Below are 288,358 nucleotides of genomic sequence, written 5' to 3' on the forward strand. Positions count from 1 at the left end.
GTTTCATAAATGCATTTCTTGTGTACTTGACACGTTCCACATCATAACGGCTACAGTACCGTGCGATTGATCAGTGGAACACGCAGCCAAGTAACTAACTAACTTGGTAGTGCTGATACACTTGTCCACCAGTTGGGGCAATCAAAGATCTGTGTCTACTGGGTTTCTTGCCGCCGAACTGATGACCATAAAGATCTTCCATCTCTAAGGTCCAATGATGGATGCTTGCAACAGGAAGCAGTACATGGATGATGTGGTGGTTATTGATGAAGCAAGACGTTGACTCTAACACTACCAGTAGAGTGGTAACATGTGGTCATACAGGCCCTCCCACTAATGTGGCGTAAGGGCGTCGAAACGGACGGAGATTATGTTGAAAAACAGGGTTTTGTAGCCAACTGACTGGGGAATAATATGGTATCTGGTAGCCTGAATAAAACATACCTGCATTCAAAAAACAGTAAACAGTTTTTGATGTTGAAGAGCAACAGTCGTAGAATAATTTTTCAATGAACACACCGCCATTTGACTGTATTGTTGCTTTGGGCTTTTGTGCCATTTTCAACTGATGGCATTTATGTCATTAACATACTCGTATATTGCAGGACATCAAGCTCAAAATTGACAAGAAATTAAGAAAAACATCCACTCCCCAGGAAAGATAAAAGATTAATAAATAGTAGAAGGAGAACGTCATATCTAATAAAATGAGGTTTACCTTCGCATATAAAATATGAACACATTCCCTTGAGTCATAATGATAGGGAAATCCATTACGACTCAAGGACATGTGTTCATCTTTTACATACCAAAGTAAACCTGCTTTTATTAAATATGACGTGCTCCCACTATTATGTAATGATCTTTTTGCAAGATGATCATTTTACATCTAGCATTTCGTGGAGTGCGAATATTTTTCTTAATTTATGGCCAATTTTGGTCTTGATGTCCTGCAGTACATTTTAATGACATAAACTCAATCACTGCAATATGGCACGAAAGGCCGAAATCTGGATCGTAATTAATTAAACAACTACACAGCCAAAAGGCGGTGTGTTAGTTTAAAAACAGTGTTCCACTACTCACTGAACGCCCCTTTTATGATTAGACGATTGTACAACCGTCGTTGGAGACATTAACATCTACAGTACCCACGAGTATGTGTAATGTGGATATTAATGTGAACATGATGTAAAACTAATCGCAGGTAAGGCAGTTGCCAGATTGTGATTATTGGACGATTCCTCAGGAAGTGAAGTCCAACCACGAAGGAGATAGCTTACAAAATCTTCATTTGACCAATATTAAATATTGTCCATCAGCGTGGGATTCGTGCCAGACAGTATTGATAGAAGAAATGGAGAAGTTGCAAAGTAGAGCTGCGGTTTGCGTCACAGGCTCACCGAGTGAAAGCATAACGTACACTGTGTGATCAAAAGTATCCGGACACCCCTAAAAACAAACTTTTTTATGTTAGGTGCATTGTACTGCCACCTACTGCCAGGTACTCCATATCAGCAACCTCAGTAGTCATTAGACGTCGTGAGAGAGCAGAATGGGGCGCTCCGCGGAACTCACGGACTTCGTAAGTGGTCGGGTGATTGGGTGTCACTTCTGTCATACGTCCGTACGCGAGATTTCCACACTCCTAAAAATCCCTGTGTCCACTGTTTACGACAGTGAAGTGGAAACGTGTCGGGACACGTACAGCACAAAAGCGTATAGGCCGATCTCGCCTGACAGGCCGACCACGACTGACAGAGACCGCCGACAGCTGAAGAAGGTTGTAATGTGTAATAGGCAGACATCTATCCAGAACATCACACAGGAATTCCTAAATTCATCAGGATTTCATGGTCGAGCGGCTGCTCACAAGCCACACATCACGCCGGTAAATGCCAAACGACGCCTCGCTTGGTGTAAGGAGCATGAACAGTCGAGAAACGTTGTGAGGAGTGACGGATCACAGTACAAAATATAGCGATCCGATGCCTCGGTGTGGGTATGGCGAATGCCAGGTGAGCGTCACCTGCCAGCGTGTGTAGTGCTAACAGTAAAATTCGGAGGCGGTGGTGTTATGGTGTGGTCGTGTTTTTCATGGAGGGGGCTTGCACCCTTGATGTTTTGCGTGGCACTATCACAGCACAGGCATACATTGATGTTATAAGCACATTTTTTGCTTCCCACTGTTGAAAAGCAGTTCGGGGATGGCGATTGTATGTTTCGACACAATCGAGCACTTGTTCATAATGCACGGCCCGTGGCGGAGTGGTTACACGACAGTAACATCTCTATAATGGACTGGCCTGCACAGAGTCTTGACCTGAATCCTAGAGAACACCCTTGGGATATTCTGAACGCCGACTTCGTGTCAGACCTCACCGACTGACATCGATACCTCTCCTCAGTGCAGCACTCCGTGAAGAATGGGCTGCCATTCCCCAAGAAACGTTCCAGCACCTGATTGAATGTATGCCTGCGAGAGTGGATGCTGCTAGCAAGGCTAAGCGTGGGCCAACACCATACTGAATTCGAGCATTACCGATGGAGACTTCTATGAACTTGCAAGTCATTTTCAGCCAGGTGTCTTGATACTTTTGACCACACAGTGAAGATGCTCATTCAAGTTTAAAGGTCTTCTCAGTCACGGTGTGGTTTGTTATTAAAATCCCAAGAGCATTCATCCTAGCAGTGCAACCAGATACGAAGGGCGCTCGGTAAGTAAGGCCACACATAATTTTTCCCAAAGCAGGTTGCTTTTATTCAAGATTGCAATACACCCTATATTCCTCACGCTTCTGGGCTGCAAAGCCCTGTTTTCCAACACAACCTCCGCGCAATGCGATGGTCTTACGCAGTCTTACGAGATAAATTTTAGCTACAGTGCGGCGAGAGGAAATTATGCCTCTAACAGTTATAAACATTATCTATCGGACATATAGAAAACAATGAAATAAAACAAAACGATGATAAATATTAATTATGCATATAATATTTTATGATGTAATTGGACATATCGATATGTATCATACAAAGACAATGATAATTGTAAATTCCTTTTATGATCTGCGTTTGTCTTCCTTTGTTTTTACCTTTTTTTGGTTAGCTTTTGTAGGTTGCGGATCCAAGACGCATATCAAACTGAGGTCTGTTAAGAAATTGTAATTATTTGTTAATTGTTACTTGAGAATAGAGTTCATTATTATTGTAAATACGGGTGAATAATAATTTGTAACTTTAATTCCTCTCTCAATAAGCATTATCTGTGTTAAATATTTCTTTCCGCTGCAAGGAGCGCAGCCATCGATGATAGCGATTTGTATCGCATTTTTATCTGTGTTTCTTACGAAAGTATCAAAGGTTTGTTTGATGAAAATTAGTCTAAATAGTGCACAATATAAAAGTAAAGTTTAATGGGCATTAATTCAAATATTTATCCTGTTAAAAGGAAATTTGCTCTAACAACAGAAAGTCTCTGTCAATTGTCTGCCACCATCTTAACAATTATCTCAGCGGCAAATTCAAATTACGCAACTCTGCAGACATAAATGCCAAAGGTAACAAAAATGAGTAAAAATAAATGTGCACCGGTGGTCCCGAACTCATTTTAATGAAAATAATTCGGATCAGATTTGTTCTTTAAAAACAGTGCTCATAGCACAATCCATATAACAAACTTTTTCTTGCTGATGTATGGAGCAGAAATTAATTACGCACAAACTGCGAAGAATATTGTTTCAGGCAACATACGTCAGTGTTGTGCGTTGCTGATATTCGGTGGTTTTAATGATCGTTTTGCTGAAGATAACTGCTTCCATCATAATCAATAGTTGTATAGAATCTGTCGTATGAACTGTGATTTAGTGACACAAAGCTTACAGACAACGCTTTAACACAAGGTTAACTCGGATTTCTTTAGCAACTTGACCAAATCTTTAAAATAACGTTATCATTTCCATTTACAAATTAGTTAAATCCCAAACCACTGAATAACACAGCGATCGCCACACAGGGCCAATATGCCCGCATGATACCACATGTAGTGTCCCTTTTGCAATATTCACCATTATCGAGGTGAAACATAAATAAAAATGACTGTATGTGACTCAAAATGAATTGCAAACATCGATTTATCTGCGAAAGGTAATAACACTAACTGTAAAAACATACAACATAGATCGATAGATGCAGAAAAAACATTATTTTTAGTGTATGAGATTATAATGTGTAAGTAATTAAAAGAAGTATTATTATCTTTGTAAGAGTATAAAATACAATGCAATGCTCATTCTTCTGTCTAGTCTGTTTTATTCTGTTCATTCTGGTGTTAGCTGGGATAAGGTACGCAAGCTATTGTGCTGCGCTAGCATTTGTTTCTGTCGTAACGTAATTGCAAATATTTAATGGTGTAAACTGTGTCCTAGTAAGAATATATTAGTATAAAGTGATCTCCATGTGTTATTTCATGAACCTACGCCACATTTATCTTATGAAAAGAATATTTAATGAAAATTATTTAGCATGTTTCCAGCTGCTGCGGAGCGAGTAACAGTGATCTCTGACTGTTAACAATTAGCCGCCATTGCGCGGTACATTTAAAAATATATTTTCACAGCACAATATCTGATAGCCGGAGCGGAAGAAATTATGTAAAAATATTCAGTGAGATTAATTGAAGGAATCCAGTGAAAAACTTTTATTAAAACTTGTCTATTTTCTATGATAGTGAACTGGAGCTGAGTAATACTACGCTATTGCATTTACAGTAATTTGTAGGGAGCCTGGCGCTCGATAAAACCAGATATAATACGTAATTGGCAACCTACGAAATTCATTATTTTGCTTATTATATCTCTTTTGTATTTTTTTGAAAGCTAAACGTAAAAACTAACTTCACTAAAAATCAGTAACATATCACGATAAAACAAAGGACAAACAAATTTACTAGGAGAGTGTTTCCTCTAAATAAATAGTTACATTATTTTTTAAAAAGATATAATAAATAGCGCCCTGTTACGTGGGGCCCGAAGATATAAAATATTTTTTTAGGATTTGTATGTATGTAATTGTTAACATTTATTGTATGTATTCTAATATCTATATTCTATATATTCTAATATCTATAAACTTGAACGAGGAAAGCGGAGAAGAACTGTATCGACCCTGAGAGGACGAGATAGCAAAAAGAAAAGAAAAGAAAAGAAAAAAGAAATCAAGGTAAGGACCACTATGCATAAAAGCTTGCTGCATAGGCCCATATCATCAAAGTATAGTATCATAGATGGTACATGGTGTACAGTGGTGTAGATATTAATATTTTGTGATTTTGGAAATAATAAGCAGTTTGACTTGTGAACTTAGTCCACATTTGTAGTTTGGAACAATTTTTGTAGTTAGCCCAGTGAAAGTTATCGTCATTATGGGAAAAGTAGGACGTGTGTTAGATTTGCTACCAGATAATGTGTCCAATGTTACAAATAATGTGCAATTATTGAGCGATATGGATAGTGACACTGACTTACTAAATATTAATAGTGATCGGGGTGGGGGGGTGGGGGAGAAAATGTAAACAATGTAGTTTCCGGTGATATGCCAGGAAGTAGCCAGCAGACGAAAACAGAAAAACCGATAGGTGCTACTAGTAGGGCTAGTGATAATTAGAACAACTACCACACCGGTATGCTCGCCAATACCGGATCCATTTGCTGAATTTTTACGGAAATTAGAGAAAAAGAACGAACAGCTAGTCAATCAGATAAGGGAACAAAACGAAGAAAGAGAGAGATTGAGGGAAGAGAGGAATCAACAGCTAGTCAATCAGATAAGGAACAAAACGAAGAAAGAGAAAAGGTCTTAATAGAAAGTATGGGTACAATGTTCGAAAAGATACATTCAGAAATGACAGAAATAAAGAAAGCCCATGCCGAACTGCCGAACATTGTAAGCAATATAGTACAAGACGTGCAAACGCTTCAGACGGCACACACAGTCATCCGGGACGAAGTAGAAGAGCTTGCGAACCGAATGGACAATTTAGAAATGACGCAAAAAGAAACCATAGAAACGCATTTAAATGATCAAGCCCAGAAAGAAGAAAAAGAGTTCCATGACTGGCTCACTGAAAAAGAAAGCCAGATCACAGAACGTGTAGAAAGCAAAATACAGTCTGCTCTGCAAAAAGTACCTAACGGAGCAGCTGTATGTAAACAACCCACAGTAGACACGCTACCAATCGCAGGTGAAAAAAGCGAAGCGAGATACAAATTACCAGTACCGCCGTGGCAGGAAGAAATAACACACAGAACTGCTGGATTCAAGCGTGCACATTTGCAAATGCTGAACAACAACAGTGGCACGCCTGTTAGGAACGTGTACGGTAATGAGAACATTACATACAGTTCATACCAACAACTAGGCGATTCGGAAAGAGAAAACATACGTGTACGGTAATAAGAACATTACATACAGTTCATACCAACAACTAAGCGATTCGGAAAGAGAAAACATACAATTTACAAGAAGCATTCCTATTCATAACACCGTGGGGGCAGCTTCTACTTCCACAAGCAATAACATTGATGAAAGCTTAATAAAACACAGACAATTCCAAGTATTCAACGCGGAAAAGAAGACAGTGCATCCGGTAATCTTCATAAAAGGATTCCGAAATGTATTACCGAGTGCCTGGAATGAACGCCAAAAAATTTAGTTCATAATCGTATACATACAAGGCGACGCTGCCTTATGGACAAATGAAGTCATAGAAAATTTCCATAGCCTGGCACAATTTGAAAAATCTTTTCTAGACAGATACTGGTCTAAGGCTATTCAAGAACGCCTGAGGACTGAAGTATACAGCCCGCAAATGTACAATCACAAACAGGGTACACTCCGTAAATATTTTGAAAAATATATCAACAAAACTTGGTATTGGGATGACCCTATATCAGCCCGTGATGTGATCAGAATCTTAAAATTACGATTGCCCGGTTATATACGAGGCATATTAATAAATGTACCCAAAATGACGTTGGAACGGTACTTGTCTGTGCTGGACGAAATCGATCTCTCCCAGGAAGAAAATGGGATAAATAAAGACCGAGAGAACAATAATGGTTCACCACGCAAGTTTAAAAATTGCAACAACAATTCCAATTTTGGAAGTCACGGAAATGCAAAGGAAGATCAATCCGCAGAACAAAACAGGAAGAACGGAAACGGTCAACCATCTTACAATCAAAAACGTAGGTGGGAAGATAGAGGACATCCCGGCTACAGTAACAGTAATAATAATTACAATAACAAACGTCGAAATGAAGGTCAATGGCCGCAACAAAGCAATAGTGCCAACAACCGCACTTACCCGGTGCAGTGGATGCAAACTTCTATGCCACCACCACCGCCTCCCAACGGTAGCCAGTACCAGTGTGACAATAGGAATTCTATACAGAATACTCATGCAATACCACAAACATGGACAGACTCGAATAGCAGCGTAAGGATAGTAGAAATGCCCACTGACGGAAACCACCATAGTGCAAGACCGTCAAAGAACAACGGCCACAATAAGCTCCCAATTGATGGTCGGCGAATAAACAGGGTGCACACCTATAAACAATACACAAGATAATATATTATTACTGAGGTAGCAAGATGGAAACAGTACACAACATGATTTACTTATGGAATCAGATCAATGTAACAAAAATGAAATAACTGAAGTACAAACCATCATAAAAGCTAGAATTAATGAATTGCCAGTAGAAATATACATAGATACAGGTGCCACTACTAATGTTATGAGCTATGATCTATTCATAACCTTGAGCCAAAACCGCAACTTACCGACAATTCCTGTACAAAACTGCTGTGTCATTGGAGCCATGGGAGCACAAGCACAAAACATTCAGAATCAGGTGCTGGTAGATTTATGCCTAGGGGAAGATAACGTAAAATGTATCTTTCTTGTAGTCAAAGCATTGAGTGTAACTTGCATCCTGGGGGGAGGTTTCCTGAGCGAGAAGAAAGCAAAAATTGATTTCTCCAGCGGGAAGATCTCCCTACTGAATGAAAATAAGCAGATTGTACTGGATTTAACACGAACAGTAAGTACACCCGGTAAAGATTACCCGAGCGTACGAGTAAAATGCGAAGAGATGCCCATATTTCAATTAAGCAGCAATTTAAGGGGCCAGGGAGAATATTATTCGGACGTAGCTCACAACGAAACCCTTAACAACAAAGTACAAGAATCATGTTATCGTTCTGAATCCCAACGAAAGCAGCTCGCACAGTTATTGAATAACTACAGTGATGTTTTCTCTGAAAAACCTGGAATCATCGAAGGGTATATGTATAATATAGACGTGTTTCCCCATGCGATATTCTGCCAAGCATTATATTCAGTACCGTGGACGAAAAGGGAGGCAGTTAACAAAGAAATTTGTGGTACCTGACTATAAGACATGAATGGTTTACCGTATTTTTGTGTAATATGTAGATTTTGCACAGACTTCAATATATATTTTTGTGTAGTTGTAAGAATTTGATGTTTTTTTGTGCTTAGTATGTAAGATGTTTTGTCTTTATGTCCAGGAATGATTTTTACAGATCAGCCTTCAAAAATGAGTAAAAAGAAGCTAAAGGACCATCAGCCCAATGATAGAATTTGTTTAGAAACCTAATCAGTAAGTGTAAGATGTTTTTCAGTGGTTATTAGATTTAGTAACTATAAGTTTTGTTATGCTGTGTGATAAATGTTTATTTAAAGAATTCACTAAATATTCTAATCTGTCACATGAAAAATGAATAGAAATGGTGTATGCAAAAGACTGTGCACATACCATGTGACATCTGTGATGTTGTGCTTTGACCTTAAAAGATAAAGTATAAGCATCTAGCCACACTATTTGAGATTGAATGAGAGCTGCACTTTAAAGCCTGTTTTGACAGTTGCAAACCTTTTATAGGATACGCGATTACGCTAACAGCTTATGGAGCAAGCACATGTGCAGCGGTCCTAATCCCCGAATGATAATACCCTATGACAAATTTATTAATGCTCAAATATAAAAGTATTGCAAGTCAGGCCAGAATCCGTTACATGTATGATGTAACACTTAATTGTATGCAATAACAGAACAAAAGTGCTTTTGATCTGTGAAATTTCATTGTAACATTTTGAGTAAATGAACAGACAACTGTGTCACTATGTGATATAAAAAAACCAGAAATCATGTAATACAATTGTATCAAAGTCATGCTGTAAGCAATACTAAAAGGGACTATAATAGTGTGTTGGTATTCGAGGAGGAAGTGTGAACTTTGAGAACTGTATTAGTGATCACCTTGGACAGTGAACACTTATGTGCTGTACAACTGAAAAAACGCGAGGTACGAACATTAACAAAACGTATCTGTGTGCAGACATTTTTAGTTTGGACGCTACCTCCTGTGCGCCAACAATTAATATGACGTCACGGACCACGTAGTAGGACGTTACTGCAATGGCAACCACAGTGGAACGCCGTCAAACAAAAATAGTGAAACATAAATATTCCATACGAAGTGATGACAACAAGGATGTGCAGTGCTTACTTCAGTATCATATCTCCTGCATCATTCAGCAGTACATGCAAACGAACACGAAAATACCAAGTAACTGAGCCTGTGCCTCGATGATGCAATAATGTTCACTAATCAATTCTTCCCACAGCTATAACATCTTGCAGTATCCGTTCTATAACATATGTGCATTTGTTTCATGATTTGCACGAGTCAACATCCTCTCCCGTGCTGAAAACTTTAACGAGCGGTGCGCAACAGTGCAGACGCACCACGCAGACAAAATAACGTCGATCCGTACTCCACATACTGACCGCCGGCCACGGACAAGAAAGAAGACAACAGCTTCCAGCCGACGCTCCATGGCAACGGGCAGGAGGCATCGCGGTAGCGACATACAGCGTCCTCCGCACCACACGACGAGAAATTCGCCGACAAAAATAAAAGAAAAAACTCAAAATATTACCAACACAATATAAAAAATTTGATGAACACTTTGATATAAAAACTATATGTTTGTTTCTTTTTCAGAAAATTTTATATTTGATGTAAATAATTGTAATACCAACACATGTAGAACCAACTTATGTAAGTGACACAAAGGCTTAGGGTCTAGTGAAGCAGGGGATACAACCCGTCGGCTTTGACCAATGACGTCAGAATTGGCCAGAGAGCATTTATTACACAGATGAAAGAGCTGACAAAAGTGTTCAGAAACAAAGGAATACGAGAGACGAAAAATATAGTTGACATATATAAAGGCCAATAGTATTTTTACGTTAAGGATATCGCTTGTTTGTATCGTATTATTTCTCTGGAAAATGAAAGGGAAAAAATGGATGGTAAATATTGGTAGCATAGAATGCATCACTCACATTTATTTGAGTTGTATCTCGAACCTCATTCGAACTCTATTGCTAAAGTGTAGTACAGGATACAAGTTTGGCATACGTTGATTTCTTCGTTTTCACTAGCATTAGTGTCCTGTTGTTCAGTTGAACTATATATCCCCTGCTTCACTAAACCCTAAATGAAGCATGGGATACAAATTTTACATGTGTTGTTTATTTCGAATCCGCTATCACTAATAGTCTGTTCTTACGCAGATATTAGTACTAGCGATAGCAGAACGAGCTTCGTACATAATATTTGTATCCCATACTTCCGTTGACCTCTGTATTTGTACACTGCTAACGCAAAAGTGGAAATGAACGTATGTTACATTTGCAAACTGTATCTCAGTTGAACTACGCGAAGAGGCAATAGGACGACACATATACTGTTTGTATCCCGTACATCACTATGGGGTATAGTTTTTTTTTCGCCTTCGATGCTAATAGTATCCCATTCTGTACTTGAGCTATATAGCTATACACAACATTTGTATCCTGCTCTCCAGTTGACATATGTTGGTAAATCTCATCAATGTCACATATGTCGTTCTTTCCGAATATGTAGTGTCAGTGTAAAGGTCAACTGAAGGATGGGATACAAATTTCAGTTGTGTCGGCCGTTTCGCCTTCAATATTGCTAGTACAGATCCGAAAAAATCTTACTGATAGTAATGATGGGAAACGAAAGAAGAACGACAGCTGCGAAATTTCTATTACGTACTGGACTACACGAAAACATACGTTTTGGTGTAATATAACAACGAAATATGTCAAAACAGTCAAATGCAGTAAAAGAAGAAAATGGAAAAGTGAACTTACCAGACGGGAACTTCCTAAAAGAACAGAAGCTCGCCTAGAAAGACATCAACAAAAGTCACATACGGCGACGAGATACACTTGCGAGGCGCATATCTTCGCAGCACTCACGACATCGAACATACTCAGCAATGAGACCACACATTTGCAAAAAACAAATCGTGGCCAACATGTCTTCGCTCATAGCCTATCGTAAATCATCAAGGTTCATCGGAACAGATAAATCCATAAATACAAATGAAACTGAGATACTAAAAATTGTTCTAAAATAAGAAACTAACAGTCCAGATTATCTCAATATCATTAAGAATGTTATAAAGTGCCGAATGATTAAAGAAACAACCAATTAATTTAATAAATGCACACGAAGAATATTTTCAGGAATATCTCTTTTAAAATCACATTCAATTATTTTAATACACAATTATAGCGCTTATCCAGAACACAGAACTGTATTATTATCTATGGCTCGAAGTGAAGACATTACTATCTATGAGTAAAGTATACGTCATTGGTCAAAGCCGACGGGTTGTATGCCCTGTTTCACTAGACCCAAGGGTTAAATCTATCAGCTCTGCTGAGGTTTTTCTGGGGTTTCCCTGCGGCCCTCGTCCAAATGGAAGAGCTTGTTATATTGCAACTGTCCCCAGCCATGTTATGTAAAAAGACTCAAAATGAATGTGTACCCATGACCTAATACACGGTAAAGTGACCTGAAAGTGACCAACGAACGAAAGAAAAGTGACACTCGTGGTCTACAAGGACCAAATATTAAGTAGTGTGTTCCTTGTAGCCCAGGGGACCGTATAGTGTCCCTTTTGCAATATTCACCATTATCGAGGTGAAACATAAATAAAAATGACTGTATGTGACTCAAAATGAATTGCAAACATCGATTTATCTGCGAAAGGTAATAACACTAACTGTAAAAATATACAACATAGATCGATAGATGCAGAAAACACATTATTTTTAGTGTATGAGATTATAATGTGTAAGTAATTAAAAGAAGTATTATTATCTTTGTAAGAGTGTAAAATACAATGCAGTGCTCATTCTTCTGTCTAGTCTGTTTTATTCTGTTCGTTCTGGTGTCAGCTGGAATAAGGTATTCAAGCTATTGTGCTGCGCTAGCATTTGTTTCTGTCGTAACGTAATTGCAAATATTTAATGGTGTAAACTGTGTCCTAGTAAGAATATATTAGTATAAAGTGATCTCCGTGTGTTATTTCATGAACCTACGCCACATTTATCTTATGAAAAGAATATTTAATGAAAATTATTTAGCATGTTTCCAGCTGCTGCGGAGCGAGTAACAGTGATCTCTGTCTGTTAACAATTAGCCGCCATTACGCGGTACATTTAAAAATATTTTTTCACAGCACAATATCTGATAGCCGGAGCGGAAGAAATTATGTAAAAATATTCAGTGAGATTAACTGAAGGAATCCAGTGAAATAATTTTATTAAAACTTGTCTATTTCCTGTAATAGTGAATTGGAGCTGAGTAATACTGAAATAAAAAAATGAAGTCCCATGCTTCTTTACAGAGCGTAGGGGAACGATGCGGGAGACCCGCACCGCCTTACTAGGCAAGGTCCTAATGGAGGTGGTTTGCCGTTGCCTTCCTCCGACCGTAATGGGGATGAATGATGATGATAAAGACGACACAACAACACCCAGTCATTTCCAGGCAGGAAAAATCCCTGCTCCCGCCGGGAATCGAACACGGGACCCCGTGCTCGGGAAGCGAGAATGCTACCGCGAGACCACGAGGGGCAGACCCGAGTAATTTTACGCTATTGCATTTACAGTAATTTGTAGGGAGCCGGGTAGTCGATAAAACCAGATATAATACGTAACTGGCAACCTACGAAATTCATTATTTTGCTTATTATATCTCTTTTGTATTTTTTTGAAAGCTAAACGTAAAATCTAACTTCACTAAAAATCAGTAACATATCACGATAAAACAAAGGACAAACAAATTTACTAGGAGAGTGTTTCCTCTAAATAAATAGTCACATTTTTTTAAGAGATATAATACACACTACTGGTCGATGTCATCGTCAACGTGTTGCTGCATCAATACATCCCCATCATAAACGTCTGCTTCCCGCGGAAAGCATTATTCCTTGGGGCAAACAGATGGAAGGCAGAAGGTGCAAGATCCGGGCTGTACGGTGGATGAGGAAGAGCAGTTCCATGAAATTTTGTGAGCTCTTTGTGGGTGCGCAGACTTGTCTTAGACCTTGCGTTGTCATGGAGAAAAATAAGTTCGTTTGCATTTTTGTGACCACACTAAAGTCGTTTCTTCAGTTTCCTGAAGGTGGCACAGTACACTGAGGAGTTGATCATTGTACCATGGAGGAGGACTTCAAACAGAGTAACCCATTCAGAGCCACAGAAGACAGTCGCCATGACTTCACTGTCTGAGGGTGCGGCTTTGAACTTTTTCTGTGGAAGAGAGGTAGTTTGGCGCCACCCCATGGATTGCTGTTGTTTTAGGTTCTAAGTGATGAACCGAATGTTTGATTGCCTCTGCTGATATCTGACTAACAATTGTTACCATCAGCCTCGGAACGCGCAAACAAATCTGCACAGATGGTCCTTCATTGTTCTTTATGGTCTTCTGCTGGGCTGTGAGCAACCCAGTAGGCACACTGCTTTGAGTACCACAACTGGTGGAGAGTGAGTCAGCACTATAAACAGAGGGGTGCAGCTGTGCAGCTAGGCGTTTGGTTGTGATCCATCGATCGCCTCGAATGAGAGTGTCCGCACGTTACAACATTGCAGGAAACACTGCCTTGTCAGCTGGCTGGCAGGCGGAACAGGTTTGTGCGACTTTGTTGCGGCTATAACAGGCACATAGCCCAACGAGTCAGCATGTTTCTGTTTTCCTCTAGCTATCTGTAGACACTCCGCAAACGATGTGAATATCAACGATGCTCTGGTTTTCGGCAAAAAGAAAATCAGTGACAGCCCTCTGCTTGGAACGCACCTCTGTTACAGACGCCATTTTGGAGGTAACGTATAGCACCGCCATCTACCGGAATTTAATGAAAATACAGGGCCAGAAGCAGGAATATTCCACGATGTCCCACAGCAAATTCCGCATTTTCTTTTTCAACCGGAACTGGTTGAGGGAAAAGTGTGTTGCCTTAGTTACTGATCACCCCTCGTATTTCATCCATTAACATTACATCCATATTCGTTGGTTATCTGTAAAGCGCCAATTACAAAACTACTGTGAATAGTTTGAGTAAGATAGGTACTCGAAAAATTACGTGTAATGATTACAAAAGGTTCTCTTCTACATCTACATCTACATTCATACTCCGCAAGCCACCTGACGTTGTGTGGCTGAGGGTACCTTGAGTACCCCTATCGGTTCTCCCTTCCATTCCAGTCTCGTATTGTTCGTGGAAAGAAGGATTTTCGGTATGCCTCTGTGTGGGCTCTAATCTCACTGATTTTATCCTCATGATCTCGTCGCGAGTTATACGTAGGAGGGAGCAATATACTGCTTGACTCCTCGGTGAAGGTATGTTCTCGAAACTTCAACAAAAGCCTGTACCGTTTAAATCACTCCTAATGCGTACTCCCAGATAATTTATGGATTTAACTGCTTCCAGTTGCTGACGTGCTATATTGTAGCTAAATCATAAGAGATCTTTCTTTCTATATGTTCGCAGCACATTACATTTGTCTACATTGAGATTCAATTGCCATTCCCTGCAACATGCGTCAATTCGCTGCAGATTCTCCTGCATTTCAGTACAATTTTCCATTGTTACAACCTCTCGATATTACACAGCATCATCCGCAAAAAGCCTCAGTGAACTTCCGATGTCATCCACAAGGTCATTTATGTATATTGTGAATAGCAACGGTCCTACGACACTCCCCTGCGGCACACCTGAAATCACTCTTACTTCGGAAGACTTCTCTCCATTGAGAATGACATGCTGCGTTCTGTTATCTAGGAACTCTTCAATCCAATCACACAATTGGTCTGATAGTCCATATGCTCTTACTTTGTTCATTAAACGACTGTGGGGAACTGTATCGAACGCCTTGCAGAAGTCAAGAAACACGGCATCTACCTGTGAACCCATGTCTATGGCCGTCTGAGTCTCATGGGCTACTAGCGCGAGCTGGGTTTCACACGATCGTCTTTTTCGAAACCCATGCTGATTCCTACAGAGTAGATTTCTAGTCTCCAGAAAAGTCATTATACTCGAACATAATATGTGATCCAAAATTTTACCACTGATAGACGTTAGAGATATAGGTCTATAGTTCTACACATCTGTTCGACGTCCCTTCTTGAAAACGGGGATGACCTGTGCCCTTTCCCAATCCTTTGGAACGCTACGCTCTTCTAGAGACCTACGGTAGACAGCTGCAAGAAAGGGGCAAGTTCCTTCGCGTACTCTGTGTAAAATCGAACTGGTATCCCATCAGGTCCAGCGGCCTTTCCTCTTTTGAGCGATTTTAATTGTTTCTCTATCCCTCTGTCGTCTATTTCGATATCTACCATTTTGTCATCTGTGCGACAATCTAGAGAAGGAACTACAGTGCAGTCTTCCTCTGTGAAACAGCTTTGGAAAAAGACATTTAATAATTCGGCCTTTAGTCTGTCATCCTCTGTTTCAGTACCATTTTGGTCACAGAGTGTCTGGACATCTTGTTTTGATCCACCTACCTCTTTGATATAAGACCAAAATTTCTTATTATTTTCTGCCAAGTCAGTACATAGAACTTTACTTTCGAATTCATTGAACGCCTCTCGCATAGCCCTCCTCACACTACATTTCGCTTCGCGTAATTTTTGTTTGTTTGCAAGGCTTTGGCTATGTTTATGTTTGCTGTGAATTTCCCTTTGCTTCCATAGCAGTTTTCTAACTCGGTTGTTGTACCACGGTGGCTCTTTTCCATCTCTTACGATCTTGCTGGGCACGTACTCATCTAACGCATATTGTACGATGGTTTTGTACTTTGTCCACTGATCCTCAACACTATCTGTATTTGAGACAAAACTTTTGTGTTGAGCCATCAACATAAAAAATGGTGTTGCGGGGATTCTGTCTGCAAATGTGTGTGGCCTTCGATTTGAAAATACATATTTCTCAGGGGAACATAAATCATTGGAAGCAGAAGTGGTAGGTTGTTATAGAAACATACGATTTATTGCGTAAAGAAGGCAGAGACTACAGGAGTAACACACTTTCGGTGGCGGCTCCGCCGAGGCCACCACTTGCTTCAACCAAGGCAGATGCGTGTCGATGCGCGAGTAGATGCACGGCTTCAATCTCGTGCAGTTCAGGCACGATGAGAGCACGCCCACCTGTCAGGGCAAAGAGGCCACAGTCAGAGCTTTCTGGTACCAGCCACCTGCCCTCGTTACCGCAGCGTGTCGTTGACAGACTTGCACATGTAACATCCAAGAAAAAATTAACAATCACTTGAATGCTTGTATATCGGGTCAGCACCAATTTACGATTACTAAATCAGAAAATTGGGTTCGGCGGATGATATAATTCCATTGCAGGATGAAGATTCACTACGAGCAGACTGTGTGCTGATCTGGAACTTCTTGGCAAATAAAAACTGTGTGCCGGACGTGGAATCGAACTCGGAATCTTTACCTTTCAGGGCCAACGTTCATCCAGCTGACTTCGCCATGCATGACACACCATTGTCACTGAAAGTCGTAGTTCCGCTCGTACTTCCCTTCCTATTTTCCAGCTGTAGAGCACCTGCCCACGAAAGGCAAAAGTTCCAGATTGCAGTCCCGTTCCAACAGGCAGTTTCAATTTGTCAACGATTTTCAAGTCAGCGCATTCTCCGTTTCAAAGTGAATGTTCATCCTCGAAATGTGCCTTACGTTGTGGTTAAGCCATTCCTCCTCAATATCGTCTCTTCCATGCGTGCCAGTCAAACAAGGTATGCGGGAAAGCTGTGGAAAGTAGGAAGGAGGTAATGGCAAATTAATGCTCACATGGCCAGCCGTGAGTTGTGCTGCAGAGCTAAATTGGTGCAGCACCTGCGACGAAAGGGAAGGTGTTGGTTTCGAGTCCCGGCCCAACACAGAGTCTGAATCTACCAGGAAGTTTTATGTGGTTTCATATTATCTTCCTGTAACTAGTAACAACGTCAATACATTACTTATAATTTTAATTAGCTATATGAATATACAGTTATATGAATATACAGCTAATTTAAAATATCTAAGAACTATATTTAAACAGCGACAGATGCGCACAATAACACTTTTGAGGTAAATTCCGGGTTCTCGTGACTTCCCGTGCATCGCCTTCTGACTATTTTCAGGTGTAAACTACACGCCAGTAGCAGGCGGGAGGGCTCTGTGTGCCCTACCGATTCTGTGGCTCCATGTCACATAAAAACGGTAATGTGATGAAACTATACATAACGTAAACATCTCGTAGACGAAAACGGTGTTCAATAAGTTGCTGGGAAAAGGAAAGGTGAAGTTCGCAACAGCGCTAAAAAAACCAGAAGAAATTTTGAGCCTCCATCAGCTATTGCAAAGTAGAGTGGCAATAACCATGAGATATTCCGAAATATGAAAAGTAGGTACAGGACATTTGGAGGAAACTTCATTGTCTCGAAGTCAAAAATAGCAGTTTACCCCTAAAGAAGAGTTTTAGAGATGTGTGTTTCTTCCATTAAAACTTGTTGTAGTTTTTGCCGATGTTGCCATTTTTCTTAGTCTGAAGACTAGTGCCTCGTAAGTCTGCACGGAAACCCCACTCCATAACTGCATAATTAATGCAACGTCCGTTCATTCGAGCCTGTATCCTGTTATCAATATTAGGCCTCTTACTGCTACTCTTTTCTTCCTAATTCTTGAATTTTTATGTGATGATACCGAACCAGTTTCTTTCATAGAATTTATCTTACCATTTTAGACTCCTTCTTATGTCCTATTTATGCCATCCATCGTCTGTTTTCTGTTTCACATATGAACAATCCAGTCCACTACTTTTAGTGAGCCATTGCCTAATATATTTCTCTCAGCATTACCTTGCCCTTGATTTACTTTTGTTGATAGCCATCTTACAACATATTTTCAAAACCAATCCATTCCTACAGTTGTTGTCAGATGAGAACCAAAAATCGTAAAGTACTTTATAAAATGCCTTTTAACGATCAGACCTATGTATCAACTACCGGTTTCGGTCATAGACCACGATCACTGGGTGTCAACATCGAAACTGGAAACATTTGAGAAAACACATTGTGCTCGAAAATGATATAACTCAAAAAAGCTTGGGTGCAAAATCAAATATGTATTCTTACAAGGTAAAATAGTTCAGTTAAAAGCAAATCTCATTTTCCTTTAAGTTGATACAGCATCAAGTTTGTCAAGATGAAAGCATCCAAACAACGATCGTAATCCGTCCTTCAAATACTAACGAAGGTATCTCACAATGCTTGAAGTGAAATATACAGTTTACCACAGGAGAAAGAAACGAACGTAAAACTGGGAACGTTCCACATTTTCAGGGTAACATCAATGACAGTGCATTTGTAAGACATAGCCAACATAACAAGCAAATTTATATCATTAACAAAGCAAAGGACAGAATATGTTTACCAAACATCCTTGACAGACGGAAGACGTGCAAAATAGGGATAGTGAAAGTTACAGTACACAAAATAAAAGAGAAGTCCACACAACATAACAAATACATAAATCATACTTATCGTGCAATAATATTCCAGTAATATAAACAACAGTCCCATAATTAAAGTGAAACATCGTATATCAGGCGATACCTAAACTACTGCAACAAACTTTATGCAGTAATACTTAAGTGGATCATACAGGGTACAGATGCAGAAATACATAGTTTTTTTGTACAACGAATGGTCATTTTACAAAACGTTCGTCTGATCTATAAATGTCACAATGTAGATTTGCCTTTCTTCAACCTATCTTTTAAGATAAGTCATAGAATCTGTATTGCCACAAATTTTTCCAGAAGCCAGTGTTATCTTCCATCAGTCCAGCTTCTATCAATCATTCCATTCTTCTATAGATAATTTTTGCTACTAATGTCCATCCACGACTTACTCGAGAAATACATAAATGACGTGATCTGTCGCAAGTGTACTGTTTCACTTGGAGATTATACATCTCCATAGAGATTGAAAACAGGTAAGTAGCCCGACAAACTGCGAGGGATTGTAGAGGGTATCAGACTTTTAAGTCTTTATCTGATGTCCTGAACACTGCTAGGTTCATTGGGAGATTTTAGGTCTGGTGTCCGTCATCTAACTTCGACGGTGTGTGTGTGTGTGTGTGTGTGTCTGTGTGTGTGTGTGTGTGTGTGTGTGTATGTGTCTGATGAAACAAAAAATCACCTATTCAAACTTGGCTACTAGCAACACAAAAATGTCTCTGACAAAATTTTGGCCTCTTCATATTTTCGGGAGAAAATGGACATCTGAATGTTGTGGCTACTTAGGATCCCGTCAATAGAAGTGGGACCAGTGGTACAATTCTTGAAAAGCCCGCACCACATGTTGACAGATGAAGTGTGTTTACCCAGTTCTGTCGCTTAGCGTGGGTTTTCAAGTGTCCCATACTGCATACAACGAATGTTCTACAAACGATGCTTCACCCGTTAACAAAATCTTGGCTGTAAGAACAATAGAACATTCTAATTTTCGTAAACACCGTTCTGAGAACTATAACCGAATTAAAAAGTCTTATCATGAAGCAGTTGCAGAGATGTAGAAGGTATTGCCTTTGCTGGAATGCAGCATCTCTGCAGAACAGTCGTTTAGTTCATTCCACTCCACATTCAACCTTCCTCGTCGTGCCACGTGGAGTGTTCCCATAAGTACTCAAATTGTCATGTAGGCTGAGAGTGGACACACCCCATATTAATGTCAACTAACAGTTCTCTGGATATTTCTGATAAGACAGTGTATATGATCAAGTCCCACACAAGTTATGTTACTGAAGTCCTATTTGAAGTTTCTTCCCTGTGCCACGGTACAAATTATAACGTACAGTTTAAACGAAAACATAACCAAAATTCTGTACCTATAAACGTTAAAAACTATGAGGACCTCGATATGTGAGAAAATGTGCCGCATCCATCAGTAATAACCCAGCAATAGCCGCACCAGGATTATTTCGTCGTTCTGGATACATTTTGTGTGGCCCGTCCAAGCTGCATTACCCCTATATATACAGGGTGAGTCACCTACCCCTACCGATGTAGTTTTATGCAACCCTCAAGGTCCAGACTTCTTCAAAAATCATGCAAGAGATTTTCTCATTCTTTCACTCACCTTGTGCAGAGCTCTAGCTCCACAGAAAATGTGAACGGGAACTTTTTGTAGGAAATTTAATGTGGTTAAATATTTGCTGGGATACGTTTTAGCTGGAGGCCACAGATTTCGAGTTATTCAAGAAAAACGTAAAAAGTTATCTGTAAACGCACCTCTATACAAACGCTTTACCTACCGCACTTGGTTCCTTCAAGCTGCGTATATACTCAGTCTTTCCAAGTGGAGTTCTGTGTACAGATGAATGCAAGTTCACTAGCGACTGTGTTCTGAATTGATGGAAGAGCCATGTCTGGGCAGACAAAAACCTTCGTGTCATGCATGTTCAAAGATTTCAGCACCAGTTTGATATTGATGTGTGGGCAGGTATTCTTTACGGTCACGTGAAGCGGCCATACCTTGTCCCCCTCAAGCTAACTGGTCCTGCGTGCTTGAGCTTCCTACAAAATGTCGTGGACCCGTTCTTGGAAGCTGTGCCACTGAATGTCAGTCAGAAAATGTGGTTTCCATGATAGTGCATCACCTTACTTTTCACGTGCGGTTCGGAAACATCGCAACGGACACTATGGTGAAAGACTGATAGACCGAAGCGGTCCAACTGCGTGACCGCCGAGATCGCTGGATTTAACTCCGATGGTCTACTTGTTGTGGGACCGTATGCAGGTAATTTACGAGACTCCTGTAGAGGCAGAAGGAAGATCTGGTGCCACGATTTCTGGCCGCTGTACTAGAAACTGAAGAGTCAACAGATGGAACTGAGAGATTGCTTCGTAAGTACAATGTATGTAACAACGTTCATGGTCACCACATCGAGCTGCAGATGCAGTGCATCAGTACTCTTTTGTACATAGAGTACGCTGGTTTTTCCTTTGTCTTGGAAAAATGTAAACACGTAATGTTTAAGTGTTAATACAAAAAGGTGAGCTTCAATGATAAATGGATGTTTCGTTATGTTTCCTTTCGAATTGTTACCTAGTAACTGCACTGCGTCACGCCTAATTCAATTCATCAAGGAGAAGTGGATGACTTAAGCATCTGAAATGAAACCGTCGTAAAACGGAAGAGGTACTTTTCCGGACATGGGTTCCTATTCAAAATATTATCTACTCACTCCCCTCTACAAATGACAGAAATTTGTAATTGGAATTTCCGAATACCTTGTATACCCCACCAGGCGTGGTAACAAGGCTGAACACGAACAGTAATGCACTCAAATGCCCGTTTTACCTCGTCTTAGGCATTTTCACGTACAAGAATTTGTTTGCCCGCCGCTGATGAGTACGTCTATGGAGATACGCCGACATACGGCCATGTTGAGGCGGTTCGCCGTATACCGATCCTGCCTTGGAGGCGGTTAAGTGGGAGATGTGTCTCAGAGCTGGATAGTGACAGATGGTGACGCGAGACTGGACGCGCGCGTAGTTTATGTATCAGTCGATAGAGGACAATATTGGATAGGAGGACTGTGATTTTAGTTTCGATTGTGCCCACTAGAGTGCACTAAAGTAATAGAATGTTTTTCACAAACTGTTCTAGTATTTTCATAAAATATTATTATGTTTTTTTGTATGTAGAATGTTATAAATGTGTTTTAGCAGTATGAATGATGCGTGAGTGTGGTTTAAGGTTAATATGAAGATAATTGTTTAACGATTTATGTAGTAGGATGTAGTGTGGGAACATTTCGAAGAAGTATGGATACGGACAAATGGGATTTTTGTAGAACAGTTTTGCAAAGTAAGTTTATAGTAAAGGGAAAGTTAATTCAGGTATAAATAACAATAGTAAATAACTTTATGCATTAGCAAAACTTCAGCATATTAGATAATTACGTCGATGGCCGGTGTGGCCAAGCGGTTAAAGGTGCTACAGTCTAGAACCGCGTGACCGCTACGGTCGCAGGTTCGAATCCTGCCTCGGGCATGGGTGTTTGTGATGTCCTTAGGTTAGTTAGGTTTAAGTAGTTCTAAGTTCTAGGGGACTGATGACCTTAGAAGTTAAGTGCCATAGTGCTCAGAGCCATCTGAACCATTTTTTTTTATAATTACGTCGGTAAAAAGTGCAGTCATTAGATTTACTATTTTGCCATTGGTTATTTATGAAAGGCGCGGACTGACGCGGGAGAATGTTGTTTAGCTATTGACTGTTGAGTAAACTGACCAATGGTAAAGCAATGTTCTTCGCGTGCTTTTCTCGGCTGGTAGAGAAGACTTAGAGTATTCTAGAGAGGAGTCGAAGCCTAGCCATGAAAGAGATCGGACGTGTGCAGTAGTAGTTCCGATGGAAATAATAAGTTGCCGGATCTAGCAGTGTTTTATACATCAAAAGTGTTGGAAAGTGACGGCATAACTATGCCGATGTGTGTGTAGAAATCTCGGAATTTTTAACTGAATTTTGTGACGAGATACGACATATATTCCGCGTGGCGTATTGAGCAGGTCGGTGGCTAAAAACTGTGACTGCATTTGGTACCGACAGACTTAATATTTGGCGACCATTATCAATAAAAAACAATCAGTATTTTTGTAGCTATTACGTTTTCGGGAAATGAAACACCATAAACTTGCTAACGTGAGTGAAAGGGATTGTCAGTGACTGTGTTAAGACTAGCACGGGCTTGGCAGTGATAGTTGCTAATGTACGTTTCAGAATATATTAATTGAGGACATAATTTCCAACCTTTCATTTCATATGAAAACTTTCTCCCGAAACGTAGATTAGTGACTTTAATTGCAGCCTGGTTCACGTCGAAGTACAGTAAGTTTCACTCGGCTTCCCTACTGATGATCTGCTGAGACAATGTTCACAGGTAGGTGCAGGTCCGTCGTAAAGGGACGGAAAGAACCGCGCCGCCTCAATGTCTTCTAGGTGCTTCACTTTCTTTAGCCAGTCAGTGTATATGCATACCCACTAGCGAGCGAAACCATTAGATTTCCGTAACAGCTTCCCGATCTCGAACGTGCGTCACAGTGTTTCACTAATGGCTCACCTGAAAGCCGCGGCACACGAGAGGCGAACCAGAGTCGCCCATGCAGCCGACCACATTCTCCGTGTACGTGCAGAGAAACGCAGTAGCGTCCAGATCTCTCTCCGTCTTATCAGAGCAATCTTCGATGTCCAACAGAGACACTCTCATCTCAAACAGCAGCTTCGGCCCCCTGAGAACAATCGAAAGCCTAGTCCAGTCGTCCGCTGGCCAAAGTGTTAAGAATCTACTGCCAATCTACATTTACGTCGTGTTGCAACATACAGTGTCGGAAAAAAAGCTGTAAAATCAAAATTTAAAAAAAGAAGTGAACTAATGAAACTTCTGGAATACATTTGTTTAGGTAACACATTTAATTGATTAACATTGCAAGATCACAAGTTAACGTAAGCCCCAGATAAGCTCTTAAAACTAAAGTCCGTCCGAACAGGCCAGGCTCAACGGTACCGACCGGTCGCCGTGTCATCTTCAGCCTACAGCATCACTGGATGCGGATATGGAGGAGCATGTGATCAGCAAATAGGTATTCTGGCAGTATGTCAGTTTACAAGACCGGAGCCGCAACTTCTCAATCAAGAAGGTCCTCAGTTTGCCTCACAAGTGCTTGCCAACAGCGCTCGGCAGACCGGATGGTCACCCATCCAAGTGCTAGCCCAGTCCGACAGCGCCTAACTTCGGTGATCTGACGGGAACCGGTGTTACCATTGGGGCAAGGAGTTGGAGATAAGACCCTGCAAAAGTGAAATGCAGGTACATTAATAACCCGTGTAACAGACAGAACGTTGAATGCAAGCATGCGAACGTGCATGCATTGTGTTGTGGACGAGTCGGATCCGAGTTCGTGGGATGGAGTTACATACCTGTTGCACCTGGTCGGTCAATATAGGGACGTTTAATACTGTTTGCAAACGACGCTGGAGTTGTCGTCCGATGATGTCCGATATGTGCTCGACTGGAGACAGATCTGATCGAGCAGGCCAAGGCAACATGGCGACACTCTGTAGAGCATGTTGGGTTACAACAGCTGTATGTGGATGACAATTATCCAGTTGGAAAACTCCTCCTGGAATGCTGTTCACGAATGGTAGCATAGGATATCGAATCACCAGACTGACGTATGAATCTGCAGTTGTGTAGCGCTGAATAACCACGAGAGTACTCCATCTGTCATACGAAATCACACCCCAGACCATAGCTCCATGTGTAGATCTAGTGTGTCTAGCATGCAGGTAGGTTGGTTGCAGGCCCTCAACGGGCTCCCTTGTACCCACCAAACGGCCATACCTTTCATCAGAAAACGCAATAGATTTCCGCTTTGCCTTCCTATGAGCTCTTGCTTCACATCACTGAAGTCTCATATGGCGGTGGTTTGGGATCAGTGCAACGTAAACTACACAGCGTCTGGTTTGGGGCTGTCCGTGAACTAACCTATTTGTAACAGTTCGTTGTCTCACTATGGTGCCACTGCTGCTCAGATAGCCACTGCAGATGAAGTGCGATGTGCCACAGCCATACGCTGACCACAATGCTCTTCGCTCTCTGTAACACCAAGTGGCTGTTCAGAGCCCGGTCTTCTTGTGATAGTAGATTCCCATGACCACCACTGCCAGAAATCATGTACAGTGGCTAGATTCCTGCCTAGTGTTTTTGCAGTATCGCAGAAGGAGCGGTCAGTTTCTCGTACCCAATTACGTGACCTCGTTCAAGCTCAGAGAATTGTTGATAATGGCATCTTTATCACCTTAAAGGAATTTTTGAGTAAATCAACTCAACATGTGCAATCCAAAGCGTAACTAACACTCACGACCGTTACAGCGTGTATTTAAAGCAAACCTGATTTGTATCCACATAGTCTCGCTACTACTACTTTTGTGACTGGTGCGAAATTTGAATCAAGCATCTTTCAGGGGTAGAAACGCGCCTACCAAATTTAGTTTGTATTCACAAAACTTCTTCTTGGTGTTGTGATCCCTTTCGTGTCAGTGTATAACTACAAGGAGTTTGCTTTTAGTAGGCTGTAACATGACAGGCAGGATCACCTGAATGTCTGTGCAGGACATAACACTACCACTGCTCTTTATTTAAGTTCTGAAACTATATTGGTGACCAATTATGGTATATAGCAACAGTGCAGTGTTATCCTCTGAAAGGAATTTTGTTGTGTTGACTGTGATGTACCTAACGTAGGTGGTTTATCGGAAGTGAAAGTCAGAATTACGTAAATATTTAAACAGTAACAAACAATATTTTACTTGTCCACACTGTTCAAAGAATGAAGAAAAACGCTCGCCAGCCTAATTAGGTATGAGAATGATTAACATCTCTTTTCAAAGATTAAGATATACGCAACTTTAATGGAGAGACTCAGCCTATACTTTTCTGTTACGAAAATGCAATGAACTCAGATACAAGCACCAACAAACGTTAAAGTGGTAAAGTGAGTATCAACAGTCTTAGTAAATAACAAACCTATTCTCACCAACAGAACAAACACTGATGCACTTTTCTATATTAATACTTTGTCAAACTGAGTAACTTCACTTATACTATTACTGCAAGTCGATACTGAATTAGGAATTGGGTATGAACTGTTTCAAATTGGCAAAAACCTTTCTACATAGCATGAATTTAAATATAGTTCACTTGCAAGCATATTCTCACTGTTCTTTAAAGAAAAGATGTAACTGTTCTAATGGATAATGACATTCCTAGCCACTTCACCTTCAGTGAGTATAAAACGGTGAATGGGTACACATAAACCGATATTACATTTATTATAACACAATGAGCACACAACATAAATATCAAGTGTAGTTAGAACTTTTTATAATAAAGTAACTTTGTGCATTTCGGAATTTTTCAATGGGGAGGGCCATTAATCTTGACCACTGTAGTAAAGCAAGCTAAACACACTTTCATAAACAATTTAAAGAATGCCAAGTTAAGAAAACTGTTTCATAGTTCTTTACCTTTTTGAACCAGAAGTGAGAAATTTTGAATGGTCAGAAAACGAAAATAATTAAGAAGTTCAGATACCGGGAGGCTCTCACAAAAGCTACACTTACTTCCTCCCTCGACTTCACCAAAATCCTCAATAATTTTAGACAAGTTATTTCACTCAATTTTGAACAAATTTAATTAGGTAATAGTGTTTCCTTTTGAATATCATTTTTCAAAATTGTGACATTCAGAAGTTATAGTTCAAGCGGAGAAGAACCTGAAAGGTGTTGTGATAAGGAAAAAATCAAGGTAGGTACATAAATTAAGTTATAAGTTACCTTATATTTTAGCACACTAAAACATCCAATGTGCTGATCCTTCACTTTACATATCTGTAATTCCTCCATTGCGTTACAGTCATTGCGCAGTGTGGTGGCGAGTGCATTTTGGTAGGTGGATTTGCAGGTAGAAATGCGGGACTCTTGTCATTTCTTGGTAGCGACGATCCACAGATTAATAAGTATCATTTCCGGAATAGAGCCAGCTATTTATACGTCCATCCGAGGCCTTGGCACATTGGGAAACGTCACAAAAAGCCACTCCCGGCGCCAGCACAATACACGACTTTTACATAAGCTGTTGACAGTTTGGTAACTCGTCCCTGACTAACTCTTGGTTCCACCTTTCTATCCATGCCAACCACATCTTGCACGCGCTGCACGATTCCGTTCAAAATGGTTCAAATGGCTCTGAGCAGTATGGGACTTAACATCTGTGGTCATCAGTCCCCTAGAACTTAGAACTACTTAAACCTAACTAACCTAAGGACATCACACACATCCATGCCCGAGGCAGGATTCGAACCTGCGACCGTAGCAGTTGCGCGGCTCCGGACTGAGCGCCTAGAACCGCGAGACCACCGCGGCCGGCACACGATTCCGTTCCCGAGGGGGACCACAACACCTTTTATAAATGTAAAGAACTAACAACCCTAATTGAGGATCAGCAATTACATAACAGCAACGAAACATATTAAATAAAACGGAACATTTGCACATATTGACATTTCTACAAAATAGTATTCACCCAAATTCCGGTTATATAGAAGTTTTGTGTCCCTCAAAGTGAGGCAAAGTGTTTAGCTAATAAAGACAATACATTGCATATGTTTTTACCAGGACACCAAACTTTTTACAAAGAAAATAGTAAACACTCTTATGGTATCGATACAGTCAAATAATATTTACAACAGTTTAACTACAGAATGTTAAATAAAACAAAAAGGCAAAATAAATCAGTAGAGCTTTACGGCTATGGTGTTACAAGGGGGGGGGGGGTGGGGGGGGCAAACATGGCGTCGAGGAGTGGAAGCATTCCTTTAACTAGAGAGGCATACACCAAGGGGTCACTGATTCCGCCGCTGTTCCGCACGGTCGAAAACGCAACAAATCCACTGAAAAGACTGCCTGCACCGCGTTTGTCAGTTTTCTATTCGAGTTTTGCTCTATGTTAAGGGATCCTTTTCAGACAGCATTGATGGAGTTGTCTAAAAAACTCCATAAAGGACAGCTCGTTTTCTACTATTGAAAAATAGGATGGAAGGGGGGGGGGGGGGGGATTCCACCGTCTACAAACTCTAGGGATCGATCGAAGAGAGGATTCGGAACAAAACAGGTTTAATGAACTTATGGCCGGAAATGCATGGTTTCCGTGCTAGATTCAGTCATATATTGTTACAGAGACTGCACCCTAATAGGTGTTGCGCCATGCAGCCACAGTTAAAGAATGCGCAGAAAATTGATTCCATGTGCCTCAACGGATACGTGTACGCGCTGTAGAATGTTCCGTCTTACACTCTGGCCGCTATGGCCGAGCGGTTCTAGGCACTTCAGTCCGGAACCACGCTGCTGCTACGGTCGCATGTTCGATGATGATGATGATGATGATGCTTGGTTTGTGGGGCGCTCAACGGCGTGGTTATCAGCGCCCGTACAATTACCCAATCTGTGCTCAGTACAAGTTCGCCACTTTCCTGGATGATGATGACGCATGTTCGAATCCTTCTTGGGGCATGCGTGTGTGTGATATCCTTAGGTTGGTTAGGTTTAAGTAGTTCTAAGTCTAGGGGACTGATGACCACAGATGTTAATTCCCATAGTGCTTAGAGCCATTTGAACCATTTGAACCGTCTTACACGTTCACATAGGCCAGGCATAATCCGATCCGTGTCAAAGAAAGCATGAATACGCTGCTACAGTGTCTCCGCATCTGGAATGGGCTCTGCATACACGACAGTTTAGAGATGGTCCTATAATCAGGATTCGTACGGGTCGAGATCCCGTAAATGAGCAGGCCGTGCAACTGGACCCTCTCGTCCGATCCATTGACGTTAGTGGCGGAGTGGGCTGGAGCAGCATCATGTAGCAGCCACATAACCCTTCGAATCATCAATGGCACCTCTTCCAGCAAGGAAGGCAAAGTCATCCGTAAGAAACACCGATAGTTCCGGCCTTTTAGGCGACGTAGGAGGAAGACTCGTCCCAAAATACGGTCGCCAATTATCCCGGGCCACACATTGCGGCAGCACCGATGCTGGTGACTGGCTGTCACCATATGGTAGGGGTTTTGCGTACTACCCCACATATGAATGTTATGAAAGTTGAAGATATCATTCCGCGTAAAGGTGGCCTCATCCGTGAATAGGATGGGTGATACAAATCCCGGATTCGTGGCTGCCTGATGAAGGAAGCAGTGACAAAAGTGCTCCCTGATATGGAAAGTCTGTCGCTAGTACGCCCTGCACACACGCTCTAAGTGATAAGGGTAGTAACAATTGTCATGCGAGGAACACCGGCTTTGGAGTGGCCAACATCGTTGTAGCTTCCGTTCAGGCGGCAGCAGTGAGGAGGGCACCAACAGCGTTGTGCCCTTAGGGACCACCGCACAAAGAAATTATTTTCCAGACAAAAAAATGGTTCAAATGGCTCTGAGTACTATGGGACTTAACATCAGAGGTCATCAGTCCCCTAGAACTTAGAGCTACTTAAACCTAACTAACCTAAGGACATCACACACATCCATGCCCGAAGCAGGATTCGAACCTGCCACCGTAGCGGTAGCGCGGTTCCAGTCTGAAGCGCCTAGAACCACTCGGCCACTCCGACCGGCTTTTACAGACAAATTCCAATTCTGCATACAAAGTCATGATGGGTGTACTCTTGTATGAAGGCTCCGAGGGGAACAAGCGCTGTCAGATAGAATCTGTCATGACCATATTGGTGCAGCACCTCGCATTACGTAGTGGGGTGCCTTTCGGTGCACAATACGACAACCTGTGGTTGGCAACGAAGGTAAGCCGCACAGTTGTCATTATATCTTCTGCGGTTTAGGGCCAATAGCTGTACCCCTTCTATGAGGCCTCCGTGACGTCTTTTAACAAGACAGCTCAAAGCAGCCAAATGTTCTTCAAAACTCGCAGCATTTAAAATTTCTAAATCTGGGGTTGCTGAGAAACTGACGCGTCCTCATATGCATGCCACTACGATTGATGAACTCAGGAATTTTGCTGAAGCAGCGTGGACCGATGTACCTGTCAGCAAAACACAAGCTAAGTTCGATACGGTTCCCAGCTGTTTTATAGCCAGTATTGCCGTCAGAGATGCCAGATCCGATTACAAATTTCGCATGTTGTACACACAAAAATCATGTTCTTATTTAATGATGGTTTCATCCTAAACATATGCTGTTTTCTCACAGTAAGTAAAATTTTCTCGTTTACTGCCCGACCTGGAGTTTCCACTTCAACGGTCACCGTTATATTTGAATTTGTTGAACAGAACAAAGCATTCTTGGAATGTTCTCATATCCGACTCTATTGCAGCTATGACGGGGGCTGCTAATTTAGGATTCGAACTGTATGTGTTTGTGTGCACCGATTCGGAGCTGCTACTGAATTTCTCATTTAATGTTGTGTAAGCGAGAAAAATGTTTTAAAAATCCACATTTGGTGAAGGTTTTGAGCCGAACTTGGTTGTAAGTGTCTTACAGATGTTCCCCTTGAAGGATTCCGGAAACAGCGATCGTGTGAGACCCAACTCGCTTTATTTGTTCATGAGATCCAGAAAACATTAGATACAGGCTCCCAGGTAGATGCCATTTTCTTTGACTTCCAGAAGGCGTTCGATACAGTTCCGCACTGTCGCCTGATAAGCAAAGTAACAAGCTACGGAATAGCAGACCAGCTGTGTGGCTGGATTGAAGAGTTTTTAGCAAACAGAACACAGCATGTTGTTCTCAATGGAGAGACATCTACAGACGTTAAAGTAACCTCTGGCATGCCACAGGGGAGTGTTATGGGACCACTGCTTTTCACAATATATATAAATGACCTAGTAGACAGTGTCGGAAGTTCCAAGCGGCTTTTCGCGGATGATGCTGCAGTATACAGAGAAGTTGCAGTATTAGAAAATTGCAGCGAAATGCAGGAAGATCTACAGCGGATAGGCACTTGGTGCAGGGAGTGGCAACTGACCCTTAACATAGACAAATGTAATGTATTGCGAATACATAGAAAGAAGGATCCTTTATTGTATGACTAATAGCAGAACAAACACTGGTAGCAGTTACTTCTGTAAAATATCTGGGAGTATGCGGACGGAACGATTTGAAGTGGAATAATCGTATAAGGCGGGTGCCAGTTTGAGATTCATTGGGAGACTCCTTAGAAAATGTAGTCCATCAATAAAGGAAGTGGCTTAAAAAACAGTTGTTAAACCTATACTTGAATGTTGCTCATCAGTGTGGAATCCGTACCAAGTCGGGTTGACAGAAGAGATAGAGAAGATCCAAAGAACAGCGGCGCGTTTCGTCACGGTGTTGTTTGGTAGGCGTGACAGCGTTGCGGAGATGTTTAGCAGACTCAATTGGCGGACCCTGCAAGAGAGGCGCTCTGCATCGCGGTGTAGCTTGCTCGCCAGGTTTCGAAAGGGTGCGTTTCTGGATGAGGTATCGAATATATTGCTTCCTCCTACTTATACCTCCCGAGGAAATCACGAATGTAAAATTAGAGAAATTCGAGCGCGCACAGAGGCTTTCCGGCAGTCGTTCTTCCCGCGAACCATACGCGACTGGATCAGAAAAGGGAGGTAATGACAGTGGCACGTAAAGTGCCCTCGGCCACACACCGTTGGGTGGCTTGCGGAGTGTAAATGTAGATGAATGTAGATGTAGATGAAGTCTCAGAACTGCAAAACTAATGGGACCATCGAGAAGATGCACGTAATGGTGTTGGATGGAAGACATTTAAATTGCAAAAAGGAAAGATGCCGTAGAAAAATCAGAAAGTAACGTCGTTGTTCACATGCAGACAGTAGTATGAGAACACTTTGTGGAAAATGAGAGTAGGATTTGCTGAAAGCTGGGCACATAAATTTCCTTGCACCATGACTGAGGAAAATTTCACTGCACCATCTCAGACCGGAAGACTCACGTGCTTAGAAAAGTCGCGAGGCGGAAGGTTCCTGTCATATTTTAGTAAATGACTAATTCGAAAATTAACTTGAGCAATTCAGTAGTTAACTGATGCACGATGGTAACGCCTTAGAAATTCCGGTGACAGTCGGACAAAATCTTTTGGATCACTGATCTGAAGCGACTTCCAATAACCTGTCAATCAGTAGTCAGACGGCTTGAGATCTTGCTACCTGGGAGGCCAATCGTGATGGCAGTGGCTGCTCAGAAGGTGATCCTCATGAGCGATGAGCACAAATACCATAACAATATGGAGTGGATCGCCTTCCTGCATAAAAGTCGTAACTTGTTGCAGATGTTTATCAGCCAAGCTAGATATGATGCGATTGTAACATACCGGCGTACCTCTGGTAGCCCCAGAACCAGTAGTCTTCGGATTGAGGTCTGGGGACCTGGAAGACCACACATGACAGAAGTGGCGGCTCTGCACGCGATCCTCATCGAACGATGTTCGCAAGAGATCGTGGCAATACGGGGTGGAGCGCCATCCTACGTAAACGTCGTATTTTCCAGCAGGTGTCCATCAGCTAGGCTGGGGACGATACTATTGTGCAACATATCGGCGTTCCTCACACTCATCTAAAATGGTTCAAATGGCTCTAAGCGCTATGGGACTCAACACCTGAGGTCATCAGTCCCCTAGACTTACAACTGCTTAAACTTAACCAACCTAAGGACATCACACACATCAATGCCCGCGGCAGGATTCGAACCTGCGACCGTAGCAGTCGCGCGGTTCCGGGCTGAAGCGCCTAGAACTGCTCGGCTACTGAGGCTGGCCTCACGCTCATCACGCTGACAGTTTGAAAAGCAGCACTCCGCATTTCCTCGAAGAAAAAAGGTCCAGTCACAGTTAATGTGGGATATTCGAACCGAACCATGACTTTCTCATCATGCAATGGAGTTTTCACGACACTTCTTGGATTTCCGGTAACCAGAATTCTGCAGCTGTGTGTGTTGCCTTCGGAGTGTGAAATGGGCTTGGTCGTTCCAGAACACGTTATGGAACCAACGATCATCTTCCCCTATCTTTTGATGTACCCACACCGCAAATGCTCGCTATGTCACAAAATCGGTGGCTAGTAGTTCATGACGACGCTGGATTTTGTACGGATAGCGTTGGAGGGTCACTTTAGTGTTCGCCAGACAGTAGTGTGTAGAATACCGGTGCGATGTCCGACTACACGAGCGTTGGTATTGCCATGCGGACCAAACAGCGAGTTCATCGGTCCCAAAGGGTTAGGGAAGGACGGCGAAGGAAATCGGTCGTACCCTTTCAATGGAAACACCCCGGCATTTGCCTGAAGCAATTTAGGAAAATCACGGAAAACCAAAATCAAAAGGGTCGGACGCAGGTTTCAACGGTCGTCCTTCCGAATGCAAGTACAGTGTTGCCCGGCAACATGGTTTTTTGGAACCAATCGTAATTCTATAATATCTGTCTTTAGTGATATTTTGAAGAATCCTGAAGCGATACATATTGCAAAACACTGATTTTTTACCGACCTTTCCTGATGAATGTGATCCGTGATTAGACATTTGTAATCATATGTGTATAAACGACAGTCAGTTTGCATCTGTTTTGTATGCACACTACTACTTTACATCTCCAAAATAAATGTACATAGTGATGGCATTTCGCAATGCACATTTATTAAAAATTAGCTTCGGCGTCTTTTTTAAAGTGATATATCACTCCCTAACGGCGATGATGTGTTTCGTCAACAAGTTACTCCGTTTATAAAATTCCCCTTAGCCTGGCATCGACATTTCCTAGTTATTTCTTACTCACGCATTATCCTCTAGGTCGGTCCAGACACCTATCCCTAGGTATTTTACCCTGCCTTCAGCTCCATTTTTGAAACTGACCTAGTTGCATACTGTGTGATTATGGACTAATTACATAACATAGCATAAAACTTGCTTGTTAGTACGAAAAACGCATAGAACCACCAACACAGATTTGTAAATCAAGAGAGAAACTGTAGTATATCCGCTTTATACAACTCTAGTAGTCATAATCGATAAAGTAACGCGTTTTGTCAGTAGCAGTGTTTGAGAACCATACATTTAGTCTGTCTGCCAGGTATGTGCCCTTTCTGCATTAGGTAGGTTATTTCTAGATATTTTACGGTAATTACGGTTTCTAACATCTGCGTAGTAGAACAGTACTGGATTTTCTCCCCTACGAATGACACACCCACTGTCAACTCCAAGTCTCTCTGAAGCCTAACAGTACTGCTGTTCTTCTTATAGACAGCTGCAACCGACATTTGTGTGTATTACAATAAAACCATTATGTCCTTTCCTCACAAAAATGAAGTAAAAGAAGTCCACACCCACATTATGATCTAGGTATATAGCATTTCCTCCGTTCAATTCCCTCTCCTGTTTATGCAAGCAGTTCAGTTCTTTATTCGCCTGTGATAAGTTCTATTAGTAAAAAATAAAAAAGTAGTACCAATCCATCCTAACTTGCGCACCCTGGAATGACAGATTTCAACTTGATACCTCTCCCCTCACCACTCATGACAAATGGTACAAACACGAATGTTTCACCAATAGCAGTCTGTGAGGGACAAAACGCTCTTTTTTTAACCCTGTGGGAAGCCATTCCCTTTGACGAACGGTGGTATTTGACACTCGCTTTATGTTTTTGCAGTAAGATTACAATTCCTTAATGGTGACCAAAGTTACCGAAGAAAATGTCAAGATCATGATGTACTCATATTAAGAACTGACCTAGCTCGACTTATCTGGCTCAGTACAGAATGTCAGTAAGTGGTATCTCAATATATTAAAAAAAAACTGGCACATCCCTGGGGTGTATATAGAAGCATACATATTTTTTGCTACCTGTAGTATAGGATCACTAACGCAAAGTAAACTATACCGAGCATCCAAAAGACATACTTATCTTCTAAGCATCTTCTGTAAAGAGTTGGATCAAAAATGAACAATCGACCCCGTGGGGAGAGGGGGGGGGGGCAACTTTGAAATCTTCAATGAGAACATCAGTTTTTAATTGGAAGATAAAGATTCTATGTCAAACTCTGCATACGCTTTGTCTGAAACATTTTCTTCGTTTTGCCAGGGATGAAACTGTAATCGGAGGAACAGAAATGGGTACACAATCATAATGTACGACATGTTACTTAATGGCTCCTGAATATACAATAGCATGTGGAACCCCACCTCCATGCTGCAAGGGTAGGACAGGTCAGTAATCCGTAATTTTTAATTGAAAACCCCATCCGCATGGTTGTATTCCTCCGACATATCGAGCAGGGGATTACTCGACGCGCCCTTGTAGCCACGTAACAAACTACGACGTATCGTTACAGGCAGTACACTGCGATCGGAGCTCACGTCTGGTGCAGACGTAAAACAGATAATGGCTCTAAACGTTACAATACTTGCGCAGTGTTTATTGCCTGCATACCTACCTGTCATTTGGAGAACAGACGTGGACGATGAATGTTGCACCTCCTGAAGAAAAATTTAAATGATCCTGATTTACGGGGAATGCAAAATAAATGTTTCTTTGAATGCCGATGGTTTTCCAGAGAAAGCTCGCGCTCGTTCGTTCTTTTATAAGGTTTTGAACGACTTTATGTCTGTTTATAGCCTACTGTCCGGCAAAAGGAAACGAAGCAAGAAGCTAATGAAATAGCTGTACTAACAGCAGTGCACCACAATTGACGTGCACCGTAATTTCGGTATGTCCGTAGGTGGTATGGTAACTATACAGCATCGTCAGAGGTATCGTCTATACCACGTGTTACTGCATCAATAACTTCATGACACCGATTTCCATAACGGGCTAGTGTTTTGTGAAAGGGCATTTCAACAAATGCAAACGAACCCCCACGTTCTTTGTCGAGGTACAAGTATTATTTTCGAATGAGTCTACATTCACAAACCGCGGTAGCGTTAACGGGACTAATACGCATTACTGGAGTGTAGACAACCCCTGCAGATTTTGGCAAGTTGACCATCAATGTCATTGGTCGGCTAACATATGATGTGGCATCATGGGGAAAAACTCAGTGTTTCATATTTTATCGACAGCACGTTGAATGGACGCAAATATCGAACGTTTTTGAAACAGGAATTACCGGTACTATTACAGGATGTTTCCCTGGATGTTCGACGATGTTGTGGTTTCAGCATGACGGTTACCCACCGCATCACGCAACTGAAGCACGGGAGGTATTACACCATAATTACACTAGTCGGTGGATCGGCAGAGGTGGCCATATTAACCAGTCTGCTACGTCGTCAGATTTAACGTCCCCAGATTTCTTTCTGTGGGGGTATTTAAGAGGTAAAGCGTACCACAAAGTGCCAACAGGCAGTGGAAACGTGGTCCACCGCCCCTGAAACGCCTTTGCTGACATTCCCGCTGATATGCTTCTTTCCTGTGTACGGTCATTTGAAAAGCCGACCACTAAGTGTACTGATGTTAGGAATACTTCGCTTGAACACTTATTCTAAGAGAGTAGAGCAGCGTTCACCTCGAGTCACGGCCACAGTGGGGCGTCGAGTTGTTCACTGTTCAATATGTCGAAGGACAACAACGTTGCGGTTAGGGTTTCCAATTAGAACGTATGAAATACTAGCCTGTCCTAACCTCGCAGCACTCGGGTGTGGCTCTACGTGTCATTGGATTTTCAAAAGCCATTAAGTAACATGTCGTAAATTGCGATTGTGTACCGATTGTATACCTCCAGTTACATCGCTCTTCTGTGGCGAAGCTGAGAAAATACAGACACGTGTGTGTGTGTGTGTGTGTGTGTGTGTGTGTGTGTGTGTGTGTGTGTGTGTGTGTGCCTATGTGAGAGAGATGAAACTAAATTAAAAAAAAACCTGTAAAAACTGATACTTGTACAAGTTGCAGTGTGAATTCAATTCCTTATTCATTTTAACGTTACGTTTCCAAGGGAATACAAACAGAAATAGAGAACTTCGCAAAGCTTTTCGTCACGCTCTTTAATCAGGAAATCAGAGCTTTTTGTCGTGCTCTTTAATCAGGAAAACATATTCCAGGGTATTTTTTATGACATGTCTACTTAGTTCCAAATCTCTGTTCAAATCTCTTATGTCCTAAGTATCGTGTAAAGTAGTGTGTGCTCCTGTGCTACAGTAGTAGTACTATGCTTTGTTACCAGAACGCTTAGAATAAGATGTCAGAAATCTGCTAAACAGACGGCATGCATTACGTTTAAATTGTATGGGTACTGACAACAACTACTCTAAAAGTGTTACACCTATATATGAGTTACTTTGTTCTTGAAATTCATAGTAAGAACTGATTTAAATTGGCTTGATACATGGGCTCTATTTCTTAAGTCGAGTGGAATAACATTGCTTATTGGCACCAGTCCTTATCTGGTATATTTATTTTTGTCTATATCTTAGCGAACAACGTTGTGGATTGAGGAAAAGTATGTTTCTAATACTTTATATAACTCCTCAATAGTAAATGTTTAAACTGAGCCCAACTTGCATGTTTTTATTGCTCACACTTTTTTGACAAATGACTTAATTTTAATATGAATAAATTAAATTAATTTAATTTAATCTTTAATTAACTTTCCATGCGAATATTTTCATAAACAAAATTAACTAAAATATTGGAAAATTAGTTTAATTAATTTACATTAAAACAAAATTAATGTAATTAATTCATCAAAAAAGTGTATTCAATGAAAACATGCCAATTGTACTCAATGTATCCACTTACTACTCACATATCAGAATCCCACATTGATTTTAAGCATACTAGAATTAATTTTTCGAAATAAAATGAAACCCAAGGAAAAAAGCACTTTACTCTTTGAAAACAATTAATTTTATCATCTCTAATTCTGCCTGCTAAGATCAGAGTTGCTAAAATTCTTCTCAAGCTCCCACAAACTGAAGGAAAAAATGTATAGATAAAAATCTGGAAAATCAAAAACTGTAGATCATGAAATTCATTATCATCGTTTTTAAGTTTCTTCATTCTGTTATATATCAGTTCAATATTCAATCCTTCAAAAAATTGAAAAATCCAACAATTAATTAATTTTAAAAGTATGTCAAGCAAAATAATCTTAAATTAATTACTCAGTTCCAAATACAGTCTGTACATAAAGTCTACGAACACTTTCAATTATTTGTTGCACACGAAGCAAAGATTGTACCAATGTCATCCCACACTCCACAGCAATACTCCAGAATAGGGCGGACAATCATGGTGTAAACAGTCTTTTCAGTAGACCTGTTGCATCTTCTACGTGTTCTGTGAATGCATCACAGTATTTGGTTTGCTCTACCACAACATTATCAATGTGATCATTCCAGTCTAGGTTATTTGTATTTGTAATCCCTAAGTATTTATTTGAATTTTCAGCCTTTAGATGTGTGACTTATCACATAATCGAAATATAGTGGATTAATTGTTTTGCGCCTTACAGATATCTTATGTAAATCATTTTGCAGTTCGTTTTGGTCTTCTGATGACTTTACAAGACAAATGACAGCTAATCTGCAAACAATCTAAGACGGCTACTCAGATTGTCTCCTATGTCGTTAATATAGATCAGGAACAATAGAGGGCCTATAACACTTCCTTGGAGAACGCCAGATAATACTTTTGTTTTACCCGATGACTTTCCAACTATTACTATGAACTGTGAGCTTTATGACAGGAAATCACGAAACAAGTCGCACAACTGATGCGATATTTCATAGGCAAACAGTCTGGTTAGAAGGCGCTTGCGAGGAATGGTGTCGAAAGCCTTCTGGAAATCTAAAAATATGGAATCAATCTGACACCCCTTATCGATAGCACTCATTATTTCATGAGTATAAAGAGCTGGTTGTGTTTTGCAAGAACGATATCTTCTGCATCCCTGCTGACTATGTGTCCGTAAATCGTTTTCTTTGAGGTACTTCATAATGTTCAAATACAGTATATTTTCCAAAACACTACTACAAATTAATGTTAGTGATAAGGCTCTGTAATTCAGCGTGTGTTATTCCTAAAATTCCACACTTCGTAGATATCTGACATGTTTTTACTTAGCTTTATTTAGTTCATCAGTTTCCAAATTCCAACAGAACCTCTTTCTTCGTCATTGTAATTGCATTTATTTGTTCTTTCTTTTACACGTTTTATTCATAAGGGAAACAACTGTCATTCATTTTCATCAATCTTCAAATACATGCAAAAATCACAGAGCTGTGCTATCAGCTACCCAGTTTTAGGTTTTTTGAAAATAATTAAATTTTATGATTGATTTATGTCTTTTAATAGTGCAAATATTTTGCCCCTCTAATTCTATCTGCTGTTATACAAATGTTATAAGTTTTCTGTATAAACAGATGGTGAAAATGAAATGTGATGTAAACAAAATGTATCCTACAAATAAAAAAATTATTTGTGTCTGAACTTCTTGGGAATAAAACAAAATCGCCAAACGAAATATTTGTCTTATGTTTACCTACAGAAAATTTAGACAATAATAATCTTATTAAAATATTGGAATCATTGTCTACACAAAAGGAGAAAAAATTAGGTGAACCTATACCAGTTACATACTCATCTTGTAATAACAATATGATCTTTAAAAATTCTGTTTACGTACACTGTTTAATGCATTTTTCTAAGTCTATCCATTGATCAGTGTAGGTGGCCGATTATTGTTGGTATGTGTGGAGATGTATATGTGTATGTATTTTTCTTCAATCTAATGCACGTTTATAAAACTTACCGGAGTGGGATGCTATTGCCACATCACAAAGCACCTATTAATAGATGTTGCAGCTAATCTCAACAATGGTATTCTCCAGGAAACAATAAAAATTCTATTTTGAACCCTATGGAAGACTGCCTTCATGAACAATTAGATGTACTGTCTACCAACTCTGCCATTTTGTCAAGAAACTCTCAATTTTTAATGCTGCTCAATGTAAGCAGAGAATTATAGTTAGCATGTTACAGATGCTTTGTGTGGTAACAGAATCAAATATTTTCCCCTGCAGTACACCCCTGATATACCATCACATAACTACTACAATAGGTGGCCTTCACGAACCTGGGTTCAATTAATCGACATAACATGCGTAATTGAAATGTGGAAAACCAACACTGGTTACTCCAAGTTGAACATTAGTGTCTGTAGAATGTGAATATCTAGTGTGGAATAATTGGTGGCAAATTCATTAGTCCATTCTCAGTCGTTGGTACCCATAGACGGAGATCAGTATCAAATACACTTGGAAACAAGCTTCCAGTATTGTTTGGAGAACTTCCATTATACTTGCGACACATAACGTGGTTTCAGTGTGATGGTTGTCCAGCTGCATATCCTGTCGCAGTACAGCAGCACTAGATTGCGTGTACAATCGTCGGTGGATGGATACAGGCAGTCCAGTGTTATGGGCTGCAAGATCACTAGATCTTACTCCATCTGACTTTTGTTTGTGGGTTTAGTTTAATACAGTTTATCATGTGACCGCATTTTGCAATAACATGTTTCATCCTATCAGTAAAGCATGTAAAAAGATTACATTAGAAACACCTCTGAGCTGAGTCGAATGATTCAACTTGCGAGTAAATAAGTGCGGATTTTTTAAGGACTTTTTGTGAAATAATTGTTATGAACAAGCACCCCCTTGACGATAGGTGAGAGGACTCACCTCACACGAACACCCCATTGGTGAGAGGTCACAATACAAACTTCCAAAAAGCTTTTTTCCCTTTTATTAAACACGACTGGTCCTTTTTTATTTTCTATCCAATGCATTTCTCTCAAGATAATACTGTCTTTGAACTCAATCAGTTTTTTTGCCGATTGCAGTGCCATCTACCACGCGAAGACAAACGTGTTGTATACAAATGTTACTTTCTTTCCCCAAGGAATCCGTATCTATACACACACACAGGGTGGTTCAGAGGTCCCTACCGCTGTCTTTTTATGCAACCTGCAATGTTACACCTGACCTTCATACACCACGAGCAGGATTTTCTCTCGCTCTCTAAAAGCAAAGTATTAGTTCTACAGGAAAAAATGAACATGGGATTTTTGTGAGAAATTCCGAGTTATTCAAGGAAAACGTACAAAAGTTACCTTCGAACGCACCTCCAGTCACACACCCATCCCTCATCAGTCAGGATTCCTAGCAGATAGTTGGCGTCACTCTCTCCTACAACTATACAAAAATTTCCGACTACGTGCACTGTTCCTGATATTCGACCTCCTTTGGTATCTACTGATTGGACTATTGAGCCAACAGCATAATCGGCTACTTCGTTAACGTTATTTACTTGAAGGTGCCCCGAAGGTAAGCAAAGAAAAAAATACTTTTGTAAACGTTCACTAAAAATAATTACTTTTACAATTCTATCCAAACTTAACAGTTACATGCACAGTAGTTTCGTAGTCAAAGTCCTGATGAGTACAACGATGTTAATGTTTATTTTATGCTATTAACATTCTTAAAATTACTATGCAAGACTTACACAAGCGTCAATTTTAGAATCTGTAAGTGCTCGACTAGACAGGTGGTGTAACAAGGCCCAATCAATGAGGACCAAAGAAGTTCAAATGTGGGAAATATTTCGTAGAGTCGAAAACTTTTGCACTAGAAATCCAAACCGGTTGGGGTTGAGCGTTGGGGTAGGGTGCATTTTAAGATCACTTTTGTATGTTTCTCTTAAATATCACGACAACTACGGTCTCCAGCGAAAACGTATCCCTGTACAAAATGTAGCTATATTAAATTTTCTGCATAAGCGCCATGTTCATTTTTTCCTATAGGACTAACAGTTTGCGACAGTGACCACGAGAATATGAAAATCTCGCACATGGTTTTTGAAGGCCAGATATAACACTGCCAGTAGCAAGATACGACGTCGGCAGAGGCGGCTGGAACGCCTTATGTATATAATGATACATATTGACTCACCTACAACTTGCACAGTGCTTTTTGTGTGCGGTTTTCACAGAATGGATTGGTAGTCAGGCGCTTGTATTGTTAACCAATAAACGGATTGTAGTCATACTTTGTGTATTTTTGTGTAAACGCACACAGCCGACCGGAGTGGCCGAGCGGTTCTAGGGGCTTCAGACTGGAACCGCGCTACCGCTACGGTGGCAGGTTCGAATCCTGCCTCGGGCATGGATGTGTGTGATGTCCTTAGGTTAGCTAGGTTTCAGTAGTTATAAGTTCTCGGGGACTGATGACCTTTAGGTGTTAAGTCCCATAGCGCTCAGAGCCATTTGAACCATTTTTGTAATTGTGTATGAAGAATACCTACTAAAATTAAAAACCAGAAAGTAGGGCAAATTAGAATGTCAGTGGTGTTTGTTTGAGGTTTCTAGTGCGAATCGTTTGCAAGGTATCGTATTTTTAAAAGTTCACACACCGACACTTGTTTGTGCCATTCAGCCTGCATAGTTGCTAGGAAAGATTTCTTTATGTTTGCTTACAGTGTGCTTGTGTGTTCCTTGAGTGCACTGCGAGTTGCTAGCCACCTGGTGCGTGGCAGTGCAAGCAGTAGGTTGCGAGCGGACGATAGGATTTACCAGTGCAGAAAAAGCCGACAGGCTCATGGTATATGAACGATGTTGGCAGAATGCAGCTCGTTCTTGTAGACGTATGCGGCAAGATATCCCAATATACATCGATCACCTTGGCAGTTATTTATCAACACCTTCAACTAGTTACTTGAAAGTGGTAGTGTAATACATAGAAAACGCAACAGAAGGAAGCAAGTGAGGACAGATGAGGCGGAAATTAATGCTCTTGCTGCTGTTGCAATTGATCCGCACATAAGACTCGCGCAACCACACGAGGAAGTGGCATGGGTCAGGCAGTCGCCCTGCTCTTTCCCCATCGATGTAAGTCCCCTTCCTGTCACATATCTCTCCATCAAGAGCTGCACGGAAATGCATAGGAGAATCGTGTTAACTTGTGTACATGGGCAGGATACTACAGATGTGTCATGTAGCTTGTTTAGTGATGAAGCCACATTTACCAATCTTGGACAGGTAAACCACCGAAACATGCACTATTGGCCTGTTAACAATCCCTGTTGGCTTCATCAGGTGGAACGTCAGCGTCCATGGAGTGTAAAAGTGTTATGCGAAAGATAGTGAACCATTGGCTCATAGGCATGTTCTTTTATAGAGGGAACGTGAACGCGCGCAAGTATCGTAGACACGCAGACAATCTTCCATGGATGCTAGAGGATGTTCCCCTGCAGACTGGGAGGAACCAATGGTACCAACATGATGGCTGCCCAGCACATAGTGCACAAAGTACTACGGCATGTCTTCAATAATTGTTTCCAAATCATTGGACTGGCCGCAGTGGACTTGTACCTTGGCCAGCTCGTCCACATGTTTTTCTGTGAGGAAAGCTTAAAGACGCTAACTACAAGGACATACCAACTGCATCCAGTGATGTACAACGACGTATTACTGCATCGTGCTCGGACATCTACTTTGGAATGCTAGCACGGTTGCAGCACATGTTTCGTACCCGACTGGACGTGTGTACTGCCCCTGCTGGTGGTCATGTTGAATACAATGTGTGATTATATATGAAGGCAGTATGTGTTCACGAGAGAACAGATACCATTGATGACCGTGCAGCTTCTCTAGAATGAAATGATAATTAAATCGACACCCTAGCTACAAACAGGCGTTGATATACATCATTGGGGACGTGTTGAAAATGTGTGCCCCGAGCGGGACTCGAACCCGGGATCTCCGGCTTACGTGGCAGACGCTCTATCCATCTGAGCCACCGGGGGCACAGAGGAGAGGGCGCCTGCAGGAACTTATCCCTTGCACGCTCCCCGTGAGACCCACATTCCCAACATGTCCACACCACTGCATTCGTAATGCGTCTAATAGATGTTTGCACATCACACTCATTACTCCTCGCAGATTAATCTACCAAGTCCTGTACGAGTTGGGGCATAGAGTGTGCGATCGCACAAGAAGGTCAAAGGCCTGGTAGCCATATATTTTAACTATATGTGAAGGTAGTATCTGTTTGGGGCACACATTTTCAACATGTCCCCAATGATGTACATCAACGGCTGTTTGCAGCTAGGGTGTCGATTAAATTATCATTTCAGCAATGTGTAATGGTCAGTTGTTTCGTTACTGATCAGAATCTACGTAACTAATATATGCAGTTGTGTTGTTCTTTATCGTGTGTTACCACAGGTAACCAATCCATTTTGTGAAAACCATACAAGAATAGCACTTACCATTTCCGTAATACTTGCTGCGCAACTTTTAAGTTATTCACCCTGTACAATCACACAACCTCCGACATAATGAAAACATTGACCATGTTTATTACAGCTTTTTAAACACAGTCCTTCTTTTCCGTTCCATATCAACATTAATCACTTAGCAGTAAGGTTTCGTAATTAGTAGTTTTCTGCCATCTTTGAATCCTGCAAAAATGGCAAATGTGCAAAATGAAAAAAATTATGGAAATGTGGAAACATATGTAAAATACGTAGAAATCTGGATACCAAATGGGAGTAGAAGATGTCTGTGTATATAGGAGAGTGGTCATATGTTGATATTCTTTCGGGAAAAAAGATAGTTACAGAGGTGTTTACTACACGCACATTTCTTAACACGATACTTCAGGAGTTTAAGGTAAGTATGTGTTTTAGATATTCTGTGTAGCTTACGCTGTGTTAGAGGTCCTGTCGTGTAGTTAGCAAAAAATGCTGCTCAATTACATACACACCTGAAGGAGGTGTCAGTTGTTTTTGTTAAAGTGAGGCACCGAATATTTACATTCTGTATAGATACAGATAGGTCAGTTTTTAATATGATTACATCGTGATATTAACACTTCCTTCAATAAAGCTAGTCACCATTAAGGAATCATTATTTTAGTGCAAAAATGGAATAAACAGACAATACCATTGTTTATCAATGTGGAAAGCCTTCGGCAGGATTAAAATGATGTCACTTTATCCCTCATAGAGTGTTCTTGGTGAAACATTTTCGCCGGCCGAAATGGCCGTGCGGTTAAAGGCGCTGCAGTCTGGAACCGCGCGACCGCTACGGTCGTAGGTTCGAATCCTGCCTCGGGCATGGATGTTTGTGATGTCCTTAGGTTAGTTAGGTTTAACTAGTTCTAAGTTCTCGGGGACTAATGACCTCAGCAGTTGAGTCCCATAGTGCTCAGAGCCATTTGAACCATTTTTTGAAACATTTAGGTGTGTAACATTTGCCTTGAGTGGTGAGCAAGCTGAAACCTCCCAGGCGGGTGTGGGCAAGTTAACGTGGAGTCGTACTAATTCGCGGGTGCGTAAGTTCTTAGCGTTATTCCATAAGTATAACAAACACGAAAGATACACGTAACAGAATCTTTAGTGGTTTTGAGGAGAAAAACTCGTCGAGATACGTTCGAAGCGCATTTTCATCCCGGAAAGAAAGTTCCTTGATGGCTGTTCGATAGAGAGCAGAAAAGGTAGGAATCTGAGGACGCAAGATCAGGTGAGTAAGTGTATTGCAGCGTTTTCTGTCCGTCTAACAGAGTGCAGGCGGGTGTTATCGTAGAGCAGCAGTTTTCGAGTACACTGCCGTTGATCACTGTAAATTAATGCGTTTGATTGACCTTCATCAAACCCCGCAGGTCTTCCTTAACGTGGACACTCTCAATTCTCTAATGTCAAAACGATCCTCCTTAAAACGATAAAACCATTTTCTTGCCGTGCTCTGTCCAGCGACACTACCCTCACATAGGCGAAAACGTCTCTGGCTTTCTCCGCTGTTGTCATCCCTCTACTGAACCCAAACAGAAGAATATGTCGGAACTGTTCCGGTTTCTACACTTGGCACTTTTCTAGCTTCCATAGCTTCACTCACTACCTCCAAATGAAAAAACCACAACATGTAAATTCAAATAACAACAGCGAACTACAAATGAAAAATGACAATCAATAAGTAACCAACAACCAAGACGAAAACACTACAAACTGACGCACAAACTAATATTTTTGAATTTTGTTGGCGTAGATTCTATTCCAGGAGGAGAAACATGTGAACTGCTTTTACAAACAAGGGAGGAATGGGGATTGTGGCAATGTAATGTAAACAATAAGTGAATTTGGATTTTTGTTACTTCGGTTCTTGCTAGTAGAGAACATATTTTTTTTCTTTTTTTATATTTTTTCGTAATACAAACGAAGGTCAGTTGCAGTTGTGGCGAACAGTGCACAGAACATGTGGTTGACACTGGATACAGGAAGTAAACCCACTAATGTTCTACTTCATTATTGCCAGGAGAAGTAGTTACCGTAAAATACTTAGAAATAATGCGCCTGAAGCTGAAAGGAGGTATATCCTTGCCTGGGAGAAATGTAACTCAACCACGAAAGACGTGGTTTCCCAAGACTGTTCGTGATAAAATCGCGTTATGTGCTTGGGTTTGGCTACGAGGGTTGTATCAGGAAGATATACTACAGTCTCTCCCTTCATTTATAGCTCTAATGGCCTTTTTCGTACTAACAAGAAGTATTTTGAGCCACGTTCCGCAATGCACCCAGAAAAGCATAGCACGTATACAGAGGCTCGGATACTGTTTCATAAATGCACCTCGACGCTAATCGATGTAACTACTACACATAAATATGCAAAGTGACCCTCCTCTGTTCTCTTACATTTTTGGTGATAACTCACTAGCGGCAGGACAATACCTAGGGGATGGCATGGCGATCGACCTATAGTGCAGTGATGTGTAACACACAAAATAGAAAGATCAGGTGCAATGCCGATGGGAATATCATCTACAGAAGAGTGTGTTTATGAAACACTTATTCGGGGGAAATGACTACTCAAATTAAAAAGACGCCGAGGCTGATACTTTACTAAATACACGCTCCTACATGTGATTCCAAAGTAGGTGCTTTGGAAGTGTGGAAGAGTAGCGTGCTCACAAAACAGACGCAAGTTGATTGTCATATTATACATACGTGATGGAAGATCTCTAATTGTGAATCACAGTTATCAGGTAACGTCATAGACAGGTTGGTAATTTGCAATACACGTCGCTTTTGGACATTATTCTTCACAACACCATTAAATAAAGATATTATGGAATTGTGATTGGTTACCACAAACAAAGGCATTGCACAGGTCCTAATAAAGAACCAGTGTATCTGATGGACCTAACCCGTTCCCTATTGAATAAATTGTTTCTTTTAAGTGCAGTTAATGTGTTATGCATATGCAAAAGAAATGTGGGAATGGTGGAACGAATTAAAACAGAAACATATGGCGAAAACAAATACCAAAACAAACGAATACAAAATGCTACCGGAAAATTGCATATCAGCTGGACTAATCGGTGTGCAATTGGAGATGTAGCGGCAACGCCTATTTTGATCGTTGCTCCAAGGAGCTAATAATCCATCTTCCCTTATATTCTCGCCATTGACATACGTTCCATTAAAACTACAGTCATCGTGGATTTTTTTTATAACACCAGTTAAATAACAGTTATGGGAGGACTTTAAGCTGCAGTTCACATCAGCATCTTCTAGAAAGGTAGAGCTTTTTGAGATGTGTGTACAATGTCATCCGCAGTATACAGAGTGCAGAGGTGTGCTTCCAAAGAGCCATCAGAACACTTCGCCTAGAGGTCAGATTAACAGAAGATTCGACGAAGGGTGACAAAAACGCACTCGTTTAGTCTGTGAGACTTCTGTGATATGAGCTGAAAGGGAGACATTATGCATCACGGAGAGGTCGCACTGTTTAAAAAATCTTAAGACATACATTGCTGGCAATATATATATATATATATATATATATATATATATATATATATATATATATATATATAGTATTACACCACACATCATAAAGTGATTTGTAGGTACTACGTATCTCATTTTCGATATAAACAATGGCACTTTTTAGGAGTAGCTTTATGGAAAATGGAATGATATGAAATCTGTGTTATGCATACTCAATGATAGTTTTATTAAAGCTTGGCTGCATGCTAGGGGCTCTGACCTAAAATAGGATTTTGGAGTAGGACAGACGTAAGCAGACGCCAGTTAATACATCCAAACTAAGCGAATATCTAATAACCAGGCAGAATCAGTTAGTCGTTGCACGAAACAAACCGACACATCCAGTCGCATTAAAGACGTGATTTGCCCCATTTCTCTATGGTGACTGCAGCTATACATTGCACGTATGCGCCGAAACGCCTGATAAAATGCACCTCACAATTATTCCGAGAATATTGTACTTCCAGTTACCACTATAGTGACAGCATTTCTACCAGGTGTTCGGATACTTTTGGTCGCTTGAGAGCCTGGTGAATTCGCTTAGACGATAACGTTTCTGGCCAGCAATAATAGGGAGTTGTTTGTACCGCTCCCTCGCTATGGTCGAGCTTATGGAAGGAAGCCGTGGCCCCTCGTGATACCGGTGTGAGGCTGCTTGTAGTTTGTCGGGGACCACAGGAGGCTGCTGCAGGTGGCGTTACTTTAGTCCCCTCTCCAACACGCCGTGCATCAGTGACTGCGGCACTGTTGAGGTATAGCAGCCCCTGTTTCTCACCTATATGGTGCCACTGTTTTTATGTCACCTAAACACCAAGTTAGTACACATCTAAACGATGTTAAGCACTAATTTACAAGATCATGTTAAGCTGTAACTGCTTACATGTGTGAACTGTGTAAATAATGTACTGTGTTCCTTGTTAAACATTTTTTTTTATTTAAAGTGCAGGTCTTCGGGATAATGAGTAAAACTGTAAGAAAACTGTGAACATCAGGCTAAATAATTTCATTGATCCAGCACCCAGCCTCAACAAGAGGACCCAGCCTCAACAATCTCATGCCCACTGTAATTGTAGTTTAAGATGTTGTTGGGTCAATTTGGAAACGCTTTGGAGCTGTCTTAAGAGGAGACCCATATTCAATAATGTGTGCTGAGCGGTATGGTCTGAAACTCTTGTGACTGTACCAATATCGCATTCTGCTGTCATGTTTCCCATTGATAGCCACCTATTCTGCTATATGTGGAGGGTTCAAATGGTTCAGAGCACTATGGGACTTATCATCGGAGGTCATCAGTCACCTAGAACTTAGAACAACTTAAACCTAACTAAAGGACATCACACACATCCATCACCGAGGCAGGATTCGAACCTGCGACCGTAGCGGTTGCGCGGTTCCAGACTGATGCGCCTAGAACCGCACGGCGACACCGGCCGGCTATATGTGGAGGGCAAACGTCCGACCTCCATGTTTTACGACGTAGCGTGGACGCCCAACACGTCGTTGTCTGCTCGCAATTTAAATACATCCTCCAAACACTACCTGTAGATGTTTAATTCAGTAGCAAACAAATACCCAACCAGCTTCGCCATTTACGAAATGCCCGTTCACAGACACCGTGAATAATATGCCCTTTGTCAGTGTCGGTTACGCCAGTGGCAGTCCTTACCATCGATGAAATTATTTCCCATTCCTCTTTACTCTGCTTATTATCTTTCCCTGACGAGTCACGTGTGTGCACGTCACCAGGCCTCATTCAGTATTGTGGTAGGCAGTGCTCATAACGCGTCGGCTCCTCGGTGTGTTTTGTTTCAACGGGAGATCGAACATGACATTGTACAATTACACGTAGCAATCACGGTACGTCGATAATATGACCTTGGAGTGCTTCGGCACTCTAGTACTCACCGGTATCCTTTCGTTATCAGCTTTCTGCTCCACCCAACAATGGTGCAGAGAGTTCCATTGCGCAGATCTTCTTCGGGGTCCAGCACGTTCGCGGGCAGGTCGACTTCGTTGACCCGAACGCCCAAGTTCAGTCTTCTCCGCAGTCGAACCAGTGCCAAATCGTTGAGCGTCCTGTTGCCGTCGTAGTTGGGATGCACCACGAAGCGACTCGGTTGACCAACTTGCGCACCCTGCATCCAGTAAAGGCATGTGGGCCATGAGAGTGCTCCTCACTCATTTCTGGACGAAGTATATGTATGTACCTTGTGCGTAATAGCGAAACGCAGGAAAAAAGTGACTAATTAAGATGTAGCAACGGTAGCTCTCGTTCGACTCTGCCAAGAAGACATCCAGGTCTTCTTCACTGGGTTTCACACGATCGTCTTTAGCGAAACCCATGCAGATTCCTACAGTGTAGATTTCTAGTCTCCATAAAAGGCATTATACTCGAACATAATACGTGTTCCAAAATTCTACAACTGATCGACGTTTGACATATAGGTCTATCGTTCTGCACATCTGTTCGAAGCCCCTTCTTGAAAACGGGGATGAGCAGTGCCCTTTTCCAATCCTTTGCAACGCTACGCTCTTCTAGAGACCTTCGTTACACCGCTGCAAGAAGGGGGAGGGGGGGGGGGCAAGATCCTCCGCGTACTCTGTGTAAAATCGAACTGGTATCCCGTCAGGTCCAGCGGCCTTTCCTCTTCTGAGCGATTTTAGTTGTTCTTCTATCCCTCTGTCATCTGTTTCGATAACTACCATTTTGTCATCTGTGCGACAATCTAGAGGAGGAACTACAGTGCAGTCTTCCTCTGTGAAACAGCTTTGGAAAAAGACATTTAGTATTTCGGCCTTTAGTCTGTCATCCTCCGTTTCAGTACCATTTTGGTCACAGAGTGTCTTGACATTTTGTTTTGATCCACCTACCGCTTTGACATAAGACCAAAATTTCTTACGATTTTCTGCCAAGTCAGTACATTGAACTTTACTTTCGAATTCACTGAACGACTCTCGCATAGCCCTCCTCACACTATATTTCGCTTCGTGTAATTTTTGTTTGTCTGCAAGGCTTTTGGCTATGTTTATGTTTACTGTGAAGTTCCCTTTGATTACGTAGCAGTTTTCTAACTTGGTTGTTGTACCACGGTGGCTCTTTTCGATCTCTTAACGATCTTGCTTGGCACATACTCATCTAATGCATATTGTACGATTGTTTTGAACTTTGTCCACTGATCCCCAGCACTATCTCTGCTTGAGATAAAAATTTTGTGTTGAGCCGTCAAGTACTCTGGCAAATTAAAGTCTCCACCCAGAACTATAACATTAACGGGAAATCTACTCGAAATATTTTCCAAATTTTTCCTCAGGTGCTCTGCCACAACAGTTGCTGAGCCAGGAGGCCTACAGAGACATCCATTTACCATGTTTGAGCCGGCTTTAACCCTGACCTTCACCCAAATTATTTCACATTTCGGATCTCCGTCAATTTCGTTCGATACTATTGCACTTTTTATCTCTATAAAAACGCTTCCCCCTTCACTGTCCAGCCTGTCTCTGCGGTATACATTCCAATCTGAGTTTAGAATTTCATTACTGTTTACATCTGGTTTCAGTCAACTTTCCGTCCATAGTATTATGTGGGCGTTGTGACCGTTTATTAATAAGAGCAGTTCTGGGACCTTTCTATAGACGCTCCAGCAGTTTACTATTACCACATTAATATTGTTATTTCCTGTTGAGTTTTGCTTACTACTACCTTGTCGTGTCTCAGGAGGCGTCTTGTCTGGCCTACGGAGGGAATTCTCTAACCTATGCATGTTGGTATTCCAGTTGCTATGGGTTTGTTAATAGATTGTCATTTTCTACTTATAGCTCACCGTTGGCATTTCAGTTTACATACTGTCAGTTACACATTTGGAGATAGTGAGTGGAGCTGTGGATTTCAGTTTGCATACTGTCATTTGCTCATTTGGAGATAGTGAGTGTGTCCGCAGCTCGTGGTCGTGCGGTAGCGTTCTCGCTTCCCGCGCCCGGGTTCCCAGGTTCGATTCCTGGTGGGGTCAGGGATTTTCTCTGCCTCGTGATGACTGGGTGTTGTGTGATGTCCTTAGGTTAGTTAGGTTTAAGTAGTCCTAAGTCCTAGGGGACTGATGACCATAGATGTCAAGTCCCATAGTGCTCAGAGCCAGATAGTGAGTGGAGCTGCGGACGCTAGAAATGGAGTGCTAAGTGGAGATATCGGAACAGTTCTGATATATTCTTCAGTTTCAGTTTAGTAGAACAGTGAAAGCAGCGGAGATTTCCAGGAGCGTTAGGGCCTGTATGGGGATAGTGTCACTGGATTGAGCAGCGCTCGTGGTGGGATGCAATTGCCTATCTAGAACGAACGCTGCAGTTACCGCACAGGATGACTAGGAATCAGCGCCTCCTCTAGCAGTACAGAAAAGTGTGCAGGGATTTTTGTAGATTCTAGCCATAAGTATTTCTTGTGTAAGTTTCATTGCTAACTCATATTTGTATTCCACGTAGTGTCAACTCTTTTTGTGGGAAACTAATGTCCCTTGGGCATGTCTTCATAGTGTGCGGCCAGTGATTCGCAAGCTGCACCGTGAAGGGTTGGTATTACTTTTTGACACAATCTCTAGTTGCTTCTTGCAACGTAGTGAACCACCTGTTAGACCTTTGATTTGCAGACCGATGAAGTAGGGAATTTCATGAACACAGTCCGGCGTCTTATCTTACTTCGCGCTTCTTCCCTACGCATCCCCCCTTCATCTTCTTAAACCCTCCGGAACACAATTTGTCCCTTGATACGGCTCGACTGCACTTAGACGTGGTGCACACATTTAATATTTGTATATAATCCAACTCATTTGAAGTTAAACATTAATTTCCTACTATTAAATGAATATTTTTAAGAAATATGCGATTATTTCATTCCTTGCAACGCGGGAACTGTTAGTCTCACAGAAAAAATTAACAAGACCTTTTCTTCTAGTTTAACTTTGTATCGCGAAAAATTTGCGATAGAAGGTGCGGTTTTGGAGAAAAACATAAAGAAGTGACCTCTAAACGTCCGCCATCCCAACGTTCACATCACACTGATCAGCACTTGTATTACGTTGTCAGACTTCAAACTCCTAGCACTGTGCAAAAATTGCCGACTACAGCATTTTTCCTCTAATTGATCTTTTTTCGTCTCCGTTGACTGTGCTATTTCAGAAGGTTATAAACTTGGCGAGTGATGCATGGTTGAGAACAACCTCCTAGTATTGTAAATACTGCACTACAAATGCAATTTCGCCCACAGATATGTTGTTCAAAGTGAATATGATACTGTTTGTTGTGGCGACTAAATCCATGGCAAAAGACAAATGTTTAAATGTTTACTAATTATGATTAATTACGAAGGGAACTAGTAATTTCAGTCACTTTACTCGTCAGCCGCGCCTTCTTCATGCGCTCTCCCGCAGGTTGTATGCGCCACCGGAAGCAACCCTTGTTTCTTGTAGCCCAGATAACCTCTAGATATGCCTCTCAGGAATACTGGTAGGGCCTCAGGAGCTTGAATTATCACCGCATGGTGTGGACGTAGCAGTACGGGAATGCGTGGAGTTCGTCCCTGTCTCCAGGTCGGCCCTGTCTTTTGATCGACGATTTCACAAATGTTCACAGCTCTGTATATTGCTGTTTTGAGACATTTGGGTCGTCCGAAGATACAAATTCCACAAAATGATTTACATATTCGGGTTTGAATCCTTCTTCTTTTAAGGTGTTCTAGGACTTAAAGCTTCAAGTTATAACTATGGACCCTGTCAATATCAAGAGCTTTCTAATAGTCGCAAAAATTTCTTGGCACTGGAGAATATTCGAACTATGAAGTACCTTGGTGCTCCAAAAATGGATTCATATGGCTCTGAGCACTATGGGACTTAACTTCTGAGGTCATCAGTCCCCTAGAACTTAGAACTATTTAAACCTAACTAACCTAAGGACATCACACACATGCATGCCCGAGGCAGGATTCGAACCTGCGACCGTAGCGGTCTCGCGGTTCCAGACTGTAGCACCTAGAACCTCTCGGCCACTATGGCCGGCCTTTGGGGGTTCCCTTTCAATTGTTTCGTTTATTTCAACTATCTTGTTTTGTCCACAGATAGGAACACTTTCATTCGTGATATAACGTAGCATACTTCTCAACAGAACCCGTAGTGGTCACAAACGGTGTTTGTCGATAACTCAGTTCTGGAAGCAGCCGCTTGTAGGGTACAGTGTCTTGCGCAACTCGAGACCAAAATAATGCTCCTTTCGATGGCCACCTGACAATTGTCGAACCATGTGTTTTTCCATATCGATGACGTTTTCTGACGCTGCATGCAATACAATTCAAATGAGAAATCAACAATGGCGCCTTCCTTACGAAATTTCGCTCACCTACGTCCTTCATTTGGCAGCAATCTATATTCCCAACAGAAACACAAACAAGATTGCACACTACACAATCGAGGAATTAAGTTTCGGCCGGTAAGACATTACAACGAGACTATAACGCCTTCTCTCGTTCCTCCTCACAACGCTAAGCGTTACACGCTGTTACCTTGGCAACGCAGTTAACACTTTCCATATCTTCCTTCTCGACAGCTGTATGTTCGATGTATTTCGTTCGATACTCATTGAAGAACGATGTAGAGGCATATCTCCCTGGGGGTAAGATAGATACTGCCTACAGGAAAATTAAAGAGACTTTTGGAGAAAAGAGAACCACTTATAGGAATATCAAGATCTCAGATGGAAACCCAGTTCTAAGCAAAGAAGGGAAAGCAGAAAGGAGGAAGGAGTATATAGGGGGCCTGTACAAGGGTGATGTACTTGAGTAAAATATTATGGAAATGGAAGAGCATGTAGATGAAGGTGAAATTAGTATTGCATGGTCACAGGTTAATATGAGCTCGAGATAAGGCACTGAAAAGTGAAGTACTGGTATATTAATAACCGGTGTAGCTGTCAGAATGTTGACCGCAAGCAAGCCCAGGAAGGTTAATGTTCTTTGTTGCAACGAACAGGGAATTGCTGGTAGAAGATGACGCTGTAGTTGTTGTCCGATAATGTCCTGTATCTGTTCGATTGGAGACAGATCTGGTGAACGAACAGGCCAGAGCAACATGTCGACGTTCTATAGAGCATCTTGGGTTACAACAGCGGTACGTAACGAGCGTTATCCTGTTGTAAAACACCCCCTGGAATGCTTTTCATAAACGGCAGGACGAAAGGTAAAATCATCAGACTGACGTTCAAATTTGTATTCAGGGTGAGGGGGATAGCCACCAGAGTATTCTTGCTGTCATACGCAATAGTACCCCAAAAAATAACTCCAGATGAAGGTATAGCGTGCCTAGCACGCACGAAGGTAGGTTGCAAGCCCTCATCTACATCTACATCTACATCTACATCCATACTCAGCAAGCCACCTGACGGTGTGTGGCGGAGGGTACCTTGAGTACCTCTATCGGTTCTCCCTTCTATTCCAGTCTCGTATTGTTCGTGGAAAGGATTGTCGGTATGCTTCTGTGTGGGCTCTAATCTATCTGATTTTGCCCCATGGTCTCTTCGCGAGTTATACGTAGGAGGGAGCAATATACTGCTTGACTCTTCGGTGAAGGTACGTTCTCGAAACTTCAACAAAAGCCCGTACCGAGCTACTGAGCGTCTCTCCAGCAGAGTCTTCCACTGGAGTTTATCTCTCATCTCCGTAACGCTTTCTCGATTACTCAATGATCCTGTAACGAAGCGAACTGCTCTCCGTTGGATCTTCTCTATCTCTTCTATCAACCCTATCTGGTACGGATCCCACACTGCTGAGCAGTATTCAAGCAGTGGGCGAACAAGCGTACTGTAACCTACTTCCTTTGTTTTCGGATTGCATTTCCTTAGGATTCTTCCAATGAATCTCAGTCTGGCATCTGCTTTACCGACGATCAATTTTATATGATCATTCCATTTTAAATCACTCCTAATGCGAACTCTCAGATAATTTATGGAATTAACTGCTACCAGTTGCTGACCTGCTATTTTGTAGCTAAATTATAAGGGATCCATCTTTCCATGTATTCACAGCACATTACACTTGTCTACATTGAGATTCAATTGCCATTCCCTGCACCACGCGTCAATTCGCTGCAGATCCTCCTGCATTTCAGTACAATTTTTCATTGTTACAACCTCTCGATATACCACAGCATCATCCGCAAAAAGCCTCAGTGATCTTCCGATGTCATCAACAAGGTCATTTATGTATATTGTGAATAGCAACGGTCCTACGACACCCCGCTGCGGCACACCTGAAATCAGTCTTACTTCGGAAGACTTCTCTCCATTGAGAATGACATGCTCCGTTCTGTTATCTAGGAACTGTTCAATCCAATCACACCATTGGTCTGATAGTCCATATGCTCTTACTTTGTTCATTAGACGACTGTGGGAAACAGTATCTAACGCCTTGCGGAAGTCAAGAAACACGGCATCTACCTGGGAACCCGTGTCTATGGCTCTCTGACTCTCGTGGACGAATAGCGCGAGCTGGGTTTCACACGATCGTCTTTAGCGAAACCCATGCTGATTCCTACATTGTAGATCTCTAGTCTCCATAAAAGTCATTGTACTCGAACATAATACGTGTTCCAAAATTCTACAGCTGATCGACGTTAGAGATATAGGTCTATAGTTTTGCACATCTGTTCGACGTCCCTTCTTGAAAATGGGGATGACCTGTGCCCTTCTCCAATCTTTTGGAGCGCTACGGTCTTCTAGGGACCTACGGTACACCACTGCAAGAAGGGGGGCAAGTTCCTCGGCGTACTCTGTATAAAATCGAATTGGTATCCCATCAGGTCCAGTGGCCTTTGCTCTTTTCAGCGATTTTAATTGTTTTTCTATCCCTCTGTCATCTATTTGGATATCTACCATTTTGTTATTTGTGCGACAATCTAGAGGAGGAACTACAGTGCAGTCTTCCTCTGTGAAACAGCTTTGGAAAAAGACATTTAGTATTTCGGCCTTTAGTCTGTCATCCTCTGGTTCAGTACCATTTTGGTCACAGAGTGTTCGGACATTTTGTTTTGATCCACCGACCGCTTTCACATAAGACCAAAATTTCTTAGGAGTTTCTGCCAAGTCAGTACTAAGAACTTTACTTTCGAATTCACTGAACGCTTCTGGCATAGCCCTCCTCACACTACATTTAGCTTTGTGTAATTTTCGTTTGTCTGCAAGGCTTTGGCTATGTTTATGTTTGCTGTGAAGTTCCATTTGCTTCCGTAGAAGTTTTATAACTCGGTTGTTGTACCTCGGTGGCTCTTTTCCTTCTTTTACTATCTTGCTTGCCACATATTTATGTAATGCATATTGTACGATGGTTTTGAACTTTGTTCACTGTTCCTCAACACTATCTGTACTTGAGATAAAGCTTTTGTTTTTAGCCCTCAAGTACTCTGAAATCTGCTTCATGTCACTTTTGCTAAACCTTTTTTAATATTTCTATTTACGGCTGAAGTCATCGATGCTGTAACGGCTTTAAGATCGCTGATTCCCTGTTATGCGCTAACTGTTTCAAATAGTTCGAGTCTGTTTGTCACCAGAAGGTCGTACTATACAGGGACGGTTAATACTGTTTGCTGATTGAAGATGACGCGGGAGTTGTCGTCCGATGATATCCTATATGTGTTCGATTGGAGGCAGATCTGGTGAACGAACAGGCCAAAGCAACATGTCGACATTCTGTAGAGCATCATGGGTTACAACAGCGGTACGTAACGAGCGTTATACTGTTGTAAAACACCTCCTGCAATGCTTTTCATGAATGGCAGTATATCGCCGGACTGAGTGGCCGAGCGGTTCTAGGCGCTTCAGTCTGGAACCTCGCGACCACTACGGTCGCACGTTCGAATCCTGCCTCGGGCATGGATGTGTGTGCTGTACTTAGGTTAGTTAGGTTTAATTAGTTCTACGTTCTAGGGGACTGATGACCGCAGATGTTAAGTCTCATAGCGCTCAGAGCCATTTGAACCATTTTTTTGGAGTGCACACTACACAGCGTCTGATGTAACCGTTTTGTAAAAGTTCGCTGTGTCACTCTGGTTCCAACTGCAGCTCAGATTGCTACTGCAAATGAAGTACGAGGCGCGAAAGCCATACGCTGATCACGATGCTCTTCCCTTTCGCAAATGCCATGTGGCTGTTCCGTGCCCGGCCTTCTTGCAACCGTACGTTCCCGTAAACCCCGGTGCCAGCAACCATGTACGGCGGCTACATTCCAGCACAGTCTTTCTGCAGTACAGCAGGAGGAGCATTCCGCTTCACGTAGTAGAATTACACGACCTCGTTCAAACTCACTGTGCTGTTGATAATGGCGTCTTTGTCGCCTTGGAGGCATTCTTGGCTAACATCACGTCCAGTCTCACAGGCAACTGACGCTTACGCCCGTTACAGTGTGTATTTAATCTAAATGTGGTTTGCATTCACACAGCAGTGCTACTACCGCCAGTCGTATGCGACTGGCGCGAAATTTGAACAGGCATAATCCTTCAGATGTACAAAAACACATACTAACTTTCGTTTATGTCGCACAACTCTTTACTGGTGCTGCGATTTTGGGTCAATTCTAGTGTCCGATAACCAATGACCAATGACGTAATGTGTGATGTTATTTTGTTTATGCCTCAGATTGCTGTCGATGAACGTTAAATGATTTCTCTGGATTTCCTCGTTACGCGCGTATATTAAAAATTCGATGTAGATTGTTTTGGTTTCATCTCGTAATTTGTTTCCGGCATCCGGCATCTTTTGTTAATGAACATATTCGTGATTTATAAGTAGTCGCGATTTATGAGGTCCTGATTTCTCACACTGTCCGTTCTGGATGAGTCAGTTGTTTTTACTGCGACAATTCTGCTTCAGAAAATGAGTGACAGTAAATCAACTATAAAATTTTTGCAATCATTGGGCGTCATTGCTGAATTTTGCAAGTGCAGTGTCTGTGGAAATAACATGGTTTTGACTAAGGTTGCGTTATCACAAACCTACGCCGAATACATGAATGGAGGTGCAGAAAAAATAACACATGGAGATCCATACGCAGTGGGACGTGGTTCGAAAGATCGAGGCTGAATTTAGAAGTAATTGTCATGCTAATCTACTATTTTTGTTATGAATATTCTTGCAAATCTGTCATGCACGAAGCAGGGGTTTCGTGTGGCACTGTAGTCGACTGTTTCTCTTTTTGTAGAGAAGTCTGCGGGGAATTTATAAAGTATACAGGGTCATTGGGGGGGGGGGGGGAAGAGGTGGCAGGGTGTATAGTTGAAGTAGATTAGTCACATTTTGGAAATAAAAGTACGAAAGGGGGCACGAAGTTGTTGGGCTTTGGTTTTTTGGAGTAGTAGTTTCTGGAGGAGATTGTGCTGATGTTGTATTTAGGGTTGTACCAAATCAGACGAAGGAAGTCTTGACGTCTTTAATTGAAGAATATGTGGAAGAAGGTTCTGTAGTCATGTCAGATGGGTTTGCTTCGTACAAGGGGTCGGGTGAAAGGGGTTATCATCATTTTGTCCTGAATCACAGTACCCAGTTTAAAGATTATAAGTCGAAGGCATGTACTAATACTATCGAGGGGTATTGGGAGACTGTAAAATCTGTTGTCGGTCGGGGAAAGAGAAGGATTGTTTACTTCTTGCATTTATGAAAGTAGTCAGCAAAAGTACAGGCCTCGTTTTGTTAGATGTTGGTGGGTTTGCTACATTTTTCTTGTTTTACGTTGTGTTTTTTCTTTGCTGTTTTGTGCGAGTGCTACTTTTTTGGTTTCTGTGGAGGGAGGTTTTTCTGTCGCTTTAATACTTTCTGGTTACAATGGTGGGCCGAGGGGTATTTCTGTGTCTTTGCCGGAGGGCTTATGCAATTGACTCGTGGTTTCATTTTTTTTTTTTTTTTTTTACAATTTTAAAATTTTGTGTCTGATTGAGGGCGGGTGGTAGGGAAGAACGGATTTGGGTGGTACCTGATTCGTACCTAGTAGTTTGTGTTTCTTATTGTTTTTTCCATTACTTATTCTGAATTTTGCTTCTTTAGATACAGTTTGAGCTTCAGACGTTATTATTTCTTTTTATGTCCTTAATCGTTCTTGTCTGCCTCGATCTTTGACCCCTTTGGAAGTTCATATGCGGTAAGTTTCTTTCTTTTTATGTAGCCACTTTTATGTTTTCACTTTCGATGTTTCTGCTACACTTCTCTTATGTTTACAGTCACTCCTGGTGTATCGATTTTACTGAGTGTTATTTGGAGCTACTGTAGCTGGTGTGACTTTCGTGCAGTATAGTTATCGGTTGCAAGGTTTGGTAATTTTTGCGTTTTATTTCTTTGCGTGTGCAGTAAAGTGTGTAAAGATTTTCATTTTTTGAAAGTCTAGTCGTATTCTGTAGTTCACTGACAAGATCGTTTTTAAAGCACGTTTTCGATATGTTATAAGATTTTTACGCAACAAACGGTAATATTGGAATCGGTAACTAGAAATGAGAAATGACGTCCTACATAGGTTGCTTCCAGTTACAGATTCCAACTATTCGACGGTTCATTATTTAGATCGTTTCAGCAGTACGTGTGGAAAATATAATATAATATATGCAGTCTTAATTGCTCTCGTGTTCTTATTTATTTCAGTCATCTTCAACTCGTTTAAATGAAATTCGGGCGTAAATAATAGTCGCATTAAATGTATTATTTTACAGCATGCTACATTCGTTTGTTTACGAGCATGATCGGTTCCATTCATAGATTAGCCATTGCAGCACCGAGCGGGGTGGCGCAGTGGTTAGACACTGGACTCGCATTCGGGACGACGACGGTTCAATCCCGCGTCCGGCCATCCTGATTTAGGTTTTCCGTGATTTCCCTAAATCACTCCAGGCAAATGCCGGGATGGTTCCTCTGAAAGGGCACGGCCGACTTCCTTCCCAATCCTTCCCTAAGCCGATGAGACCGATGACCACGCTGTCTGGTCTCCTTCCCCAAACCAACCAACCAAACAACCAACCATTGCAGCATATTTTCCTTACGTATGACGTCATTGGTGAAAGCCGACGGGGGGTATCGGACACTGCTGGCACGGTGGCTCAGCGTGTTCGGTCAGAGAGCCGGTTGGCCTCTGTAATAAAATAAAAAAAAATAAAAAAACCTGAGTGGAAGGGTCAACCACCTAACTTGAACAGGATGTCTTGCGACGTCCGCAACGAGGCAACACAACGATCAATAACGAAAAAAAAGACACTAGAATTGGTAATTTCCAGGAATGATTGCCTATCGAAGTTGCGGTGTCCAAACGATTCATATCGCACGTGCGATCATAAATCGATCATGCGACTCTGGTGGCGGGCGTTGTGATCAATTATTTGTGATCGTCATTTTTATCTGTTTTCCGTCGTTCCCTTACTTTCTCTAAATTACATACGTCCGCGAATTATCTGTGAGTTGGTAGAGAATCCCAGACGATTTATGTCGTTAGTGAGTGGGATGTCTGTTGTCCTTGAGGATTCTTCGACGGATTCTCTCACATGGAAAAATCTAATTCCATATTTATCCAGCGTAGAAAATTGTTCGACTTTTTGTCGCAAATATGGGTTACTACCGGATGACGAAAGAAGGGACTGTGTAGACTGTGGTGGTGCGAAATGTGTATAACTCCGTAAGAACAGTTTCGATACTGAAATACCGTTTGCAATTTCATTGCGGACAGTGTGGGAAACGAAGGAGTAGCAGAAAGAATACATGGTTCTTCCAGACTATTTATCCAACCACTGTAATGGACCCTCACACGATGACAACACCGATGACGAGTAAGGTAATTCGTCTCCTTTTCAATTACAAGTATTTTTTTAACGCTCTTCTTTTGTCGTTGCTGTAGCGACCACCCTAAACTAACTCATGACGCCTGCGACCAGAGTCGCATGATCGATTTATGAACGCACGTTCGATATGTATCGTTTGGACACCGCAACTTCGATAGGCAATCATTCTTGGAAATTACCCTAGAACTTATCTGCGATTTTTTTCCTTCAGGTTATACCGTTCCGAGCCCTCGTGTTCGATAGGCAACACTTCAGGGAAATTACTCAATTGCAGCCAGTATTTCCGGTTACCTTGATCGGGTGATTTCGTTAAATGTACGAACAGAAAGTGAGAGACGTACCTCTGTCTTCACGCATTCCTCGAGGTTGTTGTAGCAGGCCGTGAGGTCGGTGATTCCGGCGACCACGATGTACTCGGCGGGCCCCGAGACTCTGTAGCCGTCGTGCAGGCAGTACGCCGCGGTCAGCAGCCACGTGGTGGAGACGAGTGACGCGGCGCACACGTGTCCCCGCAGCTTCTTGTGCAGGGACACCAGGTACGGCCGGTCCTCGATGGAGATCTCCTGAGGCGCGTTCGCGTGCCGTTCATCTTCGCCGTCCCCAGCCACACGCACCACCAGCGCCAGCGAGATCGCCGCCGCCAGCCTTCGCAGCCACATCGCTGGTCGCCTGCGTGGTTGCGGTTGTCGTTTCCACGGTAACGGAGACGGAGGTTCCCTCTCCAAAAGGCACGGGTTGCTGTACACCTACATCTACATCTACATTCTTTCTCTGGAAACCACAATCAAATGCATGGCAGAGCGTCCTTTCCGTTGCACCAGTTCTTCGGGCTTTGTCCCGTTCCGTTCACGTGTAGAGTATGGGAGGAAAGGTTGCTGAAATATCTACACGATCCCAAAGGGAATGATACGTAGGGTCTTGTATTACATTCCTAGTTTCTTCACTTGTAGTTGGTTCTACAAAGCTTATTAATTATGATTTTGAAGCCGTTACCAGTTCAGTTCTTTCTGTACCTGTGATACGCCCTCTCATAGAGTCCAACAAACCAGATACCGTTCGTGCTGCCTTTCTCTTAATACGCTAAGGTAAAAAAAATGTCACGGAAATAGCAACATGCACATATATAGATGGCGGTGGAATCAGTATACAAAGTATAAAAGGGCATTGCATTGGCGGAGCTGTTAATTGTACTCGTGTGATTCATGTGAAAAGGTTGTTGTTGTTGTGGTCTTCAGTCCTGAGACTGGTTTGATGCAGCCCTCCATACCACTCTATCCTGTGCAAGCTTCTTCATCTCCCAGTACCTAATACAACCTACATCCTTCTCAATCTGCTTAGTGTATTCATCTCTTGGTCTCCCACTACGATTCTTACCATCCACGGTGCACTCCAATACTAATTTGGTGATCCCTTGATGCCTCAGAATATGTCCTACCAACCGACCCCTTCTTCTAGTCAAGTTGTGCCACAAATTTTTCTTCTCCCCAATTCTATTCAATACCTCCTCATTAGTTATGTGATCTACCCATCTAATCTTCAGCACTTTTCTGTAGCACCACATTTCGAATCCTTCTATTCTTTTCTTGTCCAAACTATTTATCGTCCATTTTTCACTTCCATACATGGCTACACTCCATACAAATACTTTCACAAAACGACTTCCTGACACATAAACAAATTTCTCTTCTTCAGAAACGCTTTCCTTGCCATTGCCAGTCCACATTTTATATCCTCTCTACTTCGACCATCATGACTTATTTTGCTCCCCAAATAGCAAAACTCCTATGCTACTTTAAGTGTCTCATTTGCTAATCTAATTCCCTCAGCATCACCCGACTTAATTCGACTACATCCCATGATCCTCGTTTTGCTTCTGTTGATGTTCATCTTATATCCTCGTTTCAAGACACTTTCTATTCCGTTCAACTGCTCTTCCAAGTTCTTTGCTGTCTCAGACAGAATTACAATGTCATCGGCGAACCTCAAAGTGTTTGTTTATTTTTCATGGATTTTAATACCTACTCCGAATTTTTCTTTTGTTTCCTTTACTGCTTGCTCAATATACAGATTGAATAACATCGGGGAGAGGCTACAACCCTGTCACCTTCCTTTCCCAACCACTGCTTCCCTTTCATGTCCCTTGACTCTTATAACTGCCATCCGGGTTCTGTGCAAGTTGGAAATAGCCCTTCGCTCCCTGTATTTTACCCCTGCCACCTTTAGAATTTGAAAGAGAGTATTCCAGTCAAAAGGTTGCCGACGTAAATGCGGACGTACGACGGGAATAAGCAGGCTTTGAACGCGGGTGAGCTAGGCAAATGAGACATGCCATTTCGGAAATCGTTACAGAATTCAATATTCCGAGATCCACAGTGTCAAGAATATGCCGAAAATTCCACATTTCAGGCATAACCTCTCACTACAGACTGCAAAATGGCCGACGGCCTTCACTTAACTGCCAAGAGGAGGGGCGTTTACGTAGAATTGTCAGTGTTAACAGACAAGCAGCACAGTGCGAACCGTAGAAATCAATGTGGGACGTTCGAGGAAAGTATCCCTTAAGACTGTGCAGTGAAATTTGGCGTTAATGGGCTATGGCAGCAGACGAGAGACGCTAGTGCCTTTCCTAACAGCTCGACATCTCACTACAGACAGCAAAATGGCCGACGGCCTTCACTTAACTGCCAAGAGGAGGGGCGTTTACGTAGAATTGTCAGTGTTAACAGACAAGCAGCACAGTGCGAACCGTAGAAATCAATTTGGGACGTTCGAGGAAAGTATCCCTTAAGACAGTGCAGTGAAATTTGGCGTTAGTGGGCTATGGCAGCAGACGAGAGACGGTAGTGCCTTTCCTAACAGCTCGACATCGCCTCTCCTGGGCTCGTGACGATATCGGTTGAATCCTCGACAACTACAAAACAGTGGCCTGGTCAGATGAGTCCCGATTTCCTTTGATAAGAGCTTATGGCATGGTTCGAGTGTGGCGCAGGCCTTGCGATGTCACGGACCCAAATTGTCAACAGCTGTACAAGCCTGTGGTTGCTTCATAATGATGTGAGCTGTGTGGTGTGATCTGGGTCCTCTTGTCCAAACGAACAGAGCATTGGCTGAAAATGGTTATGTTCGGCTACATGGAGACCATTTTCAGTCATTCATCGACTCCGTGTTCCCAAACAATGATGGAACTTTTATGGATGACAATGCGCCCTGTCACCTGGCCACAATAGTTCGCGATTGGTTTGAATAGCATTCTGGACAATTCGAGCGAATGATTTGACCACCCAAATCGCCCAACATCAATCCCATCGAACATTTATGGGGAATAGTCGAGAGGTCGGCTATGCCCAATATGCTGCGCTGCTAACACTTGGGCAGCTATGGACGGCTGTAGACGCAGCATGGCTCGATATTTCTACAAGGGACTTCCAACGACTTGTTGAGTCCATGCGGAGGTCCGACACGATGTTAGGAGGTTTCTCATGACTTTTGCCCCTCAGTGTATATTTTCCTACTGTTGCAGAGAGTGTTTATTGAGCAGTCGTCTTTGTCTTTGTAGACTGATTGCTTTCCTTAGCATTCTTAAAATGAACCGAAATCTACCATTTGCGTAATCTGCAGCCGAGCCTATGAGTTCGTCCAGTTTCATATATCTCCCAACTGGTACACACAGGTTTTTGTATGAGTTGACAGATTCCAAATGTGACTCACCGATACAATAGTCATAGGACACTATGTTTCTTCATTTACAGAAGTGCACAATTTTACAATTCTGAACACTTAAAGCAAGTTGCCAGTCTTTGCATCGATTTCAGATCTTATCAAGTTCCAACTGAACGTCTGTGCAACGTTCTTCAAACAATATCCACCTCCATAACTAAGTCGTCAGGGCGGCTGATTACCAGGCTGGGTCTTGGGTACGTTTCCCGGTACTACCAGGGAATTGTTGCTGGTAGGAGAAGAGGCTCGTGATCGCAACTGCGGAACTACTCGACCGATCGGTAGCGGTTACAGAGTCAAGAAACCCTGTAACGACCCCGACCGCTGTTGTCGCGAGGTTCTAGGCGCTTCAGTCTGGAACCGCGCGACAGCTGCGGTCGCAGGTTCGAATCCTGCCTTGGGCATGGATGTGTGTGATGTCCCTACGTTAGTTAGCTTTAAGTAGTTCTACGTTCTAGGGGACTTATGAACTCAGATGTTGAGTCCCATAGTGCTCAGGGCCATTTGAACCATTTTGACCATGAAAGCGGTGTGTTCGCCACATGCCCTCCATGCTGCATCCAATTACGCGATCGGCAGTTGATGACACGATGATCGGTCGTGCTTGATCAGCCGATGACGCCCTGAACGTGGAAATTCAGACACTACATCATTATAGATAACTTCACTATGCGTTAAAATTCTGATGTCACTATTATCATTGTCTACATAATACAATACTTTCTGCAGTTGATGTTACAATTAATATTTTTACAAAATACGAGCTGCAAAGTTCCCAGAACACTTTCCTGTGACACACTTTAATTTACTTCCACATCTGACGATGACTCTCTATCCAAGGCAACATGCTGCATCCTCCCCACCAAAAAATCATCACTCCAGTCAAAAACTACACTTGATATCTCTTATGATCCTGCTTTCCATAATATGTATATATGTTGAACTGAGTCCATTGTTTTTAGGTTCTCGAGAAATGCCTTAATAGATTGTAGGCTCTTGTAAGTAATCTGGCAATAAAGCGCAATTTTTGGTTCGCTTTTCCTACAACATATTGTGCGTGAAGGTTCCATTTTAATTTCTTCATAATTGTAATCCCTAGATATTTAGTTTCATTGACAACTTTGAGCTTAGTGTAACTTATCGTATAAATGAAATTTAGGGGATGGTTTTAGTACCCATTTTGAGGAATCCACGTCGTTCAGGATCGAATGGCACCTTTCTAACTATGCCGATATCTTACCTGAATCATTTTGTCTTTACTAGACAATAAAAAGAGCTTCATCTGCGAACAGTGTAAGGTGCCTGTTCATATTGTACCCTAATCTGTTTATATAGATTAAGAACAGCGCTTCCTTGGACAACACATTATTATATTTCTCTTAACCAATGACATCCCATTAATGGCTGCTAACTGTGAACTGTATGACATGAAATCATCAACCCAGCCACACATCTGAGACGATATTTCATAAGAATGTTTTGGGTATTCAGTGTCAATTTTGGGGACAAAGTCTGCCTTTCGGCGGTCATTGACCTTGAATGCATGACATCATAAAGCCTTCCTCTCTTCCCTCCCTTCTCCTGTACCCAAACCTGTGAGAGATTGCAGGGCACTCACTTCTGATTTGGTGTAGGGAATACAATCTACTGCGATTTGACTTTATACATTATGATGAAATGGTGGGCAGTAGTTTATGGTCTTCTCTGCATGCTCTAGGGAAGGAAATACGGTAAGCTTTACCTGAGTTCAAAGGAACAGGGTGTCGACTTAAAAGACTGTGGTAAAAGCACGGCGTTGGTGGGCCGACAAAGCGCGTTTTTTCTGGGGAACGATGAGGAGACATTTCCAAACGGCAGCGTGCAGCGGTCACTTTGTGCAGAACACAGCTTGGTGCTGGACTGGGGGCAGACGTCCAGGTATAAGGCCTAGCGCCGAAAAGTCGCCGACAGTGCATTGTAGGCCGAGAATAAATCAGAGGATGGGCCCTTGTTAGCGAGCAAGCCGCCAAAAGAAATGAAAACGTTCTGCAAATGTACGTGGGACAGGGAATCTGGCGTCCATACATCCAGATTCTGTTTCAAAAGATGTTTGTGAGGACATGAAGCTTTTACGAGCTTATGGCCATTATTTGCAAACTTTGAAATGGACACAACAGGGGAGATAACAAGCTGTGTATGGAGGGCTGTGCTTTCACCCTGTATTGTCTTAGCAAAAGACATGGCAAACATATGGGAAAGAGGCCGTGAAGCTGAATTATTTTCAATTTTCTGCCATTTAACTTTCAGTGCAAAGACCGTTCTCCGAGCTTAGAGTGCCGGGTTCCAATTCGTGATTGGCTTGTGTGAAAGTGGGGGAAGTCAAAAACAGAAACGTGCTTTTGGAACCGAGCTGAGGAGGAAATGGGGAGAAAGGAAGAAAGATCACTCTGGTACGAGTCTCTTGTACTAGCGCTTCGCAGGTCTCTACCTAAATGGTGAGACTTGTGTCCTTTCCTAGTGCGTGACTTAGAGCCTATGTCAGCCACCTTGTGAACCGTCAAAGGTACTGCTTATGTCATCATGGTCACAACAAGTGATGCTTGCGTGTACTTATTTGTCTTGAGTCGGCCGTCTAAAACATCTGACGTATTCCGACACGCACAGGCGTGGCATGGAGTCAAATTGGTTTGGCAGACCAGAAAATGGGTCCAACTGCACACTGGAATCCATCGGGGTTTCAGAGGCTCGTAGGGAAGTACCTGCGTTCTGAATTAACCTAACGTGAGACACAGTACTTGCATTTTTCGGCAACGCGCATTTAACAACAGATTGCCGTCGTCCATGACTTCAGTCGCCGAACGCATCGTGGTGTGCCGCCTTGACCAGTAGGATGGTAAAGTATTCGCTGCTGAGATGTAGGGCTATAATATATACTTCTCAGCACCCTGTTCTTTCGAACCATATTTTTCCTTTTTTTTATATGGTAGAATATAGATGCTTGGTGGTGGCGTAGTTTGATGCCATGACCTGGATTCACGAGTATGGAGTGAGATAGAGCGAGTAGTATTCTGGTTAGTGTCATGTGGTGATCCCCAGCAGATCACTTTGTCCACCATAGATCCCATTTCAGTAAGGCTTTTGTTAAATAAATATTTTTTTTGTATTATGTTTCTTTAATAATTTTGTTGTCTTGTCATGTTTATGTCAATAAATCGATTGTGGATTAGCCTACAACCTCTCCCTGAGTTCTGATTAACAGTTCCTTCGCATTTTTATGGCAGTCTAGATCAGAAACATAAGGAGTAGCTTTTTCACTTGGTGTCCACTGCGTGGATCTTTTACTTCATTTACATTAATAATCATCTCCTTTATCCTATCCTCCAATGACGTCCCAGTATTTTAACATCCATTGAACTGAAATGGGCAATTACAGCCAAGTATTTTACTAGGCAGTGAAACGAAACATGCGAATCAGTAAGTATCCGCCATGATGGCCAACTTAAAATGTATCTGACACGTGTGTAAAGTTTGTAACATACATATTTCTATCTTTGTATTATTTACCAAAAATATGGAAGCACCTAATACACACACACACACACACACACACACACACACACACACACACACACACAGACACACATGCACAAGCACATATCTGAAAACCATATTTTTCAGACAATATCCCCTATACTTCAGTGCAGGAAGTGACTGAATGAATCATCTCGAACAAAGAGAATCTTTGTAGGCCTTGCTATCCCACTGTTACATACCACAATTTCTATGAACATCACTGTAACTTAACAGCAACCGCAGTGAGATGATGAGCTGGACAAGATAATGCTTGGAGGAGACTGCTAACTACAGTCAACGGCCTGTAGAACAGCCAGCAGCCTATTGTTCAAATTGTCTACTATGATGACCTATAACTGTGACTATAGATTTGTGTTTGGGATGTACATATACTCTATGAGCTGAAGTTTTGTAGAGTTTTGAGCAATAGTCCAGGAGTTATTAACATTTTATAGATATTTAATTGAAACTGAGATCCGATATACGATTAAAGCTACAAACATCAAATAAGGTATGAGGGTTTAATTATATATTATACTCAAGTGTTTAGTGTCATATTGTGTAGCTTTTGAATTAATCTTATTCAACAATAAAGCTAAAACGACAGCCTTGTGTATTCCGTATCTTGAAATTGTGTTGTAGGGTTATTTATCATCTAGATTACAATTTTGTGTTCTGGATGTACAAATAAACCTAGACCTGAAGTTTTACAACATTGAGAGCATTAGCTCAGATCATATTAGCTTTTTAATGGATATTGAGACGATTAAAGATACGAAAACCAAGGGTTTAACTATAAATTATATTCATTGGTTTTTGTCATGATCTGTAGTTTCTGACTGTCTATGCTAATAAATTTTCACTTGGAATTACTTCGAGTTGACATTTTAAATAATTTTCCTCTGAACGTTTTCGTATGCATTCTGTGCTATTAAACACGTAAGGCATTTCGGAAAGTTACAATCGTTGTTGTTGGATGTTTCAAAAATGTTGTTCAAATGTATGTGAGATCTTATGGGACTGACCTTCTAAGGTCATCAGTCCCTAAGTTTACACACTACTTAACCTAAATTATCCTAAGGACAAACACACACACCCATGCCCGAGGGAGGACTCGAAACTCCGCCGGGACCAGCCGCACAGTCCGTGACTGCAGCGCCTGAGACCGCTCGGCTAATCCCGCGCGGCTGTTGGATGTTTAAATAATGCGCCAATGAAGGATCCTGACGAAACAAACTAAGACATTACTATAACAACACGGAATTTCATTACAACATATTTATTTACAAGCTCTTTCCTATCCCCTATTTCAGATTTCATTAGGAAAACTGAAACAAAACAATATGCTCAGAAGGCAAAATAGTGATAGTTGTCACAAGGAAATAGGCAGTCAGAACTCTAATCATATTCAGATACTAGAAGCTGGCGGGATATATGGCCGTTACTTGACGGTGAGTGTCCGCGACTTTATGTTAAAACTGTTAAGCATACCAGAAGCTGACATTATATATACCATAACCTGGCTGAAAGAAACAAAAAAAAAATAGTCTGAATTATTTATAACATGTAACCGTAACGAAACTGTGACCAACTGCACCTCACAGATCGCCATCTGCGAAGGAACTCTAGCGATTTGCCATACATATCGTCATGTTAGAGATAACCGTCAAGCAAATTGCTCTATTTCTTCTTCTTCTTCCTCTTCTTCTTCTTCTTTCGAGTGGGTCAGCTAAGGACCACGATGTTCACCTTTTCAGCCTGGAGAGGAACTTGATGTTTGCCCAGTAATCCCGCATTCTCTGGATATGTTTCTTCTTTCTCTCCTTTGTCCGAAGGGTGCCAGTCTTTTCACGGTGCGATCTGTCCTGAAACCGCTTTCCTTTTGGTATCCTTCTGAGAAGTGCTCGGTTACTAATGTCACTGTCGGTTCCGTCCAGTCCCTGGATGTCTTCAGTAGTTGAGAAGTCGGTTGGTCAGTCTTGTTTGGTCCATCCTTGTGATACGCCCGTAGAAAGCGAGACGTCTCTTCCTGGCTCATATGTGATTTTCTCAGTATGAGTCTGTAGCTCCTAGTTTGATTGTCTTCTGTACTCACCATCTGTTTTGATAGGTCCCAGAATTTTTCTCAGAACCGTCCTCTTCTGAATCTCTAGTTTATCTTCAGGATTCTCCTGTTCAGATTCAAGCATTCTGAGACATATAGGGCTCTAGGGCAGATAACTGTTTGGTAGTGTTTTAGTTTGGAATTGCGAGATAGGCATTTCTTATAATAGATATTCTTGCTTAATCTATATGCTAATTGTAACGTATTAATCCGAGTTGTTAGTGCTGTTCCTTCTGATAGATTAGGTTCCAACGATTCTCCCAGATACTCGAATCTGTCAATTTTCTCAATTTAACCTTGTTCCAGCTGTATTCACTGGGAGTGTCGCTGATGTTGGTGAGGTATTTTGTCTTTTCTAGTGACAATTGAAGTCCGGCCTTGGCAGCCTGGAGTTTGAGTATGTTGAGCTGCTTTACTGCTACTTCCACTGAGCTCGCTGTAAGTGCCAGATCATCTGCGAAAGTCGAATAGGCTGCTACAGGTCCCGTCCGTTTGTGCCCCATGTGAATACCGCTCGGTATATTTTGTACTCTCATTTCTTTTCGCCACTCTCTGATCACCTTGTTCAGTGCACAGCTAAAGAGAAGAGATGAAAGTCCATCTCCCTGTCTAACTCCTGTCTTTATCTCAAAACTTTCTGCGAACTTTACTCGCGTTCTAGTGTTACTCAGGGTGTATTGGATAAGGCTGGGGGTTTTCTGGTCCAGGACGATTTCCTGCAAAATTCTCATAAGAGTATGTCCGTCGACTGAATCGTGTGCTTTCTTGAAGTCAACGAAAGTAACTTCAGCACAAGAACGTCCTTTTCTAAAACCACCCTGATAATCTCTGCAAACTAATTGTCGCTCCTGGTATTCTATCAGAATTTATGTAATGAAACTAAAAACTGTAAACGAATAAGTGACAGACTTAAACTCTGAAAAATGATTACATACTTAATGTCGAGTTCATTACATTTAGACACGTATCTGACCTTTCAGGCGTGACAAAAAAATGGTGATTCGTATGTTAACGTCTTGATTTGGTGATGCAACCGTTATCACATCAAAATCAGTAACCTGTTGACAATATTTGAAAGTACAAGCAAAAGTAATGATTTATGTAATCTGAATCTATTTGACAGGTTCCTCTGAGACAATGAGTAGGTGATTCACAATAAAGAATGCCTTCTCACTTTTTAATGACAGACACAATGTTGTTGCACATAAATATGCGATTTAAGTAGCAACAAAGAAAGCTGTAAATATAATAGTAACACATAAATAGGAATAACATGCATATCAAGTTGCCTTTCTTAAGCTGCACAGCACATTCTAATATTCGTAACGCTACTGCCATATATCACGTACAATGGGAAACTCAGACTGAATTACTTAGGTTTGCTGTTAATAACTGTGAAGTCATGTAACGAAATTACATGTATAAAAACATCCCTTCGGTATTAGTAATGAGAAAGTTAAATCGATTAAATTTCCAGACATAGTGCTGCAAATCGAGCACATGAGACAAGCAAGTGGTCGACTTCGAAGAATTCTTGGAAACTGTAGTAGACCTTGAGTATTTGGGAGCACTTTAAGAGCCTGCAACGTATATCAGCATATACAGGATGTTTCAGCAGTACGTCCTCCGGTAACGTAAGTCTGACTTCGACCCTTCTATACTAACACACAGCGCTCGACGGCAGCGGACATTCCGGGAGTGTCGGACAGCGGGCGATATGGATTTTGTTGACAATTGAGCTGTAGCTTGCGTGTCAGCAGTGTTTTCATATACGATCAATTGCAAAATTTGTACAACAGTAATTGCTATGAAGCTAGTCGATATTTTTATAAACAGCTTTTGGGATTTCACTTGTTATGCAGCTTAAAGGTGATGAGACAAACGGAAAAGAAAGAAAAGAGAGAGAACATGTTTCCAGTATACACACATAAAAAAAAGTTTTGAATCGCCCTGGTTCCCAGAACTCCTGAAGATAGAGAGTGATTGTGGATACTGTATCACAGACACTGTCCATTTGACTGCTCAGAGATGTCACTAAACCCGACCAAAGGTGTAAACTATCATGCATGAGCAGCGCCTATTAGACGGTGGGGGTCCGACAGCCGATCTGTTCCAGTCATTCCACCAGGAAGGAGGTACACGGCTCGTGTTATCTGTAGTTCAACCATGCCTACACGGTCAATACCACCGTTCGATCGCGTCCGCATTGTTACATTCTGCTACGAAGGGCTCTCAACAAAGGAAGTGTCCAGGTATTTCGGACTGAACCAAAGCGATGTTGTTCGGACATGGAGGAGATACAGAGAAACAGGAACTGTCGATGACATGCCTCGCTCAGGCCGACAAGGGCTACTACTGCAGTGGATGACTGCTACCGACGGATTATGACTCGGAGGAACCCTGGCAGCAACGCCACCATGTTTAATAAAGCTTTTCGTGCAGCCACAGGATGTCGTGTTACGACTCAAACTGTACTCAATAGGCTGCATGATGCTCCACTTCACTCCCGACGTCCATGGTGAGGTCCATCTTTGCAGCCACGACACCATGCAGCGCAGTACAGATGGGCCCAACAACATGCCGAATGGACCGCTCAAGATTGGCATCATGTTCTCTTCACCGATGAGTGTTGCATATGGTTTCAACCAGACAATCGTCAGAGACTTGTTTGGAGGCAACCCGGTCAGGCTGAACGCCTTAGACACACAATGTGCGGCGATTGCAGCAAGATGAAGGTTCCGTGCTTTTTGCTACACCTTGGAAGAACGGCATGTCATATCTAAGTAGACACCCTTAGCAATGTGTGACACATCAGCAAAACAAAATGATAAGAATAATGATAGTTGATATAGTAATGAACACATGGAATTCAGAGAATGCCAGTATATTACTACTGTGTGGAGCAGTTTTCATATTACGTTGTTGTCGAATATGAGTAATAAAGTACAACGAAAATATATCGCAACGGTGTAGAAGAAATTAAATATGAAAACCTACTGACAGAGCTGAGAAAAGTGATGGGCAGATCGAGAGAATATTTTAAACAAACGCTGTAGGGGGATCACTCTGATGGGGAGTAACGGATATACCACATCTACATCAAGCTCATACTCCGCAATCCACCTAATGGTATGTGGCGGAGGGTACTTTCGGTACCTCTATCTGATCACTCCAACCCTGTTCCACTCGCGAATAGTACGTGGGAAGGATGATTGTCGGTAAGCCTCTGTATTGGCTTTAATTTCTCGAATTTTCTCCTCGTGGTAAATAAACGAGATGTATGTGGGGGGAAAGTAACGTGTTGTAGGACTCCTCCTGAAAAGCGCTGTCCCGAAATTTGAATAGTATGTCTCTCCGTGATGCACAGTGCCTCTCTTGTAACGTCTGCCAGTGGAGTTTGTTTAGGATCTCCGTACCACTCTCTCGCCAGCTAAATGATCCTGTGACGAAACGCGCCGCTCTTCGTTGGATCTAGTCTATCTCTTCTATCAGTCCCACCTGATAGCGATCACAGATAGATGAACAATCCTTAAGAATCGGGCGGACAAGCGCATTATAAGCCACTTCTTTCCTGGATGAGTTACATTTGCTTAAGATTCTTCCGAAGAATCTGAGTCTGGTGTCTGCTTTTCCCACTATCTGTTTTATACTGCCATTCCACGTAAGGTCGCCCTGGATAGTTACGCCTAGATATTTTACGGCAGACGCTGTCTCCAGCTGTTCGTCGTCAGTAGTGTACCTGTACAGCAGTGGATTTCTTTTCCTGTGTATGCGCAATATGTTACATTTATTTACGTTCAGGGCTAACTGCGAGAGTCTGCACCATTCATCAGTTCTCTGCAGGTCGTTCTGCAAATGTTTAATATCGTCTGGCGTTGCTACTTTGGTATAAACAACTGCATCGTCAGAGAATAACCTTGAAGATTCATCAGACGGCCGGCCGGGGTAGCCGAGCGGTTCTAGGTGCTACAGTCTGAAACCGCGCGACCGCTACGGTCGCAGGTTCGAAGCCTGCCTCGTGCATGGATGTGTGTGATGTCCTTAGGTTGGTTAGGTTTAAGTAGTTGTAAGTTCTAGAGGACTGATGACCTCAGAGGTTAAGTCCCGTAGTGTTCAGTGTCATTTGAACCAAGCATCCGACGCTGTCTACTAGATCATTTATATCCTTCACACTTCCCTGCAGTACTCTGGATATTACCTTTACATCTGTCGATTTAGTTCTGTTAAGAGCGAAGCGCTGAGTTCTATCTGCAAGAAAGTCTTGAATCCAACCGCAGGTCTGCTCCGATATTCTGTATGCTAGTACAATGAGAAATAGAGGAGCCCACTCTTGCAGAAGTATTGAAGGTGATGTACTGATAAAATTCACATATCTCCAGGAAATGATGACACAATTGCCGAGCTGGTAAAGAGAGGAGACATTACTTTATACAAACTGATATATACATTTTCTATTTATTTATTTAACCTGATCAGACCCATCAAGCCCTCTCATACATTGGATCAAGGTTTCACACATATAGTATATTTTAAATGATAGTTTCCTACGAAAAAAATTTTAATATGACAAATTGTCGTGGGTGTGAAGTGACAATGTCAGTAAATAATGCAGACTGCGAAACAACAAAGTCAACACTCGCAGTACTTGTCCTACTGCAGCTGATGCCACTAATAGTGATAACAGCAATAATAAAAAAATAATAATATTAATAACAATAACAATCATAATAATAACGATTATAACAATGATGATAGTGACAATTATAAAATGATTTTGTAGGTGTAGAAGATAGATGTTTTCTGATATAGGGAGTTCTGGGGAAGGAAAATTTAAGGAGACTGCACCAGTTAAGAACGCCAGGAAAAGTAAAAGATCAGGTTGGAAAAAAGATGCACAAAGTTAACGAATGCATTAGTAGGTGTGTCATGAACTGTCTTCTGAAGCTGGAGATGTTATCCAGTTCTCTAATACAATGTTGGAGGTTATACAAGAGACAGATTCCTAACATTGAGAAGGACTTCGAGAAAACAGGTCAACGATGAAGTGGGACTTGCTCTTTTGGGAACAGGTGCTTCTACCATGTTCAGATAAGAGCATTAAGGTCGAGGAGGTTTAGAGGCAAGAAAGAGTTCCTGAAGAATATGCAGTAGGTGTAATCTAGTTCATACATAAGAAATGCGACAATGCATGTTGCTGTAACTGCAGAGGGATCATTATGTCGAATGTGGTGTATAAGTTTTTGTCCGGAATCTTGTAATTACAGTAGGCTAGTCCTATAGGTGGAAGATATGTTGGTTAGGTATAAGTGAGGCTTTTGGCCTAGGTCAGCTACAGATCAGATATTCGTGCTGATACAAACACAGCAAAAAGCGTATGAATGTAATACGGAACCCAACAATATCTACGTGTACTTCTGACCCTCTATAGTCTAAATAGGGAAGGGGTTTAGAGGATATAGAACTGATTGCCATAGCATCCAAATATATTTCCGATATTAAGGCAACACTGGCAGTGTCTAAGGCAGTGGTGAGAGTGGCTGTGTCTAAGGGTATGGAGAAATTCAATGGGGAACAATGGTGATTGTTTCAGTATCCATAAAGGAGTCAGACAAAGTGGTGCTCTTTCCACATTACCTTTCAATTGCACCTTGGAAGCAATTATATGAAAACTGCAAATATTTGGGCACTTAGATACAGTATAAGGACCAAGCCGTTGGCTGAATATGCTGATTCAGTCATGGCGGCTCGATTCGATCGATCTTTGACCGCAAATTTTGATCCGTGCCCACTTTCAGCGACCGATGGACAGGTGGCGCTTGCGGCGAGAGAGTGCTCCTGTGGCATTCACAGATCGACGTTGGGCTGAGTCGACGGCGAGCTCTTGTGTGCGAAGTTGCTCGAAAAGTGATGGGTCGCTTGGGAGAAGTGGTAGCATGTGTTGCTGTTGTTGTTGTCTCTCTGGACCAAGGAGGATTGAAGAACTGGTGGTCCGCGCCCTCCCTGACGGCGGAAAGTTCATCTTCTTGTTGTTTTGGCGGTGAAGATGAGGCTTAAAGCCGCGCGGGATTAGCCGAGCGGTCTAAGGCGCTGCAGTCATGGACTGTGCGGCTGGTCCCAGCGGAGGTTCGAGTCCCCCCTCAGGCATAGGTGTGTGTGTGTGTTTGTCCTTAGGATAATTTAGGTTAAATAATGTGTAAGCTTAGGGACTGATGTCCTTAGCAGTTAAGTCCCATAAGATTTCACACAAATTTAAACAGCTTTTTTTTTAAGGCTTAAAGCTTCAGTTTTCCTTTCATAACCTTTAATGACCGTCAAAGTTTGCCGTCTGCTAAGTTGCAATGGGCTTCTTGTGAATGGTCTGTAGATGTGAGATATAACAAAATTAACACTGTTCTGACTGATTAGTCATTCTTTGAAATTTCTAAAAACTGAATTTAATGAATCCTGAATTACGAAAATTTAACCTGAACTCTCTTTTCACGGATTCCTTGGTTTTATATTAAAAGGGCTTATTGCATGTTTTGTTTGTTGTAAAATATTAAGATTGTTTGAATAAATTGTATATATCTCCAGAAAATGAAAACTGTGAATGTGGTTGAAAATAAATCTGAACTTAGGCTGCAGTCCTTCCACCTTGGTTTTCCTTAAATTTCTTTAGTAGGCTGGAGAGCCGTTTCATTGACGACGTTGCGGTTAAGTAGACGAGGGATGTCACTGGAGACAGCAATGGTGGAACTGAAAGAAGCAGCACAGCCCTGGAGACTGGAAATTAGCGAATCAAAAACTAAACATATGAAATTCCATAGAAACGGCAAAATAACCCAGATAACTAATCAGCAGCAGGTTTCAATTTTGAGCATGTAGAGAATTTGGAATACCTAGGAGCTAACATTAATAAAGCAAATTACATGTCCAATGAAGTAAGAGCCTGAGTTTTAAGTGATAAGAGGTGTTGTTATACACTTACATAACTAATTACGTCTATGATAGTGAAAGCACGTAGACAGGTGAAAACGCCTGTGTATAAAGTAATGATTAGGTCAGTGGTTAAGAACGGATGTGAAACATATACACCAATGATGAAAACCACTTAGAATATTTTAACGTAGAATACCACAAAAACTTTTGGAGGGAACCGAAATGATGATACTTGGAGAGAAAGGACTAGTTATGAGTTGGCGCAAGGAGACGATATTGTAAGACTAGTTAAAAGTAAAAGAACAGCTTGACTGGCGCATGTCCTAAGCATGGAGGACACAAGGACTGCAATTAAGGTCTTCCAAAGGAAACATACAAGTAGAAGATTAAGACGAAGACCAAATAAACAATGGCTGGATGACGTGGAAGAAATATCAGAGCCCTAGGAATCAGAGCATGGAGGAGGGAAGTAAACGAGAGGGTACAATGGGAGGAAAGTGTTAATCAGGCAAAGACCCACGCAGGGTTATCATACCACAAGAAGAAAAAGTTTTGATATTACGTTCTGGTAAAACATGAGTAGTGAAATCTAACGGAAATACATCGAGACAGTGTAGAAATAATTAAATGTGGAAAATAATTTGAGACGCCAGAGGAAGAGCGAGATACAGCAGATCAAGACTGGCAGGTGAGATGGAAAAAACAGGACACACACTGAAAAAAAAACATTTATTGGGTAAACATTGTGACAGATACTGACTCAGTGTTGGATGCAAGGAAATCATCTCGAATATGCTGAGAGGCAAGTTACAACCATGGTAACACCCTTAGCTTCAATATTCTCTGGAAAGCAGGGTAGTAAGAGATGCCGGTCAAAGGACCGTTTGTCACAGAAACGTATAACTGAAGTGGAGCTAGAGAAAGATTTGTTATTACGCGGAAGTACAGCCAAGAGGATGTGTAGGATCTGGTAGTGCCGTTATGGTATGATGATAGGTATTTGAGAGGCGGTATGAGATACCAGTGACAAAAGAAACTCATGAAGCGAACAGAACGTATGAAAATCACGTCGTCTATCCCTTCACATCCATCCTAACTGAGCATCGTAAGTACCGACGTAATTAAACAACCGACTGTCAGACACATGTCTTACGTAAGCATTCATGGCTGCCTCGAGTCGTCTCGAGATCTCTTTATTCGTGCCGTATCGAAACTGGCATTAGAAAGTGTTGTGTACTGACATACCCCACAAGAAGAGTGAGCGACAGTTGGTATTAGACGTACAGTGGACATTCGTCCGCAGCGAGAATCACGCTCCCTGGATAGGCAGCGCCGACAGGAAGAGACGCGCCCTTAAATGACCGTGCATGAGCAGAAGCTGTCTGTTGCAAGTTGTGAGTCAGTATGAGTCTTCCTAGGGAGTTCCTGTGGAACGTTAAACGTGTTTTAAAGTCTGCAAATCGTCCAGTGAGACACAAACAATGGCCGATAGACAGACAGTGAGTAGAATTATCGTTTATGGACAGAAACCACCGGTCTAGAGATTTAACTGAGTCGTGTTAGATTGAAACTGTTTTTCGAATAGTACATCGAGACAGAAAATTAGTTTTATTCCGATTCTAGTTCAGAGAACATTGTTTAGTTTGTGTTCACGGAACTATAGTCAACGCAGTTGACATAGGACAAAACTGCATTCCACAATTTCTGTAACTAGCGTTACCAAATCTGAGTACTATATTTTACTATTCACTAAACTGTGTTACTTTCGTTGTGTGTGTACTGCCCTAGTACCCATGCATCAGTCGTACCAGGAGACCTTTAGTAGTCTTTTTCAGCGGCGGCGAGATATTCATCAAAATGGACGCCACCAGTCCCGAAAATAAAGTTTCTAATCAGCCTACTCCCCGCAGAGCTGTCCCCGAAGAAGACATCAATTAGTCATGCAGGCGACAACACAGCACCTGCGTGAAAACAAACACCATATGGCTGACTGAAGTGTTCGATTAAAACGAGGCATACGTCACAGATTTGAGAGAAGCATCCTACGCGAACCTGTTCAGGTACGCAAGCGCTGGATTAAGCAGGACAATCACTGGCTACAAACGGAGTTGCCAAAAGTAGCTCAGAGGACGTCCAGAACGGTGTCAGCGATGGCCTGATCTTCGAGCGTCACTGTCCAGTCTTGAGGCTTCCCTTTATTAGTCCGTCCGCTTCTCCCACGCACCGACGCACCCGGCGTGACGTCATCGCCGCCTTCAGAAGCCGGCCAGCAGAGTGTGGGGCGCGTCTCGATCGGTTCCGCCGCCGCCGCTCATGACGAGGGATCGCCTGGTTGAAGGTGCGCCGTTTCTTTGCACCGCGGGTGGGCTGCGCCTGCAGTGCTGCTACTCTGGCAGACACGGGATCAACTACCTGCTGTCTGTACACTGCCCAGCGCCCGCCACCCTTTGAGGCATCGCACGAAGTGTCGCAGGACACATTCAGCGCACAGAACTTGTCGGTGGTAAAAACGCGGATATCACTGAGGCACCGCATAAGATGAAATCACTTGCAAAGGGCAAGGCAGGGGCAGCGCTCTGTTTGGCTTTCCGCGTCATTTGCTACCATCTTCGTTTTCCGACAACTGTTTTCTATCGTTATACTATCCACCATCTGGTATCATTTGTGTCCATTCCTCCTTCTTCGCCGGCCGGGATGGTTGAGCGGTTCTAGGCGCTACAGTCTGGAACCAGGCAGGTTCGAATCCTGCCTCGGGCATGAATGTGTGTGACGTCTTTAGGACAGTTAGGTTTAAGTAGTTCTAAGTTCAAGGGGACTGATGACCTCAGTAGTTAATCCCATAGTGCTCAGAGCTATTTGAACCATTTGAAGCTCCTTCTTCCATTCACCGTTTCTTCTACAGCATCTATCAGTAAACAATCTCTTCGCATCCAGTGTCCAACCCAATCGTGTTTCCTCTTCCTGATTACCTTTAAAATCTCTCTCATTTCTCACAGCTCCTCCAGTTTCTCACTTTACACATTTTATCCCCTTCATCCTCCTCCAAATCCACATTTAAAATGCTTCTATTCTTCTTTCTTTCTTTTTACTCAGTGTTGACGTCTCAGATCCGTATAATACACTGACGCAAAAAAAAGAAAAAAAAACGCAACACCAATAAGGAGTTGTGCGACAGATACGAAAGTTGAATAGGTGGGTTTCTACGTTTGAGAGATTATGTCTATTCAATTTTCGGCCCAGTCGCAGAAGCGTAGCGACTGCAGCGCTACTACGACAATGCAAGTCCGGTTCGCTTTAAATATACGCTGTAACTGTCGTGAGGGTTAGTTACCATTGACAGTGGATGTAGCGAGTTGATGTTAGTCAAGAACGCCTTTAAGGTGACACAGACGCCATTATCAACACCTCACTGAATTTTAACAAAGTCGTGCCACATTGCTGCGAGAAGCTGGATGTTCCTTCTGCGATACTGCAGAAAGACTTGACAGAAACGTAGATCCTGCACATGGATGATGTCAGAAGTAGTCAAGAGAAAGCACGGTCGCACGAAGGCCGGGCTCCGGACAGCCTAGCAGTACTAACGAGCGAAAATATAATCGTGCCCAGCGTGTGGCTCTGACGCATCGTACTGCATCTGCAGTAGCAATTTGAGCAGCAATTGGCGCCACGGTGACACGACGAACTGTTACAAATCGGTTGCTTTAAGGACAGCTCAGAGCCAGACCCTCTGTAGCGTGCATTCCACTGACCCCAAACCACAGCCATTTCCGACTTCAGCTTGTTGGAGGGCAGGACGGAGGTCTGTTATATTTTCTGATGAAAGCTGGTTCTGCCTCGGTGCTAGTGGTGGCTGTGCTTTGGTTAGAAGGAGACAAGTTGACGGCCTGCAACCAACGTTGTTAGACACATCCTACCTACACCTGAAGTTATGGTCTGGGGTGTGATTTCGTATGGCAGCAGGAGTACTCTCGTCGTTATCCTACGCACCCTGACTGCAAATTTGTGCGTCAGTCTGGAGATTCGACCCGTTGTGTTGCCATTTACGAACAGCATTTCAGGGGGAGTTTTCCAACAGGATAACGCTCTCGCGCATACCGCTGTTGTAACCCAATATGCTCTACAGAGTGTCGGAATATTGCTTTGGCCTGCTCGATCACCAGATTTGTTTCTAATCGAGCACATATGTGACATCATTAGACAACAACTCCAGCGTCAACCAATAACAGCATTAACCGCCTCTGTACTGTCGGACCAAGTGCAACAGGCATGGAACTCTATTACACCAACTGAAATCCTGCACCTGTACTACACAATGCATGGACGCTTGCGTTAAATAGTCTGGCGGCTACATCGGTTAATAATGTACAGGCAGTTCATATTAGCAATGGCTTATCTCGGGCTTTCAAGAACCTGTGATCTTGCAGTGTTAATCGTCTAAATATACCTACATAAACGTATTGCGGAAGTTTCATTACTTTACGTTAATTAATTTTATGTGTTGTGATGTTCTTCCGTCAGTTTACCACGCTTTATATACAGCACTTCACCAGTTTCTTCCTCAGGTTCTTGTCTATGTACCTACATGGAAGCTCCTGTTATTACTGAATGCCTCCTTGGACATTGCTACATGCGTTTTCGCTTCCTTATTGCATTTTATGTCTTTCATAATCATGCTTCCCAGTTATGTGAAGACACTAACCTGTTCTATATCTTCCTGTCATAACTTTATAGTTTTTCCTAATTTTATTGCACGTATCTCCATTCTTTTTGTCATTTTATCATTAGCTCTCATTCCTCACGTATGTTATTTAATTCTTTTAACCTTCCAGTCACAGTTCATTCGCTCTCTCCCAATAACATCACACCATTTGCAAATCGAATACATTGTATTCTTCTACAGTCAATCAGCACTTGTCTTTTCGTTTCAAACATTTCTGAGTTGTTGTTGTTGTTGTTGTGGTCTTCAGTCCTGAGACTGGTTTGATGCAGCACTCCATGCTACTCTATCCTGTGCAAGCTTCTTCATCTCCAAATACGTACTGCAGCCTACATCCTTCTGAATCTGTTTAGTGTATTCATTTCTTGGTCTCCCTCTACGATTTTTACCCTCCACGCTGCCCTCCAATATTAAATTGGTGATCCCTTGATGCCTCAGAACATGTCCTACCAACCGATCCCTTCTTCTTGTCAAGTTGTGCCACAAATCCCTCTTCTCCCCAATCCTATTCAATAATTCCTCATTACTTACGTGATCTACCCATCTAATCTTCAGCATTCTTCTGTAGCACCACATTTCAAAGGCTTCTATTCTCTTCTTGTCCAAACTATTTATCGTCCATGTTTCACTTCCGTACACGGCTACACTCCATACAAATACTTTCAGAAACGACTTCCTGACATTTAAATATATACTCGATGTTAACAAATTTCTCTTCTTCAGAAACGCTTTCCTTGCTATTGCCAGTCTACATTTTATATCCTCTCTACCTCGACCATCATCAGTTACTTTGCTCCCCAAATAGCAAAACTCCTTTACTACTTTAAGTGTCTCATTTCCTAATCTAATTCCCTCAGTATCGCCCGACTTATTTCGGCTACATTCCATTATCCTCGTTTTGCTTTGTTGATGTTTATCTTATATCCTCCCTTCAAGACACTGCCCATTCGATTCAACTGCTCTTCCACGTCCTTTGCTGTCTCTGACAGAATTACAATGTCATCGGCGAACCTTAAAGTTTTTATTTCTTCTCCATGGATTTTAATTTCTACTGCAAATTTTTCTTTTGTTTCCTTTACTGCTTGCTCAATATACAGATTGAATAACATCGGGGAGATGCTACAACCCTGTCTCACTCCCTTCACAACCACTGCTTCCCTTTCATATCCCTCGACTCTTATAACTGCAGTCTGGTTTCTGGTAAATAGCCTTTCGCTCCCTGTATTTTACCCCTGCCACCTTCAGAATTTGAAATAGATTATTCCAGTCAACATTGTCAAAAGCTTTCTCTAAGTCTACAAATGCTAGAAACGTAGGTTTGCCTTTTCTTAATCTAGCTTCTAAGATAAGTCGTAGGGTCAGTATTGCCTCACGTGTTCCCATATTTCTACGGAATCCAAACTGATCTTCCCCGAGGTCGGCTTCTACCAGTTTTTCCATTCGTCTGTACAGATTTCGCGTTAGTATTCTGGAGCCGTGACTTATTAAACTGATAGTTCGGTAATTTTCACATCTGTCAACACCTGCTTTCTTTGGGATTGGAATTATTATATTCTTCTTGAAGTCTGATGGTATTTCGCGTGTCTCATACATTTTGCTCACCAGATGGTAGAGTTTTGTCAGGACTGGCTCTCCCAAGGCCGTCAGCAGTTGTAATGGGATGTTTATACTCCCGGGGCCTTGTTTCGACTGAGGTCTTTCATTGCTCTATCAAATTCCTCACGCAGTATCATATCCCCCATTTCATCTTCATCTACATCCTCTTCCATTTCCATACTATTGTCCTCAAGAACATCGCCCTTGTATAGTCCCTCTATATACTCCTTCCACCTTTCTGCTTTCCCTTCTTTGCTTAGACCTAGGTTTCCATCTGAGCCCTTGATATTCATACAAGTGGTTCTCTTTTCTCCAAAGTTCTCATTAATTTTCCTGGAGGCAGTATCTGTCTTACCCCTCGTGAAGTAAGCCTCTACATCCTTACATTTGTCCTCTACCCATGCCTACTTAGCCATTTTGCACTTCCTATGCTCCAAATATATGTTAAACAGTATTGGGAAGAGGCAGCTGCCTGTCCTTACTCTCTTTCCTAGTGCGCTTTCCTCTATCATCTGATTCCCAATCTGTACTCCTACTTTCTTTTGTACTTATACGCTGAAGCGCCAAAGAAACTAGTATAAGTACGCATATTCAAACACAGAGATATTAAACATTCAGAATACGGCGCTGCGGTCGGCAACACATATATAAGACAGCAAGTTCCAGGCGCAGATAGATCGGTTACTGCTGCCACAATGGAAGGTTATCAAGATTTAAGTGAGTTTGAAAATGGCGTTATAGTCGGCGCAAGAGCGATGGGACACAGCATCTCCGAGATAGTGATGAAGTTGGGATTTTCCCGTACGACAATTTCACGAGTGTACCGTGAATAACAGGAATCCGGTAAAACATCGAATCTCCGGGAAGAGATGCTGCAATAACGGGACAAACGGCAACTGCAGAGAATGTTTCAAGGTGACAGGAGCGTAACCCTTCCGCAAATTTCTGCAGATTTCAATGCTGGATCATCAACAAGTGTCAGCCTGCGAACCATTCAACGAAATATCATCGATATGGGCTTTCGGATCCGAAGGCCCACTCTTGTAGCCTTGATGACTGCACGACACGAAGATTTACTCCTTGCCTGGTCCCGTCAACACCGACATTGGACTGTTGATGACTGGATACATGTTGTTTGTCGGACGAGTCTCGTTTCAAACAGCATCGAGTTGATGGAAGCGTAAGGGTATGGAGACAACCACATGACTAATGGAGGCTCTGGAATGGTGTGGGGGTGTGTGCAGTTGCAGTGATATGTGACCCCTGATACGACTAGATACGACTCTGACAGGTGACACGTACCTAAGCACCCTGTCTGATCACCTGCATCCATTCATGTCCACTGTGCATTCCGATGGACTTAGGCAATTCCAGCAGGACAATGCGACAACCCACACGTCCAGAATTGCTACAGAGTGGCTCCAGGAACACTCTTCTGAGTTTAAACAGTTCCGCTGGCCACCAAAGTCCCCAGACATGAACATCATTGAGCATATCTGTTCAGAAGAGATCTCCAGCCCCTCGTACTCTTACGAATGTATGGACAGCACTGCAATATTCGTGGTGTCAGTCCCCTCCAGCACTGCTTCAGACATTAGTCGAGTCCATGCCCCGTCGTGTTGTGGCACTTCAGCGTGCTCGCACTGGCCCTAATTGATATTTGGTGGATGTACTAGCTTCTTTCGCTCTTCAGTGTACGTTCTTAATCAGCATCTATCTCTCCAGGCGTCTTCAGTCTTCCTTAGTATGTCCATTAATTTATTCCATTGTACTGTATTAAAGGTTTTCTCCAAGTCAATGAAAATATTATTAATCTCTCTTCCTGTTTCAACGATCCTCTCACATATAATTCTCACCAGGATAATTGCATTTATTGTACCTTTCCCTCTTTGAAACCCATACTATTCTTCTACAATATTTTTTCCAGTCATCTGTGATGTCTTCCATTTATCAACCTTAGCCGAAATTTTGCTGTATGAGAAAACAAACTTATGGGTCTAAATACTCACATTTCGTGGCATTGCTTTTCTTCCCAGATGGTGTAATTAAAGCTGAGAGAAAGTCACCCGGACATTCGCCTTTTACATATATCTTATTCCATAGATGAGTTTACTCTTTCAACCGTTACTCCCAAGGCTGTTAAACAACTCTGCTGGTAATGCATCCATTTGGTTTATGATTTTTCATGTTTCTTAAAGCCCTGTCTTCTTCTTCTCCTCCAAAGATGCATTTCGTATTTTCCTATTTATCTATTTCTTTACCTGTCTCTTTCGTCCATGTGTTCCTTGCCTGTCCTGCCGCTCTCCTCAATTCATTCTTTAGCTGTCTGTAAGTTCTTTTCCCTTCCTCAATTCCTACTATCGTCCGTTTCCTTCTCTCTTCTCTCTTACCCTTCATTGCCTTTGGTAACCATTCTTTTCCAATTCTTTCGCATTTTCATGTCCCTACAACTTCTTCTGCAGGCTCCTTAAGAGTTTGTCTCATCCTCTTCCATTTCTCATTTGCACTCTCTTCGTTAGGCTCTCTACCCTATTTTGACATCAATGTGTTTTCCAATTCAGCGTCCTTACCTTCTTTCTTTATTGTTTCTGTCTCAAATTTCTCTCTTGCTTTTCGTCCTCTCACTCTTTTCAATCATCTTTGGAAGTCCTCCATCACCGAGTTCTGTTCTCAATCTATGTCTGCTCCATTCTACACTCTGTCAATCCTTGGCCAGATTTTGTAACTATTCTAAGCTATGATGTAATCAATTTGATACCTCTAGTCATTCAATCTAGATATCTATGCATATTTCCGTCTTCTTTGATGTTCAAACAATACGTTCCCAATCACAGCAGAATTCTCTCTCCAGAAATTATTGCCAATTTGAATCCTCATCCTAATTTTCCAATCCCCTTCTTTTCCCTCTCCTACCACTGCATACATCCATTACGATGATGCAGACGTTTCTTTTTTTCTTTATCCATAATTTCTTCAGTATTTTATAATATATCTCTACTTTTTAATCAGTGTGTCGACTTTTTGGCATGTACATTTGTATTAAAACGGCATCCTTCTTGAAAGTTCTTAATCTCATCATCATCAGTCTTTCTTCTGTGTACTCCACTTTCAATAAGTTTTCCATCGTCTATTTTCATAATTGCCACAACATAGCTGCCACTCGTCTCCCTGCCAGAATAAAAAAATTCGTACTCTCCACCATCCAGTTCTCCCTTACACTCCCATCCACTTCACACATATCTGGTACGTCCAGTCTATTCTTCATCATTTCGTGTTTAGTATTTTACAGCTTGGCAGCCTGCAAGAGTGTGAGCACACTCCATGTTCCAATCCTTAACTTCCCTTACCTCATCCGTTTCCTCTCACTTTCTTCATTCTCCTTCAGTGCTTCTGTCTTTGATCTCGGTCTCTGATCTTCCTGGAGATCTGACTGAGAGGAAGTTATGCCTCTGGATTCTTTTACAAACAGAACCATACAATGTGTTCCCTGGGAGAAAAGACGCTACAGTTTCCCTCTTCCGGCCTCGTTGGTGTACCGAAATCTATCGTAACGCTGCCTCTGGTCTTAGAAAAGAAAATTAAAGGCACGCTCAGGCTTCGAACTTATTAGCTTTGAGGTCGAAAAAACAAGTGTTGTCCTAGGCAGGTTCGATAAAAAGGTAAACAGAAGGAACATGACACAAGTAAGCGGAAGTAACGTCAGACTTAGCCAAGGGCTGCTGTGGTTGCCACCCACATACTCCCAGGAAGGGAGCCTCTAGGGGCTACTCTTTTCCTGGTCTCTCACCCGTGGGAGACCAGACGGCAGCCACTAATTTTTACAAACAATTCACTTTCCTAGAAATTGGAATCGATCTGTATTAGCTTGAATGTTAATGGTATACTTAAAATCACCACGTGTTCTGAGTGATTCATTTGACTTTCTTAGCTTAACCACGGGGATTGCCCACTGGCTAGCTGATACTGGAATATTACTCCCATACTTTTTATTGTTCTGCTTTATTGTAATAATGCATGGTAAGAGGCACTGGACTTATTCTAAAGACTTGAGCACTGTTGATTGCTTTAAAGAAACATGGGCTTCAAACCTTCTTACAAAAACAAATGTGTATTCAAACAGTTGATTATATTGTGCACGTAACCTATCAAGTTCCTTGCATGGAATCTCAGCTGGAACTACCTTCATCCAGTATTGGATTTGGAAACCAAAAAGTGCAAAATATTCTAAGTCAGAAGTGTTGGTTAACGTCCAAGAAATTACTACAAACAAGGTCAGTGGCTGAGTACATTTTTGTACTCGGCACGGACTACGATCTGAACCAGCAACAGGATTGACGTGATCACTGTGCACTGTGGTGAACCAACGTGCCAGTATGTGTCTAAATTAATCTGAGATACAGCCGCATATGTATAAGATGGAAAACCTGCTATTTGTCCACTAATTTCTAGTTGCAGCATGAGATCATGTAGCCTGTCTGCTGCTGGTATTATTAACACTAGCAAGATAGTGTGCAGTACAATGGCAGCTGTTGATGTTATCACCAGTGGTCAAGGCCGACATTTGCTGGCCGCCACAGTTGGTAGCATGCAAAATAAGGCATGTCACCAAATGGGCAGTGATGTCTATGATGCCTTGACCGAAATCTGAACACAATTTGAATATAGCCACTTTCCTGGGTCTCTTAGACAGCGATGTGGAGGATGTTTGTCTATGAGCTTCTGCTCGCTCTGGAACTAGAGGTTAAAAACATAGCGAGTACGAGTCTAGTGTTGAGGGTTGCATACACTAGAAATCAAAGTTCCGCTTTTACAACACTACCATACGGGCTTCCTTCTTTTGCGCTGCTCTTCCGTGAGTATCAGGAGTATGAGAACGGTGGTGGGGTGGTAGCTTCCTACTCTTGATTAGTTCTCTCTTTTTAAGGCATGCAGAAGTTCGAAACGAATCCTAATAAGGACGAACCTGCTGTTGTAAAGTAGCACAGACAAAACGAAATGACAGACTGTTGGACACAGATGGCCTCCTACAAAGCAGTGTCTGTTGTAAAGTAGCACCGTCAGGGCGAAATGACAGACTTTTGGACAAAGATTGCTTCCTAAAAAGCAGGGTTTTGTGATACTGTTGATCCAGTAAGACGAAAATTAAGTGACACAATGTATACAACTGCAAATGTGCTCCATCAGAGGAAGAGAGAAGTCTGAAATAAGTTGATGCTATATCCCACGCTTCAGAAGAAATATAAACAAATTTTGTCCAAACAAAGTGACTGCATTCTTTTTTATTCCATCTCCACTATGAGATAACATATGCGTTCCGTCGAACGAAAACCGAACACAGACCAACATCACTCTTCTGTCCTTTCGATGCAAAAGCGCGTTATTTGTGCATTCTTTTGATCGTGGCAACTTGCGTTTATGTACCGCTAGTGAGTTTCGTAATTTATTAATTTCTCTGACTTTTCAGAAGATTGCTGTAAATTTATTTTAATGATAAATCATCATTTAGATAATACGTTTTCTCCTAGTGTCCTTTTTCCTTATACTGGCATCATAGATTCAGTATCATGTCAAGAGTGTGTGTATATCTTCATAATTCTTAGATATTCTCTGAATAGGGATTAACTCTTAAAATAAATTTACAGAAGTTTTCGTAAATTTTAATATATATATATACAGGATGTCGCACTTTACTCTGACACCTCATATATCTCCGAGAAGAAACAAAATATGAGAAATGAAATTGGCTAGGGGTGCACCAATGCCAGGGGCTCACACAGTAGACAGGAATGCATAATCCATAAAGGTTAACGAACCATCAATTTCAACACCATGTTAGTTTAAAAAATGGCAGAGGAACGAAAACTAGAGGTACCGCTTGTGATGGCAGACTTGGTTACACTGCTATAAACCTCGTATATTCCGAAATACTAGATTTTCTGGGATGGCAACGGCGCCACCGATTTTGAAGCAATTTGCAGGGCAAGGGTTGCCTGTTGTAAACAAGCTACTATCAGTGCGCAAGTTCTACCCAGACTATTAAGTCTCTGTATGTAGTAATTCCGAGAAATCATATTGTCACTTTCCATGGACTTACTACACGCCAAGTCTTGGTGGTCGCATACCTTACGAATGGAAGACGTCATCAGTAAAATGAAAGTTAAGTCTACTAGTTTCTCCTGCTCGGACCTCCTGTAAAGCTGTTTGTGTCAAACAGTAAATACACTGTGACGCATCTCACGTACGTCTCGGACAGTGCTTTCGCAGTGACATTTGCTATCGTCTCATCGATATGCCGGTCGTCAGTAATGAGGAGAAACTAGATATGATGTTAATTTACGACGAATGTCAGGCAAATGCAACCAAAGCTGTTGCAGTGTACCCTAACGCTACCCATATCGACGACGTCCTACACATCGTACCATTTTCCACAACTGCACGCGTCACATGGAAAAACAGGCAGCTGGGCACCAGAAAGCGTCAACGTAAAAACTCACCAGCAAACAATGACAACGGAGGCACTATTCTGGATTCTGTGGTGCATAATCCGGAGGTGAGTGTACGTCGGTTCTGGAATAAGCCGCAGCAGTGTGTTGAGAATTTCGCATAGACATACGATTCATCCGTATCGTATCTCACTCCACAAAGAACTCTAAGGGAATGACTTTTAATCCTGCAGTTAATTCTGTCATTTTTCATCAGCTGTTGCAAGCTCATCCTCACTTCTTACGTGATACATTGCTTACGGATAAAGCTTCGTGATCATGTGAATCGGCGGAACATTCACTCCATTTCCGTGCAAAACCCCCACTGACTTCCCGCGGTTGCACATCATCGACAGTGGTGTGCCAGTGTTTCGTGTGGCTCATTGGTAACCGTAGTGCAGAGCTCTACTTTTATCAGGGAACATTAACTGGGCGGCTATATGCATCATTTCTGCAAGACACTCCACGCCTTCTCAGGGAGGACGTGAGATTGTGGACGCTTCTGTCAATGTGGTTCCAGCATGATGGTCACCTTATGTACCATGCACGTGTATCCAGGGAAGTTGTGCATGCAATTTTTCCAAATAGGTGCATGGGACGGGGATGTCCTGTGAGCTAGCCAGCCCGTCCTCCGATGTGACATAGTTGGATATCTGACTCAGGGGCCCGGAGAAAGAGTGTGTTTACCACCAACCCTCCAACCGCACCAGAGCATATGCAACAACGAATTACTGCTGCGTGTGCGGCAGTACATGTGGAAATACTACAGTCTGTGCAACCTTCACTTGTTCACCGTCTCCAAAGGTGTGGGCAATTCGAACATCTGTTGCGGTGATGCAAATTCATCGGACTTGACGTTACCGGTTACTTGTGAGTGCGTTTTCCGTGCTGGATGTCATACACAAACTTGTAGTGTCTGTGAGCTATATGTAACTAATAATAATTTTGTTTAGGACGCTAGTACTACGACTTATCACTCAACTATACCTATAGTTTTCATTTCAATAGAAAAAACATACGTGTGCCATTTAAATAAACGTAACTTTGCGTTGAAAGTCGTCTTTGGTTATTTTTACGGATTGTACATTCCTGCCCATTGTGTCAGCCCCTGACACTAGGTTCCAGAACATGGTCACTGCTAACCGATCAGTCATTGTACTAATGTATAATGGTCATCATTGTTAAGCAGGAACGTCTGTAATCTATTTTCACCAAGCGAGGTGGCATGGTTGTTACCACACAGGATTCGCATTCGGGACGATGAAGGTCCAAATGTGCGTCCAGCCACACTTGTTTAGGTTTTCTGTGATTTCTCTAAGTCGGTCCAGGCAAATGCCGGAATTGTTTCTTTAAAACGATACGGCCGATTTCTGTCCTCATTTTGAAACCATCTGAAAGTGTGTTGCGTCTCTTGACGTCGTTAAACACGGGATGTTAAAACCTAGCCTTCCTACTTTCTGATCCACATCTGAAAAAAATTCTGCTATCTGTCCGGTAATTTATTTCCCTGGAAAAAAATTTTATACTTGTATATTTCACCCCTCTCTGTGCCAAAGTTAGATTCATTAAAATGTAACAGAGAGGGGTGAAATATGCAAGAATAAAACTCTTTTACAATCTTCCTAGGGAAATAAATGACCAGACAGATAGCAGATTTCTTCAAATGGGGACCAGAAGCAAGGAAGACTAGGTTTTAGCATCCCGTTGATAACGACGGAGCACAAGTTCAAATTGTTTCAAGATGAGGATGGAAATCGGCAGTGCCCTCTTAAAGAAACCATTCCTGCTTGTGAATATGTAAGTCTGTCTCAACCTCAGATGAATTGTCGATAACGAAGTGTGGTTAATACTACTAGATGTTTAAAGAATTGCCTGAAACATGCTTTGCCATAGGATACAAATGTCGATAAGCTGGTAACGTGCTTATGAATTCGATAGTATTCGGGGCGTTGCTGTTTCTAACTCGTCCTCTTCCACTCTTGGGCCTGACATTTGCAGACAAAAGCGTGGGCGAGAGAGACAGTGGCGCTTCAAAGCTCGTGACGTAACACGTCAGGGCGGCCCGATTGGGGAGAGTGGGCGCGCTGCTGTGGCACTCCGTCAAAGCAGTCTCTGAGGCCTGCAGGCAGTTTGACAGGTCTGAGTGGTGGGTGAGCCGACGGAGGCATGCGGAACGGAAATGCCAACGTTCAACGGTCGGCAGAGTAGGTCGTAATGGAAACTGCGTCTGAGCGTGCACCACCGACGAACGTTCAAATGGTATACATTTGCGTCTTGCAGGATGGAATCGTTGAACCCAGAAATCTCATAAATCGTCCTGTATTTCTTTCAGTGATGATTCCCGTGGTACTAATGCCCCGTGTGTAACGCTGGTACTTTCGCTGCTACATGGGGACGAAGAATGCTATATTTACAACCCCCAAGAACTTATAACAATTTCTGCAGCCATGCTACGACAAATTTCCGATAAACAATTTGGCGGTACAATTTCAACATCACCACACAAACGAGCAACGTAACAGCATGTGGTACACAGAATTATTGTAATATTCTACTTTTCAGTATTTAAAGTGCATTATGCAATAATGCTTTTTATTACAAATGATAGAGCACAGCAATAATTCGTCCTTTTCTTGCAGGTTTTATTCGGCAGATCTAGATTTGGGCTAGTGCCTAGCTATTATCAATGCACCGTTTGACCGTATCAATGCATGTTCTAGTTCGTCAGTCCCTATATGTTCAAGCAGTTGTCACAGTTATTTCAAGACTACTGTATCAACAGTAGTCTGGAAAGAACTGTGACAGAAACCCGAAAAACGGGGGACTAACGTACTAGAACGTCCATTGATACGATGAAATGGTGCATTGATAATGGCTAGGCCCTAGATCAAATTTAGGTTTGCCGAATAAAACCTGCAAGAAAAGGACAACTGATTGCTGTGCTCTATCATTTGAAAGTCATATCACAGTCGTTGAATGCACCCATGTTCGTAATGGAAGGTATTCTGAAGAGCGACTTTTATTCTTAAAACAGTTAAATAATTTTAAAACAGTGTGCCATCCGTAAAACTGACTTGGCCAATAATATTGTAAGAAAAAAAAACTATACGATTAATATACTACACTTGTTGTTGTACCTTCTCCTTTGCTAAAGCAATTTGTAATATGTTTGTAAAACTTTTAATTAATGCTTCTACATATTTTCAGAGTGAAATTATAATCAGTATACTATTTGAATCAATTTATCAATGCTATTATATGCCGCTAGGGTAATTAATTAAATAATTATTTTATGCACTACAGTGCAGTCAGTTGGGCTTATCATCGCAGTATGTAGTTGAGGAAAATTTCATCTTTAGGTTTTCGTCCCTCAGTCAATAATAGAGGAATTCTCTTAGAATCACATTGATCTCCGTCTGTCTGCCCGTCTGTTAAGACCCCTTTTTCATAGAGACCGGTAGGGGTAGCAAGTTAAAGTTTATGCGCAGTACTAAGGTCTCTGCCCGCATCTCGTGGTCGTGCGGTAGCGTTCTCGCTTCCCACGCCCGGGTTCCCGGGTTCGATTCCCGGCGGGGTCAGGGATTTTCTCTGCCTCGTGATGGCTGGGTGTTGTGTGCTGTCCTTAGGTTAGTTAGGTTTAAGTAGTTCTAAGTTCTAGGGGACTTATGACCACAGCAGTTGAGTCCCATAGTGCTCAGAGCCATTTTTGAACTAAGGTCTCTTGTCCATGTAGGGTGTAAAATATGATCTTCTACGTCAATGCAATGAAAAGATAAGTACATTTGTGTCATACTTTGTTACTTACAAACTCACTCCTCAGAATCTATATTTGAACTGTCCGTATACATAATTAAGTTGGCAGAAACACTCAGAGCGTGAGTCCTGCTCGCACTTGTCAATTTACGTCAGTTATCAGTCTTCTGATTGGCTCGTTCCCTCCCACCACAAATTTCTTTTTGTTATGAAACATCACAAAACACAAATGGCTGATCTAACTTATAGCTTGAAATTTACTTGCCGAAGACAACAGTTTGATCTTGCCTAAGATAGACAATGTTATTCTCAAGTTTAAATTAACGGTATTATTGGTCAAAATCAGTTCTTAGTTCAGCTTTGACTGACACCAAAGTCAGACACACATTGCACGTGTAGTGACCTGGATATTGGTTTATTAACATCGTCTTTCAGTAAAAAATGTTTGTCACCTTCCGCTAATAATGATAAATTATGGTGACACATACTAGTGCTAAACATACAAAATCTAGCAGGCCAAACGTCTGCTGCCGACAAACACATAGACACAGAGACACACTATCAACAGGTGCATAAGCCACAAGTGGCAGAGCCTCAAGACTGCTCACCTCTGCAGGTCCACAATTCCGACAGCTGGACATCAACAAGCCCGCTCTCAGCTCGCAATCCAGGTGCTTCGAAGAGATGACGTACTGAACAGTAGTAACATACTTCATATTGCTAAGATACGAAGATTTCTGTGCTGTCAATTACATTTCAGACTCATCCAAACATTACAGTGACTCTGTGCTAAGGCACACTCCTGGAAATGGAAAAAAGAACACATTGACACCGGTGTGTCAGACCCACCATACTTGCTCCGGACACTGCGAGAGGGCTGTACAAGCAATGATCACACGGACGGCACAGCGGACACACCAGGAACCGCGGTGTTGTCCGTCGAATGGCGCTAGCTGCGCAGCATTTGTGCACCGCCGCCGTCAGTGTCAGCCAGTTTGCCGTGGCATACGGAGCTCCATCGCAGTCTTTAACACTAGTAGCATGCCGCGACAGCGTGGACGTGAACCGTATGTGCAGTTGACGGACTTTGAGCGAGGGCGTATAGTGGGCATGCGGGAGGCCGGGTGGACGTACCGCCGAATTGCTCAACACGTGGGGCGTGAGGTCTCCACAGTACATCGATGTTGTCGCCAGTGGTCGGCGGAAGGTGCACGTGCCCGTCGACCTGGGACCGGACCGCAGCGACGCACGGATGCACGCCAAGACCGTAGGATCCTACGCAGTGCCGTAGGGGACCGCACCGCCACTTCCCAGCAAATTAGGGACACTGTTGCTCCTGGGGTATCGGCGAGGACCATTCGCAACCGTCTCCATGAAGCTGGGCTACGGTCCCGCACAACGTTAGGCCGTCTTCCGCTCACGCCCCAATATCGTGCAGCCCGCCTCCAGTGGTGTCGCGACAGGCGTGAATGGAGGGACGAATGGAGACGTGTCGTCTTCAGCGATGAGAGTCGCTTCTGCCTTGGTGCCAATGATGGTCGTATGCGTGTTTGGCGCCGTGCAGGTGAGCGCCACAATCAGGACTGCATACGACCGAGGCACACAGAGCCAACACCCGGCATCATGGTGTGGGGAGCGATCTCCTACACTGGCCGTACACCACTGGTGATCGTCGAGGGGACACTGAATAGTGCACGGTACATCCAAACCGTCATCGAACCCATCGTTCTACCATTCCTAGACTGGCAAGGGAACTTGCTGTTCCAACAGGACAATGCACGTCCGCATGTATCCCGTGCCACCCAACGTGCTCTAGAAGGTGTAAGTCAACTACCCTGGCCAGCAAGATCTCCGGATCTGTCCCCCATTGAGCATGTTTGGGACTGGATGAAGCGTCGTCTCACGCGGTCTGCACGTCCAGCACGAACGCTGGTCCAACTGTGGCGCCAGGTGGAAATGGCATGGCAAGCCGTTCCACAGGACTACATCCAGCATCTCTACGATCGTCTCCATGGGAGAATAGCAGCCTGCATTGCTGCGAAAGGTGGATATACACTGTACTAGTGCCGACATTGTGCATGCTCTGTTGCCTGTGTCTATGTGCCTGTGGTTCTGTCAGTGTGATCATGTGATGTATCTGACCCCAGGAATGTGTCAATAAAGTTTCCCCTTCCTGGGACAATGAATTCACGGTGTTCTTATTTCAATTTCCAGGAGTGTATTTACTTCATTTCTCAATAAAAACAGTCATCACCTGCTGACAACGTTAAACCGTGATGCTACATAGTGGAAAATACATTACACTTTCCAAGTTGGTATCACTTCCTGCAATTTGTCGTTGGTGAGTGTGGCTTTTCTCTCTGGTTTCGAGGTGTTTATCCAGCCGTGCACTGTGTGCTGTGGGCAGTCAGTGAAACCACAACGACAGATCCACTTGCTCAGCGGCTGGACCGCAAGTTGAGAGCGGACTTGATCTGTGGCTGTCTGTATACACTGAGTAATTTCAGACCTGTGGAGCTCAGTTGTCTTGAGGCGCTGCGACCCGTGCCTTATGGATTCCCTGATAGTGTGTCTCTGTGTGAGAGGGTTTGTTGTCAGGGGACAGTTGACCGGCTAGATTTTGTATGTCACGATTAGCGCTACGGGTGAACTGGTCGGCTGCATCGGCAGTAGCTATTGTTACTAATATAAGTTGCGGTTGTTGTCTGTCTCTAGCACTGAGAGCATTTCTGATTAGTTTCTGAGGTATTTCTTGTGACTTGTTCCTATTGCTGATGTATGAGGCTATTTGACCCGATTTTCCCATAGCATGGTGATGTGTAGTACGCTTTATCGGAATTTTGCTGTAATAGGGCGATATATAGGGCAATCTCTTAGAATTTTGCTGTGATATGTCGACGTACAGGGCAATTTGCTAAAATTTTGCTGCAATATGTCAATATATATGGCAAATTGTTGCGTTGTTCTGTAAAATGGCGATGTGTGGGGTCAATTTGATACAAACATGTTGTGAAATGACGATGTGTTTTGGAAGAATTGTCGTGTAGTCTTTAGTGTGTGCACCTAGTGTAGGTCAGCGTAGTTATCACTACAAGCAAACTATAACAAACGTTTTGGACTACTAGGTAAGTTAATACCTTGGAATGAGTCTGTGTAATGTTAGCGTGACTTTGAAAAGTAATTGAATTTGGGTGACAGCAACGTCTTTTCTTACCTACATTAATCTCTCAAGTAGGGCCATTTGGATAAAAGGGTGGAATCGAGTGACTGAGTTCAGCTTAACAGTACAACTTTTGTCCATTTATTGGTAACATAATTAAGTAGCATCATACAACGACAAATTTTATTTTTTCTGAAGAATAAGTTACAGTCATAAAATTTTTGTAACATTTGGCAAACGAAATTATGCAAAGATTGGGGCGACCCCCCCTCCCTTCCCCTGACGTCCACACCTCGGCGCCTCCTTACTTACAATAAGCAAGCGATCGCCCTCTTGGGTCAGTTCATGGCTTCCGTCATGTATAAATAGGTTCTGGTCAACAACGCGGTCAGGGCGGATCTCTTTGAGTTGGATGCCTTCCGGGCCTTTGGCTTCACTATCGACGAGAATGTTCATCTGGTGTCTTCCCAGGTTCCGTTCCCGGCAGCCGATACCCTGAGCACGGAATTCCAGGACCTCTTCTCGCCGGACGTCGGCTGTGCTCAAGATTTTCATGCGTCGCTCCAGCTGAAACAGTCTGCCTGCCCTAAGTACTTCCGAGCCTGGCATGTTCCCCACGTCCTCCAGCAGCCTCTTCATCAAGAAATGGACCGTCTCACAATGGAGGGAGTAGTCACTCCGGTCCGTTACAGTTCGTGGGCGACACCCTTGGTCGTCCTCAAGAGACCAGACGAGCGTCTTCGCGTTTGTGGCGACTTCAAGACTACGCTTAATCCTCAGCTACAGGTTGAAGACTATCCCCTCCCGCGTCCGGAGGACCTGTTCTCCAAGCTCGCAGGGGGACAACTTTTTTTGAGGATCGATCTTGCCGAGGCGTACCCCACTGGGCCGTCGACAACACACCGTTTAGGCTGTTCCGGTTGAACCGCCTCATGTATCTCATCGCTAGTGCACCGGCCATCTTTCAGCGTTACTTGGAACAGCTCCTTTGGGATGTGCCAGGTTGTATAAACTACCTCGACGACATCGTCGTCACCAGCCTTAGTTCGGATGAACATCTCAGTCGTCTGCGAAAATTCTTCCTGCGCCTGCGGACTGCAGGCCTAAAATGCAACCATGTTAAATGCTCCTTTTTTCAACCTGCTATCTCCCACCTGGGTCACATCATTTCCTGCGATAGCACTTCGCCTACCTCCTCCCACATCGCTGCTATAACGGCCCTTCCTCGTCCACGTGACGTCCATCAATTGCGGCCTTTCCTGGGTAAAATTGCCTACTATCGAAAGTTCATTCCCTCCGCCGCCCACATTGCGGCACCCTTCCATCACCTATGCCGAAAGAACGTGCCTTTTCGTTGGTCCCCGGCTTCTGAATCGGCTTTCCAAACCTGAAAGCAGAGGTTTCACTCTGCGGCATTTCACACACCATATAACCCCTCTCATCCTCTCCTCTTGACTACGGACGCCTCAGACTATGGTGTTGGGGCTGTCATGTCGCACCGTCTACCGGATGGATCGGAACGCCCGGTGGCGTACATATCTAAATCCCTTACAGAGGCCCAATGCAAGTATTCTCAAATTGCGAAGGAAGCCCTAGCCATCGTGTTTGCCTGTACCAAATTCCTACCATACCTTTAATCACTGACCATAAGCCCCTCATGGCCCTATTTCTCCCATCAGCCCAGTTACCCAGAAAGACTTCCCACCGCCTGCAGCGATGGGCCCTATTCCTTTCACGTTTTAGGTAGATCATCCATTTCCGGCCCACCTCCCAGCATGACAACGCCGATGCCTTGTCTCGTCTCCCCCCCCACCCCCCAGCCCGCCAGCCCGGATTCGGCATTCGATTCGTCGGACTTCCTAATTTTTCAGGTCGATGACGACATACAGTATGCATTAGCTGCATTCCCAGTCACTGCTGAGAGGGTGGCCGCAGTGACGACCGCAGATCCACTCCTCCTCCTGGTGTGCCGCTATGTTATCCGTGGCTGGCCGACACTTTCTCCGCTTCGCGCCCAGACTGACCTCCGATTCTTCTTCTCCATCCGCCATCAACTGGTGGCCATCAATGGGGTACTCCTCCGTCCGGAAAATGACGCCACTCTATGAGTCATCATACCAACCTCCCTGCGGACCTGGATTCTCCACGTCTTACATCAAGGTCACTGGGGTATTGCCCAGAAGAAAACTCTCACACGTCACCATGTCTTCTGGGTAGGTGTGACAGCAGATGTGGAGTGCATGGTTCGGGGTTGTCAGCAGTGTACCCAGGCCCTTCCCACACCTCGGCAGTCCTTCCAATCCTGGCCAGCCACTTCCCTCCCATGGGAACATATCCTATCAGACAAGGGCCTGCAATTTCGCTGTCAAGAGTTCACCAAATTCTGTCATTATAATGGTGTCCACCACGTCTTTACCCCTCCTTTCCATACCAAAGTCAATGGACAGGCGGAGTGCCTTGTTCACACTTTTAAAACTCAGATGAAGAAGTACATGGAGGACTGTTCTCCAGAAGAAGCTCTTACGTTATTTCTCAGTACCTACAGGGCCACACCGGTGAGTGACAGGAGTCCAGTGAAACTGCTCCATGGTAGCCAGTCTCAGACCCTACTCCATCTTTTCCTGCCACAGGTTGGACCTCGCACCCTGCCAGGTGCTTCCCAATATTCATCCAGCTCCAACGTGTGGGCTTGTGGTTTCAGGCCCTGTCCCAGCTGCCTTTTGGGGGTCGTTTCCAGCCCCATGGTTGACAAATGTTCGATGTATGCCTGGACGACAGGGTGGTTTCACGTCACCGCAACCAACTGCGTCCTCATTTCCTTGATCAGCCACAGCCCCAAACATCAGCTCCTCTCTATCTCTCTTCCATCGCCGGTCCCTTCCTTGGGGCCTATGTTGATGCCTTCTCCTCAGTTGATGGATGATCTTCCCGCAGATAACCAGCAGATGCTGGCTGCTAGCCCTACACTGCTTCATACTCTGGACCTGGGACAGCTCCAGAACCTTCCCCTGAACCCACTTCCTGGCCCCTCTTAGATGCCGCCTTGGTTGGACGACGCGGACGTCCCCATGCCACTTGCCCAGCCCAAAGTCGCCTCACAACCGCCACCACTGTGGCGTTCCAGCCGCCTCGCGCAGAAAGCGGCGCCATACTCTCTGGCAGCCAGGTTGCACTGCCTACTTCACGAGGACTTAGCAGCAGATCAGCCTACAGCACCGGGCTGTATAGGTACTCTCTCCCCCGCGGTTGCCTGTGCTGCACTAGCTTTTCCAAGGGGGGAGGGGGATATTATAGGTAGCCCCTGACGGCCGGCAACCCATATTGCACCGCAGAGGACGACGTTGTCTATGGTCAAGGCATACCAAAAGCATCATGGTAAACACCGGCTGTTTACATACAAGATAATGGAAACAAACATTCCGAGCACTACTTCCTGCAGGGGGAGCTCGAGCCACGGCCTGCGGTAAGTATCACTATGCCAAAACCTGATTGGCTGGAGACAGCTATTTAGGGGCTAGAACCAGCCCTGAAGTTCAGTTCACGCCGGATGCCGACCTCGTGTACCGCGACCGTTGAAGATTACGTCTTCGTCTCTGAATAGTGCTGTTACTACTGTGTGTGTGTATGTATGTGCGTGTTACCACGAACTTTTGTGGAAAATTATAAGTAAACTTTTGTTTGCCTCAGTTAGGAGACGTTTACTGGCATCGTTATTGTTACCTTTCGTTTGTTGTTCAGTCATCAACTTTGTGAACTAACATCAATAAAAGTTGTGTTTGTGGAAAATTGCGAATTGTCAGTCACAACACTTATAGCATATGTTTGCCGCATGACCGACAATACTTGTCCTTGAATGGCCATCTTACAGTTACTGGTGGTAAAGGCTGCGAGCAGCCTTATGCGCTGCGCCTGTAAGTCGAGGGCAGTGGAGAGCTGGCGTGCCCTCTAGGAGAATGCAAAGGAGGCGGTTGCTTAGCTACAGAGGTAAAGATATTATACCATGATTTAGATTTCATATCAATGCACTATTATGGTTCTATCCTCCCGCACCTAAAAGTCAAACCTGGGGAGGAATGATCGTCCTGAGCGCCTTCCTCCCTTTCTTTTACTGAGTGCATAGGGCCTCGCAGTTATTAGAAGAAATGCTATGATGAACCTTATCGAGTTTACCGGTATTCAAATTTCGAACTAGGAGTCTACCAGGGTGGGCATCCTTAGAATCTGATGTGGTCCAACAAAATGCGGCAATGGATTAGCTGGAATTCTGTCTGATATCTTTCTCTGAGCCCAGAGATTCTTTACGATAGCAAGATCCCCAATCCTTAACGAGACAGGCCTCGTACAATTGTTACACCTTCGGGTCTCTCGCCTGTTTGCTGAACGAATTTTATTAACCGCCTTACCCCAGTTTCTTTGTATTGATATCAGGTTCGTTCTTCCCGTGGATGCAGACCAAAGGTTGGATACTAGTGAGTTAGTTGGATATTCAAGCATTAATTTGACGGGGGTGGTCTTATGCGCCACATTTGCAGCGGGATTGGAGGCAAAGTTAAGCAGTTGATGGACTGATCCCAATTAATCGGAGATTGGGTATGATACGTAACCATCACTGATTACAGTTTCTGAACAACACTTTCTGAGATAATGGCGATATGTGATATGACGCTACCAAAACGGAATTTCTTAAATTTTCTGGAAGTTAAGGTAGGCGCATTATCAGGACTCACTTCTTGTGAGAGCAAAAGTAAGAAAGTATTTCATCCAGATTTTGTATTGAGAATCCCGTTGTCGTACCCCTACACAAATCGGGTCAAATAATCCACCACAGTAAAAATGTACTTATTGCTTTCCTTTGTGCGTGAAAGCGGTTGCACAGGTAAAGGCTAAGAAGGACTGATTGATTCCATATAAATGGTTGCACTCCTTGGAAGGCCAACTTCTTTGCCTTCCTCAGTCCCATTCCCTGGAAACAACGTCTGTCGTTATCTTTTTCAAGTGTAACTAAACAGTCCTGCGATAAATATCCCACGCTATTACAACTAAAACAGTTTACACGATCTAGTTCACGTTAACTACCCTCGCAATATTAAGGGGAAGAGTTTCCCGAAAAATTACTCCTTTGCTCAGCGATACTCCTTACCTCATTAGCAAAACTACTATCCTCTATATCCCGAACAATTTGGTCCAGGTCAAGGAAACTGGCTCCGTATTTGCAGTTCATATACTAACTGGTCTTTCTTCATGTGCCGAAACCAACAACATCTCTCACGACAATGACTGAGAACAGAATCACCTGGGAACAAAACAACTAAAGCGTATGCAAAACAAAGGCTTCACAAAATAAATTTAGCTTTTTATGCCCTTTTCTGGTATGACAATTCACTCACCACCACAACCAAGCTCCGCTACCATCGAAAACGATAGCTAGGGAGGACCTGGAAGTGGTAAGGTGCAGGCCTCCAAGAAGGTAACACTTAACATATAAAAGATACATCGATTTTTTCAACAATTTGTCTAAATTTTTTAACAAGTAAAATTCGTCAGACTCAAATGAATGCAATTATTTATATCAATACAGAAGAATGTGAAATAAAAAATTTAATATTTCAGATTTTATTCATCTTACTTTGAATTTCAGATTTTGACATTGTATAGAACATAACCTCAGTAAAATGGTTCTGTCTTAAAATAAATTCAATAAAGCACAATACGAATTCAGGCAGTACTGAAGCAGACAGGAAAAGATTTCAGTTAACCGTTGTTCCAGAATAATACATCAAGCATCAATAGATCTTTAGTTAACCCATCAGTTAACGCCTTGAGCACATGAAATCGTGCCAGCTTGAAGGCTTTAAATTGGATATGCTTTTGGCATATATCTTCTTGAAATATAGAAATGATAATTTCCTATCATAAGGTTAGTATATTTCTCTTTCGTTTTTTTATCAACGTCTCTAATACTTTGTCATCTGTATTAAGTAACGTAATAGAATTAATGCGCTGCTGAAATTGTTTCTCATCATGATAAATACGGTAATTCCTTGATCATTAGGAAACAACTCAGACTAGTAATGTGTAAGGTTTAGTCGTGCCAAGCTCTAAATAAACATTGAGAAGCAGATCGACCAATTCTGATGGTTAAAATGGTTCAAATGGCTCTAAGCACTATGGGACATCCATGCCAGAGGCAGGATTCGAACCTGCGACAGTAGCAGCAGCGCGGCTCCGGACTGAAGCGCCTAGAACCGCTCGGCCACAGCTGCCGGCTCTGATTGTTACCCTGGACCTCTGTGAACTATTGCTTTAACGTCGTCATTGGTTAGCTACGCTATAAGCATTGTATGCTCTTCAGTAATGACCAAGCACAATTTCTCCCTGTTGTAGTGCTATGCAATTTTTTAAATATGCGTCTAAACTGGATTCTGTGTATGATTCGGCATAATACTGCGTGATGTGACGTATTATTAAAGTTTTGACTGTGCACTAGTTGTTTCCGTCCACCCAAAACTATCCGGACATTAGAGAAGCAGTGACAGGGGAGTTCAGTGAGTTCAAATGTGAACTCGTCGTTGGATGTTACCCGAGGAACAAATGGATCAGAGATATGTCAGTCGTTCTAGTGCTGCTCGAGTTGACTGTTGGTGACTGTGAAATGGAAACGCTAAGGAAGAGCTACATCTAAATCGAGACCAGAAAGACCTCGTGTATCGCATCAATTCAGAGGATAGAGTCATTCGAGAGCTCCAAAGTGGTACCAGCCGTCCAGCTAGCACAATTGCTGTGCGTATGGAGTTAAAATGAATGAGGTGCAATAATCGAGGAACTTCTCGTGAGCCACAAATTTCAATTGTCAGTCCTAAGCGATGCTTGAGGCGATGTAAAGAGCTACGCCGCGGGACCGTGGATGGCTGGAAATGAGTGATTCGGAGTGATGAATGACGCTGTGCTCTGTGGCAGTCCGATGTAAGTGTTTCGGTTTGGTGAATTACTAGGGAATTTAACCTGCCATCATGTGTAATGACAATGTTGAAGAATAGATGATGTGGTTTTACGGTGTTGGGATGTTTTTTCGTGTTTAGGGTGTGGCACCCCTACTGCGCTTAAGAAAACGTCAAATGCAGAAGAACATGAACAGGTTTTACAGTAGGAGAACATTTCGGAGTCGATGCCTGTTGATAAGAGCAAGACAATCGAACCTTATAAGGAAAAGTACCATCAGACCTGTATCTTGAGAATGTCTTTGTTCTATCGCACGACTAGTTCCGGTGACACACTACCGTCATCCTCAGGCTTCATCAGTGACAGTAGATTTCTTTGGCGCATTTATTGTGGAATCCTTATTACTAGCACACGTGGGCTAGCTTTCATCAGGAGTCTATACTCGACACCGTGTTGTCTCCAACGCCGTCATATAGGTGAAGGGTGGACACACCCCCTATTGGTATCTGGTAATGGGGGTCCGGATACTTTCGATCAGACGCTTTCTCTGTATAGTATGTGCTCTAGACTCGTCCTCCACATCTTATTGTATTGAAAATTCAAGTTGGATAGTGGGCTGCTAACTGACATGCTTTGTGGGATTGGTGTATTACTGCTATGATCATTTCTTGGTAAAGCGTAATTATTATAACGTTATTGCGCAGTAAATTGGAGCTTTTTTATAACTTTCTTACGGCCATGAAATAAAATTCCTACATTTGTTTCTGGTATTAGACCCATTCCGTGATCACAGAACTGTGCCATTTCTGATGCATAGTATGGCGTATTTGCGCCATCAACACGTTCATGTAGAGCACCTTGTATGTACTCTCGAAGTTGCTCAGCAGCCTTCATGCAAATTTTGTTCTAAATTAGTGTATTTTAATAGTGCACGGTTATGGTAATGCACTCTCCTTCCTCGATATACAAATTTGTAGCTTGTGACTTCATTCATGCCCATTACGGTCGGAGGCAGGCAATGGCTAACCACCTCCACTAGGACCTTGCCTAGTACGGCGGTGCGGCTCTTCCGCATGGTTCCAATGCGCTCTGTCAAGGAGTATGGGACTTCATCATCATCATCATCAGCTTGTGACTAATGGAGGCGTGGTACGTGAGGTAGGAATTTTATGCAGACAGGAAGTGTTGATGTGAAGCATCACATTGCACGATCTGGAACAGGTGAATCCGATACAGAAGTGATACTGTTGGCCCCTCAACTTTCACTGCTCCAGCCTGTTTGGAGGGCGTAGCAACAACTGGGAATCCTACGGGCGACAGTGCAGTTGGTGCTTCGGAAATGTTTACGGATATACCCCTACCGAATGCTACTGTTGCTCGCATTGAAACCAGATGACAAGACACAACGTCTATAATTGGCTGTGGACGTTATTCACCGTCCGGGGAAGGATGGAAATTTTCTAAACAATCTACCATTTTCTAATGAGGCAACATTCCACGTGTGTGTAAGGTAAACAAACGCAATGTTCATATCTGTGGCACCATAAATCTGGCAGAAGGGATACGCGACAATGCGAAAGGGGATATGTGCTGTTGTTTTATTGGTTGATCGTATTTTGCGACCATTTTTCCAGAAAAACAGCTAATTCCAACAGTTAACTTGTTTTGCTGGAACTGTTTGCGTTACTGCAACTGGAAGACTGCCAAGACACAGTCGTTTTCCAACAAGGCGTTACACCGCCGTATTGGGCTCATAATGTGCTAGATATTCTAGTCCGAGTGTTTCCAGATCGCTGAATTGGCAGTGGTGGTACAATTCCCTGGCCTCCTAGGTCGTCTGACATTACACTCATGGACTTCTTTCTATGGCGGAATGTCAAAGACATTCTACACAAACACTGTGTTAAGGACAGAGTCTACTAAACTCCTGTCAACCATATCAATGTTGTAAACAACCGAATAGTTGCTGCAATCGCCACAGTTGCAACGGATACGTTGCGTCGAGTGAGGACAGAGTTTGTATACCAACTGCATGTTGTGTGCGCGACGAAAGGTGCACATGCTGCAACTGATTGAATGCCAATAAAAACTTCGTGAGATAGCGCGTCACACAAACCAAATATGTTGTGAATATCATAGTTAGTTTGGATGCTATAACACATTCAAATGGTTCAAATGGCTCTGAGCAGTATGGGCCTCAACATCTGAGGTCATCAGTCCCCTAGAACGTAGAACTACTTAAACCTAACTTATCTAAGGACATCACACACATCCATGCCCGAGGCGTAGCGGTCGCGCAGTTCCAAACTGAAGCGCCTAGAGCCGCTCGGCCACTGCGGCCGGCATAACACATTGAAGTCGTAGCAACCTGTAGAGACACACAGTATTCTTGCATCTCTCTGAAATTTTTCCGTTTGTCCACTGTATATGGGAGGCTTCTTCACTGTTCGGCAGGTATTTTCACCGAAACGTAGGGAACTGAGGTATTAAACTCAATACATCATAATTAAATTATTATTCTGTAACCAAAATACCTGTGAAAGGTTCAATTCTTTTTCTCCTACTGTTGTGTGTGCTTCACGTGTTTTGTGGGGCAGTGTAACTGTAGTGAATTTCATTTAGATTATAAGGGGTGATTACGAATGACCCAAGTACTAAAACACAATTCCCATAGCCGGCCGCAGTGGCCGAGCGGTACTAGGCTTCAGTCTGGAACCGTGCGACCGCTACGGTCGCAGGCTCGAATCCTGCCTCGGGCATGGATGTGTGTGATGTCCTTAGGTTAGTTAGGTTGCAGTCGTTCTAAGTTCTAGGGGACTGGTGACCTCAGATGTTAAGTCCCATACTGATCAGAGCCATTTGAACCATTTGAACAATTCCCATATATGTCACCACTGGTGGAAGATAAATGTGTGATCGACCTCTGCTGTAGAAGGTGCCATTCCTCATCAAACGTCAGAAGTGGGTAAGTCTTGCACTGAGCCCGGACAATGCTTGTACAAGTACAATAAGGTAAATCATGGGTCGATTTACGTATTACTAAATTGATTGGCGACTCCATGGAGTGCTGTGTGCACAACGACCATATATGTTAAATTAAGAGGAAGGTCAGCGTTGACCGTAATATTCATGTTTTATCGACAGAAGAATAGATTTTCGATCACATAGTGCTCATCTTCAGTGCTGTACGAATTAAACTCAGACAGGCACTGGTATCAAGTTATCAGTAACCAAAACTGAGAAGCGATCACAATAACTAGAGTTATTGTGATCGCTTCTCAGTTTTGGTTATTGATAACTTGATACCAGTGTCTGAGTTTAATTCGTACAGCACTGAAGATTAGCACTATGTGATCGAAAATCGATTCTGCTATCAATAAAACATCAATATTACGGCCAACGCTGACCTTCCTTTAATTATTACTAAATGGCAGCAAAACAATATAAATATAGTGTCGTCTTCATTATGGCACAACGATTTTCATTTTTACGTGCATGGACGCCATTGTTTTACATGCTTGCAGCCCATATGGTAACTCTATATCATGTCGTGCGAAACCACACGCGCGGCTTGTATGCGGAATGCGTGTGGCCCGTGGCTCGGCCTGTCTTACGTTAGTAGCTTGCTGCTTCTCGGAAATAACCAGTAAAGCGCTACGTTTCGTTTAGTATTGCGGTCGGAATAAATCCTTTCAGTTCAGCAAATCGTGGTGTCAGCGCTGTTTAGACTTCGCTGTTTAACTGAGATCCGAAGGGCAGTTACAAGTTCAGCGGCTGTTCCCACAAAAAAGAGGCTTTCTAGAGATCAATCGTCATAAGTCTTAAAATGAATGTTAATAACGGACGAGACAGGTGAGAATTCTAAACATATGTACACATTGACCATTTGCTATGAACCGACATCGCAAAATGGCTGACATCGAAATAAGTGTCCAAGGAATAGAAAAGCAACTGAAATCACTCAGCAGAGGAAAGTCCACTGGACCTGAGGGGATACCAATTCGATTCTACACATAGTACGCGAGAGAGCTTGCCCCTCTCTAACAGCCGTGTACAGCAAGTCTCTAGAGGAACGGAAGTTTCCAAATGATTGGAAAAGAGCACAGGTAGTCCCAGTTTTCAAGAAGACATTAAAGTAATTTGTGGCATGCCTCAGGGGAGTGTTATGGGACCATTGCTTTTCGCAATATGTATAAATGACCTAGTAGATAGTGTCGAAAGTTCCATGCGGCTTTTCGCGGATGATGCTGTAGTATACAGAGAAGTTGCAGATTAGAAAATTGCAGCGAAATCCAGGAAGATCTGCAGCGGATAGGCAACTGGTGCAGGGAGTGGCAACTGATCCTTAACATAGGCAAGTGTAAAGTATTGCGATTACACATAAAGAAGCATCCTTTATTATGTTATTATATGATATCAGATCAAACACTGGTAGCAGTTACTTCTGTAAAATATCTGGCAGTATGCGCACGGAACGATTTGAAGTGGAATGATCATATAAAATTAATTGTTGCTAAGGCGGGTGCCATGTTGAGATTCATTGGGAGAGTCCTTAGAAGATGTAGTCCATCATCAAAGGAGGTGGCTTACAAAACACTCGTTCGACCTGTACTTGAGTATTGCTCATCAGTGTGGGATCCGTACCCGGTCGCGTTGACAGAGGAGATAGACAAGATCCAAAGAAGAGCGGCGCGTTTCGTCACAGGGTTATTTGGTAAGCGTTACGGAGATGTTTAGCAAACTCAAGTGGCAGACTCTGCAAGAGAGGCGCTGTGCGTCGCGGTGTAGCTTGCTGTCCAGGTTTCGAGAGGGTGCATTTCTGGATGAGGTATCGATTATACTACTTCCCCCTACTTATACCTCCCGAGGAGATCCCGAATGTAAAATTAGAGAGATTCTAGCGCGCACGGAGGCTTTCCGGCAGTCGTTCTTCCCGCCAACCATACGCGACTGGAACATTTAGTTCACAATGAAAGAACAAAAAATTACAATGATAGCTAGATTGGATTCGTTGTTCTGTACATCAAGAAGCACTTTGTGCCAAATTTGCAGGCATGGAGCGCTGAAAAAGATCGTGATACAAAGAGTGAAATGCTTTAAGGGGCACACATTATTCCACTATCAGTTGCGACAATTTCATATTGAATTGAACGACTAGAATGAAGACTATAGATTGACAGGAAAAAATGGCAAAACTAAGAAGAAGTTGTCTTGAAACGTCCCCTTAGAACAATTTATACACGACTGTGCTTAACCTGACACACAATATTATTTAGCGCAACGCAATCTGACTATCAAAGATCCCTGCAAAAGAATGGCCCTGAGTAACATTAAACTATACCTTTCACAAATCACTTACTTCACAAAAATCTCCGTTACTCGAACTACTGCAATACGGCGAGCGCCACTACTGCCAGCTAAATAAAAGATTCAAACTACGGAAGGCACTAACTACTGATAAGGATAGTTAGCAAATGAAAGATATTAATAGAGAACAAACAATGTATTTACCTTAGTAATAATTATACATATAGCAGTTCAATTTCAAAACTCCGCCATCTCTCTCCCCACATCCACCACTGCTGGCGGCTCACCTCCCACTGCGCAACGCTACGCGCTGTTCACATCCAGCTGCCGCTGCCTAACACTACAATGGCAGACAACAATGCAAACTAGCCACAGGCTGCACACAGCACAGCTAGTGATTTTCATACAGAGCGCTACGTAACGTTGCCAATAAGAAAATATAAACAGCCTATTTACATAGCCCCCATGCTCCCCCAAAAAAATTTTACAAAATATTTTTGGGCAGTGACCAATAATGATTTGAAAAAATTTTTCATAATTACAATAACAAAGATATCAAATGCACACACTTATTGATACAATGTTGGTCAAAAGCTAAAATTTTCTCACAGTCCATAAAGATAGTCCTGATCAGTCATCATAACAGAAATTACAGTTTTTTTTTCAGAAAGTCTCATTAGTAAAAGAAATTGCACACAGAAGTAGTGGATTTCCATGCAGTCTTGAAGAAGTAGTGTTGTCCTTCCAATGGAAAGACAGTGCTGACTCTTGACATGCTGACAGGTAATGGGCCACAATGGAGAAAACCCACAGCAGAGTCATTCGATGTTTTGAAGAATATTGTTAGGTAGGTCATCACAGAGTAGACCCACTGTAGTCCTGGTAGAGAATGTGGTATTGGTGGGCCACCAGAGGTGCAGACCCACTGCAGTCCTTGTTGAAATTGTGGACAGGCCCACTATAGTCCTGGTAGAGATTGTGGTATTGGTTGGCCATCAAAGATGCAGACCCACTGTAGTCCTTGTAGAGACGGCCAGTAGCCATCTGTTGCGACTGTGCAGGTGCACAATCACCATCGAAGAGTCTTGCAGAGAAGATAGCAAGTCCATAAACCACCACTTGTGCACTCACAAAGTTTGTGGAATTGTCCTTAGAACCAGCAATGCTGTTATCCAGTCCCTTGCTGGATTATCAACACACATGGGAGAACTAACAGTCCTCTTTTTTTCACATATTGTGCATATACTATGACCAACAGAAATGTGTGCAGTGAAATGAATGCTTACAAGTTACTTAATTTGATGAACTGGTGTCAATTACAATATTATAACATAAAAATACAATTACAAAGGTACAAAATGCATCATTAAAACATAACAATGCAGATAAAATTTGTAGTAATATGGGCTTTACAAAAGAATTGAACTAACATATACGTCAGTGTTACAGGAATTATGACATAAGTAAATACATAAAAGATCAGAAGAACGTTTGAAACATCACCTTCACATGTGAGCAACCAAACAGTATAAATAATGTCTAAACATCTTTACAAAGTAAATAACAGAGTATTAGAAAATGTCTACAACATAGCTCTGATCAGCTAAACACATAAAGACAGGAAAAACACAAATACACAAGGGTACACAACATATAGAGGGATGACACAAAAGGAAAGGACAGGGTTTGTTTTACTGCAGTATTTTGCATGGAGATCTCCCTTCGTTCATCATCATTCCCAAAAGTACTATCTAAGCCTGCTTTCTGTACTTTTTTCGTATAACTTCTCAATGCATTTCTCCCAATTCATCGCAACTCATTCTCTTATAGTCTACCCCCTCTTAAGCTAACTTAAATCTACTGAGCTCAGATATATATACCAAGGGACGAGGCAATGCAGCATCACATAAAACAATTGATATAAACAGCAATGAAAAAAAACGCAGATTTGTGAAGCAAGCAGCATTAAGAAATTAGCAAAGCAATTGTAATATTACAACTAATATAAGGCAATGTGCAGCAAACAATAAAAATAAATCGTTAGTAAAACTGGCTTAACAGAATAATACAAAGTCAAATTCAATAACACTATGCCTGGCAAACAGCAGCAACTTATACCTAAACATGACATAGCTCAAGCAGAAAAAATATTACAGTAAAAACAACAATGCAGACAAGGGAAATGTATATTCACATCTTAATGTCTATGTAATTAAAGTGGTGCACCACAACAACTTATTGTAAAAAAATATTACCATGTACTTGAAAAGAAAATTATGTGTCCAGTTACTGTTACTAGTCCCTTCTAATTGTTCTTTCCTTTCCAAGTGCTCCTTTTTTTTTAAAGAATGTGGATTACAAAATTATTATTTAATAGATCTGTTGACAGAAAGTGTTCACATTAGCAAATGCATTTTATTTTATAAAACTAATGCTGCAACACAGCTGGAAACCAGATATTAATCAAAATGAGCAATCTCTTAACTACAAAGACAATAGATGTAAAATGTTTCTAATCATTTCATTAGGTATTTTAGTAAATATTATAAATTATGAGCTCCACAGAATGCTTTCAACAAGGAAATGTCAATAGCGGGGACACTGGCCTCCCCTTTCTTCTTTTCTACCTGTGTTTCTGACGAGGCACTCACTAATGACTTGTTCTCCAGGTGTCTGACACAGCTGTGTGCCGACGACGCACGTGCAGGTGGTCACTTAACTTTCTTCTGGAAATATTTACGACAGCATTTTCCGCTACAGTGACAGTCTCATATAAAAATTTCACAGGTCGAGAATTTACGTTGCAAATGTGTAGAAACAAAATCCTATGAATATAACAGTGTCCAAAAAATTTTCGCCGGCATTGTGATACATTCACGCATTTACACACATTTCATAACTCTTAAAGTACGATTCTTGGTTTCCAACATCCTTTTTCACAAGTCAAGAGTCCCTAACTTCTATTCATTATTCATATACATATAAACACGTAATAACATTCTTCATATATGGTAGCATCATCTTATTGACATAAACATACCTCAACAGCATAATACACATCGTCGTCGTAAAAGTAACATCATAACACCTCAGTCAAATCTCAAAATCGTCGTAGCTTCCTCCAATAATTTCAAAACCTAAAAAGAATTCTCTGCTCATTTAAATAGTGTTATCTACCTCAAACGTACTTTAAAAATCATGATCTCATACCACATACATCATTCAAAGCTCTCATAGTATCACAATGGGTCCGAAAAAATATGAAGAGTTCACACAGTACAGACAAAATACAACTTCGTAAGTGTGAAGTTACCCAACGGTGTAATTACGTAAACATGTGTCACTAACGTAATAAAAAAGATTTGTCTCTCTCAGTTAAATGATCAGATAGCTGTGTAATTTGTGTTTTAGAGAAATATGGTACCGATGTGTAAATGCCCAATGCGGAATCCTGGCAGGGTCGCCATATGAAACGTCCCCTTAGAACAATTTATACACGACTGTGCTTAACCTGACACACAATATTATTTAGCGCAATGCAATCTGACTATCAAAGATCCCTGCAAAAGAATGGCCCTGAGTAACATTAAACTATACCTTTCACAAATCACTTACTTCACAAAAATCTCCGTTACTCGAACTACTGCAATACGGCGAGCGCCACTACTGCCAGCTAAATAAAAGATTCAAACTACGGAAGGCACTAACTACTGATAGGGATAGTTAGCAAATGAAAGATATTAATAGAGAACAAACAATGTATTTACCTTAGTAATAATAATATATATAGCAGTTCAATTTCAAAACTCCGCCATCTCTCTCCCCACATCCACCACTGCTGGCGGCTCACCTCCCACTGCGCAACGCTACGCGCTGTTCACATCCAGCTGCCGCTGCCTAACACTACAATGGCAGACAACAATGCAAACTATCCACAGGCTGCACACAGCACAGCCAGTGATTTTCATACAGAGTGCTATGTAACGTTGCCAATAAGAAAATATAAACAGCCTACTTACAGTGTGTGTTTCTACATGGGAGAGATAATGACTATTTAAATTTCACCCCAGTCGTAGAAGTGTGGTGTACTAAAGCCACAATGAGGATGCAAATCAAGCCAGCTTTAAATACACGCTATAGCAGTCGTGGGCAACGGCCTTGCCGCAATGGATACACCTGTTCCCATCGGATCACCGAAGTTAAGTGCTGTCGGGCGTGGTCGGTACTTGAATGGGTGACCATCCGGGCCGCCATGCACTGTTGCCATTTTTCGGGGTGCACTCAGCCTCGTGATGCCAATTCAGGAGCTACTCGACCGAATAGTAGCGGCTCCGGTCAAAGAAAACCATCATAACGACCGGGAGAGCGGTGTGCTGACCATCCTAGCCGCGTCCTCAGCTGAGGATGACACGGCGGTCGGATGGTCCCGATTGGCCACTTGTGGCCTGAAGACTGAGTGCATATCAGTCGTGAGTGTTACTTAACCTCGAGACTGGACGTTGCGAGTTGATGTCAATGAAGAATGTCTTTCAGGCGACAAATACGCTAAGTAACATTTCACTGAATTTGTACGAGTTTATGTAAAAGGGCTACTAGGAGCTGGATGTAACTTCTGCGATACTGCAGGAAGACTTGGCAGGACTGTAGCCACTGTACGTGACTGCTGGTAGCGGTAATCACGAGAATGTAAGGTCGCAAGAAGTCCGGGTTCCAGACGGCCATGTGGCACTACCAAGAGGAAAGATCATCGTGTTCTGCGTATGGCTCTGGCGCATCGTATTGCATCTGCTGCGGCAATCTAAGCACCAACTGACACCACAGTGACACAATGAACAGTTACAAATCTTCTACCTCAAGGGCAGCTCGGAGACACATGCCCTGTAGCGCTGATTCCATTGATCACAAGCCACCGCTATTTGCGACAACAGTGGTGTCAAGCGAGAGCTCATTGGAGGGCAGGGGGGAGGTTTGTTGTGCTTCCTGATGAAAGCTGGTTTTGCTTCGGTGCCGGTGATGACCTTGTGTTGGTTAGATGGAGGCCAGTTGAAGGCGTGCAACCAAGCCGTTTGTGTGCTAGACACACTGGACTTACACCTGGAGATATGGTCACGGGTGCGATTTCCTGTGACAGCAGGAGCATTCTCGTAGTTATCCCACTGACTGCAGATCTGCATGTCAGTCTGGTTATTCGGCCTTTTGTGCTGCCATTCGCGAACAGCGTTCCGAGGTGTTTTTCAACAGGATAACGTTTTAGTCCAGTGTGTTCAACAGAGCGTCGGCACATTGCCTTGGCGTGCTCGATTCCTAGATGTGTCTCCAATCGGGCACACATGGGATATTATCGGGCAACAACTCCACCATCATCCAAAAACAGCATTAACCGTCTCTGTATTGAGCGATCACGTGCCACAGGCATGGAACACCATACCACAAAGTGACATCCTGAACCTGTACGACACAATCCATGTACGTTTCCATGCTTGCATTCAATATTCTGGCGGTTACACCACTTATTGATATGCCAGCGTTTCACAATTTCAGCAGGTTACTTCGTGCTTTCATTAACTTGCGCTAATCACTATGTTAGCTACACAAATGCCTTTCCGAAATTCCATACTCAACATTAAATGTCTTTGGGTGTTGTGATCTTTCCCCCTCAGTTTCGTTAAGTCAAGGGGCACGACTAGAACGATTTTTCCATTGAATATCCACTATTGTTGAATTTAAGCAGGAGAAGGAGTGCAGGAACAAAAATTAGAACATGCGGAAAGGATTTCAGACCTCGCATTTTAAGTGGACTTTACAGCACACTGCCTGCAGTAAGACATTTGAAGGCAAGGGATAACTTCTGGCCGCGCGGGATTAGCCGAGCGGTCTTAGGCGCTGCAGTCATGGTCTGTGCGCTGGTCGCGGCGGAGGTTCGAGTCCTCCTTCGGGCATGGGTGTGTGTCTCTGTCTTTAGGATAATTTAGGTTCAGTAGTGTGTAAGCTTAGGGACTGATGACCTTAGCAGTTGAGTCCCATAAGATTTCACACACATTTGAACAGTTTGGATAACTTCTTCCTGATTGGAAGGGGGTGCACTTAATTGAGAAAACCACGTTATAGGATGGACGTATTTTGATAAACACAGCGCAGTTCTTCCAACTCACTGCCGTAGAAAAAATGTTCATTGCGGCCTTGAAAGGATTACAAAGAAAGTTTCCTGAACTTATTGAGAACACTGTCAGTCTTACATCTGTTTTCGAGACCATTTGCCGCTTCTGTTCAAAGTACCCCTGTACATGTGCAAATGTAACTGATTGATATGCATTTTCATACCAGCTTTAAAGACAAATTCTGTTACGGTAAAATTGTCCAGCACGTATAAATTGCTTTCCTCAGGTTGAGTTTTCATGTCTCAGTAATGAAGTTGGGAAAGAGGTACAATATTTCGATTAGAATGTGTGTGTGAAAGACTTATTTCGATATCAAACTAAATAAATTTCAGTTATGTGACAACCTAAGCGCGGAAATCTTGAAATTGACCGCGTCTGTCCGTATGCCAACAGTTCGTACCAGATAAAAATTATATTATGCTTTCATATGATACTGAAAATTGGTTTTATATGTGATCTATGTTGTTGAAAAATGTGAAATTTAAAAACAAGGTCGTATACTGTGCAACTGATTGCCATTTAAATGCGAAACGTTCGTAGCTTGCCCCTCCTCACGCTTAGACAACGTGCGCGGCACTTGGGAAAGTGTGCAGCTAGGCTGTAGGCTGAGCACTATGGCATTCGTGACGGGTCAGGACTCGTGAGCCGAATTCTTGGCTGCCCCTGCTCCACATGGGAATTACAAACTGCTCCAGGATCCACTGCAAGTACTATGAGAGTTAGGCGTGAGGTGGGAAAATTTCGATTTGATTAACTCTGTCACTGTTGTAGCTTGTTGATGGAACTTGAGTTACTAATTTCTATCATCAATATCTTAGTAGTAAAATTAATAAGGAACTACTTTCCATCCCATGTGATCAAAAGTATCCGGACACCTGGCTGAAAATGACTTACAACTTCGTGGCACCCACCATCGGTGATGCTGGAATTCGGTATTGGTGTTGGCCCACCCTTTTAGCCTTGGTGACAGCTTCCTCTCTCGCAGGTGTACGTTCAATCAGGTGCTGGGAGGTTTCTTGGGGAATGGCAGCCCATTCTGCACCGTCTGCTGCACTGAGTAGAGGTATCGATAACGGTCGATCAGGCCTGGCACTAAGCCGGCGTTCCAAAACACCCAGAATGTGTTATATATAATCCAGGCCAGAACTCTGTGCAGGTCATTCCATTACAGGGATGATATTGTCGTGTAACCACTCCGCCACAGGCTGTGCATTATGAAAACGTGCTCGATTGTGTCGAAAGATAGAATCGCCATCCCCGAACTGCTCTTCAACATTGGGAAACAAAAAGGTGCTTAAACCATCAATGTAGGCCTGTGCTGTGATAGTGCGGCGACACAAAACAACAAGGGTGCAAACCCCATCCATGAGAAATACCACCACACCATAACACCACAGCCTCCGAATTTTTGTGTTGGCACTACACACGCTGGCAGATGATGTTCACCGGGCAGTCGCCATGCCTACATTCTGCCAGCGGTTCGCCACACTGTGTACCTTGATTCGTCAGTCCACACAACGTGTTTCCACTGTTCAATAGTCCAATGTTTACGCCCCTTACAGGAAGCGATGCGTCTTTTCGCATTTACCAGCATGATTTGTGGCTTATCAGCAGCCACTCGACCATGAAATCCAAATTTTCTCACCTTCCACCTGACTGTCATAGTACTTACAGTTGTTCCTGATGCAGTTTTAAATTCCTCTGTGATGTTCTGGATAGATGTCTGCCTATTACACATTACGACCCTCTTCAACTGTCGGCGGTCTCTATCAGTCAACAGACGAGGTCGGCCTGTACGCTTTTGTGATGTATGTATCCCTTCACGTTTCCACTTGACTGACACATCGGAAACAGTGGACCTACGGATAATTAGGAGTGTGGAAATCTCGCATACAGACGTATGACACAAGTGACATCCAATCACCTGACCACAGTCGATACCCGTGATTTCCTCGGAGCTCCCATTCTTCTGTGTCGCGATGTCTAATGACTACTGAGGTCACTGATATGGAGTACCTGCCAGTAGATGGCAGCACAATGCAGATAATGTGAAAAACGTATGTTTCTGGGGGTGTCCGGATACTTTTGATCACATAATGTAGTGTATATGATCAGGAGTATCCGGGCACTCCCGTGAAAAGCCTAATTAACCACTAGATGTCACGATAATCTGGCTCAGCGGTATAAAAGAAGGCGCCGAGTGTTGTGTTGTTAGTAGAAAGCAGTAACAGCAGATTAGGTTGGTCAGGAAAGCTCAGACATTTTGAGAATGAACTCGTCATTGGATGTCACCTGAGTAACAAATCCATCAGGGCCATTTCAGGTCATCTAAAACTACGATCATCGACTTTTGGTCATGTGACTGTGAAGTGCAAACGGGAAGGAACACCCACAGCTCATCTGAGGCCAGACAGCCCTCATGTACTGACGGAAGCAATTGTCGAACTTTGTATAAATTGGTCGTAAAAAAACGTATGAAATCAGCGGAAAAGTTCGCTCGTGAGTTTCAAAATGCTAACAGCAATCCAGATAGCACATCGAGTGCAGATTCCTCGACTTGCACCATAGGGTGGTGGGGTTTCGGGTTCCGCTGGATAGGTCAGGAGTCCACTACATGCAGCAGGCGGCTATACGGGTAGCAGGGGTTGTGTGGCGTGGACTGGGCGGTTTTTTAGGTTAGATGGCCTCGGGCAAGTACAGAAAGGGCAACAGTCTCAAAGCGTGCAGGGCAAAGTCAGGACAAGCGGGGACCAAGCAGCAATCGGTATTGTAATTGTAAACTGTCGAAGCTGCATTGGTAAAGTACCGGAACTTCAAGCGCATTGTAATTGTAAACTGTCGAAGCTGCATTGGTAAAGTACCGGAACTTCAAGCGCTGATAGAAAGCACCGAAGCTGAAATCGTTATAGGTACGGAAAGCTGGCTGATGCCAGAGATGAATTCTGCCGAAATTTTTACAAAGGCACAGACGGTGTTTAGAAAGGATAGACTGCATGCAACCGGTGGTGGCGTGTTTGTCGCTGTTAGTAGTAGTTTATCCTGTGGTGAAGTAGAAGTGGATAGTTCCAGTGAATTATTATGGGTGGAGGTTACGCTCAACAACCGAACTAAGTTAATAATTGGCTCCTTTTACCTATCTCCCGATTCAGCAGCATTTGTGGCAAAACAACTGAGAGAAAATCTGGAATACATTTCACATAAATTTTCTCAGCATGTTATAGTCTTAGGTGGAGATTTCAATTTACCAGTCATGGACACTCAGATGTTTAGGACGGGTGGTAGGGACACAGCATCGACTGACATTATACTGAGTGCACTATCCGAAAATTACCTAGAGCAATTAAACAGAGAAACGACTCGTGGAGACAACATCTTGGACCTACTGATAACAAACAGACCCGAACTTTTCGACTCTGTAAGCGGCAGAACAGGGAATCAGTGATCATAAGGCCGTGGCAGCATCCCTGAATATGGAAATAAATAGGAATATAAAAAAAGGGAGGAAGGTTTATCTGTTTAGCAACAGTAATAGAAGGCAGATTTCAGACTACCTAACAGATCAAAACGAAAGTTCCTGTTCCGACACTGAAAATGTTAAGCGTTTATGGAAAAAGTTCAAGGCAATCGTAAATGCGTTTTAGACAGGTACGTGCCGAGTAAAACTGTGAGGGACGGGGAAAACCCACCATGGTTCAACAACAAAGTTAGGAAACTACTGCGAATGCAAAGAGAGCTTCACTGCAAATTTAAACGCAGCCAAAACCTCTAAGACAAACAGAAGCTAAACGATGTCAAAGTTAGCGTAAGGAGGGGTATGCGCGAAGCGTTCCGTGAATTCGAAAGTAAAATTCTATGTACCGACTTGACAGAAAATCCTAGGAAGTTCTGGTCTTACGTTAAATCAGTAAGTGGCTCGAAACAGCATATCCAGACACTCCAGGATGATGATGGCATTGAAACAGAGGATGACACGCGTAAAGCTGAAATACTAAACACCTTACTCCAAAGCTGTTTCACAGAGGAAGACCGCACTGCAGTTCCTTCTCTAAATCCTCACACTAACGAAAAAATGGCTGACATCGAAATAAGTGTCCAAGGAATAGAAAAACAACTGGAATCACTCAACAGAGGAAAGTCCACTGGACCTGCGGGATACCAATTCGATTGTACACAGAGTACGCAAAAGAACTTGCCCCCCTTCTAACAGCCGTGTACCGCAAGTCTCTAGAGGAACGGAAGGTTCCAAATGATTGGAAAAGAGCAAAAGTAGTCCCGTTCTTCAAGAACGGTCGTCGAGCAGATGCGCAAAACTATAGACCTATATCTCTGACGTCGATCTCTTGTAGAATTGTAGAACATGTCATTTGCTCGCGTATCATGTCGTTTCTGGAAACCCAGAATCTACTCTATAGGAATCAACATGGAATATTAGATACAGGCTCCCAGGTAGATGCCATTTTCCTTCACTTACGGAAGCCGTTCGATACAATTCCGCACTGTCGCCTGATAAACAAAGCAAGAGCCTACGGAATATCAGACCACCTGTGTGGCTGGATTGAAGAGATTTTAGCAAACAGAACACAGCATGTTGTTCTCAATGGAGAGACGTCTACAGACGTTAAAGTAACCTCTGGCGTGCCACAGGGGAGTGTTATGGGACCATTGCTTTTCACAATATATATAAATGACCTAGTAGATAGTGTCGGAAGTTCCATGCGGCATTTCGCGGATGATGCTGTAGTATACAGAGAAGTTGCAGCATTCGAAAATTGCAGCGAAAAGCAGGAAGATCTGCAGCAGATAGGCACTTGGTGCAGGGAGTGGCAACTGACCCTTAACATAGACAAATGTAATGTATTGCGAATACAGAGAAAGAAGGATCCGTTATTGTATGATTATATGATAGCGGAACAAACACTGGTAGCAGTTACTTCTGTGAAAAATCTGGGAGTATGCGTGCGGAACGATTTGAAGTGGAATGATCATATAAAATTAATTGTTGGTAAGGAGGGTACCAGGTTGAGATTCATTGGGAGAGTCCTTAGAAAATGTAGTCCATCAACAAAGGAAGTGGCTTACAAAACTCTCATTCGACCTATACTTGAGTATTGCTCATCATCGTGGAATCCGTACCAGATCGGGTTGACGGAGGAGATAGAGAAGATCCAAAGAAGAGCGGCGCGTTTCGTCACAGGGTTATTTGGTAAGCATGATAGCGCTACGGAGATGTTTACCAAACTCAAGTGGCAGACTCTGCAAGAGAGGCGCTCTGCATCGCGGTGTAGCTTGCTGACCAGGTTTCGAGAGGGTGCGTTTCTGGATAAGGTATCGAATACATTGCTTCCCCCTACTTATACCTCCCTAGGAGATCACGAATGTAAAATTAGAGAGATTTGAGCGCGCACGGAGGTTTTCCGGCAGTCGTTCTTCCCGCGAACCATACCCGAGTGGAACAGGAAAGCGAGGTAATGACAGTGGCACGTAAAGTGCCCTCCGCCACACACCGTTGGGTGGCTTGCGGAGTATAAATGTAGATGTAGATGTAGCATGTGCGTAGGTACTAAAAAGAATGGGATACAGTGGTGGGGTGTGTCCTCCTGAGCCACACACTTCTCTAGTCAGTGCTACGTGACGCTTGACGCTTGCGGTGACAAAAGAGAGACGCCACCGCATATTGGATAGCTGTTAACGGGTGATTTGGATTGGTGAATCTCCTTATACACTTTTGTGAATGCCTGTAGATCGTTACCTGCCATCAAGTGTGGTACTAGCACTGAAGTACAGAGGAGGTGGCGTTACGGTTTGGGGTGGGGAATCGTGGTTATCGTGTGGTCCCTTATAGCCCCTAACAAAACGCTAAATGCGGAAGGATATTAAAACATGTAGCAGCATTGTCTGCAGCGTACAGCAAAGGAACAATCTGGAGCGATTGTTGTGATATGAGCTTGACAATGCATCCTGTCATAAAGTAGAGTCTGAGAGGCAATTGTTTGTCGACAGTAATGTTCCTGAAATGGTCTGGCCGGCCCAGAGTACCAACCTGAACAAAACGGATGAGTTAGAACACTTCGCTAGAGACCCCAGTGTCTTGCATCATTATTTCCTCTGATGTCGGTTCCTGAGGAGGAATGGGCTTCTGTGACTTCATAGACATTCGCACATTCCAGTAAATGTGTTCCCGTCAGAGTTAAGGCAATCACGAAGGCAGAGGGTGAAAACACCCCATACTAATGTGCAGCAGTTGGTATTCGGATACTCGTGAACAGATAGATTATTTTATCTTAGGAATAATTTCCACGTCACTAGGGAGTGCTGTGGAGGGCAAAAACTGCAGGGGACGTCGGAAGTTCCAAAGACTTCTCGCGGATTTTTGTTGTTACCGTGTTCTGTACGAAGACTAGTTTGTTGCAGCACGCTACTCTGGCATGTGCAAGGTTCTATATTTCTACGTAACCACTTTAATCAAAATTCATTTCAATGTGCTTACTGTATTCAGTTAATTGAAGGTCTCCCTATAATCTCTCCCTACCCCCTCCCCCTCCACACACAAACGCAAACAGACACATCTCTGTCTATCACCAAATGGACGAGTTCTTGACGCTTCCGAATGTGTTGTATAACTAACCCCTGGTTTTAGTCAAGTTATGACATGCGTCTCTTTTATTATCGAGTTCGATTAAGCGCCTCATCATTAGTTTCCTGAGCTATGTATCTTCAGCATTCTTCTGAAAAATCGCATTTAAAAATGTCTATTCTATTATTCTCTTAACTTTACGTGACCCATGTTTCGCTTTCTTGCAGGTCTACACTGCAGGCAAATACGTTTAGACAAGACTTGTCAAAGTCCAGATTAAGCCAGGCGCTGTGGTCGAGCGGTTCTAGGCGATTCACTCAGGAATCACTGTTGCATTTAATACTTCGTTTCTCCACCACGCGCCTTAATCACCGCTTGGCATCGTGAAGGCATTGAAAGAATTAACTTTTTAATGTACTCCTCACTCACTTCATGAAACCGTACATGCACAAGGGTCTGCAACAGCTCCCATTTATTCCGTGGCTTCTTTTTGGTGATAGCATTTCCTATAACCTTCCAACAGTTTTCAATAGGATGGAGATCAGGGCTGTTTCCAGGCCACTCTAATACTCGAACCCCATTTTGTCGACGGAAAGATTTTAACTGAAATGTAGAAGTACGTGATAATCTACCAAGAAAGTAATGTGCTTCGTGCTTGGTGCAATATTAGCCATAGGACTCACCTTCAAAGCTTTATCTTAAGGAGCGAAGTCCTCCTGAAAAATGCAATTGGAAACATCTCCAAAGTGGTCTCTAATGGTCGGCATAAGCTTCCTTTCAAGGATGCTTATGTAGGCATTCCTTGTGGGTGTTTGACTGTATGTGTTATGCAAGATGGCAAAAATTATTCACCTTTTCTTCGACGCAGGAACACTTTTCCATCTGAGCCATGCTGATTAAATTTGGACTCGTCTAAAAAGGTTACTTTGTTCCACATCTCTGGTGTCCATGTCGCATGTCGCATGTGCCTTTGCCCATTGTCGTCGCTGTTGTCGCATTATCTTGGTCAATAAAGGCTTCCTTCTAGGACGACGGGCTGAGAGTCCAGCCTCCAGTAGTCTATTTGTTACAGTTCTACTGGTTACTGAGATATCACACATTTCTTCCCAGTCTCCCTTTAGTACAGTTGATGACAGGCGACGATCGCTGAGCGAAAGCCTTTTCAATACCCTGTCCTGTTTGGCAGTAGACGCCCTTTTCCAACCTCTTCCTTTCTCACGATCAACATTTCCTTTTTCCCCTGTATTTTTTCAGTAACCTCGAAATCATTGACTGATTAAATCTTGTCTTTGATGCTATGTCTCTGGTGCTGAGGCCAACAGATGAATAAGCAAGTATAGCAGCTTTCTTTCCTGACGTTAATTTAACTGACCTGCCCGTCTTCTTCTGGCCGTTTTTTTGTATCATCAACATCGACAACTGCAATGAATATGGATGATAAGATACTCTATGGTATTCTGCGATTTCAATTCACTCTATTTTTTTAGCAGTTGCCTTGATTTGTTTTTGTAAATGATACTGACAATATTATACACATTTATAATGCATTATTCAAACTATAACTTCTCCCGGATAATTATATTGTTCAAATTCCACAAGAATTCCACCTGACGTAGTGTAATAATGTAGCCTGTAAGCTGTGTTCATATCACTAAAATTACATATCGTACATCAGAGCTTTTATAATTTTTGTCTTCGATGGATTTAATTATTCTTAGCAAATTGATAATGAAAGGAAACAACAGAATACCACCCGCACACAACACTGACATATGCTACCAAAAATATTTTTCTCCGTGATTCGTGCGTAGTTTAATTTTGGCCACATACATCAGCAATGAAATCTTGTTCAACAATAAATACCATGAGCACTGTTCTTAGAAAATGCAGTCTAATTCCATTAATTTTTTTCTTTTATAGAGTTCAGTACCACTGGGGCACATTTATTTCTTACACATCGGAATATTGAAAGTTTGCAGTTTCTAGTAATTTAAATTTGCCGCTGTGATAAAAGTTAAGATGGCGGCCAACAAAAGATAGAGAATTTCTTTTTTAATTAAGATTTTCCTTTATCCAATAAATCATTTAAATTGGTGCCACCAATAAAAAAATTATTAAATTTTTTGTAAATTAGTTTAACACAAACCCATGCTATTTTCAACTAGAAGTGCAGACGAAATTGCTATATAATCGCAACTAACAATGGCTGCGCTTCTGGCAGCTATGATAAAACAATTAATACAAAATTATAATTAAAACAGGAAGTGAACTTTCAATAATTAATCATAAATAGTTTTAACGTATTTGGCTCTATTTGTTTTTATGAGCAAATGAACATAAAAATATAATAATTTGACGTTAAATGTTTTTCATTTAACAGACCTCAAATCGATTCGCGTCTTGCGATGTACATCAGAAGAAGACGACAAAAGGGTACAAAAGAAAAGAAAAGAATAACATAGATTAACAAAGAATGTGAGACAAATATTGTCTCTGTTTTACATAATTATCATCTTTTTAAGAAATAATTACATAATTGAATGAATAATATCCACACGTTCATATTCCACTCGTAATGAAAAAATATATATATTGTGGATGTTATATTCTCACTGCAAAGTCTCAACCAAAAATGGCAGTAAAAACACTGGTTTCGTTGTAAAACCAAGCGACAACAACAAACAGTTGTGTATTGTTGGAAAACATGCGTGAAGAAGTCAGATTATTGAGGCAAGAATACGTCAACAAAGTTTAGCAACAATGGGACTGGTATAACCTGAAGCAAACTGCTGCAAAAGACAAAAAGACGAAGTAATTCATGGTGATGCAATAAATCTTTCCACCACTGTACCTCAAGCAAGTACCGACAGAGAGTAGAAGACAGTGGCATGAACTCAGTCAGAACACTGGTCGGTCATTCCCCACCTCTCTCCCCGAAAATAAAAACTCTTGATGTAAGTTTATACGAGGGCTATCCACAAAGTACATTACGTTTTGGAATTAAAAATAAATAAAGTATTGGAAATTTTTTTTATTATATACAGATGAAAGCCACACTTAAATACTACTTTTCTACATAGTTGCCATTTAAATTAAGGCACTTATCGTAGCAATGGACGAGCTTGGAAATTCCTTCGTCGTAAAATTCGGCCGCCTGCGCCTTCAACCACGTGGTTACCTCTTCTTGAAGCTGTGCGTCTTCATCAAAACGCTGCATAGCCAACCACATCTTCATTGCTGGGAATAAGTGGAAGTCGCTCGGTGCCAGGTCGGAACTGTACGGCGGATGGGGAAACAATTCCCACTTAAAAGATTCGAGAACTTCACGAGTGGCATTTGCCATGTGGGCACGGGCGTTGTCGTGAATCAGCAAGATCTTTGAGCCCAACTTTCCCCTGCGCTTGTTTTGTATTGCTCTTCTGGGGTTGTGCAGAGTTTGGCAATACCTTTGAGAGTTTATTGTAGTGCCTCTTTCCAGGAAATCCACAAAAATCACACCTTTTCTGTCCCAAAAGACAGTCGCCATCACCTTCCTTGCCGACATTGTCTGCATGCATTTCTTGTGTTTTTGGGGGGAATTTGTGTGCCCGCACTGCATTGACTGAAATTTTGTCTCGCAGTTCACATGCTTAACCCATGTTTCGTCACCAGTAACGATGCGATCGAGTAATGAGTCGCCATCTTTCTCGTAAGCGTCCAAAAACACTAACATTGCAGCCATTCGCTGATTTTTGTGAATCTCTGTCAAGATTTTTGGTATCCATCTTGCACAAAACTTGTGGTAACCAAGCTTTTCGGTAATGATTTCGTGCAACAAACTTCGTGAAATTTGTGGAAAACTCATAGAGAGTTCCGTTATTGTGAAATTACGGTTTTCACGGACCGCGGCATCGACTTTTTCGACAAGTTCGGCAGTCACTATGCTGGGTCTTCCACTTCGCTCTTCGTCGTGAACGTTAGTTCGACCATTTTTAAATTTTATGACCCATTGATGCACTCCACCTTCAGTGATTATGTTGTCACAATACACTTCACAAAGCTGCCGATAGATTTCTATCGGTGTACAGATTCTTTTTTTTTTCAGTCAGAAACCTTATTACAGCACGCACTTCACACTTCGCGGCATTTTCAGTTAACGCTGACATTTCAAACTGTCACAGTAACTGACCGGAGTACAGCACGAACTTCTCCCTAGCACGGCAGGATGCCGACAGAGCGGCGGAATGCCGTGACACCAAGATGGCCGCGCTAGCACCACCCCTAACGGACACAAACGAAAACGTAATGTACACTGTGGATAGCCCTCGTATTTCGGTGTGGTGACTGTGTTGTCGCACTCCCTGATCCTGGTTGCAACGTGTCCCAGTTTTTGTCTGCTCCACGAAATTTCTTGTCTCGAGAGTCCTCGTCCATTACTTGAAATGCAACGCCTGTGTGCATCGGATCACTGTAGTGCTCCAAGAAGACGACTGCAGAGGCGCTGTATCCAGAGAGCGAGGAGAGAGAAGTGGAGAGTGCAGTGGTGGAGACTCGGGCGGAGCAGGTGTCGGCAACCCGAGCGGCGCTACGGAGCACCCGTTGGCGCTCGCGGGGGGGCGGTGTCGGGTGGCGGCGCGCACGTAACTGGGGCGCCCTAACGAGGGCGGCTCGCGGGGCGGCCAAGGTCCCGCGGCCAAGAGCGGCAGAGCGCGGCCCGGCCCGACCGCTGCCTGGAGGCGCGCAGCGTCCCGCGGGATGCGCGCGGCCCTGACCTGCGAGGCTGCAGCAGCGGCGGCAGCCCGTCAGCTCCCGTTGCGTCCTAACGCCGCCACGCAACTGCCGCGTAAAGACGCCTCTCATTTTCCCTTCTGCGACGTTCGGCGCTGTCATCCGAGCAGTCTTATTTCTCCGAAGATAACGAACAGGTTCGAAAGCTGTGACGTAAATGTGAGGGCGATAAGAAAGGAGTCTCCGACACCTATTATAAAAAAAAAAAATTAAAAAAAGGGAAAAGCCATTTTCAAGATTTCTTCCCTTTACGACGGACCTGCACCTACGTGTGAACGTTGTCTCAGCGGATCATCAGTAGGAAAGCCGAGTGAAACCTGCTGTACTTCGACGTGAACCAGGCTGCAATTAAAGCCACTAATCTACGTTGCGGGAGAAACACGAAATGAAAGGTTGGAAATTTGGTCCTTAATTAATATATTCTGAAATTTATGTGAACAAGTATCACTGCCAAGCCCGTGCAAGTCTTAACACAGTCATTCATAATCCCTATCACTCACGTTAGCACGTTTATGGTGTTGCATTTCCAGAAAACCTAATAGCTACAAAAATACCGATTGTTTTTGATTGAGAATGCTCGCCAAATATTCAGTCTGTCGGCACCAAATGCAGTCACAGTTTTTAGCCACCGACCTGCTCAATACGCCATGCGGAGTATATGTCTCATCTGGTCACAAAATCACTTAAAAATTCCGAAATTTCTACACACACATCGGAATAATTATACCGTCACTTTCCAACACTTTTGATGTGTGAAACACTGCTAGATCGGGCAACTTATCATTTTCATCGGAACAACTACTGAACACGTCCGATCTCTTTCATGGCTAGGCTTCGACTCCCCTCTAGAATACTCTAAGTCTTCTCTACCAGCCGAGAAAGGCGCGCGAAGAATATTGCTTTACCATTCGTCAGTGTACTCAACAGCCAATACCAAAACAACATTCTCCCGCGTCAATCCGCGCTTTTCATCAATAACCAATCGCAAAATAGTAAACCTAACGACGGAACTTTTTACCGACGTAATTATCTAATATGCTGAAGTCTTGCTTATGCATAAAGTTATTTACTATTGTTATTTATACCTCAATTAATTCTCCCTCTACCATAAACTTACTTTACAGAACTATTCTACAAAATCCCTTTTGTCCATATCCATACTTCTTCGAAATGTTCCCACACTACCACACTAAATCTTACAACAATTATCTTCATATTAACCTTAAACCACACTCACGCATCATTCATATTGCTAAAACACATTTATAACATTTTACATACACAAAAAGACATAATAACACTTTATGAAAATACTAGATCTGTTTATGAAAAACATTCTATTACTTTAGTGCACTCTAGCGGTCACAATCGAAACTAAAATCACAGTCCCCCTATACAATACTGTCCTCTATCGGCTGATACATAAACCACGTGCGCGTCCAGTCTCGCGCCACCATCTGTCACTATCCAGCTCTGAGACACATCTCCCACTTAACCGCCTCCAAGGCAGGATCGGTATACGGCGCTACGCCTCAGCTCTTTTGTCCGACCCCCCGTCTGTCTGTCCGATTGTTGACAACCATTTCTCTCAAGAACGAGTGGACGTATCAAGTTAAAGGTTATGTCATATATAGGCCTTTGACGGTGTAAAAATGTTAAGCTTGTAAGTCATTGTAACCGAAAGATACAGCCATTTATGTCACATACTTTCATGCCCAAAAATTCACTCATCAAAACCTATAGGGTGCTTCCTGTGGACCCAGAATCCTGAAATTTGGTATTAAGCAAGGTTTTCACAGAACAAGTAGAGGGAAATTGTTAGTTGGTAATTACATTACGCAAAAAATATTTCTTTTCTCATTTATATCGAAAAAGGCAGCAACCATTTGCAAAAATAAATTTCATTTCTTAAGCGGTTTCGTTCTTAGTGCCCTTGTCCAGAAGATTATACCTACGGCATTATTTGCGAGTGTCAGCAGTAAGATGCATACACTAAAATACCGTGGTCATGTGGTTCACAGTGCCTGTATAAAGATGGTGTTTATAAAATTAACACTATACAATATTTTGTACAGGCACTACAAACAACTTCCACTAAACTTCTTTGGTCTTTCTTACATTAGATTAGATTTACTTTCATTCAATTCATCCGTAGTGAGGATGTCCTCCAGGATGTAGAACGTGTCAGAAAAATATTTAAAACTCAAACAAATAAGCTAATGTAGCATTTCCACAGGTCCCAAGTGGAATATCGTCATTTTTTAATGAACACTATATGAAAGCATCATTTTACAAACGCCATTGCACTGAATTTAAAATAAAAAAGGTTTTTTATTTATATGGTAATAAACATGTAATAGAACTACAATAATACTTACTTACAATTAACACATTACTGCACTGAAATGGTGCAGAAGTTAGATTGTACTTGCACACACACACACTTATTTACAATGTACAGATTACTGTACTGAAATTGTGCAGGGGTTACATATACAAATCAGTTGGTTCTAGTGAGAAATTCATCAATGGAGTAGAAGGAGTTGTCCACCAATAAATCCTTTAGGCTTCTCTTAAACTGAATTTCATTGGTATTTAAGCTTTTTATGGCTGCTGCCAAGTTATTGAAAATGTGTGTTCCTGAATAATGCACACCTTTTTGTACAAGAGTAAGTGACTTTAAATCCTTGTGAAGATTATTCTTTTCTCTGGTATTGATTCCATGAATTACGCTGTTGGTTTGAAAAAGTGATATATTTTTAATGACAAATCTCATTAAGGAATAAATATACTGGGAAGCTGTAGCTAGTATCCCCAGTTCCCTAAAAAGACTTCTGCAGGATGTTCTTGAGTTCACACCACATTAATTCTTACTGCACGTCTTTGTGCCCAGAAAAATTTAGCTTGGCTTGATGAATTTCCCCAAAAAATAATACCGTATGACATTATGAAATGAAAGTAAGCATAGTATGCCAGCTTTTTCATTTTTATATCCCCTATGTCTGACACAATTCGCATTGCAAATAGAGATTTGTTAAGACACTTCAGCAGTTCTGTGGTGTGCTCCTCCCAGTTGAATTTATTATCAAGCTGTAATCCCAAGAATTTCACACTGTTCACTTCCTCTATCTGCTTGTCATAGTATGTTAGGCATATACTCGAGGGACACCCCTTACAAGTTCTGAATTGCGTGTAGTGTGTTTTTTCAAAGATTAGTGACAAAGAATTGGCTAGGAACCAGTAAATAATGTCCAAAAGTATTTTATTAGCCGATCTTTCTAAGACTACACTTGATTTGCTATTTATTGCAACGTTTGTATCATCGGCAAACAAAACGAACTTCGCATCTGGTAATGTTACTGATATACACAAGAAAAAGTAAGGGCCCTAAAATTGAACTTTGTGGGACCCCACATGTAATTAGTTCCCAGTTGGATGATGCCTGATAGCTTAATACATGTCTCTTTCCTAATAACCGGATTTTTTCCCTGCCAGAGATATAAGATTTGAAACATTTTGCAGCATTTCCTGTTACAACATAATAATCTAATTTACTTAAAAAGATATTGTGATTAGTTATGGTCGAAGTATCACTTCCATATGTGGGCAGAATGAACTAAATCATTTTGTAGAATTTTGTCTTTGTGTCTTGTCTGGTTCGCTAATTGTCCATGTATAGTGCCACATACTATTTAAAACTTTTTTAAGTAATTAGAGATATCATTATGATATCACATCCTGATAGCTGGAAGTGAGATTCATATTCCAATTGATATTTCATTTAGCAGTATTTTAGAACGTACTGCGTATTTTCCTTTACAGCCATAACTTTGGTCTTATTGTGAGATATTAACTCTAGCGGAACCAACGTATTTTCCAACGCGTACTACAAAAAGGGGGGCATTCATTATGACAACTACAAAATAAATAAATAAATAAAAATAAAAAATAAAATACGAATTACGTTAATTGTCTACAACTTTTACCAACAACATACAGTTATGCGCACAGTAACTAGAACAACAGAAACTGGAACGTTACTTTTCAAAATGTGTACTACTACTGTGAAACCCGATTTCTTTGTAGGCCCACTTACATAACGGTTGTGAGGAAGCCTTTCTGTTGTGATATCTTCTATGTGGTCGAAAAAATAAATGTAAACTAATTTTTCTTCTAATGTAAAAATACTACAAGATTTGAAGACGAAACTATTACGTACTTAGAAGGTAGATGTGCCACTGGAAGCACGGCTGAAGGAGGCTGTTCCTGAGGCTGTGTAGCCACCACCTCTCTTTCAGCTTCCAGCTGACGAATTAACTGTTCCTGTACTTACTTCATGTGTGTGCGCTGTAGCGAAAAGAACAAAAAAGACTAGGAGAAAACATAGCTGCTAAATTCTAAAGATAATACAGTGATACTAACTACAAAAACACAGCTTTATTGCGCAAAATAACATAGTTGGTTTTTAACAAGAACTACTTGTTTCTAAATCATTTTAACACACAAACACACAGACACACACACAACCACATATTTGCCGCCGGCACTGCTGGTGATTGAAAATGTTGATGATGAGCGTTTCATCTTGGCAGCGAGAACTCTTAAAAAATGCTGCTGTAGACAGAGACAGTATTAATGCGGCTGCATCAGAATGACGGTTATATAGCCTCTGCTCACCCCACTGTTTCTGCGACAGGCAGTACGATTTTAGGAATAATTATCTACAAGTTAGGACAAGTCTGCAGATGAATGCTGGACTGCACAGATTGCAAGACTTCGTCCTGCAGAAAGGTACGTGCCGACGTGCAGCTGTTCCCATCATCTTTGACAAGCAGAGAGCTGCAGACTTCTACTGGGTGGTCTAGAAACCTTTGAGGTAGATCGCTAACGAGAGAAATTGCCATGTTTCAGACAAAACGAGCAGTTCCCTTCCACACAGGGAGTAGCTGCGTAATTTCCTGGGATGGCTCTGGCTCCATCAGATGGGGCGGGGGCAATGGCATAGTCCTTTTTAGAAGGAGCTGGCAGATCAGTGTAGTCCTTGATAGTGGAATATTTTACTCTCTACAGGCCCCAGAGTCCTGGTATAGTTGAAACATATCTGGAAAACGTGGGAAGGAACAATGGTAGCCTGTGGCAGCAATGGAGAGAGATACGGAGGGCCTCACAATATGAGGTTACGGCAAGAAAGGAAGAATAGATTGATTGTTGGTGTTAATAACCATCATCCTCCTTTACCTTCTCTGAATTACTGCAGTTGACGTGTCACTCACCACATTTGTTCTGTGCATGCACTACACGTGAGACGCCTAGTTGTTTTCACTGCACTGTGTGGAATACGAAGGTTCTGTTATAGTTCACTAGCCTGCTGTCTTCAAGTTGATGTCATCAGCGCAGAAAAAAGCACGCAAGTAGTAGGTTCTGTACCTTGAGGCTGAAACTGACTTTTAGCGAGGTTCTGGTCTGAATTACCGTATCACGTCTTTGGAATGCCACTCGCGTATTTTAATATAGCCACACGAGAAGACTACATGATCTTAATACAACACCTTCTGATACAGCAAAGCACATGATCAAACACAATGTTTACGAAAATGTAGCTTTACGCTATTTGTGGCATGTGTCAGTGCCTCGTGAGTACCGGAGTGAATGTTTTAATACTGAATACTGGCAAATACATCCTGCGACAGACAACACGACTGTACATCTCGACTGCCTAATCCAGAGTGACGAACAGGAACTTAAATAAAAATTGGAAACACATCCTACGACAGACAACATGTATGTTCTCCTCGACTGCCTAATCCAGAGTGACGAACAGCCCGAAACACTTCGCGCGCCATACCAGAAAAGGCGTGACCCGAACGCTTCCGAAGTGCTTCGTCTGCAATTTCGTCAGTCTTATGTTTTTGATTTAAATTGTTTTTAATAATTCTAAAATGAGTGATTGATAGTCAACTGTTGAGAGATATTTATATTAAAAAGTGAAGTCATTCCAATGAGGATTTTAACCATTAATAATAACTATACTTTAACGTTTTGACGCCCTTGTTCCGAAAACAGCAGCCAATCACAGAGCAGTAGCGTTATGCAGGCGTTCTTTCTCACGGGAATGGTACAGAATCTAACATCTGTCACAGGCACCTCACACCACATTTCGTCATCTATATAATTCTGCCATCTCCAGTGCTCTGGGAACAGCTTCTTGGAGCCTAATATGATGGCTGACTAAGCCAGAAATATAACAAGGTTCGCTACACACGTCCAAGCTGTATCAATGAGGCTATGAGGAGGTAGCAGAGGACAGCAGGCCGTAAGGGATGAACCACTGGGTTGCGAGCAGATAGTGGAGGACATGATCATGAGCACGTATCCCATTATGGACCACCGTGAATGACTGGAATGACTGGATGCTAGTTGATATAGCGGCCGCGAGACCCTCCCACAGATCGTGCGCCAGTTGCCTCACCCTGGACGTCAGATAGCAGTGAGCCATGAAGCCAGCTGGATGTGGGTGGGCAGCCGGAAGATGAGACTCTGCATATGATTTTTTTATTTAAATATGTGATCGCATTTATAGCAGGTCGGTGACGTTGCTGTTGTTTGTATTGCATTAATAGCAGCTTTAACTTCTGGCTTGTACTGTACTAATAGCAGTAATTCACGAAGCTTTTCGTAATGATTTTATATCTGTTAACCTTCCTAGCAAGCATTTTTTCTTCGAAGTTCTTCAATGCGTAGGCCAGTTTATGGTTTTGTTTCAGTTGCCGGTTTTAGAACAATTTCCAGGTTTTTTTCATCGATGTTTATTTTCACGATATGCTGCTTTGTTGGGTGTTATTATCAGACATAGTAAAAAGAGGTTTTCTTCAAAGTTTTTCGCTTTGTAGGCCAGTTTATAGTTCTGTTTCAGTTATCGTGTTTAGAACAATTTTCAGAGCGTTTTTCTCTGTGTAGACCACTGTTTTTTCTTTAGCGGTGGGTGTTTTTCTATTGTGTCGCCAATTTATATCACCAAGGCTGTGTGACAATTGTCAGTTCAGTTTCCCTGGCAAGAATTTAGGAAATTCTTCAACAGGATAACACCTCCAAAAATAAATAAAGGCACTACTTTACATCCCGTTCCATAAAAACATAGGAGAACTGCCGGATATCAGTAACGTCCTGCCACGATATTTCGGCGCAGAGTCTTCTGGCCATCTTCAGGTGAGTGCCACTGTAGTAGTCCTGCCGAAATATCGTGGCAGGACGTTACTGATATCCGGCAGTTCTCCCGTGTTTTTATGGAACAATCAGTACGCTGGGAAAGCTTTAAACATCACACCTTACATCCTTCCTCTCCAGCAGCTCAGCACAGACTGAGCCTTTTCCCCACTAATTCACACATGTGACAGGTAGTTGAAATGGGAAGAGAAGTGGGAAGGAGACAGGAAGTTGGGAAAAAGAGAGAGAGGGGGAGGAGGAGTAGGGTGGCGATGTCGACGATGTGATGTTGCCACATCTACCCCCAGGGTGAGAGGGTGGAGGGACAGCCATCATCCTGAACAAATTTGGCAACAATGTAGGCTGTCCTAGTTTTGGCTCTGCCCCACTACTGGAAGATGTGCCAAAGTGGAAGGTTACCACGAGAAAATGACTGAATTGCCATTAATAGCGGACCTACTAAGAGAAGGAGTGTGAAGTGTCAGAAATTTGAACCTGTAGGGTAGATTAAAAAAAATTCAAAATGAGAATGCAAAGGCTTAATCTAGATGAGCTGTCCGTGACTAGCTTGTAGCAAATCGTCCTTGCGCAGGTTTTTGCTGATCTTCTCTAGAAACGTCATCAGAGATCAGAGGGTTTCTTGTGCTGAGAGTGTGGGGGGAGGGGGCTGTTTGGTCACATGCCCTTTACCATTGGAGAGACTTTGACTGCAGCAGCTGGGTTATGTGGCAGCTACCTGTGAAATGCTGCAAGAGCTGGAGCCGTCGCTACTCGGTCAAGTAGCTTCTCATTTGGCATCACGGGGCTGAGTGCAACCCATTCCAGTCGTGCCGTCAATGAATAATCATTGGCAATACCGGGAACCGAACCCGGATTCTCGCATGGCAAGCATCTGCGCTGTCCGTGCTGACCTCTCAGACGTCGAGTAGAGATGGGAAAAACGGATCAGCTAAAACCGATAACGGTATTTTAGTTCTGAATAATCGGTATTTTTAGGTATGTATTTGGTCTCGCTTGCAAGTTGATTTTTTATTTTTTACTTATAACTGATTAAAAAATCGAAATAGCAATTAGCCCCAGAAGCAGTGCAACAAATTTCCCTTTCCAAATAAGCCTTTTTTCAAACAGAGGAGTAATTTTTATTCATAAACTTCGCATTGGTTTGAAATATTCCGTTATTATAGAAAATGGGAAAAGTTATCAATGCCATTTTAATAACAATATCGACAAAAACGTGCAAGAAACACATAGTACAATATTACTGAGAAAATAATGTCCCCGTGGCCTGGTGTCCTAGCTTAAGGTACGCTTGTACGTGAATTATGAAAGACTTGCCCCCACCTGGTCTACATCGTAGTTTATCGCTATCGTCACCAGACATCCGCTATATTGCAGAATGACACCAACCCTAGTCCGGAAATATTTTTACAAAGTGACGAAGCACTTCATTTGCTTTACAAAATTAAGGATATGTCTGCCATTTCTGTGAAAGAATAAAAGGGGAAGGTGATTTGGTAACGGTAATAAATCAGAAATTTAACAACGATTCATTCATAGTGTATGATAAAAATAGAAAGTAGCTGATCTACTACCTGCGTCTACAAAATACGCCTTTATCTGCTTGGGGCCCATGAAATCGGAAAAATTAACATGAAAAATAGAGCTCTGGAACCTCAGCTTTAACCCTTTAGTAGTGACTATTCGTATTGCCCAAATAGTGGAATGATCTGCGATGAAGACTTGATTTTTGAGCAGTTTCAAAAAATCTGCATCAGTAGGAGAATACTAGTGATTTTTTGGCATTGTTCAACCGTTTATCACTTTCCGAGTAAAGCAGAGACTGGTGAACGGATTAGTGTTCTGTTATTTGCCTATTTAATTTAATATTTTTATTCTATGTACCTTGAAACTGAGTCAGTCAAACTTTTTCAATCTTTCCTCGATATCTACGTTTATTACAGGACGTAATAGAAGAAGAATCGAAAATTGGCTATTTCCAAAACCGGTTATACTGTGCGTTTTAACAGCCAAGTTAAACTGGTGTGGGAAAGCCAGTATAACCGAAGACAAGTTGTTTCAGCTATAACAGCCATCCTTACTGTGGAGGCGGACTTCCTTTCCACGTGCTCAGTGTCAATTGTCTGCTGTGATTCGCTCGCAGGGACAGCCTCAACGAAATATTTGGAATCTGAAGTTAGTCAGGGACTGCACTGTTAGGTATTAAAGAATCAGGAATAGAACCATATGAAAGTGATATGTAATGGAAACCGAGGAGACGCAAATTAACGTTATCCACCGCATCATATGCAGCAATCCTACTCGATGTTTGAAAACTGAGTCTACAATAGGCTGCCAGGCCTGCAAATGGCAATGTTAGAAGGCTTTGCGCGAAGCAAAACAAAAATCACCTCTTCTCTGGCATTTCTGGGAGCTCCTCTCGCTGATTGATTGATCTTTATGTTGTTGACTGAACGCTGTGGCTGCCGCTAACCAGCAGTTTTGTCCATTTCTCCCTACTGTTTGCCCCAGGACGCTGAATTTTCATGATATTGTGTTTGGTGGTCTCAGTTTGAAGTCTCACCAAATGAATGATCCACTCTGCATAACCACCGCTTCCAGCCATCGTACAGGCTGACAAAATTTTTGAAATGGTGTTTCGGAAATGTTCTTCGGTGGTGACTTTTCTGTGACGTAGTAACCGTCACATCACTCTGAGGTGTTTCTCAGTGTGGTACTTCCCAGCACTGGCTGCTAGCAGAATTTTCTTGTGAGTACGATTAGTAACGCTGAGGTGCCAAGAAGGCAGCAACCCAACAACAACCACCTGTTTGCAAGGGAAAGGTTGTAAGTCTTTGCTCGCGTACACGCTTACGCCATTAAAACGCACCAGTCGGGCCAAGTGCAGCTTGCATGGGGCCATACTTTCCCTGAGTGGTTGGCAGAAAAGTATTAAAGTTGTTTTCAGTACAGTATTTCGAAATATCCTAAGGAATTAATGATACAGTTTCCTTCACACCCTTCAGCCAATCCGAGTTTGGTCTCTCGCTCTCGCTCTCTAATAATTCTCTCTATAGTGGAATATTAAACATCATTTCATCTTCATTCCTTTTCTATTTTCATTCCTGCAGCTGCTGCACATGCTACTTTTACGACATAGTCAAGTATAATTATTTTTCAATTAATTAAATACTTCAGATATTTTCTCTATATTTTTGTAGATCTCCTCACTACTTCTTATTTTCCAACCATCTGCAGTTTTCGTTGCACCCATTATTTTTCTAATAATCCTTCTTTCCAGTACCTCTCGTTTGTCCAGCTTATAGTTCACCGTTAGGCATTCAGATCCATATAAACATTCTGGTCGTACCACTGTGGTGTAGTGTTTTAGTTTTGTTTTTCTAGATATATATTTCTTGTTGTAAATATTTTTGGTCAAACCATATGCTCTTTCCATTTTGTTAATTCTTACATCTATTGCAGATTTTTCTAGTCCATTCTGATGTATAGTTTCTCCAAGATATTTAAATTTATTCACTCGCTCTATTTTACCTATTTGTGTTTCTATGTACACTCCTGGAAATTGAAATAAGAACACCGTGAATTCATTGTCCCAGGAAGGGGAAACTTTATTGACACATTCCTGGGGTCAGATACATCACATGATCACACTGACAGAACCACAGGCACATAGACACAGGCAACAGAGCATGCACAATGTCGGCACTAGTACAGTGTATATCCACCTTTCGCAGCAATGCAGGCTGCTATTCTCCCATGGAGACGATCGTAGAGATGCTGGATGTAGTCCTGTGGAACGGCTTGCCATGCCATTTCCACCTGGCGCCTCAGTTGGACCAGCGTTCGTTCTGGACGTGCAGACCGCGTGAGACGACGCTTCATCCAGTCCCAAACATGCTTAATGGGGGACAGATCCGGAGATCTTGCTGGCCAGGGTAGTTGACTTACACCTTCTAGAGCACGTTGGGTGGCACGGGATACATGCGGACGTGCACTGTCCTGTGGGAACAGCAAGTTCCCTTGCCGGTCTAGGAATGGTAGAACGATGGGTTCGATGACGGTTTGGATGTACCGTGCACTATTCAGTGTCCCCTCGACGATCACCAGTGGTGTACGGCCAGTATAGGAGATCGCTCCCCACACCATGATGCCGGGTGTTGGCCCTGTGTGCCTCGGTCGTATGCAGTCCTGATTGTGGCGCTCACCTGCACGGCGCCAAACACGCATACGACCATCATTGGCACCAAGGCAGAAGCGACTCTCATCGCTGAAGACGACACGTCTCCATTCGTCCCTCCATTCACGCCTGTCGCGACACCACTGGAGGCGGGCTGCACGATGTTGGGGCGTGAGCGGAAGACGGCCTAACGGTGTGCGGGACCGTAGCCCAGCTTCATGGAGACGGTTGCGAATGGTCCTCGCCGATACCCCAGGAGCAACAGTGTCCCTAATTTGCTGGGAAGTGGCGGTGCGGTCCCCTACGGCACTGCGTAGGATCCTACGGTCTTGGCGTGCATCCGTGCGTCGTTGCGGTCCGGTCCCAGGTCGACGGGCACGTGCACCTTCCGCCGACCACTGGCGACAAGATCGATGTACTGTGGAGACCTCACGCCCCACGTGTTGAGCAATTCGGCGGTACGTCCACCCGGCCTCCCGCATGCCCACTATACGCCCTCGCTCAAAGTCCGTCAACTGCACATACGGTTCACGTCCACGCTGTCGCGGCATGTTACCAGTGTTAAAGACTGCGATGGAGCTCCGTATGCCACGGCAAACTGGCTCACACTGACGGCGGCGGTGCACAAATGCTGCGCAGCTAGCGCCATTCGACGGCCAACACCGCCGTTCCTGGTGTGTCCGCTGTGCCGTGCGTGTGATCATTGCTTGTACAGCCCTCTCGCAGTGTCCGGAGCAAGTATGGTTGGTCTGACACACCGGTGTCAATGTGTTCTTTTTTTCATTTCCATGAGTGTATTTTGGTGCATTTTTATATTTATCATGAATTTTGTTTTTTCAGCTGAAATTTTGAGACCAGTTCCGTTTGCTAATTTTTCCACGATGTTTATTTGAGTAACTGCTTCTGTCAGGTTTTCTGAAAGTATTGCGAAATCATCCGCGAAAGCCAAGCAGATTACCTCCATTTGTTTTCCTTCCCAGAGTTATTGTTTCAATTTTGTGATTTTTAGCTCCGAATTCTAGAGCCTTACAATTTTTTCTAACATACAGTTAAAGAGTAAAAGAAAACTGTTACTAACATTGGTTCAAATGGTTCAAATGGCTCTGAGCACTATGGGACTTAACATCTGTGGTCATCAGTCCCCTTAACATTAATAAGCTTCACATTAGAGGGGTTAATTTCACATTATATAGTTTTGTAGACTTATCTAAAGAGGTGACTGTCAATTTCTATTTAATTTTATACTTATCTTGTGCATTGATATTATTTTTTATTTTGTGTTCTTCTTTAATTTTTCCATACGCCGATAAAGTATTTATCTTGGGTACAGTGATAAATTAAGTAAATACTGCACACCGCCGTTTTGTATCGCAGCCAGGACATCGACGGAGCAGACTCTAATAACGGAAACGTCCTATCCCTGTCCGTGGAGGCTGCCCCGTCCCCATGGGTGGTGGCTCGGCCGGCAGCAGGTGGTGGATCCACAGCCTTCTAGACGCCACCACCACCACCTCACTTCCGCCTCGTAGTAGTCTTCTTGGGAGAATTCTCGATCATTCAACATTTCCGTGAGTAGGTCGAGCCAGAGCAGTCTCATGAAACTACATGAATTAGTTCCTAATTCAAAACATTGGCATCAGTACACAAACACATTGTTCCAAATAATCAGATAAACGACAACAGATGCATTATTAACAGCACATGACACCTGCACTTAAAAAGATGAGTCTCCAAGTGAAAAGTCTGTGCGCTATTGTTTTAACATATGCTGCGTTAGCAAAATCGTGCAGCCTTTGTCGTTGTCAAGAGACAATAACTTGCTAGCATATTTTTGGTTCTTTTCTTCGTTAGGAAGTGATGATCCTGGTCTGATTTTACGCTGCTTTCCAAAACTATGCATTTTTTATGTTCAACAGAGCACAATTTTCTACACTACTGTAAACGTTTATTTTTATATTTGTCAATGTGTATCGTGGCTTGTAATGTTGCCAACATTGCCACTAGTTTTATCCACATTTCTTTCCTATCTCTGTAGTTCATTATACGTGTGTTATTCTGTTTAATGATATTACTGTGTATTTACATGTCGTGTTATACAAATGAGAGAGTTGTGATGGAGTTTATATTTCGTGTGATGAGTAGGCTGGGGGCTGGGGAGGAAGCAAAGATGACTTAACAGTAAGTGTGTAGTAGTGTGATAGAGAGTGAGTTATAGGAAAAAGGTGACTAGCGTGGAGAGCGAAGAATAGGAAAACTGACTCAATATTTGGTACAAGATCTAAGGAGTAAATCAGGGCATGGGTATACATTACAAACCATTCAATATCTGGAGACCATCTTAAACAGGAATACCGAGCGACACTGAACATCATAATAATCAGTAAAGACATACATCTCCCCGTTTTCCAAGACAACTTCCATATATGAAATGCATTACCACAAAATAAGCAGTTGCTCAATGACCAAATAAATATTGGAAACCAGACGCTATGTAACATAATTGAAGAAATAACATAAAAAAACAGAAGGGACTTTTCTATTCTTCGCTCTCCATGCTAGTCACCTTTTTCCTATAACTCACTCTCTATCACATCACTACACACTTCCTGATAAGTCATCTTTGCTCCCCCCACCACCCAGCCTACTCACCACACGAAATTTAAACTCCATCACAACTATTTCATTTGTATAACACGACATGTAAATACACAGTAATATCATTAAACAGAATAACACACGTATAATGAACTACCACTTACTGTTAAGTCACCTTTGCTTCCCCCCCCCACCCCGCAACATACTCGCCACACGAAATTTAAACTCCATCACAACTCTTTCATTTGTCTTACACAGCATATAAATACCCAGTAATATCATTAAACAGACTAACACACGTATAATGAACTACAGAGATAGGAAAGAAATGTAGATAAAAAAACTAGTGGCTATGTTGGCAACATTAGAAATCGCGATACACACTGACAAATAAACAAATAAAAAGTTTACAGTAGTGTAGAAAATTGTGCTCTGTTGAACATCAAGATGCATAGCTTTGCAAAGCAGCGTAAAATGAGACCAGAATCATCACTTTCTGATGAAGAAAGGAACCAAAAATATGTTAGCAGACGGCATTTGGTAATGCAGGTGGAAAGCCGATCACAAATTGCCGTATGTAAAAACCCACAATTTGTTAACGAACTGTTTTCCGATCTAGAAAACGAATCGAACTGTTCATATCTTCAACTACGGACCACTGATGATGCTTCACTTCAATAAATCGAAGAGCTTCTGGTGAGAAAAACACATATTTTCTTGTAGTTCTCACGACGGAACAAAAATACCGTCAGAAACTAATCATTGTTGTTTGTTCTTTTTTGTTTCTGTATTTTCCATACCTGTTTTTCTATGTGTGAGAGTAACCTATGACCTTTGCAACGTGCGTGTGTGTCAGAGGGAAGTTTCTCATTATACTGCCACAGTAATGGCTGCACTAGCTGAAAAATTTAAATTATGTTACATGAAAGCTGCAGTATAAAAACATAACCAGAGGAACCTAATTCACAGTTGTCTTCTAATAATGCAGCAGAGAGTGATTCAGCGGTATCCTTGGATTATTCGTTGCATCATGCTCTGCTAGTGCGCCTACTGCGTAATAAACCCAGACGTATGTTACATAACGGCGTAATAGGCCATTGTCAATGACTCACGTTGGCCTTCCGCACCTCATGACAATGAATGAGGTGGTGTTTGTATAGTAAGTGTACTTAATTGTTCCTCCAGATGAGAACAGGCTTCGAAAGTGATATGCTACGAAAGTTTTACCGAACGAATATCGTAACAGTTTTCAAGCCTGAGATGTGAAGAGTATTATGAACTGATACTTGAAGAGTAAATGAGAATGACCCTGAAAGAAACAAACATTGCAAGTCGCCGTTACGTCTATGTAGCCTCTGAAGAATCTCAGAGACTTTCTGTGACACTGATGTATTTTTTTTACTTTGATACGGAGGACGTGATCACAAACGATAATTAAAGGGAGATGTACTCACTGCTACACGAGGAGATTGAGCTGGGCTGTCGTCCTCAGAACTGTTGAAGATTTCGAAACAAAGTTTTCAACGTGTGATAGTGTACTTGTCTCTACGATTAATGTTTCAAATATTTACACTATCTGATGTACCCCGATACCTACACTACTGGCCATTAAAATTGCTACACAGAGAAGAAATGCAGATGATAAACGGGTATTCATTGGACAAATATATTATACTAGAACTGACATGTGATTGCATTTTCACGCAATTTTGGTGGATAGATCCTGAGAAATCAGTACCCAGAACAACCACCTCTGGCCGTAATAACGGCCTTGATACGCCTGTGCGTTTAGTCAAACAGAGTTTGCATGGCGTGTACAGGTACAGCTGCTCATGCGGCTTCCACACGATACCACAGTTCATCAAGAGTAGTGACTGGCGTATTGTGACGAGCCGGTTGCTCGGCCACCATTGAACAGACGTTTTCAATTGGTGAGATATCTGTAGAATGCGCTGGCCAGGGCAGCAGTCGAACATTTTCTGTATCCAGAAAGGCCTGTACAGGACCTGCAACATGCGGTCGTGCATTATCCTGCTGACGTGGAGGGTTTCGCAGGGATCGAATGAAGGGTGGAACAACGGGTCGTAACACATCTGAAATGTAACGTCCACTGCTCGAAGTGCCGTCAATGCGAACAAGAGGTGACCGAGGCGTGTAACCAATGGCACCCCATACCATCACGCCGGGTGATACGCCAGTATGCCTATGACGAATACACGCTTCCAATGTGCGTTCACTGCGATGTCGCCAAACACGGATGCGACCATCACGATACTGTAAACAGAACCTGGATTCATCAGAAAAAATGAAGTTCTGCCATTCGTGCACCCAGGTTCGTCGTTGAGTACACCATCGCAGGCGTTTCTGTCTGTGATGCAGCGTCAAGGGTAACCATAGCCATGGTCTCCGAGCTGATAGTCCATGCTGCTGCAAACGTCGTCGAACTATTTGTGCAGATGGTTGTTGTCTTGCAAACGTCCCCATGTGTTGACTCAGGGATCGAGACGTGGCTGCACGATCCGTTACAGCCATGCGGATAAGATGCGTGACATCTCGACTGTTAGTGATACGAGACCGTTGGGATCCAGCACGGCGTTCCGTATTACCCTCCAGAACCAACCGATTCCATATTCTGTTAACAGTCATTCGATCTCGACCAGCGCGAGCAGCAATGTCGCGATACGATAAACCGCAATGGCGATACGCTACAATCCAACCTTTATTAAAGTCGAAAACGTGATTGTACGCATTTCTCCTCCTTATACGAGGAATCACAACAACGTTTCACCAGACACCGCCGGTCAACTGCTGTTTGTGTATGAGAAATCGGTTGGAAACTTTCCTCATGTCAGCACGTTGTAGGTGTCGCCACCGGCGCCAGCATTGTGTGAATGCTCTGTAAAGCTAATCTTTTGCATATCACAGCATCTTCTTCCTGTCGGTGAAATTTCGCGTCTGTTGCATGTCATCTTCGGGGTGTAGCAATTTTAATGGCCAGTAGTGTATAGCGAAGATTTATACGGGATGTGTTCACCTTTCACCTTTATAACAACTTTGCCAGCCCATTCTTCCCCAAAAGCCGAAACCTGGAAGAGGTGAGGGACGCTGGTGCCTGCAGTGAAGTCCACAGCTACATCACATTCTGCAAGACAGCTCATGGTGTGTTGCTGCGGGTACTTCTGACACCACTAATTGATCCCCCCTATCCTGCTCCGCTCGCGAATGGCGCGTAGGAGGAATGACCATCGGCAAGCCTCTGCATTGGCTAATTTCTCGTCGTGGTCATTACATGAGATATATGTGGGGAGAAGTAAGATGTTTTTGATTCTTCTCGGAAAGTGCTCTCTGGAAATTTCAGTAGTGAACCTCACTGTGATGCACAACGTCTCTCTTGTACCGTCTGCCAACGGAGTTCCTTCAGCATCTCGGTAACGTTCTAACGCCGGTAAACGATCCCTTGATGAAACGCGACACTCTTCTTTGGATCTTGTGTATCTATTTTATCACTCCTACCAGATGAACAATACTGAAGAATCGGCCGAACAAGCACCTTATCAGCCACTTACTTTGTGGATGAGTTACATTGCCTTAAAATTCTTCCTCTTAATCTCAGTTTGGCATCTTCTTTTCCTACTGTTTGTTTTATCTAATAATTCCTACTAAGGTTGCTCTGGACACTTGTTCCTCGATAGTTTATTGCAGATAATGTTTCCAGCAGTTTCTCATCAGTAGCGTAGCTGCACAGTAGTGGATGTTCTAACTCATCCCAAAGGCTTTCCATTGGGTTCACGTCGGATGTCTGGGAAGACTGGGCTGTTTCAGGTGTGTTACTGTCCATAAACCACTGCCTTATAGATACTGCTTCACGACAGGGTGCATTGCCACGCTGATACAAACACCTTTCCTTACTGCATGCAACGCAAACTGCTGTAATCCTTCCGCAATAAGCGTTTCCTTAAGCGTAACAGGGGGACCACACCCTGCAACGTTACCTAATGGTTGCTGCTAATGTAGTTTCTCATCCTAACAGCAGCCCATACGAGTAAACAAGCTGCGTGTTTACCTGCGTTTAGTCGTAATTCAGGTACTTGGACTATGCATGGCTCTGTTCAAGATGAGTAGTTCGGTGTAATCATACGGTCGATCCGTGCACGTCTGCTTCCATGCCCCGCTGCTAGTTCGCTGCAAATAGTGACCTGTAGTTGTGATGCGGCAAGCAAATAGTCCATACATTGGCTAAAACTGAGAGTCAATAACACACACAGAAATACAAAATAGATGTTAAACGAATAATTTAATAACATGGGTTCCAATTTAACGTCTGTAATTGATGCAGATCACAGAGAATTGTGTTGAGTAACGTTCATTCAAGAAAAGACATCTCGAATAAGCTGGACATGGTCCTACAATATTGATTTACAATGTTGAAAGGAAATATATTTATCAAATACAATCAAGATACGTTGAGAGCCTTACGAGAATGGTAGCAAAATCTCGAAACTATTCATTAATGATGCTCGAAAACTAAGTCAATTTCGTAATCACAATACACGAAATATTCACCAGCTCAAAATACACTCATGCTCATAAATTAAGGATAACGCTGATCCGTGGTGAAACAACGCTCTGGTGGGTGGTTTGCGGGTTTAAATCACGTTGGGGTACGACCATGCGGTGCATTTGACCTGCGGTCGTTGCACAGTGGCGCTGGCAGCACTCCATATACGCAGAGGTGTCTTGGTGCATGTCAGAGTATGGTGCAGCGAGTAAGTGTGCATACGTTTTCAGATGTGCTAATGGTGACTGTGTGTTAAAAATGGCTCATACAACACGTATTGATGAAGTTATGAGGGATAAAATACTAGGGCGACTGGAGGCTAGTCAAACACAGCAGGTCGTAGCACGGGCCCTCCGTGTGCTACAAAGTGTGATCTCAAGATTATGACAACGCTTCCAGCAGACAGGAAACGTGTCCGGCGCTACAGTTTGGGATGTTCACAACAAGACCGATATCTCACCATCAGTGCCCGCAGACGGCCACCTGCAGCTAGCCTTGCTTGGGACCTTACCGCAGCCACTGGAACAGATTTTTGCCAGACACACAGTCTCCAGACGACTGAGCAGTCATGGTTTATTCGCCTGGACACCTGCAAGGTGTATTCCACTGACCCCTGGTCACAGGAGAACCAGTAAAGCCTGGTGTCAAGAACACAGTACATGGTCATTGGAACAGTGGTCACGGGTTATGTTCACAGACGAGTTTAGATATACTCTGAACAGTGATTATCACCGGGTGTTCATCTGGCGTGAACCAGGAACCAGATACCAACCCCTAATGTCCTTGAAAGGGACTTGTATGGAGGTCGTGGTTTGACGGTGTGTTGTGGGATTATGATTGGTGGACGTACACCCCTGCATGTCTTTGATAGAGGAACTGTAACAGGTCAGGTATATCGGGAGGTCATTTTGCACCAGTATGTCCGCCTTTTCAGGGGTGCAGTGGGTCCCACCTTCCTCCTGATGGATGATAACGCACGGCCCCACCGAGCTGCCATCGTGGGGGAGTGCCTTTATACAGAAGATATGAGACGAATGGAGTGGCCTGCCTGTTCTCCAGACCTAAACCCCATCGAGCACGTCTGGGATGCTCTCGGTCGACGTATCGCTTCATGTATTCAAACCCCTACGACACTTCAGGAGCTCGGACAGGCACTGGTCCAAGAATGGGAGGCTATACCCCAGCAACTGCTCGACCACCTGATCCAGAGTATGCCAGCCCATTGTGCGGCCTGCGTACGTGTGCATGGTGATCGTATCCCATACTGATGTCGGGGTACATGCGCAGGAAACAGTGGCGTTTTGTAGCACATGTGTTTAGGGACGGTTTTCTCAACTTATCGCCAATACCGTGGGCTTACAGATCTGTGTCGTGTGCGTTCACTAGGTGCCTATGCTATTAGCGCCAGTTTTGTGTAGTGCCACGTTGTGTGGCATCACATTCTGGTTAAGAACTCCACCACAAAACACTGATGGACCATACAGGGTGACTTGTGCACCAACATAGTTGCGGTATTAATAACAATATTGTCTGTTGCTTCATAGACTGTAAGGCGGCTAAGCCTTCTCCTTCGATAATATCGTGGCATCTTCTGCGTGAGTGGTCCAATGCTGTTGCTCCAGCGGCTGCACGAAGACTGACGCCTTATAACAAAACCATTACTTATATAGGCTAAACTGAGCCCCCGGTTCTCGACGTACGTTTAGCGGTTCTCGGCTGACGCTAGCGTTCAGAAATTTTCTAAGTCCACATACTGGGTGTTATCCCGTACGCGTGCTGTAGTCTTTGTAACAGCACTCGCACGCGCGTGCTTGTTTACATACAGCCCAGACAGATGGTTCAAATGGCTCTGAGCACTATGGGACTTAACATCGGAGGTCATCAGTCTCCTAGAACGTAGAACTACTTAAACCTAACTAACCTCAGGACATCACACACAGCCAAGCCCGAGGCAGGATTCGAACCTGCGGCCGTAGCAGTCGCGCGGTTCCGGACTGAAGCATATAGAACCGCTCGGCTACCGCGGCCGGCGCCCAGACAGTGGTAAGCTGCTCCGTAATAGCTGAGGTCAAGGCTCACTCAGAGTGCATCCCAGAGAGCCCAGAGAGCTACAACACTAAGGAGAATCGCTTGTCGGATTTTGACAAGATCAATGTGTAGGCTTTTGTTTTGGTAATCATAAAGCAAAGGAAATAATTTATTTAATTTCTATAATAATGAGTGAGATCACCCACGAGTTTAGTTTTTTATAGTTGTCAACACCATTGACACACACTGACACAAATTCAGATTCATTTATTTTACGATGATTCCTGGTCCTGAGAACCAACGGTACTGACAACTATAAAAAAACCTTTGAACTGTGCTTGTTCATCATTCGTTGCATCCATCCGAAAGGGCCACTTTTGTGGGTAACTAGAAAATACCTGACGAGAGACCATCAATAGTTAATGCAACACATATTTTTTTCTCGGCCACTTTCGTTTAAGATACGAGGAATCTCTTATGGACTATTCACACTTCAGCCCCTACAGTGCCATTAGGTTCCGACAGGTGGCGCAGGTATATGTAGCCTTTAAAATGGCGTCTGTATCGGATGTGCATTCCAAGCACAGAGCTTTCATTTACTTTCTTTTTGGCGGAAAACCAGAGCATCGCACATATTCGTAGGCGCTTGCAGAATGTCAGCGAACAAAAGCACTGTGGGTCGTTGGGCGAAGTGTCTTATCATCATCGCAACAAGGTGACGCATACTTGTTTGTTCTCCCCTCCGGCTGCACACAGCTGTGGCTGCAGCGGTGTGTTCGTTGCCACAAAAATTCAAACGAACTTCTGCACCTCCATGACAACGCAAGGCCTCACGCAAGTTTTCGCACCTGAGAGGAGCTCGCAAAAGTTCATTTGACTGTTCTTCTCCATCCATTCTACATTCTGGAACTCTCAACTTCCGACTTCCATCTGCTTGACCCAATAAATGATGCGTGCCACCGAATCAGCACGTGGATAATAGGAAGGTTACTGATACAGGAAGACGTTGGCTCCGACGTCGACCATTAGTTTGGTGTCATGTGGGCACAGAGGCCCTCCCGGTAAGACGGCGGTCGCCTGGAACGAAATTTGTATTGAAAAACAGGGTTTTTCAGCCGAAAGAGTGGGGAATGATATGGTGTATTGCAATATGGAATTAATCCAACTGCTTTCAGAAAACAAACGTGTTTTGTTACCTGCTGGACGCCCATCGTATTAAAATTGTTAGATGTGAGGTTCGCCAGTTATGCAAAACACCGTTTTTTTCTCAGTATCCAAACATGTTTCGGCACCACTGTACCATCATCAGTGGGTTTTCGGTTTTATTTATTCAGTAAAGTGAAAATTTTTGTTAAATGATTATAAAATTATGTGGATGTTTAGTTCAAACAATAGATTGTTTCTTTTTGTAAATACCTTGACATTTGGTGTGCAACAATTTTCCGAATCAGTTGCGTGTTAATTACTACAGGTAGCTTGTCATCTGCAACCAAACGATGTTGATGAGAAAGATTTTTACTGGGAGTTAACCTATCTTCTAGAATGTAATTTAGTTAGTCGCGATGTTTCCACGCTTATATTCGCTTTCAGTTACGTTTTCGTGTGGTAAGCACTTTCATTCTGGGCACCATGGTGAGGTGTTGTAATGCACACGTAACTGTAACAAGTATTTTCCACAAATAACGTAGTAAAACACTTTTCACTTCACCGAAAGAAAATGTGATTGTGGTCTGTTGTGCGTCCCAGCCCAGTCGGTGTTCATTTGTTCACCAGAGAGTTCGGCGCCAAATTTGAATTTTTTTGCATTTTATCTTTGTGTGTGTGTGTGGTGTGTACGTGTGTAGACCTTATCTGTTTGTGGTATTTTTTTTGTAAGGTTCCTTTAATGTGTTAAAACAAGTAAAAAGTACACACACACGAAAAAAAGATACAGTAAAATCTACAAAGACGCACCATTTACACACAAGAGGAATACCATATAAAAGACAACACACACAGCTAAGAAACGTACAGAAAACACACAGACACACAGACAAAGATAAAATGCAAACAAAATTCAAATTTGGCGCCGAACTCTGTGGTTAACAAATGAACACTGACTGGGCTGGGACACACAACAAACCACAATCACATTTTGTTTTGGTGAAGTGAAAAGTGTTTTACTACGTTGTTTGTGGACAATACTTGTCATAGTTACGCGTGCATCACAACACCTCGCCATGATGTGGAGAATAAAAATGCTTGCCACACGAAAACGTAAGTAAAAACGAATATAGCGCGAAAACATAGCGACAAACTAAATTACATTCTAGAAGATAGGTTAACTCCCAGCAAAAAACTTTCTCATCAACATCGTTTGGTTGTAGGTGACAAGCTACCTGTAGTAATTAACACACAAGGGATCCGGAAAATTCATGCACACCAAATGTAAAGGTATTTACAAAAAGAAACGATCTATTCTTTGAACTAAACATCCGCGTAATTTTATAATCATTCAACAAAAATGTTCACATTACAGAATAAATAAAAACGAAACCCCACAGAGGTGCCGTAACATGTTTGGGTACTGAAAAAAAAAACGGTGTTTTGCATAACTGGCGGACCTCACATGCAACAACTTTAACTTTAAACACGGCCAACACAAGGAGCTGCAAATCAAAATGATGAATATTATCTGACAAGGCCAAATTTGAAAATAAGCGATCTGTTGTGGTAAAGTTATGGATTCAGAAAAAAAACCTTAATAGTCACGATTGAAAACGTAGCATTGTTGACTACCAGTTTCGGCTTAACTATAAGCTATCTCCAGATCGTAGCAAAATACTTTTATTAGTATAGAAGTGCCAAACGGCTCGACATATCGTCATAGTATATGTGAACAGGACTGTTTGTTGTACAATGGAATGGAAAAACGATGTAAATTATCCCAGAATAAAAGGTTATCGTATGTAACGCACACTGACATAATGAGACAGTTTTCATATGTGGACAAAGAGATCATGCCTGTCACATAACGCTATTCTAAAGTAATGTCATAAGCACTGATTTCATAGGAAGAGATGCTTGTTCTACATACCTACTCTTTGTAGAACGAGAGGCCTGTTGCACAGTACTCCAATGGAACAGGCGTATCGCTCAATGGAGTCCATAACAGTCGCTACATACGACGTTACGTTAGAATAACGTCATGTGGCAAGCTTCATCTCAGGGTCCATATATGAAGATTTTCTGATCCTGTTACTGTGCTTCACATTTGATTACCTTCCGTTTTGGGATATTTTACATAATCTTTAACGATTTTAGGAGTGGTTGTACTGGGATCGAGAGGTGTGCGTAACAATTGACCATTATTTACCATTTCATTATTTCCTTCAAACACTCTTAAACACAAATTCTCTACCATGAGAAGCGACCTCCAGATTACTTTATTAATAATTAAGAAACCAACAAGTCACAATCAGAAAAATGGTGTCATAGAACTCTCTTAAAATTTGATCAACCGTGACAGACAGAAATAATACTTATAAAAAATAAATAACATTTATTTACTGTAGCAAGTGATGATGTTCTGAAACACCAAAGGATAACGCTGTTAACAACGGTTAAGGATTTATTAGATTAAACACTAAATCTCGGTGGCTGACACTGGTTCCACCAGTCGGATTACAAAACAGTCTAACTTCACTTTCTCATAAATCACAAAACATGAAAAGTAATAAATCACATTTTGATTCAACCGAATGTTCCCCAATCAGAATGTTTAGTGAAACTGCTTCCAAGCCGTGCAAGAGTAACTTTGGCTGTAGAGGATTCGCGATAACAAATGTCTTGCGCACTCAGTGCATTTATCTAGTTGCCACCGCCAATTGTTACCTAACAAGAAAAATAAAATGCACCTCTTCAGGCGTTGTCTCCTATCTACGCCTATCCAAAACAACTAACCTATTACTGTAAGTGTGTAGGGAAGCAAGAAAGTAGGGGCGAAGAACATAGAGAGTACTGATGAAAATGAAAGTAGTTGTGCACGGGCTTTTGTTTTTTAGTTTATTTAATGGCATTTTTTGTTTTTTTTGCGTTTTTGTATGCATCTTTTTATTTTATTTATTCATTTGTTTTTTAATTTTGTAATTAAATTAGACTGTGTACGAGAATTCTAGAAGTCGCCAGCGCCTCCCTTTTGACGGAACATCTAACCGTGTCTTCTCGAACTTTTAATGGAGATTCTGTTTCTAGTGCATTCAGAACATCATGTCAGCAAAAAAGGATCAGCATATCATGGCTTGGACGTTCGAGCTGGAAGGCGGGTCATGAAAGACGCTCCGTAGTAAATTGGAAAAGAGCTGCTTGTATCTGGGGTTGCGAACAAGTGCACAGTGTCTATTGTATAGGTACGTTCAGTAACCTAGTTTTGATTTCTCGTCAGGACCAATAAGGTTCTGGACAGTATGACCGCGTATCCAATTCACAGCGTTAGTTTTTGTTGCGGGGTAATGAAACACATCCGGGAATAATGGCGTCAGGAAAGTGATCCGAGCAGGTGTCTGTCGGGTAAGAGAAGTCAAGACATGCTGCGCGAAACTTGTGACGTCAGACGAAGGACTACATGAGAATCGATGAGCTTCCGTGTCCTCCACACCACAGTGAACACAGAGGGGTGTGTCAGTGAGGCTGATGCGATGCAAACGAAACTGGTTGACCTGTTTGCCATTGACGGTGATATACCAGGTGGAATGGACGCTGGTGTCGAGATAACCAGCATGTGCCGCTTTCCACACACGACGCCGTATGATCTGGGGAGCTTGTCGTCCATGGAGTTGGGGGTTTGACACATTTGTAATGCGTCGTGTACAGTCTTTGTCTGGAGTATACGTGGAAGGGATAAGGAGTGCAGGATGTAACTTAATTCAAGAAAGAAGTGCGAAAGTGAAAGAAGGTGGGTGGAATGTCTGATAACACGACTGGGGCTGACGTGGGGACTGCGCGTATTCATGCAAAAGCAGTCCGGTCAGGCTCGTCGGGCAGCGACGCCAGGCTTTCAGTTGGGGACTAACAAAAAGTGCCCTGACTCTGCCCGGAACATGGAATAAGCCCACTCCACCATGCTCCCGCGGGAGGAATATTGAACTTTTAATAACATCCTGGTATGGACAAAGGATCCCATCGCCATCAACATAGACGTCCGAGGGAAATTGGGACCGGGAACACTTGTGCCACATGGGAGATGCGTGATACGTGGTAAACATTCACGTATTGAGCGCGCTGTACAACGGCAATGGATCTAACATGGTCCATAAGTCCAGCCCTGACTGTTTGGAGGAGACGTCTACTGTTGGTTGCCGCTGAACGACGGCGGTCATTTAGAAAATCAGTGCCCAAACAGCGGACACAGATGGCCATGCTTAGAGGAGCGACATATCTCTCAGCTCTGCCTTCACCCATGCACAGAACCTTCGATTTGGAAATGTTAAGAGAACTGCCCGATTCCTCCCTATGTGTCACCACCCAAATCAGACTGTGCGAACATCGTCTTGGTTGCGAAGGTAGAGTATTAGATCATCAGCATAGGCTGTACAACAGCCTCGGTGTCCATGCAATGTCAGGCCCACCAGGCGTTGGCGAAGACCCTGGAGTAGGGCTCTAATGCCAAAGCATACAGTATCATGGAATGTGGGCAACCCTTTCGGACAGAGCGATCGATCGCTCGAGGCGTGGTGAGGCGACCATTACAGAGTATTCTTTACGTGGCACTGCTCAAGAGTCGCATTACCACTGTTACTGTACGAGCCGGAAAATCCATGTTTTGGAGGATCGATTTCAGAGAGGTATGGTGGACACGGTCGAATGCCTGATTGAAGTCAAGCGATGCTAATGCGCCAGGTAAATGTTGCAATCGCGCGAGCGCGATTATGTCCCTGTAAAGGCAAAGGGCCGTATGGATGTTGTCGTCACCGCCCAGCGAAGTCTGATCAAGGGAGGTGACATGTCTTGCTGCCTTCTTGAGTCGTGAGGCCAACAAATGCGTAAAAATTCTCATGTCACTGTTGAGTAGAGTGATGGGCTGGTAATCACAAATCCGTGATCGCCTATGTGGCTTAGGGACCAGATGATGACCCCATCAAGAAAGGTGGATGGGATCGTCGTTGTGAGCGACATCAGTTCGTGTTGGCAGCTCCCACCTTGATAGCATCTAGGACTTCATCGGCGGTCACTTGTTCCTGAAGTTCTTGAGCCGCACCCTCTGGCGTGGTGTTGACAGTCAGTGCTGCTGCCTCCTCAATTAAGATCAGGGGATGTTGGACGGCAGCGTACATTCCACAGAAACGAGAACAGAAAGCTTGACCAATGGCGCATTGCGTAGTGTATCGTCGTCCAATGGCTCTGAGCACTATGCGGTTTAACTTCTGAGGTCATCAGTCGGCTAGAACTTTGAACTAATTAAACCTAACTAACCTAAAGACATCACACATATCCATGCCCGAGGCAGGATTCGAACCTGCGACCGTAGCGGTCGCTCGGCTCTAGACTGTAGCGCCTAGAACCGCACGGCTACTCCGGCCGGCTATCGTCGTCCTTCCGCATAGGTGAGGTCGTGCATGAGAGCTCGACAAAGAGGTCGGCGTTCTGTGAGGAGGTGGTACATTGATGGCGTTTACTGAGGGATATTGTCACGGGTGCAGGATCTGACAAGGGTCCAAGCGTCGTCGCATGAGTGAAGTGATCTGTGCTTTAGCACGATGCACTATTGTCTGACGGATAGGAGGGAATGCCATCGAAGTGCAGTCACGAAGCACCACATAATAAAAGTCCATGGTGCTCGCTTGCCAAGCTTTGAAGTCTTTGCCATATCCAATCAACGCCCTGCGTAGAGCTGGTTTCGCACAGGATAAAATGGTTAAAATGGCTCTAAAGACTATTCATTCATGCTTCCTTTGACACGGATCGGATGATGCCTGGCCTATGTGAACGTGTAAGACGGTTCAAATGGCTCAAATGGCTCTAAGCACTATGGGACTTAACATCTGAGGTCATCAGTCACCTATACTTAGAACTACTTAAACCTAACTAACCTAGGGACATCACAACATCCATGCCCGAGGCAGGATTCGAACCTGCGACCGTAGCAGCAGCGCGGTTCCGTACTGAAGCGCCTAGAACCGATTGGTCACAACGTCCGGCCGCGCAGGATAGCCAACAGGGTAAGGTGGATGTGTATGCGGGGCGACGTCGACAACAGAGGTCCCACGCAACCTCAACGATCAGTCGCAATCGGGGAAAATCACGTGGGAAACGTTTAATTTCCACAGGCTTTAGCTGTGCCACAACTGTTGACGGACGAGGACGACATCGCAGATGTAGGCGTCTTGGTCAGAGATAGCAAGAGGCCATATTTCGGCATGTCGAGCATCGGCAGCAAAGGAACGTGTGAGGTATATACGGTCGAGGCGGCTGGACGAATGCGCCGTATAGTATGTGAAACCTGTGCAGATGCCATGAATCTTTGTACATGTGCCAAGAAGCTGAAGTCTGTCGATGAAGACGGAGGGAATGATGTGGAAGTTGGCTATCAGGTCCCTGTGTGGAGCTGAAATCGCCACCTAGGACCATTTCATCCAGGGGATCCTCAAAATGCAGCGTTACCTCGTCAGTGAAGAAGGTGTGTCGGTCACCACATCAACTGGAGCCGTACGGCGCATATACATTGAGGATGCGAACGCCGAACAGCGTGAGAGCCATATCTATACCATTAGGAACGTACAATACCTTCAGCAGGGAGTCCGTAACGGAGGAGAATAGCGACTTCCGTCGTCAGAAGCATGGGAGATGTGAGCCATGTAGCCAGTGGGGGTGTAGAAATCAGCGACGATCGCTTCTTGGAGGATGGCAATGTCGACATCAGCAGCATAAATGATCTCTCGGAACAATGCCCGATTGTGGGAAGCCCGAATGGTGGCCAGATTCATAGTCGTGATGCGGTAGTGTTGCGGGCGTGCTCCCGCCGTTGGCACAGATGTTCTGGCATAGATGTGCGTGTAACATCCGGCGCAGTCACTGTAGCCGCAATCACTGGGTGAAAGATGGGTCACGTACCTCCAATGAGCACTGCCTGACGGGAGGGCCACCATCTCGATGTGCTCCATCGTCGACATCATCAGCCCAGGAGACTGGAACGGGTGACAAGCGACTGTCGCACTCGTCGAGGGCGAGTTGTGGTGACGCTGCTGTAGCGGGGTCCAGGGACTCTTCGTCCATGGGATCCATCGTCGACAGATGGGATGGATGGGACATCAGGAGCGTCCACTCCTGTCGTCAGGGTGCTCAAACGGAGATCACTGTCTTGTATCCGCTCCACTGCCTGTGATGTCACATGAAGAAGTGTGTCGTCGGATGGCGTTTGACTTCTCCCGTTCTCGGCGCGACCGCTGGTTTCGGAGGTGCTGCACTATGGGACTTAACATCGGAGGTCATCAGTCCCCTAGAACTTAGAACTATTTAAACCTAACTAACCTAAGGACATCACACACATCCATGCCCGAGGGAGGATTCGAACCTGCGACCGAAGCGGTCGCGCGGTTCCAGACTGAAGCGCCTAGAACCGCTCGGCCACCACGGCCGGCTACTGAACAGCAGAGGTAGGCACCGTGCTCTCATCGATGTCCATCGCAACGGTCTGGTCATCGAGCTCTGGAGAGTTGGTAGTCTCTTAGTCAGCGGAGGAGATGGTGTCGGTTAGGCCGTGGCAGCACCGTCATTTCCAGTGGGGAATGCCGGGGGGAGAACTGGCGCTTCCTGAAGTGGCGCATCGAGGCTGCGTACGCCTGTCCGATAAAGTGACCGTCGCTTTGGGAGCTGAGTCACTGGTTGGGACCTGGAGCAAGCGTCGGCGGAGACAGTCTGACCGACCATGGCTCTCTTGTCCGCAACCGGCACACGTCCACGGCTGGCCATTATACATAACGATGGCTCGTGCGCCACGTATCAGCAGATAGGATGGTACATGTTTGGAGAGTTCGATTTTGATTTGGCAGACATCATTCAACACGTGGTATTCGTGAACGTCTGCCATTTTTCGGCGATGTGTCCCCCAACATTGCCGTATGGTCGGCAAGCTTCGACAACCACGTCTTGTGGCACTTCGAAAGGGAGCTCAAAGACCCGAACAGTACGAAGACCGAAACCAGTGTGATCTACCGTTACCTCTCCAATATGCCCGTCAGAATGCTTGAAGTTGAGTCCGTTTGAGTGTTGTCCAACTACATCAGCACATGCTTCTTCCGTCGTCATTTTAATATAGACGACACTGCCAGTGATAGACAAGTGAATACCTATCACTTGGGGGTCCAGACGCAGCTCTTCGCGAATGAACTGTTCAGTTTCATAAGCGTGTGGTCGCGCTTCTTCGGCTTGGAATGTTACTTTCAGTGTCGCTCGGTGGTAACAGTGCGCCATGAGGTGCAGTAGTAACGGACGCTACACAACACGAAAATACCGCGACGCGGAAGTAAATAACTGCGGTGATCTGTCCGGTGCGCGGTGCCGGTCCGCACGCGACCACGGCCGAATGCAGACTGATGCGTGGGTCCTCTCGCCATCGGAACCCGGCGCTTAGCCAGATGTGGCCGCATCGTCGTCTCATTCGAGACAGCCAGAAGTTCAGTGCTGGTCGTCCAGTTCGGGAAGCCACTCGTAGCACCTGCGACCACCGTTCACGTTGCGAAAGCTGCGCTTGCACTCCGCACTGGATGGGCTGTGCAAGAATTCAAATCCGAGGGTATACAATGCATCCCGCGTATAGCAGGGGCAAATAAAAGCGAAAACTACCGCAGAATCAGCTTCGTTGGTAACCAAGTTTCGGAAAAAAAATAGGAATACGACCCACCACGAAGGAGTTACCCAATTACCCATCTCAGAAACAATGAAGCTAGTCCACTGTCTGTGCGCTGATCTTATGAGAATCTATGAAAAATGTTTGAATAACAATGAAACCACAAGTCAGTGACACGGTATCAGACACCCAGACCTCATCACAGAATGTGGAGGTCGGAAGCTTTCCTGCTCAATAAAGTGGAACGGGCAATTATCTGGTGAAGGTACAAATGTTTCAGAGCACACCATACACTACATACTGTTCAACACGGGCCTCTCTGCAGCATACCTACATACACTCCTGGAAATGGAAAAAAGAACACATTGACACCGGTGTGTCAGACCCACCATACTTGCTCCGGACACTGCGAGAGGGCTGTACAAGCAATGATCACACGCACGGCACAGCGGACACACCAGGTACCGTGGTGTTGGCTGTCGAATGGCGCTAGCTGCGCAGCATTTGTGCACCGTCGCCGTCAGTGTCAGCCAGTTTGCCGTGGCATAGGGAGCTCCATCGCAGTCTTTAACACTGGTAGCATGCCGCGACAGCGTGGACGTGAACCGTATGTGCAGTTGACGGACTTTGAGCGAGGGCGTATAGTGGGCATGCGGGAGGCCGGGTGGACGTACCGCCGAATTGCTCAACACGTGGGGCGTGAGGTCTCCACAGTACATCGATGTTGTCGCCAGTGGTCGGCGGAAGGTGCACGTGCCCGTCGACCTGGGACCGGACCGCAGCGACGCACGGATGCACGCCAAGACCGTAGGATCCTACACAGTGCCGTAGGGGACCGCACCACCACTTCCCAGCAAATTAGGGACACTGTTGCTCCTGGGGTATCGGCGAGGACCATTCGCAACCGTCTCCATGAAGCTGGGCTACGGTCCCGCACACCGTTAGGCCGTCTTCCGCTCACGCCCCAACATCGTGCAGCCCGCCTCCAGTGGTGTCGCGACAGGCGTGAATGGAGGGACGAATGGAGACGTGTCGTCTTCAGCGATGAGAGTCGCTTCTGCATTGGTGCCAATGATGGTCGTATGCGTGTTTGGCGCCGTGCAGGTGAGCGCCACAATCAGGACTGCATACGACCGAGGCACACAGGGCCAACACCCGGCATCATGGTGTGGGGAGCGATCTCCTACACTGGCCGTACACCACTGGTGATCGTCGAGGGGACACTGAATAGTGAACGGTACATCCAAACCGTCATCGAACCCATCGTTCTACCATTCCTAGACCGGCATGGGAACTTGCTGTTCCAACAGGACAATGCACGTCCGCATGTATCCCGTGCCACCCAACGTGCTCTAGAAGGTGTAAGTCAACTACCCTGGCCAGCAAGATCTCCGGATCTGTCCCCCATTGAGCATGTTTGGGACTGGATGAAGCGTCGTCTCACGCGGTCTGCACGTCCAGCACGAACGCTGGTCCAACTGAGGCGCCAGGTGGAAATGGCATGGCAAGCCGTTCCACAGGACTACATCCAGCATCTCTACGATCGTCTCCATGGGAGAATAGCAGCCTGCATTGCTGCGAAAGGTGGATATACACTGTACTAGTGCCGACATTGTGCATGCTCTGTTGCCTGTGTCTATGTGCCTGTGGTTCTGTCAGTGTGATCATGTGATGTATCTGACCCCAGGAATGTGTCAATAAAGTTTCCCCTTCCTGGGACAATGAATTCACGGTGTTCTTATTTCAATTTCCAGGAGTGTATTAGCATGTCAATCTAATGACACAGTCAATTACTACTGCTGTTGGCATGGAATCATCAAGATTAGACTGTGGAGCAATGGAAATGAGTCGCCCAGTGAGACAACACCCCGTTGACAGTCGAGTCCGGATATCCCACTGTCGAGGCGAATGTCCCGTCGAAGCGTGCAGCGTGCCGCCGATGCGGGCCGGCGGCAGTAGTACTGCTGTACGAGTGACAGTCACCTGAGCTTCCACAGGACCTGTGGTAGTAATCGAAGGAACCGTGACAGCTGTGGACTGCGTGAATATTATTGCGGACCACCTGCACCCCTTCACACTCGACTTCTTCCCTACGGCGATAGCATCTTCCAACATGATGATAACTGCCCATATCACAAGACCAGAATCGTGCTACAAGGGTTTGAAGAGCATAGTATTTGACTCGCACTGATGTCTTGGCCACCAAATTCACCTAATGGAACACGTCTCACAGCCCACCTGTTGACAATTTATGGAAATTGTGAGATCTGTGCATAGACATCTATATGGACATCTACATCTACATCTACAGCCATACTCTGCAAACCACTGTAAAGTGTATGGCAGAGTGTAAAACAAATTGCCGGCCGGAGTGGCCGAGCGGTTCTAGGCGCTACAGTCTGGAACTGAGCGACCGCTACGGTCGCAGGTTCGAATCCTGCCTCGGGCATGGAAGTGTGTGATGTCCTTAGGTTAGTTAGGTTTAAGCAGTTCTAAGTTCTAGGGGACTTATGACCACAGCAGTTGAGTCCCATAGTGCTCAGAGCCATTTGAACCATTTTTTTTTTAATTTCCGAAACGGAATGTCCCATGCGTCTAGCTCCTACTACCATTTCGCATTCAGAGTCTGTTAATTGCGGCCATAATCACGTCGGGAAACTGTTTAAATTAATAGCCCGACTACAAATGGCAAATCGGTTAATACTCTGCGCTTTTATATCTTCTGTACACGATATTACCGCCGTCTGTGTATGTGAATATAGCTATTCCATGACTTATGCAGCCGGCCGGTGTGGCCGTGCGGTTAAAGGCGCTTCAGTCTGGAACCGCGTGACCGCTACGGTCGCAGGTTCGAATCCTGCCTCGGGCATGGATGTGTGTGATGTCCTTAGGTTAGTTAGGTTTAAGTAGTTCTAAGTTCTAGGGGACTTATGACCACAGATGTTGAGTCCCATAGTGCTCAGAGCCATTTGAACCATTTTTTGACTTATGTCACCTTAATGTATAATAAACTAATAAACTGAGCCGGCCGGGGTGGCCGAGCGATTCTAAGCAGTTAAGTCCCATAGTGCTCAGAGCCATTTGAATTTTTTACATCAAATTGTGCCACTTAAATTAGGGTTTCCTCCAATTCTACTCACGTGTGAAGCGTGGGCAGAATGAGTGTTTGAATGGCTCCTGTGCATGCCATAGTTAATGCTATCTTGCCCCCCCCCCCGACCCCTATGTGAGCAGTATGTGACAGGTTGCAGTATGGAAATCGGTAATTCGAGGCCGCATGTGTCCGGCACTACCTCAAATGGACTTGTTAATGTACAGACGTCAATTGTGCTCGGGACACGGGCGCCGTGAGCTCTGTCGTTTCTGTGAGCCGCCTATTAACGGTCCTTGTCGTCAATGAAGCGCCAGTGGCACATAGGATAGTGAAAAACGATGAATGCAGGGCTCTGAGTGCCTTTCTGATGGTTGTCCTCACTTGCTGTCGCCTTTCTAGGTCAACCGCTTCATTCTGGATGCTGTGTTGGGCCAAGTTTCAGCCATCCCTGCCAACATCGTAGAGTAGTGGCATCGCTCCTATTCACATGTCGAGTGGTTCGCCGAATTAATCCAACAGGCTTCTTTGACTCCAGCTACATGTGCTCTTCCAGATGCTGACATCTGCGTGTATTGTTCACGCACCTATCAGCAAGGCATAGTTATTGTCAAACTGCGTACATGGAATGAAATTCGCTAAGACTTTATGGCGTGATATCGACACGTCCCCTGCTGCGCGGTGAAACTAATCTGCAGTGTCACACATTCCTCCATCGGCAGCCAAAGTTTATAATTTTGTAACTTTGAATTTTCCTTCGATATTTGTATTAATATCAGATTGCGAACAGTACAGTTTTTAGTACTCCTTCACTTTGATTTCTGCGGTTATTTCACACAGTATTCCTTGTCCGTTACTGACAACTCTAGCAACCACCGCTGCTCTCTTTCGTTAAGTGAAGGTCGTCGGCCACTGCGTTGTCCATGGTGAGATGAAATTCCTGAAATTTCTTTTTTTTGGCACTCTCATGACACTTTGGATCTCGGAATACTGAAATCCGTAGTGGTTTACGAAATGGAATGTCTGTTAATTTCCGTCGTGCGGCCGTAATCACGTCGGAGTACTGACGACAGCTGCAACAAGCCCCACATGTGCACTACGCTTTCATACCTTGTGTAAGTGACACTGCCACCATCTGTACATGTGCATATCGCTGTCCCATCACTTTGGTTGCCTTAGTGTTTACAAAACTAATGAAGATTAACAAAAGAGAAATTAGTGACACACTTGTCAGAGTTGGGGACTCCGAAGTGAAGGAACTCTGCTACTTTGGAAATGAACGAATCAAGGAGAATATAAGGAGAAAAACCGCACAGGAAATGTAGGCATACCTTGATTAAAAAAAATCTGTTACCAAACAAAACCCATCTTTTGGAACAAAAATTCTGGTAATGTACGTTTGGAGCACAGCTTTGTGTGAAAGAATCAGAAGAGATTAGAAGGGAAACAGTACTCTATTAAATCGGCAACGAAACGAATATATGGAAAACACTGACTGAAAGAACGTATAGGATGGTAGGCTATGTGTTAAAGGCAAATATTGTATACGCTATTGCGGGGAGCCGAATTCAAAAATTATACGGAAAGCCAGAGATTGGAACACCAGCTGCAACTAATTGAGGATATTTCGTGAACCAGTCAGAGATGAAAAGATTGGAATAGTAGAGAAAGTCTCAGCGGCCTGGATCAAACTAGTTATAATACATAAAGAGAAAGAAAAGATGGAGGAAGATCTCCGTCAGTAACACGCCCAAAGTTCTTGTGCGGCTTTCCAGTGCCTGATCCTAAAGCCCCATCGTTAATAACAAGCTAAGAAATTCCTTTCGTAATCTGCTAGTGCCAGTACATGCCAAAATACGCACTCGAGTCAATACCTCACTCGAGCACCACAAAACCACTCAATTCTCCACAAACGAAGAGCCACCTCTCAATTACCTCTTGGACTGCTACCAGCCAACTGATAGTACGATGTGGACAAAGCTCGTATAGCTTCCGATACAGTCAATTACACAAATAACCGGCACCACACGAAGAAATCGCTACTACAGTTCCTTCCACGTTACACGTAAGTCACAAATTATTACTCCCGCCCACAAAATCCTGTTAATGAATAAATTTCACCCTTGCCGGTAAGAAACATTCTTAAGAGGGAACACTATCAGCGAAACATACTCGAAAAAAGTCTTTCCTAGATCGGCCTTGGCGTGGGCATTTGACCACGCAGCCAGGAAGTCTGCTAATCAGTAATTCTGGTCCCACTAGACCACAAATCATACTTTAAACAAAAACGGAAAAATTTGGAAATTTGTGGTAAGTTCCTATGGCACCAAACTGCTGAGGTCATTTGTCCCTAGGCTTACACACTACTTAATCTAACTTAAACTAACGTAAGCTAGGGAACACCACCCACACCCATGCCCGAGGGAGGACTCGAACCTCCGACGGGAGGAGCCGCGGGAACCGTGGCAAGGACCCTTAGACCGCACGGCTACCCCGCGCGGCAACAAAAACGGACTCTCATCTGTCGTCTATTGACGAACTGACTCCTACGAAGTTCATACGTGGACTGCTAATCTTTCTCAGGTAAGAGTCATTTGGAACCATCAGCGCGAACAAACACGTAAAGCCACCTCGGCTTTTGACAGTGATTTCATTATTATCGTTGGCCTTCGGCAAGTTCGAGCGGTGGCCGGCTGCTCCGCAGTGTCGTTACATCTCTGGTTTCTGCGAGGACCAGTACCTGTCTTGCTGCGTTAGTCTCCTTTTGGCTTCCAGCCAAAGGTGTATCTAAAACATTGAAATAACAAACGTACATAAAATATTATACACATATTTTTTACAAGCAAAAACTTGTCCCAGTGCCCATATGCTCTTGGATGTGAACAAGGGTTGAATGCGAACCTACACCATGTCCATGACACAGCGCAAGATAGACAGAGAGAGGGGTGGGCCGTGCGCGGCTCGCGGTTATGCCGTTTATTGCTCGTCATCTTGTCTTATGGTTCTGTCGCCTCTTTTCTTTTTTAATTCGATTTACTGGCGTCACTAAGTTGCTGGTTTGCTTGCCCATGAGTGGCAGCAGCAGCGCTTATCGATAAGTGCAATGTCGTACTTCTCTGGAGCGACAGTTAGTTTTTCCCGGTCGTGGTCTGTCGGAGCCGAGGCGGGACGCAGCGGTACTGAAGTCTACTGGGGACGCAGCAGGAGTGAAGTCGAGGACGGAGCGCCAGTGAGGTGCAGAGATGTCGTGGCCAATTGGCAAGAGCTACCGCTGCATTGTTGGGTCCGACCCAGTGTGCCCGGTGTAGCGACCCTTTTTCTATCCCGACTTCCGTATCTCGCATGAAAGTAGGAATGTTAATTTATCTATACATTGACTGGTACTGAGGGGTTTTGTTTTATCCCGGCTGGTTCTTAAATTAACGCCAGTGAGTCACTACACGTATTGTCTTCCCAGTTCTGAAGGAAAAAACCATAAGTAAATTAATACTAGTGTTTTCAATAGATTCTCTCCTCTTGTTTCAGTTACTAGTCTGCAGTATATTTTTGGTGAAAATCACGTAACCTAATTATTTATGAACCTAAATCGAAGTTTCTTGTTTCAATTACTAGTCTGCAGTATATTCTTGGTGAAAATCACGTAACCTAATTATTTATGAACCTACATCGAAGTAAAGTTCAAGACGAATGGTCAGTTTCAAATTAACACGTTATTTTATTTAACAGTAATTATTAATAAATCAGTTCATTCACACGATCGCATTCAAAAGGGGTTCTTTGAATAAGTATCTAATCTGGAATCCCGTCAATATCAGAGATACTAAACAATGTTCTGTCACTTTCCATAAAAATATTGTTCCTGTTTAATATCAATAAACTGTCACGAACTATGATTACTAGTCGCGTGAAGTAAAGCTTTTCCACTATCACAATACAAAGTCCAAATCTGTCCAAAAATCGTTAATTCCGTAAAATATTTAAATCTTCACACGAAGTGACGTTAAAGTCAGAGAGATTATTGACCACCTCCAGGTTCCTCTAATATGACAAAAGTTCTAATTCTGATCTGAAATTAATGCTTCCCAAAAAACAATCTCGTCGCGATTTATTCTTGCGCCCTGGTTTAATAAAGCTCCTATTGTTGATTCCTAAAGCTGTACTTCCTAATTGACTTCGAACAGATTAGAGGATAGAGACTGGAGTATCATAATTGCATTGTATGTCTATTTATACTTTAGTAAACGCTATCTTCGGTGTTCAAGACCTACGCTCTGTGACTATAATATTAATTTTCTGTTATATAAGAATAACTAATAACTTAACCATTTCTATCGTTTTTCCCCCCTCCCATGCTTCCAAAATTTATGTTTAAAATTATTTTCTTTTTCTATTGTTTTTCTACTATAGATTTCCCTCTATTTGTCTCTTATTTCTATTTCGTAAATCACTACTTGTGGAGGGGCTTGGGACATTTTATGAATTTATATTTCTAGGGCATGGGAGCTAATTTGGGAGCTATTTTGGTTTATTAACACCGAGAGGCGTTGTAGGTGTTACACCGGGTCGCCGTGTCTCCGAATTCCGAACGGACATCGAGTTGAGTCGAGTTGGAGCTGCACTCAACTTCGGACAGCCAGGAGTCGCCCGACCGTTGCCGACACACGTAACTTCAATGGGAACGACCTGGGTTTGTCGTTCGGTCGGTCGTCTCATCGGACGACGCGTATTTGGTCGCCGACCGCTTGTGGAAACTCTCTGTGTCGAATTGATTCGTCCTTGTTGTTCCACAGTGATTGCTTTTACGATTGTTCGAGTTCTTGTGCAAGTGTGTTTACGTGGAACCGTGTGTAGCTTCTGTGATTTCCACTGAGCAGATGAATGCTGTCTGCGTACTGGAGTAGTCAGTCTGTCGGTTGAAATAGAGCAGCGAGTGTGTCAGGTGGGAGGAAACTGATTGCGTTGTTGGTTGCTTCTTCAGCAGGCCCTAAGTCGTGTTGCCATCCGATTGTTTAGTGTTACGCTTGGCTGCCTATCTCACCTAAACTGTGGTTAGAGTTTCCTCCACAGGCCGACCGTTGGAACACTTCTGAGCACCACTGTTTGTTGCTTGTGATTGTCATTTTATTTGGTCGCAGGTACTGTGCCAGGCCTTCAGCCGTGTAATAATATTGTCTGTTTTATGAATAGTATATGGCCTTCAGCCGAACTTAATGTCAACTGTTTTAAGATTAGACCTTCAGCCGTGTTTTATTTAAAATTCTTGTCTCTCCGTATTTAGGCCTTCAGCAGCGTTTGTTTCAGAATCTGTGGCGTTAATATGTAAATCCTTGTCTGCAAGCTTTCTCCCATGGAAACGGCCTTCAGCCGTGTTCTGTGAATGTTTACCTTAAGGCTGTCTTTAATTATTTTTGAGTAATTGTTTGGACCTTCAGCCGACAAGATGCTTCAAGTTCTCTTCAGATGATTTTCTGCTGCACTGTATAAAAGTTTATCTTTATAACCTCTCTTTATTATGTAGAAAAAAAAATTTATTGGGCTTTCAGCCGAAGAATTAATTTGAATTTTCTTTAATATGGCCTTTAGCCGGGATTTGTAAATGCTTGCTCTTAAAGAACCTCCTAAGCTGATCTGAAATATTATTTCGGCCTTTAGTCGGGAAGATATTGCAAGTGTACTTAAGTAAGGTCTTCAGTCGTTACTCTAAATCCTGGTGTTTTAATAGGAATCATTTAAACTTATTTTGGAGAAGTTACTTGGGCCCTCAGCCGTGAGCTGATCTTGGTTGTTTTAAGGAGAAAACTGTGCCTTGGTTTGAGGAATCAAGTTGTGTGTGTTCTCGTATAACTAACACTAATTGACCTTGGCCCCCCTTCCACAACCTGATCCGCTCTGTCCTGTGAAACCAGGTTTCAAGGGGAGAGAAGGAGGTGGACAGAGGGGGAAGGAGCAGATGGACTGAGGGAGAGTGGAGGTAGAGAGGACCAGATTGACAGAGAGGGGGAGAGGACGATCTGGACAGAGAGAGGTGCAACAGGAGATGGACAGAGAGTTGGAGGAGGAGAAAATGGAGACAGAGAGAGAGACAGAGAAGGGCAAAGAGGAGATGGTGTACTGGAAAGTTAGAATAAGTACATACCGTGGCAACGTCAGGTACTCAGCTAATAATGCAACAATTCTTAACAATTGTCTGCAGCCTTCTCATACGCTTGTATTCACTTTGGCAGTCCTCATCCGCCTCCAGTAATTCGCCGTCATAGTGCAGTTAACACTTAGAATTAAATAATAAAGACATTTATCGAAGTACCTTACCATGGCAACAATGGCCTCAGCTGAACAACTGCTCCCTGTGTCTGCCGCCACTCTACCAGTCTACCCCCCACCTCCCCCCCCCCCCCCCCCCGCCCTTCCGCCACCAGCAGCACCAGCAGTCACAACCGAGTTCCTGCCTCGGTACTTTCCGTCAGTCAGGGGCCAGCAGGAGATTCCTCACCGCCTTGTAAGAGTCTGCGTCTTTCAGCCAATAGCTAGCGACAGTGATGTCTACAGGTGCGATGTGGTGCCGGAACTAGTCACAACGACGTCTCCGTTTAGTAACAGGCTACCCCAACAGTGGGCCTTGCTACACACTGCACAATATTAAAATCGGACTGATGCTTATTTTCCGTAAATGTTACAGTCACCCACTTCTCAATCATTACGCATCCTACTCCGATACGCGAGACAGAAGGGTGTAAAAGCCCAGAGTGACCCTCGGTGTGTAGCAGTGAGATGCGCCCCCAGTACTGCGCAAGCTGCAGCAGAGCGCCGTTTCTTTGGCGAGGCGTTCCCCGCTCGGGACCCGGAAGTGAACCGGCGACCCGGTTCCCGTGTGACGTCCATTAGCGACCGGCGTGGCGCCCTGCATTAATCACCCCGCCTCCATATCTGGCCTACATTACGCCAAGTCGCTGCCTCCTACGCACCACCTGCTTCTAGGTCTCACTGTCTCCGATTACGGAGGAACGCACCCCTTTCAATTACATCCGTTAATCCTCGGGTGAGAATCAATTACCGCTGGTTCCGCGGATTTGAATCTTATGACATTTAGCAGCTGTCTCAGCGACCTGTTGTAGACTAAGACAGCATAACAGTAGGTTGGGGATCGAGCGAGAAGATACTGCTGTGCGTGGCACTGCCGATTGTCAAAATTCCAGATTACATTTCCAGTACCCTTTGAAGTTATTACCAAATATTTCCCCATTCTTTCATACATTCGTCCGTATTTCTACTGGTTTTCTTTCGTTCCCCATCACTTTCTATCTGACACTAAACTTGTTCCGCAAATTAGAATTAACACACCACCTTCGTAAAGCTGCGTTTATGGTACTAGGTGACTTTCGAATAAAAGAAAAATAATTTTTGTTTCGCAGTTCTATTGTCCGACTATGTATGGTGTTGTAGTTGAAAATGGTTCAGATGGCTCAGAGCACTATGGGACTTAACTTCTCAGATCATCAGTCCCCTATAACTTAGAACTAACTAACTAACTAACTAACTAACCTAAGGACATCACAAACATCCATGCCCGAGGCAGGATTCGAACCTGCGACCGTAGCGGTCGCGCGGTTCCGGACTGTAGCGCTTAGAATCGCTCGGCCACCCCGGCCAGCTCAGTTTATTAGTTTGTTATACATTAAGGTGACAAAAGTCATGGAATAGCTATATTCACATACACAGACGGCGGTAGTATTGTGTACAGAAGAATAAAAGCGCAGAGTATTAACCGATTTGCCATTTGTAGTAGGGCTATTAATTTAACAGTTTCCCGACGTGATTATTGCCGCAATTAACAGACTCTGAATGCGAAATGGTAGTAGGAGCTAGACGCATGGGACATTCCGTTTCGGACATCGTTAGGGAATTCAGTACTCTGGGGTCTACAGAGTGAAGAGTAGGTCGAAAATATAAAATTTCAGGCGTCACCTCTTACCAAGGACGACGTTGTACCCTTCACTTAACTACCGAGAGCAGCGGCGTTTGCGTGGAGACGTCATTGCTAGCAAATAAGCAACAATGCGTGAAATAACTGCAGAGATCAATGAGGGACTTACGACGAACGTATCCGTTAGGACAGTGCAGCGAAATGGGCTATGGCAGCAGACGATGACGCAATTGCCATTCCTAACATCACGACATAATGTTGTGAGCTGTGTTGAAATGGAAGGGACCGGGTCCTCAGGTCCAACTGAACAGATCATTGGCTGAAATTGTTTATGTTCGGCTACTTGGACACCATTTGCTGCCATTCCTGGACGTCATGTTCCCAAACAACTACCGAATCTTTATGGGTGACAATTCGCCGTGTCACCGAGCTACAGTTGTTCTCGGCTGTTGAAGAACTTTCTGGACAACTCGAGCGAATGATTTGGCCACCCAGACACCCGACATGAATTCCGTTGAACATTTAAGGGAGATAATCGAGAGGTCAGTTGTTATACAAAATCCTGTACTGGGAACACTTTCTCAGTTATGGACGGCTATAGAGGCAGCGTGGCTTTGTATTTCTGCAGGGGACTCCCAACTTCTTGTTGAGTTCAGGCCACGTCGAGTTATTTCCCTACGCCAGACCAAAAGAGATTCGGCACTATATCAGGGGTATCCCATAGCTTTTCTCACATCAGTGCACAAAAACATGTTAGTATATCCACGTCATTTACCGCTAGTGTACTTTAAGATGATATACATTCATGACTAATTTCCAGATCCCACTGACTCCTCTCCACAGGATCCATGAAATACAACTTACATGATGCAAATTTTCATATCTCCATAGATGCGGCACCTGGCACTTAAGCTCAAAAAACCACTATCACATTCTTGATCAAAATACTACGAAATGACTTTCTAGCACAGAAAGGACATATCACAGACAGAGACAAATAGAACACAGTACCCTGAAAATGGCATCAAACCACAAACGGAGCAGCTTTGGTATGTTTACTTTCAATAGTCATTTAAAAATACGTAGACATACTAGTGTTAATAGTCTGCAGCAGAATCATCATTTGAAATTCTCGAAAGAATATGCGTCGCTCGCTACATGACAATTGGTCGATGATCACTAAACAAATGAAACTATTGATTGAGGTCTATCGTTGTTATCCTTTCGTATCGGAGCATTCCTCGCTGCTCTTCTATGTTCTGAACGAGTTGGCGCACGGAACAGTACGCCGGTGTCACAATCGAGAGAGACCGTTTTATAAGTACACTCAAGCCATCAATCACTTGCTCTCTCACTCCTGTTCATAATGCACGGCCTTTGGCGGAGTGGTTACACGACAATAACACCTCTGTAATGCACTAGCCTGCACAGAGTCCTGACCTCAATCCTATAGAACACCTTTGAGATGTTTTGGAAAGCCGATTTCTTGCCAGGCCTCACCGACCGACATCGATTCCTCTCCTCATTGCAGCACTCCGTGAAGAATGGGCTGCCATTCCCCAAGAAACTTTCCAGCACCTGACTGAACGTATGCTTGCGAGAGTTGAAGCTGCCATCAAGGCTAAAGGTGGGGCAACAGCATATTGAATTCCAGCATTACCGATGGAGGTCGCCACGATCTTGTAAGTCATTTTCAGCCAGGTGTCCGGATACTTTTGATCACATAGTGTATATGTGGCTACTGTCTACAAATGTGTTGTCAGTAGAGTTACTAGTAAATAAGCACTAAATAAAAACATCATGCATGATGCGACAGTTTTTCATCCATCTCAGTTTTCGTTATCATACACTTAAACTGTGTGACGTGTAATGATGTATTTTTGTGGGTACATTCAGCGGAAAACGTGTATAAATGTGTGCAAAAAGTGTTGCAAACACAGTTAGCAAACGAATTAATAAATTTAAACGCCTTGCATAATGCGGCAGTTTTCCCGCATCTCGGTATCTATGACGCCATATCTCCTGAACTATATATTCTACTATGAAATATTCAGCAGTATACCCGAATACTGTCTGAAAATGCGTTACAAATACAGGTAGTGGTAAAGAAGTAATGAATTAAAATGTTATGCTTCATGCAGCAGTTTTACCAGATGACTAGCGAAAGTGTAGTAACCGACCAAGTTTTTTCCTTTCGTCACTTTCTGGGGGCTTATCAGCAAGATAACGTTTCGTACAGGTTTGAAATTACGTCTAAACGTTGTTACAACTCTCTAAGAACTCTCATTCTCAAATATTGGATGACTAAAGTATGGATATTCGTGCGTTCTGGCATAGACTGCTTTTTTACCGCCCACTGCAACTCCTCTGATGGTAGGAGATCCTTATACTCACAGCGATGATTTGCAGACCGTAAGTGATACGTGAATCAAGTTCGGTAGAAATTGGTCCTTTGGTGTAGGATGTGATGTGGAATCTGGAAGTGTTAACGATCTCGATAGTTTCGTTTTCCAATATTACTCAACATCTTGGGGAATGTTATGGACCCGTTTCACCAATATACATGCTTAAATTATGTTGCTTTCTTGTTTTATACGGCTCGTTTAGGGCTCTCTGGAAGTTATTTTCGCTATCCGCAAATAGAACCTGGTTGTCAACAAACACAAAAGTTTTGATAAAATTTCTTGCTTTGAGTTTGTCCTCTATATTAATGTTCATAATCGGTGGTTCCCGTTCCATCACAGAAGGCGTCTAAATACAAATTAAAAATGCCTATTTCTGACTGCTTTGTTAATATTTACTTGTGCGATACTTCCAGATTTTAGCTTTACATTTGTATGTGTTCTTCTATACAGGGTGGTCCATTGATCGTAACCGGGCCAAATGTCTCACGAAATAAGCATCAAACGAAAAAACTACAAAGAACGAAACTCGTCTAGCTTCAAGGGGGAAACCAGATGGCGCTATGGTTGGCCCGCTAGATGCCGCTGCCATAGGTCAGACGGATATCCACTGCGTTTTTTTTTAAATAGGAGCCCCCATTTTTATTACATATTCATGTAGTACATAAAGAAATATGAATGTTTTAGTTGGACCAGTTTTTTCGCTTTGTGATAGATGGTGCTGTAATAGTCACAAACATTTGGCTTACAATTTTAGACGAACAGTTGCCAAATCCATCGAGGTTGACGGACATCATTTTGAGAACTTATTGCATTAAGGTGGTATTTACAGGTAATCACGCTGTAACAGCATGTGTTCTCAGAAATGAGAAGATCACAAAGGTACATGTATCACATTGAAACAACCGAAATGAAATGTTCAAACGTACCTACGTTCTGTATTTTAATTTAGAAAACCTACCTCTTACAAACTGTTGGTCTAAAATTGTGAGCCAAATGTTTGTGACTATTACAGCGCCATCTATCACAAAGCGAAAAAAGTGGTCCAACTAAAACATTCATATTTCCTTAAGTACTACACGAATATGTAATAAAAAATGGGGGTTCCTATTTTAAAAAACGCAGTTGATATCCGTTAGATCTATGGCAGCGCCATCTAGCGGGCCAACCATAGCGCCATCTGGTTTCCCCCTTCAAGCTAGATGAGTTTCGTTCTTTGTAATTTTTTCGTTTGACGCTTATTTCTTGAGATATTTGGCCCGGTCACGATCAATGGACCACCCTGTATATACAACGGATAACTGTTACTTGGTGTAGTTGTATTCATCTTTTTTTCCCATAATATTCCACAGTTTTCATCTGTGAACGTTATGACGAGCTTCAATTTTCTCAATTAAAATTATATTGGTTTCTCAGTTGTACTCTTTTTTTCAATTATTTGTTTGGCTCTAAATAGCTCTGAGCACTATGGGACTTAACTGCTGTGGTCATCAGTCCCCTAGAACTTAGAACTACTTAAACCTAACTAACCTAAGGACATCACACACATCCATGCCCGAGGCAGGATTCGTACCTGCAACCGTAGCGGTCATGCGGTTCCAGACTGTAGCGCCTAGAACCGCACGGCCACACCGGTCGGCTAATTATTTGTTTCCATGAGAAAATGTTATTTGAGTAGAACCTTCCTTTTCGAAAACGTTTCTGTTCTTGTAGTAATATGCTGTCTGCGATGTGTCTGGTTCTATTTACTACTGATTTCGCACTTATTTTATATGCGGTATTTGAGAGATTTACATCTCTATAATTTCCACAGTTTGCTCTTTACACTACTTTAAAAATGAGTATTACTATTGGTTTCTTCCATCCCACTGGTATGCTGCCAGCGCTGGTGCATTAAAACTGGTAGGTATGAAGTTCCTTAATTTCTATGTTATCAATTTGCTAAAGATATCCGTTTCTTCTACTTCCTCATTCTCCTTTTCTTTCTCTTCTTGTGACCAGCATTCCAGTCTTCTCTCTTTAGAAGATCTAAATTGGCCGCATGTCTCTTCTTCTAGACAGTATTCTACCTTATCAGTCAATTTAACTTTCAGCAACATTCTGTAACACCAAATCTCAGATGCTTCGATCCTCTTCTTCCCCATTCTTTGTAATAATTAATTGCATTACCAACTGTAGCTGCTCTGAAATTAGCAGCACGTAGTTGGACAAGCTGTAACTTGTTCCAGGCAATTTGGGACATTCAAATATTTCCAGCCAGGTATTTTAAAAGTATTTTATTTTTTGAGCAGAATTAACAATAGCAGCTCATAAACAAATATTAGTGATGCCCGTGGTCTAGGGGAAGCAGTCCGCCTTTAGCCGCGGAGCAGCTCGGACTTGTTTACGTCCCGGCTGCAAACGTTCGCGGAAGAAGCGGTGTTTACACCGTCGTCACTCGCGTGTGTTACTGTTTGAATCGAACGCAATGGCACAAAATTTCCGAAAAACCACGATACAGTTCACGTTCTGTAACGAGTATGCAAGACCGAAGGCTTTCGAAATCGATCGTTTCTTGAGGGACGAAGTGCAACTTAATTACACGGAGATTATTGGAATTAATTTGTCAATCGTGAGCAGCACTCTTTACGTAAAGATGATTGACGATGCAGCATGCGATAGGATCATTGAAGCCTCCAAACGAGGATTCCAGTTCCGACACTCCGATGGTCATATTGGCGAAGTTTTAGTCGCTCATTCGGGTCTGGGCGTGCGTACGATTCGAGTCTTCGAGCTGCCTTTCGAGGTACCAGAATCATTGGTCACTGAATCGCTCCAGCCATATGGCAGAGTTATCAGTCATACGGCCGAACGTTGGGCAAGTTTTAGCAAGTATCCAGTGCTCAATGGTGTCCGACAGGTGCGAATTGCCCTTACGAAACATGTGCCATCGTACATCAACTTCGGCGGCTGTCGAGCTATTGTCATCTATGATGGACAGCCCCGGACATGCTCCGGGTGTGGTGGTGAAGGACATCTTCGATCTGCGTGTATGCAGAGGAGACTCGTGCAACTCCCCAGCGGAGACCTCCAGAATCCGACTACACCAACGTCACTGCCGATGACTTACGTGGCGGCGCATCGCGGGGAGGTGACGCCGAGGTCGGAGCGCACTACTGAATCGACGCCGCAGTTGATTGAGGCGCCTTCGGACCCCACTGAAGAAGGAATGGCTCCGACCAACCTCCAATTGCAGACATTACAGGTGGTGCAGAAAGAGGATGACAGCATCACAACAGGCATGGAAGCTGAAGTGGAACGGCCCCAGGGCGTTGTGGCGGCGGCGAGAACGCAGGTGATGCAAGATTCGCCAACACCAGAGGCCGAGGTTAGGGCCCGCAAACAACGCTCGCCAAAGCGCCGCAAGGAGCGCCGACTAAACTCTGCGGAGACGCTCCCTTCTCTTCTTGGGAGCCCAGATGAGTCTAACACTATGGACCTGTCTGACTTGGAACCACAAGCTTCGGATGTCGCAGACCATATGAATTCGGACAGTGAAAAGATGTCATGTCGTTCAGACGACGCATCCGCTCAGGGGCCTGCTACCCCTTTTGCGGTGGAGTCTAAAGCTGCGAAAGAACAACAGATGTCACACATCAATGCCGCACAGGAAAATTTGGAGCACCCCAATAATGTCAGCTGGTATGAGCAGGACGACGAAATCACCGATGCGGACCATTCTATTGGTGGGGATTCGCATCCGTCCGCATCTCAAGAAACCTAATGCCGCAGGGACACGTCCGTCGGGCGACCCTCTGCGGATGTGCAAAGGGACTATCGATACGGTGAAACTTTGTCATTTTAACATCATGTGGATATGACAGCTACTCGACCCCAGGCATACAGAATAGGGACAGTGAATGTAAATACCATTAGATCGCCCGTGAAACAGCAGCTGTTTAGGGACATGATATACGCGTCGGATGTGGATATACTGATGGTGCCGGAAATTTACATTCCTGAGTTCCAGGAAGTCCATGGATACATCTCCTACACCTCGCCGCACTCGAACAACGACAGTGGAACGGCGATATTGGTCGGGACGGCATTCCGGTTCGCGACCTGGCTTATCTACCTTCGGCACGAGGACTGGCGATAACTGTTAATGGAATTCGCATTCTCAATGTTTATGCCCCTTTCGGCACAGACAACAGACGGGCGCGTGCGAGATATTATTCGGAAGAGATTGTGCCCTTATTTACCGGCAGATTCGATCATTTCATTATAGGTGGTGACTTCAATTGTGTTTTAGCCCAAAAAGACCAGACTCCACATTACAATACCTGTCGTAAGTTGCATGTGCTATGCCGGGATCTGGAGTTAAGCGACACCTGGGACATGATTCATAGGAACCGTGAGGGATATCCTTTTTATACCAGTCACTCGGCGAGCAGATTCGATCGAATATATGTTTCGGTTGGCCTACAGGATAAGGTGGTCGACGCGGAACGATGGCCTGCGGCTTTTACTGATCATCTGACTTACATTTGTACCATATCACTCCCTAGGCAAAGTGTGTGGAGAAGCCGCGGGACATGGAAGCTCAATTCGTCACTTTTGGCGGACCCCAAATGTCGTCAGAGAGTCGAGGAGGTATGGGCCACATGTCAACGCCGTCTACCAACATATACCTCCGTGCTTCAATGGTGGCACGAGTGTACTAAGCCAGCAATAAGAAAAGCTCTCATACAGTATGGTCAGCATAAGACGAGATGGCAAAGAGACACTCTTGATTATTATTACACCATGCTTCGTGAGCTGTCATTCCAGGTGCCGTCTGCAGAACATCATGCAGAAGTTCATCATGTCACGGCACAAATCCTATCGATCACGCGACGACGACTGGGTGGCATCCCAATACGGGCAAGATGTCTCGACACCATCACTGGGGAACGTACCTCGATGCACCGTGTGTCGCGGGAACATAAACGTTACCGCCGGGCATTGGTAACAGTGCTCCACGGTTTAGATGGCCGTCAACTGACAACACAACAGGACATTGCAAGTGAATTTTTAGAGCCTTTCCGCCACCTCTATGCCGGTACACCGACGGACCGTCTGCTGGGGGAAAATATACTGCACTATCTGCAAACGACACTGACAGAGACGGAAAAGGCAGCGCCTATGGAGCCACTCACAGAAGACGATATAAAGGTGGCACTCACAAAAGGAGCGGCCCTTAAATCGCCAGGGCCAGATGGGATTACGCTAGAGTTTTATCGAGAATTCGTGGACATGATGATGCCACAGTTTGTGTCGATGTACAATGAGGCGATGCGTCCTGACATGCGCCTACCGTCGGATTTTGTGACGGGCTTTCTTCTTCCCATCCCGAAGATGGCGGGGAGTCGGAGTGTGAATCAATATCGGCCTCTCACTATGCTAAACACCGACTATAAAATCTTTGCACGACTACTAGCGTCTCGTCTCAAGCTGGCGATATCCAGCACAATATCCCCTGATCAGGCTTGCCTAGGGGTTCGAAGCAACATCTCCTCGGCGTTAAGTGAATACCGTGACGTTATCGCCCTTGCGGAAACGTGTAAAATGCGAGCAGCGATGATATCTGTGGACTTCGATCGTGCGTTCGACAGGATAAACCATGACTTCTTGGCGTCAGTCATGAGCCGAATGGCGATTCCACCTGTTTTCATCTCCATCGTTATGAGGCTAATACGAGGGGCTACGTCGAAGGCGATTGTAAACGGTCGGGAAGCGGGCTCGATTTCTATTAACAGCTCAGTCCGACAAGGGTACCCACTCTCCATGATGCTGTTTGCGATAGCGCTTGAACCGCTGATGTGTGTTATGAGGCGCTCACTTACTGGGATAGCGCTTAATGAGAACTCTTTCGTTTGTCGCGCATATGCGGACGACCTGATCCTTCTTGTCAGATCAGGACATGAAGTGCGTCAGGCTGTTGAACATCTAGACTCTTACAGGACGGCGGCAGGCAGTGTCGTTAACATGACGAAATCGAAAATTATGCACATTGGACGGGGTCTGGAAGACGTACCGGGACCGTTTCAGACGGTGGAATCGCTGAGAATCTGGGGATTACATTTACCCGTTCACTACGGCGGTCAGCTGCGGCGAGTTCTCGGTGGCTTCTGCAGAATGTTCGTCTGACGATACGCAACAACTCACTGAGAGCCTTGGTATGATCCAACGTGTGGCATACACCAACGTGCACATAGCGTCACGACTGCCCCATTTAGCGCAGATCCTACCAATACCGAAGAGTATTGCAGACCGCCTCATGGCTGCCTTTGGTTACTATGTTAGTACTGGGATGTTATTTAAGATCATATATGATACGTTAACACTACAGTTCCGGAACGGTGGCCTCAACCTCACAAACGTGCGAAACAAAGCTCTGGCGCTTTACATGCGAGCGATGGTACGAAATTGGCAACAAAGAAAGCATACCATAACGTCAGCTCTGATAGAAGTACTTGTTCCGCCTTCATACGAACCCCCTATTGCGGTGGGCAATATTTCGAATTCTCTTGCACACTTGCCTCGTTTCTTGTTGATTACAGTTATGTTCGTCTGAAAGTACCTTCGACGAGAATACCCACGACTCGGGAGATCTATAGATGCTTGATGGATCACCATGGCCGCAACATAATGGAATTCAAATACACGTCGAGAACGTGGAACCACATTTGGTGTGCAGTGCATACTCCATTAATGTCAGCAGCAGCGAGATCGATGTGGTATATTCTTATAAACCGTAAACTTGTGACCATGAGTCGATTACATACAATTCATATGGTCGATTCTCCTCTTTGCACAAACTGTGGACTGATAGCAACGGAAGAACATGGTTTAGTGTGTGGTGCAGCGAGGGATGTCTGGATGCTGACGCGTCGAATACTGGCCTTCCTTCGGCGCACTAACTACACAGAAATCACATCGGATGTACTTTTTCTACCGGACAAGACCTGTTTTCCCAAACAAAAGACATATGCGGTCAATTGTATCGCTGGACATGCGACGAAATATTTGTATTCGTCCGATATTAAGTCCGTGACGGATTATTGGATGTATTTATAAGAACAACACGAGCTCATACGGAGTCATACGAAATACAGGACTTACTTTTCCAGTTTTTTAGGGTTTATCACAATCCGCCCGACAGCTGGGGTGTCCCAGAACTGAGAAGACTCCTGCAGCAGAACGACTAGAGACAGTACTGCGCGGTTCAGTTATATTGGCATATAGCACACTGAGAAGAAAACTGGCCCCTACCTGTTGGCGCCTGTTATGACTGGATTATGTTAAAGTGAAATAAAAGAAAAAGCCACACACGCACAACGATGGTAAACACCGAAACCGTCTCAGGTAATGGTCCTTTTAATGGTCGACGCAGGAGAAATACATATCTCCCACACTTACCGAAATGGTCAAGATTATATGGCTTTCTGCCAGGTTTATGATGCAACACCGCGTTCTGCAGGGATTGTGATGCAGATGATAACTTCATTTTCACTCCCGCCCGTGACTAGGATTGTCATTTAGTTTGCTCCTGTTAAAAAAAAAAAAAAAAAAGAAAAAGAGAAAGGGCGGCCTTTGCGTTGATTTTATGGTTTCCAAATTGTTTTTGCTGTCTCGATACTTTTCTTATTCATAGGACAGCACAATTGTACGAATAAAGATAGTTAGTTTACCCTGCCTTCCTGTTCCCAAAAAAAAAAAAAAAAAAAAAAGAAGTGGTCGCGTTGTTGGACCATAAAGCGGAGGAACCGCGTTTTTATTTTTTTTCTTACTACAAAAAAAAATTAAAAAATTTAAAAAAGGGGTAGCGTCTTTGATTCATAATCAAAAAACGTCTTCGGTCCCGGGTTCGATCCCCGCCAGTGCCTAAATTGTGATAAATAATCAGCATTGGCGGCCGAAGATTTCCAGCATAAGAAGTCAGCCTCATTCTGCCAACGGCCTTGTCAAAGAGGGCAGAGGAGCGGATAGAGGTTCAGGGGTGGGAAATTGCCCCTAAAGGCGAAAGAATCAGCAATGATCAACGACATGAGGATGCAGAAGGCAATGGAAACCACTGCATTAAAGACACGTAACTTGTATCCACAGGACATGTGGCCTGTAATTGAAGAAGTGTCATGATGATCTCTCCATTGGCAAAAGATTCCGGAATAGTCCCCCATTCGGATCTCCGGGAGGGGACTGCCAAGGGGGAGGTTACCATGAGAAAAAGATTGAATAATCAACGAAAGGATAACGTTCTACGAGTCGGGACTTGAAATGTCAGAAGCTTGAACGTGGTAGGGAAACTAGAAAATCTGAAAAGGGAAATGCAAAGGCTCAATCTAGATATAATAGGGGTCAGTGAAGTGAAGTGGAAGGAAGACAAGGATTTCTGGTCAGACGAGTATCGGGTAATATCAACAGCAGCATAAAATGGTATAACAGGTGTAGGATTCGTTGCGAATAGGAAGGTAGGGCAGAGGGTGTGTTACTGTGAACAGTTCAGTGACCGGGTTGTTCTAATCAGAATCGACAGCAGACCAACACCGAAAACGATAGTTGATGTATACATGCCGACGTCGCAAGCTGAAGATGAACAGATAGAGAAAGTGTATGACGATATTGAAAGGGTAATGCAGTATGTAAAGGGGGACGAAAATCTAATAGTCATGGGCGACTGGAATGCAGTTGTAGGGGAAGGAGTAGAAGAAAAGGTTACAGGAGAATATGGGCTTGGAACAAGGAATGAAAGAGGAGAAAGACTAATTGAGTTCTGTAGCAAGTTTCAGCTAGTAATAGCGAATACTCTGTTCAAGAATCACAAGAGGAGGAGGTATACTTGGAAAAGGCCGGGAGATACGGGAAGATTTCAATTAGATTACATCATGGTCAGACAGAGATTCCGAAATCAGATACTGGATTGTAAGGCGTACCCAGGAGCAGATATAGACTCAGATCACAATATAGTAGTGATGAAGAGTAGGCTGAAGTTCAAGACATTAGTCAGGAAGAATCAATACGCAAAGAAGTGGGATACGGAAGTACTAAGGAATGACGAGATACGTTTGAAGTTCTCTAACGCTATAGATACAGCAATAAGGAATAGCGCAGTAGGCAGTTCAGTTGAAGTGGAATGGACATCTCTAAAAAGGGCCATCACAGAAGTTGGGAAGGAAAACATAGGTACAAAAAAGGAAGCTGCGAAGAAACCATGGGTAACAGGAGAAATACTTCAGTTGATTGTTGAAAGGAGGAAGTACAAACATGTTCCGGGAAAATCAGGAATACAGAAATACAAGTCGCTGAGGAATGAAATAAATAGGAAGTGCAGGGAAGCTAAGACGAAATGGCTGCAGGAAAAATGTGAAGACATCGAAAAAGATATGATTGTCGGAAGGACAGACTCAGCATACAGGGAAGTCAAAACAACCTTTGGTGACATTAAAAGCAACGGTGGTGACGTTAAGAGTGCAACGGGAATTCCACTGTTAAATGCAGAGGAGAGAGCAGATAGGTGGAAAGAATACATTGAAAGCCTCTGTGAGGGTGAAGATTTGTCTGATGTGATAGAAGAAGAAACAGGAGTTGATTTAGAAGAGATAAGGGATCCAGTATTAGAATCAGAATTTAAAAGAGCTTTGGAGGACTTACGGTCAAATAAGGCAGAAGGGATAGATAACATTCCATCAGAATTTCTAAAATCATTGGGGGAAGTGGCAACAAAACGACTATTCACGTTCGTGTGTAGAATATATGAGTCTGGCGATATACCATCTGACTTTCGGAAAAGCATCATCCACACAATTCCGAAGACGGCTAGAGCTGACAAGTGCGAGAATTATCGCACAATCAGCTGAACAGCTCATGCTACGAAGCTGCTTACAAGAATAATATACAGAAGAATGGAAAAGAAAATTGAGAATGCGCTAGGTGACGATCAGTTTGGCTTTAGGAAAAGTAAAGGGACGAGAGAGGCAATTCTGACGTTACGGCTAATAATGGAAGCAAGGCTAAAGAAAAATCAAGACACTTTCATAGGATTTGTCGACCTGGAAAAAGCTTTCGACAATATAAAATGGTGCAAGCTGTTCGAGATTCTGAAAAAAGTAGGGGTAAGCTATAGGGAGAGACGGGTCATATACAGTATGTACAACAACCAAGAGGGAATAATAAGAGGGGACGATCAAGAACGAAGTGCTCGTATTAAGAAGGTTGTAAGACAAGGCTGTAGCCTTTCGCCCCTACTCTTCAATGTGTACATCGAGGAAGCAATGTTAGTAATAAAAGAAAGGTTCAGGAGTGGAATTAAAATACAAGGTGAAAGGATATCAATGATACGATTCGCTGATGACATTTCTATCCTGAGTGAAAGTGAAGAAGAATTAAATGATCTGCTGAACGGAATGAATAGTCTAATGAGTACACAGTATGGTTTGAGAGTAAATCGGAGAAAGACGAAGGTAATGAGAAGTAGTAGAAATGAGAACAACGAGAAACTTAACATCAGGATTGATGATCACGAAGTCAATGAAATTAAGGAATTCTGCTACCTAGGCAGTAAAATAACCAATGACGGACGGAGCAAGGAGGACATCAAAAGCAGACTCGCTATGGCAAAAAAGGCATTTCTGGCCAAGAGAAGTCTACTAATATCAAATACCGGCCTTAATTTGAGGAAGAGTACAGCATTGTATGGTAGTGAAACATGGACTTTGGGAAAACCGGAACAGAAGAGAATCGAAGCATTTGAGATGTGGTGCTACAGACGAATGTTGAAAATTAGGTGGACTGATAAGGTAAGGAATGAGGAGGTTCTACGCAGAATCGGAGAGGAAAGGAATATGTGGAAAACACTGATAAGGAGACAGGACAGGATGATAGGACATCTGCTAAGACATGAGGGAATGACTTCCATGGTACTAGAGGGAGCGGTAGAGGGCAGAAACTGTAGAGGAAGTCAGAGATTGGAATACGTCAAGCAAATAATTGAGGACGTAGGTTGCAAATGCTACTCTGAGATGAAGAGGTTAGCACAGGAAAGGAATTCGTGGCGGGCCGCATCAAACCAGTCAGTAGACTGATGACCAAAAAACAAATATTTTCTGACAAGGGGAAGGCCTCAGTCACGACCAACCAATTCGGCTCAGATTTGGCAGGTCGCTTGAGCGTGTGTGTGTGTGTGTGTGTGTGTGTGTGTGTGTTGGGGCTTATGGGCGCTCAACATCGAGGTCATCAGCGCCCTGACACACATTAAAAGGAACGAATGTGGACAGACCTAAGAAAACTAAAGCACACACTCAAAGAAAGCAGGAAAAGAAGGAAAATGCTACATAAGAAAGTAAAACCTAAGGAAAGGGGAAACATAGCAACAAAAATGTCACAGGAAATTGTTATTGGCCGGCCACTTACATAAAAAATGGGCGAGCTTGTCACACTGTGAGCAAATTAAAATCCTCTCCCTAAAATCTTTGTAAAAACATTTGACAGGGCACAGAACTTTAAAACTTTAACCACATTCGTCCGAGTGTTGCCTAAAAGAGATGGCAGGTCCGCTGGCAAGTCAGCCGCGACCCGCTGGTCAGAAAATAAAACGCAATCCAATAAAACGTGGCGCACAGTGACCTGGACGCCACAAGCACCACACATTGGAGGGTCCTCTCGCCGGAGAAGGAAGCCATGCGTCATAGGGCTGTGGCCTATTCGAAGCCGAGTGAGGAGAACCTCGTCCCGTCGATGGGGCTGAAAGGAAGTACACCACACACGCGTTGTGGGCTTGACTATACGGAGCTTATTATCAGTCACTTCCAGCCACTCATCCTCCCACCGACGCATGACCCGTGAGCTCAACAGCGAGGTGAGTGCGCGCAAGGGGATAGCACACTGAGATACTTGTGGATCGAGACACGCCTCCTTGGCTGTGAGGTCTGCCCTTTCATTCCCAGCAATGCCGACATGCCCCGGAACCCAGCAAAAAGCTACAACCTTCCCCAGTCGCTGTAGTCGGAGGAGGGCATCCTGGATGGTCTGGACAATTTTGTCTGCCGGATACAAACGTTGCAATGAGTGAAGGGCACTGAGTGAATCGGAACAGACAAGAAATTTAGGAGAGGAAGAATGTCTCATGTGCTCCAGTGCCCGCAAGATCGCAGACAATTCTGCATCAAAGACAGTAAAAGTCTGATGCAGTCGGACCTTGAGGACACGATATGGAAAAACAACTGAGCAACCAACAGAATCCCCTTGTTTCGACCCATCCGTAGAAACAGCTACATAGTCGTGGTGCTCAGATAAAATGGCAGAAAATGCTACATTAAAAACGGTGGCAGGAGTGCAATCTCTCTTGTACTGCAATAAATCTAAAATCACTCTGGGCCTCTTCAGTAACCAGGGTGGCAGGCGGTTAAAACCCTGGATTTAGGGTTGTATAGACTCCACACCAAGCGACTCTAGTACACGTTGCACACGGATCCCAAATGGCAACGTAGCCCGGGGACGGCGGGAAAAAAGGCGGTCCAGAGGTGGATGGGCAACAAGATGGTGAGCAGGCGAGCTGGGAGCTGCAAGAAACTTACAAGCCTGGCGCACCAGCAGGAGCTGCCGCCGGATGGTAAGTGGCGGTTCGCCAGACTCAGCACAGAGGCTGGGTACGGGACTGGTCCGATAAGCACCTGTGGCCAGTCGGATCCCAGCATGGTGAACAGCATCAAGGATCCGCAAATAAGATGGCCTCGCTGACCCATATACTGTGCAGCCATAGTCCAGCCGTGAACGCACAAAAGCACCATAAAACTGAAGGAGACGCGCCCTGTCCGCGCCCCAAGACCTGTGGCTGAGGCACTTGAGAATGTTCAGTGCCTTCAGCGTTCTGGCTTTCAAGTCACGTAGGTGTGGCAGCCATGACAACCTGGAGTCAAAAATTAGGCCTAGAAACGGCACTGTGTCTCTAAAATGTAGGACAGTATCCCCCATATGCAAGGCAGGCAAAGTAAAAAGATGACGAGAACGATTAAAATGAACACAAACACACTTATCGGCAGAAAACCGAAAACCCGTCTTTGCAGCCCACTCCTCTAACCGCAGCACTGTTAGCTGCAACTGACGGCTCACGGTTGCAACACTGGAGGAGGAACAGAAAACAGCAAAGTCGTCCACAAATAAGGAGCACTGTACTGGACTCCTCACTGTAGACGTTATACTGTTGATGGCTATGGCAAAGAGGGTAACACTTAAAACACTGCCCTGGGGGACACCGTTCTCTTGCTCAAAGCGATCAGACAGTGTGTTACCAACGCGGGTCCGAAAAAACCGCTGAGACAGGAAAGACCGAATGAAAATGGGGAGGCGGCCACGAAAGCCCCATTGATGCGTTTGTGCAAGAATACAGTGTCTCCAAGTAGTATCATATGCCTTACTGATATCAAAGAAGATACCGATACAGTGATGATGATGATGTTTGGTTTGTGGGGCGCTTAACTGCGCGGTTATCAGCGCCCGTACAATTACCCAATCTTTTCTCAGTCCAATTTCGCCACTTTCCTGGATGATGATGAAATGAGGAGGACAACACAAACACCCAGTCATCTCGAGGCAGGTGAAAATCCCTGACCCCGCCGGGAATCGAACCCGGGACCCCGTGCTCGGGAAGCGAGAACGCTACCGCGAGACCAGGAGCGGCGGACCGATACAGTGATGCTGACGGAGAAAAGCCTGCTGAATAGCCGCCTCTAGAAGGGTCAGGTTCTCGACCGTGGACCGAAATTTTCGGAATCCACACTGAAAGCGGCTAAGGAGCTGTCTGGTCTCTAACAGCCAGACCAGACGCCGGTTAACCATCCGTTCCAGGGTCTTTCCAACACAGCTTGTCAAGGCGATACTACGATAACTACCGGGACATGTGCGGTCCTTTCCTGGTTTGAGGAGAGGGATGAGGATTGCCTCCCTCCACGAGGTGGGGAACACTCCTGTCTGCCATACGAGATTAAAACATTCGAGGAGGATTTCCTTTGACGCCGCTGTCAGATGTCGAAGCATGGAGTACCGGATGCGGTCGTAACCTGGTGCAGTGTCAGAAGTCTCAGTAAGTGCCGATTCAAGTTCCCACATGGAGAAAGGGGAATTGTAGGCCTCAGAACTGTTCGACCGAAAGTCCAAGGTCGCTCTTTCGACAGTCGCACGGTAGCGACGAAACGCTTGATCTTATTTTGCAGTGGCAGCACTTTGTGCAAAATGCTCTGCCAACGTCTGAGCAATGGCTCTGGGTGTTGTTTGGAGGCATCCCTGGTTCAGGACAGCAGCTATCGGTAAACGGCTATGTTTGCCGGAAATCCTCCGGATGGCTTCCCATACTTTTGTGGAACAAGTGGAACGGTTGATGGAGTCCAGGAACACCTGCCATGACCTTTTCTTGCTCTCTTTAATGACACGGCGTGCCCTGGCTCTAGCGATTCGAAAGGCGGTAAGATTGACCGCTGTTGGGCGGCATTTAAATCGGCGAAGAGCCGCACGCCTGTCCCGGATGGCTGAACGGCACTCTTCTGTCCACCAAGGCACAAGGCGCGGCTTACGAGTGCCAGAAGACTGTGGTATGGACAGGTCAGCAGCATGATGGACCACAAGCGTGATGTGATCCACCCATTCCTGTACGTTATTGTGGCGGTCAAAGACAGCCAACCGAGTGAACAGTGGCCAGTTAGCCCTGCCAATCATCCACGATGGTGGCCGCTGCTCCAGCAATACACCATCCAGGAGATGAATGCGGATAGGGAAGTGATCGCTGGAATGAAGGTAGTCAATGACCTCCCAGTGAACAGAGTCGGTGAGGGTTGGAGAGCAGAAAGATAGGTCAATGGCTGAGAATGACCCTGTAGCAGTAGAGAAATGAGTCGGAGTACCATGTTGAGGATGCGCAACACTTGAGATGTTAAGAGGCTCTCCAAAATTCGACCTCGAGCACAAAGAGAAGTGGAGCCCCACAGCACATGATGGGCATTGAAGTCTCCCAGGAGGAGACATGGGCGGGGGAGTTGGTCGATAAGATCTGTGAGAGCGTCTACGGTCATTGCAGCCAGAGGGGGTAAATAAAGGGAGCAAACGGTAAGCCTCCGAGTTGAATGAATTTCAACTGCAACTGCTTGCAGGTCAGTATCCAGGGGGAGAGCAGAGGAGTGGTGGTCATTATTGACAAACACAGCGACTCCACCTTTGGCCCTTTCTCCAGTTAGGTCATCTTTGCGATATAACGTATAGCCCCTTAGTACAGGGGCATCAGATGGTTTTAAATGCGTTTCCTGTAAACACAAGCACAGGGGGCGTTGCCGTGCTAGGAGGTTCAGTTCCTCCACGTGTGCCCGGAATCCATGCATGTTCCACAGTATAATGGTAGCCATCTATCAGGGTGGGAGTACCTTCATCCTCACTTTCTGTCGGGGAGGAGTGCCCACAACAGGTGAAGGCTCAGTTTTGGGGCGAGATGATTGCCCCAGTCTGACATCAACCTCCATCACCTCAGAAGAGGAGTCGAGAGAGACATCAGAGAGAATGACATCCACATCAGGAGACTGTATAACTGCAGTCTCCTTTAGTGGGCGAGTCTTCACCTTTGTCTTTGGCTTCGATGTTCTGGCCTGAGGTGGCATTGGAGCCAAAACCTCAGAAGCAGTAGGGGGTGTAGCAGCGCTGGGCAGTGCACAAGACTGAACCCGGGAGGGGGGCAGGAAGTTCCATGATGTCAGCTACCACGGCCTGGTCAGAAGGCCGGGGGGGGGGGGGGGGAGCAGCAGGCGTCACAGGAACGGCAGCAGCACACGTACATTGACAAGCGCAGGTGCTAGTGCTAACAGTAGCAACCTCCGTTTGTGTAGCGGCATCGGTTTTCAAGACTGGTTGTTTGAGAACGGAAGAAAAGGAAGCAGCGAACGTGGGCGGCTGCATGGACTTGTAAATTTTCTTCGCCTCACCATACGGGATGCGTTTTGTAGTTTTTAGTTCCTGGATCTTCCGTTCCTCAAGGAAAACTCTGCATTCCCTACTCCACACAGGGTGATCACCAGAGCAGTTGACACACTTGGGAGGAGAGGAGCAACCAACTCCCTCATGGGCGGCTTTACCACAATTCCCGCAAGTGGCTTCCCCTTTACAGCCGAGAGTAGTGTGTCCAAAGTGTTGGCATTTAAAACACCGCATGGGGTTGGGGTAGTAAGGCCGTACACTGAGACGTAGGAAACCTGCCTTCACAAGCTCTGGCAATTTGGTACTGTTAAATGTAAGGATAAATGAGTCAGTCTTTATGAGAGCACCATCCACCCGTTTCATAATGTGTTGCACGTCGACAATTCCTTCCCGGGACCATTCAGCCTTCAGTTCGTCTTGGGGAATGTCAAAGAGATCTCTGCAAGTCACAACACCCTTGCTGTAGTTCAAGGTGCTGTGAAATTCAGTCTCTATCGCAAACTCCCCAAGAAATTTTGCCTTCTGAAGGTTCTGGACTTGCTGGAAGCTAGATGTTTCAACCAACAAGGTGCCATTTCGCAAGCGCTTTACAGATTTTAATGTGCCAGCAATACCTTCTAAGCCCTTCTGTATATAAAATGGCGAAACTTTTTCAAAACTCCCATCTTTTCTTTTAATTATGAAAAACACATTCTGCGAAGCAGCATGCGTTCTGTTACTACTACCTGAATCAGGAGGACTGACTACACGAGCCCTCTTGTTGGATTGGGTGTTAGAACCCACCAGCGGTCCACCCTTTCCGCTGGCAGGAGAAAAATAAAAGTTCGAGGGTTCCATCTCGGTCCCACGAGCAGCTAGGGAAGTAGAAGTCCACCTAGACAGAGCCCCGCGTGCCTGAGTAAGCCTTATACAACTGGGGTGCGGCAGGTGCCCCAGAGGTTGCCCGCTTGCGACTGCTCCACCCCAACAGCCATGCATCTTATAGGCGCGCAGCACACCGTAAGACTGAGGGGTTTTTATAGAGGTTTACCTTCCTCGCAATCCAGGCGGTCAAGCCAAGATTACCATTCTCCGCAGCACACAACATTCCACCGCCGCGCCATGCGGTGGTCGCTGAAGCATGTCCGGGGGTTACGGTGACAGGAGACTGGCGGCGCTGACCAGTCCCCAGCTCAGGACCCCGGGGTCGCCAAGTCCGTACTCAGCAAAAGAATGCTGAGCCCCTGGGGGGGGGGGGGGGGTCGCTTGAGCACAACCTAAAACGAAGGAATCTAAAATATTTTTGGTCAACACTCCCGCAATTTTGAGAAAATCTCCCGTAACGGTTATGACGAGCAATCGACTCAAAATTGGCGGGATCTATAGATAACTGTAAATAGAGCATGTTTCATCATCAGGTATGGGGTCCAAAAACGCATACTTTTCCAGAAATTGAGGTAAGAAACCTTTACAACTGGCGCTTCTGTACCCACAAGGTAAACGCTTTATCGCCGACAGCATCGATAGCGATACGGCCAAGGTAACTGGCTGGGAATCGGAGAATGCGAGTTCGAATCTCGAAGAAAGCGGCCGTATGTTTTCTTTTCGTTTGTATTTTTCCATATCACAATTGATAGGAATAGGAGGGTTAATAAGGTAAGTAAATCAATAAGGAATGATAATAATAAGGTAGGCCAATAAATTTCTCAAATCTCTTGGGATAGTAAACAACTAAAATGATACTCCAGGTCATTTTACAATGGCTCTTCCAGTCACTGTTACGTGTCCTCACTATTCTTCGAACAACTAGATGGATGGTACTTGTCATATAAACATTGGAAACAAATATACTCACGGCACCAAGAACATCTAATGAATGCAATCTTTAGACAGCTACATTGTTCCTTCCGAAGAGTCGACGGAAAACAAACCTGCATTAGAATAATATCCGCTAAGTTTCTACGAGATTCGAACCTGGGTTTTCCGATTCCCAAGCAGTTACCTTGGCCGTTGCGCTATCGCCGCTGGCCGGCCGAAGTGGCCGTGCGGTTAAAGGCGCTGCAGTCTGGAACCGCAAGACCGCTACGGTCGCAGGTTCGAATCCTGCCTCGGGCATGGATGTTTGTGATGTCCTTAGGTTAGTTAGGTTTAACTAGTTCTAAGTTCTAGGGGACTAATGACCTCAGCAGTTGAGTCCCATAGTGCTCAGAGCCATTTGAACCATTTTTTTATTGCCGTTGTCGGCGAAAAGCGTTTGCCATGTGGGTACAGAAGGGGCAGTTGTAAAAGTTTCTTTCCTCGATTTCTGGAAAAGTTTGCGTTTGCGGACCCCATACCTGATGATGAAAAGTGCTCTATTTGCAATTACCCATCAAATTTCGAGTCGATTTCTCGTCATAAGCTTTAGGGGTGACTTTCTCAAAATTGCGGGTGTGTTGACCCTAAATATCTTAGAGTCCTTCGTTTTAGGTTGTACACAAGCGACCTGCAAAATTTTAGCCGAATCGGTTGGTAGTGTCTGAGGCCTTCCCCTTGTGAGATATCCATATTATCTAAGCAATCTGTTATAGCAAAAAATAACGAAAAACCTTACTAGAAAATTCAACATGAGCTTACATTATATGTCTTGATGTCTAGGCTTCAAGACTTTGTAACTAAAAGTCTAATTAACCAAATTAGCCAACCTTGCCTAGGATATTGGACAGGTCACAGCTGGTGGATAGTAAATGTTCCATCACATATGGTGGACAGCTGCGAATACAAAATAAAACCAAACAAAACCCAGTCCACTTTGCATCTGTCTTTTAGCAAACGGGGAAGTGGTAGCGTCTGTTCACCAGTGGCCGGCCGCGGTGGTCTAGCGGTTCTAGGCGCTCAGTCCGGAACCGCGAGGTTGCTACGGTCGCAGGTTCGAATCCTGCCTCGGGCATGGATGTGTGTGATGTCCTTAGGCTAGTTAGCTTTAATTAGTTCTAAGTTCTAGGGGACTGATGACCACAGTTATTAAGTTCCATAGTGCTCAGAGCCATTTGTTCACCAGTGGTGCGGCTGAAATTCATATTCTGGAGGTAACCCTTCCAGTCTTAACATTCTGAGTTCGTTCAATGAGTGTACTCAACTCCACCTGATTCCAGGTACAATCATCATCGAGCATTTTGATAATCACAATATTACCCCAGGTGGTCAATCCACCGCCAGTATTACTGGCGCAACTGGCCGTTCGGATTCTGGGGCGACCAGGTTAAAATGTAATGTGATTCAGCAGAGGAGGTCGGAGTCCACTGGCCAACTTGAAACCAAAACCAATACATTTTTTGCAACACTTAACATAGAAAAACTTTCCCAACCAGGTAAACTACATAAGTTGGGAGCACATTAAAAGAACAGAAGGTTCAAATTTTGGCACTTAAAGAAAAACTAGTGACAGACAATAACACCATGGATTTCGAGTTACCATCTTTTTAAAAGAAAAACTGATGAAGAATACTTACAATGCACCACATCTAGGGGTCTCTTTTGCATTCTCCAAAAATATTTTAAACTCAATAATGTAGGTAAAACCCATTAATAATAAAGCATTGACATTTCACGCAAATAAACCATACACTTTAATGAAAGCCCTTATGCCAGTCAATGAGGATAACCGTAAAAAATCTGATGAAGTTAATGAAGCTTGGGAAAAATTAGAGAGAATCATCTCGAAAATTCCCTCAAACCTTGCTAAAATTTTAATGGGTAATTTTAATGCTCAATTGGGTAAAGAGAAAAAATATTAGAAAACGGTGGGAGGATTTCCTGCGCATGCATGGACAAACCAAAATGGCCAAAGACTTGTTGAAACAAGCAAAAATTTTAAGCATAAAATCCTGTCAATATATTTTAAAAAGGACCCTTCTAAACAAAAAACCTGGTGGGCACCCGATACATTTATTGGGAAATTTTAAATAGATTATGCAGCAATTTCATACCCCAGCTACAAAGAAATTTTAAATGTCCAGTTTAGGAAGGAGGTTAATATTAATTCTGAAAATTATTTAATGTGACTAATAGTAAAACTTCAGCCTCATAAACTCTTCAAAACAATAAATGTTATCAAAAAATTTACATGGCTGAAGTAAGTCTGACAAGTGAACTTAACAAGAAACAACCCCACAATTCGCAAAGCCCAAATGAAACGTTCATCAAAACAGCACAAAATTTAATTCCTCTTCGAATGAAACCATAACACCCCTGGTGGCATGCGGATTGTGAAACAACAGTTAAGTCTAGGCATGAGGCATTCCAAAATTGGAATAGTAACAAAACTGAAAAAAGCACAACACTTTTCTCACTGTGAGAAAAGAAACATCTAAATTAATCCCACAGACTAAAAGAAACTACGAAAATGCACAGCTTTTCGAAACAGAAAAAGATATCCAAAAGAACAGTACAAGAAACTTTTATAAAACATTAAAAAAAAACTAACCGGTTACCAACCTCAAAGTCTTTGCTTCAAAAATTAAAATGGCAGTTTGGCTCCTAACAACCAGAAAAATTGTAAGATACTTGCTAATTATTTTGAAAAACTATTGAACTTTCCAGAACCAACGAAGAAATTCTAACCACAGCAAATTAATAACACCAACCCTAAATCTAAAGCACCTGACGACATCGAAATAACTAAACAAATTAAGAAACTTAAAAACAATAAATCATCCGGAGAAAACGGTATAATAGCAGACTTACTAAAATCAGCTGGCCCTAACGCTATAAAATAGATGTCTCTGCTAATAGGACATATCTAGCAAATTGAGAAAATACCTGAGGACTGGAAAACTGCCCTAATTCATCCATTGCATAAAAAGGGGGATAGAACCGATATTAATAATTAGCGAGGAACCTCCCTTTTCCCAATCACATACAAAATTCTCTCACATTGTTTACTTAATCGAGCCAAAGAACAGCTAGAACCTAAAATTGGTGAATACCAAGTAGGCTTTACACCAAACAGATCCTGTCTGGAACAAATTATAGCTTTAAAACTAATCCTCAGACACCAAAAGATTTCTAGTAACCATATTGTATGTACATTTGTGGATTTTAAAAAGGCTTAAGACTCAGTTGATCGTGAATCTCTTTTCCAAATTTTAAGGGAACAATGGCTAGATAATAAAACTCTGACACTGATTAAGGAACCGTTAACCAACACTAGATCTAAAGTTAAATTCATGGGAGATATTTCTGAACCATTTGAAATAAAGACTAGTGAGATAGGGAAATGGACTTTCTTCATTACTGTTTAACTGTGTTTAGCAGAAGATGATTACAGAATGGCGAGAGAAAAAGTCGATTAAAAATATAGATCAATCAATCAAGTTAGGTAGAAGTGATATTAGAGTAGATTGTCTCGCCTTTGCAGATGATCTGGCAATTTTAACAAGGGATGTTACCACAGCTCAAAAACAAATTGAAATTCTTGAAGAAGTGTCGGAAGTGCTAGGACTACAAATATCATTCGACAAAACGGAATACATGACATGCAGCAAACAAGCACCAAAGAATTTGAACACGAAATATGGAAAAAATAGAAAGAGTATCTCAGTTCGAATGCTTGTTGGAAATCATACAAGAAAACGGTCTGGAAAAAGCTGCAAATGAAGTTTGCTGTCAAAAGATGGCAACTGCATTCAGATTAACACAAAATATTTGTAATAAAAAATCACTTTCTAAATTCAGTAAACTTAGACATTACAGCACTGTAATCAAACCTGAATGTCTTTATGGACCAGAAACTTCAATTATAAATAGGAAGAGGGATATTAAAGAAATTCAAAAGAAAGAAAGAAAGATTATTAGGAAAATATTACGCCCCAAAATTACTGGTGGAGAAACTTATAGGCTGAGAAGTAATAAGGAAATAGAATACACAGACACACGTGGTGACATGAGAAAAGGAAAACTTAAATTTTATGGGCACATTAAAAGAATGGCACCACTAGGTTGACAAAACAAATAGTATAATTCTACGAAACAGAAGTAAGGCCAAAACTGAGCCAATGAAATGGGCTGCGGCGGTTAAGGAGGATCTTAAAGCAGCTAGTATAATTCAGGCAGACTTTACGGATAGGAAAACATTCACAGAAAAGATATTTGATTGGAAAGTTGATCAGAGGGAAATTAGAAAACGGACTGGAACACCGTGGTCTGATGAAAGAAAGAGACTTCATTCTGAAAGGATGAAACAAATTTGGGCACAAAGAAAGGCCAACTATCAAACTCGACATTCTTGACAATACATGTGTTTTTGGATAGGGTCCGCGTGTTGCAGAACACAATTTTGTTTTTTAACCCAAACATGTTTCACTGCAGTTGCAGCATCTTCAGTGGGCTTTTATTTTATGGCTGTTAAGGATAGAGAATGTTTTTACTGTTTGTATACCTGTAACTATTAGTTTTTATATCGTAATTACAGATATTTAAAAAAAACACATGGTGTGGTTTTTCTGATGTGTTGTGTTTCTACCATGTTTTGATTCACAATTTGTCGTCTGCAACCACTTACACCTTGAAGTAAATGAAGTAAATAAATGTTTAAGCCAAAATTAAGATTTGAAAATTGTTATTTCTATGCCTGAGATTAATTAATTCCATGTGTGTGTGTGTGTGTGTGTGTGTGTGTGTGTGTGTGTGTGTCTATTTACATTATGTTTCACTTACGTTTTCTTTTTCCTCATCTTTGTCACTTTTAAACACTATATATTGAGCTGTCACTGTCACTTTCACTGTCACTGTTTCACTGGTTACCAGGGTAAAAACAAACTTGGCAGACAGTGGAACAGTAGAAGGTGTAAAATCAAGATGGCTGACGGTGGAACAGTTGAAGGTGTTCCTCGCCGTTGTTCTGCATCTTTCAGAGGTGTCTGTGCATTTTGTGTGTGTGTGTTTGTGTGTGTGTCTGTGTGTGAGAGTGAAATATGTTTGGGTTAAAAAACCAAATTGTGTTTTGCTAAAGACGGACCTATCCAAAAACATATGTATTAAATTACAAGATTTGTTACCTAACCCCTCTAATCAACTTGTCCTTGTGTCCTGTAACCTTATGGAGTGGACGTTTTCATGAATGTAAAATATGTCCACTGATCAAAAAGGAATTACTTGTACGACGTATAATACATTGTTATATTCGAGTCTGACAAATCAGCTGGAAATATATATTCTCATTTCACTTTCGGATCGAAGAGAGGAATATTTTATATACGTTAAATATAAATCGCTGAATAGAATCACTTGTATATCAGCAACCTCTACAAACCATTCCCACGTCCACATCGCGCCTAGTTTAAATCCAGTTTATACTATAGTTCATAATACATTGCCGAAAGTAAAGAAATAGTTGGTGCAGCTTACCAACAGATTCTGTGTAACACCAAATTCTTCTAGGAAGCGTAGGCTGTGCAGACTATACGTATAATTTCTCTCGAGATCTTTTTCCTCCCCCACCCACGGTTCTGTTGATGTAACATGGCATTCTTGGAAGACGTGCACTAACTACGTCCGCTGCCTTACAGCGCCACAGTTGGCTCGACTGCTGTGACGCCTTACTGCAGACCTGGGTGTATTGTCACGCGCTTCCCGGAACTGACGGCTACTCTGCTACTGACGGCCAGTGGCCGGCAGGCAATCACGTGCGCTTACTGCGCGCGTGATCCGCAGGTCGCGTGATGCGTCGCACGTGCACACGTGTCGACAGTCGATCGGAGGCTTCTGGACATGTCACTGATTGAGCGCAGGAAGCGTATGTAACGTGAAACTGACAACTAGAGCCATCACTTGCTCCAATGGCGACATTGCCATTTCAACCGCGGCGAGTGGAAATTCCATCATTGTCAAGATAACATCTTTCTTCGCATCCAGTAATTAACTAGGCACCGGCTGTCGTTCGGGGCCTTCGCTCTTCCTTATTTCCATAATGGAATACTTTCAACACACGGTGTATTCAACAAACAGCAAAAGCTGACCACATCTTTTCCGTTCGAAACAATCGTATCGAGACAAAAAATATTTCGTTATTAATCTTCTGTAACTGAATAAATTTTTGTTACTGTGAATGTTTCAACAGTTGTTTCCAAGTACTTTAATCGCTGAACGGAAAAAACTCTCCTTTCATTCACACTCTCCTATTTCTCTCCTCTTTTTGTAGCTGTGTAACTCGCACAGAGACACAAATAAATCGTTACTCTCCCTCTTTTCCATCCTGTCATTTATCAAATGATATCTCTTTGCTCATCCTGCTCAAAGGTTTTGGGAATAGGTCTCACCACATAACATTACAACTATCAAATGCAGTCGCATAAATATCACACATGATCTTTGTGCAATGTGTAGATACTACAGTATTAATAGAGCGAAGAAAATTAATCATGTATTAATCATGTATTCATGTATACTAGGCATCAATGCCATTTCTTTTCTCTGGTGTTTCTGTTTTTTTTTTGTTTTTTTTTTTTTTTTTTTTTTTTCCTACAAAGAACGAAGCTTATGCTGCAAAAGAACAGAGGCGGTTGTCTGGACTTCATTGTGGCGACCGATCTACTATTGGTACGTCAACACACTTGAAAAGCTTTATCTTTAAATTTGTGTCACACACTTCAACAAAGAATTTTCTCTCCGAACACATCTAACACAGAGAGCGACAATTTCTTGTAGACTTTTTTCTCGGTCACCTACTATCAACACCAACGTGTACTGTGGTATGTTCGAAATAAAAGATCCCGGGGAATTCTATTAAGAGCTAACTATTAATTGGGCAGTGCACTGCTACTGTAAAACCTCTCTTCTTTGTGACAGTTTTAGAACTTTTGTCAGATAACCTTGTACAGCCATGTACTGGTACATTTAGTTTCCATATATACAGGGTGATACAAAAAGGTACGGCCAAACTTTCAAGAAACATTCCTCACACACAAATAAAGAAAATATGTTGTGTGGACATATGTCCGGAAACGCTTAATTTCCATGTTAGAGCTCATTTTAGTTTCGTTCTTCCACCTACGCTCAATGGAGCACGTTATCATGATTTCATACGGGATACTCTACCTGTGCTGCTAGAACATGTGCCTTTACAAGTACGTCACAACATGTGGTTCATGCACGATGGAGCTCCTGCACATTTCAGTCGAAGTGTTCGTACGCTTCTCAACAACAGATTCCGTGACCGATGGATTGGTAGAGGCGGACCAATTTCATGGCCTCCAAGCTCTCCTGACCTCAACCCTCTTGACTTCCATTTAAGGGGGCATTTGAAAGCTCTTGTCTACGCAACACCGGTACCAAATGTAGAGACTCTTCGTGCTCATATTGTGGACGGCTGTAATACAATACGCCATTCTCCAGGGCTGCATCAGCGCATCAGGGATTCCATGCGACGGAGGGTGAATGCATGTATCCTCGCTAACGGAGGACATTTTGAACATTTCCTGTAACAAAGTGTTTGAAGTCACGCTGGTATGTTGTGTTTCTGTGGGTTTCCATTCCATGATTAATGTGATTTGAAGAGAAGTAATAAAATGAGCTCTAACATGGAAAGTAAGCGTTTCCGGACACATGTCCACGTAACATATTTTCTTTCTTTGAGTGTGAAGAATGTTTCCTGAATGTTTGGCCGTACCTTTTTGTAACACCCTGTATAGAGCTTTATAATCTGTATTCTTCAGTTCCAGTAGCAATTAAGTTTACTGTCTCCAAGTTGGCCGCGTTTAGTTTGGGGCAGAGAAAGTAAAATTCATCTTTTAGAAATATCTTAATAGCTCACCAGAAATTAATAAGTACAGACTTCCGCGAACGGCTGCCTCCTATTCTGCTCGATGGCATCCCAATACCATATCAGAAAACAGTTAAGAACTTGGGTGTAACTTTGGATGAGGATCTCAGCTGGACAGAGAATACAGTTGCAGTGGGCCGGAAGACGTCGGCTTGTCTCCGTGGTCTCAAAAACTTTCGGAATGTGTTTCCACAGGACGTGAAACGCCAGCTCATGCAGGCACTCGTTCTACTGAACCTCTACTATTGTGATGTAATTCAACACCGCATGAGTAGTGAAAACGAAAGACGGTTAGAACTAACCATGAATGCCTGTGTGTGTTACATCTTCAACATTGGCCGATACGCTCATGTTAGTGCTTCATAGTCCCAGCTGGGGTTGCTGCGTCCGGGCAAATCACGTGACTACAACACTCTATGTCCACTTCATCGGTTCCTCATTGCGCAAGCACCCCAGTACTTTGCTTCAGTTTAAACACCTTTCATGCCATCATAATCGATACACGAGGTCACTTTTATTTGGTATCCTGACTGTGCCCACTCACAAGAGAAAAACATTTGCAAACGCCTTTTCTGTTGCCGCTGTCCGCCTCTGGAACAAACTGCCCCTAACTTTGCACAAAATTCAATCCCCTGTTGTTTTTAAGATGTTGACGCATTTCCTACTACCATCGTCATAACGTTTTACACAAAATTAATGTAGAAGGCTAATCCTCCGCTCTGTCAAATATCAAAGCTCCCTGTCTTGTTCCTTTCTCTTCTTTCCCTTCTTCTATCTCCATTAGCCACACAATATTCTTTTCCCTTATATTTTCTTAACTACGTGCCATCACATCCCCATTCTTCCCCTCCTTTCACCATCAGTTTCCCACATACCCACTTCTACTAGCACTCCTATCCAAAATCTGTCTTTATCATAATGTCTCATGATTGCAGCACTTATCACCTACGAATATAAACTGTACGTGTATGTATTTTTCCAAGTGGACGTTTGTAATTGTTTATTTCATTTATTTTCTAGATGAAGTTTAACGTTCTTACTAAAACATATGAAAGCCAAATATGTAGAATGCCTGGTTGGATGTAAGAAAGGGCCCGATTGCTCTATTCTTGCCAGGTTACATAAATAAATAAATAAGATGGGCTGGGCTAGTATTTCTTTGACACTTTCTTACAAACATTTGCCGAAAGGTTTGCAATTTAATAAGATTTCTTTCTAATTTTTTAAAAATCTACATAAATAAGAATAAAAAATGAAAAATAAAATACTGATCCTTTATATATTTGTTTAAGCATCTGTTCAATGGAGTCGTAAGAGTAAAAATACATCACAATATCCCCTAAGCAAGGTAATTAGTCTAATTTGCTAGAGACATACTGACAAGTTGAATGGTATGAAGCAAACAAACTCTAAATAAAACATTCTGAGCAACCGAATGTTTTACTTAGAAAGAGAGTTATAATACAAAGTAAAACATTGTTTGTTTTACTAAACCATTCACATGTGTTCCTGATTTCGTTAATGAGACTTGTTTTCCATAATTTGAATGGTTACACATGATTTTGCAAATATCTTTGCCGTCACAAAACTACCAATATGATCTACGGAAATAACCTTTTCGCTTCCAGTGGCTGAAGAAAGTATTTGTAAAATTTCACTTGTATACGGAATTTTCATTTAAAAACGAAATTACTCCAGCTGGAGAAATTTCGTTTTTAATAAAAATTATACCAGCTGTGTCCCACCTTCATCCAGTTTAAATATGGATGTACAAAGATTGTATACGGAATGGTCTGCGCATATAACCTGTTTCTGTGAGCTTGTCTCAAGCCGGTCATTTGTTCAAAGTCATGGGTAGTGGCAGAACGGCCCAAAGAAATCTACAAATATGTTTCGCCAGCTGCAAACCAAATGGCTTTGTCAGTAGCTCAGGTAGAATGCGTGTACTTCTTGCTTTCTTCACTAATGGAAGCACTAAGCAAGAACACACTGCAGCAGACCTATTCACCCGAGTTATAGCATTTGAGAATAAATAACTGGAGCGCACTATTGTCACAAACTAATACCTCAGTCACAGGAGTTGCCCACTTTTACGGTAGTGGCAAAAGCAACTGTGGAAGGTTTGTAGATTTTAAGTTCCAATGCCTCCATCGAAATCACATACAATGTGATCGTCACTTCTGGCCAAACGCATAAAGATACTTCCGTAGAAAAGATATATAAATGAAAACAGCATGTCATTTTACCTACAAGATGACTAGTGGCTGCAATGAATACTCCACTGAAAAGTGAAGAGAAAAATTAGCAACACGAAATTAGGAAATATTAATCCTCGATAACACTTATGTAGTGTTGACATGTTACGCAAAAACCGTAAGTGTATCCTAATTTTCTGCTTCATAGCTAACAATTTTCAGTTTCCAGTGTGATTTCTCTAACGCTGGTGTAGGATAAAGCATCTTACTTAACAGATGGAATAAAGTGTTTGTAAGACACTAATGTAACAATTTCATGATGGTTCTAGACCCACACACAGAGAAAAATGCTTTCATATTATATCTTAATCAATAGAGACAGAACAACATAAATGATGTGTACAGAGTAACTTTTGATATTTAAGAGAACGTTTTCAAACTGTTACCAGAATGTGATCATAAAAATTGTATCATGCATTCATAAATTTATAAAATTCATCATTAACTGTCCACGTCCCCTTCCAAGAGTAACACGTAAGTGCATGGAGCTGAAAATAATAACTACCCGCATGTCATTCATTTGTTGTCGATGAATTAGTGATTTAAATATATTGAAATAGTTTTGAGATAATACAGTGCAACTGCAGACGAAACTACATAAAATATTCTCCTCTCACCTGCTTTCGAAATTGGCAGCCTCATCAAGCCGACCTGGAGCTACTGGACGAAGGAATTAAAGGATTTGTGATTTAATCATAATGTATACAAAGACACATTGTTAAATATTTGATGAATTCAAAACAAACTTCTATCGCATTTTTTTCTTTATGGCCGATTTCGTAATAACATTACCATACGTCTATGTCTTCCTAAACTAATAAACAAAAACAAATTTGGTTCATGTGTAAATCTAATGGATATTCTAGTGCAATGAGTGCGGGTGCCCTTGGTACAGTGATGAAATTCTTCTTAAGAAACGCTTTTGGCTGAATTTAGAGTAGTTCTGTTTCATAATATATATTATGCAAAATAAATGGTGAAAATTTGTCTGCTGTGATATACAGATACTCTGATTTTATCTTTCAGTCATGTATGATATTATATATATTATCTCTGCTTTTGCTCGGCTCTGTTATTTGAAATGGATTGCATTGTTATGTAGTAGAGTGGATGTACCAGGTTCGCATTTTACTTCAGGCAGAGGTGTGGGCCTCCACTGTACATAGACTACAGAGGCTAAATTAAGATATAGAAATAAGTAGACACTTTTTCTCCAGTTACATAAGATGAGAACTTCAACTGAACTCAGTCATTGACACCAGACAATCGAGGGGGAATAGAGACTACATACAAACAGAGCGTTGGTTACATCACCATACTGTACAAGACCATGTTTAATAAAAATCCGAATTACCTGCAGTGTACTTTTTACATATTCATAACGCATGTAACACGAAATGAAATATTACTTCCAGTTATTCAAATAATCAGACTGCTGTTGCATGTGTCGAGGGACATGAAAGGGAAGAACTGGTTGAGAAGGGAATGAATAGTGTTGCAGTTTTAGATGTTTTTCAATGTGACACGAAGCAAGCAATTAAGAACACTAAGGAGATGAGATTTGTTTTATGGAAATCAATATAACTGACTGCGATCTAATCAGAGACCATATAAAAGGCAATATGCCTACAAAAAGAAAAGTATTTTTGAAAAAAAAGGAATTTATTAATATGTAATATAAATTTAGGTGCTAGGAAACATTTCCTGAAGGTATTTGTTTGGAGTATAGCCCAAAGTAGGGGAGTGATACGTTGATGATATGTAGTTCGGACAAGGAAAGTGTGGAAGCTTTCTTAATGTGGTGCTACAGAATAATACTGAAGGTCGGATGGTTTGATCGAATAGCTCTAATGAGAGTCGAATTGGGGAAAAAGATGTTTATGGGAGAGACTAACCAAAAGAAGGGCTCCATTGATAGAACTCATCCTGAGGCATCAAGGAATCGTCAATCTGGTAATTAAAGAAGGCCGGAGGTAAAAAACTGTAGTCACCAAGACACAAATACATTTAGAAGCTAGGTTATAGTAGTTATTCAGAAATGAAGAGGTTTTCACAAGATAAACTACTGTGGAAAGCTGCACCAACATTCAAATACAGATGGATGTCACTGTGGCGTGTCTACATCTACATCTTCATCTCCGTCAGAAGTCCGAAAGTTGCCTGGCGGTGAGCGGCGGAGGCTACTTCTGGTACGGCTAATTGATCACCCCTTCCTTGCTCCACTCGCAAATGGTGCATGGAACGAATGGTCATTGGTAAACCTCTTTATTAGCTGTAATTTTTCGAATTACCTCACAGTTGTCATTTCGCGAGATGTATGTTGGAGGATGTAATATACTGTTCTACTCTTCCCGGAAAGTATTCTCTCTAGATTCAAATAGTAAATATACAACGCCTCTATTGTAGCATTTGCTACTGGATTTTTTTTGTGTATCCCTGTAGCGCTATCGTGCCGAAAAAACGATACTGTGACGTAACGTCCCGCTCTTCGTTGGATCTTCTCTATCTCTTCTAACGCTCCTACCTGATAAGGAGCCCAGACCGTTGAATAGTACTCAAGAATCGGTCGGACAAGCGCCTTGTAGACCACTTCTTTCGTGGAAGAGCTAAATTTCCTGAAGATTCTTCTTATGAATCTCCGTCTGGTATCTGCTTTTCCTATTATTTATTTTATATGGTCATTCCATTCTAGGTCTCTTGTGATAGTTACTGCTAGATATTTTACGGTAGATATTGTTTCTAACAATTTGTCATCAATACTGTACTTGCACATTAGTGGATTTCTTTTCCTATGTATGCGCAATGTCTTAAACTTATTTACGTTCAGGGACAGCTGGCAGAGCCTGCACCATTCCTGAGTTCTATGCTGAATGGTCATTCTGCAAATCGATACTTTGCGCTGTCTTAGCTATTTTTTTATTGACCACAGCTTCATCTACTAACAGTATTAAAGAGCATCCGACGCTTTGTACTAGCTATAGCGGTCCTGTCACTCTTCCTTGCGGTACTCCGGAAATGCCATCTGTTCATTTTGTTCCGCTAAGAGCGACTTGTTTAGTTCTGTCAGCAAGAAAGTCTTGAATCCAGTCGCAAATCTGGTCCGATTCTCGATAAGTTCGTATTTTTTCACCAAAAGGCAGTGCGTGATTGTGTCAAATGGATTCCTGAAATGAAGGAACGCGGCATCAGCACAAGCGCCGTTGTGTGCAGTGCTGTGGATCTCATGGAGGAAGAGGGAGAGCTGAGTTTTACAAGATATTTATTTTCGGAATCCAAGCTGATTTTTATACAGGAGATTCCCTTTCTGCAAAAAACGCTATAATTGTTTAGCATAAAACATGTTCCATAACTCTACAACAATCTGACGTCAACGATACAGGCCAATAATTATGTGCATCTGTCCAACGACCCTACTTGATAAAGGGAATGACCAACATTTTTTTTCCAGCCGCGAAGTTCCCTTCGTTGTTCCTGAAGCCTTTCCACTACAAAGCGATTGTGGTTGTTCTTCTGTTCTACGATCAGTTATCTCAGTATGTGCCATTTCGAAGTTCATGCGATTTTGCAGTGAGTTTCTGCGAGCTTCGGCGGGGAATCAATTTCGGAATTCATTATTTCTGCCTTCTCTCTGTCATTTTCCGTTTCGTCAGTGAGTGACTGATTAGATAGTCTCAAACTACTTACTGATTTTACTTCAGAGCAAAAGCTTAGGATTTTACTCAGACCAGTTGACAAAATTTTTCTTTCAAAGTCATCGAACGCTTATCCCATTGCTTTCCTTTCGCCCACTTTTGCTTCGTTCAGCTTTTGTTTGTCAGCTAGGTTTTGTATTCTATGGCCGGCCGCTGTGGCCGAGCGGTTCTAGGCACTTCAGTCGGGAACCACGGGGTTGCTACGGTCGCAGTTTCGAATCCTGCCTCGGGCATGGATGTGTGTGATGTCCTTAGGTTAATTAGGTTTAAGTAGTTCTAAGTTCTAGGGGACTGGTGACCTCAGATGTTAAGTCCCATAGTGCGTGGAGCCATTTGAACCATTTCTTTGTCTTCTGTTTAATCTGTGATGAAGCTTAGGTAGCAGTTTTCTAACACGGCCATTAAACCTTGAAGGGTGTATCCCATTCCTTAAGACCTTCTTCGTAACATACTTGTCTAAAGCATATTGAACGACGTGTCTGAAATTTTCCATTAGTGCTTTACATGTTCGTACTCAGCAATGAATATTTGATGTTGGCTACTGGGATACTATCCAGTTTGTATTCTGTCACTGTTGCTAAGCAAAAATATTTTCCTACATTTCTTAACGTTACTTGTAATACCTATAGTCGTAGACGCTACCATAGGCTTGCGATCGCCGATCTCTACCTCTGCTTTAACTGATTCCATAGGTTCAGGTCTGATTGTTGTCAGGAGGTCTAAGACGTGACCTTAACACGATGATTCTTTATCTGCCATAAGTAATATTCGGACAACACATTCAGAATAATGTCACATGTATCCATGATTATGAAAATCCGTAAGTGAACAGAAAAGATGGCAAACAAAATGGTTTTTGAAGCTCTAAATATCCTGCCGGCCGTTAAGATACGGATCGTATATTGTGTCAATAACGCCTAAATTCCATATGAATGGTCATCAATGTAATTCAATTTACTATTACAATCACAGAAATTATATGGCGTGTTTCTCGTAATAGAATGATTCCCATTAACGAAGGAATGCGAACTTCAAAGCCTAGGTAATTGTAAGAATGCGAACACAACAGAGTCACTGAATCATAGAAACTCCGAAGACAGAAGAATACAGTCAGCTGGAGACTGACGTTATCGACTACACGTAAGAACTTTCTTTTCGCAGCGAGTGAACAGGTCTTTGAGTAATTTACGCTATGGGAACTCATAATTTTGCTATTTAATTAGAGCAAGTGGTTTCCCTATGTTAGTGATCCAGGGATGCAATTTTGAGCCAAATGCCTTTTTACAACAGACTCCATTTAAATTTCCCCATCAGAATTAGTTGTTAATTTACTATCATTTGGTTTAAGAGACCATTACTTACTTTTGTACTAAGCTCTTTATTTCAGCGTACCACTAACCCCAACTTCCACACAAATTTGTTAGATACTTTCCCACTTCTGTCTTCGTCTACAGGTTTTGCTCTCTACGGTATCCTATAGCACATTAAAGTAATTCCTTCATGTCGCTACACATGCACTATCATTCTGTCTTTGTTCTGGTCAGGTTTCTCCCTATATTAGTTTCCTTGCCGATTCTTCAGAGAATCTCCTCTCTTTCACCAGTCAATTAATGTTAAGCACCGATCACAAACGCTTAGATTTTCTTCTTCTCCAAGTGTTACAGAGCACATGGTTCTCTTCCATACAATGCTCTGCCGCAAATGTAGATTCCCTGCTGTTTATCCATGAAATTGAGGCTGGTGTTTGATACTAACGGAATTCTACTATGCAGGAACTCCTAAACCACTGCTGGTCTGCTTTGTACCTCCACCATGCTACGTCAGTCATGCTTTTTTAGGGTTCTTAATTCTGTTGTTAAGTTTATTGCTAATCTAATTTCTGGACTCCTCATTACTTTCGTCTTTCTGCAGTTTATTGTCAATTCTTAACGTGTGTTCACTGGACTGTTCATTCCATTAAACAGATCCTTACAGCTTTTTATGACTTTTACTGAGGGTACGAATTTCATCAGCGAATCTTAGCATCGATATCTTTTTGCCCCGAGTTTGTAGTGATACAAAATTTGGGCTGTACTGCTGTGGATTTTTCCGTCTCCACGATACCTTTTGGGCCACATATGTATCGATCATATTATTAACTGATGCTCTACAGAAATTACTATGTTATGTGCTCCCAGCAGACTAGCTATGGCATGGACGCCATAAATTGACCGCCAGTCCCCACCTACACATCGTTAAGTCTACACCACTGGGAACGCTTCGTGTCGACTATTCTCTCTTTGAGACTGCTGCCACCCTCAGCGATCCCAGAGTTGATACACTATAATTGCCTGACGAAGTGTTATTGTTTTGTCTGTGTGACCAGTTGGTTAATTCATTAACACCTCGACTGCCGCCCCCGTAAACAGAACAGTTTCTTAGAATTACGACCATTTTTATGATTTTTCAACATTTTTAAAATTAAGAAGACTATCCAACATGTAACTGTGATTTTAACCTTTTACTGGTGCCTAAAGCTACTTCGTCTGCATTACATATATAAATTATTACATATTTCTTTCATATGCTATAATTTTTATGTGGTACACTTAACTTCTTGCACATGACTATTTTGAATTCGATGCACTGCTATGTAGTACCATTTTTCCCAGTGTTTCATGGTTCAAAAAATGAACAAATACCAGAAAAAAGGCAATTCAAACGAGACACACTCACTTGATGTTTGATACATTTCTTCTCCCATAAATTCAGGACCGTCATCTGATTCGTCGATATAGTCATATGAACATAGTCTTCCTCCAATTCAAGCAAAATTTCGTCGTCCGTAAGACATATGAAACCATGTCTTTTGTTTCCTTTACGTACTGAAAGAACAGTTGCCGGCCTCCAGCAGCCTCATTTCGCACAAAAAACGGCTGATTGGAAATTATATGTCCATCGCAACGTAATGAAGCCGATCGAGCCCATCAGCATACGTGATTACGTATCTAAAAGCGGCAGAAATTGCTCCCCGTCACATGTCGGGATCGACAATCTAAAAAGAATATCGCATACCGTGAGTTCAGGGGGCTGGCAGTCAAAGTGCTAATAACAGTAACTAGACTTACATTTAAGCGCATTATGCAAATTGAGACATAAATGTTTATTAAATGTTTGGAGTGCCATCTTCCTTCTACTCATTGCGTGGTATTCCAACAAAATTTCATATTCGTCGCTAGGAACATGTACCGCATTTGAAGAAGACTGTCTCTATAATGCGTGTTTACGAATCCATTTATTTCTGCTTGAAATGCGGTACGAGATACATAAGCCAATGGCTTGTCAACACTGTAAGACAAACAAGAAATCATTCACCCTCTCACACGCTCTAAACCCCTGAGGTAAGTGGTCAACTTTACTTAATTCACTGCCGACTTCACAACCGTCAATTATGATTAAACACATCTTAATATATTACTTTATCTGTAATTGTTTTTGTTCGTTGCCGAGCAGGAAAACTACAGTCTTCAGAAACACCTCACGTTAGTTGGCATTTTTGGATTAGGCTCTTTGTTCCTATAAGCGTGTTATTAAACAATACTGTTGAGAACCGTGTAACTTTGGCCTCGAGCGGTCGCCGGGTCGCAGTTTGACGAGTACTGCTATATAATGTATTAAACAGGGTGACCTAGGAGAATGATCATTGTTCAGGGATATAACGTGAACGATCATTCGACACAGAAAAGTCTAGTAAATATGTGCTTTGAAATCTGTACCTTAAGAGCTATGAGCACTTCTTTATCTTGGGTACTATCAAACAAATCTCTGCTATTACAAGCTCTTTGCTTTCCATATTTTGGAATGAAGTTAGTAGCAGTAATAACTACAAAGTGTTTATTTTGTTTTCTATTTGTTGAATGAGCGACTCTGTGACAGGGAGTGAGCTGACGGCTGTACATTGCACGGCACGGGGATGCTATCTACTGTAAGAAGAAGTCCGAAGTCGTGCCAAATCTCCTACGACAATTACTGCTAATACTGAGACAAAAGTGACTCTGAAAAATTATAACGTTGCTTGTTATCAGTTTTGTTCTGGACGCGCCTACATTAATGAAAGGTTTGCGTATGTGACACTGTGATGTTTTCCTTGCTGTTTAATCACTATCTTCAACCTTCGGGTTATTTATGCAATTCCTTTTTCCACGTTGGATTCAGCAACATGGGAGATGGATTGCATTCCTGCCCAGCGCCTTTTTAAACTTAGAGCTGCTTTCTTGATTTTGCTTCACTATCAGTTCGTCATTAAAAAAAATTGTATATCCTATGTAAAAGAAACCATGGGAGACTGCTTAAACCATGGAAGATTACCTAAAACGAAATTGTCGTTCTCTCATAAGCCATTTACATGCGGGCAGCGGTATACGATCTCTGTTTTAAATCACCTGCGACAATACATAGATAACAATAGTTAGAAGGAAGTTGACTGCAGGTTCTAAGAAAATAAATAAACAAATAAATTAAATTAAGTAAAAAAGAAAGAAAACTACCCAGGTTAACGTTACATATTATAGTTGATATGAAGTTCGGAAGATTTTCTCGCTAGAGTGTCTCAAGACTCGAGACATTGTTGGAGCCCTCCAATTTCTGTAACCCATTTTCCGTAGATCCTCGATGACTCCATCAACCCATCTGTTTCTCGGCCGACCACTCCCGCACTGTCCTACTGGATTTTCTTGTAATAACTTTTCCTTACGTCCACGCCACTCATCCGTGCCACATGTCCATCCCACCAAAATCGGGATGGCTTCACTATTCTTCTGATAGTTGAGGCTTTATAAATGATGTACAAACAATGACTGTATGTTTTCGTCCATATTCCTCTTACAGTAATTGGGCCGATGATTCTTCTAAGAATCTTTCTTCCGAGTGCGTCCGGGATTTCGATGTCTTTTGCTGTCAGGCTCCAAGTTTCGAATGCATATGTGAGCTCTGGTCATATAAGAGTTTTGTTGGTGAGTACCTTGTAGGTGCGGGTCAGTGCCGTTTATGATTAAAGTCTTTTTAGAGGAAACTAGGCTGTCGGCTGCTGTTAGTCTCTGCTTGATTTCATAACAAGTGTGTTCTGAGTAGGTGACTGTTGAATCCAGATACCTGAACTGCTCAACTCTCTCAAAGGTATAGTTTTCAACTGTTACTGAAGCCGACATTTTCTCATTGCATACCTTTCCGGCAGCAATGTATGTTTTTTCTCCTGGGTGAAGTTCAATCTTTTGTTCCTGCTAGTCTGTACGTGGACGATAAAAATCTTTTCCATTGCCTATCGGGTTCTTGTCAATAGATCTATGTCATCCCCAAAAGCGAGTCTTTGCATTCATTTGTGGAAGAGCTTTCCTCTCTTCGAAAGGTTTCGATCTCTGACCTTCTTCTCCAGGGAAGCACTGAAATGGCAACACGCCAACGCGTCTGTTTGCCGTGCTCCATTTTTAATGTTAGGTGTACGACGAATCATTCTTCCAGTTCTTATGCTGTTATGTGTCTCGCACATTGCCTCACTAATTTGACGTGGATTCCGGGACATGATGTGATTGCCTTCTATCTATACTACGATATTAATTAACTTCCATTTCATCGAAATTATTTTTCCACGGATCTTGAACCTCAGGATTCTTCTGAATATTGTGGTTTGTACGGTGTCGTGGCGTGCACATTGTCTGTCTATATGAATAGTGTTAGTGTAGTAATGTATCGTAAGAATTTTATAAAGCTTGTTTGTGTACAGCACATCTTCGGAAGTGGGCCTAGTTTAATATTGTTTGCGTAGTAAATTACGTGAATCTTTCAAAATATACACTGAAAACAATCTGCAATGATCTTGAATGTATTAAAATGCAGGTAGCTAGTTTTACCTTTGAAACTTTCTTTAAATTGAAGCAGTATGCACATACGCAATAGCAGTTATATTTGGGGGTAACATTCTGTTAATTGTTCATCTGCTTTATCAGAAAATACATCTCACCTATATGCACAAATTGAAATCACACGGTATGAAACTGTCTTTGTTGGCTAGAGCTATTCGTTCGGGTTAGTAAGTTCTCAGGGCCATCCTTTTATAAAATACCAACTGTAGTTCTTTAATAAAATATCTAGCTATCATGGGCTACGTCCTAGCATGAACAATTGTATGTACTATCTCGTAGTATTAGAAGCTTCTCTCGATAAATATCTGCGTTCTTTACGTATTGGTAAAACGTCGTCTTTGACAGAAATTCTATCAGCAAACACAAGGACAATTTTTGTACGTCAAATCACTTGACATTAAACAAAATACCTATGCATCGTGAAGGAGTATTATTAGTATTATTTTTTAAACGAATCTGAGTTGAGTATTATTAATCAGTTCAGAAATATAGTGAAATAACGTAATCGGTCTTAAGACGACCGACAACAACATGAATAGCACCTGTGCCTCTCGCGCGTTATTTAAAATATTCACAAAGACTTCTTAACGTGTGGGCTGCTGGGGTTAGCAAATACTGCAATACGAGAGTACCAAGTTAGGTAAAATTTCATATAGTGGTTGAAATTATGAATTGGCGCTTGCAGCAATCACCTGTAGCCTCCAGCGCGCTCAAGATACAACATCAGAAATCGAAGAAGAAGTGAAAACAAAAAATCATCAGAGCATTAGTTCTAAGAATGACGTTTTTCATGGATATTAAATTACCATATAACAGTCCTTGGTAGGTCATGATACATTTAATTAATATTTTTCGTAATATTTTTGTGAAGAAAGTTCTTCATTATTCGTTTTTGACATTTTATAGCTCGTAGCGGAGTGTTTCGTGGTAAATGAAGTTCACTTTCACAATTTTTTAACGCACAAGTGTCTGCTCCAGGAGGCAAGCAGTACAATATCTTCTCATAACGAAAAGTACTGTAACAAATAGCCTACACGTTCACGTCTACAACAATGATAAAACCCGCCAATTATTTCTAGAATGTCGACCCTCGGTAGCTGAGTGGTCACCGCGACAGAATGTCAATCGTAAGGGCCCGGGTTCGATTCTCGGTTGAGTTGGAGGTTTTCTCCGCTAAGGGACTGGGTGTTGTGCTCACCTAATCATCATCGCCGAAATGGCGTTAGATCGAAAGACTTGCATCCGGTGAACGGTCTACGCGACGAGAGGTCCTGGTCATACGACATTTACATTTCTAGAATGAATTTATGACTTTTTTAAATGTCACTGTGTTCTTGTAAGCTACAAGTATTCTTTGGAAAACTCAGGTATCTATTCAACATCTGCGTTGTTATGCTTGATATCTTCTTCTTGATACCTACAATGTTGCTCTTTACCTTTACCGTTTTGAAACAACTGTCTCTTTCGGTTGCGTTTGTATGACCTTCAATTTCTGTGAGGCTGAACGTACGCTTCGTTTAACCATTTCCACTCTGTCATTCTTAAATAAGTCTCACAGCCCAAATTTCTCACAAGCCAGATGAGTCTGCTCCTTTGTACTATCTGTAGCCCTGGTATCTAGCTGTCATGTGACTCTCCGCTACTGTTATAAGTTTTGGCAGTGGAGGTGGGTGTAAATACTTGTTGAATTTGTGCAATTAGCGCAGTAAGAGGGTCGAGGTGGAGCGTCACAGAATGGCAGAAGAGCGCTATCTTTTGTGGACGTGAATTAACTAGTCCAATTCCTCGTTGTGTCAACGCTGACTGTTCAAGGTATCTACAAGGAATGGTGCATGACACTGCGATTTCACGCAGTGGAAGAACAGTGTGTGTGAAAATATTCTATGGGACAAGGACAGTTGACGAGTGTCACCTCTATCAGATGCTAAACGGTTTGAGGTAAAACATATCTTTCTGATTTCGCACGTTTCAACTAGTTTTCGAGAGCACAGTTCGAAGAAAGTGACTACAACGGACACTTAAGAGTCTGGTACGTCCAAAATGGCCGTAATTCACAGCGACACGTGAAGCTGTCCATGTTCGTTGAGCCAAACAACACAGAGACAGGGCTCGAAATGACGAGTCACGATTTCACCTCTTTCCGACTGATGCGAGGCGTCGAGCTCACAGGTGTCATAATGAGGCGTTTGGCCGGCAGTGTGTCGAGGTTATAGCTCAGACCAGACGTGGTTCTGTGGCTTCGATCCAGTCTCTCACACTACCGTGAACACGATCCAGGACGTTATCTCGACGTATTCGATTACAAATTTCTACCCTTTCTTCTACATCCTCATGAAGAGTGTGCTTTTGACACTCCCGTCTCCAAAGACTAAAGTAGCCGAGTTCACAGGGCTGCTCTTACGCGTTCCTGATCTAAGGAACACTCAGGCACCTTATCGACCCTCTACTGTCGCTACATTACCTGCTCTAAATACATACATATCGAAAAGGTCTGCGACAGTTTGGAAGAGCGGATGAACCGTATCAATCGGCATCCCTGCAGTTTCGTAGCTCTGCCGCAGCTAAGCACCAAAGAGTCGCTTCAGCTGGAAATGGTCCACCTCAAGAATCTTGGGGACGCTCTTCCCCGTTGAACTGAGACCATCATCCACGCTAGAGGCGGTGTTAAACGATCCATGAAGACTTTACCTTGCGTGCAAACATTTTAGGTTAGGCATTACCATGACTGTTAATGACATTAATTGAAACAACAAGTTCACTGTTACCAGTCACTGTTTGTTTATCTCCACGACGCGTTTCAAAGGTCATGCAATGTAATAGTAACAAATGTAAATCCACTTGTCGATGGAGGTTTACACTTTTGAAACGCGTCGTGGAGATAAATAAACAGTGACTGCTAACAGTAAACTTGTTTTATTTAATACCTTGTGTGTATTAAAAACTGTATAGCCTGCTGTGCTGGCGTGGTGGTACAGTGGCTAGCACACTGGACTCGCATTCGGGAGGACGACGGTTCAATCCCGCGTCCGGATATCCTGATTTAGGTTTTCTGTGATTTCCCTAAATCGCTTCAGGCAAGTGCCGGGATGGTTCCTTTGAAAGGGCACGGTCGACTTCTTTCCTCATCCTTCCCCAATCCGATGAGACTGATGACCTCGCTGTCTGGTCTCCTCCCCCAAATAACCAACGACAGCCTAGATTTCCTTGGATTCACTCTCGTCGGTTCATTTACCACTCATATATTAAGAAGCTTTCTTCCCAGTTTCTCGCACAATCATCTTCAGAAGACAGATTTTACTGTGCTGCTTTTTGCTACCAGTAATGTGTAATCGTTCATACTTACAGTTGCGCTTCAACAAAACTACGGTTCTCTAGTTTTGGTGTAGTGCACAAATGTCATAGTAAATTTTAAGATTGCCAATAGTACCGGTAGCACTGACAGGGAAAGAAACATAAATGACAGGAGCTGGGAGCTGACAACTTCTCTTTCTTTCTTGTTTGTTCGTTTTCCAACAATTTGTACCGCACATCGTTCATGGTTACTTAATTCTGTAATTTGTGTCCTTAGGATATATGAATTGCTTTTTATAAGTAATAAAAATTACTTGATCTCATATCTTCTGCGCTTTTCTCTAACCAAAACAATTCCTTTTGATGCAGGTGGAGTTTACATGCACAGACATAAAAAATTAATATAATTATTGTTGTTATTGTGTACTCACTAGAATGTTATTCATCATGATCAAAGGCAAGAGTTTTCCTTCCGTTAGTGACAAGTGCGAAAGTAGTTTATGGAAAACAGAAACATGTTTTACATAAGCTCGACAAGTAGTAAAGCAGTGTTTGATTGTGTTTGCTTGCGTTTATTTGTTTATTTTTTAAAATTTTCTCCCTTTTGTGAGGAAATTGCATTTTCTAGTGCTTTATGGTAAATCGGCATTTTTTGTTTCTGCTTTTAACATCCACCTGTTTCACGTTAAATATCACTAGTCTTAGAATGAAACCTTAATTAAACACTCATAAGATTAACTTTGCTATGAATACTGTTTAGTTTTGAGTAACAGACAGGAGGATAACAGTGTAGAGCAAAAGCGCTCCGTAGGTTAATTGGCCGTTTATACATCCTCATCCAGTTTCTAGATGGTTCACTGCTTCCAGTAGCGGAATCACACTGGTGGCATACGCAAAGCGATTGAAATAAAATAACTCCTGACATACAGGTAACGAGTTTGCGATCTTAACTGACCAAAACTACAAGTAAAACTACCGTAGTACAATATTACTTAAGACAGTCTACCTCAGCATACAGTAGTTTTACAACTCTATTAATTAGGTTCTTAGACGATTCAACAAAATTCACATGGAAAGATTAAATTAGAAACAACAAGTACAAAGATGTTTGTGATTGTTTCGCCATCACTCCAGCTTTTCCAACCTGCTTTGGGAAAGAAGGGCGAAAGTTTAAAGTGGAACGTTGCGTCAGTATTATAATTTCATACCAATCTTCTAAGAAGGAATATTCGTGATACAATTTACAGAGCCATCCATTTCACGAGTGTTAAGAGCGAACTGAACTGCTTTTCTACTTCTATTAAATGTCATATAAACCGATTATTTGGGCAAGTATACCTTCTATAAATGACTTAATAGACTGTTTTTCTGTCAACAAAACGCTACTCAGATTTCTAAGCTTCCACGGGACTGTGATACAAACTCAGCTTTTCGTTGCGTAACGCGGATTATGTCACACTTCCCTGGCGATTTCCCTCTTCGCCTGGAGTATTTTGGCAGCCGTATTTTCGCGTTTATAGCCGCCCTGCTTGTTGTGAAGGGGCTTGTCGTATCCGGCCGGGGTGTAACTGCTAACTGGGCTAATGATTAATTTATTAAGGCCTCTTCAGAGTTCCCGGCTGGGAGGGTGTCGCAGCCGGCCGACCCATTTTTGGAGGGTCGCATCGATCGTCACGTAAGGCCAGGTCAAGGCTACTCAGTTTCCACGGGGACGGAAGGAAGGAGGCAAGCATATCTGCTGTATTCTCTATAAACAACTCTCTCTGTAAAGACTCTTAAGTCAAAGAGTGTTGGAACCACGTATGAAGAAAGGGAAGAGTTTTTGCCATTTTTCGTTATAATGTGCAGAGTGGTAAATAACGCGTTAAGCGTCGTTCAGACACTGTTTATTAACTAATCATTTTCTTCCTCTAATTAGTTAGTGAACTAGTTACATGCTCGGTGGGTCAGCTTACACGACAGGCCTGTATTGTAATGGTATTAAAAAGTCAGTTTACATAATATCAACAAATTTTCTGCTCAAATATGGCTGAAGGCTGATCACTGGCAAATGAGTTCAAATAACAGAAACAATACACTGTTTCATAACACACGTAGAGCTGTGATACTTTTGTACAAAATAAGCTCAACTTCCCAAAAAAATTCCTTTACCAAACAGAAAGTATATTCAAGAAAGAACTTTTTCAGCTGACTTTTAAACTCAGCCTTCTTTTTTGTCTCATTTCTTCTAGCACTTTAACTATAGATATCGTTATTCCTTGTAAACTATAGTGCGATATTTACAGAAATATTCGAGAAATGAAATACGTGTTTTTAAGCTGTATTACAAATACAAAGATGCTTAAACGTTTGTCTACAAGACGACCAAGGTGAACCCGATATATTATTATATTTTACGGCGTACTTTTGTTAAATGTAGGCATTCTGTCTTCAAAATGTATTACCCACGAATAGAATTCCATATGACATTAGGAAACGAAAATTACCGAAGAGTGATAATTTACTGATTTGTCTATCTCCAAGTCTTGGAAGAACAAAGGAAGTGAAAAAGAAATAGAACTGATTCGTTTAAGAAGCCTTTTAATTTGTTGTTTTTCACCCTTTCAGTTTAAATTGTCTTCAATAGGCGCACAAAAATTTTTAAGACACTGTCTTCCATACTAATTTGTGCCCACGGTTTAAATTCATTACGTTACGTACACAAGCGAATATCCTGTGTTTTATTACAATTATGTGAGAGATTTTTCGTAGAAATCCAGTGAATAATTAGCCTACACAAACTACTTACAGTTTCCCCTGTTGCTGTGTATCTATTGGGATTGATTACAATACGTTTTCCATTTACCAAAAGAGTTAATGCTGCTTATTCAGAACGAAAAGGGAGCAACATTGAACCTTGAAGTCCATTAACGATTTTCTTAAAAACAGGAAAATATCTCCTGTCCAAAATCGATGAATTATGAAGTACAACTTTTTCTATTATTTTTATTAAGTATAACATTAGCCTATTATTAGCTATACTGATGATGATCGAAGTAGAGGGGGTGTAAAGTTTAGACTGGCAATGGTGAGAAAAGCGTTTCTCAAGAAGAGAAATTTGTTAACAACGAATATAGACGTAAGTGTTAGGATGCCTTTTTTGAAGGTATTTGTCTGGAGTATAGTCACATGTGGAAGTGAAACATGGACGATGAGCAGTTTAGATATGAAGAGAATTTAAGCTTCTGAAATGTGGTGCTGCGGAAGAATGCTGAAAATTAGAAGGGCAGATCATGTAACTAACGAGGAGGTACTGAAAAGAATTTGAGAGACAAGAAATCTGTGCCATAACTGGACTAAAAGAAGAGATCGGATGATAGAACACACTCTAAGACGTCAGTGTATCATGAATTTAGTATCTGAGGGAAGTGTGGAGGGTGAAAATCATGGAGGCAGGCAATAAGCAGATACAGCTGGATGTAGGTTGCAGTTGTTATTCGGAGATGAAGGGGGTTGAACAGAATAGAGTAGGATGGAGAGCTGCTTCAAACCAGTCTTCGGACTGAAGACCACAACAACAATAACAACAACAACAACAAAAACATCGGATGATTCCATAAACCTTCCCTTCGTGTAACTCAGTTAGTGATGTGCGCATGTAACGTGTCCTAAACTTCTGCGACCATGTCTATTTCATACATATGTGTATTGAATATCCCTCTGTTGTAAAGTTTCGGTGACTGAAATCTTACCAAAGGAAGAAATTATTGACAAAATTATATGCGTATGACTCTCGGCGTAGCCTAGATCATATTTATTTCCCTATTTGACTAACGTAAAACTTGAGCACTTATTTTCAGAAATCCCTCCACGTCCTGTCGACGAGGATGTCATTAAAAACTGAGCTCGCTTTGAGGGAGGATGGGGAAGTAATTCAGCTGTGTATTTTTGTAGACTCAACACCGCTATTTGCATTATACGACACAGTGAAACTAAGGAAGAACTTGATGTTGACGCTGGACGGGGATTTGAGCTGCCGTCTTCCCAAGTAAGAGTCCAGTGTATTAAACACTGAGTAACCATGTACTGTGAGATGTATGGAGTGTTATCTATTCGGATAACAGTTGTCATTACCACATCGGCTTTCTGCCTCGCAATTGAGAATTATGAACGTGTGTTGGTTTGGAAAAGATACACTTATTTGTGTCCAATTTGTTTTTATAAATTTCTCCAGTACTGAAGTAGTGTTCTTACTCCTTTTACCATCATTTTTAAACTGTAAACATTGGATGTAAATGATTTCTCGTCAGATAATTTCGAAGAGTTGTAATTTTATTTCACCTTAGTTTTTTTGAAATTTTTTTTGTATAGAACTAGAAGTGCTATTGATCCTGAAAGAGTGCTTTATTTTTTTCGTGCAGGGCTATTTGTAAAGTAAAGAACGATTGGTCGCAGTGTGGGAACCACAGGAAAAATCCAATGAAGCTTTGCACAGAGTAGTTGGGGAGTGTTTCTAGTATTCCTGTAGATAGCGCCACGTCGCTCTTCTCACTTGTGGGTGCACAGTGAGAGCGTAAAGATGACTACAGAGTAGTGTCTTCCGCCAAGTATGGGCGCCTGCCGAGAGATTTCACCTGATTTCATGCAAACCCACATTACGTAACTATAATTCACCTCCATCTTCTTCAGCGATCTTGGCTGCACACTGCAGGGCAAATGAGGAAGTCACTGCATCCTTTTCTATGGGAATTGTTTGATCACGCACCATACAGCCCGGACATGGCTCCTTCTGCTCATATGAACCGCTGGCTATGTAGACAACATTTTGGCACAGATAACGAGCTGTAGTACAGGGTAGAAAATTATTAGGAAACTTAGGAGACTGCCTTCCGCGATGAGCATATTGGAAAGTTACAACAACCCTACAACAGGTTTCTAAATTGCAGCGACGACTACATAGAAAAGAAGGTGGAAGGTTTAGGCAACTATTGCAAATAAAAAAGTTTTGTTTCTCAATGTGGTTTCTATTTCGCGACCGATCGTTCCTTACTTTCCAAACAGTCCTTGCAATTTTTTGTGTTATACAGGGTGTTCAGAAAAAGTGTCACATACTTTGAGAGGTAAGAGTACTCGGCGAAACAAGAAATGTAAGTCCAATTAACATGGCTCCGGAAATGCATGTAGTTGTTGTCTTCAGTCTTGAGACTGGTTTGATGCAGCTCTCTATGCTACTCTATCCTGTGCAAGCTTCTTCATCTCCCAGTACTTACTGCAACCTACATCCTTCTGCATCTGCTTAGTGTATTCATCTCTTGGTCTCCCTCTACGATTTTTACCCTCCAATGTGATTCCCTCATGCCTCAGAACATGTCCTACCAACCGGTCCCTTCTTCTTGTCAAGTTGTGCCACAAACTCCTCTTCTCCCCAATTGCATTCAATACCTCCTCATTAGTTATGTGATCTACCCATCTAATCTTCAGCATTCTTCTGTGGCATCACATTTCGAATGCTTCTGTTCTCTTCTTGTCCAAACTATTTATCGTCCACGTTTCACTTCCATACATGGCTACACTCCATACAAATGCTTTCAGAAATGACTTCCTTACACTTACTCGATGTCAACAAATTTCTCTTCTTCAGAAACGCTTTCCTTGCCATTGCTAGTCTACATTTTATATCCTCTCTACTTCGACCATCATCAGTTATTTTGCTCCCCAAATAGCAAAACTCCTTTACTACTTTAAGTGTCTCATTTCCTAATCTAGTTCCCTCAGCATCACCCGACTTAATTCGACTACACGGATATGCATACTTTTTACGATAAACAGTATTTTAAGGAGTGGCTCATCGTGGCGTCCATTCATGACAATGCACCCCTCTGCCCTCCAGCGTAAGGAATGACACAGCCTTTGAAATATACCAGGTTTTTGATGTGCCTGCTGCTACGTATTGAAGCCGCGACCCTGTAGTGTCCGCACATCGTTGACAGGTGCCCCATAGACCAATTCCTTCAAGTGTCCCCATAACAAAAGATCTAGGGGATTGCGGTCTAGGTGTGCTTCAGGTGTTCGCACACATTGTGACGATAGGGAGCTGGTGTGCCATCATGCATGAACCCCATCCGTATTCGCTGCTGCAATGGCACAGCCTCCAGCAAGATAGACAATTCTTTAATGAGAAAGCCCAGATAATGCGCCCCAATTAACCTTTGAAGTAGCACATATGGTCCTATTAATCTAGCACCAAGTACGCCTGCCCATATGTTGATTGAGAATCGGTGTTGATGCCCTCTTTCCTGGATTTCTTGGGGATTTACATCTGCCCATATATACTGGTTATGGAAATCCACAGTACCATCTCTTGTGAACCCTATCTCATCGGTAAATAAAATCTTGGATGTGAGCATTGGATCCGCAGCACACTTCTGCTACAGCCATAGACAGAGCAGCCGTCTGCCATGATGATCCAGTGGCCATAGGGCGTGATTGCGCTGCAGATGATATGGTTATAGCATTTCCTCTTGTGTACCCACCAGATAAGAAAGTGAGATATGCCTTCTGCTGCTACTAATCGTCGCACACTGATCCCAAGGGTTTCTTCCACTGATCGTAGCACATTCTCCTCCACGTCAGGCGTGCGGACTATGTAAGGACTTTCACCGTCAGCCTTCAGCCCGAGGTGCAAGGGAACCTGGATCCCTCAGAAGCTGGAAAGTAGGTCGAACAGCTTATCAGAGGACAGACACTCTGCGCTGTGGATATTAGAGTAAAGGGCATGAGCTAGCACGCTACGCCCATTTACTAAACCATAGCAGAATATCATTTCAGTTTATAAGTAGTAGGCTTCCATTATTAACAAGTGACGGAGCGCCAATGCAGCGACTGTGCTAGTCTTCTCAGCCAAGCGGGAGCGAGGTGGCGCAGAGGTTAGAACACTGGACTCGCGTTAGGGAGGAGTACGGTTCAATCCCCCGTCCGGCCATCCTGATTTAGGTTTTCCGTGATTTTCCTAAATTGCTACAAGCAAATGCCGGAATGGTTTCTTTGAAAGGGCACGGCCGAGTTCTTTCCCCATCCTTACCTAATCCGATGAGACCGATGACCTTGCTGTTTGGTCTCTTCCCCCAAACAACCCAACCCAAGCGTCGCACAGCCCTTCCTATAAACACGCCTATATCTCGGAAAGTATGCGTTTCTGGATCCCTGTTTATTGGACTCATTTTTTTTGGTTCGATGCGTACTACAACCTCCCAAAGTACTCAAATATGGCTCAAATGGCTCTGAGCACTATGGGACTTAAATTCTGAGGTCATCAGTCCCCTAGAACTTAGAACTACTTAAACCTAACTAACCTAAGGACATCACACACATCCATGACCGAGGCAGGATTCGAACCTGCGACCGTAGCGGTCGCGCACCTAGAACCGCTCGACCACCCCGGCCGGCCCAAAGTATTCAAAACTTTTTTTAATACCCTATATAAGTTTTCGCTCAACACTTTTTTAACATCCTATATAAGTTTTCGCTTATTAGTTACAAGCTGTCTGCAAATAACTCTCCAGTCATGATCGATACATAATGTGTACGCACTGCTTGAGAGGAGAAAGATAAGAAACGCTCTTTTTAAATACGATAACTATCCAGAAAGTAACAGTCGTTCTGATCCTTTGCGGCGGTGGACGTGGCTTCAGCGTCCCTCTTGGTGCCGTATCGTTCCTTCACCCAGTACACATCCAGCGTATGTAGCGTGTGGTCTGCGTCCCTGCTTGTAACACCAGATCTCCATAGCTCTACTGCCATAATTTTTTTTCTGTTCTACCTTCTGTCATTGAAAATATCGTTTGATTCTATTGATAGCACAAGAGTGTTCGCTTTTTTCTTTGTAAAAGCTTTGATGTCATGGTTTGATTCTATGCAATGTGGTGTATCTATCATTTAAATTCTTTGTCTCATTTGGAGGGAACAAAACTTAAAGTATATAATTGTAATTTTGTTTAAATAATTTTTTGTAGACATTCCAATATGTGCAAACGATATTTTTCCTTTAAAGTAACTACTTGCTGTTATGTAAAGACTGATCCTCACTAAGGGCTTTTAGTTATTCTGTATGTAAAAGGTGGTGTGGTTCCCCGCGGGAACGGAACATTGTAGCGCGCTCAAAATGTGGTTGGCATGGATAGAAAGGTGGAAGGAAGCACTTGTACTGCAGGTGTGGCATAAGACCAGAAATGCCCTGCTTCCCTTGCAGTAGCCACACCACGAGCAGGGCCATACCACATCACGAGCATCAAAACTCTGGTTGGTGATTGCATTGCTCAGCAAAAACCGCTGACGGGGCCTCGCCGCCAGAGCCATGAGCTGGCCTCGCAACAATGGATAGGCGCCCAATCACCGCAGCACGTGCCAGACCCAGCTAATCTCCAGCATAAAAGCATCAGGTGGCAGTTTCCCTTTGGTAACAGACTCAGTACCTGCCTCTCGCTGGAGCTCTCTCTGCTACCCTCTCTTTCCGTTTCTTTGTCAGGTGGCTACTTCTTGACCAGCGAGCAGAGCATCTGTCATGCACCACTAGAAACCCTAGTACCCTCTTTTGTCCTAAACAAAGAAGCAAATACCTGGTAAACCACTCTATCAAAGTAATTCACAAATTAATTAACTCGATGTTCTCTGCTTGGGAATAGCAGTGGTGTTTGACACGTGACATTACACTCCACTCTGCACTGTATCTGTGAACAGAACACAATCTCTTCCAGACACAACATGTATCAAGCAAATGTGTACATAGGGATTGCAGTACATCAGAAACCCCTGCCACTAGCCTAGTGGCAGTTATGAAACTGAAGACTCGATTTATGTCCAAGATGTGGAGGAGAGATGGAGTAATTTGCATACATCTTCATTCATCTATAGGAGGGAGCCGAAATAATATTTCCAACACTTTGGTAGCCCTTGCCATTATACCACACCTCGTTACATACCTCTCAACTACTTACCTCATCTACTTTCTATCATCCTTCAATGCACATCCAAGTCAGTTTAGAGGCAGATGTTTCTCTTATCTATGAAAGCATCCAGGACAGCAGTCAACTTGCATGTAACCCTATTAACTCAGTAGGTGTGTAGCAGCAGCTTTTCTGTAAGATATTTGCTAGCTGCCTCTGCGTGTTTGTTTGGTAGAGAGTACATATAAGCACATTGTAAATACCGTTTGCTAGAGTTGAAAACGTTTAAACATTCTTGCATAGGGGCAAACAGGGAACCATTCCATAACTGTATATCACAGTTCCCAAGATGGTAATACAATCTATTTAGCTAAGGACACTTCATAGAAATCTATAAGGTGGATGCCAATAACTTTGGGTCGCACCTGGGGTTTTGATTGACATATATAAAGTTTTTGCTCTATGTTTGGTAGTCACCCACATCAAACAATCTCTTCCAGCCGTCTTACTGGTGTCCACTAAAGATTACTGTTTCCCTGGTCCTGGTGATCCATGTCAACTTTTTCTCATATTACTTTTGCTGTAACATGCTCTTTCCTTTATATAAGAATTTTCCTGCACCAAGCACATACGTAAGTACTACCTCACTCTCTCTCAATTTTCCTCAGTTCGTACACATTTTCCGTCAATTTTCGTAATTTTACCGATTTTATATCACTTTTGCTAGTGTGATCACGACATCACTTCTGGCCATGTATTCTAAAATTGGTGTAAAGTGTAATATAGTTTCGACACTTGCACAATTGCTCTATTTTCTTTATGTGTGTGTCCATGTGTTGGTTTACATTGATAAATATGTGAATGGTTTCCCAGGACGACTCCTCTTGTTGTCTGGGTGTGTGGCAGCGGTAGCTGGTGGCCGGTGCTTTGCGTGGGGATTCGCGAGTCTTCCAGTCTGTGGTTGGTGCCGCCCTGCGGCTGTGGGGTGACTTGGCGACCACAAAATATGTACAGGGTGTTTCAAAAATGACCGGTATATTTGAAACGGCAATAAAAACTAAACGAGCAGCGATAGAAATACACCGTTTGTTGCAATATGCTTGGGACAACAGTACATTTTCAGGCGGACAAACTTTCGAAATTACAGTAGTTACAATTTTCAACAACAGATGGCGCTGCAAGTGATGTGAAAGATATAGAAGACAACGCAGTCTGTGGGTGCGCCATTCTGTACGTCGTCTTTCTGCTGTAAGCGTGTGCTGTTCACAACGTGCAAGTGTGCTGTAGACAACATGGTTTATTCCTTAGAACAGAGGATTTTTCTGGTGTTGGAATTCCACCGCCTAGAACACAGTGTTGTTGCAACAAGACGAAGTTTTCAACGGAGGTTTAATGTAACCAAAGGACCGAAAAGCGATACAATAAAGGATCTGTTTGAAAAATTTCAACGGACTGGGAACGTGACGGATGAACGTGTTGGAAAGGTAGGGCGACCGCGTCCGGCAACCACAGTGGGCAACGCGCAGCTAGTGCAGCAGGTGATCCAACAGTGGCCTCGGGTTTCCGTTCGCCGTGTTGCAGCTGCGGTCCAAATGACGCCAACGTCCACGTATCGTCTCATGCGCCAGAGTTTACACCTCTATCCATACAAAATTCAAACGCGGCAAACCCTCAGCGCCGCTACCATTGCTGCACGAGAGAAATTCGCTAACGATATAGTGCACAGGATTGATGACGGCGATATGCATGTGGGCAGCATTTGGTTTACTGACGAAGCTTATTTTTACCTGGACGGCTTCGTCAATAAACAGAACTGGCGCATATGGGGAACCGAAAAGCCCCATGTTGCAGTCCCATCGTCCCTGCATCCTCAAAAAGTACTGGTCTGGGCCGCCATTTCTTCCAAAAGGAATAATTGGCCCATTTTTCAGATCCGAAACGATTACTGCATCACGCTATCTGGACATTCTTCGTGAATTTGTGGCGGTACAAACTGCCTTAGACGACACTGCGAACACCTCGTAGTTTATGCAAGTGGTGCCCGGCCATATCGCACGGCCGACGTCTTTAATTTCCTGAATGAATATTTCGATGATCGTGTGATTGCTTTGGGCTATCCGAAACATACAGGAGGCGGCGTGGATTGGCCTCCCTATTCTCCAGACATGAACCCCTGTGACTTCTTTCTGTGGGGACACTTGAAAGACCAGGTGTACCGCCAGAATCCAGAAACAATTGAACAGCTGAAGCAGTACATCTCATCTGCATGTGAAGCCATTCCGCCAGACACGTTGTCAAAGGTTTCGGGTAATTTCATTCAGAGACTGCGCCATATTATTGCTACGCATGGTGGATATGTGGAAACTATCGTACTATAGAGTTTCCCAGACCGCAGCGCCATCTGTTGTTGAAAATTGTAACTACTGTAATTTCGAAAGTTTCTCTGCCTGAAAATGTACTGTTGTCCCAAGCATATTGCAACAAACGGTGTATTTCTATCGCTGCTCGTTTAGTTTTTATTGCCGTTACAAATATACCGGTCATTTTTGAAACGCCCTGTAGCTTGCGTCTGCACTCGTGGCGCCCTCTGGACAGGTGAATAGCGAGCTAATAATCATTATGCATTGGCCACCCTTTGTGATCGTGTGTGTTGCAGGTTGTTGTTGTTGTTGTTGTTGTGGTCTTCAGTCCTGAGACTGGTTTGATGCAGCTCTCCATGCTACTCTATCCTGTGCAAGCTTCTTCATCTCCCAGTACCTAATGCAACCTACATCCTTCTGAATCTGCTTAGTGTATTCATCTCTTGGTCTCCCTCTATGATTTTTACCCTCCACGCTGCCCTCCAATATTAAATTGGTGATCCCTTGATGCCTCAGAATATGTCCTACCAACCGATCCCTTTTTCTGGTCAAGTTGTGCCACAAACTTCTCTTCTCCCCAATCCTATTCAATACTTCCTCATTAGTTATGTGATCTACCCATCTAATCTTCAGCATTCTTCTGTAGCACCACATTTCGAAAGCTTCTATTCTTTTCTTGTCCAAACTATTTACCGTCCATGTTTCACTTCCATACATGGCTAAACTCCATACAAATACTTTCAGAAATGACTTCCTGACACTTAAATCTATACTCGATGTTAACAAATTTCTCTTCTTCAGAACGCTTTCCTTGCCATTGCCAGTCTACATTTTATATCCTCTCTACTTCGACCATCATCAGTTATTTTGCTCCCCAAATAGCAAAATCCTTTACTACTTTAAATGTCTCATTTCCTAATCTAATTCCCTTAGCATCACCCGACTTAATTCGACTACATTCCATTTTCCTCGTTTTGCTTTTGTTGATGTTCATCTTATATCCTCCTTTCAAGACACTGTCCATTCCGTTCAACTGCTCTTCCACGTCCTTTGCTGTCTCTGACAGAATTACAATGTCATCGGCAAACCTCAAGGTTTTTATTTCTTCTCCATGGATTTTAATACCTACTCCAAATTTTTCTTTTGTTTCCTTTACTGCTTGCTCAATATACAGATTGAATAACATCGGGGAGAGGCTACAACCCTGTCTCACTCCCTTCCCAGCCACTGCTTCCCTTTCATGTCCCTCGACTCTTATAACTGCCATCTGGTTTCTGTACAAATTGTAAATAGCCTTTCGCTCCCTGTATTTTACCCCTGCCAGCTTTAGAATTTGAAAGAGAGTATTCCAGTCAACATTGTCAAAAGCTTTCTCTAAGTCTACAAATGCTAGAAACGTAGGTTTGCCTTTCCTTAATCTTTCTTCTAAGATAAGTCGTAAGGTCAGTATTGCCTCACGTGTTCCAGTATTTCTACAGAATCCAAACTGATCTTCCCCGAGGTCGGCTTCTACTAGTTTTTCCATTCGTCTGTAAAGAATTCGTGTTAGTATTTTGCAGCTGTGGCTTATTAAACTGATTGTTCGGTAATTTTCACATCTGTCAACACCTGCTTTCTTTGGGATTGGAATTATTATATTCTTCTTGAAGTCTGAGGGTATTTCGCCTGTTTCATACATCTTGCTCACCAGATGGTAGAGTTTTGTCAGGACTGGCTCTCCCAAGGCCGTCAGTAGTTCCAATGGAATGTTGTCTACTCCGTGGGCCTTGTTTCGCCTCAGGTCTTTCAGTGCTCTGTCAAACTCTTCACGCAGTATCGTATCTCCCATTTCATCTTCATCTACATCCTCTTCCATTTCCATAATATTGTCCTCAAGTACATCGCCCTTGTATAGTCCCTCTATATACTCCTTCCACCTTTCTGCTTTCCCTTCTTTGCTTAGAACTGGGTTTCCATCTGAGCTCTTGATGTTCATACAAGTGGTTCTCTTATCTCCAAAGGTCTCTTTAATTTTCCTGTAGGCAGTATCTATCTTCCCCCTAGTGAGATAAGCCTCTACATCCTTACATTTGTCCTCTAGCCATGCCTGCTTAGCCATTTTGCACTTCCTGTCGATCTCATTTTTGAGACGTTTGTATTCCTTTTTGCCTGGTTCATTCACTGCATTTTTATATTTTCTCCTTTCATCAATTAAATTCAATATTTCTTCTGTTACCCAAGGATTTCTAAGAGCCCTGGTCTTTTTACCTACTTGATCCTCTGCTGCCTTCACTACTTCATCCCTCAAAGCTACCCATTCTTCTTCTACTGTATTTCTTTCCCCCATTCCTGTCAATTGTTCCCTTATGCTCTCCCTAAAACTCTGTACAACCTCTGGTTCTTTCAGTTTATCTAGGTCCCATCTCCTTAAATTCCCACCTTTTTGCAGTTTCTTCAGTTTTAATCTACAGGTCATAACCAATAGATTGTGGTCAGAGTCCACATCTGCCTCTGGAAATGTCTTACAATTTAAGACCTGGTTCCTAAATCTCTGTCTTACCATTATATAATCTATCTGATACCTTTTAGTATCTCCAGGGTTCTTCCATGTATACAACCTTCTATCATGATTCTTAAACCAAGTGTTCGCTATAATTAAGTTGTGCTCTGTGCAAAATTCTACCAGGCGGCTTCCTCTTTCATTTCTTAGCCCCAATCCATATTCACCTACTACGTTTCCTTCTCTCCCTTTTCCTACACTCTAATTCCAGTCACCCGTGACTATTAAATTTTCGTCTCCCTTCACTATCTGAATAATTTCTTTTATATCATCATACATTTCTTCAATTTCTTCGTCATCTGCAGAGCTAGTTGGCATATAAACTTGTACTACTGTAGTAGGCGTGGGCTTCGTGTCTATCTTGGCCACAATAATGCGTTCACTATGCTGTTTGTATTAGCTTACCCGCGTTCCTATTTTCCTATTCATTATTAAACCTACTCCTGCATTACCCCTATTTGACTTTGTGTTTATAACCCTGTAGTCACCTGACCAGAAGTCTTGTTCCTCCTGCCACTGAACTTCACTAATTCCCACTATATCTAACTTTAACCTATCAATTTCCCTTTTTAAATTTTCTAACCTACCTGCCCGATTAAGGGATCTGACATTCCACGCTCCGATCCGTAGGACGCCAGTTTTCTTTCTTCTGATAACGACATCCTCTTGAGTAGTCCCCGCCCGGAGATCCGAATGGGGGACTATTTTACCTCCGGAATATTTTACCCAAGAGGACGCCATCATCATTTAATCATACAGTAAAGCTGCATGCCCTCGGGAAAAATTACGGCCGTAGTTTCCCCTTGCTTTCAGCCGTTCGCAGTACCAGCACAGCAATGCCGTTTTGGTTATTGTTACATGGCCAGATCAGTCAATCATCCAGACTGTTGCCCCTGCAACTACTGAAAAGGCTGCTGCCCCTCTTCAGGAACCACACGTTTGTCTGTCCTCTCAACAGATACCCCTCCGTTGTGGTTGTACCTACGGTACGGCCATCTGTATCGCTGAGGCACGCAAGCCTCCCCACCAACGGCAAGGTCCATGGTCCATGGGGGGGTGTTGCAGGTACTCTGAGATTTTTATGTGGAAATTTGAGACGGTTCAATATGGTGAATGTTTGTGCTGAACAATTACCTCTCCCCATGGAAATCGACTGATGGCTGGGCGGTCACAGCGGCACTCTCTCTGACCTCTGAGAGCCTGGAACCATCAGTATGTGGATGCTGGGAGATGAGCATACAGCTACCAGCATGTCCAATGTGTGGCAGTGGGCTACTATGGAATGGATCATGGTCTAAGTGTGTGTGTTTAATGAATCTCAGTACAGCCCAGTGGACTCTGTCTTTCTGCAGTGTTTGTGTTGTTGTTACCCTATCATGCAGCAGACACTTTCTTCTCTTCCTCCTTCTTCTCCACAGAGAACAAACTAAGCAGCTCTATAGTTCTCTCTCTCTAAAAAGAAAAAAAATTGCTGATTTGTAGTGATCAGGAATTCCACAATCATGGCGTCTTAATTCCAGCCTACATTTTAAATTACAGCTATCACTTTATACAGCACCATCTGAGATACCAAATTCCTGACTGATCAGTTTATTGTTTCTGATAGTGGTATTGTGGGCACACGTCTGTCCAATCTCCTGCAGATTGGTTAAGGACGTGGCGCGTCTGAGCTGAAATTTTAAATTCTCAGATTTTTCCAACGTAATGCGTTCCATGCCAAATGACCTAAATGTGCCTATATCTATGAACAGGTGGTGGGGCAAAATCCAGAATGTGGTAAGAGAAGGACATGGGAACTGGACAGTTGTGGGGTTGTATCCTGAATAACACCAGAAATTCTCATTAAATATACAAGTCCTATTATCCATCAATGGGATGCAGTGAGAGACTGTCCCACACACAGAGTATGGATTTATTTAATTAGTCAATTAATTTGATAGAGAGCGGCACCTATAACCAAGATATCCACTGCTGGGGGTTTATCAGATATCTTCTCGGGCCCTGTCTGGCTGCATTAGCCCATCGCACAGTTCCAGTGGCTAGGCCCTGTCAGACTTTTCAGTGCGTGGCCCGGACTCCGACGGTGGTTTCATTGTATGTGGTACAGTATGGCGCCAGTGGTGATGCGGGTACTACAAATAAAGCAGGGTGTTTACAGTCTTATGAGGCAGTTGCGGACAAGTGCTTTTTCGTGGAAAAAGTCGCCAGTGTAATTATGTGTAATGAATGTTTTTTGCCGATTTCATGACCATATTCCTTGCAGGATCAGGAAAGAGCCATCTATTTACGTATTTAATGATTTCCTTTCTATGTATTTTACTGCATTTTTCAAAATTAAGTAAATAGCAGGGAATGATGAGCTTTCCCTGCCAAATCAAGAGACCTAACCCCTGAAAATTGGTTCGCAAATTGAATCTCATAAATAAACAATGTGTTAATACACCCTACGCAATGTAGTTGAATTTCCTGTCATGTGATCCTTCCAGTCCAACAGCTCTGCACGGACTGAGAATTTTTTCCAGTTAATTTTTTCTGGGAAGTGCAGGGGCGATGGTGTGAAGGGCAGGGCTTGGAATATACTATATTGATGGATTTGTGCGCTGGCTCAGTCACTCCCTACATATCAAGGTGAGCATACACGCACCAACTTTCCCACAAGACGTCACCTTCAACCCGCATTAGTGTAATTACATAATTAGGACATATATTTACTGTGCAGTTATACGAGTCGAGGGGCATGAAAGGGAAGCACTGGCTGGGAAGTGAGTGAGACAGGATTGTAGCCTAGCTCTGTATATTGAGCAATCAGTAAAGGAAACAAAAGAAAAATTTGGAGTAGGAATTGAAATCCATGAAGAAGGAATAAAAACTTTGAGGTTCGCCGATGACATTGTAAATCTGTCAGAGACAGGAAAGGACCTGGAAGAACAGCTGAACGGAATGGACAGTATCTTGAAAGGAGGATATAAGATGAACATCAACAAAAGGAAGACGAGGATAATGGAATATAATCAAATTAAATCGATTGATGCAGCAGGAATTAGATTAGGAAATGAGACGCTTTAAGTAGTAAATGAGTTTTGCTATTTATGGAGCAAAATAACTGATGATGGTCGAAGTAGAGAGTATATAAAATGTAGACTGGCAATGGCGAGGAAAGTGATTCTGAATAAGAGAAATTTGTTAACATCGAGTATTGATTTAAGTGTCAGGAAGTCGTTTCTGAAAGTATTTGTATGGTGTGTAACTATGTATGGAAGTGAAACGTGGATGATAAAGGGATCGGTTGGTAGGACATATTCTGAGGCATCAAGGGATCACCAATTTAGAATTGGTGGGCAGCGTGGAGGGTAAAAATTGTAGAGGGAGACCAAGAGATGAATACACTAAACAGATTCAGAAAGATGTAGGTTACAGTAGGTACTAGGAGATGAAGAACCTTGCACAGGATAGAGTAGCATGGAGAGCTGCATCAAACCAGTCTCTGAACTGAAGACCACAACAACAACAACATATCTGCTGTGGAGGATAATACTTGCACCTACATTTCCAAACACTCAGCACAGACTGATCGTTACCCGCTATTTCCGTAGCTGGGTCTGAGTTGAGTGGATGGGAGAAGCTGAGCTTTCCTGCTAATTTTCAGCAGAGTAGCAGCGAGTGTAAAGAAAATGAAGTACCTTAAGTATTTCCTCTCCAACAGCTGAGCACAGACCACAATCTCTTCCCACCCATTTTCAGATGGGGAGTGGGTGGGGTGGAGGAGGAGGGATAATTAATTGACCAAATTAATTACTTAGTCAATTAATTTGATATCTATACTTGTTTCAATGAGGGTGAGGATGGGATGGTTGGGGATTTCTTATTGGGGGGGGGGGGGAGGGACGAGGGTAAGGTGGAGAGGTGGAGGTTTTCTGAGAAAGGGTAATTAGCCCCAGGGGATCATCAATCAACAGCCAAAGAGTCATAAGTCAAGTATCATAGCATTAGGTGTGCCCCTGAATGTGTACTTTCCCTTTAATGAATGCAACTCTCAGAAACAAAATGGCTCTGAACCTGCTTTTACCTCCTACTGGCAAAGCTCGCTATAGACTAAGATCCCAGGGCTGCCAGACGTTACTTATTTTCTGAGTAAGGAAATGGGTCATACAGAGCAGTATTTGTATATACTCTGAAGGCATATATACCTGTTACCTTTGGCCACAGAGACCAACTTACGTTTACTAGATGGGAAAGGTACATAAACTGTTGCTCACTTTTTTTAAAGTATGATAAGTGACTTTTATGAATATGCTACACAATATAATTAATAATTAATAATCAATATTGCCAGACACTTTTTGTCAGCAGTATTTGTCACCAGACGCTTTCAAGTTCACAAGAAAATATCGTAAGTTTACCTACATCCTGAATGTTGATTTTTATATATGATACTTAGGGAACTATTTAAATTCTATCTGGAAATCACAGGGGCCAAACATCCCTTAGACACATTTAAAATGTCACCATGTGCATGAAAGACTTTGTAACACAGCCCATTGAACTTGTGTTTTTTTTGTCTAATGAAATGGTTCAGCATGAATGAGACCATATTTTAATGCTCAAGTACAAATCACGAATCACAATAACGAAAATTCTTGACCTACAGACGTAAGTTATATACTACTCGCAAATGTTACTGGAAAATGAATGTTTTTTACCATCATATAACTCCATTGAGAAATTTTGACTTGGATTTTTTCTTACAATATATAAAGAAATGTATACAATGAATTTGTTAAAAACGTCATTTAAAGGTAGTTACTTTTCCTTAGTAAGTGCACTGCGATTTTTAACTTTCATCATCATTGTCGTTGATAATTGATAACTCATCATCCAGCCAGTCTTGGCATTAAATATCTAAGTCATCATCACTGTCAGTATTATTTGTGTCTTCGTTTGTAAAACGGCATAACGTAATTAAGAGTCGAATAGCTACAAACTTATGAAAGCAACTTCTGGGTTAAAGCAAATACATGAATTTGTCTCAGGCGAGTCACTGACGAAAGCCGGCAAGTGGTCTCCACGAAGCATCCAAGTTGATACTCGTTGTCTTCTAACTTCCATTCAATATTTTCAAGACAGAAAATACTAAGCATTTCTATATGAGCATTATTGCAAAGACTAGTGATGTAATTTGCTCTCCGGAACTTGCTGTCGAACTTAGTGTCAGCTTCAACGATACCACAGTCACAAACTTACCTACACGAGGGAGATTCTTATCCCATTTTCTACAAACTGTTCGGTTCTCTCCGGAAAATCGGCTGCTTTCGTGATCGTAAATTTTCTTGTATCAATAGCTCTCTCTCCCCCCCCCCCCCCCCCCCCTACAGCCCCCACCCTCCAGTTGCTGGCTACATGTAGAAAACTGCGCTCATCTACCACTTACAGATTTTAGACGGCGCGTCCACCCATGTACCAGAGTTGCATAGTATGGAAACATCGTGATGTGAATTCTTAGTTATTCCTTCAACTACACCACATTAACCTTACCTCTGAATGCAACTCTATGACCAACAACACTGAACGGAGACTCTCAATTTAACGGAAAAGTCGAGCCAAACATATGAACAAGGTATTAGGGATATAAGTCCAGATATTTTGATCATTGATACCTTAATTTGTATCCAATCCAATATGTTAGTTGTATTTCTTTGCGTCTGACAGTCGTCCCGGAAACAAGTCACTTAATTTACTATCTGATGTTTTCGCATGGTCGTAACTGCAGCGCCGGCCGGGGTGGCCGAGCGGTTCTAGGCACTACAGTCTGGAACCGCGCGACCACTACGGTCGCAGGTTCGAATCCTGCCTCGGGCATGGATGTGTGTGATGTCCTTAGGTTAGTTAGGTTTAAGTAGTTCTAAGTTCTAGGGGACTGATGACCTCAGAAGTTAAGTCCCATAGTGCTCAAAGCCATTTGAACCGTTTGAACCGTAACTGCAGCACTAAATGGACTACGTCTGTCAGTACTGAGTACCTGCTTAGTGTCCACACGCTCACACCTCAACAGTGACCTGCTGCCCAGGAGGGAATAAGCATTAATGGCTTGTTCTTGTCATATGTATTTGGATGTACTAACTAACCTAAAAACATCCTACTCGTAATAGGTTTAGTTATTAGTCTACAAATGAACTAAATACTGTTGTAATGTTGTTCAGTACACTGTCCTCAGCCATCAATAAAAATGCTCGCATCTGCACTTATATCTCTAACTCATGTATAAAAGATAAAGTTTTTGTTAATTTTTCTACTGAATGATTAGTGAGAAAATTATACTAACTAAGTAGTCTGTATGTGTTCTAAGAAGCCGCAACAAGGTTTTTTCTTTTTCCTAGCCTTATCCCGTGTAGAGGGTGGCCGAATGCTCTTCCTGTAGCCGCCGTCTGTCCTCTGTCCCCTTCAACCCCTATGACAGGAATAAAGTGATAATGATATCGAAATGCTTGCGAATCGTTTAACGTAGACGGGTTGTGGTTATCTGCCCGGCAATCATGTGTTCGAGTGTGTGAAACTGCCTAAAAGCCACATCTATCTGGCAGATCGTTTGTATTAGGGGTGGAATACAGTTCCCGCGTCAGGCTATCTGTAGTAGGAAGGACTGGGCCATAGGGAGACTGGACATCATTCGTGTAGTGAACTTTCTCTTTATTTTAACAGAACACACTAAGTTAGATTTATCAAATATCTATTGGAAAAACACCTCCAGGTGCTACTACTTCTAAGGAACAGAATAATTTACCATCATAAAACTGTGGCAGTAATAAAAACTCTGGCAGTACAATAAAAGAGCTAAAATTTCTTTCTCGATATAAACTTCAAGGTTTACAGTCCAAACCAGAAGTATACTCTTAAAATAAACATCGTATAAAAAATTATTATACCGTCGGATGATAGCGGAGGTGCGCAAGACACGAAAGAGAAATAACAAAACAAAATTGGTGTTAAATATTGCGTGCTGAATGTTACGAATAGTGCGAACCTTCGTGAAATTAACAGATCTTTAATCGCCTCGTATTTGACCAACTCAAAAATCAACAGTGCGTACAAGGAGTAATAATCATTCAGTTGGCGGAACCACACGTGCATAAACACATTTAGGTAAATAAATCTAGTAATTACGCAATTATCAGGTTAGCCGGTTACCAGTTTAATAATTTAGATCAACTAGAAATGAAAAAATTAAAAGGAAAGCTGCTCTTTAAGACACAAATGAATACATCAACGTGCCACCCAACCCCATATTCACAAGGCGTAGTGGGCTCGCAAAAGTTGAATGGTGCAGGACCAACTGCACCTGGCTGGCCGTTCGGCCGGGCGCGGACTCCGCTCCATTCTCGGACACTGCGCATGCTCGCTCTATTAACCAAGCAGACTTCACCCAAGTCCCATCAAAAGAAACACGAACGGTAGCCTATTTAACAGAGAAATAGAGAATTTAGGACAGAAATTGGGCCAGTCCTCTACTATAGGCCGAAAGCCGCCGCACGACAGACAAAATAACAGCAACAAGAGAAACAATAAATTATATTTTAGTGAGTTAATGGAGTCAAGTAAACAAAACCTGAAAGACGACTAAAATGTAAGTACAGTTACTGAGAAGGAACCACAATTTGTACAAAACTCGCACCACGTGGGCGAGGGGTAAACAAGTAACCGGCACGCGGTCGGAGCACTAAACCCTTACCTCTGGAACCCTGACTAACAGTAGATAGTACATAACCTTTTGAATGACATTACAGCCACGAATAAGATGGTAGTAGGAAACGCAAACTAAGGTTGTCACAGAGAGACACTTAATAATTTAGATAAAGAGGTCCCACCCTTACAATAACAAGAAAACAGCCAAACTTGGTAGTACAAGCACTCAATAAAGCAGTAAATGAAATTGTGCGCTCCAGTAACAATAAATGCAGGGTGTGGCACATGAAATGATCCCAGTTAACCCTCTAAATACCGCGTGTGTCAGAGCCTCATGACACATAGCGCGCAGACCTGGGTGCCGCGTTTCCAAAATGGTAGTAACCGTACATTTTTGTAAGTATTATTACTTGCATAATGCCTCTAAAATGAAAGGACATTAAGCGTTACAGAAAAACAATATTTATTTTAACTTCGCTTCCAATTTAGGGGATAAAGATAAATGAGTACGTCACTATGCTTTATGTAATAATAGCAATACTTTTGCTTTCAATAATGTATAATATTGAATAATTGCTGTATAAATCATATACAAGTTTTTCTCATATTAACTGAAATGATGTTACAAATTACAACATACATAAATACGAAAACACTAAATATCAGTCGCTCTGCACTTTCATTTCCCCATCTTCCACGACAGCAATCACAAACTTCTTGTCGTGGTGAGTGATTCTTACATACAAAATATCTGCATTTCCAACAACGTACAATAGTCTTGTTACTCTTGTGTGGGCCACATTCCTGCCACCACTTTTTCCTTCGATTATCTCATCGATTCGGTATTGGTTGGTTCTCGGTAGTGACCAATATACACTACTGGAAATGGAAAAAAGAACACATTGATACCGGTGTGTCAGACCCACCATACTTGCTCCGGACACTGCGAGAGGGCTGTACAAGCAATGATCACACGCACGGAACAGCGGACACACCAGGAACTGCGGTGTTGGCCGTCGAATGGCGCTAGCTGCGCAGCATTTGTGCACCGCCGCCGTCAGTGTCAGCCAGTTTGCCGTGGCATACGGAGCTCCATCGCAGTCTTTAACACTGGTAGCATGCCGCGACAGCGTGGACGTGAACCGTATGTGCAGTTGACGGACTTTGAGCGAGGGCGTATAGTGGGCATGCGGGAGGCCGGGTGGACGTACCGCCGAATTGCTCAACACGTGGGGCGTGAGGTCTCCACAGTATATCGATGTTGTCGCCAGTGGTCGGCGGAAGGTGCACGTGCCCGTCGACCTGGGACCGGACCGCAGCGACGCACGGATGCACGCCAAGACCGTAGGATCCTACGCAGTGCCGTAGGGGACCGCACCGCCACTTCCCAGCAAATTAGGGACACTGTTGCTCCTGCGGTATCGGCGAGGACCATTCGCAACCGTCTCCATGAAGCTGGGCTACGGTCCCGCACACCGTTAGGCCGTCTTCCGCTCACGCCCCAACATCGTGCAGCCCGCCTCCAGTGGTGTCGCGACAGGCGTGAATGGAGGGACGAATGGAGACGTGTCGTCTTCAGCGATGAGAGTCGCTTCTGCCTTGGTGCCAATGATGGTCGTATGCGTGTTTGGCGCCGTGCAGGTGAGCGCCACAACCAGGACTGCATACGACCGAGACACACAGGGCCAACACCCGGCATCATGGTGTGGGGAGCGATCTCCTACACTGGCCGTACACCACTGGTGATCGTCGAGGGGACACTGAATAGTGCACGGTACATCCAAACCGTCATCGAACCCATCGTTCTACCATTCCTAGACCGGCAAGGGAACTTGCTGTTCCAACAGGACAATGCACGTCCGCATGTATCCCGTGCCACCCAACGTGCTCTAGAAGGTGTAAGTCAACTACCCTGGCCAGCAAGATCTCCGGATCTGTCCCCCATTGAGCATGTTTGGGACTGGATGAAGCGTCGTCTCACGCGGTCTGCACGTCCAGCACGAACGCTGGTCCAACTGAGGCGCCAGGTGGAAATGGCAAGGCAAGCCGTTCCACAGGACTACATCCAGCATCTCTACGATCGTCTCCATAGGAGAATAGCAGCCTGCATTGCTGCGAAAGGTGGATATACACTGTACTAGTGCCGGCATTGTGCATGCTCTGTTGCCTGTGTCTATGTGCCTGTGGTTCTGTCAGTGTGATCATGTGATGTATCTGACCCCAGGAATGTGTCAATAAAGTTTCCCCTTCCTGGGACAATGAATTCACGGTGTTCTTATTTCAATTTCCAAGAGTGTATATTGGCAAATTCTAAAATTTCGCACGGTCTTTGTAGTGTTCTTTAAGAAGCACGTTCAGGAAGTCCTGTCCACTGTCTACTACGTGTTTCGTCTATATCATTCCACGTCCACAGTTTGTGTGACTTTATTTCTGCCACGGCCAAAAATCGGAAGAATATTGCCAGTGGCCACATTTTCATTTTTCTTGAAGTCGAATAAAGCGAACACTTTTGGTCAATCACCGCCCCCCGCTTGGAAAGTTTATACTCCGTTATTGGAGGAAATTTTCCAGTTTTTGTGTCTATTTTATCGCAATCATACATCGTAGAAAACAGGATACATTTTTTTCTTCTTTAGCATATAGGATACCGGGGTGCAATCGTCCTGGAATCGAAATAGCCGAGAACCCCTTTCTCTGGATTTCAGATCCAGAAAGTCCCGGGAATTCCTTTTTTATTATTTTTTGTGGTGCCACTAAAAGTTACACAGTTCTCCAGAAGAAATTACGCCAATGGATAGTTAGTGTTGTAGTTTTCGGTTGTCACATTTCTCTGGGAGCCTAAGATGGGCCGAACCAGTCGGTTGACTACGCCGAGCTGTTTGTTCGATGCAAAGTAAGGACCTTCCCTTTGTTTGTCGCAGTATATTTCAAAGCTTTGCACATAAATAGTTCTACTGTCGTACATGGCATAAAATTTCAGGCAGCACTTGCTTGCTTGGCAGCCATATATTGCATGGAACTACACCGACCTCGAAAGGGAAGCAGCATTTCATCAATGTTCACAAATTCTGATAGGGAGTAATTGTTTTTACAGTTACTTTAAAAGTTCCTGTAATGGCTGCTAATTTATCATAGTTTTATCTTTCTCCCCTGGTTGCCCTCTCATCAAACCTGATGCCTCTCAGTAGGAACATGAATCTGCTACAGGGAAACGCAGCTGGGCAAGCCATCTTCCCTGTACAATTAAGTTTCCAAGCTCGTCGGGCTCTGACGCCGATATTTTTATTGAGAGCAATCAAGGCAATAACTCCACAAAAGCTTTCATTTCCTCAGAAGAAGTAAACCTCGAATCTCTTTTCCTCGTTTACTGAATTGTACATCTCCGTTCTGAAATATAAAGGTTTCTGTAACCTACAATTTTGTCAGTCATATTTAAAGGAATTATGCTCACAAACGCGTCCAATTCTGAGGAAATAATTCTGCACGTGCGGTTCGGGCTTGTCAATACTTTTATAATGTTTTTTCATTTCGTTTTATTCGACAGAGGTAAGGAACTGCTTATCCAAAGTGTTTCCCAGTATTTTCCGACGTAAAAACGGTAATCATTTCCTTGAATACAATCTAAGGGGTAGGAATGCTCGTGCCCGGATTGTTCTGAGCCGCTACTGTGGCAGTCCACGTTCACACTTTACTCCTCATATTCACTTTGAACTGTGAAATCGCTTGGAGGCTCTATCCCTTCAGCTTCGTCCTCACACAGCCCACGAAGTATTTCAAGTATATTGTCCGTACTGCTAGAAAAGCAAAAGGGAACAAAGAAGTAATTACGTGCATTGCACATATCGCAGCATGCAACGACGGTTAGCAAGAACAACGGTAAAAGCAAAAAGAGATACCACAAAGGCCGCGCGGCGTGGCCGCGCGGTTAGAGGCGCCATGTCACGAATCGGGCGGCCACTCCCGCCGGAGGTTCAAGTCCTACCTCGGGCATGGGTGTGCGTCTTGTCTTTAGCGTAAGTTAGTTTAAGTAGTGTGCAAGTCTAGGGACCGATGACCTCAGCAGTTTGGTCCCATAAGAATTCACACACATTTGAACATACCACAAAGTAAACATGTACATGATTGGCCGCGCGTGGTATGCGGTGTCGCCTGTACGATGTTTTCGGTTTAACGGATAGTTTCTCACTGACTACACAAAGTAGACAGCAGACAAGTACAATACTCGGGAGGTGCGCGAACTAGGGAATTCCTATAAACAGAAACTCGGTGGAGGATTGCTGGCCGCTGTGGTCGAGCGGTTCTAGGCGCTTCAGTCCGGAACCGCACTGCTGCTACTGTCGTAGTTTCGAATCCTGCCTCGGGCATAGATGTGTGTGATGTCCTTAGGTTAGTTAGATTTAAGTAGTTCTAAGTCTAGTGGACTGATGAGCTCAGATGTTAAGTCCGATAGTGCTTAGAGCCATTTGGACCATTTTTGACTAAGGACTAACACACGCTTCTGTGAATACTGGGATTGCGCCACACTCTGCCGCCGCGGGATGTTTGGATCGTGAATATATAAATGCGTCCCGCCACAAATCCGACGCCTTCCACCAAATATGGCTCAGATTGGGAACATTAAACAAAGAAACAACTTCAGTAGTTTTATAGTAGTGCACACACAACGTTCCTGCCTAGAGACAGAAGAGGGGTCAATAATCTGAAGTATGATACGGGACTGGACGTGAACATCGAACAAACAACCAGAATAACTAAACAGCCACAGTACTGATATAGGTAATGGCAATTATATTCGGTTATTGCCGATGCTCGGCTCCGTTGCGTCCGATAAACCAAACCGGAGGCTCACCAGACATATCCGTACAACGATCGAGGAAGTACAGCGTGGTGCAGACTCACAACTCCAACACAGCGGCGGTCCGCTTCCAAGTCCGGTCGGTCGCTGAAGCACACAACACACTCCTGCCCTCAGTACGCGCCCCACGCGTCCAAAGGTTTGCAGCCGGCAGCGACTGAGGTAATAATCTTCTAACATGCTTGAGGGTCTCTTCCTGGTATTTCTAGGAGCCGATGACTGCTAACTCGGCAGGTAGCAACCATCAACTGCCGGCACACTAACCGCCTCGCTGCCAGTCCCATCTCTGCCGCTTCAACCCGAGTGAACTGTTTTCACGTTCCGGTGTTACTCTCCCTGACATCGCACCTACGATCTCTGCGGGAACCACGTCTTCCTAACGCACAGTGTTCTGCTAGAGACTATGGAGCTACCTATGGGTCGCACAACGGTTACAGAGGCAGAGTTAGTAATTTGCAATGACTTAGGAATATAATAACTCACAGGTTCAAATATCCTGTATCAGTGACGTCTTCTGGGCAACTGCCTTGCTACAGTGGATACACCGGTCCCCATCAGATCCCTGAAGTTTAGCACTGTCGGGCGTGGCCGGCAATTGGATGGGTGAGCATCCGGGCAGCCATACGCTGTTGCCATTTTCCGGGAGCACTCAGCCTCGTGATGCCAATTGAGGAGCTACTCGACCGAGTAGTAGCGGCTCCGGTCAAAGAAAACCATCGTAACGACCGGGAGGGTGGTGTGCTGACCACACGCCCCTACTATGCGCATCCTTAGTGAGGATGACACGGCGGTCGGACGGTCCCGATGGGCCACTTGTGGCCTGAAGACGGAGTGCAGTGATGTCTTATCCTCATATTTCGTAGCTTATGTAAATGAAAATCGGAAACGCTACTACAGCGTTAATATACACACATAATATACACATGCCCTTCAAGCAAGTTTTGGAACATACACGCGTGTTTTTCAAGATGGTGGCAGTCCCTTGCTTAGTGTGCCACAGCAATGACAGCCATCTCTACTTCTGCGACTGCTACCAACCTAATCAATGCAACGTGTCACGAGCAGCATTATTCCATATTTCTTGGTGGGTCTGATAGACAGCCGCTGCGTGCAACTCCTACGATGCTAGTGTCAGCCGAAAGGGCCGTCATGTCCCTCGTTAGTCAGATCAAGCGGATGATCTCTCGCTGGCTGCCACCACCATACCGCATCGCACCCACACACGATGGCCACCTTGCACGTCTGGCAACCTCCTGGATTCTTATATCACAAAGGTGTCTCGCACCACTTTGCTACACCCAGCAAGAAACGTTCTTATTGCTTGTCGTTAACCTCTCTCGTTACCTTAGTACTTCAAATCCTTGCCTGGTTAAGTAATTATTCTCTTTGCCTAAAACAGACCTTTATTGTGTTATATAGTTGTAAATACACCAACCCGCCAGGGTAGCTGTGAGTGCTAATGCGCTGCTTCCTGGACTTAGGTAGGCGCGCCGGCCCCGGGTCGAATCCATCCGGTGGATTAACGACGAGGGCCGGTGCGCCGGCCAGCCTGGATGTGATTTTTAAGCGTTTTTTCACATTCCATTAGGTGAATACCGGGCTGGTCCCCACGTTCCGCCTCAGTTACACGACTCGCAGACATCAGAACACGTTTGCACTATTCCATGGGTTACACTAGACATAGGCAGTTGCGGTACACTAATTCCTTCCAGGGGGTAAGGGGTCGCGAAAGGAATGGCATCTGCCCACCCCTTAAAATATCATGCCACATCTGATTAACCAGCTGACCGTGCCAGTCAGGATTAATGCTTGGAAAGAGAGAGAATGGTAAATATACTGATAGTGAAAATGGCAACACCAAAAAGTAATTAATGTAAAGAAACGAAATTTCGGGAATATATTTGTGTAGGTAACACATTTAAATGCTTAACATTGCAATATCGCAGATAAGCCACTGAAAATGTGAAATTCTGGTAAATTAATAACCAGCTAAAAGCTAGAACGTTTAATGCGAGCATGAAAACGTGTGCTTCTATTGTGTTGTTAAGGTAACAGATTTCAGTTTGTGGTATGGAGTACCATGCCTGTTGCATTAGGATGGTCAATATAGCAATAGTTAAGACTGGACGTGGGTCACGCTGGAGTTGTCGTCTGATGATGATCCATATGTGCTCGATACGAGAAATATCTGGTGATCGAGCAGCCCAAGGCAACATGTCGACGTTCTGAAGAGCGTGTTGTCTATCTATAGCGATATGTGAAACGATAATTAAATCAAGACCCTCAGCTGTCGACAGGCGTTGATATGCATCAATGGGGACATTTGGAAATGTGTGCCCCGACTGGGACTCGAACCCTGGATCTCCTGCTTACATGGCAGACGCTCTAGCCGTCTGAGCCACCGGGGGCACAGAGGATAGTGCGACTGCAGGGATTTATTTATCTCCTGCACGCTCCCCGTGAGACCCACATTCCCAACGTAATGTCCACACACTACATTCGTAGTGCCCCAGCCCATAACACTCATTACTCGCGGCAGACAATCTTACCGAGTCCCATAAGAGTTAGGGCAATACGTGTGCATCCGCACAGAAGAAGGTCAATGGCCGGTTAGCCTTGACCTATATCTTCATACAGCGATATGTAGGCGTGCTTTATCATGTTGGAAAACACTCTGTGGAATGCTATTCATGAATAAAGAATATGGATTGTGAGTAAATCGAAGAAAGACGAAAGTAATGAGAAGTAGCAGAAATGAGAACATTGAGAAACTTAACAGGGATTGATGGTCACGAAGGGGATGAAGTTAAAGAATTCTACTACCTAGGCAGCAAAGTAGCTAATGACGGACGGAGCAAGGGGGACAAAAAAAGCACAGTAGCACTGGCAAAAAGGGCATTACTGCAAAGGGAGGTCTTCTAGTATCAAACACAGGCCTTAATTTGAGGAGGCACAGCATCGTATGGTAGTGAAACATGGACTGTGGGAAAGCCGGAATAGAAAAGAATAGTAGAATTTGAGATGTGGTGCTGTAGGCGAATGTTCAAAATTAGGTGGACTGATGAGGTAGAGAATGAGTAGGGATGCAATATGTGGAAATCACAGACAAGGAGAAGGGACAGGATGAAGGACATCTGTTAAGACATGAGGGAATGACTTCCATGATACTAGAGGCAGATGTAGAGGGCAAAAACAGTAGAGGAAGACAGAGATTAGAATACAGGCAGCAAATAATGGAGGACGTAGGTCGCAAGTGCTACTCTGAGATTAAGAGGTTAGCACAGGAGAGGAATTCGTGGCGGGCCGCATCAAACCAGTTAGAAGGCTGATGATCCCCCATCCCCCCCCCCCCCCCCCGCCCTAAAAAAAGGAAAACAAAAAGAGGCCTTCTCGACTAACACCAACTCACCACGTGCAATCTCAAAGGTAACTAACGCTCACAACCGTTGCAGCTTGTATTTTAAGCAAATTTGACTTACATCCTAATAGCGGCGCTACTAGCCATTTGATGTGGCTTTGCTTTCCTCTCAGGTGCTTTAGTAATGAGAGGCTTCTTATTTAATCTTAAAGATTCTATTTCAACAGTTTCCCTGTGTGCTGTGTAAAAGACTTCTAGGCGTCCAGCTTTGTACCCCTAAACAATAATGCATAATGTTTAATAACTTCTGATAAACCATATTATATCAAAATTTGCCAAAGCCCAGGAGGCTTTACACTAAGAGAAAACAATATCAATATATTTTTATAGTGTACACACGGGAGAGAGAAGTCGTAACAGGAAATCGAGTCGAAGTAGTCATTGTTTGATAATAAAGCTGACATTTCGTGCAATCTCCTGGTCAAAATGCTGCGGATGCACGTTGCGCCGAAATACAACGAACTACACTCCTGGAAATGGAAAAAAGAACACATTGACACCGGTGTGTCAGACCCACCATACTTGCTCCGGACACTGCGAGACGGCTGTACAAGCAATGATCACACGCACGGCACAGCGGACACACCAGGAACCGCGGTGTTGGCCGTCGAATGGCGCTAGATGCGCAGCATTTGTGCACCGCCGCCGTCAGTGTCAGCCAGTTTGCCGTGGCATACGGAGCTCCATCGCAGTCTTTAATAGTGCCGCGACAGCGTGGACGTGAACCGTATGTGCAGTTGACGGACTTTGAGCGAGGGGTATAGTGGGCATGCGGGAGGCCGGGTGGACGTACCGCCGAATTGCTCAACACGTGGGGCGTGAGGTCTCCACAGTACATCGATGTTGTCGCCAGTGGTCGGCGGAAGGCGCACGTGCCCGTCGACCTGGGACCGGACCGCACCGACGCACGGATGCACGCCAAGACCGTAGGATCCTACGCAGTACCGTAGGGGACCGCACCGCCACTTCCCAGCAAATTAGGGACACTGTTGCTCCTGGGGTATCGGCGAGGACCATTCGCAACCGTCTCCATGAAGCTGGGCTACGGTCCCGCACACCGTTAGGCCGTCTTCCGCTCACGCCCCAACATCGTGCAGCCCGCCTCCAGTGGTGTCGCGACAGGCGTGAATGGAGGGACGAATGGAGACGTGTCGTCTTCAGCGATGAGAGTAGCTTCTGCCTTGGTGCCAATGATGGTCGTATGCGTGTTTGGCGCCGTGCAGGTGAGCGCTACAATCAGGACTGCATACGACCGAGGCACACAGGGCCAACACCCGGCATCATGGTGTGGGGAGCGATCTCCTACACTGGCCGTACACCACTGGTGATCGTCGAGGGGACACTGAATAGTGCACGGTACATCCAAACCGTCATCGAACCCATCGTTCTACCATTCCTAGACCGGCAAGGGAACTTGCTGTTCCAACAGGACAATGCACGTCCGCATGTATCCCGTGCCACCCAACGTGCTCTAGAAGGTGTAAGTCAACTACCCTGGTCAGCAAGATCTCCGGATCTGTCCCCCATTGAGCATGTTTGGGACTGGATGAAGCGTCGTCTCACGCGGTCTGCACGTCCAGCACGAACGCTGGTCCAACTGAGGCGCCAGGTGGAAATGGCATGGCAAGCCGTTCCACAGGACTACATCCAGCATCTCTACGATCGTCTCCATGGGAGAATAGCAGCCTGCATTGCTGCGAAAGGTGGATATACGCTGTACTAGTGCCGACATTGTGCATGCTCTGTTGCCTGTGTCTATGTGCGTGTGGTTCTGTCAGTGTGATCATGTGATGTATCTGACCCCAGGAATGTGTCAATAAAGTTTCCCCTTCCTGGGACAATGAATTCACGGTGTTCTTATTTCAATTTCCAGGAGTGTATTAAACCTCCTGGCAGATTAAAACAGTGTGCCAGTTCGAGCCTCGAATTCGGGAAATTCGCCTTTCGCGGGCAATTGTTCTACCAACTGAGCTACCCAAGCACGACTCACAACCCATCCTCACAGTTTCAGTTCCGGCAGTACCTCGCCTCCTACCTTCACAAACTCCATAAAGCTCTTCTGCGAACCTAGCAGAACTAGCACTCGTGGGAGAAAGGATATGGCGGAGGTGTGGCCTAGCCACAGCCTGGGGGATGTTTCCAGAATGAGATTTTCACTATGCAGCGGAGTGTGCGCTGATATGAAACTTCCTGGCAGATTAAAACTGTGAGCCGAAACGAGACTCGAACTCAGGACTTTCGCCTTTCGCAAGTAAGTGCCGTAACGAAATGAGCTACCCAAGCACTACTCACGACCCGTCCTAACAGCTTCAGTTCTGCCAGTACCTCGTCTCCTGCCTTCCAAACTTCACAGAAGCTCTTCTGCGAAGAAGAATCTTCACAGAAGAGCTTCTGTGAAGTTTGGAAGGTAGGAGGTGAGGTACTGGCAGAACTAGAGCTGTGAGGAGCGTTTGCGACGCGCTCTGGGGTAGCTCATTTGGTTAGACAGTTTCGACGCGATTTCCTGTTGCGACTTCTCTCTCTCGCCTGTCGCCCGCACGGTAGTTCAAATCAAATGGCTCTGAGCACTATGGGACTCAACATCTTAGGTCATAAGTCCCCTAGAACTTAGAACTACTTAAGTCTAACTAACCTAAGGACATCACACACACCCATGCCCGAGGCAGGATTCGAACCTCCGACCGTAGCAGTCCCGCAGTTCCAGACTGCAGCGCCATAACCGCTAGACCACCGCGGCCGGCTCCCGCACGGTAGCTCAGCGTGTTCGGTCAGAGGGTTCGCTGCTCCCTGTAATAAATAAACCGAATTAATGGGTCACTGATGAACTTGAATAATCGTTATGGTACGTCCGCCCCGAACAAACAGAACGAATAGTACCGAACAAAATGAGATAAAAAAAAGACTGATTAGAGCACTCGCCCGCGAAAGGCTGAAGTTCGATTCTCATTTCGCCATACAGTTTTAATCTGCCAGCGCACACTCCTCAGCAGACTGAAAATCTAATTCTACAACGAACTATTGCTTAATGGTTCTCAATTTGATTGTGTAGTGATATTTTGTTCGCTACCTATATTCATACACACTACCGTCTGTTTTTTAACGTACGCTGATAAGACAGAACATTATGACCACTGGCCACCATAACGTTTGGTTACCTCTAGGTGACGTTGCGGGCACTTGTCACGGTAACAAAAGTATGCAAGCGGAGCAGACAAGGACGCGGGACATCCTAACGTAGATAAAGGCTACAAATGGGGAAATCCATTGAGATAAGCGACTTTGACAAAGGGCAGATTATTATTACGCACAGCCTGTAAACGAATATCTCGAAAACAGCGAAGTTGATCGAATGTTCAAGTACTACTGACGTAAGCACGTACGGAAATACCGCGAGCTTTTCCGTAAAGACGTAGAAGGACAGTGAAACCACCACTAGGAGCTAAATAGTTGGACGCCCACGACTCTTTACACAACCTGGGGTTAGGAGGCTTCTCTACTCTGTAAAGCAGGATAGATTGTGATCTGTGGCATCTCTGCCGAAATAGCACAATTCTGGTGCACGCGTAAGCGTTTCGGAGCACACCGTTCATCGTACGTTGTTGAACATGGAGCTCTGCAGTCGACCATTCCAACGTGTTCACGTGTTGGCCCAACGGTATCGTTCGACCGCCGTCGATCAATGAAAACGTGTCGCTCTTTCGATGATTCACATTCGTGCTACACTAGGTCGCTGGACGTCTCCACAAACGACGTCATCGAGGTGCACAGCGACTAGAAACGTGCAGTGCGTCATAGACGCAAGCTGGTGAGATCAATATTATGCTATGGGAGACCATGTACTACGCTTATGTGGGACCTGTGGTAGTAATCGAATAAACGCTGACAGCTGCGAATCAGCTAAATCCTTTCATACTTGATATCTTCCCCGTTTTAATCTGAAGAAACTGCAAAAAGGTGGGAATTTAAGACGATGGGACCTGGATAAACTGAAAGAACCAGAGGTTGTACAGAGTTTCAGGGAGAGCATAAGGGAACAATTGACAGGATTGGGGGAAAGAAATACAGTAGAAGAAGAATGGGTAGCTTTGAGGGATGAAGTAGTGAAGGCAGCAGAGGATCAAGTAGGTAAAAAGAAGAAGGCTAGTAGAAATCCTTGGGTAACAGAAGAAATATTGAATTTAATTGATGAAAGGAGAAAATATAAAAATGCAGTAAGTGAAGCAGGCAAAAAGGAATACAAACGTCTCAAAAATGAGATCGACAGGAAGTGCAAAATGGTTAAGCAGGGATGGCTAGAGGACAAATGTAAGGATGTAGAGGCGTATCTCACTAGGGGTAAGATAGATACTGCCTACAGGAAAATTAAAGAGACCTTTGGAGATAAGAGAACCACTTGTATGAACATCAAGAGCTCAGATGTAAACCCAGTTCTAAACAAAGAAGGGAAAGCAGAAAGGTGGAAGGAGTATATAGAGGGCCTATACAAGGGCGATGTACTTGAGGACAATATTATGGAAATGGAAGAGGATGTAGATGAAGATGAAATGGGAGATACGATACTGCGTGAAGAGTTTGACAGAGCACTGAAAGACCTGAGTCGAAACAAGGCCCCCGGAGTAGACAACATTCCATTGGAGCTACTGACGGCCTTGGGAGAGCCAGTCCTGACAAAACTCTGCCATCTGGTGAGCAAGATGTATGAAACAGGCGAAATACCCTCAGACTTCAAGAAGAATATAATAATTCCAATCCCAAAGAAAGCAGGTGTTGACAGATGTGAAAATTACCGAACAATCAGTTTAATAAGCCACAGCTGCAAAATACTAACACGAATTCTTTACAGACGAATGGAAAAACTGGTAGAAGCCGACCTCGGGGAAGATCAGTTTGGATTCCGTAGAAATACTGGAACACGTGAGGCAATACTGACCTTACGACTTATCTTAGAAGAAAGAATAAGGAAAGGCAAACCTACGTTTCTAGCATTTGTAGACTTAGAGAAAGCTTTTGACAATGTTGACTGGAATACTCTCTTTCAAATTCTAAAGGTGGCAGGGGTAAAATACAGGGAACGAAAGGCTATTTACAGTTTGTACAGAAACCAGATGGCAGTTATAAGAGTCGAGGGACATGAAAGGGAAGCAGTGGTTGGGAAGGGAGTAAGACAGGGTTGTAGCCTCTCCCCGATGTTATTCAGTCTGTATATTGAGCAAGCAGTAAAGGAAACAAAAGAAAAATTCGGAGCAGGTATTAAAATCCATGGAGAAGAAATAAAAACGGTGAGGTTCGCCGATGACATTGTAATTCTATCAGAGACAGCAAAGGATTTGGAAGAGCAGTTGAACGGAATGGATGGTGTCTTGAAGGGAGGATATAAGATGAACATCAACAAAAGCAAAACGAAGATAATGGAATGTAGTCGAATTAAGTCGGGTGATGTTGATGGTACTAGATTAGGAAATGAGACACTTAAAGTAGTAAAGGAGTTTTGCTATTTGGGGAGCAAAATAACTGATGATGGTCGAAGTAGAGAGGATATAAAATGTAGACTGGCAATGGCAAGGAAAGCGTTTTTGAAGAAGAGAAATTTGTTAACATCGAGTATAGATTTAAGTGTCAGGAAGTCATTTCTGAAAGTATTTGTATGGAGTGTAGCCATGTATGGAAGTGAAACATGGACGGTAAATAGTTTGGACAAGAAGAGAATAGAAGCTTTCGAAATGTGGTGCTACAGAAGAATGCTGAAGATTAGATGGGTAGATCACATAACTAATGAGGAAGTATTGAATAGGATTGGGGAGAAGAGAAGTTTGTGGAACAACTTGACCAGAAGAAGGGATCGGTTGGTAGGACATGTTCTGAGGCATCAAGGGATCACCAATTTAGTACTGGAGGGCAGCGTGGAGGGTAAAAATCGTAGGGGGAGACCAAGAGATGAATACACTAAGCCGATTCAGAAGGATGTAGGTTGCAGTAGGTACTGGGAGATGAAGAAGCTTGCACAGGATAGAGTAGCATGGAGAGCTGCATCAAACCAGTCTCAGGACTGAAGACCATAACAACAACATCTTCCCCGTCGGCGATGTCATCTTGCAGCAGTATAATTGACCGTGTCTCGGAGCCAGAACAGTGCCACAGTTGCTGGAGGAATATTATAGTGACTCACGTTGACGTCTCGTCGAACAATTCGCCTGATGAAAATCCTATGGAACCCATCTAGGCCGCTATCGGGCACCATCACCGCGCACGCAAATCAGCGAGCCATTTTATTTTGGTGAATTACATGAGCTGTGCGTAAGACATCTAATGCCACAAACCTTCCAAAAATGTCGTATCACTGATACGCAATATCATTGATGTATTTATTTCCAAAGCCGGGTAAAATGCTATTATGCATTTGATCATAATGTTTTGGCTCGTCACTGTAGGTCAACTTGGAAATGATCGTGGAACCGAAACGAGAGAGTGAAACATTAAATCATTCCACTACTTTAATTGAACAAATATGAGAAAATTAATTAATCTCTGCCCTGCCCTGTATTAATATCATGTTTAGTTACGTTGCTCCTGAACAAGAATGTAATACAGAGTCGAAACGAACAGAAAATGTGGTAAATTACAATCTAATTGATTGTGTATACTCTGTTGGTTTTCTCTGGATGCTGAAAATGCTGTAGTGGGGCCTCTCTCTAACAACAATTGCAAAATTAAGCAAATCTGTCGTCGCAGTAGATTACCAACTAAGGGAATGTCTGTTCGTAAGTGCAAGCCAAAGTTTCTTGGCAAGTAACACTAAATTTCACAATAACTGACAGCGGAACCACGTTTACTCATCCTCCCAAACCGTCTCCGCTTGCGTCGCAGTACATACTCGCTACACGTGCCGTAAAGTTTAGTCTAGTCAGTTGATGCAGACAGGCAGCCGGTAAGAGGTCTGCACACTCCCTGTGTTGACGTCGCGGGCCCATCACAGCTGAGGATCACTTATTCCTGAAAGTAATTACACTTAATATTAGCTTTGCGCTTATAGACAGATGACTAAGTTTATGTAGTTTTTCATACGCTCTGAACTTTTTTATCTACTTAGCAATTGCATCCTACGTCCTCTGCAGTCTCGTTTCATACCGTAATGTTAGTCTACACCTTCAACTATTCCCTTGCACTGACAATTTAGCTATTTGTGGATTGATCTTGTCATTTCCAACTAACATGAGATTTCTAATGATACTATTCTTCGTATTACAAATTTTTCAGAACATTTATAGTGGATAACAACGGTTTTACTTAGTGCTTTAAACTGAACATAAACAATCTCAACCGCGAGAAAACTTATTTTTATGGTTACCGGTTTCGGTCGGTTACTGAGCATCTTCAGACTTCATACCACGACGGTAGGTGGTGGCAGAGAACGGAGCAGTCTAACGGTTCTCTTTTAATATTCTACACGAGTTTTATGCTTTTTGATACTACGTAGGATAAGAGGTTAGCAATAATTATTTTCTTTACGTAGTTGAGACCGTTAGAAGCAGAGTATCTTATAGGAGGCCAAAATAAATGTTTGTTTTCAATTTAAATGAGCACCAGGCTCCCTACAAGACTATCATAACTGGTTTTCATTTAAATACGTTCAAGGCCAAAGTTCACAGATCTACGACAAATGTTATCTCCGAAAGTATTTGAACTCTCGCAACATTAACTCTTGGAACTATTCAGATTTAAACTTCATCATGTTTTAAAATGATTCTATCACTTCTGCTCTTTTGGAAAGTTGTAAGGAAAGTTAATATTAAGTCCGCCGAGTAATGGCGGCCAATTGTTGCCAGTCACCGATCACTGTTTTCATCTTCTTGATAGCTTAAAAATACTAATTTTTCTCTCTTTTCAATTAACACAAGGCGATTAGTGGCTGGCATGCTCTTGAAATAATACAGTGAACTCACTTTTAGACAAATATTTGCATCACTAACCAGATACACACCTTTTTCATCGTCTAGCCGAAAGAACAAAAAGAACATCTGCTAGCGTTCAACGCTACAAACAATATCTATCTAACAATAGTAACATGAGAAACAGAAACAGCAGAAGAGCGAGTAATAACTTACCTTTTCCATCTTCTATAGTTATACAAAGATATAAATGTTTTATTTCACCATATTCTTTACTGCGATGTTGTTTATCATCGTTATTGTCGTTCTCTACCGTAGTATCGACGTTACATTTTTTGTAAATAATTTTATGTTTTCTCCACAACTGACTTTCAGTCTTTTCCGTTTGGTCTTATTCAGTATTTTTATACACACTTCACACACATTAATTTTAAACATCGCAAAAGGGACACTACAGCAGGCATTGCGAACGAGAACTGCTTTCAGCAGTCGACGTTCGTGGATTCGTAACGCTGGCTCCATTCTCTGCCGCCGCCTACCATTATTGTGTGAGGTCTGAAGATGGTCAGTGACCGACCGAAACCGGTAACCACAAAAATAAAGGTTTCTTGCGGTTGGGATTGTTTACGTTCAATTTGAACTTACCGCACTGCCTGAGCAACTTGTCTTTTCATGACGTGAGAGTGCTGTACCTTGGAGAACCTGTCAGACTTCCGCCTTTCTACATTTACATCTCCATAGATACTCCGCAAGCCACCGTCGCGAAGGGTATCCAGCACCGCTACTGGTCGTTTCCTTTTTCTGTTCCACTCGCAAATAAAGCCTCCGTACGAGAGCTAATCCGTCTAAACTTATCCTCATGGTCCTTACGCGAAATGTACGTTGGCGCCGTACAATCATTCTGCAGCTAGTCTCAAAAGCCGGTTCTCTAAATTTTCTCAGTAGCGCTCCTCGAAAAGAACATCACCTTCCATCCAGGGACACGCACTCGAGTTCCCAAAGTATCTCCGTAATACGTCTGTGTTGTTCGAACCTACCTGTAATAAATCTAAGAGCTCACCCCTGAATTGATTCGATGTCCTCCTTCAATTCGAGCTGGTGCGGATCCCAGACACTCCAACAGTACTCAGTAATGTGTCCCATATACGGCTTTCTACACAATGAGCCAAACTTTCGTAAAATTTTCCCACTAAACCAAGAACGACCATTCACTTTCCCTACTACAGTCGTTACATGCTGATATTGCACTGCAACGCTACGCGTAGACATTTAATGGACGTGACTGTGCCAAGCGGCACACTACTAATACTGTATAAAACATTATGGGTTTGTTTCTCCTACTCATCTGCAATTACGTTTTTCTCCATTTAGAGCTATCTGCCATTCATCACACCAACCAGAAATATTGTCTAAAACATCTCGTATCCTCCTACAGTCACTCAACGACACCTTCCCATACACCACAGCTTCATCAGCAAACATTCACAGACTACAGCTTATCTTGTATACAGAAAATAATAGCGGTCCTACCATACTTCCCTTGGGGCACGCCTGACGATACCGCTGTTTCTGAAGAGCTCTCACTGTCGAGGAGAACGTGCTGGATTCTGTTACTTACGAAGTCTTCGAGGCACCCACATACTTGCGAACTTGTTCCCTATGCTTAACAGTCTGCAGTGCGGCACCATGTCAAATGCTTTACGGAAATCTAGGAATATGGAATCCGATTGTTGCCAAGAATCTCACGTGCGAAAAAGGGAAGCTGAGTTTCTCAGAAGTGAAGTTTTCTTTAACCGTGCTGCTTTGTGGACAGACCTGTTATAGAACATCGATATAATTTCTTAATCCATTACTATGATGGCACTCACTTGTTGTGTGTTGCAGTCTTTTTCTCAAATTACAAAATTTACTCCTAAGAGAGAGGCTTTTTCAAACGTGAAAAAATGTTCCAAGGTGCAACAGGGTCATGTACGTAGGAATGGATGTTATTTTAAAATTTAAAACTGTTTGAGTAGACAACAACAATCAGTAAGAGACGAGAAATTCAGTAGAGGTGCTATGAAGTTACAAGTTACCTACGTTTTGAAATAGAAGCTGCAGGAAATTAACGCAAATTTTCTTTTCAGACAGAAATTGTTAAGAGATTAAGGAAACCAAGTTCACTTGCAAATGTCACACGTTCCATTGTCAAAGATCTTATTCCATTTCAAGTTACAGCTCTGTGCACGACCGGCCAAGTCCACATGCTTAACAGACCACATGTCACAGTACTTGTTTTGAAAACATGTAGAGTTTTATTTGCCATAAATTTCTGTAACTGAAAAATTAGTAATGTTTATGAAATAGTTTTAGTATCACATACATCACTTAGATGTGTGGAACCGTGAAATTTAGAAGTGCTGAAAAAAACGCTACCTCATATCTTACCGCAACAGAAACAGCAGAAACTGCGGCTTATGGCAGTCTTTAGTAGGCATTGCATCAAGTGATTTAAAAGTTGGTCACAAGACTGGAACACTGACCAAGAAGCATAATCGCTTCGTGGGTACTTCATCTTCCAGGGATAACATTCTCCCCATAATATAAGTTCTTATTAAGTTACATAACGCCCTACTAGAAACTCTTCCCGTTCCTTCTCCACCTATTTATCCACTTTTCACGCAGTAACTGCATGTAGTTCAATGCCCCAGAGATAACACTTCAGGACCTTCATCGTTAATTCTATTACCAGTAACCTTTCGTCCCCAAGTTTTCTGAAGGATCAAACTCCCATTAACGTAAGAGTTTCAAATGTCCGGTTAGTTTACAAATGAATTAAGGTGTTAGATGTTTGACATCAAGCATATGAGGTCTCAATGGTTGAAGATGCCAAATCCTATTTATATTTGTTTCATGAGTTTCGGAAAGACTCATCCGTAACCGTAGGTCATATATGGGAGAGTCATTTGAGAACTACCTTCCAACACAGGTTTATGGCTGCTTGAGCTCTATACCGGTACTGAGAGCTATTTGCACTTTTCTGAAAAGCTCATTTTTCTCCTAAAATACATTTTTCGTATAATGATATAATTTTGCAAGTACACACAATGGTGTACGTGGATACACTGTGCAAAACTGGTAGTGAATAGAGTCAGTAATAAGAATTATAAGGTAAGACATCCTGCTTATACTGAAGGTTTATTCCACTAGCAACGAAAACGAAGTAAGGGATAAACTGTTTTCCTCTTCATTATCTTTTAGGCTACGTCAGCGAGAAAAAGTTTCTTCGAAGAGATTTGAAAATATATGTGAAGTTTGGTGTAAGTACTTAGGTGCTCTCATTCTGACATACTGGATTAATATTATCTGGGTAACTTGGTGCGCAGTGCTTTACACTGCTTCAGGTCATGTAAAAATTTTCTAACTTCAATATTTAACTTATTGTGTTAAGTCTTCAACGCAAGTTTATACCTCTTAACCTCTTAATGAGTTGATTCTGAAAGCATTCGAAATTTTTAAAATTAGCCAGTAATGATATGAAATTTGAAAAGTACGTTTTTTTGCCCCTGAGAGATGTCGGAAAGGCAGCCTTATGCCGGAGCATGGTGACAAGGTGACCACGAGACCGTCTGAAACATTTAGTGATACAGACAGCTGATATCAGTACATTTTGATTGATACTGTTGTGTACCAATCAGTATTAATCCTTTTGTTTCTATATTCGTTTGGTCCATATTACCCTAACAGTTTTGTTCTGGACGTTGACTCGATGCTTCATGGTGGCTATGATATTTCATTCCCAAATATAAGATTATGTACATTATCTGATTAAAAGTATCGGACCTAAACTAACGGAAAGTAATACGGGTTGCGTACACCTTTCGCAATTATGTCTGCTTGAAATCTGCTGGGGGCACTTTCGGAGAGGTGTCTGAAGGTCTGTGGTGCAATGGATAAAAGTTCTCGGTTCGCTTGCCGCATCAAGTTAGAGTAAATGTCCAAGCTTTCGAGATACTGTCCTTCACCGTCTTCAGGGACTAAAACTCTCTGTCGCGAGCTGCCAAGATTCCCACTTTTATACCCACAAGACGGCATCCGGATGGCTGGATTACACAATGATAGCGCGTACAGATGTGGCGCCCTCTATGTCCACAGCTGTTGCTTGCGCACCTTCTATCGCAGCACGCTGTAAGTACTGTACTCCTATTTCATTTACATGAATTCCACAACCTTTTGCTGTGATTATGATGTTCTCGTAATATTATTGTTTTCACACACCTGTAAGATGTTTCTACTATACTATTTATTGATCGAGATTTACGCTCTGCAGCGGAATGTGCGCGGATATGAAACTTCCTGGCAGATTAAAACTGTGTGCCGGACCGACATTCGAACTCGGGACCTTTGCCTTTCGCGAGCAAGTGCTCTACCAAAACTGAGCTACCCAAGTTGTCATTTATGAAAGATAGTTTGAATTGTTGAGTGAAAATGAAATTATTGTGTCTGTCTGGTGTTTATAGGGCAAAGTCATAGATATTTTATGACTGCTGTTAATCTGTCCTGTATCCCTTATTTTCTGCATGTCTAGAGATATCATGCCGAGCAGAAATTTGAAAAACATTATCAATCGTACTGTGTAGTGAATTTTGACATTCAGGAGCTATCTCAGCTACACTATTTCTTTTTCTTGCGGGGGGGGGGGGGGGGGGGAGTGCGAACTGACTTTTGGAAAACTGGAACAAATTCTAACACAGATTCGCCCCAAAATTACACATTCACAGGATTGAACTTTTTGTCTGAGAAAAGTCAAATGTTAAAATATACTTTAACATCAACTTTGATCAAACTATCTAATTCCACATTTTATAATGGTACTTTATGCACACATTTCAACAACTCACTATTCAACAACTTTCTGGCTACTGTGATTAAGCATTATGTTTTTTACTTTTGTGAAGGCGGCAGTGTGCTGACTGATTGGCTGACGGACTCGGCCACTCACTGACTCACCATTGCCCAGCCCAAACCACTAAGGGCAGAAACCTGAACTTTGCGGAGTATGTTGATATTATACTGTAGGCGTCGTTTAAGAAGAGATTTTTCGAAATTCCACTCTTAATGGGATGAAATAAGGGACAAAATTTGTTTAATAAGTCTCGCTGTTAACACAATTTTGAAGCTGAACTTACGAAAATCATTGCTGCTTCGTTTCACGGTCAGAAACAAAGGAATATGTGTTTCAAAATTTTGTGAATTGAACCCCTATTGGGGTGAAATAGTGGGTAATTTTTCTTTAAACATATCATTTTGAATGAACTGCTAAATTAGTATTAAAGCTACATCTAAGAAAATTGGTACTTGACTTCTCGGTTACAAATCAGGGACCACATGTTTTAGTGTTTTGGGAAATTGAAACCGTAAGGGATGAAATATGGGACGAAATTTCTTATTAAATATTTCATTATGAAAACATTATTAAGCTAAATGTATGAAAAGTTGAATTTATCTTGTTGGAAATAAAAAGATACATGTTTCACTGTTTTTGAAAATTCAACCCTTATTGAGGTGAAAGAGGAGATGAAAGTTTTTATGGAAATATTTATTTATGGAAGAAATTTTGAAACCAAATTTATGAAAATTTGTATTTGGCTTCTACTTTAGAAGTAAGAAAGTACCCATTTCACTGTTTGTGTAAATCTAGCAGCTAACAGGGTGAAATGTTTTCTGCACACATTTCATTGTAAATACATTTTTAAACTTAGATCTTTGATAATTGCCATTTTTCTTCGGTTCGAAATGAAAAATACATGTTTCTCTGTTTTTAGAAAATCAACCCCTAAGATGGTGAAACAGGGTATGGAATTTTTAAGAAAACATTGGATTATATTACAACATTTTTGAAGCTAAATGTATGAGTACTGGTATTTCAGTTTTCGGTTAGATACAAAGAAATATGTGTTAGGGAATGAAAGTTGCTATGGATATGTCACCACAAGAACTCCAAAGACATGATTACCAAAACCTTGGTTTCTAGCTACCATAATCGCTTTCTGGTGAGACGTACATTCCTAAACGACCATGCTTCTATGGCATTCATTAGCAAGAAAAATTTAGAGGGAGTTGCAGTTTGTGAATAACAAAAATTCGATAAATGAAACCAAAATAAATATCTGTCCAGACCATATACTCTTCGCGAACGAAGTAGTAGGACATAAGCTAGTTATATATAATTTTGATTTACTGGTTCAATCTCTGTCCTGCTCCTTTCTCCTCAGGCCCTAACATTGATAGACAATCAAATTCATGAACAATGTTCATCTGTAGTTAGGTTTTCTTGACAGAAAAAAGATTTTTCCATTTTCCTTATTTTAATCTCAAACAGAAATATACATATATTACTGGATAGCACATTTCCTCATTACGTACCCTACACTCTGACAAATTACTTCGCTAAAAGGTTTCTGTTCACAATTGTTAAACCCGTTTCAAGTTTCTTCATGTTGATTGTCTGAAAATTGTTCTCTTTATGTCTCATTACAGGCTGTGATTTTACAGGATAAAGAAAGTGCATTTATGGCACATGGTATTTTGTAAGTGTTGTAATAGAAAGAAGTATTACGTTTTCTTTTCGGCTTTCTCCTTTTTACTTTGTTTCGATGATGCATAGCCTTATTCGCTAGACTGCAACTTGTGCTGGGACGCCTTCAGGGCAGACGACGGACGGCAGACGTGCCCCCTCCCCCCCCCCCCCCCCCCCACCTCCGACGCTCTAGCATTAGCCACGTTCCTCGGGCCGCCGCCGCTATCATTGTGGACCTGCGATTGGCCACGTGCCGCCTCCATGAGCTGGCGCGGCCGCGCCGACACGTCCTTGGCACACGTGGGCCGGCCTCACAATTATCTCATTACGAGCGACGAGGTAGCCCCGTTTCTCCACGGAAAGGGAAAGTCTGCGGCTGCCAAATTAGGGCGCTGAACATTCTGCGAGTTCTTATTGAAGTCGTATCACATATCGTACACCGGTGTAACGGAGATTTCTCAGACAGAGCGACGATGAAAGCTTAAAAAGGGCTCCACTTAGCTTGACACGTGTGCCTCTAATTCACGATATCCTGGCACAGCAAAGTGTTACTTTCTAACTTAGAATACAGTTTTTTTTAACCCAGCATATTTCCTTCCCCTCCAATTCGTAGGCCATTTCTACAACGAGACAATCGCCAGAATATAGCATTCATTAAAGAATGTCCACATTTTCATTTCAGATTAATTAGAATTCCCTATCTCAGTCGGTAAAAATGGAATATTGTCACTTTGCTGTCGCTGTGTTTGTCTGTCTGGCCGACTGTTATGAAGCCTGTATCTCGGCAATGGGTACACGTGTGAAGTTAAATTTATGTGACATCCTAAGTTCTGTGGTCCCTTGGAGACGTAAAAAATTTAGGTTTCTACGACGAGACTATGTACATCACATATTTTAATACTCCTGGACACACTCATCCATACATAAAGGGTACTTCCCGCTGACATAGAATCATGAAATTTGGCAGGAAGTTTTTTAATACTCCTAAACACACTCATCCATATATAAAGGGTAGTTCCCACTGACACAGAATCATGAAATTTGGCAGGAAGCAAGGTTCTCACAGTATAAGTACAGGATCCGAAAAGAGGTGGTTTTTAATTGTATCACAAATTTTTTTTCTTCATTTTTTATATTATTGACTGTTTGTCCGTCTGTTCAGACCAATTTTTCTCAGGAACACGTATACCTATAGGGTTGAACCTTGGGTCACATACGGGCCCTTGACGCTGCAGAAACGTTAAACTTCTACCAATTCAGTCGAAACATACAGCCGTTAATATCACATATTTAAATACTTGCCAGTATCCATATCGACAACAAGCAAAAGTCGTCGAAATACTTGATTCATAGAAGGCGTGCACTGTCTGTATACATAATTAAGTCTGTGCGGAAGCCTCGGTGTGCGAGTCCTGTTCACACTTACAGGAAGTTTGTTTGTTTGGTTTTCTTTTTTTGTTTTTTTTTTCAAGCTGTAAAATAAATTTCTAAATATTCGCTTACTGAACAAACAGGAGGATTAGTCATCGGCTCTGTACTCAGCTCCATACTATTTTTTACTAATAATAGTAATGTAGTATTAGCTTAACATAATTCATTCATATTGTAACACAGGATGACGATAAAGAGATATATATAGTACCAACCCTGTCTTGCTATCTATTTCTGCAATCTGGACACAAATAGATGATATATTACAAATATCAGCTGCCGTTTATTCACAAGTCCCTGTTATTGTCTTTGTTGAATGAGCATAAATTACAGTACATACGTTTTACATTTGCCTAGTTTTTGTGTACTGTTAGACTCGAATGTTATTTTCAGGTTGTGGATTTTCTTGAAATTCAGAGTGATTTATCCATCTCAGAAGGTATGTTCTTGATGGAATGTGTTGCTTCATGGATATTTTCTTTTAGTTTTTCTTGGAATAATGTCTTTGTTATCAGTTTGTTTCCATTTCAGCTACAGTCAACAAAAGCGCACAAAACATAACCACTGTCTTTAGAAACGTCTAAAATGCTGCAGAAAACTGTCACTTCAATCGATCAGTTACAGGTTTGGGTGTCGATCACTTGATCAGTAACCACTATACTTCTGATTTAACTAAAGATGAATTTTGAGATTTTGTCATTTATGTTGGTGGGTTGGCTATCATGATACAAAGCACTCATAAAAGTGTTCTTTATTTTCCTTTTGGATTTAATTCAGCACTGCAGAGTTTCCTTCTGCTTACTTACTGTAGAATTTTGGGCTTGTTTTAGTGTGTGGTTTATAATAAGGTTAGGGCTTGTTTTAGTGTGTGGTTTATAATAAGGTTACTTTTTTTAGCATATACTCTCCAAAATTGAAGACATAGAAAATTTGCCATGTGCTACATTCTGAAACTCTTAGTTATCAAGTGATATCAGCCACACTCTACTCTTACTTTCACTCCTTATCATTACACTAATTTCATTTGCAACTGTAGCAATAGATATTAATCCAAACGAACGTTTTCTGCCAATTGTTCCGATGGCAGCATAACTTGTGGTTCCAGGTAAGTTCTTAATGCTAGTGGCTGCAGAAAGATCGCTGTGATGCAGAAAAGGAAGTCCCTGTGTTCCTGCAGAGTCATTCGTTGAAGGAAAAGTTTATACATTGCTGGAGAAACGTTGGTTTTAGGAGACATAGTCATTACTGTATCACAGGCATGATTCATGCACATGTCCAACACGTGTAGTGAAACAACCTTGGTATAAACATGTACATAAACACACACACACGCACACACGCACAAAATAATGACGTGGAGGAGTACCATCGAAGGCAAGGACCTAATTGTTGTACATATTTGTGTGCTCCTGTGATCTTTCAACCTGTCAACGAGAAGCCGTGAATCGCAGTTGCGGAAAAGCTCAGAAACTCTCTCTCTGATGGTACTGGTCTCCTCTAGTTCGTTCACTGCAGCAATAGACGCTTCAGTGACTCATAGTGTCAATCGATCTCAGCATAGACCTGCATGGCTGATATTCATCCTAAACCTGACTCAATTGTTGTGGGTTGGGTGCCAGGAGGCCCTGTATTAAAACTCAGTGAGAACTTTCCAAATGATTTTTTTTCTTCTACTACAGTGCTCCGTTCACCTCGGTCTGCAACACAGGGTCCCATAATGCTGAGGCCACCGCCCCAGCGACCCAGTGCAATGCGCTGCTGTGTGTCGGCCTTGTAGGACTGTGTCGTTAGGGCTGTGTCAAGAGCCGGCTCAGCCGTCTTCCTCCTCATTGACTCAGCGCTGCTCTGCCAGGAGCCGTAAGCCGGCACCACTGCTGCATCTTCGCTCGCTGGCATAGCTGGGAACACGGCGGCAATGACCGCCCGTGATCTGGCATCTGAATCTGCAGCCCTCGCCTCGGAAGTCTCCGGCATGTGTCGGGAGCTGAGACGACTGCTGGTGGTAGTGGGCTGAAGAGTGGCCCGTCGCTGGCTGGTTGCAGATCCCGTGTTGGCCTCAGAGGGTCGAACCAACGTCATGTCCTAGACTGGGATGCTGTCACCCCATCAGTTGCTGCATGTAGCCCAGTGGTGTGATATGCCCAGCCATGCAGGAGAGCTGCCACACTTGAATGACCCTTGTTAGAAAACAACACCTATTTATACTCCACTGCATGCCTCTGTTTTGCTAATGCACAACTTCATGCCACGTATGCATAACACTTATGTTGGGCAGTGGCCCTCTTCTGCCTGTGACCTGCGCCATGGAAACTGCTGCGTACGCCCTCTCTGGCAGTTCTACGACCCCATGGTCTCTATTTGCCTTCGTAACTGCTGGCATGCCTAAACTACTGTAATCTGGCCCGCATCTGGCTGTAACTCGTTTTCCGAATATCGCATATATCTTACTTCCCCTATCCTAAACGGTGGTGCCGCTACACAGTATTTGATGTACATAGATAATATTCATGCAAATGTGATAATGATGATAATACAAACAAAGTTTTTATATGAGGGTCATAAACAGGCCGTTTAGTGATCCAGTTTTTAAGAAGTTGAAGATTTTTATGAAAAAGTTTACCAAATGTGACACATCAGCCAGTGACTGACGCCTGATTTTGCGTTAAGGTCCATACCTCTCACTCACCTATGACAAATGCGATCTACGATTTTCTGCAAGCTCTGACATACCCACCCATCTACAACAGACTTACAGCCTTAACAATGCTAATAATTATGGAGTATTGTTTTAGAGCAGTAGATTTCAACAGGAGTAGTATGTAGCACTTAAAAAAATGCTTTGCTGTTGTAGATCGCTCTTGTCATAGGTAAGCGAGAGGTATGGGTCTTAATGCAAAATATGGAGTCAATCACCAGCTGATGTGTCACATTTGGTACACATTCTTGGTAAAAAAGTACATCTACAACTTCTTCAAAACTGGCTCACAAAAGTCCTGTCTACAACCCTCATATAAAAACTTTGTATTATCGTCACTATCGCATTTGCATGTATATAAGAAGAATTAGATATTCACAATATTTTTAATGTTCCAGCAAGTTCACCACTAAAATTTAAAAAACTGAAATAATATCATGTGTTGAATATTATTTCCTCCTGTACAAAACTTCATAAACTTTTAGATACATACAATCCTTTTCGAAATATGCGATGTATAAGTTAAAGATATAAGCATTTCAGTCGCCATTACTTACAAACAAACTATTAATTCCTAAATAAATATGTCTTTAAAATCATGTTAAACATGGTGAGTGTGTGTAAAGTTCACATTCTGAATGATAGACTATGTTGTTTTACATTGTTTTTTAGAGATTTCTATAGAATTTCATGAGAGATTGTGTTGCATTAACAAATTTGTCTTCCAGGATTTTAAATGAAGAATGTACAGTTTTTGATGTAATCAAGCCAAATACGTAGTATGCAATCTGTACTGGTAGGTATCGTTCACAACCTATGTAAATAAAAGAGAAATTTGGTGAAAATAAATATTCCAATTTTTAAAACTATTTTCCATATGTGTTTGCACAAACTCTTGAAATTTTTACATGTCAGTATATGTAATACTATTTGAACAACTTGTTGAATATGAGTATAAGCTATTAAAATCTTTGGTATGCGTTCATACCAGCTCTGTTCCTGTTGCTCAGACTTGGCAGGAAGAGCCATTGTAGAATGGTGTCTTGTGAAACTTTCTGTGAGAACTAACGATTTCTTACTGTATGAACTTCGTATCTCACATATTTTGTGAATCGCTCATTTGATTAATTAACAATGCTGAATGTATAATGAAGAAACTATTTTATTTGGTAATTAGTGTAACCTCGAATTCAGGAATTCTGGAAGATGTCTTTTTAAGTTCCATTCAATATACCCTAACAGTCGTCCCATGGATAAGTTGCTGTATAGACATTATTGAAAGAGCCCTGTTACAAGATGAAGTTTTGATCTGAACACACCCACCGTTTAGTATACGATATGAAATGATGAACTTTGTCGCCTTAGATTCTTTAAACTATCTTAAATGTATTACTCAACGAGTAATGTGTGTGTAAGTATGAAAACAATCGCAAATGTGGGTCAGTTTAATAAAAATACGTTGTGTCTAATATGCAAGTGTTCAAATGTGTATTGCCTACACCTGTATAAATCTTGTATCGGTTTATCATTAAATGGGTCTCGCAACATGACAGTTACATCTCGAAGCACAACAGACAATCTGACAATTTCTCGTCACAGTAATCAATATCCACCATTCGAAAATATACTTCGGTCCTCCGTATTATTTGTCACTCTTATTTTGTGGCATTTCTTCATATTTCATGACAACGAAAAAATAAATATAGAAACTTAACGAGCTGGCACACAGTCACTGCTTTTCTGTCATTTACTACTAGTTTCGTTCTTTAGTCAAGAGTGTATTCAGAGATTCATTACACAGATGGCAACACATCAAAGGTTACATCTCCACTTCTCACTATTATCAACACAATGTGGTCTACAACCAAATCACATCACTCTTTGTTGACGATGTTGCTGAGCCGAACGTTAGTCCTTTGTTTCTGCAAGGGTACAGAATATCTGAAGTTGCTCAGATTCAACGAGTGAAACTAGTAATGAATAATAGGCGACCGGTGGGGATTTACCTGTAGGTTTACTCCAGATTGTTACGTCCCTTTCAGGCCTCCCTTGCGTTTGCTAATAAGAAAACGATCAGATTTGGATGCAGTGCAGTCAGTTGTTCATGTCCGATAACAGGGAGTACACTTGAATTTTTATTTATTTATTTTATTTAAATGTCAAGTTCCGTGGGACCAAATTGAGGAGCAAATCTCAGTACATGAACTTACAACATAAAAAGTCATAACAGATAAAAATAAGTGTTCATGAACCTGAAAGAAAATCAGTCCATAAGTTTAAGCAAACGCTATCAGCAATGCAATGAGAATCATCTTAATTTTTCAAGGAACTCCTCGACAGAATAGAAGAAGTGACCCATGAGGAAACTATTCAGTTTCGATTTGAAAGCACGTGGATTACTGCTAAGATTTTTGAATTCGAGTGGCAGCTTATTGAAAATGGATGCAGGAGTGTACTGCACACCATTTTGCACAGGAGTTAAGGAAGTCCGATCCAAATGGAGGTTTGATTTCTGCCGAGTATTAACCGAGTGAAAGCTGCTTATTCTTGGAAATAAACTAATATTGGTAACAAGAAACGACAATAAGGAATATACATATTGAGAGGCCAATGTCAAAATATCCAGACTCGTGAAAAGAGGTTGACAAGAGGTTCGTGAACTCACACCACTTATTGCCCGACCCGCCTGTTTCTGAGCCAAAAATATCTTTCTAGAATGGGAAGAGTTACCCCAAAACATAATACCATACGACATAAGTGAATGAAAATAAGCAAAGTAGACTAATTTACGTGTCGAAATATCACTCACTTTCGATACCGTTAGAATAGTGAAAATGGCAGTATTAAATCTTTGAACAAGATCCTGAACGTTGGCTTTCCATGACAGCTTACTGTCTATCTGAACACCTACGAATTTGACCTGTTCAGTTTCACTAATCATATGCCCGTTCTGTGAGATTAAAACGTCAGGTTTTGTTGAATTGTGTGTTAGGAACTGTAAAAACTGAGTCTTACTGTGATTTAACGTTAGTTTATTTTCTACAAGCCATGAACTGAGGTCATGTACTGCTCTACTTGAAACCCAGTCAATGTAGCACACAACATCCCTTACTACCAAGTTAGTGTCATCAGCAAACAGAAATATTTTAGAGTTACTCATAATACTAGAAGGCATATCATTTATATAAATAAGGAACAGGAGCGGCCCCAACACTGATCCCTGGGGCACCCCCCACTTGACAGTACCCCACTCAGATCCCACATCACAGCCGTTATCGACATTGTGAATAATGACCTTTTGCTGCCTGTTGCTAAACTAAGAGGTGAACCAGTTGTGAGCTAATCCCTTTATTCTGCAATGGTCCAACTTCTGGAGCAATATTGTGTGATCAACACAGTCAAATGCCTTTGTTAAATCAAAAAATACGCCAAGCGTTCGAAACTTTTTGTTAAGCCCATCCAGTAGCTCACAGAGAGAAGAGAATATAGCATTTTCAGTTGTGAAACGACTTCTAAAGCCGAACTGTACATTTGATAGCAAATCGTGTGATATAAAATGATCAATTAACCTTACATACACAGCCTTTTCGATAACTTTTGCAAACACTGGTGGCATAGAAACAGTTCTAAAATTATCTACATTATCCCTTTCTTCCTTTTTATAAAGCAGCTTTAATACTGAGTACTTTAACCGCTCAGGAAACTGACCATTCCTAAAGGAAAAATTACAAGTATGGCTAAATACAGGGCTAACATGTGCAGCACAGTACTTTAATATTCTACTAGACACTCCATCATAACCATGAGAGTCCTTAGTCTTCAGTGATTTGATTATTGTCTCAATCTCCCTCTTGTCTGTATCACAGAGGAGTATTTCAGACGTCAATCTCGGAAAGGCATTTGCTAAGAAATTTCTATGATTTCCTGTAGATACTAAATTTTTATTTAATTCACCAGCAATGCTCAGAAAATGGTTGTTAAATACTGTACATATATCTGATTTATCAGTAACAGAAATATTATTACTGCAAACTGACTTTATATCGTCAAACTTGTACTGCTGACCAGACACTTCCTTCACAACTGACCATATGGCTCTAATTTTATCATGTGAATTAGGTATTCTATTTGCATACCACATACTTTTTGCCCTGCTAATAACATTTTTAAGCACCTTACAATACTGTTTGTAATGGTCTACTGTAGCTTGATTGTGACTACTTCTAACATATTGATATAATTCCCGCTTTGTTCTACATGATATCCTTATCCCACTAGTCAGCCAACCGGACTGTCCATTACTGCTAGTACCCCGTTTAGAATGGAAAGCAACTCTCAAAGAGCATGAGAAATGTGTTATGGAAAGCATTGTATTTATCATCTATATTATTGGCACTGTAAACATCTTGCCACTCTTGTTCCTTGACAAGTTTTGAAAAACTCTCTATTGCTGTTGGATTAACTTTCCTACGTAGTTTGTAATTAAATACGACATTGGTTAGAGTACAAAAACCTTTTAGTGTTAAAATTTGTGCATCATGGTCTGAAAGGCCATTGACCCTTTTACTAACAGAATGCCCATCTAGTAATGAAGAATTAATAAAAATATTGTCTATGACTGTGCTACTGTTCCCCTGCACCCTAGTTGGAAAAAACACAGTTTCCATCAGATCATATGAATTTAAGAGATCTACCAACATCCTTTTTCTTGCACAATCATGTACAAAATTAATATTGAAGTCACCACATACAACTACTTTCTGGTACTTCCTACAAAGTGAATCAAGAACCCTCTCTAGCTTAAGCAAAAATGCTCTGAAGTCAGAGTTAGGGGACCTATAAACAACAGCCATTAGAAGTTTAGTTTCACTAAATTCAACTAATGCTGCACAACTTTCAAATATCTGTTCAGTGCAGTGTTGTGATACGTCTATGGTCTCAAATGAAATACTGTTTTTTACATACAGAGCCACTCCCCCACCCCGCAAGGGACTGCTTGAGAAACAGCCAGCTAATCTGTAGCCTGGTAAAGGAAGCCTCTGAATTATCAAATAATTTAAGTGGTGTTCAGATATACCAATAATTTCATAGTTAGCATCTATTAGCAGTTCACTAACTTTATATCTAATACCTCTTATATTTTGATGAAATATGCTAATTCGTTCTCTACTTGGAAACATTACATCCTCTGGAGGTGAGCCCTTAGTTAGAGGCACTTCCTTTAAGCAGGTATACCTATCAGCTGACTTCAGTCTAAAAAACGTGCAGCTCTAACACCTACTACTATAGGAATTTTTCCATGTGTGATACCACCACCACCACCCACTACACTGTCACCTATAAGCTTAGCCAGCCTTCCCTTCCCATACCTATTGAGGTGCAGACCATGCCTAGTGAAACCCCATCTACTGATAGACCCAACTGGCACCACTGAGATGTGATCCATGTCCTCCGCCATCAGTGCCCTCCCTAGCCCCACATTAACGCGCCTAACAGCCGCATTAAGGTGAGGCCGATCATGACGCTGAAACAGTTGCACGAAATGCACATTAGTACCACCAGTTTGAGTAGCTATCTTAACCAAGTCACCACTGACATCATATTACCCGTCCCAATCGAGACTGTTCCCTGCTCCACCTACTATCACTACCTGATCCTCTTTCGTAAAATTCTTACATAACTCCCCTATGCTTTCAGTCACCTGAGCCAACCATGCATTAGGCTTCACAATGCTGTTGACCTGGTACTCACTCCCCAACACTTCCTGCAACTGCTGGCCCACACCTCTACCGTGGGAACTACCTAGCAGTAGAACCTTCTTTCTGCTAGACTTTGCAACTAACCTAGGCCTCCTAATGGCTGAGGACTGCTGCCAGTTACCTACATCTACAGCTACACGAGGCTCCTCTCCACTCAACTCTGACAGTTGGTCGTATCTATTGCATGTATGCAAAGTAAAACTGTCTGAATACCTCCTCTTCCCAGTTACCTTCTTGCCAACTGCCAGTTCCCATTCCCCACCACCCTTCACCCTCCTCAACGTATCTAGTTCCTCCTTTGCGCATTGTAACTGCACCTGAAGGGCACAGATCTTACGCTCCTGCTCCACTATTAACTTGCTTCTACTACCGATTCTACATTCCCAGGAGAGGATCTCCCTAAAATGACCACTGGCTTCCCCACTGCATTCCCCCCAATGAAAATACTTTGAACAAATCCCACACCGTAAGCCACTACTCACAAACCTGGAACCATGAATCTCTCATGGTAACATTAATGAACAGTTTCTGTTAGTCTTATAATGTATACGATGTCTTTTTTTTTATACTGGCTGAATTTTAGGACCTCTACTTCAGTCGTGTTAAACAAACATGTTATATCGCATTCCTTATGTTTCACATTCAGTGTTGACTCACGTCTATACTCTTACCATGTGAACCTACTACCACGTGCAGCACAGATGTAGCCATATAATCAAAATGACTGGATCACGGGTATTTTAAGTTCATTTATATCAGTTTCACATTACTTTTGAAGTTTGATTAACTGTGCATACACACACACATTACTCCTTGTTCCGTAGATCATTAGTACGACATATCGTAATGATGTGGAATGTATCACTTTAAAATAAGTTTTCCTTACACAAAATAATTTTTTTCCATTACTACTTCATATCTAAGAATTCATCTTTGATCCACTGAGTAGAAGGACCTGTCATTGAGAAATCCTTTTGATTTGCTTTTAAATGTTGGTTAGCTCTCTGTCAGACTTTTAATACTATTTGGCAAATGACCAAAGATTTTTGTGGCAGCATAATTCACCCTCTCTGTGCCAAAGTGAGATTTAATCCAGAACAGTGGAAGATAATCCTTTCTTCTAGTGTTGTAGCTATGCACTTCACTGTTTTTTTTTTTAAATTGGGATTGGCTACTAATGACAAATTTCATTAGTGAATATATGAATTGCGATGGTACTGTGAATATTCCGAAAATAAAATGAATGTCTGCAAGGTGATCTTTGGTGGGCTCCCACTATGATTCCGATTACACGCTTTTGTGCAATGAACACTTTCTTTCTTAATGATGAACTGCCCGAAAGCAGTGAATGAAAATAGACATAGAAGGCTAATTTAGTGATATGCTTCTCATCAAAATCTGCAATAACCCTAATAGTATAAGTAGCTGAACCTAACTGTTTCAGCAGATCATCTATTTGCATTAAAGCCATATATACATAGCCACGCCATAACGTGTCGGATGTCGTTTATTATTGACAGATACTGGAGACGACAAGTGAAAGGCGTATTACTGCATGACGTCAGGTCATAAGAATGGTGTTTTAATTTGTGTGTTCAGATAAAGCATATGATTTTACCGACATAAGAGCACTTCGGTAATTATAGCAGAGCAGCTATTGACAGGCTACACTGAAACAACTCACTTCATTATAGAGTGTTATTCACATGAGCATTCCAATTCAATTTCTCATCAATGCACACACCTAGAAATTTTGAGTATTCTGCCTTAGCAACAGACTTCCGTTCATAGTCTATATCTATCAATGGTCTTATCCCATTTATTGTACAGAATTGTATAATTTGTGTTTTCTTAATATTTAGTGAGAGTCCATTAGCAGAGAACCACTTAATAATTTTCTGAAAGACATTATTTGCAATTTCCTTAGCTGATGCTTGCTTGATGGGTGTGATTACTATACTTGTATCATGAGCAAAAAGAACTAGCTTTACATCTTCATAAATATAGAGTGGCAAGTCAATAATATATATATTTAGAACAATAAGGGACCCAAGACTGAACGCTGTGGGACACCATTCTTGACATGTCCCAAGTTAGAGGACTGTGCTGGTTTTTGCAGACTATCTGTACTGTTAATTTCAACCATCTGCATTCTTTGAGCTAAGTATGAATTAAACCATTGTGCACTGTCCCACACATAGCACAATACTTAAGTTTATCTAGAAGAATTTCATGACCCACACAATCAAAAGCCTTTGAGAGATCACAAAATATCCCAATGGGTGAGATTTGGTTATTCGATGCATTTAATATTTGATCAGCAAAAGCATATATAGCATTTTCTGTTGAAAGGCCTTTCTGAAAATCAAACTGACATTTTGTTAGTACTTCATTTTTACAAATATGTGATGCTACTCTTGAATACATTACTTTCTCAAAAATTTTGGATAAAGCTGTAAGAAGTGAGATTGGGCGGTAGTTGTTAGGATCAGATCTATCCCCTTTTTTATGCAATGATTTACCAATAGCATATTTCAGACTATCTGGAAAAATGCCCTGTTTCAGTGTGCTACTACATATGTGACTGAGACTTCTACTTATTTGTTGGGAACAAGTTTTTAGTACTCTGTTGGAAATGCTATCGGTTCCATGTGAACTTTTACTTTTGAGTGAATTTATTATTTTCCTAAATTCAGTAGTTTCCTCTACAACACTTAAAACATGATTATTAGAAATGTTTTCTACTTCTGACTTCTTGTTAACAAACGTTTCATTGTGTTTGATAGAAATACAGCCTTCCTGTGCTCTCAGTGGCCTGTTTTCCTCTTAGCAATATTCCAAATTGTTTTAATTTTATTATTAGATATGCTAATCTCAGACATAATGCACATACTTCTCGACGTTTTAATTACTTTTCTTAATAATTTGTTGTAGTTTTTATAATGTTTCACTGTTTTGGGATCATTACTCCTCCTTGCTATAAGATAAATTTCTCTTTTCTGTTTACAAGACATATTTATCCCTTTAGTGAGCCATGGATTTTTACATGGTTTCTTACAGTTATATTTCACTGTTTTCTTAGGGAAACTGTTTTCAAATGTACTCCAAAAGGTATCATGATATTGGTTAAATTTTAAACTACCATCATGTTCCCTGTACACCTTATACTGGATTGACTGTTGCAAGCTTTCCCTAAAATTTTTAACTGTTAAATCGTTAATTGAACACATTATTTTGGGGGACTGCTTAGGATTACTGTTGTACTATATCATATACTGTAACCAGCTGTGCATCATATCAGACAGACCATTCTTAACAGGAAAGGTTTTTATTTGATTAAATGTATCTTGGTTCATGGAAACATTATCTATCAGTGTGCTGCTTTCCTGTACCATCCAAGCAGGAAAATCAATAACTGATGTCAAATTGAAACAATGCAGTAGTACTTCAAGGTTAAGCTTTCTATCAGACTCTTTCAGAAAATGTACATAGAAATCCCCACAAATAATTATTTGCTTTCCTCTGTCTGACAGATAGCACAACAAAGAATCCCAGTTTTCGAAAAATAGTTGAAAATTTCCGAATTAAGAGAGCGAGTTTTGTTACCATATTTTAGCTTACCTGCGACTGCATCTCAGCTTGGTACGTACTAAATTTTACTATTGTTAATTCTTCAGAATCATTTAATTCAAGTTAAAAGTTAAATTTCTTATTTCTAAATTGCGTAGATTCAAATAGCTTTCGAAATGATTGTTGAGGTAGCCCTAGATTAACCTTATTTTATTTAATTCCGTAGTGCTTCAGAAACAAAGTTCACTATTGATTTCAGTCACTAAATCAACTTTCAATTTTCTAGTTTTATTAATTCTTTTGCTAAATTAAGTAAGAGTGTAGCAAAATTCATTACTTCTGACAAACATTCAGTTTCACACAACATGTGTCAACCTTCAGTTTCCACGCTTTTAGTTCTCATTATATGTGCATCAATCTTTCATTTCCAGTTATTATAGTAGTTGTCCATAGGACTGGTGACCATAATATTCCCCAAATCTCAAATATCTAATAAATACCAATTAATTGGTAACATAACGACCACACATTTACTTTCTTTATTAATTTTACCCTTTTCTCATAATTAATTTTCACCAATTTCATTTGCATTTTTCCTTCCATTTTGATGTAACACTTTCCTCCCTCTTTACCGACAAATTAACTTCGGTGACAATTGATGTTCCAAAATTTCCATTAGGTACACGTGGTTTAATTTTTCACTGTCGTTAAGGTCGAGAAGTGAGGGGGACGTTACAACCTATACACAGCTACAATTATAAAAGTGTCATTATTTAGTTTAAGCTCACATGCACGTACTTCTATATGTTGCTCTACGCAAAAATTTTTAGTTTACAAATTTTTCACACTATGACAGATTTTTACGTGTTGGCAACTCCTCTCTCCATAGTGTCTCTACTTACATGTGCTGGAAGCTTATAGCCACCTACATTTACCATTTCCGTACCTGTGACTATATGATTTTCAGTCAGTCGTAGCAGCAGTGTAACCAATAACAACAGAATCGTATAATAAACTTGAAAACATGCGGTCACAGCATTGTGACTTAATTCGATGTGATAATGTTGTAAACACTATGTATTAATATCAAAATGAAAAAATTACGCGCTGTCGGCTCCTCAAACGCTCTTCCGGCGACAAACGAATGTCTCAAACACAGGTAAACATGACGTGCGACTTACACAGATATAATTGTTTCAGAAGAAACAAAAATAAGAAAGTATTTACATAAGAAAATATTATAATAAGCACGTTAACTAAAAAGGGGTAAACGAAATCTTTATGTGGAGACACATATAACAAATGGTGATGAACAAAATGAATTCATGGTTTGAATCTAGTGTTTATAACTAAGACTTTATTTAACAAACGAAAAGATAGTAAGTGATTCTGTTTATGTAATGCTAGGCTGGCATTCTATGGCATGTGCTTTCTGATTTCCATTGCTTCCGCTGGAAACACTGGAAATCATAAAATGCGTGACATAAAATGCTAGACTAGTATTGAATGTTCAGACTAAGTTTCTATTTTCCCCTTTATTAAATTAAGTTTTCGTTAGAAATGTTGTTGTTGTTGTTGTCTTCAGTCCTGAGACTGGTTTGATGCAGCTCTCAATGCTACTATATCCTGTGCAAGCTTCTTCATCTCCCAGTACTTACTGCAACCTACATATTTCTGAATCTGCTTAGTGTATTCATCTCTTGGTCTCCCTCCACGATTTTCACCCTCCACGCTGCCCTCCAATTCTAAATGTCCTACCAAAGAACATGTCCTACCAACCGGTCCCTTCTTCTTGTCAAGTTGTGCCACAAACTCCTCCCCAATTCTATTCAATACCTCCTCATTAGTTACGTGATCTACCCATCTAATCTTCAGCATTCTTCTGTAGCACCACATTTCGAAAGCTTCTATTCTCTTCTTGTCCAAACTATTTATCGTCCATGTTTCACTTCCATACATGGCTACATTCCATACAAATACTTTCAAAAACGACTTCCAGACACTTAAATCTATACTCTATGTTAACAAATTTCTATTCTTCAGAAACGCTTTCCTTGCCATTGCTAGTCTACATTTTATATCCTCTCTACTTCGACCATCATCAGTTATTTTGCTCCCCAAATAGCAAAACTCATCTACTACTTTAAGTGTTTCATTTCCTAATCTAATTCCCTCAGCATTACCCGACTTAATTCGACTACATTCCATTATCCTTGTTTTGCTTTTGTAGATGTTCATCTTATATCCTCCTTTGAAGACACTGTCCATTCCGTCCAACTGCTCTTCCAAGTCCTTTGCTGTCTCTGACAGAATTACAATGTCATCGGCGAACCTCAACGTTTTTATTTCTTCTCCATGGATTTTAATACCTACCCCGAATTTTTCTTTTGTTTCCTTTACTGCTTGCTCAATATACAGATTGAATAACATCAGGGACATGCTACAACCCTGTCACGCTCGCTTCCAAACTGCTGCTTCCATTTCATGCCCCTCGACTCTTATAACTGCCATCTGGTTTCTATACAAATTGTAAATAGCCTTTCGCTCCCTGTGTTTTACCCCTGCCACCTTTAGAATTTGAGAGAGAGTATTCCAATCAAAATTGTCAAAAGCTTTCTCTAAGTCTGCAAAGGCTAGAAATGTAGGTTTACCTTTCCTTAATCTAGCTTCTAAGATAGGTTGTAGGGTCAGTATTGCCTCACGTGTTCCAAAATTTCTGCGGAATCTAAACTGATCTTCGCCGAGGTCGGCTTCTACCAGTTTTTCCATTCGTCTGTAAAGAATTCGCGTTAGTATTTTGCAGCTGTGACTTATTAAACTGATAGTTCGTTAATTTTCACATCTGTCAACACCTGTTTTCTACGGGATTCTGAGGGTATTTCGGCTGTCTCATACATCTTTCTCACCAGATGGTAGAATTTTGTCAGGACTGGCTCTCCCAAGGCTGTCAGTAGTTCTGATTGAATGTTGGCTACTCCCAGGGCCTTGTTTCGACTCAGGTCTTTCAGTGCTCTGTCAAACACCTCACACAGTATCATATCTCTCATTTCACCTTCATCTACATCTTCTTCCATTTCCATAATATTGTCCTGAAGTACAACGTCCTTGTATAGGCCCTCTATATACTCCTTCCACCTTTCTGCTTTCCCTTCTTTGGTTAGAACTGGGTTTCCATCTGAGCTCTTGATATTCATACAGTGGCTCTCTTTTCTCCAAAGGTCGCTTTAATTTTCCTGTAGGCAGTATCTATCTTACCCCTTGTGAGATAAGCCTCTACATCCTTAGATTTGTCCTCTAGCCGTCCCTGCTTAGCCATTCTGCACTTCCTGTCGATCTCATTTTTGAAACGTTTGTATTCCCTTTTGCCTGCTTCATCAAAAAATTCAATATTTCTTCTGTTACCAAAGCATTTCTACTAGCCCTCGTCTTTTTACCTACTTGATCCTCTTTTGCTTTCACTACTTCATCCCTCAAAGCTACCCATTCATCTTCTACTGTATTTCTTTCCCCCATTCTTGTCAATTGTTCCCTTATGCTCTCCCTGAAACTCTGTACAACCTCTGGTTTAGTCAGTTCATCCAGGTCCCATCTCCTTAAATTCCCACCTTCTTGCAGTTTCTTCAGTTTTAATCTACAGTTCATAACCAATAGATTGTGGTCAGAGTCCTCATCTGCCCATGGAAATGTCTTACAATTTAAAACCTGGTTCCTAATTCTCTGTCTTACCATTATATATGTATATAATCTATCTGATACCTTCTAGTATCTCAAGGATTCTTCCATGTATACAACCATCTTTTATGATTCTTCAACCAAGTGTTAGCTATGATTAACTTATGCTCTGTGCAAAATTCTACCAAACGGCTTCCTCTTTCATTTCTCTCCCCCAATTCATATTCACCCACTACGTTTCCTTCTCTCCCTTTTCCTACTCTCGAATTCCAGTCATCCATGACTATCAAATTTTCGTCTTCCTTCACTACCTGAATAATTTCCTTTATCTCATCATACATTTCATCAATTTCTTCATCATCTGCAGAGCTAGTTGGCATATAATCTTTTACTACTGTAGTAGGCATGGGCTTCGTGTCTATCTTGGCCACAACAATGCGTTCACTATGCTGTTGGTACTAGCTTACCCACACTCCTATTTTTTATTCATTATTAAACCTACTCCTGCATTACCCCAATTTGATTTTGTATTTATAACCCTGTATTCAATTGACCAAAAGTCTTGTTCCTCCTGCCACCGAACTTCACTAATGCCCAATATATCTAACTTTAACCTCTCCATTTTCCTTTTTAAATTTTCTAACATACCTGCCCGATTAAGGGATCTGATATTCCACGTTTCGATTCGTAGAACGCCAGTTATCTTTCTCCTGATAATGACGTCCTCTTGAGTAGTCCCCGCCCAGAGATCCGAATGGGAGACTACTTTACCTCCGGAATATTTTACCCAAGAGGACGCCATGATCATTTAACCATACAGTAAAGCTGCATGCCCTCGGGAGAAATTACGGCTGTAGTTTCCCCTTGCTTTCAGCCATTCGCAGTACCAGCACAGCAAGGCCGTTTTGGTTAGTGTTGCAAGGCCAGATCAATCAATCATCCAGACTGTTGCCCCTCTTCAGGAACCACACGTTTGTCTGGCCTCTCAACAGATACCCCTCCGTTGTGGTTGCACCTACGGTACGGCCATCTGTATCGCTGAGGCACGCAGGCCTCCCCACCAACGGCAAGGTCCATGGTTCATGGCGATAGGCGTTACAAATACTAGTTTCAAACTGTAAATTCAATTTTTTTCTCATTATTTGTTATACGTATCTTCACACAGAAACTTTGTTCGCTCCCTTTTTGGTTAATATAAGTATTGTAAAATTTTCCTATGTAAAACATTTCATCATTTTTGTAACTTCTGTACAAATAACATCCTTGTCAATGGCGCTTAATGTTTGTCTGTGTTTGCGACATTCATTTGTCACCTGAAGATAGCCTGAGAAACCGAAAGCCGGTTAGTGACCAAATAAATATAATTCTGCATAATAATGTTTTTCCCTTTGTTCACTATTATCATGCCCTACTAGACACCGACGTAAAATTCAATTAATGTCACGATGTATTATTTTTTTGCGTCAAACCGGGAAACGATTGCATTAAAGCCATATATACACAGCCACGCCATAACGTGTTGGATGTCGTTTATTATTGACAGATACTGGAGACGACAAGTGAAAGGCGTATTACTGCATGACGTCAGGTCATAAGAATGGTGTTTTAATTTGTGTGTTCAGATAAAGCGTATGATCTTACCTACATAAGAGCACTTCGGTAATTATAGCGGAGCAGCTATTGACAGGCTACACTGAAACAACTCACTTCATTATAGTGTGTTATTCACATGAGCATTCCATTGACAGCACATTGAGGAACACAGGTCATTGCCTTGGACGACTGTCCACACGTGTTAGCTATAAAATACTCAAGTGGACGATTATTGTTATTTCCAGTTCTAATAATTGCGTCTTAACACTCGAGACTGAACTTCCATGGCGATAACATTGACAAGCAAATTCTCGTTCTGTGTCCTGGTAAGTGCAAAGTAAGATTTTAATTGACAAGTAAGTTTCTTAGCTGGAAAGGTAGGGACGCACCTCAAATATTCCAAAAGAATACGATAACTCTGTCAGTGAATAATTTCACATGGAGAACAAGGAAGGGGGAAAGATGGACGTGGAACAAAACTGTAGCACAAGTTCGAACTGGTCAGGGACGAGGAATGTGATACCGGCAAAGTCCTTTTGAAACTAATCATCTTTGGTTTCATCTAAAGTAATCCAAGGAAAAAGTCCCACCGACGACTAGAACACTAGATACAGAACACAAGACCGAAATGATGAGAAGGAAATCGGCCGTGGTCTCTTCTAACAAAGTAGTCAATAATCCACCATCAGACACGGTCGACGAGACTAACTTCCGATTATGAAAGTTAAGCACGTGGCGTAAACTGAATCATGCAGGACAGGTCGACGAGAGTAGGCTTCGAGTATGAAAAATGAACTCATGGCTTAAAATGAACCATGATCGTTTCTTGTATTTCAAACAGCAGCTTACACAATACACATCAACTGAAGCTGAATGTAATGAGTGCTCCCTGTCACAAGAAAGAAGAAAAACACGTCGCCCCTAATGTGGACATAATTTTTTCATAAAGGAATTATTTACATTTATAAATACACCAGAAAAAATAAAACTACTCACCACGAAGGAATCATCCGAATAGGACGGAAATCGTAGGTATGGTTTACATGTACAGACAAACAAATAACTACTGTTTCAGGAAACGTGGATTATTTACTCAAGGCACGAAACTCCAGAAACTCAGTAGGTTAATAACGTGCTGATTATCCTCTGGCTCTTATGCAAGCATTTATTGCTCTCGGCATGCACTGATAGAGTTGTTGGATGTCATGGGGAATATAGAGCTAACTTCTGTCCAATTGGCGCAATAGTTCGTCAAATTCCAAAGAAAGTTGGTGGGCCCTGCCCATAACCTTCTCATTTGGGGAGAGATCCGTCAGCCTTTCTAGCCACGGTAACGTTTGGCAAGCACGACGAGAAGCAGCAGCGATTCAAAACGGGAACATCACTGAGGACATTTTAACCCCAGTCAATGACATTCCTGGCCGAAGATGTGCCTGAAGAAGTCCCGGACAGCATTGGGATACCAACCCGATCGTCGCTCCGAGAAAATCAGGTGTGATGATCTGGGGTACCATTTCCTTTCAGAGCAGTACATCTTTGATTGCCTCCGTGGCGTCCTTACGGCACAGTGGTACGTCGACGATATTCTACGGATGTACCGAACAGTCCTTTTGTCATACAATGATTTCGAGCGCTTTCGGTTGGAAAGGATTGTAGTGTTTAGACATTGTTACAATAGATCAAATTTACCTATTGTCTGTTTTGAGGAATATATGGTTAAATTGCTTTGCGGCTTGCCCTAAGAACAGCTGTGTTTCGTCTCTATGTCGCTGTATTTCTAAGAATCCAAAATATCTCTGGAGCTTGCAGCAACTTACATGCCTCATGAATCTGCTCTTCATTGCACTTCTTGTTGGTAAGGATTGTGAGTTATACAGATCGAAACTTCATCTTTTAATATGCCTGTTTGAATAATGTCTCAGCACTAACGTTAGGTATTTCGAATGAAATTGAAAAAAAAAAGAAAACATTCTCATATTATTCAACTGTTAAAATAGTACTTAGCTGATTGACTCCATGTTGGCTTCGTTGCCTCATCTCAGGACTACGACAATATCTACAGGTTTTCCTTATAAGAAGAAAAGCTACCACTTCCAGGAGTCTTAAGTTTGAGGAATCATTGGCAACAAAATAAACAGTTTCCTCATTATGTATTGTGTACCCGTAATTAATCATATAAATGGCTCGAAAATATATCAGATACAAGGTCTTTACTGTCCCTTACGACTGCACAAAACATGTTTAGTTCACACAGTCAGATCCACAAGACTCCGTTCTACAACTACTCTTCCCACCAAGTGTAAGCAACAAGAACAAAGCTAATATAAATTTATCTCAAAGATTTCATTCGTTTATACAGATATTCAATAAATTGTTGAAACAGTCTTACATATATTGACACATAGATACTACAACAGTTTATGTAAACACTTACGCAAACTACTTTATAATAACTGGAATACTTATGTTTATGTCAATTGAGCTACATAAATACAAAATTTATATTCAAAAAATTGTTCTTCATAGGCTATAAAAACTTTTTTATAAAATTCCTGTTTTATTTCACAGAAAGTAATGATACTCACCGGTAACGCAGATTTCATATTATTGATTTGCATCACAATGTGTAGATACTTCATTTTAACTAGATGGAACTTTCAAATCCAGGAAGACAGAAATTTGTTTACGTCATACAATATGTCAATAAATCCTACAGAAATGTCTTGAAAACACTGTCTATTATTAAAAATGTGAGCATTGCAAACACTCACAACGTTTAGTACGGTTTTAAAGATATAGTTATTTATGTATGAATTAATTAATTAATATTCAGCAAAATAAATTATTTAAGATGTTTTCCTGTTGTCTGTTTTGAGTAATACATCTTTAATATGTTTTGTGGATGACTCTTAGAACGGCTGCTTCGTCTCGACGTCATTGTACTTTCAAGAATCCTAAAAGTCTCTTGAGCTGGCAGCAACATACATACCTCATGAATTGAGTCTTTCATTTCACCTCACGTTGTAAAGATACTCCAATAATTTTGCCTCATTGTCTCCTCAATATCCCTTGTGTCCCCATTGCGTTAATTGCGTAATCTTTGTAGCTGTAACAGGCAATTTTTCACGTATATTGAAACTAGTGTTCGCAGGCCTATAGTTTTTCTTTATTTGCATATTCATGAAAGTCATAATAAAAAAAGAATTTAAATGTTTTCAGAGGAGAGCGTTCAATGCAAAGGAACATAATGGTCTCTCTAATCTACGTTCGGATTACCCCGATAACCACATAACTCCATTAGAGCAGAAGTGAAATTCGCAAATGAAATACTTTATTTTATACACTGAGACGCCAAAGAAACTGGTATAGGCATGCATATTCAAATACAGAGATATATAATTAGGCAGAATACGGCGCTGTGGTCGGTAACGCCTATACAAGACAACAAGTGTATGGCGCAGTTGTTAGATGGGTTATTGCTTCTACAGTGGCAGATTATCAACATATAAGTGGGCTTGAACGTGGTGTTGTAGCCGGCAGCACGAAGGATGGGACACAGTATCTCCATGGCAACGATGAAGTGGAGATTTTCTCGCACAACCATTTCACGAGTGTACCGTGAATATCAGGAATTCGGTAAAACATCATATCTCCGACATCGCTGCGGTCGGGAAAAGATCCTGCACGAACGGGACCAACGACGACTGAAGAAAATCGTTCAACGTGACAGAAGTGCAACCCTTCCACAAATTGCTGCAGATTTCAGTGCTGGGCTGTCAACAAGTGTCAGCATGCGAACCATTCAACGAAACATCATCGATATGGGCTGTCGGAGCCGAAGTCCCACTCGTGTACCCTTGATAATTGCACGACACAAAGCTTTACGCCTCGCCTAGGCCCGCCAACAGCGTCATTGGACTATTGATGACTGGACACAAGTTGCCTCGTGGGACGAGTCATCAGGGGACTGTTCCAGTTGGTGGAGGCGCTGGAATGGTGTGAGGCGTGTGCAGTTGGAATGATATGGGACTCATGATAAGTCTCGATACGACTGACAGGTAACACGTACGTAAGCATCCTGTGTGATCAGTTGTATTCCGAAGGACTTGGGCAATTCCAGCAGGACAATGCGACACCTCACACGTCCAGAATTGCTACAGAGTGGCTCCTGGAACACTCTTTTGTGCTTAAACACTTCCGCTGGCCACCAAACTCCCCAGACATGAACATTATTAAGCATATGTGGGATGCCTTGGAACGAGCTGTTCAGAAGAGGTCTCCACCCCCTTGTACTCTAACGGGCTTATGGATAGCCCTGGAGGCCTCCAGCAATACTTCAGACATTAGTCGCTTCCAAGCCACATCGTGTTGTGGCACTTCTGGGTGCTCGCGGGGGCTCTACACGCTATTAAGCAGGTGTACTCGTTTCTTTGACTCTTCAGTGTATAATACATTAATGGTTTTATTATTTTTAGACAACTGAACAACAATGCAACATATATAGTCGTAAGTATGAGCAAAATAGATCAATTATTTACTATATGAGACACAGTGAATTGCGTATTGTTGTATAGCGACTAAATTTTTCTACTCGTTACAATGGAATGACAAACTATTCATTATTATTTATTCACAATGTTACACTCAATATTGTTGTAATGCAATGCTCATCACATATCTTTTTTTTACATTTCTTACAACTTTTTTTGGTTTTCATTTTCCTTTTGTTTGATTAAGATTTGCATACAAAACTGTCACCAACGATTTTCAGTCGCCTAGAAATATCTCGTTTCTGCTGAGCCTCCAGTTATTCAGGAACCAGAGTTAGATGTCCTCCTATCACGCACTCAATACTCGATTTGACCTAAAATTTTCCCAGGGAATTAGGATTTAATGATGTAGAGATAATGGAAGGCACTGCCAAATGTCTTCTCAGATCCAGTAGAAACAGTCTGCGTCTATGAGCCACAGTTTTTGCTTGTGGATTGTTTTCAGTGTAAATAACGTACTCTGCTAAGCAGACACTATCCAGAACGTTGTAAAAAATGCTAGCGGCCATCTCTGTGTCCTTTTTATACTGTAACGGGAACACAACTTTTCCATATTATCAACGTCCCTTTTGTGCTGTTATAACAATGCAGGCTATTTACAATTTGTACAGAAACCAGATGGCAGTTATAAGAGTCGAGTGGCACGAAAGGGAAGCAGTGGTTGGGAATTGAGTGAGACAGGGTTGTAGCCTCTCCCCGATGTTATTCAATGTGTATATTGATAAGCAGTGAAGGAAACAAAAGAGGTATTCGGAGTAGGTATTAAAATCCATGGAGTAAAAATAAAAACTTTGAGGTTCGCCGACGATATTGTAATTCTGTCAAGAGACAGCAAAGGACTTGGAAGAGCAGTTGAACGGAATTGACAATGTCATGAAAGGAGGGTATAAGATGAACATCAACAAAAGCAAAACGAGGATAATGGAACGTAGTCGAATTAAATCGGGTGATGCTGTCGCAATTAGATTAGGAAATGAGACACATAAAGTAGTAAATGAGTCTTGCTATTTGGGGAGCAAAATAACTGATGATGGTCGAAGTAGAGAGGATATCAAATGCAGACTGGCAATGGCAAGGAAAGCGTTTCTGAAGAAGAGAAATTTGTTAACATTGAGTATTGATTTAAGTGTCAGGAAGTCGTTTCTGAAAGTATTTGTATGGAGCGTAGCCATGTATGGAAGTGAAACATGGACGATAACTAGTTTGGACAAGAAGAGAATAGAAGCTTTCGAAATGTGGTGCTACAGAAGGATGCTAAAGATTAGATGGGTAGATCATATAACTAATGAGGAGGTATTGAATAGGATTGGGGAGAAGAGAAGTTTGTGGCACAAGTTAACTAGAAGAAGGGATCGGTTGGTAGGGCATGTTCTGAGGCATCAAGAGATCACCAATTTAGTATTGGAGGGCAGCGTGGAGGGTAAAAATCGTAGAGGGAGACCAAGAGATGAATACACTAAACTGATTCAGAAGGATGGAGGTTGCAGTAGGTACTGGGAGATGAAGAAGCTTGCACAGGATAGAGTAGCATTGAGAGCTACATCAAACCAGTCTCAGGACCGAAGACTACAACAACAAACATCTAACTTTGAAAGATGGCCAGAAGTGGATGCATCATAATGCATTGTGGATAAAATTAGAACTGTGTTCTCCTTCTTTGGAACATATGAACACAGAGGAACGTTATCGTCACTGAATCCAAATACATACGACAGTTCTTGGCGACAAGACAGAGGTTGAATTTCTGAAGGTATATAGGGCTTGTTTCTTTTCAGGGCACCAACTATTGACAAATCCCAAGTCATCAATAGCCTACCTAATAACAAAGTTGGGAAAAAATTGTCAGTGGCTATATTTCTGCCAGTACCTTTAAATGGTAACATGTATCCTTTACTATCCTCTCCCATTGAATAGTTTCTCTTCCGGAAGCAGTTTACTTTTATAAATTTGGCCATTTATTGGATAAGAATATCCCGCATCGCAAACCCACCAAACCTTCAAGCCACATTTGGCTGCTTTGAGGGCATGTACTGAGTAAGTCTTGTCTTGCCTTTGTAAGGGAAAAGCTGTTCATCAACAGTGAGGCAATAAGAAGGCACATAGTTTTCACGAAGATTTGAATTCAGAATTCCAAATACACTCCTGGAAATGGAAAAAAGAACACATTGACACCGGTGTGTCAGACCCACCATACTTGCTCCGGACACTGCGAGAGGGCTGTACAAGCAATGATCACACGCACGGCACAGCGGACACACCAGGAACCGCGGTGTTGGCCGTCAAATGGCGCTAGCTGCGCAGCATTTGTGCACCGCCGCCGTCAGTGTCAGCCAGTTTGCCGTGGCATACGGAGCTCCATCGCAGTCTTTAACACTGGTAGCATGCCGCGACAGCGTGGACGTGAACCGTATGTGCAGTTGACGGACTTTGAGCGAGGGCGTATAGTGGGCATGCGGGAGGCCGGGTGGACGTACCGCCGAATTGCTCAGCACGTGGGGCGTGAGGTCTCCACAGTACATCGATGTTGTCGCCAGTGGTCGGCGGAAGGTGCACGTGCCCGTCGACCTGGGACCTGACCGCAGCGACGCACGGATGCACGCCAAGACCGTAGGATCCTACGCAGTGCCGTAGGGGACCGCACCGCCACTTCCCAGCAAATTAGGGACACTGTTGCTCCTGGGGTTGCATCATGGTGTGGGGAGCGATCTCCTACACTGGCCGTACACCACTGGTGATCGTCGAGAGGACACTGAATAGTGCACGGTACATCCAAACCGTCATCGAACCCATCGTTCTACCATTCCTAGACCGGCAAGGGAACTTGCTGTTCCAACAGGACAATGCACGTCCGCATGTATCCCGTGCCACCCAACGTGCTCTAGAAGGTGTAAGTCAACTACCCTGGCCAGCAAGATCTCCGGATCTGTCCCCCATTGAGTATGTTTGGGACTGGATGAAGCGTCGTCTCACGCGGTCTGCACGTCCAGCACAAACGCTGGTCCAACTGAGGCGCCAGGTGGAAATGGCATGGCAAGCCGTTCCACAGGACTACATCCAGCATCTCTACGATCGTCTCCATGGAAGAATAGCAGCCTGCATTGCTGCGAAAGGTGGATATACACTGTACTAGTGCCGACATTGTGCATGCTCTGTTGCCTGTGTCTATGTGCCTGTGGTTCTGTCAGTGTGATCATGTGATGTATCTGACCCCAGGAATGTGTCAATAAAGTTTCCCCTTCCTGGGACAATGAATTCACGGTGTTCTTATTTCAATTTCCAGGAGTGTATGTCAGATATTGGAGCAGCCTTGTCACGTTTCAAACACTCAGCCCTAGTGCTCGCATTGGCAAATCTTATAAATCTGCTTATCCGTCAGAACCTGTTGAGCGATAAGATTGCACGGTACTTTGGAAATGCATGTGTTCAATGTCAGATGATCTTACTCCATCTGTAATCAGCTTACCAAGATATACATCAAATCCTTCTGTTCCCAATGGCTTCCACATTTTCGCTGCTCTTTCTGAATCGATGTTATAGTTTATGAATACCTGATTTGCCTACCTGCTGGATTCACGTATTTTTACATCACACATTTCTTCTGTAAATATGCTCTTGACGGCGTCTTTTATAAAAAAAAGTTTTGTTATCCTTTCTGGACAAGTCCTTTTCAGCAAAATATTATGCTTCAGCGACTTTTTTGTCCCAGAAGGTTACTTATGCCATTTAGTTCCATCTTCACGACGTAGAATGCCTGCAGGAGACATTACCGCTTCACTGTTTTCGTCAGCTCTGTCATTTCAGCGCTATTATTATCACTTGTCTCTCTTTCAACTTCAGTATCACCACGAGAACCAACAGCTTCTTCAATATTCCTTATTCGGAATCCATTCTTCTGCAGAACCTCCGTCGTTGAAATATGTAGCATCATCCTCTTTGTATCAACAGTAAACAATATTTTTCTATATACTGCTCTTTCATAGCTTAATCTGTTGTATTCAGATTTAGAGAGTTCCAGTTTATCCCCCTCAGGGGCTCAGCATTCGTTTACTGAGGACGGGCTTGGCGACCCTGGAGTTCCTGAGCTGGGGCTGGTAAGCCGTAAGCTCTTGCCACGCTTCAGCGACCACCGTGCGGCGCAGCGGTGGAATTTTGTGTGTTTCGGAGAGCGGCTGTCTTGGCTTCACCGCCTGGACCGCGAGGAAGGTACACACATCTACAAAAAAAAAAAAAATTATTTATTGGCGACTCCATGGAGTGTCCTGTGCACCACGACCAGATAATGGATATACTTGGAAGGAGAGACAGCATTGGTCGTATTTTTTTGTTTTATTAACCGCAAAATCGATTTTCGGTCACTTAGTAACCATCCTCAGTGCTGTAATATACAATTTAAATTGGTAGGCACTGGTGTCAACAAGCTTAGAGCGATCACATCGCTCTATGTTTCTTGACACCATTGCCTACCAATTTAAATGGTATATTACAGCACTGAGGATGGTCACTAAGTGACCGAAAAACGATTTTGCGGTTAATAAAACAAAACAAAAAAATACGACCAATGCTGTCTCTTCTTCTAAGAATACAAAAAAAAAAAAAACCTCAGCGTCGAGGTGTGCTACGTGCTGATGAGGTGAATGTCTGTTGAGGCAAAACAGTCACTAGCGGGTCACCCCTGGGGCACCTGCCGCCCACCAGTGGTCTATGTCTTGCTCAGGCATTCAGGGCTCTGCCTGAGTCGACGGTTGTTTCCCTCGCGTCTCGTGGGATCCGTATGGAACGGTCTCACGAAACTACAACTCCTGACGAGACGCGTGTACCGTCAGGTCGAAACTATATCTACTCCTCAAAGAGAGCTCGGTAGGTCATCCTCCCGATAAGAAGTCTCAGAATCATAGTAACAGGGCATTAGTGTGCCTAGCACTTTCATTGTAGTCAGCTAACAGGGGAACCCATGAGAAGATCTCCCCTTTATATAGTCACAAGCCATTGGAAGGTATTGCTGGGACTCTGAAAAGTGTCATACGACTTCGTAGTAAAACACATTTAGTGGAGACTGCTAATTCAAAACAAATATCTAAGCTTCTGGGATGTAGGGCCTCAGGTGACTACTCACTCGAGGCTGAGTTTCATAACACCCTTAACTCCAGTAAGGGTGTGGTTACCTGCTCCGATTTAATGGAGATGGAACCCGTGGAGTAACGTGAAGAATGGAAAAATATGGGTGTCACGGAAGTGCAGAACTATATGAGGAGAGTTGAAACGTCCCCTTAGAAAAATTATACACGACTGTGCTTAAACTGACACACAATATTTTTAGCGCAACGCAATCTGACTTTCAAAAATCCCTACAAAAGAATGGCCCTGACTAACATTAACCTACACCTTTCACAAATCACTTACCTCACAAAAATCTTCATTACTCGAGCTACTGCAATACAGCGAGCGCCACTACTGCCAGCTAAATAAAAGACTCAAACTACGGAAGGCACTAACTACTGATAGGCATAGTTAGCAAATGAAAGATTTTAATAGAGAACAAACAATGTATTTACCTTAATATCATCAAAAGTCATGATATATGTAATTTCAAAACTCCGCCATTTCCTTCCACACATCCACCACTGCTGGCGGCTCACCTCCAACTGCGCAACGCTACGCGCTGTTCACATCCAGCTGCCCAACACTAGAATGGCAGACAACAATGCAAACTAGCCACAGACTGCACACAGGGCAGCCAGTGGTTTTCATACAGAGCGCTACGTAACGTTGCCAATAAGAAAACATAAACAGCCTACTTACACCACTACTGTTCAATCGTCCAATGTTTACGCTCCTTACACCAAGCGAGGCGTCATTTGCCATTTACCGGCGTGTTGTGCGGCTTATGAGCAGCGGCTCGACCATGGAATCCAAGAATTCTTACCTCCCGCCTAACTGTCACAGTACTTGCAGTGGATGCTGACGCAGTTTGTGATTCCTGTGTGATGGGTGGATTGATGTCTGCCTATTACACCTTACGACCCTCTTCAACTGTCGGCGGTCTCTGTCAGTCAACAGATGAGGTCGATCTGTATGCTTTTGTGCTGTAGGTGTCCCTTCACGATTCCACTCTAAAATCACATCGGAAACAATGGACCTAGGGACGTTTAGAAGTGTGGAAATCTGCCTTACAGACGTATGTCACAAGTGACACCCAATCACCTGACCACGTTCGAAGTCCGTGAGTTCCGCGGAGTGCCCCTTTCTGCTCTCTCACGATGTCTAGTAACTACTGAGGCCGCTGATACGGAGTACCTGGCAGTAGGTGGCAGCATAATGCACCTAATATGAAAAAAGTATGTTTTTGGCGGTGTCCGCATACTTTAGAGCACAAAATTCTTACACTTGTCAGCTCTCGAAGTCTTCGGAATTGTGTGGATGATAGTTTTCCGAAAGTCAGGTGGTATGTCGCCGGAGTCGTACATCCTACACACCGATGTGAATAGCCGTTTTGTTGCCACATTCAGCAATGAATTTATTCTAATGCAATGTTATTTATCTTTTATGCTTTATTTGATCTTAAGGCCTCTAAAGTTCTATTAAATTCTGATTGTAATACTGGATCCCCTACTTCTTCTAAATCGGTTCGTCTTTATTCTTGTATCACATCAGACAAATCTTCCCCCTCATAGAGGCCTTCACTGTACTCTTTCCACCTATCAGCTCTCTCCTCTGCATTTAACAGTGGAATTCCCGTTGCAATCGTAGTGTTACCACCCGTGCTCTTAATTTCATCGAAAGTTGTTTGAACTTTCCTATATGCTGAGTCAGTCTTTTCGCCAACCATTTCTTTTTCGATTTCTTCACGTTGTTCATGCAGTCATTTTGTCTTAGCTTCCCTGCACTTCCTATTTTTTCATTGCTCAGTGATTTGTATTTCTTTATTCCTTAATTTACCTTAACATTTTTGTACTTCCTTCTTCCATAGATCAACTTACGTATTTCTTCTGTTATCCACGGTTCCTTTCTAGTTACTCTCTTTGTACCTATGTTTTTCTTCCCAACTTCTTTTATCGTACTTTTTATACATGTTCATTTCCCTTAAACTGTACTGCCTACTGAGCTATTCCTTAAAGCTGGACCCATAAAAAAGAACTTCATTCTATGTAATCACTCTGTAGTACTCCTGCATCCCACTTCTAAACGTGTTGATTCTTCCTCAATAAACTCTTAGCCTACTCTTCATCACCAGTAAAATGTGATCTGAGTCTATATCTGCCTCTGGATACGCCTTACAATCCAGTATATGACTTCGTAATCTGTGCCTGACTATGATGTAATCTGACTGAAATCTTCCCGTATCATCCGACCTTTACAAATTATACGTGCTCCTCTTGGGATTCCACAACACAGTTTTCGCTATTACTAGCCGAAGGTTATTGAAGAACTCTGATTTTCCCCTCTCGCATTCCTTGTCCCGAGCCCATATTCTTCTGTAAGCTTCTTGTCCTTTCCCTACAACTGCATTCCAATCCCCTAAGAGCATTAGATTTTCATCTCCCTTTACGTACTGTATTACCCTTTCAATATCCTCGCATACTTTCTCTATCTCTTCATCTTCAGCTTGCGTCGTCGGCATGGGTTGGGTTGTTTTGGGGGAGCAGACCAGACAGCGAGGTCATCGGTCTCATGGGATTAGAGAAGGATGGGGAAGGAAGTCGGCCGTGCCCTTTCAAAGCAACCATCCCGGCATTTGCCTGGAGCGATTTAGGGAAATCACGGAAAACATAAATCAGGATGGTCGGACGCGGGATTGAACCGTCTTCCTACCGAATGAAAGTCCAGTGTGCTGACCACCGGGCCACCTCGCTCGGTCCTCGTCCGCATGTGTACCTGAACTATCGTTGTCGGTTTGCTGTCGATTCTGGTAAGAACAACTCTCTCAGTTAACTGTTCACAGTAACATACTCTCTGCCTTACTTTCCCATTCATAACGAATGCTACTCCAGCTATACAATTTTCTGCTGCTTTTGATATTAACCTTTACTCGTGTGTTCAGAAACATTGTCTTCTTTCCATTTCACTTCACTGACATCAACTACATCTAGATTGAGCCTTTGCATTTCCCTTTTCTGGCATTCCTACCACGTTCAAACTTCTGACATTCCACGTCACGACTCATAGAACGGTATCCTTTCCTTGGTTATTCAATCTTTCTCTCGTGGTCACCTCCCCTTGGCAGTCCCCCTGTAACGCCGGAAATGCATATCCGCCTATTTCCATCTATTGTACTATAATTTTTTTCCTTGTTTTGTTACCTCAAGATATGACATTTCTGTCTCTTTATATATTGTTATTGTTTTACTGTTTGTGTATATATATATATATATATATATATATATATATATATATATATATATGCATTTATGTCGATGTATAATTGGTTGTTTTGTAAATATTATTTGTATTTTTACGCTGGGTCTTGCCTAGGGAAAACTATGCTATCGAACGATTACATCGATACATCGTGTGGAGAACCAACGTGTTTAGGATCTTTGGTAGTGTTAACTCTGTCGCGTGGAGCGCGGGGAGAGGGGAGTCTGGCTGGGGTGGTGCAGTGGAGCAGGTGTGTTGTGTGAGGCTCCCGCGAGTTGCCGCACTTTCGGGGTTTGGCAGCATGTAATTGCGCTCGACTTGCGATGATAGTTTCTGACATGGTGTCGC

The 288,358-nt window shown here is 42.7% G+C and overlaps 1 protein-coding gene across 1 annotated transcript; it reads right to left on the reverse strand.

The window, feature by feature from the left end:
* Nucleotides 1-14,459: 14,459 nt before the first annotated feature.
* LOC126160007 (serine protease 1-like) lies at nucleotides 14,460-156,310 on the reverse strand. Its single transcript, XM_049916817.1, has 6 exons — nucleotides 156,140-156,310; nucleotides 62,070-62,291; nucleotides 49,799-50,028; nucleotides 23,596-23,764; nucleotides 16,504-16,623; nucleotides 14,460-14,495 (listed from the first exon to the last, which is right to left on the reverse strand). Exons 1-6 carry the CDS (start codon nucleotides 156,308-156,310, stop codon nucleotides 14,460-14,462), a joined length of 948 nt encoding a protein of 315 aa, XP_049772774.1.
* Between the last annotated feature and the right edge of the window lie 132,048 nt (nucleotides 156,311-288,358).

This window comes from Schistocerca cancellata, chromosome 2, assembly GCF_023864275.1.
Source record: "Schistocerca cancellata isolate TAMUIC-IGC-003103 chromosome 2, iqSchCanc2.1, whole genome shotgun sequence".
NCBI classification, from domain to species: domain Eukaryota; kingdom Metazoa; phylum Arthropoda; class Insecta; order Orthoptera; family Acrididae; genus Schistocerca; species Schistocerca cancellata.

Excerpts from the sequence above, each read along its gene's own strand:
- LOC126160007 (XM_049916817.1), bottom strand. The coding sequence starts at position 156,310 with ATGGATCCCATGGACGAAGAGTCCCTGGACCCCGCTACAGCAGCGTCA. Across the intron at positions 62,292-156,139 it reads TCAGGCAGTGCTCATTGGAG|GAGATCTCCATCGAGGACCG; the intron begins GTACGTGACCCA and ends AACGCGCCTCAG. Across the intron at positions 16,624-23,595 it reads TCGTGTGCCGCGGCTTTCAG|GTGGGCGTGCTCTCATCGTG; the intron begins GTGAGCCATTAG and ends TTGCCCTGACAG.